This window comes from Adiantum capillus-veneris, chromosome 29 (assembly GCF_014529385.1).
Source record: "Adiantum capillus-veneris isolate H3 chromosome 29, ASM1452938v2, whole genome shotgun sequence".
NCBI classification, from domain to species: Eukaryota; Viridiplantae; Streptophyta; class Polypodiopsida; order Polypodiales; family Pteridaceae; genus Adiantum; species Adiantum capillus-veneris.
The window spans coordinates 24,502,615-24,767,023 of NC_140959.1; the positions used below are offsets into that span (position 1 = coordinate 24,502,615).

Genomic DNA, 264,409 nt, shown 5'->3' on the forward strand with positions numbered 1-264,409 from the left:
TGTAAACCCACTTCGTACCAATGGCTTTTTTGCCAGGAGGCAAATCACATAAAGGCCATGTGTCATTTTCTATAAGTGCATCATATTCTGATTGCATGCCAGCCATCCAATTTTTTCAATTTTGTGCTTCATCAAAAGACAGAGGCTCCTAAACATCATGTAAACTAGACACAGCCAAAGCATAACAATCTGATGCATAAGATGCATGGCGAGAGCCTGAACGAGTACGACTAGACAAAGGTGCATCCAATTTACTGTCACGCAAAGTGTGCACCAGCCATTTTGGCATACCTCTAGCCTGCTCATTTTCAGCCCTTTCCTCATCAAGTACATCATGTACATCTGCATCAGTGATAGGCTAATCTAAAACATTTTCAGAAACCCCCATAGGCTGTACATTGGCCTCACTGGAACTTACATTCATATTTCCACCACTGAAAAGAGGCAACAAAGTGTCATAAATGTCCTGTGAGCTTACATTACTATCTCTAGTACATGACAGCAAGGGCTGAACATAATCTTCCACAAACACTACATCCCGTGAAACCAGAATAAGTTTTGTTTGCGAATGATACAACCTGTAACCTTTGATTTCAGCACTATAACCAACAAAAATACATTTCACAGCCTTATCATCCAATTTTCTGCGCTGCACTTGTGGCACCAAAGCATATGCCAAACAGCCAAAAACACGCATGTGCTCAATAGAAGGCTTTCTATCATGCCATGCTTCATATAGAGTAATAGACTGCAAAGCTTTTGTAGGACACCTGTTAAGTACATAGGTGGCACACATGATGGCCTCAAGCCAAAAAGAATGCGGCAAAGCTTGACTTTTGACCATACATCGTGCCATTTCCGTCAGTGACCTGTTTTTCCTCTCAGCAACACCATTTTGCTGAGGTGTATAAGGCACTGTACATTGGTGTTTTATCCCACGACTAGCCAAAAATGCATTAAATTCATGAGACATATACTCCCCCCCTCGATCGGAACGGAGGGTGCCCATAGTACATTTCGAGCCATTTTCAGCCATAGCCAGAAATTGTTTGAAGCACATAAAAACTTCGGACTTCGCTTTAAGCGGAAATATCCACGCATGCCTGGAGTAATCATCAATGAAAGTCACGAAGTACAGGTAATTGCCCAAGGACGGAGTTTGCATGGGTCCACAAACATCACTATGCACAAGCTGCAACCTGCATGTGGCCCGAACTGAACCATCCTTTGGAAACTTAGAACGCTGCATTTTACCCAGAATACAGCCTTCACAAACATGTTTGACAGGTGCTTCAAGAGGCGACAAAGAAGCAACCATATCAGATTTCTGCAAACGCAGCAAACTGGCAAAATTCAGATGACCAAAACGTGCATGCCAAAGTTTTGCATCTGAAATAGCCCTTGAATCTGCAACAGCATTTGCAAAATTTTGTCCACACTTGTCATACAAAGTGAGCTTATACAGCCCACGACACAAAAGCCCAGATGCAACAATTTCATCACCAAAACTGAGATCATGAACTGTACATCTCTCATCCACAAATTTGACTATAAGTCCAAGTCTAGCAAGTGCGGATACAGACAAGAGATTCTTCTTGATCCCAGGTACATAAAGTGCATCAACAAGTGTGAAAGAACTGCCATTAGCAGCAGTGAGCACAATCTTTCCAACTCCCTGAACTGGATAAGAGGCGTTGTTGGCACAAGTGACTGAATTCCCATGAGGGACAGACTCGAGAGAGGTAAACAATTCAAGATGTGAGGTAATGTGCTTTGTAGCACCACTGTCGAAATACCACACATGTGAATCTGCAGCAACTGACAAGCATGCATCATGGACAGCAGGATTGTAAGTGCACTCTGCGCTAAAATCCCATTCTGCATCAACATCAGCAACACAGTCTCCTTTCACAGAAGACTCAACAATGGCTGCATTTGTAGTGGAACCAGCTTGGCCTATGATCACTTGGCCTTCAACTTAGGACACGACTTGATCAAGTGATCATTGGATTTACAATAATGGCAACGCATCTTCTTTTTGCCATTATCACCAAAATTTCCAGACGAATTGCTGCCAGCAGAAGAATTAGGAACATAATTTTTGCCACTCGCAGCAGAACCATAAGAAGTGGCTGCATTGCTGTTACCACCCTTTCTTTGAGAAGCAATAAAAGCTTGTTCAACTACACGCTGTCTAGTCCTATTTTTTCTGGAAAGTGACTCTTGCAACAGCAATGTGCATAATGCATCAAACTTGACAACTTCTGGATTTCGTTGGGTCATAAGTCTCCAAGTACTAGCAAAAGTCTGGTAAGAATCTAGTAAGGCATCAAGAACAGTCTGCACAAGGAAACTGTCTGAAATAACTTCACCTGCAGAAATAAGTTGCTCATTGATATCCTTGACACTAGCAAGGAAAGTGTCCGTATCATCTTCCTCATGCATAATCTTTGACTCCAGCTCTTTACGCAGCAAAGCAATTTTAGCCTCATTGCGGCTTGCATAAAGACCTGCTAGAATATCCCAAGCCTGTTTTGCAGATTTTGTTGAACGGATGTGAGGAACAATGGTGCGCTTCACAGACAACGCAATCAATGCATGAGCCTGCGCAACCTTAACATCCCAACGAGCTTGTTCTGTCGTAGGCAAAACAACTCTAACAGTTGCAATCCTTGCAGCAAGACCTGCAACATCCTCAACATCGCCTACATCCTCAGAGCCAGGACGTACATCAATGCCCTGCACAATGTTCCAGACACCCTTTGACACAAGAACATGTTGCATCATATAAGCCCACATAGGGTAGTTGTCCCCATCCAACTTGTCCTCAACAGCAAACATCTTGAACACATTTGTGTTGTTGTTGTCAGCCATGGTAAATGCTGCACCTGATGTGAAAACTGCCCGAAAATAGGAGAAACGGAGCGGGAACAACCTGTGCTATATAGCACAAACCATAGAAGACTATAAGGCACCTGCTATGCAGAAAAAGGCACTGACATAAATTTTGCACAAAATGACGAAATAGCCTGTGCAGTACTGCCAATAGTGGAAACGGAGGCCGAAATGAGCCCAAATCAAAATTCTGAGCAGACCAAGCTCTTCGAGCTTGCCCAAAAAATTTATCGACCTGCGAATGCTTGCCAAAGCTCACTGAAATCGGAGAAAGTGAGCAGGCGTGTGCTAGAGCAGCTGGCGACTAAGCCTGGGAGGACGTGACCTGCTCTGATACCAATTGTTGGAATTAGGGTTGCAGAGAAACATACACAGTTTGGAGAAGATGAAGGAAGCTTAAGGTACACAATGGAGAGTGTATTACTTAGTGTGCAATGGAAAGATAGATAGCCCTAGAGTGATGGGCGTATATATAATGCAGGGGGAAAAAACCTCCTAAAGAGGGAAAAAATGCCCCGGCGGTCCTAGTGTGTTCACACACATCACTACCACATGTATATGGTAACAAGGGTGCCACTAAAGGACAACATGATACCCAAGGCTAACAAACAGGAAACTGCCAACCATGCTCACTACATACATACGAAGTCAACAACCGCAGTCAAAAGATCGAGGTTACCAAAACAAGAGAAACAAGTATGGATGCAGAAGGATAGAAATGACATGACCGACAAAAAACAATACAACGAAAGAATTCAACCGAAGCAGATAATTCAACCAAAAACCAAGGGAATAAAAAAGATATGGATCCCAAAGAAAATGCTCAGCAATAACTCAAATGTGACTCGCATTTGGATACCGAAACCGAAGCAAAAGGAACTCCCTTCAGTACAAGCAACATCGGAAAGCAGACAACTGCATAATAAACCAACTCACCGACTTATGTGGATGCCAATAAACAAAACAGTGGCAACCAAGGAAGTAGCAAGAAACCTACAAAAACCGACAAAAACAAGCTACCAATGGAAAGCAAAAGAGATGAGGTCTACGGCCATTCCGGCCAAGCCAATTCTCTCCAAAGAGACAACTATGGCCATAACAACAGTAGCGGCAAAGCAAGTGACTTTTGTAAGAAAGAAAATCAAACAAAGAGCAGTAGAGTTACAGCTGTTACTTGCAAAGAAAACAGGAAACCTCGACGGCAAATGCCAATAAGCATCTTGCTTATACCCTTCTCTTGCACAGCATTAATTTTTCAATGCATTGACCGAGTATGCATAAAATAGGGCCACATTACACGGCCAAGCATTATCACAAATTTTTCAACCTATGGACGGCACATACACCGAGGCGATACCTTGTCATCCGGGAGGACTTCGGCTAGGAGGGGGGGAGGCATTCTCAAATGTGGACCCAATAGCAGAAAGAGCAAAAAAGGGCATGATTTTTGAATATTTTTAAGGGTTGTTGTTTGATTGCGAAATTTTCTGGACTAACCCAAGTACGTATGCCCTTATACAGCATGAATCTACAGGTATATGGGGCCAAATGCCAAATCAAGCCCTTAGGTGTGTGTATATAAGTAGAAATAGCCATTTTTCGGGCAAAATATTAGTAAAACAAAAAAATCCGGCCATAAAAATTGCATGTGAGTGTATATAATGCTTTGTGGTAATGTTTTTGATTTATTATGATTTTTGGGTTTGATTTGCTATTTTCCTTTTAATTTTGCTAATTTTCGGTAGAAAAACTTCAAAAATACAAAAAGCACGTGAAAAACGATCGTAATGAAAAACAAAAAATATGGGGATGATCAGTGACTATAGGACAACCTATGGTACAGTGGGGGTGCAATTATGAGAATGGAGCGGAAAGCGTGTTTTGGCCAGATTTTGATCGAAATGCCAAATCTCTGGTAAACAGGGCAAATGGACTCCAAATCAAGAAATTTTTGAGCCTAAACCGCATCTCGCTAGAAGTTGGGAACACATGTCAAATTTCATGAAAAGTGGTTCGGGGACCTCCATTATACGAATTTTTCACCTCATTTTTAGCTCATTTTCACTATTGACCTTTGAGAAAGAGCTTCTGCCACCTAGAGCGAGCGGAACTTCCAGCAGCTTCTACGACGCGCACGACTACCCGATGGGCTTCAGACATGAGAAAGAGGCTCACCACCTTGAGCTTTTCGCGCATGTTTGTCATTTTGTCGCGAAAGCTAGCGTAGGGTTCACACACAAAGTGGGCAGTAGAGACCTACAACTAGAAGTGGCCACCTAACGACTAACCCAAAAGCAATGAGACTTCATCGGCAACTTACCCTAGCATAGGAGACCAGTCTTGGATGTCCAAAGGCAGTAGAAAACCATCGGGAAAAACCCTAATTCCTAGAATCCCGCAAGAGGCCACCAAATGGAAAATCGGCGGAAAGGCGCCCAAATGCTACCAAAATTCATGGGTAGGAGCATCTCGACATGCTCGACAAGTCTATGTAACCCACATGACCAAAAGGTGACCTGAAGCGGCACTAAACTTCAGAAATGGCATCAGACACACAAAGCGTCAAATAGCTCTCGCGGCCAAACCGCATGTACGTTTGCCACCAAACTTCACGAGCGGCTTTCCTAGACCATCAATAACCAAGTCCTATGGTGGTAGACCACCACAAGTCATCGAAGTCATGTAAACGCAACCACGGGTGCTTCTAGAGCAACAAATTGCCAAATGGAGCTCCGGTGAAGCCAAAGTCAACAAAAACCATACGGCAAGGATCCCCAAGGGATCGGGAAGCTATGGAGACCAACATCAAGAAATTTCATCGCCGGAAAGCACTCCAAAAGTCAAAAAACGGCTCGGAGGCTCTGAAATCCACATAGGGAGTTATTTTCTATCCATTTGACTTTTTTGTTGAAATTAGGCTTAAAAGGGACTCAGGGGGACTAAGGGCAGGCACTAGTGACAGTTTCCATGAAAAAATCATCAGGAGACATCCTACACGTAGGATGTCTCAAGGCCATTTTTGGGCACAGAACCCAACATTTCTCATCACACACATTTTTTGAATAGCCATTACATGCTACCCACCAAGTTTCATCACATTTGGACCAACATTGGCCTCATATGCATTAAAAAACGCAAAGTTAGGACATAGAGGCAATAATGGGCCATAGACCTACCAAATCTTGTTCAAATCACAGGAAACTTGCACAACACATTCATGAGCACATAGCCAACCAACCTGTGTGGTCACCTGCAAGAAATGATGAAGTAGACATCCTACGCGTAGGATGTCTATTTGACATTTTTGGCCTGCAGAGGGTATGTTTGCATTCCAGATCTTTTCTTATCATCTTCAAGAGCTCATATATCAAGTTTGAAGCCATTCTAATCAATTTTGACCCCCAACACCTTCAAGATACACTTTTTTGAGCCCAAAAACACTACACAGGGTCTTACCAGCATCAATTCTTGTCCAAATCAAAATCCAAGAGCATGGCCATGTTCCCCATGCCAAAGACTACCCACATAACAAATCCCAAGCCATCTTGATGAAATAGACATCCTACATGTAGGACGTCTCCAGCATGTTTTTGAACTTCTATGCAAAGAATGACATCATGGAAGCCAATACCATGGTGCAAGGAGCCCATATATCAATTTTCAACCCATTTGGATATCATTTACTACCTGTAGTGGACTTTTATCCAATTTATGAGCCTAAAGCCTGAATCTGCCCACAAATCCACTTTTTGATGCCCAAATCCAAATCCAATCACATAGCCATGTTGTACAGGCCAAGGATCACCAGCATGACAAGTATCACCCAATTCTGATGAAAAAGACATCCTACGCGTAGGATGTCTAGATGATAAATTTTTTCCAGAAATGCACTGTGAGCACATGCACAGTGTCACAAGTGCCTTTTAAGCTTTATTTTCAATTTTCAAGTCATTTGGATAGTTAAAACTCAGTTTCTCAGCTGATATGGAAAAACGCTAGCTTCGGACTACTGAGTGCAACAGGATCTATGGCAGCCCCAAAGTCACCGGCAAAGAAGAAGAGGATGACCATAAAAGATTACCTAGAAGAGGTAGAGCCCTTCGTCATACCAGAAGGAACTCTAAAGCCAACTAGCACATGGATCCAAGAAGATCTACTAGAGTCAAATGATCTAAAGATTTACCAAGGCGTGTTCTAAGACACCAGAGGAAATGTGATAGAGCTACCAATGCTACCGCGGGAACTCAATGAGTTCGACAAAAGAAAGATGGCAGAGTATCTGGAGAAAATAGATCTCCACAATTATTTTGAAGCTGTGTCGGCAGGTATTGACATAAAAAGAGTATGGGAATTTGTGACGACAATCAAGGAAGATGGAGTGGCCAGAGTAATAGATCTGCAGGGCAAGCCAGGCACGGAGATTCTAATCACAGAAAGAGTAGTGGCAGCTGCACTAGACCTCTCCAACAAGGGGGATAGTGTAACCAAAAGAAGAGACGAAGTAAAGGTGTACTCAGAAAAGAAAGCCAACTACACCTTTGAAAACATTGCCAACCCTAAAGTGGCAAACATGAGTCAGCTGTACAATCAATATTTCCATATGTGTACAAAGCGGTCACAAAAGTACAGGATGCCGCCTGCAGCAATTGCCACAACATTCACCTGGGCAATGCAGAAAAGCAAGCCGAAGGTAATCAATATGCAGCTTATGTACATGATAATCTGGTGAAGATGGGCAATAAAAAGTCCACATACATCGTGCCGGGTGAGCTAATCACGAAGATGATTTATGGAGCATTGCACGCCAAGGGAAGATGGCCCGACCCTCCATCATAGAACGACTGGCTGAGGCTCAAGGAAGATAAGGAAGACGAACAGCCAAAAGCACCAAGGGTGGCAACCCGTTTAAAATGCCGGTTAGAAATTGTGCAAGAAGAGCAGCCAGAGCTGAAGAAGGGAAAGAAAGAATATGCCCAAGTGCCAGTAAAAGAGACGAAATCACAGAAAGCGGCATGGCTAGCGCGGCTGATGGAAAGCTTCAGGGCAGAAAGAGCCCTCAAAGGAGATCTAGACGAGCTATGGAAGCCGTCTCTAGAAGCAATGTCGGGATCATCCCAAAGAGTGCACAGAGACAGATTCGACGACTACATTAAGAATTTTGAGATTCTGGATGCCACAGCAGAAAATATCCCACATGTACCATTTACAGAAGAGGAAGTGGATCAAGTCCGACGGAAACTGCTAGAAGAGCAGGAAGGCCAAGAGAGAGAAAGGAAGACAAAGGCGGACACAGATTTCAAGAAAAAGCTGACAACTCCACCGCCCAGCCCTGAGTTCAACCCACCGCCCTCACCACCTCCTCGTAGCCCTCCACAAGAAGAGAAAGAGGAGCAAGACAAACCAGAAGACCAAGAAGAGTCAAAGCAAGAACAAAGCCAAGAGAAAGAACCAAATGAAGAGGCTAAGCCTAAGAGTGAGCAGCCAGAGCTAAATGAAGCAAGGTACAACACATTTCTAGACCTGCTAGCTGTCGGATATACAAAAGAAGAGGCTGCCACAATCGCATTTGACTTGGCAAGCACGGGGCCCAAAGAGCAAATGCAAAGCCTACGGTTAGTGGAGCTAAAGGAGATAGCCACTGATACAGTGGACCTGCAGCCACCCACCAGTGATTGGGATGTGGTGATGACAAAGCTAACCGGGCTAAGAGCACAGTCAATGGCCTCAGAAAGTGAAATGGCAACTCTTAGATCCACTGAAGTGCAGATAAAGCTTGAAGTTGACACTTTACAAAAACAAAGCCAAAGGCAGATAGAGAGAGAAGCAGAGCTGCAAGCCAGTCTGGCAAAGACATTACAAAGATGCCAGGAAATGGAAAGAGAAAATCAGGAAGCAGCTCAAAGACTGCAAGGAGCCAAAGAGGAGTATAGACAACTCAGCAAGTCATTGACAGATGCAGAGAGGGAAAGGGATAACCTAACCCTACAACTTGATGAGGAGTCCAAGGAAGTTGAGGCCATGAAAAATGCCAAAGAGAAGGCAGAAATAGAGCAGGAGGCCAGCCAGGATGAGGTCCTTGAGCTCAAGGACCAGCTTAAAGTTAAAGATCAAACCATCCAGCGGCCACGGGCATCTCCTGCCAGAGTCAGAGCTACTAGCTCGACTCACACCACTACAGAGAGCCAGATCTATGAAGAACAGATGAAAGAGCTCCAGAAAGAGTTGACCTTAGAGAAGAAGCAAAGGTTGATGATGGCAGAAGGGTCGGTGGTTATGCAAACACGCATGGAAGAAGAGCAGAAAGCAATGCAAGATGGTCTAGAAAATATCAAGAGAAAGCTCGAGGAGGCGGAGAAGATAAACGTCGAGTTGAACGACCTCCTTGTAAACATGGGAGAAGAAGCTGAAGCAGAGAAACAGACACTCCAAAAGCAGATAGATGAGCTAAAAGGCCAGCAGGCAGAAGAGCAGGCAGGCACACGGCCAACAGCCATGGAAGGCATAGACCTAGAGAATGTGGAAGATCTTGTGGACACACCCATGCAAGAGGAAATCCTAGTAGGACCCGCTCAAGAGCCACAAGATCTGACACAAGAAGAGGAAGAGAAGCTGCGCAAGGCCATAGAGGCAGAAATCAGAGAAACGGCTAAGGAAGCCTTGGAATGGGAGCAGAGGGTTTTTAAATCCATGATCATTCAGAAGATAGACGCCAGCAAACTCCGGCGTGAATGGCTACAGCCCTCTCTCCCATATCCTTTGCTAAAGTACGAAGCCGAAACCATCAACAAGAGAATCAGAGAAGAGCCAACAGTGCCACTCTACACAACAGATATCTCCCAGCCTGAAGGGGCAAAGTTGATCCCAGCCCAGGTGGAGAAAGGCATGGCTGACAAAATATCCACAGTACCTAATCCATTTGGTAGAGGCACCCAAAATCATCAGAGATAACCTAAGCTTCTGCCCTCTACCAAGGATGCGGACATGGAAGGCCCAGGAGATACTACAAAGAAGCCAACCCACTTGGCTAAACTATCCGAAGCTGCTAGGCTGAAGGCAGGCGAGAGAATAAGTGTTCAATACATGGTGAAAACCCTAACGAACGCCATCAAATTGTTCACTGGCTCGCCTGACCTTTCTTGCATAATGATGAGGAAGATATGCAAAACTCTTTTGGCAGTCTTCGAGACGTTCAAACCGGGCCAGGTGACAGACAGTATCTTCTTCTTTCAAGATACTTACAAATGTGCATATGATCTGTCTGGTCAGCCTTCCAAGGAGGTGATACATGCATTGTATCAAAGGATCATGTTTCTGCCATCCTATCACCTCCAGGCCTTTGAAGAAGCTTTCTACACCGGCTTCTTCACCATCAACACTGATATATTCGGCCCAACACTACTGGATTTACATGCAAGATACGAGTCGCTGCTCAAGATGCGAGAAACAATAGGATGAAGAAGCAGCTCAACAACCATGTCGGGGACAGCATGAGCAAGGAGGGGGGGAGTGTTAGAAGTTGGACACACCCTACGAAAATTGACTGCTCGGCAGATATCATTTTTTGTAATTATTCATTTATTGAGGAAACCCGACATTTCACCTTGTAAATATTGGGGCTTACAGAAGTTTCCAGATTGTATCACAGTTTTGACATTTAGATTGAGTAGATGGTTAATTTGGAACTTTAGGGTTTGAGAATTGTAAGGTATTTATACCACTTTTTGACCTTAATGAAAAAAACCTTTGTCATTTAAAAAAAGTTTTGAAGTCTGTGAGTGAGCGTACTGTGTACGAGAGAGAGTGTGAGCTTCATCTTGACGCAACGTGTGCACCAGTGATCAGAATCAAGTGCAAAGAAGTGCAGTGTGTTGCCCCCGACGAGAGCTACGCGCCGCTACCTACATTACGCACGTATGGTCCGGTTTTGCGAGCTCCATCTACGAGCTTCATCTGGTGATTCGGTGAGCATACATTGTCCGATTTTGCATTGCAGCATATCCACACGTTCACACTGAGTTGAGCTACACATTAGGCACTTTAGATTTTGGAAAAGAAGACATGCAAATTTCGGCTAGACATCCTACGTGATTTTGCACCGGGTGTTTTGAGTTGGGGTTTTGGTTCATAGATCTTAAGGAGAGCAACCTAATGGTGTTAGTAGGGTCCCCTTCAAGTTCTATGGTGTTTTGAGATTGTTTGATGGGTGTTCGGCTCTAGAAAGCGTTGTAGGAAGTTTCCTCTTATACACTCCTGAAGGCTGTGACTTAGACATTGGGCAGAGACCTTTGTAGGAATTAGTTAGGAGTCGGTCGAGTGTAGGTTGACACCTTATGCTTGCTTCCACGCGCCTGCGGGTCGAGCTTCGTCCTTAGCTGACAAATCTTGTTAGGCGAGTTCTCGCTGTGCTGACGTCCGTCGCGGCGTATCCGTCCAACAATAGTGTGCATAGAAAACATACCCAACTCTTGGAACTTTTTTCATAGGCCCCTTCAATGAGACGCCGCATAATAAACCATAGCATAGAAGCCACAATGGACCGGATTCGGTTGAAGTGGTACCTATCAACAAATTATAACATTTTAAACATAGCACATGCGTGCGATATTTTGCAAGCGACAATGTGGGGAATTCACCTCTGGGGTCTCTAGTGCATCCAAGATCCTTCTAGGGCTCTCCATGAATGCTCTCAAAGAGGCATTGGAGCAATGTGGTGCCAAAATTTCCAAAGCTCTATAATATAAAGTATTGCAATGAGAGTTTATATACACTGAAAAGCAAAAAAATATGATCAAAATCCACTTACCTGTACACTTTGGAAAGATATTGCTTAGGCATGGTTGTCCCCATTGAATTGAGGTAGATGATGCCATGATTCTCCCATGGTAGTTGTACCAATTGTTTGAGAGATTCATTGAATAGGGAAAATAATGCCCAATGATCCCTAGTGAAAGCAAAAGGATACAAGAAAGACATGCTAATGAGAATATATAGTCTTTTACTCATGCCCACTAGAAATTCCACCTATGTACCTGTCAACAATGGGCATGAACACAAATAAACAATTCGCAACATCCACTTCTCCAAAAAAGTTTTGAATCTTTGTAGGGTCCTTGTCATGCTCGGCCTTGAGAAAGTTAAACCATAAGCTCTCCAGGAACCACAACCTGCTAAGACATGTTTGTGACAAAGTATCCTCCATCCACTTGCTTGGAAGCCAAGGCGTGAAATTAGCCCATGCATTTCTAATGAAAACATGAATATGGAGATAACAAGATGCACACTCACAGGAAAAAAAGGGTCGTAGTGTTTGTGGTGGCTTTCTCGGATGTTATTGCATCAAGGAGATTAATTTCCACCTATCGTGCAGAAAAGAATTGTATGCCCAATCCTTTCTCAAGCCTTTTTTGTTTTTGAAGATTTTGAGATGAAAAATAGTGTAATGAAGGCTAAAACCATAAAGTGCAATGAAAGCATATACCATTAGACTCACCTGTCACTTGAAATCTTTGGGTCTTTACTTAGGCCCAAACCATCCTCCATGGCAATGTATACATTGGAGACGATCAAGCTTAGTGGCACACTCGAGGTGGTAAGTGGAGAGTCTCCAACAATGTGTTGGGAGGACCCCCCAACACTCCAACGCCACATCTAAAATTTACACATTGAGCAAACAAGGGGATATAAGAGACAATGTTTGATTACAACAAACAAGGAAAATTATACCTTGGTCGTATTTGACTTGGACGACGAAAAATTCAAAGCCACCCTACGCAAATCCATTGTGCACACCAAAGGAGTGCCATCTAAGAACCTCTTTGGGATTATTTCCTTTACAGTAGCTAATAATGGGCCATGCTCATCCGACATAGTACGAGTTTTCTTCCATTGAAACAAGATTATACTTCAACTATGAATCCTTAACAAATATTAACATTCTTGGAAGAAAGAGTAGAGATACCAATAAGACTCAATGGTGTGCCAGCAATGCATCTTCTTGAGACGTGTCATTTGGCGTCTTACCAATGCCCATTGGTGGACGTTTCTATAAAAATACAGAATGTACATTTCAATGGAGGTTAACAGTTGTAGTGCAAACTTACATGCAAGTCGTACCCCTCTGCAGTCCTTTTATGAATGCGGGTCATCCATGACTCTTTATCTTCTAAATTGTCCTTCATAGCAGCTACCACATTTTCTTTGATATAGCTATCTCTTGAGGGCACAAGAAGATTTTCTTCTTCACTTAAATCTTCCAATCTATTTCAGCCCTCCTCTTTTCTCTAGCTTTTTGAGCCTTAAACTTCTTAACAAATTTGTGCTCTGCATTTGAGAATCTCGTAAGACATTATTTTTCATATGATCTCGATGCCACTCCAATATTGGGAGCTCCAAGGCGGCGGCCTGTTGGCTTTCGCTTGGGAATGGCCACCCTAAGGCGATGCACATCCCACATATGGTTGATAAGATCCACCCGATTGATGTAACGAACATTGCGCTCGTCGCACTCGGTGCTTGCAAGACATCTTCTAGCTATCCTACCATCCTCAAGGAAAACATCTTCAGAGTATGTGTTGTTTTTGTTGGGCAAGGTGTTGTTTTCAGCGGCCATTGAGCCATTATATGGTGAGTGTTCTATATTGCAATCTACAAGCGGTGTAAGTTTCAATGTGATACCTGCTACTTTTGCACGTGCTTACACACACACACACATTCCTTTTTATCAAGGTCATCTATATCCCCTTGAAAACCCAACAATGTCTCTCTCCCTCTCTCTCTCTCTCTCTCTCTCTCACACACACACACACTCACACACACACACACAAGCATGATAGCAATGCCCATTTCAGCAATGCAAGTATGCACAAAAATCACGGCATACCTTGGGGATCCCTTGGATATAAAGTCAAATGCACTTCTCTTTCAATCTCGCTTGGCTATCCACTCAACGTGAAACCCCCAAAGCATGTGCAGTGGGTACACTCTCAAAAGGAAGATGGACTCATTTTCTGAGAAAATGAAAGCAAAGCATGTAAACTCAAAATGCAAAGTAAACTCAAAAGTGCACCAAGTACATGATGTGACATTGTTAAGATGAAAGCTTCTGTGAACTCATTAGTTTTCTTCACCTCTTGCAAGCATTACCTTTCTTCACTTCTTGCAAGAGAGAAATTGCAATTCTTCAAGTATGCGACATGGCAGAGAGAGAGAGAGAGAGAGAGATTACATTGAATTTGAGTTCCAAGATCCCCTGCTCTCATCGCCATCATCCCCACACCCTTGAAAAGTGTTGTGATCCCCAAGTGATACCCAGTTCGCATCCACCTGTGAGTGAGTGAGTGTGTGTGTGTGTGTGTGTGTGTGTGTGTGTGTGTGTGTGTGTGTGTGTGTGTGAGAGAGAGAGAGAGAGAGAGAGAGAGAGAGAGAGAGAGAAGCAAAAGGTGGTCCCCACAACATTCATTCACTGAGCACCATCACAATCCAGAACCAGGAAAAAAATAAACTCTTGCAAGAGGCCCGACCCTCAACCGACTCCCTCCGATTCCCTCTAGATTCCCCTCTTCATTCCCAAACTCCATCGACGGTCTTCAATCGCTTTGAAAGGATGGCTGTAGATCCCACCTCCAAAAGGGGGTGTCAAATAATCACGAGGGTGGGCCGTGCTATACAATGATTTTGAGAAATTGCATCTCTAATTAATATGTACAGATGTTGATCAACATCAAGTGTATACTATTCAAAATAATGTGTAAGTGAAGAAAACTAAAGGAAGCATTGTGAAATTCTAAAACAAGCAAATACATAAAGCATCGGTGGACTCGACTAAGAAATGAAGCGCTTTATTGACATGGAAATCTTGTATAGGTATTTTTTTATTGTCCAAGCTACATGTCGATGTTTGAGTCAAGTTAAAACATTTTGTCTTGCAGTTATGCACAAAGTGGAAATGCTAAATATACAGTACATGTCATGCAAAAGTTGGAACTATGGTCTCTCCAAAAATTATAAGAAACGAAAGATGTGTCTTGCCCTATAGGATTTATGTGTTGGACCAAGAAAACACATAAGCATGGGGAATTGGATGCAGATAACAGACTTTGCAGTGTTGTCGAGTGGGAGTCATGGTTGTGCAGTCGAAATGTTCGTCGTTGTGAATATATGCTCTTTCTGTGAAACAAAATAAGAGTTAATGCAAAGAAAAAGATACAAGAGTTAGATTAAACTTGAAGAAAAGTAGAGATAGCTTTATGTTATACGTCATAAACACACAAAATAGGAGTTAAAACAAAAAGATACAGGAGACAGATTAAACTTAAAGAGAAGCAAAGATAAATTATGCTCTACGGCATAGACAATGTGGGGTTTATTGTAGTGATGAATTGTTAGTTCATAAGTTGCAATGCAATCATTATAATAGAATGGCTCAATTAGTAGGTTGCCAATATTGAGCTGGGGTCACCGTATTTTGTTGTTTCAATACTACAAACCGCTAAAACCCATTAAACTAAGATGGATATGATAGCGTTTCATACATGACATGGTCTGTAGATGACACTCAATTTCTAGGTCTGTTTTTATTGCATTGGCTCTAGCTTTGTTATTATCGTGCCAGTTTGGTCACAAATATATATTGGCAGGTTTCACTTTTACTTGGCACGATAGCTAGCTCGCCTCTTTTTTCAACGTTGAAATCAAAGCCGCATGCAATATTATTGCCATATGGCATAGCTAGAATTGGGGGCCACCATTCTACTAGGCCCCTTACCTTAGTCTGGAGGTTGTTGGGGTATAGGCGTCTGTGCCTTGCCCGGCCGCCCAGAGTCTGGGCGCCCACTGACTTGTATACCTTATACATAGCATAAGTGTATAGGGGGCTGCTCACTCTTTGGAGTCTCCCCACCCATATCTCTGCATCGTGTGTCTCCTTCTCTCTCTCACTCTCTGCCTGTGGTGCTCCCCGATCCCCTTCAATTGGTATCAGAGCTATGGTGACCGCGGAGAGCACGACGGCTTTGAGAGCTTCGAGGCGATAGCTCGCTCGCTCTCGACGGTGGAGTTCGATCGTGGAGTTTCACGGAGAGAGATTTTAGCTTGAGGAGCATTGTCTTTGGAGCTTAGGAGCTTGGTGTGGTCAAGCTTGGTCGAGGAGGCGGTTGCGGCTTCCTTGGTGAGAGGAGCTTTTGAGCTCAGTGGAGCTCGTTAGAGAAGTGCTCGGCGGAGGAGAGCTTGACATTCGCGTGCTTGGATGCTGTTGTGGCAGAGCTCTTGTGTTGGAGCTTGCATTGAGAGGACATTGCATCACGCAGAGTGGAGCAGGAGTAGGTTCAAAACTGTGTGCAGCTCGTTTTTGCCATTTTCGGGCTCTAAAACGCAGTTTTTTGCGTAGCTCCGTCATACAGAGTCAGATCTACATGATCCAGGAGTCTAGGTCAGGGTTTTGGCACGCTCTGGACGCGATGGTGATGTCTATTTTCTGAAATTATGCTTGGAATTACAGCAGGTACAGCAGCAAGTTTATTTGTGCACTTTCGGGTCCCAAAAACACTGTTTTTGGCATAGCTTTCACACCCGGACTCGGATACATGTGATCCAGGAGTCTACCTTGGGGTTTTGGCATGCTCCGGATGCGCTCGTCATATCAGAATTTTAAAATTCTGAACGCTGAATTTTCTGCAGCAGCAGTTGTTTATTGTGTGTCGAGGATTCCACACATGGTTTGCTCTCAGATGTGAGAGTGATATTTGCTGCAAGTTTCCTCACAGGTGGGAGGATACGATGTATGCCTTATGTGGTTTGATGCTCAGGGAGACTAATGTGATTGCATTTTGAGCTCGGCAATGTATGCCTCGAGCATGTTTTTTGGCAGTCACAGGTAGAGCAGATATTTGTGTACTAGATTTGCAGGTGCTTGCAATGATGTATGCAAAGTGTGGAGATTGGTGCATGCATTTGGAGTGCGGTTTGATGCGCTTTGGTTGCTCATGGTTTTGAGCATGCAGTCAGTTTGGTTACTGGTTTTGTGGCCGTTTTACTGACGAAACTCTGGCGAAATTTTCCCAGGAGTTTTATGCGCATCATTTATGCGATCTAGGTAGAGATTGCGGGTTGCACTCAACATTTGCGTGCGGTGTTCTCTGCAGGTGGGAGATTTGTGCGTGTGTATGCATCGATACCACACACTGTGGGCTTGGTGATTAGCTCACAGATTGCAGTGTGATACTAGAGCAGGCGAGGCTTGTATTGACATTGCGGGAGCTCTATTTTGGAGTGTGTCTCACAGGTTTTACATTGTGTTTCTGGCCATATTGGTAGACAGTTTCCAGGTGTTGTTGGTGAGGTGGTTTTGCTTTCTAGTTTGCTACATTATGCTCATGACAGAGACAGGTGATCGATCAGATTGTGACCTCTCACAGATGCGCATGTTTGATGGGTCAGACTTTGCGGCATGGAGAGAGTGTATGCTTGATGCATTGACACAGCGAGGGTTGCATCGACCATTGAGTGGTGATGCAGGTAGACCTTCAAACATGTCTGACGATCAGTGGCAGGAGCTAGAGGAGATGGCACTATCTACACTCTCTTTGCACCTTGCGGAATCTGTATATGCTCTTGTTATGTATGAGACTACTTCGAGAGCACTTTGGCGCAGATTACATGATATGTATGATAGATCTGAGTCATCACGGACTCGTGTGAGACATGTACATTCACGAGCACGCCGACAGGTGACATGTTGGTATTGTGGTCATTCTGGACACGTTAGACGGCGTTGTTTTCGTCGTATGCGACATCGTAGGAGACATGGCAGTCTCAGAGATGTATGTAGTGATGCCATGGACTCAGTTGCTTTGACAGTTGAGGCACATGTAGTGTCGGAGTATACTAGTGACGGGGATGTCACTTTTACCTCGAGCTATGCACGAGATGCTATACATGTGGATAGTGCACTCCCTTCGCAGTGGTTGCTAGATGCAGATGCTATGTTTCATGTCACGCCGCATCGTGCATGGTTTTGTAGCTATTCTAGCGGGATGCTTGGCAGTGTACATTTGACCGATGGATCGGTGCATGCGATAGCAGGTGCAGGAGATGTGAGACTGTCATTACCGAGTGGTGCATCTTACTTGTTACGACATGTGCGCTATGTACCAGATTTGACAATGAGTTTGATCTCGATTGGTCAGCTAAGAGATTGTGGACATAGAGGGCACATTAGGCGTCGATGTTTCAGGCGTTTGAGACAACGGAGGCGACAGATGCGTGATGCAGATTTGGGCATGACAGATGCTAGTGAGATCAGTACGGTGGTTACTGAGTATGCTTGTGATGGCGATGTCACATTTACATCTAGCTTGTCTTCAGACGATCTTATGTCTACGGATTGCATATCGGATTGCACATTGTCTTCACATTGGTTACTAGATTCAGATGCTACTTTCCATGTCACGTCGCATCGTGAGTGGTTTAGCACGTTTTCTAGTGGGAGACTTGGTTGTGTGCACATGGCTGATGGTGCTATGTATGACATTGAGGGTACAGGAGACGTATGTTTGTCCTTGCCCAGTGGTATGAGATTTACCCTGCGTCATGTGCGTTATGTGCCAGATCTGAGGCGGGATTTGATCTCACTCAGACAGTTACGGGATAGTGGATGTCAGATTTCGCTACGAGAGCGAGATTTTGTGATGCATTTGGGTTTGCTAGTGATTGCGAGAGGTGCCAGGAGTGGTACAGGTTACCCATTGCATGTGGATCACGCGAGAGACGGTGTTGTCTCTGTGATCATGCAGCCAGGTAGACAGCGAGAGAGCAGGCGAGTCTCTTTTGCTTGTGGGTTGCAGGATGCTTTGCATGGAGTGCAGAGTAGTGAGATCGTTGTGCACACGGTTGGGGCACGACTTGAGCAGTCACATAGAGAGGTGACAGATTCAGACATGCATGCTTTGCTAGTGATTGAGCAAAGCAGAGAGTCAGTTGTGCGAGATACTTCTATGCAGGATAGACAGGTAGAGCGGTCTTGCTCTAGTGAGTCACAACAGGAGGACGTTGTGCAAGAGTCTATGCATACGGAGTTAGAGCATGAGAGCTCTAGTGAGTCACAGCAGATTGAGTGGTCATGTTTGCAGTGGATGATTGCAGAGGAGGCTGAGACATCAGCGATTATGCAATCATTCCTTTCTATGCTCGACAGTGAGCATGGGGATATAGTTGTGCAGGATATGTCTTCCAACAGACACCTAGAGCAGCTAGTTTGCTCTGAGGTTGCACGACAGGTTGATGCGTCTTTTGCGGACAGTCAGGAGATGCATGTGGCTGACACGCCTTGTCAGTCAGAGATGCATATTGCCAGGGATATATATGTTGATGCATGCTCCGTAGAGCTAGCAGGGCCCGCTAGCATTGCATCGGCATTCGGTGGTCTCATGTATGAGATGCTGATCTTGAGACCGGATATCGCAGCTACAGTGGGAGCATATGTAGTTGGGGTTGTCAGTCGTTTGTTGACTGATGATGGCATAGTGCACGAGGGAGATATGCAGGTATTGCGTACATACTTGCAGTACGTGTGCGGTACGTCTCGTGGTGTATGGACTTACACGGGAGCAGGACAGCCGGATGCACACGATCACAGCCAGCCATTGGGCATCGGTTGAGAGCGGTTTTCTCTCACCTTTTGTAGTCTTTAGACTAGGTTCCCTTGCTTAAAGGCACAGTCGCCTTTAAGTGGGAGGTTGTTGGGGTATAGGCGTCTGTGCCTTGCCCGGCCGCCCAGAGTCTGGGCGCCCACTGACTTGTATACCTTATACATAGCATAAGTGTATAGGGGGCTGCTCACTCTTTGGAGTCTCCCCACCCATATCTCTGCATCGTGTGTCTCCTTCTCTCTCTCACTCTCTGCCTGTGGTGCTCCCCGATCCCCTTCAGAGGTGTCTCTTCTAAGTTCTCTCTCTCCCCTTTCATCTATAGTATAGATAGTATATTTACACCGGTATTACAAAGAAAAAGCAAGCATGATGGAATAGGCGTTGCTTTATGGCTTAGGTTGGTTACACATTTAGTAGCACCCTCTACTCATCCCTTTCAGCAACAACTAATGAAAAGCTTACACAGAGGAAATGGCAAGCGGTTGTATTACACATTGCCATATCTGTGACCTCGCCATTTCCTTGCCAACATTCCAATTCAGCACCATTTCTTGAAAGTTTTGGACAGGGGAGTTGAGGCTCCCCAAGTATGGTGCTACCTCCGCCATTCTATAATGATCAATCAGCATTAATTTTGTGGATACTTTTAGGCTTGGGAGTGTGTACTAATACCCTAGATCATCCCTCCCGCTATGTAGAAATGGGCCACCATTATTTGGGCAGGCACCCAAATACATATGGCAATGTGTAAGCTCCCTTAAAATACAAAGGCTCACTTTTTCTTGAAAGTTTTGGACGGGGGGTTGAGGCTCCCCAAGTATGGTGCTACCTCTGCCATTCTATAACAACCAATTAGCATTAATTTTGTGGATAATTTTAGGCTTGGTAGTGTATACTAATACCCTGGAGTAGCCCTCCCGCTATGTGGAAATGGGCCACCATTATTTGGGCAGGCACCCAAATACATTTGGTGATGTGTAAGCTCCCTTAAAATACAAAGGCTCACTTTTTCATGGGGTTTTGTCCCACACTAAACATGTACCATGCATAGATTAAAACCAGGAAAATGTACCTTAACAAGACAACAATCAACCCAGGTTGAGATTACAACAGTCATTGATGAGGTTGCTCGACGGGGGCTGCTGAAGAAAGATGTTTGTGCTTGGGGATGCTTTAGTCGGTATGTATTCCAAATGGGGGGTACCAAGGTTGCCGAGTGCTTGGTATTGCTTGGGCAGCATGTATGCCGAAGGTGGTGCCCTTACATAAGTTATGGCCGACCTCAAAGGGGCATGGCCGCTCGCTCAAGTTCAAATTAATGGCCGCCCAAATTGATTGGCCGATGTGCTTGCCAGTGATTTGCTAGATTAAGCATGTCAAATGTGTGCCCTTACAAGCTTGAATGCCCGCCCATGCCAAATAATGAAGGCCGCCCAAAGCCAAAGAATAAGGCTGCCCACCCAATGGGGTAAATTAAGGGTTTTTAGTGTAAAAGCAAAGGAGGAAAAAGAAGTTGATGGCGGACAGAGCAGCGCAGGCAGCGAGGGGGGGCAAAGCAAGCTGGCGCTCGCCAGAACGGGGCTTGGATGAGCTCGACGAAGAGACGACTTTTTCTCAGCAGGCCTAGGCACCCTCGTTCAAGCCAAAAACTACAGGATTTGGTGCAGTCGAAAACCCGCCACTACCACATCATAGGGTGGCTACCCATTAGCGACATCGCTAATGGGTAGGCCAAATTTAGAAAAGAGGCATGCAACCTATATAAAAAGAGGACGACTCCCTCTTAAGCTCTCTCCTCTTTTCATTAAACTCTCTCTCTCTTTTTTTTTTTGGAAAGCTCTCTTCTTTGGGGGAACGGATTCTCTTCTCTCCCGAGGAGGAATAGCAAGCGGGATCTCATTTTTCATCTTAAGCCGAAGCCTAATCTCTTGAACCGAGAAAGCCTAAGCGAAGGTAATCCTAATCTCTTTGAGCTTAGCCTAATCTCTTAAGCCGAGACTAAGCATTCATTGACCAAGCATGAGCTCGACCTCTGAATCCCACAAGCAATAATCCTTGACTCTCATTTGCCAAGCTAATCTCGCCCTTAGTTAAGCTAAGCCTAATCTCTAATCTCGCACGAGCTAGGCCAAGTTTTCCCCAATCCTAATCTCTCATAAGCCAAGCTTTGAATCCTATCTCAAGCTCTCTAATCTCGTAAGATTTAAGCCTAATCTCTAAACCCTTAAGCCAAAGCCTAAGCTCGAGTCATTAAGCTCCCATAGCCAAAGCGGAGGAAATCAATTCTCTTTCAATCTTGAAGCAGCAGGAGGGAACGAATCAAATCAGTAACTTGATTAGCACCTCGATTAAGACAGGTTCCACCTTGTAAGGAGCATAAAAGCCTCCATTAAGAATTGATTAGTCATGGATACTCTTGTTCAAATGGTATGAAGCGAACTGTTTGTTTTGAGCTCTATTTTCGTTAATTGCATCTGCTGCACCTTTTTTCCCCGTACCTCTCATAGCCAGGGGCCCGGTGCCTTCCCAACTCACCTTTCGCATACTTATCCCCCGACAACGGTCTCAGACCCAAGACCTCACACACCTTGGAAGATGGTGAGAGCTAGCAGGGTATGAGAGTAGATTGAGAGGAAGGAGTAGTCTTACGAGAAAGATGTACATCTCCTCACATAATCACTCATATTAGCATAGCATAGCTTAGTAATTAGCATGGTAGAGGAGATGAACGTGCATTGAAGTTTGGCTCTTGGTTGATTTGCATCACAAAGCCAAGAGTTGTTGGTGTATTCCTCCATTTTCACAATCTTGGAGTAGGTGATAAGCTCTCCATTAAAGCTTGAGAAGGAGAGAGAGGGTCTTCTTGCTTCACACATGAGCTAGTGTGAGTGTGTGTGGAATAATTCCTTGAGAAATTCAGCCCCCTCTCTCTCTTGGTCGATCCCTCTTGCTAAATGCTCTTGTTGGCACCTCATTGGACCTCTCCAGGCTTAGCCAATAGGATTTAAGAAGCATAAGTGATAGCCTTCTGACATGTGTCCCCCTTTCCCCTTTTGTGAGAGCTTTAGGTATTTAATTAATGCAACTAAACTCTCATTGGACCCCTTTGTCTCCTGCCCAATAGGAATCAGGCAAGCCATTGGGCTATTGCATGCTCATTGGACCCCTTGGGAGACTGTCCAATAGTCTTCTACAGAGATTGAGTCTTATTGGTTCTTTTATTAAGTGTTTTTAAATAAATTAATCTAGATTTACTCTAGCCTAACTCTCATTGGTCCGCTTCCATGGCCATCCAATAGGATTTGAGTGCACCTTGTGGGCATCTGGGCTAGGGAGCTGACATGTGTCCATCATTCCCTTTGTGTAAAGGAGGCTTGTGTGTGTGTGTGTGTGTGTGTGTGTGTGTGTGTGTGTGTGTGTGTGTGTGTGTGTGTGTGTGTGTGTGTTTCTCTGTCATCCCCTACTTGCAAGGCTCGCCCCCTCCTTTGTAAGACTCATGAAGACTTTTTGTATACACACAAAGCATCCAATTTTCCTAAGCTTTGACCATTGGACACAACCTTTGATTTTTGGAACCTTAGCATTTTGGAAGTCTTAATGGGCTGAACCTTAGGGTCTTTAAAGCCCATTGTTGCACATTGCTCTTTTGCAGATGCCCCCCCCTTTGAATCCCTATTTTCCCTCCTTTAGATCCCTATTGTGGCCGGTCTGCCAGCTTAACCAAATATTCTGCCTTTTTCTCCCCTGGTACTTCCCCATACTAAATGATTTGTTTAACATGAGAAAATAATTTAGGAGAATTAGATATTAGTTATTATGAAATTACCTCTCTCTTGAAATCATAGTCGTCCTCGACTATGAGGTAGAGAAGATAAAGCCTATTCATTAGTCCTTTTTCTAGCGGGTAGAGGATCCCTATCTTACCCTACGACATCGTTCCAGAATGGATGACTAGTCCATTTGGTGCTTGAGAGCCTAAGCTGCCGAAAGCATGTATGCTCATTAGTCCTATCAATCTTCCATAGTAGAATGACAAGCTCTACTTGGTGTTTGGGAGACGTCGTCTCCGCAAACTTTATCTAAGCATGCATACTACTTCACATTTGTGCACAATAAAGAAAAAGAGAGTCTTGTAAGACAAAAACTTTGTTCATTTTAAACATTTGTACATTTGCTTACTCTAGGGAAGCATTGACAAGGTTTATGTTATCCTTTAATTGTATGCCTTCCATCCATCTAGAGTCTTCAAAAGGATAATTCTTAAACTTAATAAGATATCGTTGGACAGTCTTACCACCTCTTAATACCTTGTCTTCATGTCCGAGAATGGACTCGGGTTGCAGCACCTCTTCTTGGTCCTCGATCTTTGGTGGGTCAAAGAGCTTGGTCTGCGTCATGAAGTACTTAAGGCTTTGGTGATCCGTCCGCAGAATGAAAAGAGTCCCCAGTAAATAGTGCTTCCATGAGTCTAAGTCATGTAGAACTGGGTTCCTTTTCATATATGCGTAGAGCTTGCTCAACAGGGTCAAGCCTTGGACTTTCATAGGCTATGGCGTGCCCTTCTTGGAGCAAAACAGCTCCAAGGCAATCACCACAAGCGTCACATTGGACCTCAAATGGCTTTGAGAGATCCGGCAGTGTAAGCATTGGTTGAGAGATAAGCTTTTCAAAAGCATTGTTCTCCTTGGCAGACCATGTATACCTGACATTTTTCTTTGTTAGGTCATGTAATGGTCCTGCTATTAGTGAGAACTTTTCTATGAAGCGTCAATAGTATGCACACATACCTATAAGGCTTCTTAGTTCATGAAGATTCCTTGGTTTAGGCCATCCTTTTATTACCTCTAACTTTGATGGATCCATGTGGATACCGTCTTGAGAGATAATGTGACCTAAATATTGAATCTCTTGTAAGAAAAAAAATTCACTTTTCTTTTGATTAATATAAATTTTATTCTCTCTTAAGACTTGAAATATTACCTGGAGGTGTTGCTTGTGTTCATCTAATGAATTGAGTAGATGATGATATCATCAAAGAACACTCCAATAAAGGTTCAGTGAGGCCTGAATAGCTTCTCCATTAAGCAGTTGAATGTGGATGGTGCATTGGTCAATCCAAAAGGCATGACTATATATTTGTAAAGACCAAACATAGTGCGCAATACGGTCTTTACAATGTCTTGATCAACTATCCTTATTTGATGGTAGCCACTTTTTAGGTCAATTCTACTGAAGTAGGTCGACCCTTGTAGCTTATCAAATAGGTTTTCTACCCCTGGAATGGGAAACCTATTTTTCATAGTGATCCTATTTAGTGCTTTATAGTCGACACACATGCGATAAGTGCCGTCTTTCTTTTGCACTAATAACCCACGGGTGAGCAAAATGAAAATGAGCTAGGCCTAACCATTCCCTTCTCAACTAACTCATGCACTTGCCCCATAATCTCTTCTTGCTGAGCTGGAGAAACTCTATAAGGAGGTTTACTAGGCGGTGAACTTCCTAGAAGAAGTTCAATTGCATGGTCATCATTGCCTTGTTTTGGAGGTAACTCACAAGGGATGTCGTCAATAAAAACCTCTTGAAACCCCTTGAGAAAATTGGATAGTCTAATTCCTTGTGATTGTTTATATTTTCTTTTGATAAAGCATTAGGTTCATTTTGAGAATCTTTAACAAAAATCATGTACACAAAAATAGAGCTCTTTATTGACTTGTTGAAAGCTTACATATGTACAATGGGTATGGTGTTACCCAAATCCTTAGCATCTATGTACGTATCTTTTTTTCTGAACCTAAAGTAGATTTTCCTTTCAGGGAATTTAACATTAGCAGCCATGCGAGCAAACCATGGTGTCCCTAGGATTACATCCTCATGCTTGAGAGGAGAGATAAAGAAGTCCTCTTTGTCCACATAGCTTTTGACATGGAGACTCAATTTCCCAATTAAGGGAGTGAATGAAGCTTCTTGCCCCTTGAAAGCATGAGGACATCTCCTATCTCATAGGCTTGGATGCCTAGCTTGGTAGCCAACTCCGTGGATATGAAATTGTGAGTGGAACCATGGTCAATGGTCAAACAGAATAAAAGCATCATGTTCTCTTACCTTTCCCCAAGCATGGCATAGAGGAGATCCTTTGTGGTGAGCTTCCTCTTCTTGGATTTCGGCCAAGGTAGCTCTAGGAGGCTCATGGCAGGTGTTCTTTTGGGGAAAAGAGTGGTACGCATGCCCTTGCTCCCCGCACTTGAAACAATGGTTATCCTTGCGATAACACTCAAACTCTTCAGGAGAGAGTTTGTTTTTGCCTTTGTAAACTCCCTTCTCCTTAGCTTTGTTGTTATTGGAATTGCCCTTAGGAGACTTTTGGACATTGTCCTTCCCCTTAGGCTCATTGGAACCCTTGTTTTCCGTGGGCTTAAGATTTCTCTTAGCCCTTGCTTGGAAATTGATTCGAGAAGCCACCATAGTATGGTGTATAACGGCAGATATGGTGTGTGGCCTTTGGGAGTTGACATACTTTGCCATTTCTTCAGTTAAGCCCACACATAATTGTTGTTTTTGCTCTCCAAAATCCATCTTCTTGAAGACAATGGCTTTGAGATGTAAGTCCCAAAACTTGTCTACATATTTGTGAATGGATTCGTAGGGAGAGAGCTTCAAGCTTCACCATTCGGTGAGTACTTTGTCTTTGGCATCGGTGGCCAAAAACTGCTTCATAATGGAAGCTCTTAAAGATTTCCATGTTTGTGGAGCTTCACCGTTGGCCGTTAGGCTAGACCACCATTTCCTGGAGGACTTTTGAAAGTGCATAGCTACATGGTGTAGCTTAGAGGACTCCATGAATCCCTCATCTACAAACACTGCATCGAATTGTTGGATGAAAGCCAAGACTTTGTCTGTAGCACCATAGGTGCCATCTTAGGTAAGGAAAGAGATGCTCTTTCCACCCTCTTTGAACTTCTTGAGCTTGGACGATCTCTTCCACGTGGCATAGGATTTCCTATGGCCTCTTCTTTTTGATGGTTCAAACGTTGCACCATCACTTTCTTCAGAAGATGAAGAATTTGAGGAAGATGGAGAAGAGGGTGACCTCTTTCTTGCCTTTTCTTGCCTTAGTTCTCTTTATCCGCACCATCACTTTCTTCATAAGAGGAAGAGGATGAAGAAGATGGAGAAGAGGGTGACCTCTTTCTCACCTTTTTCTTCTCTTGCTTTTTGTCATCCCTCTTTGAATTATGGTGTGGAGAAGTGTGCAATGGTCTTCTTCGTTTAGGAGGTGATGGAGAGAATTTTGCCCGCCGTCTTTGTGGAGCCATCTCCACCAAGGTGGCAGGAGACTCACTTCTTTCTCGTTCCTTCGGTGGGGGCTCTTGAGTTCTCCTTTGAGAAGGAGATGCGTCATCAAGAAGAAAATTTTTGAGCCCTTTGTATGGATCCTCTTCTTCTTCCCGAATTGGAGAGAGGCCTCTTTTGGAAGTCTCACAAGGAGGCTTCCTAGGTACTCTCTCTTCATGGTGGCGAGTTTGGAGAATCCCATGAGCATGAAGCTGCCATTGCACTTCACTTTGGAGGGATGGATTGCCCATGGCTTGTTGAAGCCTAGAAACAAGGTAGTTAGCAAGCATAGGGGCATCATTAGTAGCCTGCTCATTAGCAAAATCAAAGCTATCTACATTAATTTCATTCTCTTTACTATTGTTAGACATTATAACAACTTTTAGGTGTAAACCTTTTTAGGTGTACTTTGGCACTTCAAGCCCTAGTTGCTACTTCTCTTTACCCCTTTAGAAAAAGCACTCAAGCTACTATAATCGTGGCTCAAATACCATTAACTTCAAGGAATAGAAGAGAGGGTTGTTCAACATCAAAATAGTACCGGCTCCTGTCAAGCTTCTAATAGCTCAATAGTGGTTAAGCCATAGGCAAGCCCCGTAGGACTCCACTATTAAGACCATAGCTCTCGACGGTGTTGCCTCGTTATCTGCACAAAGGTAGGTGCACTACAAGGCTGAAAAATCCCTATTCTACTTACTCAATTGCAATTAATAATAACAACCATTTATAGCTAGCTTGAGGACCTCCCTTCTTGAGCAAGAAGAGAGAAACCTTGTGCTCTAATACCAATGTAACATTTAATGGCCTAGTAACTTGTGTGTAGCGGAAAATAGCATGAACATAGTGAGCATTTCATTAGAATAGATTCTTAATGATCATAACAAGAGTGCTTGGGTAGAGAGAGCAACAAAAAGCATAACACCTAGCTAGATAGGCATGAACAATACTTCAAAAGAGAGATAAATTAAGCTATTGACAACAATTGAGGACCGGATTATATGGAGCCGGTCCCCCCTCCAAAAGGCTTTGTATTATAGGTTTCCCCCCATCAAGGGAGACATTTTACAATACAATTCTTTGTGTTCCTTCAATAACTAGCTAGTGCAAAGAAGATGGAAGCTTCAAGCACTAGCAAACACTTCAAAACACAACATCGATTCCCTCATGGTCTCAAACCCAAGACCTCACACACCTTGGAAGATGGTGAGAGCTAGCGGGGTATGAGAGTAGATTGAGAGGAAGAAGGAGTAGTCTTACGAGCAATATATTAGCATAGCATAGCTTAGTAATTAGCATGGTAGAGGAGATGAGCATGCATTGAAGCTTGGCTCTTGGTTGGATTTGCATCACAAAGCCAAGAGTTGTTGGTGTAGGACTCCCTTTTCACAAGCTTGGAGTAGGTGATAAGCTTTCCATTAAATCTTGAGAAGGAGAGGGAGAGTCTTCTTGCTTGACACGTGAGCTAGTGTGAGTGTGTGTGGAATAATGCCTTGAGAAATTCAGCCCCCTCTCTCTCTCTCTTGGTCGACCCCTCTTGCTAAGTGCTCTTGTTGGCACCTCATTAGACCTCTCCAGGCTTAGCCAATAGGATTTAAGAAGCATAAGTGATAGCCTTCTGACATGTGTTCCCTTTCCCCTTTTGTGAAAGATCTAGGTTAATAATTAATGCAACTAAACCCTCATTGGACCCCTTTGTCTCCTAGCCAATAGGAATCAGGCAAGCCATTGGGCTGTTGAATGCTCATTGGACCCCTTGGGAGACTATCCAATAGTCTTCTAGAGAGATTAATTCTTATTGGTTCTTTTATTAAGTGTTTTTAAATGATTTAATCTAGATTTACTCTAGCCTAATTCTCATTGGTCCACCTCCATGGCCATCCAATAGGATTTGAGTGCACCTTGTGGGCATCTGGGCTAGGGAGCTAACATGTGTCCCTCATTCCCTTTGTGTAAAGGAGACTTGTGAGCGTGTGCGTGTGTGTGTTTCTCTCTCATCCCCTACCTGCAAGCTTGCTCCCTCCTTTGTAGGACTCATGAAGAATTTTTGTACACACACAAAGCATTGAATTTTCCAAAGCTTTGACCATTGGACACAACCTTTGATTTTTGGAACCTTAGCATTTTGAATGTCTTAATGGGCTGAACCTTAGGGTCTTTAAAGCCCATTGTTGCACATTGCTCTTTTGCAAATTGCCCCCTTTGGATATCTATTTTCCCTCTTGTGGATCCCTACTGTGGCCGGTCTGCTAGCTTAACCAATATTCTAGCTTTTTCTCCCCTGGTACTTCCCCATCTTAAATGATTGGTTTAACATGAGAAAATCATTTAGAAGAATTAGATATTAGTTATATGACAAGCCAAATAGCGAAAAATGCACGTTTGATCAATAGATGGATTTTTATCATGCCATGCTTCATAAAGATTCATAGACTACAAATCTTTCATAGGACACCTATTAAGTACATACGTAGCACACATGATAGGTGATAGTGAAATGTTTTCTTTGATGTGGTTTCATAGGCCAAAAGGGCTCTAGAATGGGTTAGATGAGATGACATGTAATCAAAATTCTAAAATGAGCTCAAAGAGAAGTTGTACAAGCAAGACACAATTTTTTTTCTTTTTTGGAACTGTCATGTCCTATAAGAGGGGTTTTTTCTCATTGTAAGGGCCTTTTTGCCATTTTGATTTTGGCCATTTAAGATTTTTTGGAAAGGGCTTGGGCCATTGGAGGATTTTGAGCCATGGAATCTAGACGTAGCCAGGGAGGGCTGTCAAGATGTTGATTGTGTGCTGGTCAATGTGTGTGCCGACGAAGCTAGTTGCAGCAGATTTGTATATGGTTGTTTGGATGAAAGTGGAGCCATCATTGCCATTTTTTGTGCCGATTCCCCCTTTCCCCTCTCTTTTCTGGTCTTGTGCATGTTGGCAGGTGTGCCCTCCTGAGGGTGTGTTTTGCAAAGAGAGATAGAGAGAGGTGTTGTCTGTGGAAGATTGTGAATTGAGAAGTGCGTAGTGAGTGGGTTTGTTTGTGGTGTTGCAGCAAGTGTGTGAGTTGGGTTGTGTGCAAAAGGTGGTTTGCATGTAGAGTTGTGGTGTTTTGATAGTGTTTTCTAGTGGATAGGGATGTTGTAGAAACCCTGGGCTATAAAGAGCCATCTATATTGTGCTACCCTTTCCCCCTTTTCAATGCCTAGATGAGGGCTCTTCTTGAGATCCTCATGCAAGACAAACACACATATTGAATCTCTTTTTACGTAAAGTCTTTTATATATGTATATAAATTGTGCATATAAGTATACCATTTTGTCACCAAAACATGATAAACGTGTGATAATAGCTTCCAAACTAGCTAGTGCTACTCAACTGCCAACACAAACTACTCAACTGCCACCAAATGGAAAGCTCATACAGCACGACCAGGCTACACAATATTATTTCAATCTCTAAGCATAAAATTATAATTATCCCACAAATGTTCATCTAATTACCTTTTTATTACTTCATGCATGTAGTGTCTCTTCTCGACAGTATACCTCTATGGCCTTGGGAACTTCTCTGACCCCGACATCCTCTCTCTTGGGGTCCCATGTGTCCACCATGTCCTCACCAGGGCTCAATGTTGAGCACCAGGGAACGTTTTAGATGTGTATCGGCTCCTCTATTGTCACCTACAACATCAACACAGAAGAGCGGGTTGTGTCCATCGAAGGTGGATGCCTGTTTTGCCAGTGCTTGAGACAGCTATTAGAGCTTTACATGCCTAAACCACACACACTTTGGGTTGTACATATTGATGTGTTGTTTTAAATTTTTCATAACTATTGACTTGTTCTAATCTATCTTCTTGTAATGCAAAGCTAATCTATACCTAAACAAAAAGTTTGTGATTGCCCAACTACAGAGAGAGTTTGGACCGGGATGGAATGAGAGAGTAGTGCTACAAGAAATGGCCAAGATTACATGACATAGTGTGACAATGCACACTTATAATTACTGAGAGAGAGAGAGAGAGATAGAGAGAGAGAGAGAGAGAGAGAGAGAGAGAGAGAGAGAAATGAAATGAAACAAATGTATAGGTTGTGTCTACAAAAGACTAAAATGGACTATGAAATGCCAAAATTATAGCCATTATGAGAGTGATGCATTTGTCAGTGATAAAATAGAAAATAGAACCATATGACACTCAGAATTATAAAATCTTTAAAAACATCATAGAAACTGTATAGTCTTAGCATTTGAAGAGCTTGAAACATCATAGCAGCATAATTCTAATCAGCTGCTTGATACTTGATGAAGAGGTTGAGAAGATATGTTCTAAAAAATAAAATCGAGTCTATGAAGTGTCAAACCCCAAGTAGCCATACAAGGTTATCACCACAAGACTCTCCACGGGCCAATATTAGTAATGTTTAAATAGATCAATGGAAAAATTTAGATTAGGGGAGTTTGTCCTTATTGATGGATTCAAGTGCTCGTTCTTTTAAATGGATCAGGGTGCTCATTCTCTTATGCGGTACTCTATTCTTAAGGGTTCAATTAAACTTGGAAGAGATCAATGATCATTTTGATATCTTCTTGAAGCTCTTCAGTTATCAAGACTGTAGAGAGAGAGAGAGAGATTCTAGAAAACCAATTGTTTGAGGCTCTCACAAAGGCTCAATGTCCAAATCCAAGGCAAGATCTTCCATTTCATCATCATCCATTGCATCAATGTCACTCTCTTTTTGTTAGAGTAGTCGTCATGTGCTAATGCTATAAGGGAATGGGAATGCATGGAAGTCATGTTTTCCTTGATAAGATTATCATGGCTTACCTCTTCTGAGATTCAATTTGAGCTGGTGGTATCAAATATTTGACATCCTTGAGGATTGACAGGCACAACTTGCCTCCATGGACTGAGAGAATTTGGGAAAGTGTAGAAGAAAGCTTGCTAACAATGTGTTGTCAAAATATACGAGTCTTGTGTCGAGTTTGTAATGGTTTTGAAGGGTTGATTGATTCCCTTTATAGTCTACATGGAACCAATCAGTCTCCAATACAATTTATTTTAACATAAGATATAAAAGATGTCTTGGAAGAAACTTCAAAGTCAACAATGTCAAACATTTTTGTATATCTATAAAAGATGCCTTAGAAGAAACTTCAAAGTCAACCATGTCAAACATTTTTGTGTATCTATAAATTCTTATTACCTGCTTGCAAACACGAAAGTTTTCATAAATACAAAATACAATCTCCACATAACCAAGCTCATCATTGGGAGGGTTTATACATTTTGTACTTGCATATGATTGCTACCTAAAAAATGAAACAATGCAAGAATCTTGAGTAATGCATTGTTGACTCAAAGATGTTGTCCATCGGTCCATGTGTTGATGTATGTGGATACCTAAAATTAAAAGGCTAAGTAAATAAACTTTAAGAAATAGTATAAGACATTCAAACACCTTGGTAATATACATTCACAAAGAAATTCAAACAACTTTGTAAATATACATTCATAGAAGAGTTATAACTTCTCTATTACATTCAAATCCAATCTCTCTGTACTCATTAGTGATGTCTTCCCCTTCCAAAATTTCATTTTTGATACATTTAGATAACCGTGAAAGAATGGATGGAGGCTTAGTCTTGGTAGATTTTCCACCTCTTCCTATTCTTTGTGGGTTGTAAACTTCTTGGTACTCTTTGAAAAACCTTTCCATACAATGAGAGTTGTAAATAACAAACATAGATTTTTTCAAGCATTCTACATGTATGAGCTTGTGCAGAATGTCCTTGCCACATAACACCTCATTTAATAGTGTAAGAGACTCTTCTATTGTCCATCTATAAGGAGAATCTTTGACATTCAAAGAACCCATGAGACTCTCAATACAAAACATCCAATGAGTGCTAAGTAGTAAGAACACTTGCAATCTCTATCTGAGTACATGAACTTGACTATCAAAAAAGGAAGTTGGTAGCTCTTTCTCTACAAAGCAAAGGATCTCATTGCATTCCCTTTCCTTTTGCGGTATTGACCTTGTATCAATCTCCTTAGACGTGACCTATCTGTAAGAAAATACAAGAACAATGTGTCAAATGCTTAATAAAAGAATGTATATAAATATCCGGGAGCTTTAGACATACCTTGCTAGCTTCCATAAATGATAGATAGCATCTCAGACACCACTTGTTAATCAACCATCAATAACAAGAGGAAGAACATGCTACATATATCAATTTACAGTCAAATTAGTATTGTTTGGTTGGAATATATAACTTGTTACAATAAAAAAAGATTTGGTTACCTTGATCGAATTGGGAATTTTATATTTGCGAGCTTCCATTTTCAAGCTTTTGCAATTGAAACTTTATTTTCGAGCTTTTTAACACTCTCATTACACCAAGGATATCTTAAAATATAATTGTGGCATGAGAAAAGTCTACACAAGATTGTGCATTCCTTCCATTACCAGGCAATTAAATGTGACATGCATGCATGTTGATGTTTGAGGGAATGTAAGCTTTACCATTCCCTTATTATATTGAAATGTAACTTTAAGAAAAGAACTATTTGTAATTAGTTTTGAGTGAATATCTAACTATGAAGAATACCAAACAACACATGTAGTGTCAAAGTAACCTACCAAGTCAACTCCAGTAGCCCCAAGACCAAACTAGATTCCAAGTGGTAGTGTGACATGCATATCATACTACATAGTAAACCTCCAATTACATAATTTAGTCACACGATTACCAAAATGCCATGTCCACATCATGTGGCCACCATTTACACAAAACACACAAATCAAAACATCAAAATGCAATGTCTAGAGAGTATCAGTTCAAGAGGCCTCAAAAACAAACTACATTTCAAGTGGTAGTGTGACATGCATCTCACACTATCATAATAAACCTCCAATCACATTACCTTGTCACATGATTACCAAAATTCCATGTTCACATCATTGGATCACCATGTATATAAAACACATAAATCAAAACATCAAAATGCAATCCCTAGAGAGAGTCTCCTAAAGCAAGTTGCCCCCCTGCATCAAGACATCATTGGTCCACATGCCATGTTGGACAAACATCTTTCATAGAGTAGATCATCTAGCTCTAAACACATGCAATGCCTCATAGCTTGACCCATCTAGATGGGGATTTAATGTTTGCAAGCTTTTCTTTTTGTGCTTTTGTAATCATAGCAATGCTTTTTGAGATTTTTGCCTCTAGCTCAATGCAATTTTCACACTAACATCAACTTTGATTTGAACTTGTCCAATGGAATGGCAACATACTAGCAAATGATTGCTTTAAGCTTCCCATCTCTGTCAAGCATTCCCTAAAATTTGAGCATGATAACATCTATTGTTCATTGTAATGGAATTAGCCTTTTAACTTGAGTTGAAGCGGAAAGTAAATAACATATTGAGCATTTCCTTGGGTATTCTTTAGTGTGTAGATGTATAGTGAGAAAGAAAGTGCTTGGATAGAGAGAGCAACACTTAACACATTACTTCATTAACATGGCATGATCAATACTTGTAAAAGAGAGTGAGAGTTTAGAGAAATTGACACCAATAGAGGACCGGATTAGTTGGAGCCGGTCCCCCCTCCAATAGGCATTTGTATTATAGATTCTTCCATGATGGAAGACTTGTTTACAATACAACGGTTTGTGTTCCTTGAAACCTTCTTGATGAGATGAAGATGGTAAGCTTCACTCACCAAGCATTAACATAACTACAACAATAAACATGATTAGCATGAGCTTGAAAAATGCCCAGCCTCAATCCCAAGACCTCAATCCCAAGACCTCAAACACCATGAAAGGTGAGGAGAGCTAGCAGGGAGTGAGGAAGAAGAGAGAAGTAGAAGTAGCTCTACTAGAAAGAAATAACCCCTTGCACATAGTCACTCATAGCTCTTGTAGCATAGCTTAGCATAGAGTTAATGGAGATTAGAGAGATTGGTAAGCAAGCATAAGCATTCTCTTGTGTGGATTTGCATCCATAGCCAAGAGCTTGTGGTAGTAGGCACTCAACTTCTCAAGCTTGGAGAAGGAGATGGAATCCTTGCTTCACAAGAGTGTGTGAAGGGAAGAATGAAGGAGAGAGAGCTTGTGGTAGACTCAAATGAGAGAGAGAGAGAGAGAGAGCTAGCTAGGTCGACCCCCTTTCCTAGGGCTCCTTTGAAGCTGATTGGACCATGTAGCCCTCTAGCCAATGAGAGCTGGGCTCTCATTGGGGCAAGGTGTGTAGCCTCTTGACAAGTGTCCTTGTTTATCTTTGTGAGGCTAAGCTAGCACCCCCCTTTCTTAAGCACAGCCCCTGCTTAAGCACACCCCCTACCTGCTTGAGTAGTGTGTCTCTACACTTGACAAGTGGCCCCTTTCCTTTCATAAGGGTATGGGTCCTTGGTGAGGTGCTCACTTACTATCTACCCCCCCCCCCCCCCCCCCCTTTGTAGGGCTCACCCCCTCTTGAATAGCAAGTATTTTGAACTTGGTAAGCAGGCAGCCCCCCTGCTTAAGCACAGCCCTAGCTTAAGCAAGCTACCCCCTTGCCTGCTTGGACTTTAGTGACTAAAGAGTAAAATTTTAAAGACTATGTGCTAAAGCTTTTAACACTTACCTTTGGAGGCTTTACTGAAGACAACCCTAAGGTCTTTTGCTCCATTAGTTAACCTTTCTCTTTGATAGACCTTTTCTCATATGGGCCCCTTTACCATTGGCCCCATGCTTAAATAGATCTATAAGATCATCTATATCTTAACCCTTGTTCCCGTTTATTCTCCCACATTAAATGACCAGTTTAATATGAGAAAATCATTTGGGTTGGTCAGATATTAGATTTTATGACATTACCTCTCTCTTGAAATCATAGTCGTCCTCGACTATGAGGTAGAAGAGATAAAGCCTTAGTCATTAGTCAATTTTACTTAGCGGGTAGAGGATCCCTTTTTACCCTACGACATCTTTTCAAGATGGATGACTAATCCATTTGGTGCTTGGAAGACGTAGCTGCCGCAAGCATGTCTGCTCTTTAGTCCATTTCATTCTCCCAGAGTAGAGTGACAAATTCTACTTGGTGTTTGAGAGACGTCGTCATCACAAACATGATTGTAAGCATGCATACTAGTTAATTTTGTGCACAATTAAAAAGAGGACTAGTCTTATAAGACAAAAAAACATTAGTCATTTAAAAGAAATTTGTACATTTGCTTACTCTAATGTAGCATTGTAAGCATTGACAAGGTTCATACTATCCTTAAGCTGTACTGCTTGCATCCATCTAGCATCTTCAAAAGGATAATTTTTGAACTTAATAAGATACCGACGGATAATCTTACCATGTCGTTGTACTTTGTCTTCATGCCGAAGGACAGCTTTGGGTTGTAGCACCTCTTCTTGGTCTTCAACTTCGGGAGGGTCTTCAATAATTGGTTCAGTTGGTGGCTCTCCTTTGTAGGGCTTAAGTAGGCTTACATGAAAGGCATTGTGTATAAGCCAATGTTTGGGCAACTTGAGTTGATAAGCCGTCTCATTGATGGGCTTCAAGATTTGGAAAGGACCATAGTATCTTTTTGCTAGTTTAGCATAATACTTTTGATGGCCCGTAGGATTTTTGCCCGTCGTTTGCCTTAGTCGAGCCTTAGGAAACTTGAGTAAGACCCAATAATTTTCTTTGAACATTAAGGCTCTTCTGTGCTTATCAGCAGCAGCTTTTTGCCTTTGTTGAGAGATGGATATAGCCTCCCTAATCTTTTGAAAAGATTCTTGTAGGTCACGGCTATACTCATCGGCGGCGAAGATCTTCCCATGTACTTTGAGTAGCAAGGGACTTTTAGGTCTTCCCTCAATGATCTCGAAAGGTGCTTTTCCCGTAGAAGTATGTACAGTATTATTGTAGGCATACTCTACAAGAGGTAAGTACTTTTACCACTGTGAGCGTTGATCTACTTCGGTAACATAAGTCTTGAGTAGATCGAGTATTGTAAGATTGGCTATTTCACTTTGGCCATCCGTTTGTGGGTGATAGGCCGAAGAGAAATTCAATCTTGTTCCTAGATTTTCAAAGAGACCTTTCGAGAAATTACTGGTCATTCTAGGATCTCTATCTGACACGATGGATGTGGGTAATCCATGGTGCTTGAAAATCTGAGATATGAAGAGAGTTGCCATTTGATGTGCCTTAATAGTCTTTTTGACAGGAATAAAATGCGCTTGCTTGCTAAACCTGTCGACTATTGTCCATATTCCTGTATTCCCATGGATAGACTTGATGTGCCTTAATAGTCTTTTTGACAAGAATAAAATGCGCTTGCTTGCTAAACCTGTCGACTATTGTCCATATTCCTGTATTCCCATGGATAGACTTGGGTAATCCAAAGATGAAATCCATGGATATACTCTCCCATGGTGAATTTGGAATAGGCAATGGCTGGAGTAATCCAGGTTGCTTTCCTCTATCATACTTGGTTTTTTGGCATACTACACATTTTGAAACATACTCTTGTATGTCCACTTTCATGGTAGGCCAATAGAAGTACGTCTCCACTCCTCGGAGAGTAGGTTGAATACCTCTATGCCCCGCATATGGAGGAGCATGGGATTCATACATAACTTTCTCACGAAGGGAATGGGTAACACATAGCCTATTGCCATGGAGAAGATAACCATCCTGCAAGGTGAATGGTTCCTCTTTCTTCCCCAAAGCAAGGGCTGACATTATGTCTCTAAAGTCAGGGTCAGTAGCATACTCATCTATCATAGAGGATAGATCATTGTGAGTAGCTATAGACACCGCATTAACTTTTGGTCGTCGTGAAAGTGCATCGGCAACTTGATTGTGCTTACCAGCTATGTGAGCAATATGAAAATTAAATTGCGAAAAGAAAATTTTCCCACCTCATTTGTTTGTCGGAAAGCTTGGTTTGCGTCATGAAATACTTGAGACTTTGGTGGTCGGTTCGTAGGATAAATGGAGTCCCCAATAGGTAGTGCTTCCATGTGTCTAGGGCATGTAGAACAGCTAAAAGCTCTTTCTCATAAATACCCAAGACTCGTTCATCAGTATTGAGCCTTCGGCTCTCATATGCTATGGCATGCCCTTCTTGAAGCAAAACTGCTCCAAGGCAATCTCCACAAGCATCACATTGGACCTCAAATGGCTTTGAGAGATCCGGAAGCACGAGGACTAGTTGGGAAGTAAGCTTCTCTTTGAGCTATTCAAAAGCATTTTGCTCCTTAGCAGTCCATACAAACTTAACGTTCTTCTTAGTTAAGTCGTGTAGTGGTCCTACTACTTGAGAGAATTTTGCTATGAAGCATCTATAGTATGCGCACATACCAATAAAGCTTCTTAGCTCATGTAGATTTCTTGGGTTAGGCCATGATTTTATTACCTCTAACTTTGATGGATCCATACGGATACCATCGTGAGAGATAATATGACCTAGGTATTGAATCTCTTGAAGGAAGAATTCGCTTTTCTTTTGGTTGAGATAAAGCTTGTTCTCTCTCAATGCTTGAAAAATCACTTGGAGATGTTGTTTATGTTCCTCCAAAGACTTGGAGTAGATGATGATATCATCAAAGAACACTCCAGTGAATTTGCGATATGGTCTAAAAATTTTCTCCATTAAACGATTGAACGTAGCTGGTGCATTAGTCAAGCCAAAAGGCATGACTAGATATTCATAAAGACCAAACGTTGTGCAAAACGCGGTCTTTAAGATATCTTCATCCACTATCCTTATTTGATGATAGCCACTCTTAAGGTCAATCCTACTAAAGTAGGTAGAGCCTTGTAGCTTATCAAACAGATCTTCTACCCGAGGTACGGGAAATCTGTTTTTGATAGTAATATGGTTTAGTGCTCGATAGTCCACACACATACGGTATGTACCATCTTTCTTTTGCACTAAAAGGACTGGAGAACAAAAGGGAGAGGAACTAGGCCTCACCATCCCTTTGTCTACCAGCTCTTGTACTTGCCTCATGATCTCCTCTTGTTGAGCTTGTGAGACTCGATAAGGAGGCTTCTTAGATGGCGAGCTTCCAGGAAGGAGCTCAATGCGATGGTCATCATCCCCTCGTTTTGGAGGTAAATCCATAGGGATATCATCGATGAACACATCTTGGAATCCTTTTAGAAAATTAGACAAGTCTAACTCTTCTTGATTCCTATCATTTGCATTTGATGAAACATTAGTATCTTTTAGAGACTCTTTGACAAAAATCATGTACGCAAAAACTGAGCTCTTCATTGACTTATCAAAAGCAAGAGGATTTACAAGTGGAATAGTGCGACCACGCTCACTAGCATCTATATACATGTTCTTTCCCCTGTAGGTGAAGTAAATTCTCCTTTCAGGGAACTTCATGTTGGCAGCCATGTGATCAAACCATGGTGCCCCTAGGATAACATCCTGATGTTGGAGAGGAGAGATGAAGAAGTCTTCTTTGTCGACATAGCTTTGGACATGAAGCCTCAACTTCCCAATCAAGGGAGTAACGGAGGCTTGTTGTCCCTTGAAAGCTGCATCAGCCACTACTATATCTCCTATCTCAAAAGCTTGAATGCCCAACTTGGTGGCCAACTCTATTGATATGAAGTTGAGAGTAGAGCCAGGGTCAAACAAGATGAAGGCATCATGCTCTCTTACTTTTCCCCAAGCATAGGAGAGTGATGATCCTTTGCAATGAGCATCCTCTTTTGGAGCTTCGATGGTGGAAGCCCTAGGAGTCTCATTGCGAGTATTCTTCTTGGGGCAAGAACGATAGCCATGTCCTTGCTCCCCACATTTGTAACACTTATGGTCCTTGCAAAAAGCTTCAAGCTCTTCAGAAGAGAGTTTGTTTTTACCTTTGTAAACTCCCTTCTCCTTGGACCGATTGTTGTTGTTGTTGTTGTTGGAAGTGACTTGGGAATTGTTTTGAGCATTGGTTTTCCCCTTTGCATCATTTTTATTTTTGTTTTCCATGGTTTTGACATTACGTCTAGCCCCTTGATGGAAATTGATGCGTGAAGCAACCATGGTGTGGTGGATTACTTCGGTAATAGTACCGGGCCGTTGAGAGTTGATGTATTCGGCCATCTCTTCACGTAATCCCGCACAGAATTGTTGTCTTTGCTCGGCAAAGTCTATCTTTTGAAAGACAGTAGCTTTGAGATGTAAATCCCAAAACTTGTCTACATACTTGTTGATAGACTCATGAGAGAGAAGCTTCAAGCTGCGCCATTCGGTAAGAACTTTATCTTTAGTATCGCTTGGAAGAAATTGCTTCATGATGGAAACTCGTAGAGTTTTCCATGTCTTTGGGGCTTCTCCATTGCCACGAAGGCTAGCCCACCATTGACGAGCTGATTTTTGGAAGTGCATAGCTACATGGCGTAGCTTGGAGGACTCTGTGAAGCCCTCGTCCCCAAAGGCCGCATCAAATTGCTGGATGAAGGCCAACACTTTGTCGGTAGCACCAAAGGTGCCATCGTAGGTGAGAAAAGAGATACTCTTTCCTCCCTCCTTGAACTTCTTTAGCTTTTGTGACCTTCGCCATGCAGGAAATGATTTGCGATGTCCTCCCCTCTTGTATTCTCTAGGAGAATAGCCATAACTTTCATCGGAAGAGGAGGAAAGTGAAGAAGAAGGAGAAGAGGGTGACCTCTTCCTAGCCCTTTTCTTCCTTTGTTTCCTCTCTTGCCTTTCAGAGTGATGAGGAGAAGGACTATGGGTTTCTCTTTTCCTCTTGGGAGGAGTAGACGATCATCTAGAACGCCGTCTTCGTGGAGCCACATCTTCAGGGGAACTTAAACTTTCATTGCTTTCTTGCTCCTTGGGTTCCTCCTCTCTAATGGGAGAGAGTCTTCTTTTGGGGGTCTCTTCAAGAGGCCTCCTAAGCTCTCTCTCCTCTTGGAGAGGAAGGGAAATTCCATAAGCACGAAGTTGTTGAGTAACTTCGGCTTGCAAAACAGGGTTGCCCATAGCTTGCTGTAACCTAGTGACGAGATAATTCACAAACATGGGAGCATCATCATTAGCACCTTCATGTGCAAAATCAAAATTATCTATGTTCATTCTACTCTCTTGATTATTGCCAGCCATGTTAACAAAATTTATGTATGTACTTAGTGTATGCTTTGGCGATTCAAAACCTTAGTTGCCACTCCTCTTAGCCTTTGAAAATCGGCTCTTAAGTATCTACACCCACGGCTCAAGGTGGTTAATTATAGAGAGTAGAGGAGTAGGTCTAACATAGCAGAATTGCCAAGGGCTAGCTCCTTTCGGACTTCTTATGGCTCAATAATGGTAAAGCCGTAGGCAAGTCTAAAAAGACTCCATTATTAAGTCCAAAGCTCCCGAGGTGTGCACCATCTCCCACATAGTGGGATTAACAAAACCGATATTAGATCCCAGTTCCACTTACCCTATTATAATTAACAACATCAACCATTTATAGGCTACTTAAGGACCTCTCTTCTTAAGCAAGAAAAGAGAAACCAAATGCTCTGATACCAATGTAATGGAATTAGCCTTTTAACTTGAGTTGAAGCGGAAAGTAAATAACATATTGAGCATTTCCTTGGGTATTCTTTAGTGTGTAGATGTATAGTGAGAAAGAAAGTGCTTGGATAGAGAAAGCAACACTTAACACATTACTTCATTAACATGGCATGATCAATACTTGTAAAAGAGAGTGAGAGTTTAGAGAAATTGACACCAATAGAGGACCGGATTAGTTGGAGCCGGTCCCCCCTCCAATAGGCATTTGTATTACAGATTCTTCCATGACGGAAGACTTGTTTACAATACAACTGTTTGTGTTCCTTGAAACCTTCTTGATGAGATGAAGATGGTAAGCTTCACTCACCAAGCATTAACATAACTACAACAATAAACATGATTAGCATGAGCTTGAAAAATGCCCAGCCTCAATCCCAAGACCTCAAACACCATGAAAGGTGAGGAGAGCTAGCAGGGAGTGAGGAAGAAGAGAGAAGTAGAAGTAGCTCTACTAGAAAGAAATAACCCCTTGCACATAATCACTCATAGCTCTTGTAGCATAGCTTAGCATAGAGTTAATGGAGATTAGAGAGATTGGTAAGCAAGCATAAGCATTCTCTTGTGTGGATTTGCATCCATAGCCAAGAGCTTGTGGTAGTAGGCACTCAACTTCTCAAGCTTGGAGAAGGAGATGGAATCCTTGCTTCACAAGAGTGTGTGAAGGGAAGAATGAAGGAGAGAGAGCTTGTGGTAGACTCAAATGAGAGAGAGAGAGAGAGAGCTAGCTAGGTCGACCCCCTTTCCTAGGGCTCCTTTGAAGCTGATTGGACCATGTAGCCCTCTAGCCAATGAGAGCTGGGCTCCCATTGGGGCAAGGTGTGTAGCCTCTTGACAAGTGTCCTTCTTTATCTTTGTGAGGCTAAGCTAGCACCCCCCTTTCTTAAGCACAGCCCCTGCTTAAGCACACCCCCTACCTGCTTGAGTAGTGTGTCTCTACACTTGACAAGTGGCCCCTTTCCTTTCATAAGGGTATGGGTCCTTGGTGAGGTGCTCACTTACTATCTACCCCCCCCCCCTTTGTAGGGCTCACCCCCTCTTGAATAGCAAGTATTTTGAACTTGGTAAGCAGGCAGCCCCCCTGCTTAAGCACAGCCCTAGCTTAAGCAAGCTACCCCCTTGCCTGCTTGGACTTTAGTGACTAAAGAGTAAAATTTTAAAGACTATGTGCTAAAGCTTTTAACACTTACCTTTGGAGGCTTTAATGAAGACAACCCTAAGGTCTTTTGCTCCATTAGTTAACCTTTCTCTTTGATAGACCTTTTCTCATATGGGCCCCTTTACCATTGGCCCCGTGCTTAAATAGATCTATAAGATCATCTATATCTTAACCCTTGTTCCCGTTTATTCTCCCACATTAAATGATCAGTTTAATATGAGAAAATCATTTGGGTTGGTCAGATATTAGATTTTATGACATTCATCTCCCATTAGCATGGATTCAACTTAGCATGAAATTCATGAACTTCCTTTATATGCTAATAATATCCAAGCGCCCTCGGCTAAACTTATGCTCCGACTCCCTTGTATATTGTCACAAATTATTCATACGTCACAGACTATTTGTATGCTCTCAAGGAAGTGGTGGTCATGTAGCGATCCGATTATGGGATGTTGGACTCACATCTCCGATTGCAAGGACATTTTTGTACCACTGTGATCCCCCGAGTGGTCCAATTTTGACTCTTCTCACATGCCACCTTTGTCAACTACACCCACGCTAGTTCACCGCAAGCAATGCCTAGATCAGGGATCTTCCCTTTGCAGGGAACTTAAGCAAGTGTGTTGAGGTAAGTTTAGGAACCCTTTTGCAAGTAACTCCCAGTCGGCCAGACTTTCTATATTGGGTTCCAGATGAAGCAAGGACAACACACATAGGCATGAAGTAATTGTAGCCTCTAGCTCCAGCTTTTCACAGGGATGCCAATAGGCAACTTCCATAGTAGCAAATGTCAATGATAGCGTTCGTAGGTTGAGGGCTCCTCTATCCAGGTGTCGAGAAGACAACCCGCCAAACCATCAACATGGAAGAGAGAGAGAGAGAGAGAGAGCTTCATCAATGGTTTGCATATGCAATCAGATGGTGTTATGTAGAGTCATTGTGGACAATATACTTTACAAAAATAATAAATACAGAAACAAGCAATGATTTGGTAATACAGACAAAAATTTCCTTGATGTAGCAAAAACATCAGATAAAATCCCATGGGTTCTCATAATCCTTTTGATTACAAACACCATATTGGTGAATTTGGGAATCTCTCAATTCCCACTTCAAAACAAGCTTGAAATTTGACCACGTGGCCAAATCTTAGCCAAAATTTTGAGAGCATGGCGCAGAAGAGCCTTTTAAGTACTACCTTGTGGAAGGATTTGGCCTTAAACAATAGTTTGAGATTTTTCCATATGGCCAAATCTTCAAGACATTGGTGATCCCAAACTCTCTAAAGTCTCAAACTCTCTAATATGGTGTTTACATCTTAAGAGATAAAAAAAGAAACATAATACCATTAGAAAGAGTATCATTAGAAAGCAATGAGATGACCTCAAAAACTTATAGAAACTAGCATTGAAATCAGGTAACAAAAAATGCAAGGACAATAATCAGACATCGCCAGGATCATATATTAAAGCCTGCATGTAGATTTAATGCAAATCGATTAGAAAACAAACGATACAAACATGCCACAAAGAGACCCATCAAAAGAGCCCTTAAGTACCTTAGCACGAGAACATCAACGTCAGGAGCTTGGCTACGGTAGCTAGCGGCGGACATCCCATGACTAATGGTGAAGCAATGGTGCAACTATATGAAGCTCCACTAATTATATTGGGATTATGTTTGCGGCAACAAGTTTAAAGTGTTGATATCGTGGTATTAGCTAGAGAGGGCTTTTATATATACGTACAGTACCTATGGTTGCTCCAATCATCTCTGTAGACTCCACCGCCTAAACGCACATCAATAATCTTTTGATGCACACGCTTGCATGGCTATTTCCCAAAACATTGATCCGGAATGCCCAAGCACTTGTAAGGAAATCTATAATATTTACTTGGGTACACATATATAAAAGAATGCACATACCAAATGAGGGTGCATCATGACATATATATGCACATATGATTTTACTGTAGAAAGGACATTAGACATTTAGAGAACAGGATATTGAGAGAATCAAAACTTTTGATTAAGTATTTATGTGTGACTTGGAACAAATGTGAGATGAAAGTCTGTTGGGCATCAACAACACTGCATTTAAGGCCTCCCCTCGTCCCTCTCTCTCTATCTCTCTCTCTTAGCATGTAGTACTCTCTCTGCAGAGTCAGCACCTCCAAGTTCTGCAACATAGTGGGTACAAAACCCTCATAGGGAAATCTCTCTCTCTCTCTCTCTCTCTCTCTCTCTCTCTCTCTCTCTCTCTCTGGGATAGTTTCCTGCAATGGTAAAATTCTCTTCTTCTTCTATGTGTGTGTGTGTGCGCGCGCGCGCAGGTGACCGTGTCCCTAGTGTAGGCTGGTGATGATATCTCTCTCTCTCTCTCTCTCTCTCTCTCTCTCTCTCTCTCTCTCTCTCTCTCTCTCTCTCTCTCTCTCTCTCTCTCTCTCTCTCTCTCTCTCTCTCTCTCTCTCTCTCGTGGCCCCTGACTCAGAATCCTCCAAGGAAGGTAATCTTTGAGGGCTCTCTTGCATGGGCTCTAAATTAGTTTGGTGCCTGCAAAATAAGGTCCTACGCATCCTCATCATGCCTATCTGCTCCTGTGACCGAATTCGGCTAATCTAGTGGCTGCAATTCATTGTCCTTTTGCCAGCAGCAGAAAGGGCTCCATCCACCAATTGCTCAATGTGCGTCTCGGAGACCCTCGTGTTTTGTAACAAGCCCCTCTGAGCCAATTGTTGTGCCCAAGTATTGCACGATCTATTCCTCAAAGTGATTATAGCTTGCAAATCCTGGCACCTTGCACACCACAGGCCAAGGACAATAATCATTGAGGCAAAACATTCAAAACTGATCACTTGAGAGGATTGAAATAAACCTAGAGCACACACCTGCTGAAGCTGAGTATCATCCTCAAAATGTCTCCACGCCTGCTCTTGCTCTAATACATTGAGAAGCTCTTGGCTGCAAAGTGGGATGCAACAAGCTGAGAAAAGGCACTTTACTGACCAAGCCGTTTGATCATGGAGGAGTGATTACCTTAGAGGATCCTTGAGGCTGAGAGGTTGCCAGCACATATTGGGCATTCTTTGCTCCTCTCTGCCCTGCAATCAACGAGGATATAAAGAGGTGAGAAAACCATTGCAGCAGACAGACATCGTAGTAGCAAGAAGAGGACGCGGATGGATTGCATATCTAAAGAGTAACGAGCCCTGATCAACATCCCCATCTCTCTCTCTCTCTCTCTCTCTCTCTCTCTCTCTCTCTCTCTCTCTCTCTCTCTCTCTCTCTCTCTCTCTCTCTCTCTCTCTCTCTCTCTCTCTCTCTCTCTCTCTCTCTCTCTCTCTCTCTCTCTCTCTCTCTCTCTCTCTCTCTCTCTCTCTCTCTCTCTCTCTCTCTCTCTCTCTCTCTCTCTCTCTCATGCGTGCGCATTCTTGCTTGCTACTGCAGGTGTGCTGTCGGCAAGGAGGTGCGCCCAGTTAAGCCTTAATAAAATTGTGAAAAACGGGGGGGGGGGGCTCAGGACTAAGTGGCAGGGGCATGGGAGGGTGGGATCTACGGCGGGAGCATTGTGGGCCGTAGATCCTAGTGGCGGCGCCAAAAGTAATCTAAGGTACCCTAGTTTACTTTTTATAATTAAAAAGTAAACTAGGGTACCCTAGATTACTTTCGGCTGCCGCCCTTGTGCATACATGTTATAAGTAAATTAGGGTCCCCACGTTTCACAACGCGCGCATAGCGTAGTGGTTAGGGTGTGCACCTCTCATGGGTGAGGTCACGGGTTCAAAACCCACGTGGGTACCCTAGTTTACTTTCAAAACTCGGGTACCCTAGTTTACTTTCAAAACTCATGTACCCTAGTTTACTTTTTACAAAAATAATTTAGGGTACCCGCATTCCAGATCTACGGCCCACAATCCCCCGGCCATAGATCCCACCCTCCCATGCCCGTGCCACTTAGTCCTGGGGGGGGGGGGGGGGCGCTGGAGCCCCCTCATCATCCACACGCATGTGGACGATGAGGGAGCTCCTTTTTTTCACAATTTTATTGTAGGATTCAGCTTTACTCTCCATTGTCCCGCCCCCGATCGTGCACATGAATTACGATGCCGTCTCTCCAAATAGAAAAGAACACAGTCATCATGACATCGTCAAGAACATGATTACTGGCGTTCGCTTACAAGTTTCCTTCTTCATTCACATACATCAATTAGGTCCGATAGGGAGTGCCTCTTGCCCGATGGTATGTGGCCCTTGCTCGAACGTGTTTCATCGCTAAGATTTGAAAGGGATAAGCACCTCCGCTTACGATGCAACACAAGACAAGGTTTAGGTTTGCGGTTGAAGAAAATTTGTTCCATTTCCCCTCCATTTTTTGAAAATTTCCCAAAAAAAAAAAAAGGGGGGAGGCGGAGCTCCCCCATCATCCGTGCGCGCGCGGATGATGGGGGAGCTCTGCCTCCCCCTTTTTCTTGTAAAAATTTCCAAAAGAACACAAGTTTCTCATTCAAGCTTTAATTACTTGCGTTCAAGATTTAATGATATACATAAAAAAAAGAGGGGGAGGCAGAGCTCCCCCATCATCCGCGTGCGTGCGAATGATGGGGGAGCTCTACCTCCCCCTTTTTTCTGGCAAATCCGTCAAACTCTGCCCAACTCCGCCATTTTTTTGCATGTCCCTTGAATTTTGGCGAGCTTTTTTTTTTTGCATATCCCTTGAACCTATCAAGAGGATGGAAAGTTGTTGTCGATGGCTGGAGGTCAGGAAGAGGAGATTGGTGCCTTGGTTTCTTATTATGCCCACCATTGGTCCACTACCTCCGGATGTGTTAGTTGAGCACGTATTCTCACGGGTATGTGTATGTGAGCTTTGCCAGCTCCATCGTGTTTACAAGGCCTAGAGTTTGGCGTTGGGGGTCGGAGAGTCCTTGCCAAACAAGGCAAAGGAGTCATGGTTCTTGATACTCTCTATGATGCTCAATCCCTAGATAGGTGAGCGATCCATGGGTCAACATGTATGCCAAATGTGGTGTATTTTAGAAAGCACAAAAAGAACTTGAGTAGGTTCCTCTTAAGGATTCCATCTCTTGGCACACACCAATTGTAGGATGTGCCCAACAAGGGCATGGCTCCTTTCAATGGATGCAGAGGAAGGGCCTCTCTCCAGCTCCAATAAACTATTATTGCATCTTGAAGGTATATGGCAGTACATAAGATGCTAACTTTGGCAATAGAGTTGAGGATGATATTGTTAGGTAGTTGTTGTCGACAAAGTATGTCGTGCTTGGCAATGCCTTGATTGACATGTATGTTTTAAGTTTGTACTCAAGAAAGCACAATGTGCTTGAGGAGCTTCTTATCTGGAATGTTGCCTCTTGGACTGCATTGATTGTGGTGTATACCCTAAAGGAGCATGGCCAAGAAGATGTAGGTTGTTTTGAGGGGATGACAAGCGAGGGCGTCTCTCCAAATGCAATCACCTATGCTGGCATCTTGACAAATTGTGGCATTAGGCAAGATGCTGATATAGGCATAAGAACCCAGGATGATATTTTTTGTTAGGGGTTGTTATAAAGAAACAAAATGCTCGAAAACGCCTTTGTCAACTTGTATTCCAAATGTACTTCAAGTTTATGTGAAGATACAAGTGATCTTTCTCGAGACTCTGTTTCTTTGAATGTCATGCCTCCAAAAATTGTACAGGTATTATAACTCCCCCCACCCCCAAAAAAAAAAACCCTCTCAAAAGACCAGCACATATGTATGCTTGCTGGAATCATTTGGATCACGTTTAATAGATTTATTTTTCCTTTTCAAACAATAGAATCTTGGCAAAAATCTTTCTGGAATATCTTCATTCAAAGGGGAAGCTTCAAGTTTTACAAGTTCAACAACTGTTAAGGTGGCTATCAAGCCACCACCTTCTTGAACTACACACCTCTAGGAATGACTCAAAGGTGGTGTACCGGCGATCGTGGCTAGTGCCACCTTTGATACATTGGCACATTGTCCGCCTTCAACAAATCAAGTTGCAAGTGTTGGGGATGAAATTTTGGGGCTTGATGATTTCAACATTTCTAGCTCTCTTTCTAGCTATGCATTGCAACTTGATTTCTCAGTAAATGCATCAGCACCTTCTCAACCTGCTTTATCAAGGGCTTTTCATATGGGCTAGTCCTTGTACATATCTTCTTCTAACCCTTCACTGCCAATTGATGAGATAGCTAGCCAAGGCAAATTTGGGAGCATAAGTTCGCAACAAGAAAAATGTTTGAAACAAAATAGGCTATTTGGGATGATACTCTTAGCAAGGACTTGATTGATTTGACCATAACAAGCCGTAAGATTTTTGATACTTTCAAGTTTTATTGGTGTAATTTTCTAGTTTGAACTTGGTTACTCACATTCTCCTCTATTTTTTGGCAGCTAAAAGCAATCTTTGAGCAGAAATAGGTATCAATTTTAATCAGCTACAAACTAAAAGAAGAAAGGATTACACTTTGTGGACAGGCAAGAATACAACAAGCATGGGGAAAGCAATGGATTCTGGTTCGAGACTTGGGGTGATGGGTGCAAGTGTAATAGTTTCTCTTGTTATGCTAATGGGGATGAGTAATAGGGGGATGGCTCCCAACATGGGCATGGGTATGAGCATGGGAGTAGGCGCAAGCAAGGGACCAAAGATGCAGATTGGTTTGAATTCAAGGAGACCTAGTGTGGTGTAACATTTAATGCACTAGTAGCTTGTGTATAGCGGAAATTGATAACATAGTGAGCATTCTATTAAGTAATGAGCATAGAGAGAGTACTTTCTTAGCAATTTACACCTAGCTAATTTGACATTGACAATACTTGAAAAGAGAGAGAAATAGAACAATTAACAATAGTTGAGGACCGGATTTACTTGGAGCTAGTTCCCCCTCCATAAAGGCTTTGTATTATAGCTTCTCCCATCAAAGGAGACTTTTTTACAATACAATCTTTGTGTTCCTTGATAAAACTAGTTGGTGTAATGAATATGGAAGCTTCATACACCAAATTATGCTTGAAGAACACACCGAGTGTCCCTAGCCTCAGTCCAAAGACCTCACACACCTTCAAAAATGGTGAGAGCTAGCAGGGAATGAGGATAGATTGAGAGGAAGAAGAGGTATCTTAGGAGAAAGAAGTATTCTCCTCACATAATCACTCTAATAGCATAGCTTAGCTTAGTAATTAGCATGGTAGAGGAGATGAGCATGCCATTGAAGCTTGCATCTTGGTTGGATTTGCATTCCATAGCCAAGAGTTGTTGGTGTAGGCCTCTACTTCTCAATGCTTGGAGAAGGAGATGGAGTTCTTCTTGCACACATGAGTTGTGTGTGTGTGTGTGTGTGTGTGTGTGTGTGTGTGTGTGTGTGTGTGTGTAGCTGTTTAATCTTAGATAATAAGACATAATTGAACTTTTACATTCAAAAGACACCTGGCAATGGAACAAAGAACAGATAAGTACAGAAATAACTTAGTATTAGAATCATTTAAGTACAATGTTTGTAGGAATAAGGTCCCATTCTAGTATACAGATAGTAGAAAAACTTCCCAAATCATAAGTGAGTGTGCAATCCAGTGTAGGTCAGCTTGCCAAAATTAAAAAAAACCTCCAAGATAAGATAGAGTTCTTACCTGCATCCATCCAAACAAGACAACAATTCAGTTAGCCTTGGATGTGTTTTACAGGTATCAATGGACTATACCAGTTGTTATCCATGTCCACCTTACAAACTTTTTTTAAACTTTACAAGCTTACTATAAAAATTGTGATAAAAGCGCTGAAAATGAGCAGGCTAGAGGTATGCCAAAATGGCTGGTGCACACTTTGCGTGACAATAAATTGGATGCACCTTTGTCTAGTCATACTCGTTCAGGCTCTCGCCATGCATCTTATGCATCAGATTGTTATGCCTTGGCTGTGTCTAGCTTACATGATGTTGACGAGCCGCTGTCTTTTGATGAAGCACAGAATTCAAAAAATTGGATGGCTGCCATGCAATCACAATATGATGCACTCATAGAAAATGACACATGGACTTTATGTGATTTGCCTCCTGGCAAAATGGCCATTGGTACGAAGTGGGTTTACAAGTTGAAACGCAAGCCGGATGGTGAGATTGATCGCCATAAGGCTCGACTTGTTGCAAAGGGTTATGCACAGAAAAAAGGCATAGATTATGAAGAGACTTTTGCTCCCACTTGTCGTATGACTACTTTGCGTTTTCTATGTGCATTGGCAGCTCATTTTGGTTGGGATGTACATCAATCAGACAATGTTACTGCTTTCTTGAATGGTGACATATTTGAGGAAGTTTATGTAACGCAGCCTCACGGTTTTGTCATAAAAGGACAAGAGGACAAAGTGTGCAAATGTAACAAGGCTTTGTATGGGTTGAAGCAATCTCCTCGTGCTTGGTATGAGAAAGCTGACACTCATTTGGTCAAACAAGGCTTTCATAACAGTCCAACAGAAAGCACATTGTATGTAAAGTATGCGGGTGATGTACTTCTCATTGTGGTTCTTTATGTTGATGATTTGCTGATCACTGGACCAAATGAGAGACATATTTCTGAATTTAAGGCTGATTTGAATGCTACTTTCAAGATGAAAGATTTAGGGATGTTGCATCATTACTTGGGTATACAATTTAAGCAGTGTAATGGTGGTATTGCCTTGTGTTAGAAAAGTTACATAGAGACATTGCTATGTAAGTTTGGACTGGAGGATTGCAAACCTATTTCCACTCCCATGGAAACACGTTTGAAGTTGAGTCTACATGATGCTGGCGATCCTGCTGATGTCACTCTTTACCAAACTGCTGTTGGTTGCCTCATTTATGTATGCAACACGAGGCCAGATATTCAGTTTGCAGTCTTACAGGTCAGCAGATTTATGCATAGCCCAGGGTCTAAGCATTGGCACGCTGTCAAGAGGATTTTCCGCTACCTTAGTGGCACTTTACATCTTGGCTTGTTTTATCCCAAGGGGGGATCATTGCCACCAGATTTACATGCTTTTTCGGACTCAGATTGGGTTGGTTGTTTTGACACGCGAGTGTCCACAAGTGGTTTTTGTTTCATGCTTGGTAGTTCATGTATCTCATGGTTGAGCAAGAAGCAACCTACTGTGGCCACTTCGAGTTGTGAGGCTGAGTACAGGCCAGTCTTCACAGCTACGGTTGAGTGTGTATGACTCAGATGCCTTATGGCGGATTTGGGTGTTGGACAGGACACTGCCAAGACTATCTACACTAACAGTCAAAGCGCATTGGCAGTTGCGAGGAACCCAGTTTTTCATACTCGCACAAAGCACATTGAGGTGCATTGAGGCTCTCAACAGGAGAGATCAGCTTGGCTTATGTGCCAACACAGGACAACCTTGCAGACCTTTTCACAAAGGCATTGTCTCGTGAGAAGCTTGAAGCTTTCCACAAAGCTTTGGGCTTACTCCCCTTTGTGGACTGATCATGTCCTTAGGGCATGGCACTTCCCTTTACTCATGTGCCAGCTCTCGTTCAGCGCATCACTCCAAGGGGGATTTTTTACCATATACATGTGGTAGTGATGTGTGTTGATGCACGGTTTTTAGGACCCCTTCTGAAGATGCAATAAAGGCACAGTCAGTTGTTGGGGAGATGAGGATACTCTAGTCCAAGGGATCTCGAAAGAGAAGAAAAATCTACTTCACAAGCACCAAAGAGTAAAAAGTGCCATGGACAGAAGATACGTGGGAACGAGCTCTTATGCATGCCTACAACCTATATCTTACAGAATAGCCCATTCTAGGTGTGAATTTCTAGTGAAATTTACACGAGGATGTTCGTGTGGACTCACAGCACAGCATACTCCGTTTTCACTTTTTTACCGATAGTAAATATTTTTTACCACATTAAATATTTTTTACCTACAGTAAATATTTTTCACCTACATGGTAAATACAAATCACTTTTTACCTACAGTAACTTTTTTTACCCATGGTAAATATTTTTTACTGCACCATAAGTATTTGGTAGGCAACAGTTCACTGTTACTAGAAGCAATGATTGGGCATCAACAATGCAGTTACAGGAGGAGAAAAAGGGAAAATCTTATGGTAAAGGTGAGTCAACAGGGATAAAGACTTTTGAGTTGAAAAGAGACATGCTGATTTTTTCAAAGAACACATGTCAAAAGAAGCCATGGTCGAGGATTTTTTGAGAATTTGATATTCAGGAGGACCCAGCTGCCACCTCCCCCCCGCAGGTCCCCCCCTGACATGTGCAGAACCTCCAGTTTCAACAGCCACCTCACCTGCTCTTAAATGCTGGTCAAGGCCTTATCCCCATGTGTCACAATCAGAAAAATCAGCATTTACCCTCCCCTCTCACATCACTCTAGAGAATATCTTGATGGTGACATATCAGGTGACCTCAATCTGTTGACCACCCTAAGCAAAAAGTAACCCCAATCAACAGATTTAAGCATATTTATCCCTAATCCTAAACCCTCTCAGAAACCTATATAAGGAGGCCTTCTCTCACTCAAAACCAACACTTCACCCACTTCACCAAGCAACGAAGCTATGACGACATTGCTCACAACGAGGAGCTATGGATGGAGCTCTACTCTCTCTCCCTCTCTCTCTCTCCCTCTCTCTCTCTCCCTCTAGTATGCTACATTACTAGCCCTAAAACCTAAATAAGGAGTCTTCTCTCATGCTCCATGGCCACCATCCTCGCCATCATTCTCTAAGGTATTGATGTGTTGCTAGTAGGATCATACCTACTTGTTGGGTTGATTGTTTTTGACAAGAGATTATGCCATCCTTGGCTTGCTTCTCTATATCCTTGTTATGTATGATCAGATGCCGTTGTATTGTTAAGCTGATGTCTTGTGTATATATATGCTACATAAGGTCCCTAAGCTTCGTTTCTATGTGTTTTGCCATATGTTTTGATGCCATCATAATGCCAGAAGTCTCACTTGCCTATGTGCACTATGTGTGAGGTCCCTAAACCTCTTAATTTAGGGTGGTGCCCCCTTTGTTTTGTTCTTTGCTTGTTTGCATGAGGCGTGGTTTGTGGAGTGTGCACGAGTACAGAGGCCACCCGATTGCACTGCTCTTTTTCCCGCTATCATGTGTGAACACACTAGGATCGCCGGGGCATTTTTTCCCTCTTTAGTAGGTTTTTTCCCCCGTGCATTGTATATATGCCCATCACTCTAGGGCTATCTATCTTTCCATTGCACACTAAGTAACACACTCTCTATTGTGTGCCTTGAGCTTCCTTCGTCTTCTCCAAGCTGTGTGTGTCTCTCTGCAACCCTAATTCCAACATGTATTTACAAAACAAGGTGCTAGTGCAAATAGAAAAAGCAGTATAACGGCCCGAGTTTAGGGAACAGTCACAAAAGTTGTAATTGAATGCATCTTACCTTACCAAAGTGAAGCCAAAGTAGTATATCCCCTTTCCTTTTCAAAAAATCAGTAAAAAAAACGCAGACAACAGTAGCCCATAGCATCAAGTCCTTTAAAGGGAATATCAATTATCAATGAGGCAGATTAAAATGTAGAGTACATCATTTTTCCATAATGAAGGTTTGTTCAGAAGGTGCCATAACGTACAGCCTGGCACAACGCAAAACACACAATCGGTGTGCAGAGGGTGGGATACCATACCCCCTTCATTTCCTAATTCACCATCCAAGCTCAGTTAAAAGGCAACAACCCATGTAATCAAGGTGCGTATTAGCCGGCCAGTCAGTTACCAAGGTACAAGGCCATAGCCAAACGAGTGGTCCAACCACCCATATGCAAAAGAAAACCCTTTTAATATGTTATCATTAACAGAAAATGTAGCACACAAAAAAACCTCATGTAATAGGCGACCAGAAATCATTTTAAACATTAACAGTGTCCGCGACATTACCATAGTCACTATGCCATGTTATGATAAGCCATGTGTGCTTCTCATATAAGGGTATCATAACCCTATAATAGAGCAAGAGCAACATAAAAAACCGTCCTCAACATTAGTTCTTTCAAAAAAACTTGCAATCATAAAACATAAGGCCAAGGAAGCGGACCTGTGTGCTAGATGAAGTGAGCTCCATGCTTCAGTACCACGCAGAATTTTCAAGGCAAGGCAGCAACAAAACAAAGCTAAGTGAGGGCCAGAGAGGTGCCCTCACCTCATTATATAGAGGAAGGAGGGAGAGAGGCGGTCCTCTTAGATCGAAGCCAAATAGTAACATCGCCATGAGTACACCGACTATATTACATGTTAGTGAGGCCGCCTCTAGTTGCAGAGAGAGCCCTTGCGCCTTCACGACAAAGAATGGTAGTAGGGTAGTAAACCATAAAGCAAAACCTACTTGTAGGTAATATATACAGGCCTAGTCCCATGGTGTGGGGTTAGAAAAAAAAAACCAAAAACTATAGCTAAGTACTACAGTGTGTGTGGCATTGTGTTAGAGTAAAATGCAGCCCTCTCTCTCATCTTGGTCGACCCCTCTTGCTAATTGCTCATGCTGGCCTCCCATTGGCTCCTGTAAAGCTTAGCCAACCACAAATTAGAAGCATGGTTGATAGCCTTTTGACAAGTGTCCCCCTTTCCCCTTTTGTGAGAGCTTTAGGTAATTAAATAATCAACTAAACTCTCATTGGACCTCTTAGTCTTTTGGCCATTAGGAATCAAGCAAGCCATCGGTTGCTAAATGCTCATTAGACCCCTTGGTAGACTATCCAATAGTCTTCTAGGGAGCTTAAATTCTATTGGTTCTTTTATCCAACTTTTTTAAACTGATTAGACTAAATTTACTCTAGCCTAATTCTCATTGGTCCACCTCTATGGCCATCCAATAGGATTTAAGGGGAGATTGGGGGCAACTGGCCTAGGAGCTTGACATGTGTTCAGTATTCCCTTTGTGTAAAGGGGGAGCCTTGGAGTGTGTGTGTGTGTGTGTGTGTGTGTGTGTGTGTGTGTGTGTGTGTGTGTGTGTGTGTGTGTGTGTGTGTGTGTTTCTCTCTTATCCCCTACAATAAGGGCTCGCCCCCTCCTTCCTAGGGATGTGGGAAGACTTTTTAGACTTCCCATGACCATACAATTTTCTCCTTGCTTTGGCCATTAGATAAATGAGTTAATTTTTGGAACCTTAGCCTATGCAAGTCTTAATGGAGCTGAACCTTAGGTCTTTTAAGCCCCATTGAAGCACATTGACCTTTTGTAGACTGTCCCCCTTTGGATCCCTATTTTCCCTCCTTTGGATCCCTGACAGAGACCGGTTTGGCAGCCTTACCAATATTCTAGCTTTTACTCCCCTGGTACTTCCGCATATTAAATGTTGAGTTTAACATGAGAAAATCATTTGGGAGCATTAGATATATTAGTTTTTGTGACATGTGGGGTTGGGACTAGTAGTAGGTATTGGTAGGAACTCCAACCTAGGAGGTTTTTCAAATCGGCAACAATAGTATGGTGGATCCAAATGAATTAGATCTAGTAACATGCTCGTAATGTCAGCCATACTCATGTGTGTTCTTCCTTTGGCAGATTTATTGAAGGTACGACATGAATTATGGCATGATATTAGCAATCTAAACATAGCCATTGATATCTATACTGAACATGGGCTTGGCCAAGATCTCTTAAAACTGGAATAAATATATGTGAGATTGATTTCAATCACGCTCTTCTTTAAACCTCTCTATATGTAGCATGATTGGCTTTGTAAGATGAGAAACTGAAAGGGAGAATTGTAGCATACCTTATGCATTCTTTTTTAAAAGAAATATTTTTATTGTTTTTGAAATGTTGCCAAGGATTAATTAGAATCAAAAGATCTAACAAGTTGAGTAGTAAAGAATATACATTTTTTTATTTTTTATTATAGATATAAGCTAAAAACAAGGAATAGTGTCTAAGCATGGATTGTTAGCAGATGGAGCTACTGCAAGATGTGTAAACTTACGAATGATAATTTTGAGATGTACGGGCTCCATTAGCATGATTTACACACCTTGTCAAGAACCGTAAGCTAGCCTTCTCATAAACATTTTCTTGTATTTTTTGCAATCAACATCATAATTTGGGATGTTTTTAGCATAGCTTGCAATCTTCTCCCCACACCTTCCTTCTTGAAGGCAACATAGTTTTAAATGGTGGCCAAAACATAATTTCTTTTGCGAACATGGCTCTCCATCCACTATGTGTTCTCATCTTCCCCTGACTGCCATAAACATTATGGACAATCATAGTCTTCTCAAAGATAGAGCAAGAATAGGTACGTATGCAAGGTTTTCATGAATATATAGTTATACGATATCATTATATAAACTTTTACATGTTTTTTGGTGTGAATCGTATGAGTAATGTCTGTTTCTTTAGTTAATGTTTTTGTGTCGTTAGAAAAGGCTTCAAATTAAATCTCAAAAAGCTCACAAAAATGGTTTTCATTGTAAAAGCTCGAAATCAGAAGCTCGCTAAAAAAACGCACTCGATTGAATTGTGTTAATCATGTGTCTTTAAGTTTCAAGGACTCGTGTTGTCTCAGTGAATACGTTCTTCAATGAGGTACCATATCTCGTGGTTATGTGGTAGATTATATTTTATGATTTATCATGTTAATTTCTTCAAAGGTAAGCACTCATGATGCATATGCATATATTTTTCGATCCGTCCCTTCATCAACATGGGGCCTCAAGTTTCATTTGTAGTTTTTCTCTTTTAAGTTGTTTTGAGCTGCTTTCGTGTCCTTCAAACCAATAAGATGTGTCCACAAGGTCTGAACTACTTTTTTGAATGCATGCATAGGATCAAGAAGGTGAGCAATCTTCAAATCCTTCCAATATTCCAAAACAAAACATACAGAGATAGAGGGACTTGCATCAGGTTGTCCTCAATATTGCTCATCATCTTTTTTGTTTGCACTTTAGGTACATATATATAGGTATAATCCATTTTGATATCATTCATTCTTGACCTTTTCATTAAAATGTCTAGTGTGTGTGCTTTGGCACACTCAATAATATTGGGGTAAGAATTGTCTATGTCAGGTATATATATTTTTTGAGATGTTTATTATATGTAGATTTCAATTATTCACCACAAAAGGGACAAGCTTTATAACCTTTGCTTGGGCACCCTGCATCCATAGTAAATTATTTAGCATGATGATAAAAAAATAGAATAAAATGAAAAATACTTATATGTATTACTTAAAAATAAATTAATAATGGCATAAAATCCATAGCCTCAAAAGTCGTGTATAGTCCATACTAAAATTTCTTGAACTTTAGATCTTCTATCACTTTTCGGTTTTGACATATCAAGCACGTCTATGCCTCTCCACAACTCTTGGATGTCATCAATTAGAAGCTCCAAATATACATTGATGTTTAAAACTTGATGTTTTTGTGAAATTATGAGTGACAAAAGTAAATGCTCTTTTCAAAGCAGATAAAAATAGCAGATTATAGTTAGCAAGAACTTCTGGCCAAGTAGACCATTTACTTGAGTGCATGGAGAATAGATTCACACCATCTAAGCCAGTATCCATCTTAATGTGTCGTGGTTCTTCTTCAAAATATGGCCATTTTGTATTGATATGTTTTAAAAACATGACAATCCAAGGGAGTTCTCATAATCCCATATGTGGTTGCATTCTTTACTCCCCAATCCATAAGTCTTACTAAATTTGGAGTTCAAAATATGTGTTGTATATGGGGTGCAAATGAAAAATATCAAAGCACATTACGAGGGATATTTTTTCTCGTATCTTTATAACAAGATGTTTTATATATTGGGTACTAAGTTGCATTGTACATTAAACATTAAACATATTATATGTGTTTAATGTGTGTATAATACATTTGGCAAAATAAAACAACCATATTATATGGGGACACATCATTGAAATTGGTCCATGAAATTATTTCTCTACACTTCGATCAAAGTTTTCTTCAGTCGAAGAAAACTTTGATCTAATGATTGTTAGTATAAAATATGCATCCATTGCTCTCCCAACACCATTTGACACAAACAAATATCATTTTTTAAAGGGAATAATATCCTATATCTTTCAATTAGAAATTTGAAAAAATAAAAGAATAAAAAAATAAAGATATAGGTTGACTATAAAAATTAGTTGTTAATTGTATATTAAATTTTGCTTATTATAATTTGTAATAGAATTTGTCTTTTGCCTTTTATTTTTACATTGAATTATTTTGAAGAATTCTAAAAATCAAAACTTTGCTCTTTTTGTGTTCGAGTTTTGTCACACTTAAAGAGGAGAAGATTAGGATTTTAAGTCATCTATCACTATGGTAGAGTATATACTCACACTTGAAGATGGATACGTATCATAAATAAGGTATTTGCCTTTGTGCTAGAGTAATTGTGTACTCAAGTATGCACCTGCATGTGATATAAATTAATGTTTATGATTTTTATTTACTCAAATTTAGACTATAGGATTATACGGCTGATTATACGTCTTATTTGGTATTATTCAAGAATACAATGTATAATATCGTATAAAATACATATAATACGGTCATATAAATGCAACAGTGTTTCTCTTCATTTTTGTATTCACCTCTATATAAAATACAATAATTGGGACATGCATGTATGGTGTTGTCTTTTTTCACCTGATCTCTTGATGTAGGAAGGATGTTGTTTGATGGTAAAAACTTTTAAGATAGTAGCCTGCAATATTTTGGGCAATCACCACATACAAATTAGGTATTAAAACATTCAAAACTAACACAATTAACATTGACAAATTGAGAAGGAATTTACTCTAATAAGGCCAAAACGAACGCATTACTCCCAGCATAACAATTTTGGAGGTTCGTAATGAGCAAACTCATGCTTAGCCATGACAAATTTGAGCCTTCATAGGTTTGATCAAGCACTTTTGCTCTAAGAAAACTTTCTTTTTTGCTTGCTTCACTTTCTTCAAACCAATCATGAATAAAGTCTTCCCAAGTAATTTGGAACCTTGTGTTGGAGTTCAAACTATCGGTGTTTGAACCCATGTGTTAGAGTTCAAGGCACATGTATCTGGTAAGGAACCAATTAAATGTATCTGGATGTGATGTGTTCACAGTTCACAAATGGGGATTCTTGAATGTAGTGTGGTGTACAATTAAATTTTCTAAAAGGTAATTGATGCTCAAGATGGCATTCTTCTAAGGTAAAATGTTGAAGGTAGCAAATCCGAGGTGTATCTAGTATTTTGCAGATGCTACGGTGTCCATGGTAGCTTCTTTATTGACTTGGTCTCATTGTTTATGTCCACTATGATTTACAAAGAGGGTTTTAAAATTATGGCATCTCAAGTGAACTACCCAATGTGATCCCAATATTTATTTTTTCTTTTAGGTGTTTATTTCACTTATTTGTCAAAGTTTGGGTAGGACAATTTACCAAGGTGGCTATATAAGCACACCTAGCATTGTATTATCATCAATTCATTGCCATAATTGATTGGTTTAGTACTCTCTCTCTCTCTCTCATGTATTCTTCTCATTGCTCTATGTTTCCCTATCATTGACTTTGACATAACCCTCATTTCCAAGCCCTAAACACCCCATTGGGGAGAAACAACTATAGGGTAAGAGGTAGATGAGGGTGAAAGAAGTATTTTTCAAGTAAGAGAATTTGTACTCCATAAACGCTTACTCAAGGGAAAGCTCTTAGCATAGTTCAGCATAATAGAATAGTGGAGATGGAGAAGATAAGCTTTCACTTGCTTGGATTTGCATCCATAGCCAAGTGCTTGAGCACGATGGTCTCTTCTTGCGCTCCCATGAGAGAGAGAGAGAGAGAGAGAGAGAGAGAGATTTATTTGCCAACTTGGGCACTTGAGAGTGTGTGTATGAGGAGAAAGAGAGAAAAAATTCCAAGGAGCCCTTGCAATATGCTCATGCAAATTTGCAACGTCTTCAAATGGAATGCATACAACTTGACCAATGAGAAGTGAACGCTCAATGTGCAATTAATGCATCCTCATACACTTGTCCACTCTTGCTATGCATGAAAAAATATCCCCCCTTCTCTATGACTTCTATTGGCAAGTGTACACACCACACACACTTTTTAACTTCACAAAAATCAAATTAGTGCTACTTTGGACGGGTGGTGTAGCCAAGCTTAGTAAAGAAGGACTAAAATCAGCTTTCCAAATGAGGAAGGGCTGATCTAGCCTTAGATTTTATTTCTTCCCTTTCATTTAAAAACCATGAACTTATCCTTTAATTTCATTATCTTAAGTGCAAGACCTTTGCACAAACCTTGGAGGTTTTATGAAGTGGGCCCGGGCTATAGCCTACCTACTAATAAATTAGGACCTGCTAAATTAGGATGGACTTTGGTAAAAAATAAAACTCACCCTTGGACTTTAAAACTTCACCTCTTGTGAAAAACTTTAGCATAGTTCTTTGGAGGTGCCATCAAGCTATAGCAGCTCCAAAACCTACTAAATTTAGACAATTTGTGGCAAGTTAGAAATTTATCCTATAGCTTCCCAAACTTCATATTTTGATTCTAAAGAGTTATTATAATGACTTGAAATTAGCACAAGTACTTTCTATTTTCAAACTCCTATAATGCTCTAAGTCATCTCCTATGACATGTACCTTTGACCAAGGCTTCTCAAGATATGTTCATCCTTCCTTGACCTGTACCTAACTACGATTGAGTAACTAAATAGCAATTACCCTTGCTTTTATATGGACTTCTCCCCTTTTGGCCCCAAGCCTTTGATCGGGTTGGCTCATAAGAACTTGTTCTCTTTTATATTTCCTAGACTTAAGTGGCCAAATTAAGATGGAATGCTTTTAGAAGGTTATAAATTAAGTTTCATGACATTACCTCCACCTTGAATCTTCAAAAGATAATTCTTAGATTTGACAAGATGTCATTGGATAGTCTTAGCACTTATTAAAACCTTTTCCTTATGCCGTAAAATTCTCTCTGGCTGCAAGATCTCTTCTTGACTCTCAAAATTGGTAGGTTAATCAATTACTGGTTCTTTGGGTGGATTGCCCTTATAAGGTTTCAAGAGGCTCACATTAATGGCATTATGAATGAGCTAGATAGTTGGTAGACTTAACTTGTAAGTTGTTTCATTAATAGGCCTAAGAATTTGAAATGGGCCATATTATATTCTTGCTAACTTAGCATAATATTTTTGGTGACCCGTGTTGGAATTAGGTTTGCAAAGAAACGCACACAGCTTGGAGAAGACGAAGGAAGCTCAAGGCACACAATAGAGAGTGTGTTACTTAGTGTGCAATGGAAAGATAGACAGCCCTAGAGTGATGGGCGTATATACAATGCACGGGGGAAAAAACCTCCTAAAGAGGGAAAAAATGCCCCGGTAGTCCTAGTGTGTTCACACACATCACTACCACATGTATATGGTAACAAATCCCCTCTAGAGTGATGCGGTGAACGAGAGCTGGCACATGAGTAAGGGGAAGTGCCATGCCCTGAGGACATGATCAGTCCACAAAGGGGAGTAAGCCCAAAGCTTTGCAGAAAGCTTCGAGCTTCTCACGAGACAATGCCTTTGTGAAAAGATCTGCAAGGTTGTCTTGTGTTGGCACATAAGCCAAGCTGATCTCTCCTGTTGAGAGCCTCTCCCTAACATAGTGGTAATGCACCTCAATGTGCTTTGTGCAAGCATGAAAAATTGGGTTCCTCACAACTGCCAATGCGCTCTGACTGTGAGTGTAGATAGTGTTGGCAGTGTCATGTCCAACACCCACATCAGCCATAAGGCGTCTGAGTCATACACACCCAACCGTAGCTGTGAAGATTGCCCTGTACTCAGCCTCACAACTTGAAGTGGCCACAGTAGGTTGCTTCTTGCTCAACCATGATATACATGAACTGCCAAGCATGAAACAAAAATCACTTGTGGACACTCACGTGTCAAAACAACCAGCCCAATCTGAGTTCAAAAAAGCATGTAAGTTTGGTGGAAATGATCCCCCCTTGGGATAAAACAAGCCAAGATGTAAAGTGCCACTAAGGTAGCAAAAAATATTGTTGACAGCCTGCCAATGCTTAGACCGTGGGCTATGCATAAATCTGCTAACCTGTGAGACTGTAAACTGAATATTTGGCCTCGTGTTGCATACATAAATGAGGCATCCAACAACAGTTTGGTAAAGAGTGACATCAGCAGGATCACCAGCGTCATGAAGACTCAATTTCAAACATGTTTCCATGGGAGTGGCAATAGGTTTGCAATCCTCAAGTCCAAACTTACATAGCAATGTCTCTATGTAATTTTTCTGACACAAGGCAATACCACCATCATACTGCTTAAACTGTATACTCAAGTCATGATGCAACAGCCCCAAATCTTTCATCTTGAATGTAGCATTCAATATGTCTCTCATTTTGTCCAATGATCAACAAATCATCTACATAAAGAACCACAATGAGAAGTACATCACCCTCACGCTTTACATACAATGTGCTTTCTGTAGGACTGTTATGAAAGCCTTGTTTGACCAAATGAGTGTCAACTTTCTCATACCAAGCACGAGGAGATTGCTTCAACCCATACAAAGCCTTGTTACATTTGCACACTTTGTCCTCTTATCCTTTCTTGACAAAATCGGGAGGCTGCGTTACGTAAACTTCCTCAAATATGTCACCATTCAAGAAAGCATTAACAATATCTTCTTGATGTACATCCCAACCAAAATGAGCTGCCAATGAACATAGAAAACGCACAATAGTCGTACAACAAGTGGAAGCAAAATTCTCTTCATAATCTATGCCTTTTTGCTATGCATAATCCTTTGCAACAAGTCGAGCCTTATGGCAATCGATCTCACCATCCGGCTTGCATTTCAACTTGTAAACCCACTTCATACCAATGGCCTTTTTGCTATGCATAATCCTTTGCAAGTTGAGCCTTATGGCGACCGATCTCACCATCCGGCTTGCGTTTCAACTTGTAAACCCACTTCATACCAATGGCCTTTTGCCCAGGAGGCAAATCACATAAACTCCATGTGTCATTTTCTATAAGTGCATCATATTCTGATTGCATGACAGCCATCCAATTTTTTGAATTTTGTGCTTCATCAAAAGATAGAGGCTCCTCAACATCATGTAAGCTAGACACAGCCAAAGCATAACAATTTGATGCATAGGATGCATGGCGAGAGCCTGAACAAGTACGACTAGACAGAGGTGCATCCAATTTATTGTCATGCAATGTATGCACCAGCCATTTTGCCATACCTCTAGCCTGCTCATTTTCAGCAAGTACATCATGTACATCTGTATCAGTAATAGGCTGATCTGTAACATTTTTGAAAACCCCCATAGGCTATACATTTGCCTCATTGGAATTTACATTTGAACTTCCACCACTAAAAAGAGGCAATAAAGTATCATAAATGTCTTGTGAGCCTACATTACCGGAAAGATAGATAGCCCTAGAATGATGGGCGTATATACAATACACGGGGGGAAAAACCTCATAGAGAGGGAAAAAATGCCCCGGCGGTCCTAAGTGTGTTCACACACATCACTACCACATGTATACGGTAACGAATCCCCCCTAGAGTGATGCAGTGAATGAGAGTTGGCACATGAGTAAAGGGAAGTGCCATGCCCTGAGGACATGATCACTCCACAAAGGGGAGTAAGCCCAAAGCTTTGCGGAAACCTTTGAACTTCTCACGAGACAATGCCTTTGTGAAAAGATCTGCAAGGTTGTCCTGTGTTGACACATAAGCCAAGCTGATCTCTCCTGCTGAGAGCCTCTCCCTGACATAGTGGTAATGCACCTTAATGTGCTTTGTGCGAGCATGAAAAACTAGGTTCCTCGCAACTACCAATGCGCTCTAACTATTAGTGTAGATAGTGTTGGCAATGTCATATCCAACACCCAAATCAGCCATAAGGCATCTGAGCAGTACACACTCAGCCGTAGCTGTGAAGATTGCCCTAGACTCAGCCTCACAACTAGAAGCGGCCACAGTAGATTGCTTCTTGCTCAACCATGATATACATAAACTGCCAAGCATGAAACAAAAACCACTTGTGGACACTTGCGTGTCAAAAATAACCAGCCCAATTTGAGTCCGAAAAAGCATGTAAGTCTGGCGACAATGTTCCCCTCTTGGGGTAAGACAAGCCAAGATGTAAAGCGCCACTCAAGTAGTGGAAAATCCTCTTGACATCCTGCCAATGCTTAGACCCTGGGCTATGCATAAATCTGCTGACTTGTGAGACTACAAACTGAATATCCGACCTCATGTCGCATACATAAATAAGGCATCCAACAGCAGTTTGGTAAAGAATGACATCTGTAGGATCACCAATATCATGAAGACTAAATTTCAGATATGTTTCTATGGGAGTGACAATAGGTTTGCAACCCTCAAGTCCAAACTTACATGCCAATGTTTCTATGTAACTTTTTTGACACAAGGCAATACCACCATCACACCGCTTAAATTGTATACCCAAGTAATGATGCAACAACCCCAAATCTTTTATCTTTGAAGTCTCTCATTTGGTCCAGTGATCAGAAAATCATCTACATATGAGAAGTACATCACCCTCACGCTTTACATACAATGTGCTTTCTGTTGGACTGTTACAAAAGCCTCGTTTGACCAAATGAATGTCAGCCTTCTCATACCAGCACGTGGAGATTGCTTCAACCCATACAAAACTTTGTTACATTGCACACCTTATCCTCTTGTCCTTTCTTGACAAAACCGCGAGGATGTGTTACATAAACTTCCTCAAATATCATAATATGTCACCATTCAAGAAAGCAGTAACAATGTCTAATTGATGTACATCCCAACCAAAATGAGCTGCCAAATGTCTAATTGATGTACATCCCGACGGTCTAATTGATGTACATCCCGACGGTCTTGAGTGTGTTCACACACATCACTAACTCATGTATATGGTAACACTATATGTAGCAGGTAATCCCTCAAATATTCTAGAAGGACATATGTGGTCAAAAGGGGTTGGCTATTATTAGTACAATCTCTCTTATTTATCTTTTCAACATTGATATGCCCGCGCCCCCCCCCCCCCCCCCCCCCCCCCCCCCCCCCCCCCCCCCTTCTTATTTTCCATTCCCTCTTACCACCTTGGAAAGTTTTGCACGCTTGATAAGTATATTTTTTAATGCATGTTAATGTTTTAAAAAAAAGGCTTTATTAATATAAGATCAAGGGTAACAATTCTTTCTTTGACTAAAGAGTACATGTTGGATTATAGAAAGATGCATATCAATTCCAGATGGATTCCTATTCCAAACAAGTTCGCTTGTCCAAAATAAGGTTTGAGAAAAACATTTAAATTTTGATTCTCACTCTGTCCCAAGAAGAATAGCTTACGAGAATCAATTTACAATAGCAAAATGTGGTCTCTTTCACCTACTATACCTATGGCTATGGATTACAAAAGATAAATACTTCTTTAAAAAATTCATCCTATTAAAATTGTTGTTAATTTTGCAATTGAGTCAAATGAGTAACATTGATTGAAAGATTAGCGAAAATCAAGTAGTATTGCACTGGTAACCGTGGGTGTTGCCCTTGCAATCCAAACCCCTTGGTTAGACTCTGCATGAACAGTGCAAACTAGCAATCAACGGTGACCAACACAGTCTGTCATGTCTAATAGTTATTGGAATCAACTTGAAAAGCTGAACTTGTCCATTATCCCTTGGCAGATTGCGAGATTCTTTCCTTAAAAGTACAGTTGTGATGAGATCCAAGCGTGATCCTCAACACCTATGGAGTGATTGTGTATTAGCTGGGTCATACCCTTGAAAATACCAATCCTAGAGACAATCAATGCTGCAACAAAGCAACAGATCATCTCATGTTGGAATCTTATTCACAATTGGATCTTGAAATAATATTCTCTCTCTATGAACAGAAGAGAAAGATATTTGAATCTCAAACAAGGTAGTCATACTAAATTTTTCTGGGTGTTCAAACAAGAGATCCCCTATCTTGAGGCTCTCTTAATCTATTCATGTTGTTCCATGAATTAGGTACGTGATAGCCAGGTCATGCCTACTTGCTACCTACACAAAGCGTCATCTTTATTGGCTTCACCTTGTGCATAGAGCCAATGATGTAAAATGCCCACCGTTGTAGACACATACATCGATCACAAGCCAATGCACCAGCCCCAAGTCTTCTTAAACAGAGTATTTGATGTTATAGCGAAAGCTTAAACGGGGATTCAATGGAATGAATCTCTCTATAGTGGCATGCCATTCTTGAATATAAAGTAATGTGTTAAACTCGTGGTTGTGATAAGCCCTTGGCTCCAATGATGGTCTCCACACTTTGAGCCAATGCCATACGTGCCTTGTACGATGTCAACTAACATGGATACATCACAATTTGCCATTGCCAAATGTAACTGTGAGTTTATATCCCGTTATTGCCATTTTGCCAAATGTGTATGCCATTATCCTTGATCCTAAGTCAATGGATAGTACTTTGGCACCAAATGGAAGCCTTGATTCAACAAAAAAACTTGAAATTGTCTAACCATGTCGCCCCTCTAAGACGAGTTGCCTTTGCTTGAATATGGTTTATAGCCATATATGTTGAGAAATTTAGAGCTGTCTGCGGATGTACATTGCATGCCCTCATGGCTTGGTTCGTACTGACCTCCAAAAGAAACAGGTAAACATGTTGCCAAGTTTCCCTAGGTTCGTATGCCAATAGCGTAGCCCAAACTTTGGAAACTTAAAATGCCCAAAAGTGAAGTTTATAGCTTCCCAGAGTGCAAGCAAAATAAGTACACTAAGTACATTGGAATCACATTGACATCCACAACTATGAGTTGATTCCAATGTTGACAATCATGCCACAGGATGCTACGACTTTCGATGCCAAGGGTGGTGGTTACAAAAATCGGCAAGTACCTTAAATTTAAGTTTCAATTTTGACCTTATTCCATCTTGCAAAATTTTATACAATGCCAAATTGACAATCAAATGTTGCTTTGGTCAAACAGAGTTTGGCAGTTAGGTGACATTTGATAGTGAATCTTCAAGAGCTACCTCTTTTAATATTGGGCAATCTCATGATTCTCAATAAATTGCATGATATGGCAAGGCCAATGCTCTATAAAATCTTGACACGGTTGATTTTTTGTTAGTTTGACATATGTGTGTCAACAGGAACCCATGTTAGCCAAGAGCACTCATGCTCCGTTCTCTCTCATCTTTCCAATGGACTTATGCAAAGACCATGCACCCAATGCATTTACATAGATATGGAGTCTTGATCTTGGAATTTTGTAGCTCAATGCAAACCAGGCTTGCCTTAGATGTTTTGCAAATTGGAAAATAACATTGCATCATGGCATGTAAAAAACCAATTTTGCAAACTTCGAGCATTCATGTGCAATTATAAAAGCAACGATCATTCCTACTCTCGTAGATCCATACAGATGAATGGAAATTGCTTAATCTAGTCAGAACCTTGCTATAAAAGAAGCAAACCAAGCTTTAAAAGCTTATGTATACCCCTTGGATGGTAATCATTGCAGAACCGATTCGAAATTGAAATTGAAACTAGAAAATGAGTACCTAGAATCTTGTCAAATGCACCAATACCTTGTATGCAGGGGAAAATAACTTTGAGGGCCTTCGAGGAAAAATAACTTTGAGGGACTTCACCCTCCTTAAGAGTTGCACCTGTCAAATTTGAGCTCAATGGTCCCTTGTCTTGGTGTGTAGTGTTCCCCAAATTATGCCGGAACAGAGTACCCATTGCAACTCTTGTTGGGAGCACTTGCTCACATTAAATGACCTTGTTTGTCTAAGTGGCGCATGCATAAGATCTCAAACAATTACCTGTATAGGCCACTAGAAGCACGAAGCAAACAAAATTTATAACCCCCAAAAAAATCTCATGATAGTTGGGCCGTGTTGGACGTAAGCACTTGTGTCTTGCTTGAATGACAGAGAACTCTCACAGCGCATAGCCATACTTGCTGTATTTTTGAATCCATAAATTGGGTGAGCCGCATTTGAAGAGCCTCAAATCTTGTAAGATAGATTGATGGCCTTGCCGAAAACCATGGTTGTGCTTTGCCGAAGTTGTAAAACTTGTTGCATTGCCCAATCTGCCAACTGTTGCATTTTTTTTGGGAGCCGACGCCATATGTGCATTTTATCCGCAAGTGTATTGCATCTTCACCATGCTGCACTCATCTACACTCACTTAATCACCATGCACGCTATTATCACATTATTGATGCTCTCGATCTTGTTCGAGGAAGATTTGGCCGTTTTGGAGTGCTCGAAGACCAAAGAATTTTAAAGATGATGATGATGTCAAAAGAGAAAGCCGAGCAAAAAGAATTTTGGACAGCTCCCACCAAAAAGGACCCTCGCTAACATTCATTGATAGTGTTAATTTTTGTATACTAATGTTGTATTTTAAAGATGACTTAAATAAAAATAAACCAATAGGTGCCTTTTGTTGGTGACTGCTCGTGGAAGAGAAGAAGGGGAGAGCGGCTGCTAGGGAAGCATGCTGTGAGCATTTGTGAGAGTTTCTTGAGTGCATGCATTGTTTACTGTGTGTGTGTGTGTGTACTTTCCTATTCCAAACCAAGCCAAAGGGGGAGTCCAGGGCTCGGCCCTGTTGAAATCGAAGAAAGAGAAAGAGAGAGAACCTCTCTGAGTGAAATCGAAGAAAGAGAGAGAGAGAGAGAGAGAGGGTTTTCGACCCTGCTGTATGTTGCCTTGAGTCGGAAAGAGAAAAAAGGGGCTCAGCCCTATTGTATGAGAGAATTCGAAGAGAGAGAGAGAGAGAGAGAGAGAGATTGCCTCTCTGCGTGAAATCGAGGGGAGAAACCTTGGGTTGCACCCAAGCGCTCATCTGTGGGCTGCCGTGAGCAAGAGAGAGAGAGAGAGAGTGTTGGAGAGGGCTACCCAGCTGTTGACGAAGAGAACCAGAGAGGGAGGGCGTTCGGCCCTGCTGTAAACGAGAAAGTCGCTCATCTGTGGGCTGCCGAGTGAAGCGACAGAGGGAGAGAACTGCGCTGCAGGACCAAATCGAGAGAGTGAAAGAAGAGGGAGAAAGGCTCTGTCTGCAGATCGAAAGGGGTTTTTTTTAAACCTTGTAATTAAACTATGCATTTTACTTTCTAAACTAACCAAGGGGGGAAGGGCTTCCCATAGGCTAAAGAGAGTGAGAATTTGTCTGAGCGAGTGAGAGAGAGAGAGAGAGAGAGGGAGAGAGAGAACGAGGGAGAGTCAGAGAGAGAATCTTTCTCGCTCTCCGTGCGGGCTAGAAAGAAGAAAAAAAGTGTTATTGGGAGAGAGAGAGAGAGAGAGAGGGCTTTGCATTGAGTACAAACAGGCTTGGGTCCGAGAGGGAGAAAGAGAAGTTGAGAGAGAACGTTAAAATGTCAAAAGCGTGAGTGAGAGAGAGCAAAGTTACATTCAAGCTAAAGGGGAGAGAGTGGCTCACTTTCAAGCGGTGAGAGGTGCTCTCCCACATTTTTTATTTCACTCGCAGATTTCGAGCATTATCACAAAGACGGCCATTGAAGCTTCGACTGTCGTCAAACTGCACAAGCAACGGCGCAACGATCGCCATTAAAGAGAAGATTTCTTGCTTAGCTATTTGCGCACTTCACGCACTGTCATTTTCATATAGCCACTCGTAGCAAACCTCCGTGAAAAGTTGTAATTTAACAAAAATAGTGAATCTTTGTAAAATTTAATCCTCGAGGGTCGTGAGAATCACTCTGAACCTCGGCATCGAGTTTCGACTTTCGACGTAGCGATTTCAAAGATAAGTTTTCTCTCCTTCATTCCATTTTTGGTATAAAAACAAAGCACATATTTGTAAAAACGATTTACGTTCAGACATCATAATATAGACACAATTTGTGTATATTCCTATCGTGTCAGTTCGCAAGCATTCGCTATAACATTTTGTTACAAATCTTCACCATCTTTGTACCTGTGTCGTGTTTGTTATTTGCAAGTGTTTCTATATTCCAACCACTCCAGCGCTCCTTGGCAGTGGACATTTAGCACAATATTTTATCTTGAAGTTCCCTCCATCTTTCTCATTGGGTTTTGGAAGGGGCCCATATTGCACATATCATATATCTTTGTTGGGTATCGGGGGGGGGGGGGGGGTTTCTTGGGTCTTTGTCCTCTTCGCCTTGTCCATCCAGATATTTACCAGACAATGGCACGCCCGGTGGGACCTTGACTTAGTCGAGGTTCCGCGACACGAACCTACTTGGAAGGGGACGTATGCGCAGTGATAAAGAGTGGCGAGAACATCTTAGGGAGAGTGAGCGAGCTAAGAGATATCATAGGAGGGAAAAGGAAAAAGCATTACAAGGGCATTCTAGCCCCGCAACTCCTTCACAACAACAGATTCCAAAAGTATCAACTCCAGTAAGGAAAGGTCCGTCGGGTACGTCATTTTCTGTCCATATTCCCATCATGGCCCAACCCTTTGCAATCCAGTCACCTCTAGTGTTACCAGCTAATCTCGCTCGCCCTGATGCACCGCTCATTCCACTCCCGACATTTCATGGGTCGCCCTTGGAAGATCCTACTGCCCATGTAAACAATTTTAAAATTGCTTGTTTGACATCACATATTGTCGAGGAGGGACATGTAATGACTTATTTTAGCACCACACTAAAAGGAGAAGCTTCGAATTGGTTTTCCAAGCAGCAAGCAAATTCTATTCCTAGTTTTGCCGATTTTGAGCAAAAATTCGTAGCCGCTTTTCGCAAACCTCCAAATTTTTTTTCATTTTTTGAGCAGTTACGCTCCTTTAAGCAAAATTATCCGCATGAAAGCATTGAGCAAGCCGCCACCAGGTTCAAGAATTTTCTTGACCATTATACTCCCACTTTTAACATTGATCCGCTTACGATCATGGAATCATTTCTTAGAGGATTGCATCCTAGTATTCAAATTTTAGTGAGAGCTCAGGCTCCACAAGATTTAAATACTGCTATTACGTCTGCTGTTAATGTGGAGAGTTCCTACAAGTGCGCTTATGAACCGCAACTAGTTGCGACACCATCTCCATCGTATTACCCATGGCTAACACCACACTCTCTACCCATGTCCACTCCGGGTTTATCCTTACCAGCCCCATCTTATATACCCCAATTACAATCGACACCACCTCTACAATTACCACCTCTTACCCCACTCCAACTTCAAGCTACACCATCGCCTCTTTCACTCCTAGCACCCACACTTGTTATAGACACTTCCTCTTCATCCACCTCTCCACATCTCCCAGCACTAGTTTCTCACGCTCCCCAACCTTTTGTGACTTATCCTCAATCTAATTCGACCACTGCACCTTCCATGCATCACAAGGGTGGGGATGGTTATGAGAGCACTGCATCTAGTATTGGGGACTTGAAAGACATGATGACTAATTACATGAACCAGCTAAATGAAAACATGAAATCTGTGACTCTAGATGTGAACTTTTTGAAGCGCCAACAAAATTTGTTGTCCGCTCACCGCCCTGAGCCTAATCCCACTAAGATTGTGTGTCGTGCTTGTGGCGTACCCGGCCATCTCTCCAAAGATTGTCCCACAGTCATCTGCACTTATGAGCGATGTTTGGGAAAGGGACATACTGAAGAAAATTGCTATACCAAGATGCGCCACATGATGAATAACAATTCTACAATACCACTGCCAGGCCCCATGAACCATCGTAGCGGGAATGAGAGGCCCCTAGGCCCTAGTTGGACACTTTTACAAAGAGGGTCTCCTAGTTCTCCAACCATGGCTTCTTCTAGTTTGGCACCCACAACAACCAATAATCCATCAGTTAATATGATTGAATTTGTTGCATTGCATGTGCATGCCATTACACGAAAGGGAAAAGAGAAAATTGTAGAGGAGGAGAGAGACCCTACACCCGATGTTGCTACCCTCCCACCCACCCGTGTAGCTGTTGATCATGTTCCCAACCCTTTGCCCCAACCTCATCATGTTCGTATTCACCCTACTCCAAGTAAGTTATTCCCTCCTATACCTTCTTTCGACCTTGTTGCTGCTCTTAATCGAGTGGAGTTTACCATGTCCCTACCACAATACCTTCTCACTTCTCCTTCTAGCCATGCCCTTTTGAGAAGGTACTGCAGAGATTTGGGTTCTTCAAAGAGGGTGAGTCCTATTCTTCCTGCTGTTCAGAAGGTGGATTCCCTTCTAGTTGAGCGAGAGTGTCCCCGAGTGGAGTGCATGATCCACCAACTTGTGATCCCACATACTATAGTTGATGGCGGGTCGGGCGTCAATGTGTTGAGTTACACAACCTTTTCCAAGCTTGGGTTATCTTTTAATGGGGCATGTTACTGGGTTATGCATGGGCGATCACCGTTCTGTGAGTGCTGAGGGTTTCATCCAGGGTTTGCCCATTACTGTGGCAGGCCAAACTGTGGAGATTGATTGTTATGTTTTGCGGCTTAGTCCGGGACCTGGGCAGTACCAACTTCTTTTGGGGAGACCTTGGATATGGCAGACCGATTACGTCATTGATATCCCTAGAGGACAGTTGTTGTTGGGTTGGGGATCTTCACGGATAGTTCTGCCAGCTTACCCTTCTTTATTACGAGTCCTCGATTTCCTTCAGAAATTGAGAGTGATGCTGATGATGACCGCAGTTCTACTTCTTCTTGTACACCTAGTTCTTATTTTATTTACCCTGATGCTATTGAGATTACCCTGGATGAAAATGTGGAGACTCCACCTCTGGCTAGAGAGGAAGACACTATGAGGGTTCCTATAAAAGGGGAGGACAAAGTGGTGCTTTTGGGCGCTTCTTTAGAGTCACCATTAAGAGAGGAGGTTATTTGTTTATTCCAAGAGTACCATGACATTTTTGCATGGGATTACACGGAGTTGAAAGGTTTCCCACCCGAGTTAGTTGTGCATCGCATCCCACTTAAGCCTGGTGTTGTCCCTATACGTCAACGTCAATGTCGGTTACCGGAGCATTATAGAGAAGGGGTTTACATGGAGATAAAAAAACTTTTAGAGGCTGGGTTAATCTTTCCCGTGGATAACACTGAGTGGTTTTCCCCTATTGTTGTTGTACCCAAGAAAAAACTTTTAGAGGCTGGGTTAATCTTTCCCGTGGATAACACTGAGTGGGTTTCCCCTATTGTTGTTGTACCCAAGAAAAACAAACAGCTTCGTATATGTGTTGATTATAAACAACTTAATAAGGCTACTATCAAAGACTACTACCCTTTGCCTTTTATTGATCAGATTTTAGATGCTTTAGCTGGAAGGGAGATTTATGGATTTATGGATGGGTTCTCAGGATACAACCAGATGGCTGTAGCTGATGAAGATAAGCTTAAAACCACTTTTACCACCATCTTTGGGACATTTGCATATCATGTCATGCCATTTGGGTTATGCAATGTTGGGGCATCTTATCAAAAGTATAAGCATGAGAGTAATCTTGATGACCTTATAGACTTTCTCAAAATATTTATGGATGACATAGGCGTGGGGACCACTCGAGCGAACTTTCTTAAAGCCCTCCACTATGTGTTTCAAAAGTGTCGAGAGAAGTCCATTGCATTGAATGCTCGCAAGTGTGTGTTTGGAGTTTCATATGGCATTTTATTGGGACACCTTATTAGTGCACATGGGATAGCTATGGACCCTACAAAGGTTGACGCCCTCCTTGCATTTCCTGCACCTACCACTGTTCGTCAGGTTAGGGGTTTTCTTGGGGCTGCTAAGCATTATAGCCGCTTTATTAAAGATATGGCTCATCTTATTTTACCACTCAATACCCTTTGAGGTTTGAGCAAAAGTTTATTTGGGGGACACCTCAAGAGACCTCTTTTTCTTCCCTTAAAAGTGCATTTACTAAGGCCCTATTCTTAAGCCACCAGATGCTTCCAAACCTTTTCATTTATTTTCCGCTTGCTCACATTCAGTTTTATCTAGTTGCATTGCTCAACTTTATGATAAAAAAATGCATCCCGTTGCATATTATAGTCGCAAACTTAAAGACGCAGAGACACGCTACACTTGGGTAGAACAAGCTTGTTTAGCTATTGCTGAGAGTGCTATGAAGTTTCGCACATATTTATCCATGCAGCACTCCATTATATATGTGACAAAGGACTCATTACGACTTATGATGAATAAGTTGGAGCCCCCTGAACGTATCATGCGATGGCTTGTTGAGTTGCAAACCTTTGATTATGTACTTAAATCCAAACCTCCCGCATTGCAAAAGCTTGAGGATTGCTTGGCTGATGTGTCGCTGTGTGCTGATGAACCTCTCGTGCCTGAACCTAATTTGTTTCGCATTGAGCCTTCTCGGGAGTGGTATGACCAAATTGCTCATTATTTGTCTACCCTAGAATTTCCCCCAGACATGAGTAAGGCTGCTAAGAAAAGATTAGTTACCCATGCACAAAAATTTTCCATTATTGATGAGTCTTTATATCAAAAGGGGTTTGAGGGCATTTATCGCCGTTGTGTTGCACAGGAAGAGATCCCTCATATTCTAAAAGAATGTCATGATAGTGCATGTGGGGGACATTTTGCAGGGAAGTTGACTGCATTGAAGATTTTGAGAGCTGGGTACTGGTGGCCTAGTGTGTTTAAGGACTCCTTTGAGTGGTGTAAGAGGTGCGATGTTTGCCAGAGAGCCACCCGCCTTGAGAATCGTTTGCGCCCTAACAATCCTATTATGGCCACATTACCATTTGAGAAGTGGGGCATTGACTATGTTAGGCCTATCACTCCTACATCTAAGCATGGGAAATCCTTCATCATTGTTGCAACTGATTACTTGACAAAGTGGTCTGAGGCTAGAGCGGTGAGGAATGATGACGCACGCACTACTGCTTCATTCTTGATTGAGCATGTTATTTGCCGTTTTGGGGCACCAGCAGAACTTGTATCCGATAGGGGGACACATTTTTTAAATGATGTTCTCGAAGATCTCACTTCTTATTTTAACATTAGAAATGATAAAACCACCCCGTACAAGCCTTCTACCAATGGGCAAGTTGAGAGCACTAATAAGACCCTAGTCACTATTTTGAGGAAAACAGTGGATATGAACAAGCGGGATTGGGATGAGATACTACCAGCGGCTGTGTGGGCATATAACACTACTTTTAAGGAGGCCACATGTTTCACTCCTTTCTCTGTAGTCTATGGTCAAGAGTGTGTGCTACCAATTGAGCACGAACTTGCCACTTTGCGGTTTATGCATGCACATTCCTTGCCTTTAGAAGAGAGTTTGAAAGAGAGGTTGGGGACATTAGAGCACCTAGATGAGTGGAGAGGTTGAGGGCCTATTTACACCAAGAGGTAGCAAAGAAGCGTCAAACAAAACAAAGAGCAAAGAAGGCTAAAACCTACAACTTTGAGGATGGGCAATTAGTTCTCTTATATGATGCACGCCATGAGTTATTCCCCGGGAAGTTGAGCCATGTGTGGTCCGGTCCTTATCGTATTGTGAAGGTCTTTCCTAGGAACAAAGCCCAACTTGCAGAAATGGATGGGACATGGTTTTCCACCAAAACCAATTTTGATAAAATTAAACCTTATTGGATGTGATCTTGTTCCTTGTTGCAGATGATGGTGATGAGTCTTCTCTTTGGTCTCTCTACTTTGATGGAGCTTTCCGCGGTGAAGAGAAGGTTGGAAGTTGTGGTATCGTCATATACCCACCCGAGGGGGATGCTATTTGCTTGGGGGTGCTTTTGGGCAATCATTTGAGTAATAATATTGCAGAGTATCAAGCACTTTTAATTGGATTGAGAGCACTACTTCTTTTGGGAGCAGCTGATGTTCATATTTATGGAGATTCACAACTAGTGGTACACCAATTTCATGGCCATGCCCGCACCCTTCACCCTTTGATGCACTACTATAGCCTTATAGCCCGTGACCTTTTCACCCATTTTACCTCTCCCACCCTTACCTTTTTGCCTCGTCAAGAGAATCGTGTTGCTGATTCCCTCGCGCTGATGGCCCTATCTGGATCTTTAACCCAAAATTTTGACACTTCCTTGGTGACAGCCTCGTCCATCCATGATGACCCTTGGGATATGTTTCAAAATTTTAAATGCTTGGGATTAGAGGGTTTAACTAGTCATCTTAGGAGTTTGCAAACCACCCACCCTACCACATTTGATTCCCTCATCTTATCCATGACTCGTAGACTTATACACCTTTCTGATACCACTTTTCTCACTATTGACCCGTGCCATTTGATTATGATTCTGTAGCCCAATGGATAAAGCACTGGTCTTCACCGGAATTCTGGGTTCGACACTAGCAGGCTAGTTTTCCCCGCAGGATGCCACTGTTGCATTTCTTTTGGGAGCCGACGCCATATGTGCATTTTATCCGCAAGTGTATTGCATCTTCACCATGCTGCACTCATCTACACTCACTTAATCACCATGCACGCTATTATCGCATTATTGATGCTCTCGATCTTGTTCGAGGAAGATTTGGCCGTTTTGCAGTGCTCGAAGACCAAAGAATTTTAAATATGATGATGATGTCAAAAGAGAAAGCCGAGCAAAAAGAATTTTGGACAGCTCCCACCAAAAAGGACCCTCGCTAACATTCATTGATAGTGTTAATTTTTGTATGCTAAGGTTGTATTTTAAAGATGACTTAAATAAAAATAAACCAATAGGTGCCTTTTGCTGGTGACTGCGAGAAGAAGGGGAGAGCGGCTGCTAGGGAAGCATGCTGTGAGCATTTGTGAGAGTTTCTTGAGTGCATGCATTGTTTACTGTGTGTGTGTGTGTACTTTCCTATTCCAAACCAAGACAAAGGGGGAGTCGAGGGCTCGGCCCTGTTGAAATCGAAGAAAGAGAGAGAGAGAACCTCTCTGAGTGAAATCGAAGAAAGAGAGAGAGAGAGAGAGAGAGAGAGGGTTTTCGACCCTGCTGTATGTTGCCTTGAGTTGGAAAGAGAAAAAAGGGGCTCAGGCCTGTTGTATGAGAGAATTCGAAGAGAGAGAGAGAGAGAGAGAGAGAGAGAGAGAGAGAGAGATTGCCTCTGCGTGAAATCGAGGGGAGAAACTTGGGGTTGCACCCGAGCGCTCATCTGTGGGCTGCCGTGAGCAAGAGAGAGAGAGAGAGAGAGAGAGAGAGAGAGAGAGAGAGTGTTGGAGAGGGCTACCCAGCTGTTGACGAAGAGAACCAGAGAGGGAGGGCGTTCGGCCCTGCTGTAAACAAGAAAGTCGCTCATCTGTGGGCTGCCGAGTGAAGCGACAGAGGGAGAGAACTGCGCTGCAGGACCAAATCGAGAGAGTGAAAGAAGAGGGAGAAAGGCTCAATCTGCAGATCGAAAGGGGTTTTTTTTAACCTTGTAATTAAACTATGCATTTTACTTTCTAAACTAACCAAGGGGGGAAGGGCTTCCCATAGGCTAAAGACAGTGAGAATCTGTTTGAGCGAGTGAGAGAGAGAGAGAGAGAGAGGGAGAGAGAGAACGAGGGAGAGTCAGAGAGAGAATCTTTCTCGCTCTCCGTGCGGGCTAGAAAGAAGAAAAAAAGTGTTATTGGGAGAGAGAGAGAGAGAGAGAGAGGGCTTTGCACTGAGTACAAACAGGCTTGGGTCCGAGAGGGAGAAAGAGAAGTTGAGAGAGAACGTTAAAATGTCAAAAGCTTGAGTGAGAGAGAGCGAAGTTACATTCAAGCTAAAGGGGAGAGAGTGGCTCACTTTCAAGCGGTGAGAGGTGCTCTCCCACATTTTTTATTTCACTCGCAGATTTCGAGCATTATCACAAAGACGACCATTGAAGCTTCGACTGTCGTCAAACTGCACAAGCGACGGCGCAACGATCGCCATTAAAGAGAAGATTTCTTGCTTAGCTATTTGCACACTTCACGCACTGTCATTTTCATATAGCCACTCGTAGCAAACCTCCGTGAAAAGTTGTAATTTAACAGAAATAGTGAATCTTTGTAAAATTTAATCCTCGAGGGTCGTGAGAATCACTTTGAACCTCGGCATCGAGTTTCGACTTTCGACGTAGCGATTTCAAAGATAAGTTTTCTCTCCTTCATTCCATTTTTGGTATAAAAACAAAGGACATATTTTTAAAAACGATTTACGTTCAGACATCATAATATAGACACAATTTGTGTATATTCCTATCGTGTCAGTTCGCAAGCATTCGCTATAACATTTTGTTACAAATCTTCACCATCTTTGTACCTGTGTCGTGTTTGTTATTTGCAAGTGTTTCTATATTCCTACCACTCCAGCGCTCCTTGGCAGCGGACATTTAGCACAATATTTTATCTTGAAGTTCCCTCCATCTTTCTCATTGGGTTTTGGAAGGGGCTCATATTGCACATATCATATATCTTTGTTGGGTATCTGGGGGGGGGGGGGGGGGGGGGAGGGGGGGGTTTTCTTGGGTCTTTGTCCTCTTCGCCTTGTCCATCCAGATATTTACCAGACACCAACCTCCGGATTGCTATTGTGGGTACAACCCTTATGTGGGTAGGATGTATATCATGCTGCTCTCATGCCTTGCATGACTAGTGCATAGAACTTTGCTTCACTTTTTGAGATTCCAATTTCCAAATGACGCAAGACTGGTTCAAGGCAAAAACTGTCGTGCATCTCCACGGGATTGACCTTGTCACCCTCCACTTCTGTCACTTTTTCTTGCAGTGTTTAGCCATGCCAAAGTTCTACAATTTCAAAAATTGCAAATATTTTGCAGCAAAATGTTGATGTGGAGCGTTGTCTTAGTGGCGAATCATTTGCTCTCCTTTGTATCCATTAGGAGAGAGGGTGTGAAGGGGGTATGCCCCTTTGGGCATCCTCCCTTAAATGGGTTCAACACCAAAAAGCCCTGCCTTGTGCGGCCGCATTTGAAAGGGAGAAAACAAGGCCATGGAGGCAACGATGCACAAATGAAGAGGAAAGCAACTCACATCGGCCGCTATGATCTATTTCGGCCATACCTGTTGAAGTAAAGATTTGTGCTCATGTCAGGGCGACCTCATTCGGTACCATCTCCACCTCAAACTGAGCAGGCCTCTGCTCTATCCTCCTTGTGTGCAGGCGGTCACACCCACGGCTAACAACTGCCAAATCTTCTTCCTCGACTCATGAGGCCATGCTCACACTACGGCATCGGGAGAAGGATCTCCTCCTTATGGAGCTTGCCCACTCCCCCCCGAGAGAGAGAGAGAGAGAGAGAGAGAGAGAGAGAGAGAGAGAGAGAGAGATCATGCAGCCATTCTTCTCCTCCTTTGGTTATCCTCCTCCTCCATGGCTTCCTGCTCCCCTGAGCTCTGATACCAATATGAGGAGATGAGGAACTGACACATGCAACTCTCCACCCAACCATGCTATATATAGCCCCCTAGGGTGCTAAATATAGCCCCTTGAATTGCATTAGCTTTCCAGCGAGAAGCCTACCCAAACCTACCTTAGGCCTGACAATATCCTCAAGAAAGATAAGAAAAATATCGGTGATTAATGAAATTGTTGTCTATCATACATGTGAAAGCGGCAGATGCATTAGTAAAACAAAACGGCACAACAAGAAATCGATAGTGCCTTGTTTGTGTCCTAAACGCAACCTTGTAGACACTTTTGTATATCATTTTGATAAGATGATATCCCCATTTAAGGTCAATTTAAAAAAAAATTGGAGCCCCTTTTGATCTATCAAGTAGGTCATCAACTTTAGAAAAGTGAATCTATTCCACATATTGATCTTATTCAAAGCGCGATCGTCATTACTTTTATAGAAAGTTTCCTTTTTCTTCTCGACAATAAGTACTGAGACCCATATGTCAAGCTATTGGGTGTTATGAGTCTCCTATCCAACAAACCTTGAACTTTGGTCTATATTTTCTTTTGTGCAAAATGTAAGGCAATCTACTAGAAAAGATATCTATCCTATGGTCTTCAAGTTACAAAGGTGGATTTCTGGGAGGCAGATTATGCATAAACAATCCTTGAATGGAGAAAGAAATGCTTTGTGTGAATCATCATGTGGTACTCGTGGTTTAATAGACACTTCATTAACAAGTACAATATATGTTCTATTTTTCTTTCTAAAATTTTTCTTAGCTTGTGTGGGCTTGAATGCTTGTTAATGAGTGCACAATCTATTATTTTTATGCATGAGAGTGAGCGAACATGGTTTATAATTAATTGGTGGATTGAATGCACAATGAAATGAATTACCCAAAATCACATCATTTTCTGCAAAAATGAAGCAAAAAACGTGTGTGTGTTTGTGCAAAACCAACATTAGAAATTTCAACTTCTATAGGGTTCTTACAATTATACCGCTACTTATTAAAAGTGATGTTAATCTTATAATGTGATGAGACATGATGTAAAGTGAGTTTTGATGTGTAATATGCATAGAAATGAAATCATGACTACCATCATTTCAAGAAAAATTATGTTGTTCTTGCCTTCCACTATGTCCTACACTTTAATAAGCAAAGTGTGAGCAGAGATAGAGGTACCTAGAGAATTGTTTTTTCTACCATCATAGTCACAATTGTATCCCTCACGATAGTCAAATTCAGCTTCATTGTTGGTGGAAGATCATCTTCAATAAAGTTAAGCGTTGCACGATTGGTATGGTTGTTTTTGTAGCCTTGCTCATTGTTGTAGCAATGACCACCATTTCTTTACCATTACCTTTACCTTTGTTGGTTGGTTAAACTTTTAGCATATCACAATGACCAAATTGTAAACACTTATAATATTTCATGTTCTTGGAGCCATTGGAAACTCTATTTGAATGTTGCACTTATTGAGGGTTGTTGTGGCTATTGTTTCCTTGAAGAGATGGAGAAAAATTATCAAATCTACATCTCTTGAAACTTGTATAACACAGGTCTTTGTTCTTGTCAAAGTTAGACGAAAAAGTAGACCCATTGTTCTAGTTAGTTTGCCTACATATATTTCTTAATTTCCACACTTATGGTGTACTTGCTACAAGCACCCATAATCACTGAACAATGAGTAAATCTGGCACAAAGTTGTGCATACCAACATATGAGAAACATTGAAGTGGAAGATAAATAATTGCATATTGTACGCATTGAAACTACACCAACACTCAAAAATAGTAAAATCAATTCCAAGCATTTTGATTGTACCAAATATGCAAGTGTATCATTGACATAGGTCTATCAATTAGATGATTATTTTCATAACAAATATATTTTTGAAATTGATAATAGGCATCCAATCATCTCACTATTGGTGATGCATTATGGTGGAATGCTATGAAACAAGACAACAAGCATCCACGCACATTGTCTGCATTTCAAAAGTTATTTCTATCACAATGTTTACTTGCATAGTATAAATAAATGGCATACTAACAACGGGATTTAGTGTGACATGGTAAATATGAAGCTATATAGACCAATGTTGATAGATTTTGGAATTATCTAATTTGGTACTGGTCATTGAGCATGTCAATAGAAGAAAATTAAAGTGTAAATTCATCTAAAGTTTAACATTCCACCTTGCTATTGAAGTTGACATGTTTGAGCTTGCACATTTGTCCGAAGCTATTAACTTAACATTGAATGCTAAGAAGAAGATCAAAGATAATACGAAACAACAAAATTAGTTAGCAGTGTAACAGTCCGATGTTGAAACTCTTGAGTAGTAAGAAAGTGGTAATTGATAGATTCAAAATTTGATGTGTGAGAGCCCCCGAAAAAATACTTGCTTTCCCACCTTTGGTTGGTCTCACATTTGCAACTTTATAATCAGCAATGGGAATGGTTGTGAAATCAGCGATGAAGAAACTCGGTGCGATGTCAATTATGTTCACAATAGTTGGATTTATGTGGATGAATTATGAACTATTACATTCCATGTGTCCACCATATCATCAATTCGTCATCTTGTATGAAAGGAGCACCAATTCCTTCGTTTCATCTGCAAAAAATAGTCTTTGAGAGACCTCTGCCCGACGATGATATTGATAAATATTTTGAACTCTGTAGTTCTCTCTCAAAACAAAGAGTTGGCGTAGTACCTTAATTGAAAGCTAGCACAGCCTTGACGAATTCACTGTGCATTCTTGCATGGAAAGCTTCCAAGAGCATTTTTAAAAAATGATCGATACTAGTATTGATGATGGTGTGTGTGTGTGTGTGTGTGTGAGAGAGAGAGAGAGAGAGAGAGAGAGAGAGAGAGAGAGAGAGAGGTCTCTTTGAGCGTCAAGTTTTTTTTGCACTGCACAAGTACGTGGATTGTATACATCATCATCATCATTAGATTTTGATTGGGTGGATGACTCTAGGTTTGAGCTGAGAGTCATGATTAAAGTACATATCAAATTCCATCTTGGCCTTCTGGGTGCTATCAACCCTCGGAAGGTGGCACAGTGCACATGGGTCACGCATGATGAGGCCGCTTTGATAATCCAACAAGGGATCACTTGGTTGTAAATGGATTTAAGTACTTCATTGTCGGTGCAGAATATAAAATTGTGGACTGAGAGATAGGCAATGTTGTGTATGCCTAATCTTGTTTGTATGCTCTTGAGTGCTCATTCAAGGGTGTAATCTTTTATTTTGTGATGGACAAATGATGTATGCATACCTTCTTCTTTTGATAATACAACTCTATGTGCAAAGGTCAAGAACTTTATTTTGCATATAAGACAAGAGACATGCAAAAGTTCCTATAATAAGAACATAGATCAAAGATGTTGCTCAAAGGTTATGGATATTTAATAGTGTGTAGGTATTCGTGTTTGGTACCAGGAAGGCAATGTTATAGGAGGAAAAGAGCTAGATGGCCATGTCCTCTGAATTGATAAGCTTTCTCATATGAAGCATCTCCTATTGGAGTTCTTGCATCTTGTCGATGTGATCCCTCATCACGGATGATTGGTTAGCATATGAGGTCCTCAAATGCACGAACAAAGCAATCGCTTCATTGGAGAAACTCGATCATATAAAGATGAAAACCGATTCCAAATCTTCTTTATGTGCTTGATCAATCGGATGTGACAGATGGCCGATGGTGTACCGTTGAGGATGATAAAGGATCATATTTGAGCATTGAAACGCTCCCATAGCTTTTCTCCCATTGGATCCTCTACCTTTGAAAGTTATTGTTGACAAAACCTCTAAGCTCGTAAGAGTCAAAGATCGCTATCATAGTCGCTTTCCAAATGGCATAACTCTAGCCATTCAATTGCGGATCTGAGGGAAAACTAGGAAGGGTAGATATCTTGAATGGTTGCTCACTTATGCCGGAGGAGAATTGGGACCAATCTCCCACTCCTCATGGACATGTGCTTCATCATGACCTCTTGATGTTCTTCTTCACCATGGATCGAGTCAAAATTAGGATCATCACCTTTCTCCATTGAAACAAAGAACTTGAGCATGTGACAAGAAGGACACGATGGATAAAAGAAATCCTTCAAATCAACCCACTATAGCCAAAATCAGCCTCAAATTGGTGCAAACGTGTAGAAAAACAGCAAACGGTCTCTTTTTGTCGCAAAATGTCAGCACCTAATACACGCACAAATCACCTATCCGACTCAAGAACTTGTTGTGGCTTTGATACCATGTCAAGGGTGCAACGAAAAACACACAAACAAAAAGTGCAAAAGCATTGAACTTGACGAGAAAGAGAGAGAGAGAGAGAAAAGGAGAGTAAACACGGCATGGCGAAGTTTCGAGCCAAGGCTTGCTATCCACAAAGACTAGCGCCCCTTCCGATGTTTCTTTATTATTATGTTCGCAAAGTACAACTCCCCGAGGGTCCAACTCTCTATAAGACTTTGCATCCAAATGCTCTCCAGAGAAGTGACCCTCTAGTCACTTATAAACTTTCATTGGAGTGCCCAAAAGCAGAGCCCAAAAGTATCAGGCTCAAAAGCACTTGAGCCAAAAGCTCATGCTCTCAAAAGCTATTGCAAAAATTGCCACATTAGCCGCCAACACAAAACGCAAAAATTCGTATAGCCTGCCACGTGGCACAACCAACGCAAAACACGAAACTTTAATTGTTTGAATTCTTTGAGGAACCATCAATTGATTTCCCAATTTTGTCGGAACCCTCCAATGCACTATCATCTGATTCCTTTTATTATTCAAAATCTTCTAATGAGCTTGTATTTGGTTTCATTGGTTCATTGGAACCCTCAGATGCAGTATCATCTATTTGCCTTACTTCCCTGGAATTCTTTGATGAACTTTCATTTGGTTCCCCTGATTCATTCTCTTGAGTGGAAGACTCTTGGCCCTATAAAGATGGACACTACCCTCTCTGTAGGATAAGTCAATGAGCCGGCATGCATTTCAAAACCTTGTTTGGCATGTCCCATAAGTCTTTAAATAGAGTTAGACTTCTATCGCAGACAATACTATTGGATCTCTTTTGGCAAACCACAACAAACCACTCAATTTGGTCTCTCAAAGTGATCCTCCAAAACGAGAACACTGGCAAAAACCTTTGGAAGGTATCCCAAAACCTTGGGCAATAGTCATCCAATGTGTCTTTGTTAGTCATTCTTAGATGATGCCAAGCGGCGATGATAACTTCTTCATATTCTTCTGATATCCAAGTTGACGCGAAACTTTACCCATGTCGTAGGTGCTTCTCTCCGTGACAATAGAGTAGACCAACATGTTTGTGCATTTCCTTTCAAGTAAGATGCTGCCCTTTGCACCTTAGAGCGTTCTGAGAACTGGCCTCCTAAGAAGGCGACGTTAAAGTATTGTATAAGCTCAAGGGCTTGATCGGTCTCTTGATAGCCTGAAAACGTGTCAAACCTGACGAAATGAAGCTACATGACATCTTCCTTCGAGTGTAGCTTCTAGGGTATCTTGAAAATGCTTGCCATGGAGACCCTTACATATTACAACTTGAAATTCCTAGACATCTATCTTCAAGTGTTTTGCTTCAAAGTGATAATCTTGGAGCCCCAGTGTGATCATTATATCGTTGGACTGACATCACCGCTACGTGAATACCATCTTTCCAAGCCCGTTTCGACTATTCAAGAGCTTATGGACCATGCTGCGATGGGCTACAATCTTATGGAAGGAACCTAACCCCAACTTTGGGGCAGGTCACAATATGGAAATCCATTCATATTTTTGAGCTCGAATGAATGAGATACACCAAGAATTCTTTTTGGCTTGCTAAAGGCCTTAATATCCATGTGGGTGAAGGTCGTTCAATTTTAAGTGTTTGACATGTATCCCTTAAAAGAGACTCAAAAGACTTGAACAGAAAGATGTCGTGTCCTTTCAAATGCTATTTCCAAAGGTACATTCATTTTTTAGCATGCTGAAAAAGATTTTAGAGAACAAAGGAGTAAAGATTGTATTCATAGAAGTTTGATCCATGATGTAAAGTATTGATTCAATAATGTTCTTTTAATATTTAAGGACTTCACAAAAGATTCGTTTTAAATTGTTTTATTATTCTCTTATTAAATGTATCTTTGTTTACGAGGATACTAAAATATTCTTTTGTTTTAGTTTTTCAATATGTTTTCTTATTTTATTGTTTTTTCTTTTCATTTTATTTTATTCCAAATTATAACGTGTCATGTGCACCTTTCACCTTGTTATTTAAGTGAAGCCATTTCTAATATATAAACGGTTTATGATTAATGGATATATAATGAATAATATAATGTAAATCTTTATTCTATTTTTTATTTTTTTCAAACAATAACGTGCAATGTGCACGTTTCACCTTATTATGAATTGAGTGAGTCATTGCTCGTCTTTTGCTTCTTGGCGGCACTATCATGGTCTTCTTTAATCAAGCTTGCTCGCTCTTCGGCTGAGACCTTGCAACACACTTTGATGCCTTGGTTCGTGATGCCAAGTAAATGAGCCCGTACACGTGGATCGTGGATAAGAGCCAGCAAAATGTAACTTGCAAAAGGAGCACGACCATTTCTTGCTACCTCCCTTCGCAAATGATGCATTCTCAGCCACATACTTCCATAACTGTTGAGGAGATTGGGACAACTTAGGCTTGAATGGTGTGAAGAGGGGGGACTGTTGATGATGAAGGTGAGGAAAACATGGTTGCACTTGTGCAATCAAGAAGGGAGAGGATGTCTATAAAAAAAGGTGGTTTGTAGGCTCTCTCCAATGCGACTTTCTTGGTACAAAGCCAAGTGAGGTCTTTTTAAATATATAAACAATTTGTGATTATATATGTATAATGAAAAATATAATTTTATATTAAAACACAACAAAAATTCCATGTGATTGTAAGCACTCAATTAAACTTACTCTCTATAAATCTCATCCCCCCTTAACTTAGCCGGCCTTCATGCCTCCTCACCTTTTTAAGTTTGAATTGTATTTAGACACTTTTTGAACTTTGGTTGAGAATTTGCTCAAAAATACTGTTTAGAATTTGTTTAAGACGGATTTTATCTGTTTTGAACTTATTTTGGTGCCGATTTAAAAATGCTTGGTTTTTTATGCTGTTTTCTTAATATCTTTGGCTCAGATTGTCCCGAGAGGAGTGTTAAACCTTTGAACTATGCAGGTCGGTGGTTTGGGGAGAGTTTACTTGTATGATGGAAAACCTCAGAACGACGCATACCGGTGGTCTGGAGAGCGTTTCATTGTTGTATTTGGAGCCTCAAGTGATGGAGACTGCGGTGGGGGGGGAGCGCTTGATTGTCTAAGCTCATGGCCCAACCCTTTTTAGATTATTTGCGGGGAAGTGAGGAGGTAGTCACTGAGTACCTTCATGCCTAAGATAGTCTCTCTGGGAGAAGTGCTCAATGACGTTGTTTGTCGTGTCTCGTAACATGCATATGTAAGCATCTGTATTGCATTGTGATGTGTCAAGCACTGAATATTGATAATTGGGTAAGATTGCATGGATATGGAATTTATCAAGATACCCTTCTAAAGATCAATGCGGTCTGAGTGATGGCTAATTTTACTATGCCAGAATATCAGGAGCTCCGATATGGAATGAGAAAACTCAATGACCTTCGGGATTGAACCTTGGAATGACCCTCCGATATTCTTATCTAACTTGAGTTGTTTTGTAGATTTAATCACGGACGATTACTCTTCTTTCAAAAAGTGGGGATGTCACAAACTGCTAACGTGTCAAGCCACTGAAGACCCTAGCCAACTTGCAGATCCTAGCCGAGAGGCGTAAACCCTAGCAAAAGCAAAAGCAGAAGAAGAAGAGGGATGTACAAACTTACAGCTTCTAGCCAAGTGGCCCATTATTAAAATGGGTTAGGATTAAAAAGTCTAACCCCCAACGACTCATGGAACTGGCCAAGGGGCCTAAATCCTTAAAAATAAAGCAGACACACACATACTCAAGAGTTTGTGTACAAATTGATGATGTGGCAGGCTGTATGGACACCCCCGTGTTTTGTGTTGACAATTGATGACGTGGAAGCATTGTACGGACAGCCCCCAAGGTGACCAAGTGCTTTTAGACTTCATGCTTTTCATGGAAATTTCTTTTGGATGGCCAAGGGGCTTCAAATACGTGCTATGGGCTTTCTCTGATGCATTTTACCGCATACAGAATCAGAGCAAAGCCACAAAGTTGTACCCTGTTGAAGAAATATAAAGAAATGCCGAAAGGGGTGCCACTGTTTGGGGCCATTGTAGTTTGGGAGTGGAACTCAGTCACTCCGTGTATCGTGTGGATTCTCTCAGTCTGTGGATGTTTTCATGACAAGACTATTCGGGTGGTAGTACTTACTTGCAAGGTAGAGTCAGGATCAAGGCTGGTATTTTGCGACAACTAGCTAGTAACTCGTATAGTTGTGGCTACATCGCAGTAGTATCTACATCCATAGTACCCACCAGTTTGGAGGAGTTTTCATTGGTTATGCGTCCACAAGCATAAGAAGCATTTTACATCAGAAGTACACAAGAAGTTGTTCGGTAATTGTGTCTCACCTTTAACAGTGGGGGATGTCACGTGTAGATTACACTTGAGCATGTGGACAAGCTGCTGCTGTAGGCCAACATCAATCTTAGTTAGTATAACTTAGGACTAACCTGGCACTTTGTGAGACTCTAGAAGGACGTGCATGATTAGGCAGATCATAGTTGCATACCCTCACTTGTGTTGTCATCTCTCTCTCTCTCTCTCTCTTTGATTGTGATGAGTTCTCTCAATTGAAGTAACATAACCTTTTGTTTGTGTGAAGTACTAGATTTGAGAAAAATTCTTAAACCCTTCTTCTGCACCCGACACCCGAGAATTTGAATGTTGTAGTGAGGATTCTTTATAGGTGCTAGAGGGTCTTTAGTTGTAATTCAAGTGTTCCCATCATAAATTTGAATTCTGTAGTGAGGATTCTTTGTAGGTGCTAGAGGGTCTTTAGTTGTAAATTCAAGTGTTCCCATCATAAATTTATAACCAAACACAGTATGCTCTATAAGCTCTTGTATGGTAGAGACTTGTTTGGAGAGAGAGTATTCTTGAAGTGGTGATGGTAGTCCGATAGGGTATGCTCACATTGGTCCTCTAAGGTTAACATTGTGAGAAAGAAATAGGGAGATAGATGGTATTCATTGGGGAGGAACTGCAAGTACTGGTTGGAATCAAGAAACGCCATATGTGTTTGTTTTGGTAGGATTGGTTTGCTTGTCAACACAACAAAATGATTGAAGCTTTGATACCACTATAATCATAGAGGCACTACATGCCAACATAAAAGTACAGAACTGGAACAAACTTTAGCACTTCAATATAATTGAGAGAGAGAGAGAGAGAGGGAGGGATGAGAGAGATGAAATGAAATGTTATATTAAACGTCTTCAAAAGGCCAAAATGACCTATGAGACCAAATTGATACAATCTTGGTGGATCTAATCCAATTTTTTGATACAAAAATAAAAATGAAGTAAAGTGAAAGACTAAAATCGTCGTCATCATCAATGCGTGAGGATGCCTGGATCGGGCGTTGTCCGAGAAAGTATTGCATCGATCGTTGAAGAGCTTTGTCAATGTCTGCCTTTGTAAATAGTCGTACTGGGCGTCTCCCATGTCGTGCTAGAATAGTCCCGATCCTCTGATGGAGCCTCTGTAGACATTGTGGTTGCCCTTGTAGACGTGGGTGTTTAGCTCTCTCGAGCTCAATGGCTCTATTGACTAATATACCTATGGTATAAGTGGGCTTTGAAGTCTGCTGTTAAGCATGCTCATTTGGCTACCGAGTCCATGCTCTAAAGAAGTCAGTGATCTCCCTAGATGAATGTCTCCCACTGCCTGATCTCCTCAAGCGACTCTCCCTGTGTCTGTGCAAGTCTAGCAAAAACAACCCGAGGCATCTCTGATCTTGATATTTCATGACTGTAGCCAATAGTCCAAAGCCCTCTATGAATAGACAATGAAAGTGGCCTCGTATCTCATAGGATACCGGACAATGACAAATGTGGTGTAACTTTGTCTTTGGCTCTATATGACACAACTGGCATATCTTGGCCTCTGTTGGTACTCTCCTAAATCTGCGAGTCTCAATCTCTAGCTGATGCGATGATGTGCGCATCTGACCAATAGCACATTGTATCCCATAGGATAAATGAGTGTCCATATAGGCAGGCCTAATCACATATCCATCCTCTGTTAGTTTGAAAAGATGCTCTCTATAGAAAGCCATCTACGTGCCCAACTCTCGTATCGGCTGTATCCATGTGCTCCTCGTATCTAGCTGAATCAGATTCTGACGTACGAGTCTAGTGGTCTCTGTCCGTCTGTGAGAAAGGGAGGGTGCATCTAAGGAAATACTGGAATGGGGGCAATCTATCCATGCTAAATCCATGTGATTGAAACCATGATGTCATCTGCCCATACCAATATGTTGTGTCCCCCTATAGTGCTAGCTGTTAGGATGAAGAGAGAGAGAGAGAGAGAGAGAGAGAGAGAGAGAGAGAGAGAGAGAGAGAGAGAGAGAGAGAGAGAGAGAGAGAGAGAAGAAGAAGAAGAAGAGATTTTTAACGTCGTAGGAAACTATCCCAAGAGATCTTAAAGATGTAGCCCACGCTCCCATGTTCCTTGATCCTTCATAGCTAGTGCTTTTCTAGCTTGTAGTTCTCTTCAGCTTAGTACAATGGTGATAGCATTGGTCCAATTATTAGTCCAGTTGTTCATTTTGCGACATGTGCACTAGGAGTGCTCTCTTCTAGGTAAGAGACAGAGTCCCATGCTCTCCTTGTATCTATCCTTTGCTAGATTGGAGACATGGACTAAGGTTTTAGTAATGGATTTTGTTCTATGCCACACTTTGGAGGCTACTCAGACTTGGGCACACTACATTCCATCGTGCATTGCTATAGACGGAATTGTACAAATAGGAGCCATACATTGCTACATACAGAGGACTTTAGTCGTTTACCATTGGTTTTGTCTGTGGACCACACTACCCCGATCCCTCACACCTCATGCAAATATGGTCGGAGTCGGTAGTAGTTTCCACACTACAATGCTCTTCAAATTACTTTGTTTGTTGGTTTACAATTGCTCGATCGTTTGATCCATGATAGCTCTGTGCCCCCTACCACATGATGAGGATGCGCTTCCATTAGCTCTTGTTCCACGGCCTCGGCCAGGGATCAAGAAGGCTTGGCATTGATCTTCAATCTTGTAGTAGTTAACACGACGAACTCATGACGTGACTACTGGCTTGTAAAAGGCAACTCAAATCGCGAATGCTGATGTGGCATCTGGCAAGGAATCAGTGAGATGTATCTAAAAGAACGTCTGCGATTTGATCCTTTTAGGTTTGGGGCTTTTAGATACGGGCCTTGGGGGAGGGCTCTGACAGTCTAGTAGTTGCAGATTGCAAAGAGGAATTCCCTCCAACATTTGTACCATCTCAAGAGCAATAAAAAAGAAAGACCTAAAGGGGCGCTGGGGTTTTGGGGCCACGACATCTTGGGGTGGAACTCTGTCACTCCTGGTATATTGTGTGGAATCTCTCTTTCTCTCTCTCTCTCTCTCTCTCTCTTTCTAAATCTCTCTCTCTCTCTCTCTCCCCCCTCCAACACCCATTAGAAGCTATGGAAAGTGGATCGACCAGTACCCAATTAGTGGCCTATACATGGACGAAGTCCTCAAGGAAGCTATCAATTTGTTTGGCTTGGGATTGTTAAGCCGAAAGCAAATGTGCGAGTTTGTTAGAGGACAAAGGCAAAGGCAAGCTTGCACAAGGATGGCAATACCAGTGCTCACTTAGCTTCCTCGGTACCCTTGAGGTTTAAGAGCCATTTTTATAAATGTGAGAAGACGCTTTGTTTGGCTCCCGAATGCAAAGCCAAAGGCAAAAGCAGGAAGTCACAAGAGGATAAAGGCATAAGCAAGCTTGATAGAGATAACGATGATAAATATTCGACAGAGGAGATCGGCATGGCAAATGTGGTGGCGGCCATGACGCCATATCTCTAGTCAATTGGCGGTTGCCGTAACTAGCTTCAACCAGGGAGATGCTTGTGAGCGGCACATATTGACAAACAATTGGAGTTCAAGTTATTGGCATTTGAACTTGTGGGTCGGAGTTCAATGCACATGCATCTCGCAAGGAACCAATGCGACATATTTGAACCCGTATGTTGGAGTTCAAGTTATTGGTGTTTGAGCCCGCAGGTCGAAGTTCAAAGCACATGCAAGGAACAATGCGATGTATCTAAAACATTATGGATGAGTGCACCAATCCATTGTTGTTGGCTGGAGGTGTGTTTCAAAGTTTATTATTTAAGAAAGTTTGGACGTGATGTGTTCACAGTTCACAAATGGGGTTCTTGGAGGTAGTGTGGTCTATAGTTCAATTTTCAATGAGGCAACTGGTACTCAGCATGGCATTCTTCTCAGGTGATACGTTGATAATAGCAAAATCATTTGAGGTGTATCCACAACATGACAAGTGTTGCTGGAGTGTCCACGGTAGCTTCTTCATCAACTTAGTCTCACTATTTGTGTCCATTATGAGCTGCAAAGAAGGTGTTAAAGTTATAACGTCTCAAGTGAATAGTCCAATGTGATCCCAATTTTCTTTTTGGCTTTAGGTATTTATTTTAATGATTTGTCAAATCTTGGGTAAGGCAATTTGCTTAGGGGGGTACTTATGACCCCAAGGCTACTAGTATATAGGCACCCCAAGCCCCATTGTATTATATCAATTCATTGCTGGTTCATAAGTCTCTCTCTCTCTCTCTCTCCCCCTTGGTCCATCGCTTCCGCATCGTCAACTTTGATAGAGTCTTTTTGGTGCTCCAGGGCACGGCTCGTCTAGGCGGCTCTCTCTCTGCTCTACTTCTTCCAGTCAAGCATGAGCAGCGGCGGGGCACTGAGAAAGCAGGCATGAATTGGGAGAGGGCAAGCTGCAGGGAGCTTTGTAGCATGCAGAGCAGGGACTAAGGCGGTAATTCCTTATCCGTCAATTTCTGGGATTTTAGCCTTTAAAGGATTCACATTGTACTGGGTTTGTTTAATAGGAAATCTGTCAAAAGTCTTAATTACCGTTTTTAATTAGATTTCTTTATATGGCCTCTTTCTATTAGAATTGCTTTCTTGCATTGCCTGGCATGCTCATTAATGTGTTGCGTATTGTTTTGGCATAGGTCTAATGAAGAGAATTGTGTACATAAATGACCGCGCCCTATGCCTAGATTCATTTTGTGACAATAAAATCTCAAATACAAAATACACAATCTTTACCTTTATTCCCAAAAACTTATGGGAACAGTTCGGGTAAGCAATTTATTTATCCAGTTTTTCTTGAATACGATGTAATTATTGCTTTCTTGAATTATCTTAATAAAAATTGTTCTAACCAATCATAATGGTTTGGTGTACTGATCTTCTCCTGGTTAATCATAGTGAAATTCCCTGTGCTCCATGTGAAGTAGTTGATACTAGTTTGCACCTACTCTAGAGAACCGATGACATGAACCGGTTTCTGGGCAGCTTTTTGATCAGGTTTATGCTCCGATGTTGAAGCCGTAATGCACTGCTTTAGCTTAGGCACTTGGTATTTGGCACTTGGTTTGAACTTTGGCTATAGGCTAATTTTCTCTTGTGATGAGTAGTGCAGGAGTGTGCAGCTTATGGTTAAAAGAGTCTTAACAATCTCTTTGTGCATGCTCCTTTGCTTGTATAAATCGAAGTAGTTAAGAATCATGGGCTCACTTTAAGTGAGGGGCTTATTGCTGATGTTTTCACAAGGACAAGAATTATTAGTTTGTCTGATCAATTCCTGTGGTTAGAAGTTTAGTGTGCTTAGCTTTTTGTGTAGTACGTTTATGCTGGCCTCCATAGGCATTTGAGGTGACCACTATAACTATTTTAGGTGAGAACTGTGTTGTATGTTTGTATCAAGACTTTGTAAGCATCATAGGTAAGTCATTCCATTTACAGTGCTTGCAATGATTTAGATTTTTGGTGGTGCTGCACACTTTTCAGTAGGTGCTTCTTTGTTTATTCTGACTGAGACCTGAGGCGTTGGCAATTTGTAAGATTCTTATAGCAGACAGATTAAACTTATCCAAAATGGGCTTGTTGTGGTAAGGGGAAACGGGCTTGTGTGGTGAGGGGAATGATATTGGGTAGAAGCCACCATGGTTCCCATCAAAATTGGCATACTCTCATCTATTCTCTGGCAGAAGTTTGGATGCACTGTTGAAGGTTATGCTTTGATTTGTTTTCCTTTTTTGCACAATGTTAAGGCAGGGTGCAAATAAGCAAATGCCCTGTTTCCCCAACTTTGTGTTCATAAATCAATACTTCTGTCAGAAAAACTAATTGGATCTGGCTCTTCAAATGCACTGTTATGTGAAACTAGCTAAAACATATTGTTTATCGCTTACGTTCGGTGTGCCAACAAGGCCACCAGAGGTATACTTTCTACATCTGATTATGGCTCATAAATAATTCAGCATAAACATGATACGCCAGCTCTAGGCAAGAGCTAGTCAAAGGCTCTGTAAGTTGATGCAGCCAGTGTGTGGAGTAAAACTCTCCTAGAGATCCTGCTGATGCCTCCTCAAACCAATTTAGGTTTAGGTGCATGTTGTCAAGGTAGTGCCCTTTGCCCAATTGATTGGACTTTGACACTTGCAAGGGATTTCACTAGAGACACACACACAGGCTTTTCCCTGTTACTTCAAATGCCTTCTCTCACTTTCTTTAGGAAGTGCCAATGTGTAACAAACTTGGACACCCCAAGTCAAGATTCTACTGCGACACAACAGAGATTCACTTCAAAACAGTTCACAAAGATGACATGGCCCGGCGTAGTTCCTTGCCCAGAGTTATTGGCCCCAAAGACTGGCGCCCCTTTCGGTATTTCTTTTTATATATATCTATCTTCAAAGTATAAGAGAGTAGGCAGGCGCTCACTCTCAGACTCTGCGTCCAGATGCTCTGAGAAGTGAAGCCTAGCCCACTTATATATAAGTACAAGGGATGCCCAAAAGCAGAGTCCCAAAAATCTTTAAACTCAAAAGCTTTTAACTCAAAAGCAATTGTCCCAAAAGCTGCCAGCAAAATCAGCCAGTGCAATTTACGCTGATTCGTACGCAATGCCACATCAGCCATGTCAGCGCAATTTGCAAAAAATTGCCACCTCAGCAATCAACACAATTTGCGGTGTATCTACAACTGCCACGTGGACTGTCCGTACAGTCAGTCTGTCGGCGCAATTCAAGGGTTCCTGCAGGCTGCCACGTCATCAGTTTGTGACATACCCCTCTCTTGAAAGAATTGTAATTGTCGTCGATTATGCCTGCAAAAATAGACAGAGGCCATAAACTGTCTTAGTAGACACTGATTGTTAGTACCGACGCACTAGGCACGACACATCTAGCACATGTACCGATCCGACTGTCACATCACTTGACATCACAGGACATCACTTGACATCACATGACAAATCACATTCAAATTCATTCCAAATCTTAGACCATGATTAATCGGCAATGTATTTAGTAATCGCATCTAGATCCAGTCAGGACCTCACAGATGCTTGATTAACTAATCCATATTGCAATCAAATCTATAGAGATTTATGAGACCGAAATGCTGCAGTCATTTCGTCTTTCAGTTCCAGCACTCAAACAAGTCAAGTACAACTAATCAATATCATTTTCATTTTCAGGAATTCCAGTTCATAAATAAAGTCATACAACATAATACTGTCAGCCAAGCAGTATGCCTGAAACTCAAAGGGACATGGGTGATTCTATATCAAAAATCGGGATAATCTGTCAACAAAGGAGCGGAGTGACTCCCCTCTTGTGCAAGCCCGCTGCACTAGATTCACCCATGCTGAAATCGGGGTTGTATCGGAGTAGACTATGCTAAACCGAATGCTTCAAGGTAAAGTTCCAAAATTTGAGGAGTATCTGCTAGGTTCTTCTCCTCCATCCACTTCGCATCCAATGCAGGATAGTTCTTGAATTTAACCAAGAACAGTCTGATCACTTTACCTTTAATCTTTCTATCTTTATGTGCCAATATCTGTTCTGGAACAAGTATCTCCTTGCTTTCCTCCAGTTTGGGTTGCTCATCTCGCTCCCCATCATCGGGCACATCGCCTTTAAAAGGCTTCAAGAGACTCATATCAAAAGCATTGTGAATTCTCCAAGTATCAGGCAACTTCAGTCTAAAGGAGACATCATTTATCTTTTCCTTTATCTGGAAAGGTCCATAGTACCTCATGCTAAGCTTTGGAAAAAGCCGCTCCTTTCTTTTTTACTTTCTTAGGCGTGTATACTCGAAACGTAAGAGCACCCAATTGTCTTCCTTTAATTTCAAATCGCGACGGTGTCGATCTGCCGCGGTGACCTGTAAACGGTGGACAATGGCATTTAGCAAGAATCTTTTCCCTCAACGGCTGTGTAATGCACAAGATCGTTTTCTTCATCAAGTAGCCATTCCGTAAGGAATATCCCGCTACTACCTCCCCATTCTGTATTGAGTGAATATATCCGAAAAAGCTGGATCTGTGGCGTACTGATCGACCGTGTCCTCGAAGCTTCTATGATGAATCGCGGAAATAGCCAAGACTAACTGCTTCCGGGACAAAGCATCCGCCACCAAATTCTTCTGTCCCTGTACATGGACAATCTGGAAGTGAAACTGTGACAAGATGTTAGCCCACCGCATCTGCTGCTCTGTAAAAACGCTTCTTCTTTGCATAAAACATGTGATCGTCGGAGTCCGAACTGTTTGAGGATGACTCCTCTGTAGAACTGTTAGAAACTGGGCGAAATCTAGGCTTCTTTGCCTTTTTCTTGCCCTTTCCAAAGCTTTGCTTTTTGCTTCGCTTTTTGCTTCGCTTTTCTGTCTTCTTTGCTCGAGTCAGAAGAGCTAGAAGAACTAGAAGAAGAAGAAGAAGAAGAAGAAGAAGAAGAACTGGGTAGTCCTTCAAATTGTACACGCTTCTTCTGCTTTCTTACCGATGCATAAGAAGATTGACGACTCAAATAACCAGAGAGGTTCTTTTTTGTGCTTTTCTCGTGCTTTTTGGATTTGTTGTTTGCGTCCAAAAGCCGGCTGATCTGTGTCTGAACCACCTCTTGTAATTCTTGCTCTGTAAACATCCTCGGAGGAGGAGGTTTCTTGATTGCCGGTTTGATGGGTGGTTCTGTGGCTTTCTGCTACTGGGTGTGTACTTCTGCGATGGATTGCTGAGACAAAATTTTACAAATTTTGGATTCTTCGCAATTTTAATCATCTGCTTTGTTGCCTCGTCAACCAGTTGTCGATGTTCCATCTCTTCAATCTCAAATTGAGTAGGCCAATGTGGGCCGTACTCTTCCTCTCTTTGCTCATGAGAATCTTCTTCGTAATCTCCTCTCGCATTCGCAGATGCAGAAGAAGTCGACTAATTCTTGTTGGAATTCAAAGTGCCGAGGGAAAGGGATCGGATTTCCGGGTAGAAGAGAAATTGGCTGCACTCTGATACCACTATAACAAACTTGGACACCCCAAGTCAAGATTCTACCTCGACACAACAAAGATTCACTTCAAAACAGTTCACAAATACGAGACGGCTCAACGTAGTTCCGTGCCTAGAGGTATCGGTCCCATAGACTGGCGCCCCTTTCGGTATTTCTTTTTATATTAGTCTGTGTTCAAAGTACAAGAGAGTAGGCAGGCGCTGTCACGTGACACATCCAACCCTATGTGTCCGTGGACAAGCTACATCATAACAAGGGTTCCGTCAGTCCGGTTAGTCTAGATTAGAAGTGATCTGGCACTTTTGTTAGTCTGCTTGCAAACCGTGCATGCCCAAGCACTTAGTGTAGATGCATATCCTCTGGTTGCACACAGCATGATCATAAGCATTCCCATCAGAATCCATCAGAATCCTTCAGGGGAATTTTCCAGTGCATTTAGCCTATTTACCTATTTTTGCATTTCACTTATTATTTTTAAGTGACTTTTGTTGGAAAGTAGGTAGGGCAAATTGAGTAAGTTTGTATATAAGCAAACCTAGACTAGCACTAATTGGCAGAAGAGGTAGCAGGAGCTCCATCGCTCAACAGACAACTTCTCAGCAAGAACCTCCATTGGTGGCGTTTTACCTCCAAGCAAGGACTCATATCCCCTAGCGTTTTCATCAAGCATCCTCGCTAGGCATCCTCAGCCCCTAGCGTTTTTCATCCTAGCTTCATCGCCAGATAGTCCCAACCCTAGCGTTTTTCCTCCAAGGAACTATCACCATAGACGAGCCCCCTTGCCGGCGTTTTCAGCATATCAGAATTACCCACAACTCTTGCATTTTCAGCAGAACATAACAACAGATTTTCAGCCATAAAGACGAGCAAAGGCAGGGTTTTCTCTTGCGTTTTCAACCGCAGTAGAATTCAGCCTATCAGCGTTTTTGGACAGTAGATAGGAAGCGTCAGATTTCAGCCATTTGCGTCTTTGGACAGCAGTACAAAGGCGTCAGTATTCAGCCCTTAGATCGGTCTCGCCATCCCCGTCGTCGTCATCGACCTAGCCTAGACTTGCATCAGTTACATGCATCCACTTTGTACCAGTTTGTGCAATCAATCGTAGACCACTCTCGCCAACGAGAGTGGGGCCTTCGGAGGAGGGTTTTACAACGTCTTGGTGTCGTATATCTCTTCTCTCTCTATCTCTCAATCTCATACACTTGCATGCACAGTGTCCGTTCGCTTTGTTTATGATCATTGTACTCTCTCATTAAGAACGGAAGGCTCTTCCTTCCATAAGAACAAAAAGGAACCTTGAGCACATTATGGAGCACTCGTCTTGAGAAAGAACAGCATTCATTCCGCTGCACCTTACATTGGTATCAAAGCTTTGGCAGTGTTCTGTATCACTCAAGGAAAGAACCACAAGAATCACAAGATTTTTTTTTGCTTGTTGGGGTCACACGAACCCAAGTTCGCTTGGGCGTGTCGATTCCTAATCGTGTTTTTGAAGAGTGACAGGAATCCAAAGATAGAAGGGCTTCTCCAGCCTCCCGTTGTGCCTCTTTTCACTCATTGAGAGCGGACCGTGCACTTAGCGGCCGGCCAATTGACGTGAGGTGGGAAAAAGAAACCTTGGTGTGAGCGTAAGGCCGCTAAGGGGTGCGCCCGAGGAAAAGAGCAGAACTCGGGTGAAGAGAAGATCTTTCTCAAACACAGATTGCAAGCGAAAGAAAACCTCAAGAACCTCAAGACCCTCAAGAACCCAAGGACCCAAGACCCTCAAGAACCCAAGTTCCTCGTGAACTTAAGAACCAAAGATCATAGTGCATGATCATCACCCGAAGCGGAATGGATACTTCGCATACAGGTGATGAGCATGAGAGAGGCGACGAAGAGTTTTCCCCACCAAGAGATTTTTCCGACCCTCCCCCTTCTCCATCTACGCCACGAGTTGTACCAACTTCCATGGAGGCAATGGTCAAGTCGATGCTGGACATGATGGCCCAACAACGAGAAGCGAATCGCGGAAGCGACTCGCATTGCCTTGGAACGCGAGCGCGATGAACGAGAAGAAAGAAAAGCACAAAGACAAGAGGAAGCTGAAGCAAAACGAGCGGCCTTGGAGGCCGATCGAGAGGCTCAAAGAGACCTCATCACTCAAGAATTGGTTCGACAAGTTCTTGCCTCGAAATCTGAACCAGCCAAAGATGTTGGTAGTTCCTCAAGTGACGCAAGCCGGGATGCGGACTCCAACAACCCAGTCACAGAGAAGTTGACTTTCAGTAAGTATGATGGTAAGATGGATGCTACGGTTATTCATTCTTGGTTGCATCAATTTAATGCTTATTTTGCGACAACTAAGAAGACAGGAAATAGCAAAGTTTTGACGGCAGCTAGGTACCTTGCCGGTGATGCCATCAATTGGTACCACGCATGGCAAGAGGCACAGTTAGCCGTGCACCTAGAGGAAGCCGGCGAATTCACGCCCCTTTCCTTCAATTGGGTTGATTTCCAAGACAAAGTCAAGGCGCGGTTTATGCAACCTCAGTACCTCGCACGATTGAACGACGATTGGCGCGCTCTCAAGCAAAATGGTATGCCGGTTATGTCTTTTTCTAATCGTGTTTTTCAGCTAGGTACTCAATTACGCAAGTCGGATGATGAGCGCAAAGAGGCATTCCTTTTTGGGTTAGACGACTACATTAAGTTTGATGTAGAAGTCTTTGATCCAATCGATCTCAACAAGGCGGTAGCGATTGCTCTCGCACAGGAGATGAAGCACAACAAGGGAAAGCATAAGGAGAACAAGGCTTCCACAAGTACCTCACAGACTTCTTAGAACCCTCAAGAATGGTAAGAACGGTAACTCTTCTAACCAGTCTTCCAATAGTTTCGCAGAAAAGAACTCTTCCAATGAACCTAAGGGTAAGGCTAATACATTTGCTAAACCTAAGCTCACTCCAGATGAAAAGGTAGCACAAGGAATTTTAGGAGGATGCATCACGTTGGAAGAGCAAAGCACTTATTCTAAGGAAAGTTGTTGTTTTCATTGTCACATTAAGGGTCAGGGTCACATAAAAAGAACATGTCCTAAGCTTGACTCTAATGAATCTAAAGAATCCACAGAACCCACTTCCTCTGTCAATGCAATCACTGACAACACGAGTGTGTCCCAAGTTTCTCTTGACCCTTCCATTGATGAGTCTCTCATTAAATGTTATGGTCATATGACAGGGCAGCGTTTTGTCATATTGTTTGACCCAGGCAGTATGCTCGATGTGATCAGTTCCTCTCTTTTTAAGAGAGCCCGCCTAGAGGTAGTCAGAAATCTCCTCTCGAGGTCTCTGGCTTTGCTCCTGGTATGGACTCTCTCATCACGAAAGAGTGCCTTGATGTGTTGTTTACAGTTCAACAAGCTGCTTTCTGTAGAATTTTTTTTGTCTCTCCTCTCTCAGGATGTGATATGATTGGGCATTCGATGGTTTCATAAGCATAACCCTCTCATTGATTGGGCGACTCTCCCATTGTCATTCGTGGACAGCAAGTTGTTCATTCTCCCTCTCTCATTCCAAATGTGCAGGCGAAGATTGAACGAATTCAGGAAAAGGAGACTCTCTCAGTCTCTTCTTCTCCAAAGCAGGACACACATGATTTGCATGATGATACACATGATGATTTGAATTATAATGATGAGCATGATGATTTGGATGACAATGACAAGCATGATGATTTACATGATCACGATGTGATTTCTCACAAGCATGATGATTTGCATGAAGATGATGTGATTGTTCACAAAGATGATGTGTTAGTTGATACTTTTTCTAGCGAAGCTAACCTCGTTGCAGATTCGATCAATTACGAAGAACCAATCTTGGCTCTCAAGCCTAGGTCCAAAGAACCCTCACAGGAAGTATTATGTGTTCGCATGATTAGTACGCACGCATTGTTGGAGTGTTTCATTCGTGATCGTTTCCTTTATTTTAGTCAGCGTCTTTATGTGATCCCTTTTCCTAGGCATGACATATTGTACGTTGAGCACGTTTCGCTCATGAATGAGCACGAATGTATGCGGATTGTTCATGAAAAGCTGAAAAGTATGCATTCAAGGAAGTCACAATCCATGTTTCTCCCTTGGCATGACACAGTGGTAGAAAGAGCACATGAAAGTATGAGCACCAAGCATGGGCATTTCCGTTGTGAATTGCCACAGTTGATTGCTTTAGATCCAAAGAGAAAGATTCGATCTCATGGTTTGCGTGTATGTGGTGAACGGTTTGGCACTCCGTCTATTTGTTCATTTACATTGCATGCACAGTCTTTGAGGAAGACGAGATTTTTTCCACTCACTTTACCTGGAATAGGTATGTTCATGGTTTTGTGTTGGAAACGGTTTCAGGAATTTTCAGCCATGGAGATTCTTGAAGAAGAAAGAAGCATGACTCTCGACGAAGTTGAAGCATTGAAGGAGCCAGTGAAGACTTTGTGTCGCTTTCGGCGCGGCCCAAAGAAGCAAGCATTCCAGACCTTTAATAAGTTCAAGTACCGCACGACCCACACATCAAAGTGGGCCAGCGAAGAGTCCCTTCCTGGATTCCGGATGCTACTCGCGATCTCCCTCGACGCCATACAATTCGGTAGCAGTACCTCACTGTGAAAAGGAGAGGATGTCACGTGACACATCCAACCCTATGTGTCCGTGGACAAGCTACAACATAACAAGGGTTCCGTCAATCCAGTCAGTCTAGATTAGAAGTGATCTGGCACTTTTGTTAGTCTGTTCGTAGACCGTGCATGCCCAGGCACTTAGTGTAGATGCATATCTTGTGGTTGCACACAACATGATCATAAGCATTCCAATCAGAATCCATAAGAATCCTTCAAGGGAATTTTCTAGTGCATTTAGCCTATTTTACCTATTTTTGACATTTTTCACTTATTATTTTTAAGTGACTTTTGTTGGAAAGTAAGTAGGGCAAATTGAGTAAGTTTGTATATAAGCAAACCTAAACTAGCACTAATTGGCAGAAGAGGCAGCAGGACCTCCATCGCTCAACAGACAACTTCTCAGCAAGAACCTCCATTGGTAGCGTTTTACCTCCAAGCAAGGACTCAGATCCCTAGCGTTTTCATCAAGCATCCTCGCCAGGCATCCTCAGCCCCTAGCATTTTTCATCCTAGCTTCATCGCTAGATAGTCGCAGCCCTAGCGTTTTTCCTCCAAGGAACTATCACCATAGACGACCCCCCTTGATGGCGTTTTCAACATATCAGAATTACCCACAACCTTTGCGTTTTCAGCAGAACAGAACAACAGATTTTCAGCCATAAAGACCAGCAAAGGCAGCGTTTTCTCTTGCGTTTTCAGCTGTAGCAAAATTCAGCCTATCAACGTTTTTGGACAGCAGATAGGAAGCGTCAGATTTCAGCCATTTGCGTCTTTGGACAGCAGTACAAAGGCGTCAGTATTCAGCCCTTAGATCGGTCTCGCCATCCCTGTCGTTGTCATCGATCTAGCCTAGACTTGCATCAGTCACATGCATCCACTTTGTACCAGTTTGTGCAATCAATCGTAGACCACTCTCGCCAACGAGAGTGGGGCCTTCGGAGGAGGGTTTTACAACGTCTTGGTGTCGTATTTCTCTTCGCTCTCTATCTCTCAGTTTCATACACTTACACGCACAGTGTCCATTCACTTTGTTTATGATCATTGCACTCTCTCATTAAGAACGGAAGGCTCTCCCTTCCATAAGAACAACATTATGGAGCACTCATCTTGAGAAAGAACAACATTCATTCCGCTGCACCTTACAGGCGCTCACTCTCAGACTCTGCGTCCAGATGCTCTAAGAAGTGAAGCCTAGCCCACTTATTTATAAGTACAAGGGATGCCCAGAAGCAGAGCCCGAAAAATCTTTAAACTAAAAAGCTATTGTCCCAAAGCTGATCCGTGGGGAATGCCACGTCAGCCATGTCAGTGCAATTTGCGGAAAACAGCCACGTCAGCAATCAACGCAATTTGCGGCGTCGGTACAACTGCCACGTGGACTGTCCGTACAGTCAGCTTGCCGGCGCAATTCTGGGGTTGGTGCAGGCTGCCACGTCATCAGTTTGTGACACAGTGAACATTCAACTTGTTGATTGAGATATGGTGCACACTAACACCTCAGAGAACTGAGATTAATTAATACTATAAATCTGATTAGTAGCATCTCATCGCGGCAGCAGTTGCACATGCATGAAATGAAATGATATATTAACGTCTGCAAAAGGCCAAAATGACCTATGAGACCAATCCGTTACAAACTGGTGAATCTGATACCATGCCTGGGTACAAAATGAGATGCTAAAATGAACCTAGAAGTGCTACTAGCTTGAACTGTGTGGGGTATGTGTGATCTCTGATACAATGGGTGCCCAATACAAGAGGGTGATATAATGGGTCATGAATCTATCCTCATGTATACTTTGGATGTCGAGGTGGTATGGCTTGAATCCTTTGCTGCAGTCTACGTCGATGCTGTGAAGCTCCTGTAACAAACTGCTGACGTGTTAAAGCCCTTAAGAATGGAGTCAACTTGCAGATGCCGGCCGAGTGGCCTAAACCCTAAGAGAACAAGTAACAGAAGAAGAAGTCCTACCAACTTATGGGGGCCCAATCCGATGGGGCCCCAGTGACATAAAAGGATTAAAATAAAGCAGGACCCACACACACACTAAAGGAAATTGAGTGGAACTGATGATGTGGCAGGTTTTTCCAAAAATAACACTGATTGATGACGTGGAAGGCTGTATGGATTTCCGTGTTTTGTGCTGGTTGATGACGTGGCAGGCTGTACGGATTTCCGTGATTTACGTTGGCAGCTTTTTGGCTTTGCTTTTGGACCAGATGATTTTGAGTTTGAAGGCTTTTTACTGTAAACTGCTTTTGGGGCCTAGGGCCTTTAAATATGAGGTTTGGGTTCATTCTCTGGCATGCTTCCTGGAGAAGGTGCAGAGTCTGGAGTACTGGCTTGTACTGTGTTGATGCAATATAAAGAAATACCGAAAGGGGCGCCAAGATTTGGGACCAATACTCTCTGGGGTGGAATTTCGCCACTCTGTGTCGCATGTCGTCTCTCTCTCTCTCTCTCTCTCTCTCTCAGTTCAATTTGTTATTGAAGTGCTAAAAGTCTGTTCAGTCTGTTCTTTTCTATTGGCACCTGGTGTGCGTCTTGTGACAGTGGTATTAGAGCATCAGGCGTGTGCTTTTCTGAAAGCATACCGGTCCCACAAAAGAGCAGACAGAGCAATCCAGAGACTTCTGGAATTTATTCGAGGTATCTTCGCCCTCCAACCCGGACTTATTAGCCACTCTCACCCTTACTTCATCGCGCATCGGGTGCGCTCCCGTCTTCATCGCTCATGTCTTACAGGGCGTAAGCCATTAAGATCACTTGCAAGAGAGGGATCCAAGATTTGTTTCGAGCTGCTGTTTTTCTTAGAGACAGTACCATGCAGATGTCTATAGCTACCAAGCCGCACACTTGCAAGGACTTGGCAAGCTTTCAAGAAAATTTTGCCCGAAGCTATATGGTTTCTTACATCTTCCTTCAGAGTGCAACTTCTGGCAGAGTGGGGTATTCTGAAATGCTTGCCATGGAAACCTTAGCAGATTATAACTTGAAATTTCTCGACATCTCTCAGTAGATGTCTCTTCATGAGCAGATGACTTTGGAGATCCAGTGCGATTACTATCTTGGGACTACCATCGCCGCCAACGAAAACACTCTTTGTCCAAGAGCTGATGGACCATGCTGTGCTCGGCTACGACCCTGTGGAATGAACCTAACCCTAATTTTTGGTGCAGGTTTTAGGATGGAAAGTCAGTGGACTTTTCGAGCTTGATCGATGTCAAGATTGCTTTTTAAGTTTGAGTTTTGTTTGAACTTGTTTGGTGATCCTGTTTGGAATGTGTTTGAAATGGACGGTATCTGTTTTGAACCTGTCTTGGTGCCGATTTGAAATGTTTGACTCTGGTTTTAATACTAGTTTCATTGTTTGGTGATTTGACATCCGGGTGGAGAAGTGAGAATTACTATTTTGGTATTGTTTGAACCTTGGAACGACGCAGGCCGATGCCTGGGGAGCATTTCGTTGTATGCTAGAAAACCTACGAACGAGGCAAACCAATGCCTGGGGAGCGTTTGGATGTATGCTTGTAAAATAATGGTTGTTGTGACTCTCGGCCCGCCGGACCTGGATGGTTATGCGGGAGGAGTATTAAGAAGTCTGAGCAGTGGTTACTCTCAGCACCTCCAAACCACGCAAGCTGCGGTCTGGGGGTTGTTTGGTTGTAAAAGGCCTCTATATCTCCCGGTTCGGACCTTTTTAGGTTATGCGGGAGGAGTGATGAGGGAGTCGTTGAGTATCTCTCGGCCCGGACCTTGTTAGGTTATGCGGGAGGAGTGTTCATCGGCGGCTTTATGTTTCTATGTCTTGTAACATGCATATGTGAGCATTTGTGTTGCATTGTGATGTGCCAACTAGTGAATATTCCTAATTGGATGAGATTGCCTGGATATGTAATTTTAGTGCATCAAGACACCTGTGGCAGATTGATACGGTCTGGGTGTGATGGCTAATTTTACTATGCCGGAATATCAAGAATTTCGATTTGGACGAAAGGAGAAGCTAACTCCTTGATCAAAAGAGCCGAAAGGAGAAGCTAACTCCTTAACAAAAAGAGCAAACTGATTGTCCCTAGGAATGACCCTCGGAAATTTTTGAGCTAACTTGAGTTGTTTTGCAGATATGCTGTAATCGCGGCTCGATTACTCTCTTTCAAGAAGGGGAGATGTAACAAACTACTGACGTGTCAAAGCCCTGAAGAATGGAGTCCACTTGCAGATGCCGGCCGAAGGGCCTAAACCCTAAGAGAACAAGTAATAGAAGAAGAAGTCCTACCAACTTATGGGGACCCAGTCCAATGGTGCCCCAGTGACATAAAGGATTAAAATAAAGCAGGACACACACACACACACTAAAGGAAATTGCGTGGAACTGATGACGTGGCAGGTTTTTCCGAAAATTACGTTGATTGATGATGTGGCAAGCTGTACGGATTTTCGCGTTTTGCGTTGGCTGCTGACTTTTAACTTTTCAATAACAACTGAACACAGAGAGAGAGAGAGAGAGAGAGAGAGAGAGAGAGAGAGAGAGAGAGAGAGAGAGAGAGAGAGAGAGAGAGAGAGAGAGAGAGAGAGAGAGAGAGAGAGAGAGAGAGAGAGAGAGAGACAACACGCGACACGGAATTCCACCTCAGAGAGTATTGGCCCCAAACCTGCAGTTACAATAAAAAGCCTTTAAAACTCAAAAGCTTTTGGTCCAAAACCAAAGCCAAAAAGTTGCCAACGCAATTTACGAAAATCCGTACAGCCTGCCACGTCATCAGCCAGCGCAAAACGCGAAAATCCGTACAGCTTGCCACGGCATCATGTCAGTGCAATTTTTGGAAATCTGCCACGTCATCATTTTTTGCGTGTGTGCGGATCCTGCTTTATTTGAATCCTTTATGTCACTTGGGGCCCCATCAGACGGGGTCCCCAAAAGTTGGTAGGATTTCTTTTGTTACTTGTTCTTCTTAGGGTTTAGGCCCCTTGGCTGGCATATGTAAGTTGGCCCCATTCTTTAGGCTTTGACACGGAGCAGTTTGTGACACCTGCTACGTCAGCAACGATCGTGAAATGCAAAAATGCGTACAATCTGCCACGTCAGCCTGTGAGATTCCATATGTTGCTAGCCAGCGTGTCCGTACAGCTCTTTCCCATGTCATCAAGTCTACACGAGTGGTCATGCCACGTCATCACTTTGTGACATACCCCCCTCTTGAAAGAATTGGAATCGCCCTCGATTACGCCTGCAAAATCAGACATAGCCATAAATCTATTTAATAGACACTGACTCTAACTACCGACGCACTAGACGACACAAATCCAACACTTGTACAAAGAAGACAGTCACGTCATATCACATTCAGATCTCATTCAAATCACATCACAAGACATCTCATGCTAGATCAAATCAATCATAGAAAAATTCACAAATCTCAGACCATGACTGCTAGCAACGTATTTAGTAATTGCATCTAGATGCCTCCCGGACCTCAGTGATGTTGAATTAACTAATCCTTATTGCGATCATGTCTATAGAGATTTTCCACTCAAGCATTGTCGTTTGTGTTAGTGCATGATCTGTCAAGGCACTTACTTTTTGAGTGTAACTAAGGTCTTAGCTTTAAGCCTTAGGGGTTTGTTTACACAAGGACTTTATGCTTAGTTAGTTTTAAAGTCTTGAAGGGTCATATGGCGTGTAGCAGTTTTCGGATGTAACCGACATGCAGTTTTGGCAGTTCCCTGTTGTTTTACTGCTGTTTTTGCTTTGTAGTTAGATTGTGATAATGAATATAAAGTGAATGCAGCACTTTCTTATCTTCATGATGGTGTTTCTCGTTCATCTATTATGCAATTCTGTGTTTTAATATGCAGTCTCCTGCCTCGTTTATCTATACAATGCATGATTCTTGTATTAATTACCTGTTAGGGCTGTGAGCCCCTCTGTGTTTTAATATGCAGTCTCCTGCCTCGTTTATCTATACAATGCATGATTCTTGTATTAATTACCTGTTAGGGCTATGAGCCCCTAAGACTTTGGCGATCCTGCAATCGGTTCGAATTCAGCCTGAACCATATGGCAATGAGGAATACAATAGGGAACTGATATACAAGTGGACATAGACAACCTGAGGGAATTCTCCAATTGGGTAACCCCCGAGGAAGAGTCTGTTACCCCGAGGAAGAGTCTGAGGAATATGTAACCAAGTTCTTGAAGGGGTTCTTCTCGAATTTGCCAGGGAAAATCAAAATTGCAGTTGCTGACAGGGTAGTTACTTCATTTTTACCTTTTGGGGCATGCATATACCTTCATGTTACAGTCTGTATGAAAGGAAAGTGTTGGTACAGTATTTAAGAAGAAAAGAAGAAATTATGTATGAGTGGGTCAGGACAAGGGTCCAATTTACCACAACACTCATATGGAATAAGGTTTCGACTGAGGAGAGAGTTTGCTGCAAGGGGAAGATAGGAAGAAAAGTCTAGTAGTGATGACCAAGAAGAACCTGTAAGGAGGCTTGCTGTAGGAGAGGAAGCTGTTTGGGGGGGGGGGGACTGAACTGCATGAACTTGAACACAGACTGCAGGAGACCCAACCTGCAAACCAAAAAGGCAAACAGACAACAACTCCCACAATAGACCCACTTTTGGGACAGTTGGTTAATGTACTATTGACTCAGTCAATCTTTAGGGCAAGAAGACAATTGCAGTTTGTACCATCAGGAACAAATACTTTACCTTTTAATCCACTCCGGGTAAGAGTACTCAAAACACTTCGGACACCTCCAATGGTTGCACCAAATTCCAAAGTGGGGGCGGCAAAGTTCAGCGGGAAAATTTCTCAAGATGCTGATAGCCATACTGGTCAGTTGCAAACAAGGTGGTCTGGAAGTGGTTATGAGGTGTTACATCCGGATGCAATGAAGAAAGAGCATTTTGCAGCAACGCTGTAGGATAAGGTCATGGATTGGTTCTTGCAGTATGGCATGGCGGCTTTTGCTGATTATAATGATTGAGGCAGAGATTTTTATTAAGGTTCAGGGAAGATAAAACACCTGAAGACATTTTGAAGAAGTTGAGGAAATTGAAGCAGAAAGATTTGTTGGTTGAAAATTGTGCACAGAAGTTCAGAAACTTGAATAATAGGTTGGAAACAACACAACAACCTTCTATGGAGCAATTGGGAGACTATTTTTGTAAGGGGCTCAAAAAGAAGTTCAGAAGTGCAGTAGCAGGGAGACCCCCTTAGCAAATGCACAGGATTTTATTGATTTGGTGGAAGCAGCTGCAAGAGATGAAAGAAGATATGGAGGTAAGGCAGAACTAAAGGAGAAGAAAAAGAAGAAGATTGAGGGTTCAGACTCAGAGTCAGAAACTGATGATTCAGATTAGGATACTGAAGTTGTCACTGATAGTGATGAGGAGGAAGATTGGTCAGAAAAGAAGAAGAAAAAGAAGAAGAAGCAAGAAAAGAAGAAGCAGAAGAAAGATAAGGGTAAGCACAAGAATGAAAAGAAGCATGGAAAGGAAGGAGTAATTGCAGATGCAATCAACAAATTCATTCAAGAGAAATTGCAGACAATTGGAATGAATCAGTTTGGAATGTCAGGAAAACCATATTGTCAGGTTTGTCAAAGATTTGGTCATGAATATGAAAACTATTACTATAATTCAGATTTCAGGGGAAGAAGACCCGAGTATATTACTCAGAAAATGAGGGAGGCAGCTGCAAATGTGGTAGCTCCTCAAGGTGCTAACAAGAGATATCAGGGACCTGCACCTCAAAGAAGGTTTCAAAATCAAAATTGGGGATACTAGAACAGAGGTCAAAATAATATGCAGAGGTCAAAATAATATGCAACAGTTGCAATGTGGAGCAGTAGGACATAGACAAGGTCCTGATTGTGAATTGTGGTGTAGACACAGAAATGATGGAGGCATTCTTATCATCATGTACAACAATAACAATAATAACAATATTAACAGGCCTCGGGAACAAAATCAACAACCTCCACCTCAGCAGCAACAGAGATCTCCAGGTGAGGCTAATATGGTAGTGTTGGAGGAATGGATTGAGAAACAAGAAGAGTTTCCTAAAGAGAAATCAAAACTGATCAGCAGGTACAGGAGAGCAACCTTGCTCAAGAAACACTTAAGCATCATAATTGTGACTGTACAGCTTCCTAATTGAGGATATTACAGAATCCAGTGGATGTACTGATGCCATGGTTGTCACTAGGGCAAAGGCTAAGGTTGGAAAATCCACCTTGGAAGAAGTTGACAACCCGGACAATTTAAACTGGAAAGATTAAAAAGCAGTAAGGACAGGGCCACTCAAGGAAGTGCAAGACTCTCAAAGAGGGGGTGTACCACCTGAGGATTGGAATTTTGTTATAAGATCATTGGATGATCAGGGAAGAAGAACTTTAGAACACAGTCCAAATGTACTGCAAGATTAGGTTGGTGGTAATGAATTTTATGATGCTTCGTTGACAGCTCCGATAAACATCACAGTAAAGCAAATGTTGAGGTTGGTACCTGCATTTTCACAACAACTATTAAAAAGACTTACTAAGGAGTAGGAGGAAAGAATCAGGAAACAAGAATGTATGCTGAGGATTCAGGAAACTATTTGTGGAGAAGCTTGTGAAGTTAAACCTTTGGATGTTGATTACAAGGTACTGGTAGTTGGGGCTTCTATTGGGAAGATACTTTTCTCCGTGTACTCTTGGATGGGGGGTCAAGAGTTAATATCCTCCCGGAGCCGGCATGTAAACGTTTGAATCTCCTGAAGTGGGATCCAGCTCCTTTTTAGGTGAAAATGGCAGACCAGAGGCGAGTTCAACCTTTAGGAATTTTGAGGAATTTGTAGATCTCTGTTAGGGGATTGCACATTGTAGCCAACTTTGTAGTACTCAGGTTGGAAGACTCTGTTCATTCTTATCCAATAATGTTGGGAAGACTATGGTTAAGAGCAACAAGAGTAAAGCAGTTATGTGGAGCAGACTCTATTGTGATCAAAAGGGGAAAGAAGAAAGTCATAATGCAAATGGATGCCAGAAAGGTAATACCATCAGGTTTCAGGGCACTACATGTAGAGGGACTGAACATGGTAGAAGAAATTGGAGAGGATGTAGAAGAAGAATTTCTGAGAACCAATTCATCAGTGGTACCTATTTTTGAAGTGGATGTGCAAAAGATAATGGGAAGATACTTTTCTCCGTGTACTCTTGGATGGGGGGTCAAGCAACTAAGTATGTTTTGCAGCATCAGGATAATGGGTTGAAGTCTTTGATTCAGGAAGCACTGATTGCTCAGGGTAAGCAGTCAACGACCAAATTGGGTAATGAGTTGTTGAAAAATTTACAGATTGGAAACTATTGAAGCAGTAAAGCAGGCAGAAAGAGCTTTTGAACATCAGATGGAAAGAACTGCTAGGGTCACTCAGGATGAACTGCAGGAACTGAACCTGAACACTTAGGAGGAACCACAAACAGTGAGGGTGTCAGCAGAACTGGATGAGGAGTTTAGGGAGAAACTGAAGGAGTTGTTACTAGAATTCAAAGATATTTTTACATGGAAATATACAAATATGAAGGAAGTAGATGCTAGCTTTTGTCAACACAAAATTAACTTGAAAGCAGATGCAGCTCCAGTTGTACAACAAAAATACAGGATGAATCTTAACTATGCCAAACAGGGTAAAGAGGAGATTAATAAACTGTTGGCTGTAGGTTTCATTCACCCATTGGATGAGGTTACTTGGTTGTCACCAATTGTTGTAGTTCCCAAGAAGAATGGAAAGATCAGGGTGTGTGTAGATTACAGGAAACTGAATGCTGCAAGAGTGACTGATCCATTTCCATTACCTTTTTGTGATACACTATTGGATGCAGTAGCTGGACATGAGCTTTATAGTTTTTTGGATGGTTATAGTGGATACAATCAGATCTTAATGGCACTTGAAGACAGGGAGAAAACAACTTTTTTCAATGAGTGGGGAGTTTATGCTAGCAATGTGATGACATTTGGCTTAAAGAATGCTCCACCAACATTTCAAAAGGTGGTATAGCGTGTGCTTGCTGAATTCCTTACAACATTTATGAGGTTTTTTTTTGGATGATTTTAGTGTTTTTGGATGATTTTAGTGTTTTTGGAAAGAAGCATGAGCATCTTGAGCACTTGAGGTTGTGTTTTCAGAAATGCAGTGAATTTCGATTGTCACTAATCCCAGCCAAGTGTGCATTTGCAGTTAAGAGAGGAGTTCTCTTGGGACATGTAATTTTTGAAGGAGTATATAGATCCAAGGAAGGTGGAAGCAATCGGTACAGCATCAGAACCAAGGACAATTAAGCAATGAGTAGATTTTTGGGTCAGGTGAAGTGGCATAACCGATTTTTGAGATATTTAGTACATGTCTGTACACCACTAACAAAGCTTACAAAGAAGGATACAATATTTGAATAAGGCAAAGAGCAAGGAAGAACATTCAGGATTTTAAAGAAGATGTTAATTGTAGCACCAATTTTAATTGATCTTGATTGGAATTTACCATTCCATATTTTTGTGGATGCATCTCATGTGGCAGTTAGGTGTAGCATTGATGCAAGAAACTAGACGAGGTTGGTTTAGGCCAATTTACTATGCAAGCAGGGTACTGACACTTGCAAAAAAGAATTACATAGTTACAGAGAGAGAATGCTTGGGAATGATATATGCATTGCAGAAATTTAGACATTACCTCTTAGCCAATAGGGTAATCTTTTATGTAGACCATCAGGCTCTTATCTATTTGGTGAACAAACCATATCTGTCAGGAAGGTTTGCCAGATGGATACTACTTATGCAGGAATTTGAATATGTGGTAATACATACTCTTGGAAGACTTCATGTCTTGACTGACTATCTCAGTAGATTGGAAGCAGGTGAGATTAATTCTTCATGAGTACCTGATCAATTACCTGACGCAGGATTGTTTTTAGTTCAGGTGACAGAGCAGTCAGGGGATTGGTATGAAGACATGCTTCGGTTTTTGATTGAAGAGGTGTTACTTGAAGTAATGACTAAGGATCAAAGAAAAAGATTAGCATTAAGAAGCAAACCTTACATAGTAATTGCAGGGGTATTGTACAAGAGAGGAATTGATTAAGTGATCAAGAGATGTGTCCCTGAATTTGAGCAAAGAGCAGTACTGACAGAAGCTCATGCAGGTAATTCAGGAGGACATTTTCAGGAGATGTCACTGCAAGGAAAATATTTCAAGCAGGACTTTGGTGGCCAACTATTATAAAAGATGCTCAGGAATTTTGTAAGAACTGTTTGTTGTGTCAGAGAGAGTGCAGGCCATTGAATGTAGATAGGATGCCCTTGCAACCTATATTACCTTTGGAACGATTTCAAAAGTGGGGATTAGGTTTTGTTGGTCCAATCAAGCCACCTGCAAGGTTTATACAGAACAAGTATATCTTGGTTGCAACTGATTATTGCACAAAATGGATAGAAGCTGTGGCTTTGAGAGATAACACAGCAAGGAGTAAGAAATTTTTTGTATGAAAATATTATGTCCAGGTTTGGATGCCCTATTGAGTTAGTTTCTGATCAGGGAGGACATTTCATTAACAAAGTGATCAGTAAACTGGTTGAACTGCATATGATATTGCATAAGAAATCAACTGTGTATTATCCTTAGGCAAATGGACAAGCAGAGTATACAAATAAGATTTTGATCAGAATAATCAAAAAATCGGTCAATCAGAACAGAACAAGTTGGGATAAAAAGTTAGATTCGGTACTTTGGGCTTTTAGAACTGCATTTAAAGTGACAACAGGCATGACACCATTCAAGTTGGTGTATTGGCTGGAAGCAGTAGTTCCTATGGAATTTTTAGTACAAAGTTTAAAGGTTGCAGTTCAGCAAAAACTGTAACCTGAAGAGTCAGCAAACTGCAGAAAGGAAGCATTACTGAAGCTGGAGGAAGATAGAGTGCAAAGCATGTATATTGCAGAGGTTATCCAACAAAGAAGGCAAGCATGGATCAACAGGAACATAAAGTTTAAAATTTTCTTTGCATGAGATTGGGTGATGGTTTACAATAGCAAGCTAGAACACAACCTGGCAAATTGAAACTGAGGTATGTGGGTCCATTTCAGATAGCTAAAATTGTGGGGCCTAATACTTTTGTTTTAGCTGATGAGTTAGGGCAGGTAATCGCCAAACCTGTTAATGGTTTTCGATTAAAGCTATTTTTTGGAGAAATAATCGGGACTTGAGTGGAACATATGTTTAATGATGATGCTTGGATAGTGACAACTTATTCATGTGGTATGGCTAATAAGGTGACCATTAGCAAGTGCGCTACGAGTTTCAATCCTCTTGTGTTTGCACCTTCTCCAGGAAGCATGCGAGAGAATGAGCCCTAACCTCATATTTAAAGGCCCTTGGCTTGAAAAGCAGTTATAGTGAAAAGCCTTGAAAATTCAAAAGCTTCTGGTCCCAAAAGCAATGCCAAAAGCTGCCAGAGTAATTTACGAAAATCTGTACAACCTGCCACGTCATCAGCCAGCGCAAAATGCGGAAATCAGTACAGTGTGCCACGTCATCAGCCATCGTAATTTTCGGAACTTCCATACAGTTGCCACGTCATCAGCTTTGCGTGAGTGTGTGTGAGTCCTGCTTTATTTTAATCCCTTTATGTCACTGGGTCCCCATCGGACGGGGTCCTCATAAGTTGGTAGGACTTCTTCTTCTTCTGCTACTTGTTCTTCTTAGGGTTTAGGCCCCTCGGCTGACATCTGTAAGTTGGCTTCATTCTTTAGGCTTTGACATGTTTAGCAGTTTGTGACAGCTGCGCTGAGTTCTTCTCCTTGCTACAATATGTCAAGCCATCTCAATACTTCTGGGGGAGCAGGGTGTGTCTCACGCTTGGAGGAGGAAGAACCTCTTGCCATGCTAAGTCCTCTGCATAAAGCCAAAAATCAACGGGCCATCGTCCGTGACTCCAGTTCTGAAGATGAACCCGAGATGCTATCACCTCTCAGAGCTATGCCAACGTCTGTGACTCCATTTCTGAAGATGAATCCGAGATGCTATCACCTCTCAGAGCTATGCCAATAGCTAAGGAGGAACGAACACAGGAGTATACTTTTTTGGATTTCAAATATGATTTGGTAGCCAATGATGATAATGTACCATGGTTAACTGCCATTGGTGAGTTGGAGGCAGAATCAGATGCCCATGGTTTACTTGAAGTATTTACAGTCAAATGATGGCCATATTTTTGCTCATGATTACCTAACTGAAGAACCGGATTGCCCAAGTGTTTGATGTGCCTACTGTTGAGGATACTGAAGTCAGGAAAGCCACAGAGAAGGATATGTCAAAAGCCTTTGGGCCATCTCAGGGTGATAGGCACTACTACCAACTGTCAGGCATAAAAAATCAGGTCAGGGCAGCTGCAAGTTAGGTGGTTGATTGAAAGAGTGTTTTTATTGGTCAAATTAGAATATATAAGCAGGAAAAACTATGGAATACTGCTAGCAATTGAAGGCGGCAGACAAATTGGATGGGCCAATATTCACTTTGATAGGATTAAATTTGAGATTTATATCAAACAGAGAAGAAATGACAAAACAACCAAGGTGGGTCCATACTTGGCAACAATTTTTCAATATGTCAATAACAAAAGTATCTTGCAGGGGAAGAGCTTTCTATCACCAACAAAAATGATTGAAGACTTAGGGTCTGCTCAAAGAAAGGAGAAAAGGCAAAAACTGCAACATGACAGGAAGCCCCTCCAGATGACAAAGGATATGGACACACTAAAGTCTGCAGGTTATTCAAAGAAAGAATCTTTGGATACAATAAAAGTCAAGTTAGATCATGAATTTGGGGATTTATTTCCTGAGTGTATGGTTCAAAAGCCGTGTGAAAGAAATGCAATCCCTGTGACAGTAAAAACAGGTATCAAACTCAGAAAACTGAAGGGGAAACTTACAGGAGAGAATTGTGTATTTGCAGTTGTGGATTCTACAGTTCAAAAGACGGGCATTTCTAAAGCAAGTTTTCCAAATGTATCTTAAATGAGGTACAAACTGCATTGGGTGTAGTAAAGGAGTATGTTGAACAACAAGCCATGGATTTTACCTTGTTGAGCAGGGAAAGTGAGGGATTGCACAATGAGTTGAAGCAAATCAGAGAGGGTGCACAAAAGGAAAAGAAGACTCGGTCTGAAATGGAGATTTTACAGAAGCAGGTCAAGGAGTTGACTGACAGCCAACAACGCATGAAGCAAGAGTTGGCATCTTCTAAGCAATTAGCAGTATACAGAGAAAAGACTTCAGGAAGAATTGCACAGTGGAAAGATGAGTGGCTAGGTGTGCTACAGGGGCAGTTAATTGAAATGACAACTTTGAATGCAACACTTGAAAGCAGTAACAGAGTTCTATTGAACAGAGTTATAGAATACAGAAGAGTGGAAGGAAAGATTAGGGAGATGGCAGAAGAAGAGCTAGATGTAGAAGGTTGGTATTTAGCTTCAGCTGATGTGGACAAAATGAAAACTGAGATAATGGAATACAGTGGGAGTCGATCAAACTCAGAATGTATGATGTGGTTAGCAAACCATATCAGATTTTTGCAGAGAAAGAAGCCAAGGAGGAAAATTTGTTTGTGCAGAGACAATTTGATGAAATGAAGAAAAAGTATGAAGAATTGCAGTTGTAGTTGGATTAACAGAGAAGTCATCAACCTGAACAAGTGATTACTAAGAATGATATTGTAATGCTGGAGCAAAGTGAAACTGAAGTTCAGAAACAGTTAACTGAAGGTGCAGTTACAGTCACAGTTGCAGTTGCAGACGAAGCAGCAGGTGTTGCAGATGAGCAACAACAGCTTAAAGATCCAGTATTGTCTATTGTGGATGACACACTCACTGGAGAACATGCTGAGATTGCAATGAAGGCACCTAAAGATGAAGTGGATGCAGGATTTGGTAAAGATGGTAAGGAAATTGCAACTGAAGGGGAAAGTTCAAAGCAGCCTGAAGTTAAAGATCAAATTGATGTTGAAGTTTCTGATCAAGGGATGGGTTCTCACAATGTCTGAGAAACATTGCCCACCGGGTGTGCCAGGTGTTAGTGCCTGATTTGTCACGGCACTTACTTTTTGAGTGTAACTATGGTCTTACCTTTAAGCCTTAGGGGTTTGTTTACACAAGGACTTTATGCATAGTTAGTTTTAAAGCCTTGAAGGGTCATATGGTGTGTAGCAATTTTCAATGTAATTGACATGCAGTTTTGGCAGTTCCCTGTTGTCGTACTGCTGTTTTTGCTTTGTAGTTCGATTGTGATGATGAATTTATAGTGAATGCAGCACTTTCTCATTCATCTATTATACAGTTCTGTGTTTTAATATGCAGTCACTTGCCTCGTTTATCTATACACTGCATGATTCTTGTATTAATTACCTGTTAGGGCTGTAAGTCCCTAACAGTTTGCGAGTAATCATTCGCCTCAAGCACTGTCGTGCGTGAGTAATCATTTTCGAGGATCCCAATCCATCACTAAGTTCATACTGAACAGAGTGGTCCAATCATTCAGTTCTAGTTGTGTGGCCATCTCATCCCGTAGGAACTCTTGATGTGCTCACGACAGTTCCATTGAATCAGTCGTGATTCAATATTCCGGATTCATTATCAGGTTCATTCGAGAGTTGTCACTGCTCCAAAATCATAATCATCTCATTCCTAATCCTGTTATCTGCTCACAAATAGAAGGTTCTTTCATAAAACATTACTTTCATCCATTATCTTCCAAATTGTCTTATTTCATAAATTCGTAAAGCAAAATAATGCTAATTCATCCATAATTTTCTATCTAAAATCTGTTCTAGAATGAGTATCGTCTTGTCTTGCTGTCCTTTCAATTTGTCAGTCGTCCTGATTCTTGCACCTTTTTGGGGCATTGTGGAGCGATATGTCCTTGTTCTCCACATTCAAAACACTTTCCTGCCTTGAAATATTTATCTCTCTGGTCTTCTATCAGTGGAGGTTGTCTATCTGTCTGTCGTCTGTTTCTGTTCTGACTTGTCGAAGGTTCATCTGGTGGGTAAATGTATAGCAAATCCCTGCTTCGCATGCCTCATCTACACAACAAGGTTTATCTGGTGGGTAAATGTATAGCAAATTCTTGCTTCGCATGTCCCATTAATAGTTGTGTAGACTCAGACTTCTTTTCAAGACAGTAGTCTCGCGTCTCTTTAGGAAGTCCATAGCAGAACCGTTCAATCTATTTCTTAAAACTGATCTTCTTAAAGGATGAAGTAGGTAGAAAGACATCCCAAAACCTCTCACAGTAGGAATCCAAAGACTCTATCTTGACCATTCGAATATGGTTCCAGTTAGTAATCACATCTCGCTCGTATTCTTGTGTGAGCCATGAAGAAATAAAGAGTTTATTGAATTTCAACCACTCTGGTGTGCTTGTTTCCTTAACAAAAGAGTAGACCACCATGTCCGTGCATTGCCTTTGAGAAAGGATGCCGTCCGTCTGATCTTGGAGGGCTCTGTATAGTGGCCTTCAAAAAACGTTATATCAAAATGTTGGATAAAGGCTAAAGCCTTGGGAGCATCTCGAAACCGTGAAAAGTACTCAAACTTTACTGCCTGTCCTCCCTCTTTGAATTCTTTGGCCTTTTTGCCCTTGTCGTTGAGGAAATCATACTGATTGGCTCTGTAAAAGTGCTTGCTCTTTGCATGAAACATATGATCTTTTCGTCGTTCTTGCCCTTTCTGTCCTCATACTCAAGTCAGAAGAAGATGAACTGTCCGAGCTGTCAGAAGAAGATGAGGACGAACTGGGCAATTGTCACGAGGACGTGGCGACTGCTAACCTTAGTTGTTGGTTTCTTTCCAATGATTTTTGTTTTATTTTTGAGACCCTCTTTTTGAAGTTGCAAATGGTCGGACATTGTATGGCCAATGTGAACGGTAGTTTCACCCGCAGACGGGAAGTTGGTCGGCACTGGAACTCGTAAAGTAAAAGGATGTCTAAGCTCATAGCAAGATCATGTAGGTCCCCCCGTTGCACTTACCAAGTTGGTGGATACTAGGAAGTGAACTCAATAAAGGCATAAAGTCAAGGTGGGATCACCAACAGAAAGTATCCGACAGTTGGGCCACATTGCTCTTTTGGATGCAGTCCCAATGAGGATAGATGGTCAGATGACCACAAAGAGCCCAATGAATCATTCCTAAAATTTAGGGAACTGCTATTTTGGGTGTGAAATGTGTTCGCGTCACTACCTTCGGTATGACCAAGGGAACATTTTATTACTCTGCTGCAAAGTCAATTGATGCACCAGTTGAGAGATTTTTAACCAGGAAACCCAATGCGGGGAAATTGCATGCATGAGTGCCAAGTGGCACTTTTTGGTCAATCTACCAAGTCTGGGAGAAGAGAATTCGTAACTGACTTTTTGGAGCAGTTTTGGAGGCTGATAATTGTGATTTTCAGCCATTTCTCTCCATTTTTGAGCTTCCCATGACTCTATCTAGGACCAAGGAGCTCATTTTCAGCATTGGAAGGCATCAGATGCGTGTTTACAGGGCTGTTTTGGTACGTTTTTAGCGATACGCAGGTTTTGGCAGCCATGGAAATCTTCTCCTTTTTGCGTCTATTTGTTCACAGATGCATTACAGGTCAAGCTTTATCTAGGACCAAGGAGCTCATTTTCAGCATTGGAAGGCATCAGATGCGTGTTTACAGGGCTATTTTGCTACGTTTTCAGCGATACGCAGGTTTTGGCAGCCATGGAAATCTTCTCCTTTTTGCGTCTATTTGTTCACAGATGCATTACAGGTCAAGCGCAGAAGAGGGGGCGCTCGATTTATGCTGGGGGGATGCTTCATTGAGAACCTGTCACAGGTTAAGAGCTATGGAGTGCTTGCTTTCCCCTCTATGTACAGTGTGGTGCTAGGAGTGATGACCTGCACACTACACACTGCTCTCTCTCTCCCCTACGTCAGTTATGTGATGCCCCACAAGAGGGCTCTTCATTTGACTGATGTACAGCTGTGTGGGTTCATGCTTTTGTGTTGAGGCAAGAGCCTCCTTGAGCAGGAACAGGGGTAGCTAGTTGCTACTCCAAAGCAGGCACCGGTGAGGGTCATAACCTCACCGTACAGGTGCGTTTTCAGTGCTGTGTATGCGCTGTAAATTGACTGTTTTTCAGCCATACGGACGCTAGAATCATTGGGAATGGTGCCCCACTGGTAGAGGACAGTTAGGGGACTGTTCGGGGCTGAAAACAGGGCAAAAACAAGATAAATACAGCATGCTGAATTTACTGTTTTTGGGCAGGAATCAGAGGGTTTATGCCAGTGGAAGTGAGTTCCAGTAGGGGAATTGGTTTCGCGCAAGTTTTGGGGCTGTTATGTTACCGAAAATTGGCCAAATCAAGTGGTATCTAGTTGGATATAGATAAAGGATTCCCAGGACTCTACTTTGTAATTTACCATCCTAAAGAATAAAGAAATACCGAAAGGGGTGCCAATTTTGGGGCCTACAGGTTGTCGACGTCTGCTCGGAGGATTCTAGCCTCCGAGCCGTGTGTGTGTTCAAGTGTTAATTCTTGTCGCAGGTTTCCTTTGCAAAGTGCTCTGAGTGTGTGTCTAAAGTAAAGAATTTCGGGTGAAAGCCAACGCCTATCGCCCCACCACGGGCCGGTTTCAGCAATCCTTCGAAGCGTACACGCTTCTTCTGTTTTCTGGCGTTTTCAAAGGATTTTTGGCCCAAGTAACCCGGGAAGTCAATTCTTGTTACGAATGAACCTGCGAACACATTCTTCCAATCCTCCGAAAGCTGCATACGCTCTGGCCTGTCTAGTCTCTACTGCTCTCTTTAAAGAAAACATTGGCCCAGTGCGTCACTACCCCAAGCTAAGTGTATGCATCTATGTACTCCACTGTCTCCTGACCATAAGCGAATGTTGGTGATGATCTCGTGATCCATTGCTGTGTGGTGTTAAACACCGTAATCTTGGTTTTACCAAGGTTTACAGACAATCTACTATCCTCCACAAAGCTATGTAATGCATTCGGATGTCATTGCATACCCTTTGGTGAGTCCGAGATCACCACAAATATCATCAGCATATAACAACAATGGATCCATGTCCCTACCAGTTGGGCACCTCTGTCACCCTCTCTGTCAATGTAATCAGAAACCTCATCTATATACATACCAAATAGAGTGGGGGACAATGGACAACCTACAGTGGAGTGCACTAAATCAGATACCGCTCTGGAGTTCGTACATGTCCCACCATTGATCTGTATAGAGCCATGATCCCCCAAATCAACTCGTTGGGCACTCCCATTTCCTGTAGTCTGCGCATCAATTTGGTTGTGGGCACCATGTCAAATGCCTTGCGGAAATCCACAAAGCTATAATAAATCTGTCTCCCATGTGCCCTTGAAACCGGCCCGTAGGGCGGTAGGCGTTGGCTTTCACCCGAAATTCTTTACTTTAAACACACACACAGAGCACTTTGCAAAGAGAACCTGCGACGGGAGTTAACACTTGAATACACACACGGCTCGGAAGCTAGAATGCTCCGAGCAGACGCCGACAACCTGTAGGCCCCAAAATTGGCGCCCCTTTCGGTATTTCTTTATTCTTTAGGAGGGTAAATTACAAGGTAAGGTCCTGGGAATCCTTCACGTGTATCCACCTAGATACCATTTGATTTGGCCAAATTTCGGCAGCATAACAGCCCCAAAACTTGCGCGAAACCAATTCCCCTGCTGGAACTCGCTTGCACTGTCGTATACCCTCTGATTCCTGTCCAAAAACAGTAAATTCAGCACGTTGTATTTACTGGTTTTTGCCCTGTTTTCAGCCCCAAACAGTCCCCTAACTGTCCTTTGCCAGTGGGGCACGATTCCCAATGATCCTGGCGTCCGTATGGCTGAAAAACAGTGAATTTACAGCGCATACACAGCGCTGATTTTGCACCTGTACGGTGAGGTTATGACCCTCACCAGTGCCTGCTTTGGAGTAGCAGTTAGCTACCCCTGTTCCTGCTCAAGGAGGCTCTTGCCTCAGCACAAAAGCATGAACCCACACAACTGTACATCAGTCAAATGAGTAGCCCTCTTATGGGGCATCACATAACTGCACGTAGGGGAGAAAGAGAGCAGTATGTAGCGTGCGGGGCATCACTCCCGTCACCATACTGTGCATAGAGGGCAAGGTAAGCATTCCATAGCTTCTGTACCTGTTACAATCCGCCTGTGGCTGAAAATGGCGCCCCCTTTGATGATATGCAGCTCGTTTTTGCCTCCCAGAGTGGTAGAATCGCTCACAAGCTGACACGTCGCCCAGTTTCCGAGTTTGGGCTTTCCCTGCTAAAAATATCTCAACTGGTGCGTCAGTTGACTTCGCGGCAGAGTTGTAAAGTGTTCCCCTAGTCATACCGAAGGTAATGACGCGAACACATTTCGTGGCCCAAAATAGCAGTTCCCTAAATTTTAGGAGATGCTTCCGTTGGGCTCCCACTGGTCTTCTGACCATCTATCCTCATTGGGACCGCATCCAAAAATGCAATGTGGCCCAACTGTCGGATACTTTTTGTTGGAAGTCCCACCTTGACTTTACGCCTTAATTGAGTTCACTTCCTAGTATCCACCAACTTGCTAAGTGCGACGGGGGGACCTATATGATCTTGCTCTGAGCCTAGACATCCTCTTACCATACGAATTCCAGTGCCGACCACTTCCCGTCTGCGGGTGAATCTACCGTTCACATTGGCCATACAATGTCCGACCGTTTGCTACTTCAAGAAGAGGGTCTTAAACAAATAAAATAAACCCCATTGGAAAGAAACCAACAACCAAGGTTAGCAGTTGCCACATCTCTGTGACATGGTTAATAACTGCCACGTCCTCGTGACAGCCCTAGTGTCAGAATATGGTCGAGTGGAGAAGCCTCTCATGAAACCGGCCTGTTATGTTGCCCGTACGCCCTCACTCTCTGTCCACCTGCTCAATTGCGGCTTAAGGATAGATGCATACAACCGTGCCAATGTGTGTCCAATCATGATAGTACGGCAGTTTCGAGCCACCTACCTTGAAGATAGACACAATAGTAGACAGTCTCCAAAATCTCAGGTAGACCCTCAGACATGACATGATTAGATATAATTGTAAGAACCTGTGTCTGCATCTTTATATTACTTGAACTTGGTACAATGCCGGTACTCCAGACTCTGCACGTCTATGCGGGAGCGTGCTAGAGAATGAGTCCTTGGCTCTTATTTAAAGGCTCTTGGCCATGAAAAGAATTTAGATGAAAAGATTTCAAATTCAAAAGCATCCGATCCCAAAAACATGCGTAAAAAGCTGCCAGCGCATTTCACGGAAATTTGTACAACTGCCATGTCATCATCTTTTGTGCAAGAGATTGAGTGTGCGTGCGCGTGTGGTCCTGCTTTATTTTAATGCCTTTAGGTCACTTAGGCCCCATCGAACGAGGTCCCTTAAGTCTCTTCTTTAGAAAAAGGCCACTCAGCAAGACTTTGCAAGTTGGTAAAACTTCTTCTGTTGCTTCTGCTTCTTCACTTAGGATTTAGGCCCCTGTCAAAAGACGGGCACCACATGCCGATAGAAAAGAATAGACCGAACAGACTTTTAGCACTTCAATAACAACTGAACTGAGAGAGAGAGAGAGAAATGAAATGAAATGAAATGTTATATTAACGTCTTCAAAAGGCCAAAGTGACCTATGAGACCAGAAAGTTACAATGCGGTGTATCTGATACAAAGTCGCATTAAGAAAATAAATTAAACTAGGATAACAAATTATAAATATTGCGGGATCCTAAACTAAGCAATACAATGTGAAGACAATATGGGAGGGGAGTAGAGATCCATCTTCATCTGCACTCTGGACGATGAAAGAGTATGGCTTGAATCCTTTGTTGTAGCCTCCTTCGAAACTGTGTAGCTCCTCTTCTCCATCGGGGTCGTCTAGATCTCTCTAGCTCCAATGCTCGGTCTATGAGAATGCGAGTAGTGCGGGTAGACCTCTCCACCGTTGGCTGCTCCTCTGTCTGTTCTTCTGGGTGTACAATATCTAGTGTAAAGAAATCTGTGATCTGTCTTTGGGGATGTCTCTCTTCAGCTCTCCTCATTAAAGTTTCTCTATGCCTGTGTAACTCAAGTAGATATAGCCCAAGACATCTTTGATCCTCATAACTCATGACCCTAGATAGAGGCCCAAAACCTTTTCTGAATAGACAATGAAAACGGCCTTGTATCTCATAGTACACTGTGCAATAACATATGTAATGTACTTCTGTCTCTGGCTCTAGATGGCATAAGCGGCATATCCTGCTATCTGCTGGTGTCCCTCTGAATCTGCCAGTCTCAATCTCGAGCTGATGTGAGGACGTGCATATCTGGCCAATGGCACAACGCAAACCATGCGAAAGATGCGTGTCCATATAGCTGGGTCGAATCACAAACCCATTCCCCGTGAGGTGGAGAAGATGCTCTCTATAGACAACCATCTTCGTGCCCAACTCCTGTAATGGCTCTATCCATGTCCTCCTCGTGTCCAGCTGGATCAGATCCTGACGAATGAGTCTATTAATCTCTACCCGTGTCAGAGACCTCAAGGGTGCCTGTAGAGAGTATTGAAAAGGAGGCAACCTGGCCATGGTGAAACCATGTGTCTGAAACCATGATGCCATCTGTGCATACGAGCATGATGTATCCCCATTAAGAGCTAATTGTTTGGAGGACTCTAGAGCCACCTGGGCATATCTGTCTCTGGTAGTATCCCACACACACACACACACACACACACACACACACACACAGAGAGAGAGAGAGAGAGAGAGAGAGAGAGAGAGAGAGAGAGAGAGAGAGAGAGAGAGAGACGACACGCGAGGAGTGGTGGAATTAGAGTATTGGCCCCAAACCTTGGCGCCCCTTTCTATATTTCTTTATATTACATCAACATAGTACAAGCCGGCACTCCAGACTCTGCACCTTCTCCAGAAAGCATGCCAGAGAATGAGCCCTAACTTCATATTTAAAGGCCCTAGGCTCCAAAAGCAGTTTACAGTGAAAAGCCTTCAAACTCAAAAGCATCTGGTCCAAAAGCAAAGCCAAAAAGCTGCCAGCGTAAATCACGGAAATCCGTACAGCTGCCACGTCATCAGCCAAGGCAAAACGCGGAAATCCGTACAGCCTGCCACATCATCATGCCAGCGCATTTTTCAGAAATTTTCCACGTCATCAGTTTTTGCGTGTGTGTGGGTCTTGCTTTATTTTAATCCTTTGTCACTTGGGGCCCCATCGAACGGGTGCCCATAAGTTGGGAGGACTTCTTCTGTTACTTGTTCTTCTTAGGGTTTAGGCCCCTCGGCCGGCATCTGTAAGTTGGCTCCATTCTTTATGCTTTGACACGTCAGCAGTTGTTACAGCCCTTGAGCTGGGATCTGAAGGTTGGCTCCGTTCTTCAGTGACTTGACACGTTAGCAGTTTGTGACAACACATCAGGGGAAGTAATCACTAGGGGAGGGGAATGCTCATGAAAGAGGTGCCATGCCTCTCCCAAGTCTCTACTCAGGAACAACTGGTATAAGTTGCGCTCCATTTGAGCTAGGAAAGCTCACTTCTTCCGTCGCACAAGGCGCTGGAAGGCTATCCGAGACTGTTTGTGATTGATGACCTCTAGGAGAAGATCCCTTTGAACTTGTGCTCTCGTCTCTCTGAAGTCTACACTCCTCGTCATAGCAATTGTTATGAGGCATGCTCCGAGGACGGTATGCCCCCTTTTTTTTTTTTAGACATTCAATGTCTCAGTCAATAAAGTGGTGATCTCCTTCACTGAGAGTCCTGGACTGGCTGCTATACGTAGACGATCATAGATCTCCAATATATAAACAAAGTCAATCTCTGGTGTAAATGTATAGCTGGTATGTGTCCTCCTTCCTGACACCTTAGCTGTACTGTACTGAAAGGAGACTGAAAGTGTCAAAAGAGCATGATCTACGCTACACCCACTGGTCTGGATGCTATTGTGAAATCCCAAATGCAGGGGATGAAGCTGGGCTATGCCATGACATAGTGTTGCCCCATGCCTATGTGGGAAGCAAGTAAACCCACTTGCTGCGGGAAATTTTTGTAGGCCACATGGCATAGCCCATTGTGTTGCCCCACGCCTATGTGGGAAGGAAGTAAACCCACTTGCTGCAGGAATTGCTGTAGGCCATTAAGTATGGACAATCCATGTGAGGCTCCCATTTCTATAGATATCTCCCGCACTCATTGTGTGAGCGTCTGTCAAGCTCCATATCATTGGTATCTAGCTCTCTCAGTATATCATAAAAAGTTGTCCGATGATTTCTCATGTGGGCATTAAAGTTCCCCAAGAGAATGATGTCAATCTCTTTGGAAAACTCCCATATGTCCTTGTCTAATGCAGAGAAAGGAGATTGTCCTTTAGGTGCGGCATACATTGATGTGCTCGGGGCAAAGTAACATATAGCAATGTACAAGAATCTGCCTGTCTCAACCCTCGATCTCACCCACATATATCCGGCGTGATCATCTCTCAGAACAATGTGCACAAGCGGTTGTAACTCCTCTTTTAATAGGACTCCTACTCTTGCTGACCCTCTGCCCTGCGCTCTGATCTCGTCTTTGCTCAACTAGCTGCCTCCCACCTATATCCACTCACACGTGGCATACGTTGTCCCGATGCCTCGTGTGTCTCTGAGTAAAAGACGATGTCTCCCCATAAAGCTGTCCTCAAATGCTCCTACATCAAGACGAAGGGATCCATGACAATTTCATGTTGCCATCTTTGGTGTGGTCCCATAGGTCTCACACCGTCATGGGGAGCGTCGCTCCAATATCATCAACCTTCCATCTCGGTAAAAAGAAATCTTACCTTTTACCCTTGCCGCTCTAATATGCGGCATTACCTCTTGCATATGAGCAATCTGCGAGAGCGTGAGGTCATCTCCAAGAAAGATGCCCATCTTCTTAAGAGTTAGTTTGAAACCGACCTGTAGGGCGGTAGACGTAGGCTTTCACCCAAAACTTTACTTTAGATTTTAGGACACAGAGAAACTTTGCAAAAGAAAACCTGTAACGGGAATTAACACTTCAAAGCACACACAGCTCGGAAGCTAGAATGCTTCGAGCAGACGTCGACAACCTGTAAGGCTGTAGGCCCCAAAGACTGGCGCCTCTTTCGGTATTTCTTTATTCTTATCATACTTGAGAAAAACCTGTAAACTTCTACAAGCTGTCCCACTTTTATCGGGCTGAAATTCCTCTATTCTAACCCAATTTCGGAAGCATAACCACAGTAGAAGTCTCCACGGACAAAATCCCAAGTAAACATTGACTTTCCACACACTTTAGAGCACTTTGCAAACCCTGGCGAGAAATGACAGCACGCTGAAATCTTTGTTTTTGGCTTCCAATTTTTCGCCAATACACCTATTTGATGATTCCCTAACTTCTCCAAGCTCCTGGGACCTGTATGTATCAAAACTGGCCAAAACCAAAAACCTGCAAAAAATTACAACAAGTTGTAATTCTCTATTTTGTGCTCTGATTCGTCTGCCGATCACTTTTCTGGGTAGCCCTCGAGCTCTCGCACTTGTAGGGTCACTTGCCCCTTGAATTAGACGAGATTCCTCAAGGGAAATCTCACTAGACTGTCGTGTACCTTCCCGAGGCTCCCCTGGTGATATCTTGCCGTTTAGGTGCAAAACCCTAAACCTGCAGGAAAACACAGCATGCTGTAATTTTCTGTTTCGCATCATTTCAGGCGGAGTGAACACGTCTACGCGTGTCTCAGAGGCTCCCGCACGCAATGGGACAGTTCTTTATCAAATCGGACGAGTTTTCACGTGAGAAAACTCTTCGTTTTCGCATTCCTTCGCGATAGAACTGTGCGTACGTGAAGGGGATTAGCAATTAGCTAATCCGGGTCCTGTACAGAAGGCTCTTGCCTTGGCAAACGTGCATAAAACCCCAAGAACTGTACATGGTCATCTGAGAAGCCCAACTAGAGGGGCATTACCATATGTGCAAAAGGGGAGAGAGAGATGCGTAAGAGCAAATCGTCGCGCTACATAGAGCAAGGGAGAGGGCAAGCTTTCCATTAAAGCTGTGAGCACCTGCACCCACTACTCACACACACTGTAGCACACACTTATGAGCTGAAATCAGCCCCCTCTCTTGAAATGGGCGCCCCCTCTTGCTGATGCTTCTGGCAAATGCATCTGGAGCCGCCATGTGTCGAGTTTGCCTCTTTTGAGTTAATTCCCTAGTACCCACTGACTTTTAAGTGTAGTGAGGGGTCTAAATGACTTTGAACTGAGCCTAGACATCCTTTAACTGCTCGGATTCCAGTGCTGATTGGCCCAACCAACTCGTGAAGACTTGCCCTTCCCGACCGTGGGTGAAACTCTCGGTCGTCGGCCGTTTTACACTGGCCATACAATGTCCGACCATTTGCAACTGCAAAAAGAGGGTCCCAAAAATTAAACAAAAATCATCGGAAAGAAACCAACAACTCAAGTTAGCAATTGCCATGTCCTCGTGACTTAGTCTCTTCTTCAAAAAGTTCTTCGCTTCCATGGTGGGGAAACAAAGGATAAGAGCCCTTTCCTTTGAGGTTTCCCCACTGCTTCCACTTTTCTTATTGCCCACTCTCCAAGCCCTTGTATACGTTGGCTCATTAACCCCCATCATAGTCATTAGTTCTTTTACCTCTTTATCAAGATCTTTGAGGCCACAAATCCTCATGTGTGCCGCACATGCCTTCTTTGCTCCTCTTCTATTGTCAAGTTAATGATGGTGGGTGTGGGGGTTGTTTCCTTGCCTTTTCCTTTCTTGGCGATCTCAATCCATTTCTTAGCCTCGTCCGCTTTCTGTTGGGGCCCCTGGTGTTCTGGTTAAATTTTCTAAATTTCTAGGCGGAAGCTTTAAGAACTAGGAAAAGCTCATTATAGAATCTAGATGGTTTAATGCACATGCTTGTTTGGCTCAATAGATATATTTTTTTATTAAACTTTTTGCTGTCAAAATGACAAGGACTGGGGTGCTTTCTAAACTAAAGCTCTATTTTCTAGTGCATGGTACAGTTGATTTGTGAACAACTATTTCTTGAACTTTTTTCTGCCAAAAATAGGGTGCTTTCAAAACTGAACCCCTATTTTCTGCTGCATGGAACAGTCGATTTATGAACAAGTATTTCTTACTTATTGCCTGTCTACAACTCTGGCCACTCATCACACCTGTCAACCCAGCAAGCACATGGGGTCCACTGCTTTTTATCTTCGCAGTCTCAGCTTCAAAAGAGGCATGGGATGATTATAATAGATATTTACTAGATAAGCAGGCTAATGAGAAGAAAGTGTGGATTGTGCAAAATGGGCTAAAAATACAGGTACTTCTATGATTTTTTTTGCTGCTACTGGTATTTTTTTCAACAATGTTAAAGCTTGTGAAGATCATCTACAGATAAGAGCAAAGATTTTAAAGTTTAAACATGATTTACAGATACATGCAGAAGACATCAATGTTGGGGATATAGTATGGCTTCGTGAGAATGAAGAAGTACCTTGTGATCTGGTTCTTCTTGGCACCTCAGAGCCTCAAGGCATCTGTTACGTTGAAGTATGTTGCAAGACTGCATTCCAATGTTTGTTATTCAAGTGTGACATAAATAAACTGTAGGAGATTGGTTCTCAAGTATTTTTAAGTATATTAGTGGGAGGAAAAACTTTCTGTTGGGTTTTATAATCAAGTATGACAAACTTGCCTGTTTTTCTTCTCTGAATCATTGAACTTGTGGATCAAACTCCGGAGAGCAATCATTTTTTCCTAAAATTCTTGTGTTATTGCAACCACTGAAATGAGCTTGAGGATTGATTCTTTCTGAGGTTTATCTAGTCGGTTAAATTTTTTTGTCAACGTTGATTATTTAGCTTACATCGCTAAAGACCGTCTCCTATGAAGGCTTCCATGATTCTACACTTTAGCGTAAAGACATGAAAATTGTTACCAGTGTCTTTAGAGTCTTTGCATGTTTACCACCTTTATTACTGCTTTAAGATTTAAAAATAAACCATGGGAGGAGGTCCCATTAATGAACATCTTAGAAAAAGGCAGAGTGGGGCAAAATCTTGCATTCTAGATCCATGGATAAACATTTGTTTACATGATTATAGCTATGCCATTGATCAGGTAAGTAGCTATGCCATTGGCATGGGATCTCAACACATATGCATCATAGTTTGGATCTGGAGTTTGGGGCTTTCATCTGTTTTGTTGAGCTAGAGAATAAGGAGCACTAAATCAAGATAGGAAGACGATTGCATTTTGGCCTAAAGGAGATTTCAGAACCCTCTGGGGATGATTACCTAAATGGTTCAACTCTTTCTCAAACACTTTGGTCATGCTGAGAGACTTTATGAGAGGGAGATTACAAAGCAGAGAAGCACAACGATTGTTTACAAAGTTATTTAGCCCCTAGGAGATACTTGGCGTGCACCATTGGATGCATAGCCGAGCGAGGATCGTATCTCATTTTCACAAAGAGCATGATAGGGATCTCCATCGCATTGGAGGATGGCCATTATCTCTCACTACCAGTAGTTTCATCTTCTTGGACCATCAAAGATGTGCAATAACATAAAGCTCTCAAATCTTTGACACTAGATGAAGCCATAGAACTAAGCTTCTACTCTGAAGAGCTTATCAGCCTACAAACCACAGTCACAAGGGACGCATCAGGGATGGGGCTCCAATGTATTTTTAGTGTAAAAATGAGGGCGGGACGGCAATTGGGGACGGAAAAGCGGGGACGGGAAGCCCAAAAATGGGCGTCCCTTGTGGCTATGCCACAACCATGGTCGAAGCTCTCTGATGATCTCTAAAGGGATGTCTTGATGCACTAAGATATCACATACCCTGGCAATCGCACTCGACTTGAAAGTATATGGTTCACAATGCAACATTGATGATTATAGATGCAATCACAAGACATAAAGACATAACCCCCCCCCCCCCCCCCCCCCCCCCCCCCCCCTTCCCCCCCCCCCCCCCCCCCATGAATACTCCCCCAAGAACCGAAGTCCGGGCCATGAGAAATACGAAGGCCATGTACAACCAAACGTTCCCAAGATTGCAGCTTGTGTCGTTCAGAGGTTTCCATTTACAACTAAATGCTCCCAAGACTACATTCGGTGTCGTGTAGAGGTTTTTAACTCCCCCCCATGACGGAAGTCTAGGCAATGAGTTATTTACAATGCTAATACAATCGAATGATCCCCCTGATAGCAGACTGCATCAGCCAGAGGTTTTCCAAAATAGCATTGAAACCAGCATCTCAAAACCAGAATCCAGCAATCTCGACCGGCACCAAGACAAGTTCAAAACATATTAATTTTATTTCAAACAAATAACAAACAATATTCTTAAACATAGTTCAAAAAGTGTCTAAATACAAATCAAATAAAAAATCAATCTGGGTTGGTCTTGGTTAGTTGAACTCGAAGGACGATTGGTTTGTCATTTTGCACCAAAGTGATGATTCGATTCCTGATGTGATGAATGGTAGCATTGTTCTTGTCGTGCCATGGTAGGCCCAAAAGAATCTTGCAATGCTCTAACTCCATGATATGAGAATCTGCCTTGCCATAGTATTCTTAGATGGTGACCGAAAGAGCACCAATGAGTGTTACAACTCTATGAGTTTGCCCTGTGGCTAGCTTGGCCTTAAGTTCTTTAACAAACTGATCATATTCAAGTCCATCTTCTTAAGGAACTCTGGATGGATAAAATTATCGATGGCTCATGGATTGAAGATGATAAGTGCCTTGAAGCCATTGATCTTTCCATATGCTCTGCACAATTGTTTGGAACCTTCGACAAAGATGCCATAAATGTCAGGAACAAGTCCTACTGTTGTTTTGGCTTTCTTAGCAGGAGGTTGCTCTGGAGTCTTATCCCCTTTATCAGGACATACGTAGGAGGTATGTCCCATTTAGAAACATTCAAAGCATCGGACTTCTTGTTGGAGAGTTTCTGGTTGTGGCTATTGGCCATAGGGATGCACACAAGCTCCTATAGCTGTCCTTCAACTTTGCCGTGCGCTTCTTATTAGCCTCTGCATGGCTTCCATAAAAGCATGAAATTGTTGAGGAGAGAGAGAGAGGGATGAGCTGAGTGCTGAGAGAAGACTTGTCTCCAGGAGGTGTATTTTTCTTGTTGCCTTCTCTAAATATGTACTACATATTTTAATTTATTTTATTGTACTTGTTTTCCTCGGAACTTTCTCACACAAACGAGGTTGCGATGTGCAATCTTGTCAATGTTTCATTTTCAGATTGTGCATGTGCAAGGTAAAAAGAATGTGCTGGTTGATGTTTCACGAAAGCCCCCAATTTTAGCAGTGTCAATTCTGTACCATTGTGAACTAGACGAAATGAAGACACAATATGCTGAAGATTCAGATTTTTCAAGTATCTATAATCAGCTTGTTGATGGGCAATATCATGAGCACTATATGCTTATGAATGACTTTCTCAAGATGCATGGAAAATTATGCGTTACTAAACAGTTAAGGCCAAAGGTTTTGATGGAAATTCATGCTCCACTATATACTGGGCATCGTGGAATTGATGCCACAATGAAAGGGGTGGAGGCATTTTTCTATTGGTGCTAGCTTTACGTCAAGATGTTGACACATTTGTAAGATCATGCCTATTTTGTCAAAAAGTCAAATTTGACTGGCAAAAGCAACTAGGATTATTGCAGCCATGTCCGATCCCTGATAGGCCATGGGAAAGCATAGCTATGGACTTTATCTTTGATCTTCCAAGAACGCAAACATGCAATGATGGGATTTGGACTACCATTTGTTGGTTCAGTAAGCAGGCCCATTTCATTCTTGTTAGGAAGAAGATAAAGCCAGAACACATGGTCAAGATATTCATGAGGAATATCTTTAAGTATCACGGGATGCCTTGGTCAATTGTCAGTGGTAGGGATCCACGTATGACGAGTCTTTTCTGGAAGGCATTGTTTGAGAATATGGGCACTACGCTAAAATTCTCATCTTTGTTTTATCCACAAACTGATGGACAATTAGAAGAGGCAAATTCTACTGTCGTGGATCTACTCAAATGTTATGTGTCAGAGCACAAGAACACCATCTCCCATTGCTTCGATATGCTTACAATAATATTGTGCATACGTCAACATGCAAGACACCATTTGAGATAGTGGAAGGAGGGATTAAAGTTTCATGTATTTTGCAAACCAAGGACAATATATTTGAGGCAGACAAGTAGCAAGATATGGATGAAACATACAAGAAGATAAAGATTGCTCTCAAGAAGACTCAGGCTAAGCAAAAGAAAGCTACTGATCGTCACCGTCGTGAACTTGTATTTTCACTTGGTGATTGGGTACTTTTGCGCTTTGAAAAGGCCAGGTTAAGGGCAAGGAACGTTTGTTTTTTAAGCTCAGTATGCGATATTATGGTCCTTTTCAGATTTTCAAAAAAGATCAGCGATGTGCTCTAGAGGTTGAAGTTACCAGAAGGCTAGAAAATACATAGTGCTTTTCATGTCAGTCTTCTAAGGCCCTATGTGCCGGAGAATATGCTTGATGAGGAACAGCCAAAAGTGGAAGAATTGGATGAGAGTTTTGTTCCTGAACAAATATTGGTAGATAAACAAAGGAAGGTTAGAGGAAAGGTTGCCAGACGCTACTTGGTGAAGTTCAAGAACTATCCATTGTTGGATGCCAAATGGATGGAGGAGTCTGAATGGTTGATTCACCTTGGCTATTGCAACTGTATCTGGAAGCCTTTCATATGGAACCCACAGTGACTTGATCTAGCCCTTTGGAGCAAGGTAAGAGCATGGGTCATGATGCTCAAAGGAGTAGTTAAGCGATTGTATCCACTCTTTCCATACAGAATTTGGCTAGAGAAGTTTGTGCTTGAGAGTACAGAAAGAGACGTCTATGCTTGTTATATATGTGGTAGCCAGGTTGATGGGATTGTTTAATCGTCCAACGCTACATTTCGGAAGCATGTATATCTTGGATTCCCATCATAGAATATATGTGATATAAGGAGACATCTGCATGTATTATTGGCATGCAAGCGAGGTCGCTTGGAGTATTTCAAGGGTGGGGTGTGTCATCAAGAGGTGTATTTTTCCTGTTGCCTTCTCTAAATATGTACTACATAGTTTATTTATTTTGTTTTAACTTCTTTTCCCCGGAACCCTTGAAAAGGTGCGAGTGGACATTGCATGGCCAATGTGAAACGGCTGTGGCCAAACAAGTTCCTCACATCGGGAGTCTAGGTCGATCAGTTTGGGAGTGGTCAGGCTAGCTAGCACTGAATTGTGATGAGTGTGAGCTTAAGCCTATGTTCGCCAAATGAAATTTGGGCCACTTGGAAAGTCACTTACAACTTGGTAAGTTGGTGCGAACTAGGGAATTAACTCAAAGGGGCAAACTAGACACTTGGCAGAAGGAGAGCCACCTGCAGGACACCTCAGCAAGAGGGGGCGCCCATTTTGAACGGGGGGACTGATTTTTGCTCCATAAGTGACCTACAGTGTGTGTGTGAGTAGTGGGTGTAGGTTCACAGCTTTAATGGAAAGCTTGCCTTCTCCTTTGTCTCATGTAGCGTGATGATTTGCTCTTGTGCATCTCTCTCTCCCCTTTGCACATATGGTAATGCCCCTCTAGTTGGGCTACTCAGATGAATATGTATAGTTCTGAGGGTTTTATGTGTGTTTGCAAAGGCAAGAGCCTTCTGAACAGGAACCGGATTAGCTAATTGCTAATCCCCCCCCCCGGTACGCACAATTCCATCGTGAAAGATCGCAAATTTGGAGAGTTTTCTTGTGTGAAAACTCGTCCAATTTGTCGGGGAACTGTCCGATTGCGTGCGGGAGCCCTTGGGACACACATGGACGTGTTCACTCCTGCTAAAAACGATCCAAAACAGAGAATTACAGCCTGCTGTGTTTTTCTGCAGGTTTAGGGTTTCCCACCTAAATTGCAAGAGAACGCGAGGGGAGCCACAGGAAAGCCTAGGGATGGGTGTGCAGGGTTTTCGGCACCCGACAATGGCAAAACAGGAAATTACAGCACACTGAAATTCTGTTATAGCTCACAGAAAGCTCCTAAATTGCGAGGGAATCTGTCCTAGACAGGTACTTTGATTTACATGGGTTATGGTGCCGAAATTATAGCACACTGAAATTCTGTTATAGCTCACAGAAAGCTCCTAAATTGCGAGGGAATCTGTCCTAGACAGGTACTTTGATCTACAGGGGTTATGGTGCCGAAATCAGGTCGGAAACCTGGGTTTTCAGCTCTCGACAGGTTTGGACAGCTATGTGAGAGTTTGATCTAAGTGTTCGGATCGTCTACTTTCAATTGAATAAAGAAATACCGAAAGGGGCGCTAGTCTTGGGGGCCTACAAGGTGTCCGTCTCGTGTGCGCAATGACATACTAGTCGCTGGACGCATTTGTGTTCTCTTTTTTCCACAGTGCTCTGTGTATTATTAACAGGTAATTGAAATAGTACTGCCCTCTACTGTGTACATGCCGGTTATAGAACTCGCTGTGTGTGGTTGTGTGCTATGCTGAGCCAACCTCTCCAAATGGTAGTGCTACTTTCTCAAATACATAGCGCGTGAGTTTCCTATGCCAAATGGCACGCATGAGGGAGGAAGAAGGCTCGTAAGAAGGCCAGTGCTGATGTTTTTATAATCTCACGCTACAAGATGAGATTTTTTTTAAAATGTTAAAAGATGTGACCTTGTTCATACTGATTTGGCCACTCCTTTAAAAGATTTTTAAAATCTAGGCTTAAAAATAAGTGCCGAGACGGGGTTTTTTGGCCTATCTGTAGCAGATTCATCTCTAGTGTTCCATGCCCCTCTTGATTTGGTATGCCTACTCTCGGCGGGACGTATTTATATTATGTCTGGCCGGCCACTTTCTTGGGCGGTCACAATAAAAATGTTAAATCGTGACTTTTTCTGAGCGAAGTAGGAACACCATCTTATTCATGTGCTTGTTTAGATGTGTTTAGCACTGTGTCCGGCTACTGTTCTACTTATCATACTATTCGAACGCCAATAAATTTCCAGATGGCACATTGCACCGGAAAATTTACCGGTCTATTTAAATTATTAATCGGTACCAATAAATTCCTAAATCAGGTTTGTGTGCACAAAAATTATTTTCATTCATATGTAGCCTTAGCTAAAAAATATTTCATCCCTTTGGCTTCTAAACAATTGTCCTCAACAGTAGGGCTTCATGATACTTGTCACAAACTGCTGACGTGTCAAGCCATTGAAGAACGAAGCCAACATGCAGATCCCGGCCGAGGGGCCTAAACCTTAAGAAGAAGCAACAAAAGAAGTTTTACCCCTTTATAAAGACTTGCCGTGTGGCCTATTTCTAAAGAGGAGTGTAGCAAGGCTACATTGTCATGGGCATAGGACGGGCAGTAGTGTCACGGGCGTAGGATTGGCAGCTAGTTACAATTGGTCAGGAGTTTACACTGGACGGACTCTCGCCTGGGCAGTGACTTGTGGCAAGTGATACGGATGGTGGTCTAGTGGACACAGTGGCCAGATTACCACCACCTCAGTGTGGAGATAGGCTTAGCAAAATTGGGATACCTGCCAGCCGTTGGTGGCTCTTTAGTAGATACATATGTGTGGTTGGTGGCAGTCGGATCACACTCTTATATCATTATTATCTTGATCATCATCTACTTTGTATGGTCAGAGTCTTGCGTCTTGAGTCTGGAGTTCATGCACAACACGTCTGCACCACCCTTGCACATTTGATGAGCCTCGACACCCCCATTGTACCCGTGAGTTCTGGGCATGGAGCTGAGTGTGCTACCACGCCAGAGTCTGTTTTGGTTCATTTGAGTTAGTCGAGTGTTTTGGTTCATTTGAGTTAGTCGAGTCTCATGCTGTTCAGGTTAAAAAATAAGAGCACCTATTGAGTCGTTGTTTGCTCTGTTATTCATTGTTTCAATGCCCTCATTCTGTTGGAGTGAGATTTCACGCACATTGCACTGAGGAGCACCCATTGTAGAGAGCACGACACATTATCTCCACTACAGGTGCTCTTATTTTTGGCACACCCGGTGAGCCTACAACTCGAGGAGCTAGCTGGGTTAAGCTTTCGCATGTGTTGGTCTGCTAGTCTCGACTGCTCTGGTCCAGCTTCCCCTCGACCATCTTGGCCTAGTCCAGCTTAGTGCTCGAGCAGCTGGTCTAATCTCTCGTCCTGGTCCAATCACTCGTCTTGGTCTAGTCCCTCGTTCTAGTCTGTGGTCTAGTCGCTCGCGTTGGCCTAGGGGAGTCTGGACAAGTGTTCAGTAAGTTAAAAGTCTTCGTGCCCAAAGCTTGGGTGGGCTTTTGATTACTGCATGACACATACGAGGTAGTCCAAAGATCGACAAAGTCCACTACTGAGTCCTTTGAAGTACTACCATTGGAATCGCCAACCCTTTGTGCGGAGTAGTAGAAGTCCACCAACCCCGTTACCTCTACCTTCCTACGCGGCTACCTCCACTCCCTCAAACAACTCTTCACCTCCTAGGTCACCTATGGAGCTGAGTGTGTTGCCATGCCAGAGTCAGTACTAGTTTGTTTGAGTTAGTCGAGTCCCATGCTGTTTAGGTTCTACTGTTGAGTCGTTGTGTTGCTCTGTTATTCATTGTTTTCAGTGTTTTCATTCTGTTGGAGTGAGATTTCATGCACATGGCATTGAAGACCACCCACTGTCGAGAGCACAACACATTATCTCCGCTACAAGGAGTTTTTGCCAACTTATGGGACCCCGTTCGATGGGGCTTAAATGATCTAAAGACATTAAAATCAAGCGGGACCAACGCACACACACACAGAGGATTTGCGTAAAATGCTGATGACGTGGTAGTTGTATGGACGCCTGCAAAACGCGTTGACATGCTGACGTGGCACCTGTACGGATTTCCATAATTTGTGCTGGCATCTTTTCACACCATCTTTTGGGACCAGATGCTTTTGAGTTTGAAGCTTTTCATGTAACTGGTTTTCATAGGCCAAGGGCCTTCAAATTTGTGCATGGGCTCATTTTCTGGTATGCTTCTTGGAGAAGGTGCAGTGTCTGGAGTATCGGCGTTTTACTGAGTTGAAGCAATATAAAGAAATACCGGAAGGGGCATCAACGTTTGGGGCCAGTGCTTTCTTGGGGTGAATTCTGCCACTCCTTGTCTCGGGTGTTGTGCATCTCTTTTAGTTCAATTGTTATTTGAAGTGCTTAAAGTTGTTCAATCTATTCTTTTTTGTTGTCCCTGTGACAATACTTATGCAAGATGCGCGGAAAATCTTTCAATTGTGATTTTGTAATTTGCTAAGCATCCAGTGGGGAGTAATTTTTGAACTTGAAGTACTTACGATGAGTTCTTCCAGACTTTAGTTAGCGCTCTTGATGGTGTGTAATCTGTTATAGAAGAAGTATCTCTTTAGTTTCATCTACCTCAGGGGGATCTTCTGGGATTGGTTCTGCTAGAGGTTCGCCAAGGAAACGTCGTAGAAGACTCATGTGAAAATATTATGGATTTTCCAAGTTTGTAGAAGATCCAGTCTAAATGTGACCTCATTTATGTGTTCTGTAATCTTAAACATTCTCTCTAGAAAAAAGGATTTGTTTCTCTTGGTTTCTCCTTTTTGGGATGCTTTGCTGACCCAAGAAGCTGTTTTCTTTTGAAGGAATTACCCTGAATTTGAAGTCCTTCAGGAGAGAAAGCAATTTAACATTTCTCTTTCAAGGCCTGTTTTTCTACTTTTGTTTTCAAAGAGTAATTTTTTTTAGCAACACTTCCTTCAATGGGAGATTTCACTTAGCAATATTTAATTGGGACTGAAGAGAGTATGCCTAACTGTTCGTTGTGTTGTTTTGTAGACAGCAGCCTTGGATGGAGAGACTGACCTCAAAACAAGGGTTGTGCCTTTTCCATGTTTGGGTTTGACTAGTGAACTTCTTCACAAAGTAAAGGTAACCTGTCTATTGCAAAGTAGAGCGACAATTGAGTTTTCAGATAGCGAAAAGGATGCTGACTGGCTTATTGGGCATCCCAGTAGGGCTTGGTGGAATGTCCTGGCCCAGATAATGATATAAGAAGATTTGATGGTAATATACGCTTGTTCCCTCCTTTTATTGAGAATGATGTCTTCCCTCTTACCATAGAGAACACACTGCTGCAATGCTGCTACCTTAGAAATACAGAGTGGGCGTGCGGTGTTGCAATTTACACAGGTAACTTCTCACTTTTAACCCTGTAATTGGTAACTGTGAACGTGCCAATTTTTATTTCTAGAAGATTGTAAGGTAAGAAATAGTTGATAATGAAAAGTCTTACTTGGTGAGACTTTTTCTCTCAGGGTGAAAGTGAAGAACAAAAAGAAACACTGTTTTTGTTTTTAAACCCCCACGTGTCTTAAACTTAGAAAAAAAATGTGTTTCTTCTATGCTCTCTAATAACAGAACGTTTCAATACTTCCCATGGTGACAGCCTCATTGATTCACAGTACATAGTTTTACAGCTATTTTCTCTTGCAAAAAAAGGAATGGGACAGTTTAAGCAGCTTTTAGAGAGTGGTAGTACATTATAGGTTCCAATGCAGTGTTAAAGATTTGTTGTCATTTAGAGGCAAGTGGCACATCTTGATTGAAACAATCTACTGGCTAGAGGGCCCCCTTCCCTATTTACCCACCACTTCAGCTGCTGGGATTGTGTACTGGTATTAGATATGCTAGATATAGGAGGCTTTGCTGGAGGGTAAACTTTAAGACTAGGCTTTCGTGGGAAGCGGATTGCTCCAATATCCTTTCCTACAGAGACATAGGCATGGGATGCAGGCCAGGAGATGCTTCGCATTGGAATGGATTTTAGAGAGGGATGCCCTCTTACACCTTATAATTTCTGGCTAAGTCGATGCCATTTTGTTGTTATAGCAGACCAAGAGCTCGGAGGCATCATAAGAATGAGAGTGCCTTTGGGACTCTATGCTGCTGTTGTTTTGTCACAACCCAGTGACGTGGCAGCCCTTGTACTGCTTTGGCATGGACAGTCCGAAATGATGACGTGGCACTGCCGTACGGACTGGGCCAGAATTTACGGCGGAAAACATGGTGCGTTTTGCGGACAGCCAGCAATGTGGCAGCACGTATGGACGGCAGCTTTTGGGCCAGTTTTTGGCTACGCAATTGCTACGCAAGGAGAAAGAGAGAGCACTTTTATTTAATTGCTTTATTTTTACTAAGCCTTGTGAGAGGAATTGCTTGCTTTTAATGGGCAGCTTTTAATTTTCAGCCTTTGGGGCTCTGCTTTTGGCATCCCTTGTAACTCTTTATAAGTGAAGTTGGTCTCTCACTTCTCAAAGCATCTGGACGCAGAGTCTGAGAGTGAGACCCAACCACTCTATTGTACTTTGGCAACGGATTAATACAAAAAAGAAATATCGAAAGGGGCACCGTCTTTGGGGCCAATATCTCTAGGCATGGAACTCCGCCGGGCCCTGTCGAATCAATTGTTAACTGTGAACTGTTTCGAAGTGAATTCTTGTCGTGTCGCGGTAGAATCTTGACTTAGAGTGTCCAAGTTTGTTATAGTGGTATCAGAGCACGGCCAATTTCTCTTTTACCGGGAAATCCGATCCTTTACGTGGCACTTATGGATTCAAGCGGAGATCAGTAGACTTCCTCTGCATCCGGAGATGCGGGAAGAAATCACGAAGAAGATTCACGCAAGGAGTACGATCCGCCTCGGCCTACTCAAGCAGAGCTTGAAGAGATCGAACGTCGACGATTGATCGACGATGCAACAAAGATGACTAAATTTTGCGAAGGACCCCAAAATTTGCAAAATTTATGAGCCAGACCTCCTTCGACAAGGTGCACTCACAGTGGCGGCAAACCACAAAACCACCCCTCAAACCGGAACTCAAGAAACCTCCTACTCCAAGGATGTATATAGGGCAAGAATTAGAAGAGGTGGTTGATGCACGAATTTCTCAGCTTCTTGACGTGCAGAACAAAGGAGAAAAGCACGACAAAAAGCAGAAGAAAGGAACTGGCTTCCCGGGTTATTTGGGTCGTCAGTCTACATTTGCATCGGCAAAAAAGCAAAAGAAGAGTGTGCGATTTGACAGAGTACCCAGTTCTTCTTCTTCTTCGAGTTCTTCTAGCTCCTTTGACTCGAGCGAAGAATACAGAAAAGGCAAAAAGGGAAGCAAAAAGCAAAGCTTTGGAAAGGGCGCAACGAAGCCTAAATCTCGCCCAGTACTTGACAGTTCTACAGAGGACTCGTCTGTAGATAGTTCGGACTCTGACGACAACAACTTTTATGCAAAGAAGAAGAATTTTTATAATGCTAGCTAGTATGACTTTCTGGAAGATAAAAGCAAGAAAGTCCGAGAGTTTTAGGAACGTGGACAGTTAATTAAATTTGACACGTTTTCTGGTTATAGAGATGCTTCGAAGGCTTTGGCTTTATACAACAATTTGACATAGCTTTCTCTGGAGGGCGTTACTCAGGGCACTCCAAGATTCGGAGGGCTACCTTTTACTTCAATGGAAATGCTTGAACTTGGTGGTCCACGCTTCTATTGAACAAGACAACGCAAGTTAAATGGCTGAAATTTAAAAGGCTTTTTATTTCTTCTTGGCTGACTCGAGAGTACAAACGCGACATACGAACTGCTTGGAATCATCTTCGGATGACCAAGAAGGATACAGTAGACGCATATTGCGAGAGATTCTGGAGCTCTTTTCTACCAGCCTCTTCATTTAAGAATATCTCGTTCAAAGAACAGATTGAGCGGTTTACTTTGGGACTTCCTACAGAGATCCGAGATCACTGCTTAGAACAAAAGTTAGATTCCATTCAGGAACTGATGAGTCATGCGAACGGGGTTTTGCCATTCATTCAGGCAGTTTGACCTACCTCACAAATGAAATCATGACGCAAAGGACCGAACAGACTTCGAACAATGAAAGTAGAAAGAGGAAGAGCAATCCAGAAAAGAAAGAAAAGGATGCACGACCCAAACTCACTCCTCAAGAGAGAGCTCTTTACATCAAAGAGGGAAAGTGCTTTGGCGAGAGCCGATTGTTCTCAAGGCCAGAATTGACAGCACAGATTTATGAGAGAGAGCTTTTGGCGGTTATCTATGCTCTTACTCAGTGGTGACTTACCTACTCAAAGTGGATTTTAATGTCTTCATAGACCATTAGAGTTTATGCTACTTCTTGTCATAGAAGTAGCTATTGGAAAAGCAGATGCGGTGGGCGAACATCTTGTCACAGTTTCACTTCCAGGTTGTCCATGTGTAGGGACATAGGAATTTGGTGGCAGATGCTTTGTCTCGAAAGCTGTTGGTTCTGGCTATTTCCGCGATACATCATAGGAGCTTCGATGATATGGTCGATCAATATGCCACAGATACTGATTTTGCAGATATTTTCACTCGGATACGGAATGGGGAGATAGTAGCGGGATATTCCATTCGGGATGGCTACTTGATGAGGAAAACCATGTTGTGTGTTACACAGCCGTTGAGGGAAAAGGTTATGACCGAATGCCAATGTCCATTGTCCACCTTTTACCGGTCACCGCGGCATTGCTACCACCTTGAAAGGGTTAGAGAGATACTTCTCTTGGCCGAGACTGAAGAAGGATGTGGACGAGTTTGTGCGCAGTTGCTTGGTATGCCAGAAGGTCAAGTTTGGCAGGCATAAAGCACAGGGATTGTTACAGCCTTTGCCCATACGCATCTGTCCCTGGGAAAGTATTTCAAAGGATTTCATTTTTGATCTCCCGAGAACACAGAGTGGTGACGATGGTATCTGCATTGTTATTGACAGATTCAGCAAACAAGCTCATTTCATTCCAATGAAGAAAACAGTCAAGCCGGATCACTTAGCGAGACTGTTTGTGGCCCAGATCTTCAGATTACATGGCATGACCAAGACGATTGTCTCCGATAGGGACCCCAGATTTACGAGTTTGTTTTGGAAGGCTATTTGGGAGAACATTGGCACGTGGTTGCAGTTCTCGTCATCTTTCCACCCGCAGATTAATAAGCAATCTGAGATTGCCAATTCAGTGGTACTAGATTTATTGAAGTCTTACATCTCGGATCAGAAGACTCAATGGGAAAAGTATTTACCTTTGGTGGAATTTGCCTACAACAATACGATCCACTCTTGGATGGGGAAGGTGCCATTTGAGATTATTGAAGGTGCTACGAAGGTTCCACCCTTCCTAAGCACGAAAGATAAGATTTTTGAAGTCGATGAGTACACGCGTGACTGGGACACGGCTTCTGCCAAGATCCGCGAGGCTTTGCAGAAATCTCAAGAAAGACAGAAAAAGGCAGCAAATCGCTATCGTCGCGATTTGAAATTGAAGGAGAACCATTGAGTGCTCTTACGTTTTGAGAAGGCACGCCTGAGAAAGAAAAAGGGAAAGGAGAGGCTTTTTCCAAAGCTTAGTATGCGATACTATGGACCTTTCCAGATCTCCGAAAAGATAAATGACGTCTCCTTCTGATTGAAGCTGCCCGAAACTTAGAGGATTCACAATGCTTTTCATGTGAGTCTCTTGAAGCCTTTTACACGCGATGTGCCCGAAGATGGGGAGCCTGATGAACAACCGAAGTGGAAGAAAACGAGGAGATCCTTGTTCCCGAACAAATATTGGCACATAAAGTCAAAAAGATTAAGGGTAAAGTGATAAGGCGGTTCTTGGTTAAATTCAAGAACTGTCCTGCATTGGATGCGAAGTGGATGGAGGAGGAGGACCTCAGATACTCCTCAGATTGTGAATCTTTACCTTGAAGCTTTTGGTTTAGCATAGTCTATTCCAATTGGAACCCTAAACTTAGCTTGGCCAGAAATGTGGTGCAGCGGGTATGCACAAGAGGGGAGTTACTCCGCTCCTTTGTCAACAGATGCCTTGATTTTTGATACTAGTCACTGATGTCTCTTTGAGCTTCAGGGATACTGAGAGCTGACAGTATTCTGCTGTTATGACTTTATGAACTGGAATTCCCGATAATATGATACTGATTTTTTCTTGACTTGTTTAAGTGCAAGAACTGATAGAGGAAATGACTGCAGCATTTTGTTCTGAATGATCTTGATAGACATGGTTGCAATAGGGATTAGTCAATCGGGCATCTATGAGGTCCTGAGTAGATCTAGATGTGATTGCTAATTGCATTGCTGATAAATCGTGCTGTGAGATCCAAATGAATGTGGAATGTGATTTGTCCTGTGATGTCAAGTGATGTCTTGTGATGTCGTGTGATGTGACTGTCGATTGGTACATGTGCTAGATGTGTGTTCCTAGTGCGTCGGTACTAACAGTCAGTGTTTGCTAAGACAGTTTATGGCCTCTGTCTGTTTTGCAATCGTAATCGAGGGCGATTACAATGCTTTCAAGAGGGGGGTATGTCACAACCTGGTGACGTGGCAGTCCTTGTACTGCTTTGGCATGGATAGTCTTGCGGAGAACCTGGCCGAAATGATGACGTGGCATTGCCGTACGGATTGACCCGGAATTCACGGCGGAAAACACGACGCGTTTTGTGGACAGCCAGCAACGTGGCAACACGTATGGACGATAGCTTTTGGGTCAATTTTTGGCTACGCAAGGAGAAAGAGAGAGCTTTTATTTAACTGCTTTATTTTTACTAAGCCTTGTGAAAGGAATTGCTTGCTTTTAATGGGCAGCTTTTAATTTTCAGCTTTTGGGGCTCTGCTTTTGGCATCCCTTGTAACTCTTTATAAGTAAAGTTGGTTTCTCACTTCTCAGAGCATCTGGATGCAGAGTCTGAGAGTGAGACCCAACCACTCTATTGGACTTTGGCAACAGATTACTACAAGAAGAAATACCGCATGGAACTCCGCCGGGGGCCGTGGCGAATCAATTGTGAACTGTGAACTGTTTTGAAGTGAATTCTTGTCGTGTCGCCGTACAATCTTGACTTGGAGTGTCCAAGTTTGTTATATGTTTCCTCTCATTTAGCAAACAGGGAAATGGAGCAGATTTTGTTTCTGACTTTCCGAGTATCGATTATCCCACAACACAGGGAAACAGGATTTTCATTTCAGGGTCAGAAGATATATGAGGCTCAAAGTATGTGGATGTCAGTGGTACGATATAGAGGATTTTCAAGAATAGATTTGGGGCTTTACCTTGAAAACTTGCTGCATAGCTGAATGTGAAAAAATCAACTTGGATGTCGGTAGATTTTCTAGATGGGTTTGTATATCGCAGCACAGTGGTTGCAAATGCTGTATTTCCTTCATTAGGTGGAATATAGCTTTCATAAAGCATTGCATTGCTATTTTACTAATTCTGGACGATCAAATGCTATTGGAATTGTTGCCTCTTGCGGGTGTTTTGCAATGATTCCACCCCAGAGAGTATTGGCCCCAAACCTTGGCGCCCCTTTCGGTATTTCTTCATATTGCTACAACACAGTACAAGCCGGAACTCCACGCTTTCGCTCTGTAGAGGTAGTGGTCTCAACCGAGAAGATCCCTACTTAGTACTCTTTCCATCCTCCTTGGATGACTTAGCCGACAAATGGTACAATAAGTTAACCACTTTACAACTTGGGCCACGTTACGACAACAGTTTTGTGAAGCTTTCAGGCCGGGGGACTTCCAAGAGAAGGTTCTGGATGAATTAGCCAATCTGATGCTCTAGCCAAATGAGACTTTTGCAGAACTCATGACCAAAACCAAGTCTTTGGTTGCTAAGCTTCCTCAGCAACCAAGTGAATTTATGGTTAAGAAATGGGTGGAGAAGGCTCTTCCCAAAACCTCTCAGCAAAAACTTCGAGAGAGTCTCTGACTTGACGCCACTCTGGAGGATTTTATCGCAGCGGCTACTTGGATAGAAGGATTAGGAAGATGTTCACTGACTCTCCTCAGGTAGAGACCACCTCAGTCTTTTTAGAAAGTCCCTCTGATCCTTTAACCTCTTTACGCAGGGAACTGGAAGCCCTAAAGCTACAGCGAGCTTGTCACAAGCCGCTGACGTGTCAAAGCCCTGAAGAAGGGAGCCAACTTGCAGATGTCGGCCGAGAGGCCTAAACCCTAAGAAGAACAAGTAACAAAAGAAGTCCTACCAACTTATGGGGACCCCGTCCGATGGGGCCCCTAGTGACATAAAGGATTAAAATAAAGCAGGACCCACACACACACACACAGAGAAAGAATTACGCAGCAGCTAATGACGTGGCAGTTGTACGGAAATTCCTGAAATTGCACTGACATGATGACGCGGCAGGCTGTTCGGATTTCCGCGTTTTGCGTTGATTGCTCTATGGAATTTCGTGATTTACGTTGGCAGCTTTTTGGCATTGCTTTTGGACCAGAACCTTTGGAGTTTTGAAGGCTTTTTACTGTAACTGCTTTTCAGGCCAAGGGCCTTTAAATGTGTGCTAAGGGCTCATTCTCTGGCATGCTTCTTGGAGAAGGTGCCTCCGGGCATGGTCGTTAGCATCCTCTGTGGAGAGACCCTTGCAAGTAGGAAACTTAATATTCACCTTAGCTAGAACGCTTGTGTGCTCCTCCGTGGCTGTATGTGCAGGAGCTGTTTGCAATGGAGCTTGTTGTAACACAAGGGATGAGAAGTTTATTGAGGGGGGTGATTGTGGAGGTGTAGAACTGGTTCAGGGTGAAGGTAGGGGTAATGGGGTTGGTGGACTTCTGCTTGGCACGAAGGGTTGAGGCTTTTTGTGGTAATACTTTAGAGGACTTAATAGTGGGCTTTGTCGCTCTATTGATTGCCTTGTATGTGTCATGTAGTAACCAAAAGCCCACCCAAGCTTTGGGCACGAAGACCTTTAACTTGCTGAAAACTGGTCCAATCGCCACTAGAGCAAGGCGAGAAATGAACTGAAATGTTATATTAACGTCTTCAAAAGGCCAAAATGACCTATGAGACCAATTTGTTACAAAATAGTGAATCTAATACCATGTCTAAGTACAAAAGGAACTAGATACTACTACTAGAATCCATCCTTATCTGCACTCTGGATATCGAGAGAGAGACTGGACCACTTGGCTGGACCTGGACGAGAGACCAAGGCGAGTGACGGGACCACTTGGGTGTACCTGGACCAGAGAGACTAGACCCAGCCTACTCCTAGCTAGACCTAGACGAGAGAGGACTAGACCCAGCCTAGAGATTGCTAGGCCTGGTTGAGAGAGGACTAGACCCAGCCTAGAGACTGCTAGACCAGGACGAGAGACTAGACAAGTAGGTCTAGACGAGCAGGTTGAAAACTAAGCAGGTTGAGGGAAAACCAGACGGGACCAAGCTGAGGCAGGCTCAGACTTGTGCAAACAAACCGAGTGATACAGAGAGTTGAAACCAGGTAGCTCCTTGATTCGACTTTCGACGGAGTGAGACTTCTGTTGAAGTCCCACCGGGCGTGCAAAAAATGAGAGCACCTGTAGCGAAGATAATGTGTCGTGCCCTCTATAGTGGGTGCTCCTCAGTGCAGTGTGCGTGAGATCTCACTCCACAGAATGCAAACAAAGAAGACAATGAACAACGGAGCAACAACAGTACGACTCAGTAGTGAACATGAACAGCAGGAACATCGACTAGCTCAAAGAAACCAATACAGACTCTGGCATGGCAGCACACTTAGCTCCAGCCCAGATTTCATAGGTACAGTGGGGGTGTCGAGGCTCAACTGTGCAGGGATGGTGCAGACGTGCTGTGCACAACTCAAGATGATAGACTCTAGACAACTGACCACACAAAAGTAGATGATCTCGATCGGGTATCCGACCTGGACCCAACCACTCGTATGTAAGGAGCGACCAACGGCTAGCAGATATCCCAACCAGCTAAGCCTATCTCCAAACTGAGGTGGTGGTGATCTGGCCTCGTGTCCACTAGACCACCATTCGTATCACGTGCCACGTGTCACTGCCTAGGCGAGAGTCCGTCCAGTGTGAACTCCTGACCAACTGTGACCAACTGAACTGTCCGTCTGTCTGCACCAGTGACACTGTGGCCCTCCTACACACTTGCTGCGAGAAAAAAAGTTTGCTTCAACCGCACTTTTTTCTCTTTTACGTAGAACTTGAGTGTAGACTCACGACAGGCTTTTCACACATTCAATTACAAAAGAAAAATGAATTGAAATCAATGAGTGAGTGTCAGCATGTTCACAGGAAAAAAGCAAAAAAACTATGGCATGGTTTGGATTCTTGCTACTTGTAGAAAAAAGCAGTCTGTACAAAAAAACATTCAAATTTACCCATAGATATTCGTTTTGAATACTAATTTGTGTTACCAGTTACGTAGATAGAAGTGTCATGTGCACATTATGTCCGATTAAAGAAACTTAACAGGCCCGATGAGATAAGGATTGGATACTATATTATATATATGTATATCCTTTAAAGGACCAGCTACGTAGACATAAGTGCCATGCACATTATGTCCGATTGAAGAAACTTGAAAGGCTCGATACTATATTATAATTATCTATATCCTTTAAAGGAAAGTGCAAGAGTATAGGCTCCTCATAGTCATCCAGAAGACGCTAGAACCATTGGCTCCATCATAAAATAATATCGCCTAAATACTACAATATCCTCACTAGTGTTGTCATGGCCAAGAGTGGGATGTAGAACTAGGTACCAATATATCCTTGGGCGCATGCACGCACACACACTCACACACACATGAATGATGAGCATACATCAATACAAAGACCTGTGTAGTGATTGTCTATCATAACTCTAGAGATGCAGGGCCAATTCAGCAACAATGAAGCCTAGCAGTTAAAGAAGCCTAGTGCTTGATGGTGTATAATCTCGTCTAGAATGAACATTTCTCACCTTGCAAAGCACAACAACTGTTATCAGATCTCTGTGAGCTGCTCTCCTCGAGTCTCTCACTCTCAAAAGTGCTACAAGGTAGGCACACTGTCCTGTGAGTGTGTCGACAGGAACTACTCACCAAATATTTTCCCAAGTGTGCTAGTAGTCTACAAGCTATCTACCTGTGGCACACCAAATGCACAATACCTTACAAATAGACAAACTTACTCTCGTACATGTTCTAATACTCTACGTGTAATAAATGTTTCACAAATGTACAGCTGCCACCAATCATGTCTTGAGTACTCGGTTCCTCTCGCTGTGGAGAGGTACATAGAGGGGAGATGCTCTATGTCCAAACCATGGGCACTAATCTACTCTGCCATTTGTACGTGTATAGGCTGATCAATGACATGCACTCTTCACTAAGATAACCAATCTTGGCATCTCCTAATTTTTCTATTGGCATGTGGTGCTCGTCTTGTGACAATGGTACCAGAGCATCAGGCATGTGCTTTTCTGAAAGCATACCGGTCCCACCAAAGAGCAGACAGAGCAAAATCGCACTTTCAAAGTTCATTGGAAATTCTAGCTTCGTGCTCTGACCCTGGACTTACTAGCCACTCTCACCCTTACTTCATCGAGCATCGGGCGCGCTCCCATCTTCACCGATCATGTCTTACAGGGCATAAGCCAAAAAGATCACTTGCAAGAGAAGGACCCAAGATTTCTTTCGGGTCACTGTTTTTCTCAAAAGCAGTGCCATGCAGATGTTGATGTCTATAGCTGCCAAGCCGCGTACTTCCAAGGACTTGACAAGCTTTCAAGACGTTTTGCCCGAAGTTATATGGTTTCTGACATCTCCCTTCGAAGTGCAACTTCTGGCAGAGTGGGGTATCCTGAAATGCTTGCCATGGAAACCCTAGCAGATTATAACTTGAACTTTCTCGACATCTCTCAGTCGATGTCTCTTCACGAGCAGATGACCTTGGAGGTCAGTGTGATTGCTATCTTGGGACTACCATCGCTGCCAAAGAAAACATTGTTTGTCCAAGAGTTGATGGACCATGTTGTGTTCGGCTACGACCTTATGGATTGAACCTAACCCTAATTTTTGGTGCAGGTTTCAGGATGGAAAGTCCGTCGACTTTCCGAGCTCGACTGATGTCGAGATTGCTCTTTAAGTTTGAAATCTGTTTGAGAACTTGTTTGGTGAGCTTGTTGGAATTTGTTTGGAATGGTTGGTATCTATTTTGAACCTGTTTTGGTACCGATTTGAAATGTTTGACTCTGGTTTTAATACTGGTTTCATTGATTCGTGATTTTACTTCCGGGTGGAGAAGCAAGAAATACTGTTTTGGTGTTGTTTGAAACTTGGAACAACGCAGTCCGATGCTTGGGGAACGTTCCGTTGTATGCTCCGAACGGCGCAAGCCGATGGTTGGGGAGCGTTTGGTTGTATTCTTGAACCTCCAAGCGAGGCAGACTGCGGTCTGGGGAGCCTTTGGTTGTACAATCCTCTAAGCTCATGGCCTGGACCTTTTTAGGCTATTTGCGGGGCGAGTGACGAGGTAGTCGTTGAGTAGCTTCCCGTTTGTCTCGGGGAAGTGCTGAGCGGCGCTGTTTGTTGTGTCTTGTAACATGCATATGTAAGCATTTGTGTTGCATTGTGATGTGCCAACTATTGAATATTCCTAACTGGATGAGATTGCCTGGGTATGTAATTTTAGTGCATCAAGACACCCGTGGAAGATCAATGCGGTCTGGGTGTGATGGCTAATTTTACTATGCCAGCATATCAACAGTTCCTATCTGGACGAAAGAAGAAGCCAGCTCCTTGATCAAAAGAGCCGAAAGGAGAAGCTAACTCCTTAACAAAAAGAGCAAACTGATTGTCCCTGGGAATGTCTCTCGGAACGACCCTCGGAAAATTTTGAGCTAACTTGAGTTGTTTTGCAAATATGTTGTAATCGCTCCGCGATTACTCTCTATCAAGAAGGGGAGATGTCACAAACTGTTGACGTGTCAAAGCCCTGAAGAAGGGAGCCAACTTGCAGATGTCGGCCGAGGGGCCTAAACCCTAAGAAGAACAATTAACAGAAGAAGAAGTCTCACCAACTTATGGGGACCCCGTCCGACGGGGCCCCAAGTGACATAAAGGATTAAATTAATGCAGGATCCAATACACACACACAGAGAAAGAATTACGTAGCAGCTGTACGAAAATTCCGGAAATTGCGCTGACATGATGACGTGGCAGGCTGTACAGTTTTCGCGTTTTGTGTTGACTGCTCTACGGAATTCCGTGATCTATGCGAGCAGCTTTTTGGCATTGCTTTTGGACTAGAAGCTTTTGAGTTTTGAAGGCTTTTCACTGTAATTGCTTTTCAGGCCAAGGGCCTTTAAATATGTGCCAAGGGCTCATTCTCTGGCATGCTTCCTGGAGAAGGTGCGGAGCGTGAAGTTCTGGCTTGTACTGTGTTGATGCAATATAAAGAAATATCGAAAGAGGCACCAAGGTTTGGGGCCAATACTCTCTGGGGTGGAATTCCGCCACTCCGTGTCGTGCTCTCTTTTTTAGTTCAGTTGTTATTGAAGTGCTCAAAGTCTGTTTTGTCTGTTCTTTTCTATTGGCACGTGGTGCTCGTCTTGTGACAGAGCTCTTCAAGAGGAGAAGTCCTTCTGTCTTCGACAGGTCTTCGACAGGTCTTCGACAGGAGAAGCCTTCACATCATGAGGCTTTGGACCAGATCAAGCGTGAGCTAGAGGAGCTCAGGTCTCAGTAGGAGACTAAGGCTATGGTTTGGTGTAGCTCATGCCGCTCTCCAGGGCACCCTCCACAAGAATGCCCCCTTCGGGGTCATTGCCACTTCTGTGAAAAGTCTAGACATGAGGACAAGGATTGCTACTACCTCAAGGGATTGCGACAAATACAACAAAGTTTTGGTCCTTCTCTTCAACAAGGGCTACCACCTGCATCCCACATGGTTTCCCCCAATGGCCATCCAAACCACATGCCACCTTTGCTGACAGTCCCTCCTATGCAAGGTATGCTGAGCACTAGAGCACTTTTCCCTCTCAGAGTTTTTATAACACCATGCTCCCTCATCTCCTCAAAGCTTCTACGCCTCCCCCTCTAACTCCATGCACCAAGAGCAAGGAACACCTCGCCCTTCGACTCGCCCATTGAATCGGCCTATATTATGCTACAGATGCGGAGACTATGGACACTATCAAAGCAAATGCCCTCTGCCAGAAGGGTCCCCTCCCTGCTGTCATTGCCCTGAAGCGAAGGATCACTACAGTAAGGATTGTCCCAAACTTCGTGCATCTACGTCTTCGAACCCAAGTCAAAGCCAAAACGAGTTTACCTTTCCCAAGCTCAATCTGATAGCAGTTAGCACCATTCCTCAGCCGCCCCCTTCTGCCCATGTGGTTACCCCTCAAGATAAGCTGTAGTTGGTAGATGAGCCAGCGGGCGTCCTCACCCTGGCCCCGAGAGCCGCTCTCGGTCTTAACATTCAAGCAAGTTCAACTCCCCCGCACATTCTCACACCAATGGTTACCCGCTTTCAACTGTTGACAAGCCATCCCCCAGTGCCAAGCAAGAATCCAAATTTTTGCTCTCCGATATTGATGAAGCTTTCTTGGAAGCAGTTGCTGATCTACAACAGATCAAGTTACCAGAGAAACCACTAATAGAAAAAGAAAAGCTTACAGCAGAGACAATCTTGAAGAACACCTTCCAACAAGTGTCCCTCTATGACATGTTGCGGCTAGATGCGAGTTTTAGAAGTGACACCCTTGCTGTTATTCAGTCACTTTACCCTAGAGCAAGTCCTAGTGGCGGGCACCTCCGAGTGCGACCATCAGAGTCCTATATGATATCCCATCCGGCTGCTCTCTTCACGGATTATAGAAGCCCTCGTCTCACCGTGTACGTCTTGGGGCGACAATTCTCAAGAGTGATAGTGGATGGTGGATCTGGCATCAACCTAATGCCTAGTTCACTATGTTGGCTTTAGGGCTGCAGCCTACACGACCTGCTCCCTTCACAGTTACGTCAACGGACCAGAGGACAGTCTACCCAGTGGGTATAGTGGACAATGTGCCTCTGCAGGTACAAGACTTCTCCTATAACTTGGATTTTGGTGTGGTTCGGCTTCCCCAGGTTGAGGGAGGATTTCCCTTGCTCATCGAAAGACCATGGCTGCGACACACTAAAACGCTTCATGAACAGCCTCCTACTCCACCTGACGGGTTAGACGAAGATCTACTGGAGTGGTTAAACTCTACCAAGTCTATGCCTTGTTACGGGGTCTCTATGCAATCTCTGCCTAAAGGGACATTCTCCTTCAACGTCTCTACGGTCATTGAACCCAGTAATCCACTTGAGCCAACAGCAAGTGTCGAGGGTCTACAAGAGTTCACATACACCTCAACCTTAGCACCATTTGTGTCGGACTGCTCGAACCAACTTAAGTTCTCTGTGTCTGGTGAACTACCCTTCATCAAGTCTCTTCAAGGCAGCTTACAACGATATCAAGTCAATTTCAAAGGGGATGACACTGATGTCTCTCTACTCCTTGGCGCGGCAACTTCTTCACCTACAGTGCAATCTTTAGCAATGCCCTTTCCATACCCCATAAAGGGAGCAAACTTCGGCATTTCTGATAAACACCCGGCTCTACTAGGCCATGTGCAGTGCAAACGAGTATCTTTGCTCGGGTCTAGGTCACAGAACAAGATCCATGTAGCCCCTTCTGCAAGAACGCAGGAGGATTTTGCAACAGATTGGTTTGTACAAACTCTGTTTTTGCGCCTCCTCTTTCTTGGCTTCACTACCCCTACTTGTCCTCTCTTGCCTCCTACCTCCCTTCCCTCTCTCTTTGTTCCTCAACCCTTATTTTCCACCCCTCCGCACCCCCCCACATCCTCACTCGCTCCTACCCACCCTCCACCCTCGTCCCTACCCAGGCCCCGTCGCCCCTACCCACCCCTCACACCCTCACTCGCCCCTACCCACCCCCTACCCTCGCCCCTACCCAACCCCTCCCTCCAAGACCTCGCCCCTACCCACCCCCTCTCTACCCTCGCCCCTACCCACCCCCTGCGTCCCTCTTCGCCCCTACCCTCACCCTTGCCCCTCTCCACCCCTAGTGGCGAGAGGGAGTAGTTATGGACGAGGGGAGGAGAGGGGGTGGGTAGTGGCGAGTGGGTAAGGGGGTTTAGGTGAGGGCACTAGGTCTTACCCTTCCCCTACCACCCCTTCTCTCTCTCCCCTCGCCCTATTCACTCCTTAGACCACTATCCACCCCCTCAACCCTTCCCTCAACCCTCCAGTGTTAGAAGCAGCTGCTACAGACGCATTCACATCGGACTTTGAGCATTGCCTTTAAGAAAACCGAAATTTTTTCAGAGTTTCATTGCCGCCAAGGCTCCACGTGCCAATCTAAAACCGGGCATTGCTTCATTGATACCTTCCTCCTAGGAACTCCAAATCTTCTCCAAATATTACCTTCTTTAGTTAGAGTGTTCTGCGTGTTTCCTGCTTGTTTCATTGTTCTCTCTCACCGGGACGGTGAGTGGTCTTGTGGCGGGCAACCTGTAGCAGGGCTATAGTGTCACTGGTGCAGACAGACAGTTAGTTCAGTTGGTCACAGTTGGTCAGAAGTCCACACTGACGGATTCTCGCCTAGGCAGTGACGCGTGATAAGTGATATGGATGGTGGTCTAGTGGACACGAGGCCATATCACCACCACCTCAGTTTGGAGATAGGCTTAGCTGGATTGGCATTTCTGCTAGCCGTTGATGGCTCCTTACATATGAGTGGTTGGGTCCAGGTCGGATACCCGATCGATATCATCTACTTTTGTGTGGTCAGTCGTCTAGAGTCTATCATCTTGAGTTGTACACAGCACGTCTGAACCATCCCTGCATAGTTGAGCCTCTACACCCGCACTGTACCTATGAGATCTGGGCTGGAGCTGAGTGTGCTGCCATGCCAGAGTCTGTATTGGTTTCTTTGAGTTAGTCGATGTTCCTGCTGTTCATGTTCACTGCTGAGTCGTACTGTTGTTCATTGTCTTTTTTGTTTGCATTATGTGGAGTGAGATCTCACGCACACTGCACTGAGGAGCACCCGCTATACCGGGCACGACACATTATCTTCGCTATAAAGTGTTGTCTTTTTGGGAGGAGAAAGCACTGCAGATCTCCTTTCTTTAGGGGACAGTAATCGTGCTGTTTGTTAAAGAAAAATGGCGACAGGCTCCCATAAGATGCTCCAAAAAGCATGACCTGGGAAACACACACCATACTATAGGCAAACAAAAGGGTGGTTTGCACAATGTACTACGGGGATAACGCCACCATGCTCAATCAAAACTGACAACTTCCCATGTCTGAATGAAGGCCTTGTGTGCGCTGCATCATGGCGGTTGTACTGCCTTTGAAGCTTAGTCAAAATGTTGACTGGACTGTGTCGCCTGGAGTTGTCTTCCAGTGTGCATTGATGTGGCTAAGTCAACCAAACAAGAAATGTTAAAACTCCTGATCAGTTCCCAATGTGTACAACTGTCTGGTGGGCTAGGTGATCTCACATATACTGCAGTAGTCTCTCTCGCCACAGACCTGGGTCAAAGTCCATGTTTAGGCAGAATATCATGCATCAAACACCAAGCCACCACATCCCAGGTATAGAGCCTGCCATCACGTACATTTCACGCAAATCAGACTTCTTGCAGTTAGAAGCTGCACTAATGCCTGAAATATCTACAGTCACCTTTTACAAAATTTAATGCGACTGATTTGTTATTTTCAACTTGAAAAGAGGTTGATATTCTACATATTCTTTGTCTCAAAGCAGGTGTCAAGAGTACTTATAGTTCTTTTCGCTTTGTTCAGGAAATGAGACAAAGTTGGGAATGAGCAAGGGTTTGGCGGAACCCAAACTTACAGCTGTTGATGGGATGATTGACAAGTTAACAACTGCAATATTTCTGTTTCAGCTGGTGGTGGTTTTGATACTTGGTGTATCAGGAAACATGTGGAAAAAGTTTGAAGCCCATAATAAAGTAATTGAAGCCTTCATAATGAATTTAGTTGCAACATGGAGATGCAGAAACTCTGAGCAATTTTTTTTTCTTACTGTGGTTCACGTTGACCTTTTTTACTCTGTGGGTCAGAAATGGTATGTAAGCTATCCTGAGAAGGCACCCTGGTTTGAAGACTTGGTTATTCCGCTGCGCTTTGAGCTTCTTTGCTCTATCATGATACCTATCTCTATTAAGGTGATGCTGAAAATTATGAATGTTTCTTTTAATGGTGATGTTTCTATTTGAAAATCATTAATTTTATATCAAATGCAGGTATCCCTTGATCTTGTGAAGGGCTTATATGCAAAATTCATTGATTGGGATCTTCAAATGTATGACGAGGAAACAGATACACCTGCAGTTGCAACTAAGTGAGAACCAGCTATTTCGAAACCATGTGTGGAATCCCTTGAGCATTAGTTTGTATGGGTGCCACTTAGAAAACATCAGACATAGATTATAGTCTGATGTTTGTGATGCATGGATATAACAAAGGCTCTATTAACTTTCATGTTCTGTTGTCCATTGTAGTCATGTATAATTGTGCTTTTAAATATGGACAGGAATAAAAGTAGGAACGAATCTTTTTGTTGTTAGCTTTATATTTTCTTCTCAAACCATTATGTTTGGACGAGCTGTACTGCATTTCAAGTGTTAGAAGTAGGCTGTTCTGGTGAAAGAGGGAAAACTCTAGGATATGCCATATTTGCCAAATTTCCTTTATAATGTTGGGCCATGTAATAACATGTTTTTGAAGTTGGCACTCGTGCAGTACAGCCATAAGTGAAGATCTGGGTCAGATCGAGTTTATACTGACCGACAAGACTGGAACATTAACTGAAAATGTCATGGCGTTTAAGGCATGTTGCATTAAAGGTGTGACATACGAGCATGTCAAAGGCAAGCTGTCCCATTCTAATCATTCTGTTTATTGCTTTTACATCTATTTGACTTGTTCCTTTTATCAGCAACTTTGTTTGTTTTTTTTGGAGCCTTTATGTCCTGCTCATAAATAATGGCAAGCCTTTTTTCTGTGCTGACCTAAATGATCCTTTATTGTCCATTAGATCCGTCTGTTCTAGTAGCTTAAGCTATTTGTTCACGCAAGCCCTTTGAGGGGCTTTGCTATTTGTATTTGATTGTCATCATCTATATGTTGAGGTTGAGTTATACTGGTGTGGTTTGAGCACAGAGCATGGGGGTTTAGCAATTTTTATTTTGCACCTTCTCACTAAATGAGCTCTGAGCTGAAATAGGATTATCCTTTAATATTAATTTATATATCGCTTTTTCTACGGCTGATTGTTTCTAAACTGAGGTATGCTTTTGCATCATAGATCCAGAACTGTTACGCTCTGTGGCAGAAATGAATCCAGAGGTTATCAAGTTTTTACTTGTCATGGGACTCTGCAATACTGTTGTACCTCTAAAAAGGTTTGACTTTTGTGTATTCTTGAAGGACCTTTATCTGAAACTGTTCTATAAAACTTAAATGTAAATTTTTTGTTGTGCTGCTATGACCATATGAATCGCTTTCAGTAATACTGGCATTATCCTGTACAAAGCTCAATCTCAAGATGAAGAGGCTTTGGTATCCGCAGCAGCCCAGCTACAGGCAGTTCTACTCAGCAGAACATCTCGATCTCTTTGTACGTTCCAATCTTTGAAAGTAAATGTTATTGTGTTTGTTGGTATGGGCTAATATCTGGCTGTTTCCTCTCATTCATGATCAGGTTTCAGTCTGCTAGGCAGATTGATGGAGTATGAAATTTTGGATACTTTGGAGTTTACCTCTGACAGAAAGCGAATGTCAGTGGTTCTAAAAGATGTCAATTCTGGCAAGTTGATGCTGTTGACGAAAGGAGCCGATGAAGTGGTCTTGTCATTGTTGCGCAATGGTATGTTTTTTGCCCTACTAAGGCACCCACTGGTTTTGTCTGATGTGTGTTAACTCTTGCCGGATCCTTCAGATTTTATTTTTTGTTATCTTGTACAGCTGATGAGAACATAAAGATCACATTGCTTTAAAATGTGCTTCACATAGCTTGCTACACCCTTACCTTGCAAGGTCCATCAGGCTAAGAATTCTGAGCCAATTCGTTGCAGATGTGGGTTGTTTCATAGCCAAAACCTTGGACAAGCCTGTGAGGGCCATTATGAGCAAGGACCATTGTTCCCCTATGAGTAACCAGCCAATGGTAAGTAGTAACCCTGTGAGGATGATAACTGGCTCCGAGCCGTGTGCAAAGATTTCAAAGGAAGCCTGTTGAGATGCCTTGTTACCCCCAATGCTTTGCCACAAGTGGATAGGCCTTTGGTCTAGCCATCACGATGTGATGGCAAAGGTGTGCAGTGTACTGGAAACAAAGTACCCCAGGTTGATCAAGGGAGGTCCCTCCCAAAGCCAGTCCCTAGGGTCCCAATGTAGTAGTGCTAGAGCTGTGCCCCATAGGTCCATACCCTCCAACCTTTTCTGACCCCCCCATTAGCACAGGATGGAGCTAGCTAGATTGATGCATTTGCATGGTTGTACTACCCTCAGGATATAGACATGCACCTATCCCTAGCACTAGTGCCCCACCCATCCCCATAGATTTCATCACCCACCATACGTCCTTCTCTCTTTTATTTTGTAGCAGTCTGAACCATTTTGTCTTTTCCTATAGACAAAAGACATATACACATGTATACTTGATTTGTCTCATAGGCCGACTTCGGCCTCACACAGATGTTAAAAAGCTCTCTCTCTCTCTCTCTCAGGTGAGATCTGCGAGGTTTGGGACTTGATCTGTGGTGTCTAAGGGCTGAAAACTGAAAACGCTGATGGTTCTTGATGATCCGTCGCGGTAAATCCGCAAAACGCTGGGGCTGATCTGCAAATCAAAAACGCTAGGGCTGAAAATGGCTCTGCTTTCGCCGGATGGCCTGCAACTGCAAAATGCTAGGTCTCTTGTTGAGTCTTCTGTCGCAAGGTCTCTGCAAAAGCAAAAGCGCTGGCTGATCTGGTCCAAAAACGCTAGGTGGTTGGTGTGCAGCTTGTTGGTAACATTTCATTTCTCTCTCTCTCTCTCTCTCTCTCTCTCTCTCTCTCTCTCTCTCTCTCTCTCTCTTAGTCGTTGAGCATTTCATGCATGCCAAAGACCTACTAGCAGAGCTTCTAGCAGTTATTTTTAACCGTGCCATGTATGAGGGCCTACCGGACACTTGGAGCCTATCTACGATCGTACCTATCTTCAAGTCAGGAGACCCCATGGAGCCTGGGAATTATCGCACTATTATGATTGGGCACACACTGGCACGGTTGTATGCATCCATTCTTGAGCAACAGCTGAGTAGATGGGCAGAGAGGGAAGGAATGCGTGCAACTGGGCAGGCAGGGTTCAGGAGAGGCTTCTCTACTCTTGACCATATCTTGACACTCAGGGCCATCATCGAGGAAGGCAGATCTCATGGGAGACGGATCTATTGTAGCTTTGTGGACTTCCGCAAAGCTTTTGACACAGTACCCAGAGCTAGATTGATGCGTAGATTACAGGAAATGGGAGTACCCACAGAGCTCATTTGGGGGATCATGGCATTGTACAGATCAGTAGTAGGGCATGTACGCACCCCGGAGGGACTTTCTACACGGGTTCACTCCACTATTGGGGTGAAGCAGGGCTGCCCGCTCTCTCCTACTCTTTTCGGTATGTATGTGGATGAGGTTTCTGACTACATTGACAACGATGGGGATAAAGGTGCACAACTGGCAGGGACATGGATTCCACTTTTGTTATATGCTGATGATATAGTGTTGATCTCCGAATCCCCAGAGGGAATGCAATGTCAATTGGATGCCTTGCATACGTTTGCCCACGAAAGTGGTCTGTCTGTCAACCTTGGTAAAACCAAGGTTATGGTGTTTAATACCACCCCACAGTGGATTAGGAGGTCAGCACCTACATTCACATACGGCCAGCAGACTGTGGAGTACACAGACGCTTACACTTACCTTGGAGTGGTTTTTTAGCGGACCTACATTCTCACTCAGTAGAGCAGCAGAGACCAGATTGACTAGAGCCCACGCAGCATTGGGTAGATTGGAGAGGATGTGTTCGCAGGATCAGTTTCAGGAGCCCCGGACGAAGCTTTGGCTCTTTGACACCTTGGTGGCTTCAGCATTGCTCTATGGGGCTGAGATATGGGGACCTTCATTGGATCACCATGGGAGGCCGGGTCGCACAGACGGATGGGGGAACATGGAGAAACCTCTTGTCTCTATGATCTCGCGGCTCATTAGAGCCAAGGCATCAGTACCACGGGCCATTATCCGAGCAGAGCTAGTGGCCCCCCCACTAGTGGTGGAGGCGTTCACTAGATCAGTCTCCTTCATAAACCGCACATGGGAACTTCCCAGAGACAGATATGCCCGCATTGCACTTGAGTCCTCCCGACAGTTAGCCATACAAGGAGATACAACATGCTGGTATGGGGAGATGACATCATGGTTTCAGGCGCATGGGTTCAGCATAGACAGGCTGCCACCATTCTAGTACTCATTGGATGCACCATCTCTCATTCTTACACAGTCGGAGATCACCAAGCTCATCCGCCAAGACCTGACCCAGCTAGACACTAGGAGGACATGGATACAACCAGCACAAGAATTGGGCACGAAGATGGCTTTCAATAGAGACCACCTTCTCCAGCTCACGGAAGATGGTTTTGTGACGAGACCAAGATACATGGATACCCACTTGTCTCATGGGATATGATGTGCTATTGGCCAGTTACGCACATCGTCTCACCAGCTGCGGATTGAAACTGGGAGATACAGCGGAGTACCAGCAGAGGCCAGGACATGCCCCTTGTGTGACATGGAACCTGAGACAGAGCTGCATTATACATGCCGCTGCCCCGTCTACTACGAGATACGAGGCCGCTTCCATTGCTTGTTCAAAGAGGGTTTTGGACCACTCTCAAGAGTAAAGGGATACGAAGATCAGAGATGCCTGGGTTTGTTCTTGCTCGAGCTGCGCAGACATAGAGAGAGCCTGATGAATGGCGAGGTTAGCCAGTCTCAAAGACGGATCACAGACTTCTTCAGAGCAGACACGGGACAGCCGCAAGAGCCACCCCCACAACAGAGCTCCCCCTCGTCTCACACTAGAGGCACACTGATCGACTGAGCGATTGAACTGGGGAAATCCAGGTGCCCACGACTGCGAAGGACTACACAGCATCGACGGAGGCTACGTCAAAAGATTAGGAGCACGCTGGCCAGGGATGCACGACGCCCGGTCAGACTACTAACCATGGAGGAAATTGATGAGATTCGCCAACGACCGATGCTAGATCGTTTGTGATTCAGCTATCCCAACAAGCCGCCCATTTTTGCTTAGCTCACATCGACCAATCTAGGATCCCATAGTATATATCTTTGTTTTGTACCGTTGTTAGGTTATTTTGTTACTCTGACTTTGTATCAGATCCACCACCTTGTAACTTTCTGGTCTCATAGGTCACTATGGCCTTTTGAAGACGTTAATATAACATTTCATTTCATTTCATTTCTCTCTCTCTCTCTCTCTCTCTCTCTCTCTCTCTCTCTCTCTCTCTCTCTCTCTTTAAGATACGCGTCGCAAGGAGGAAGGGTGCACGTGAGGGGTAAGTACCCTTGCGTGCGTTTTCCAGCAGCCCAGGAGATTGCGAGCCATCTTCCACAGCCATCACCTACTTGTTGCTGCCTGAGTTTTCACAGGGTATCAGCAGCAGCACCATCAGTACCAGCAAGGCTCAATATTCAGCCTTCAAGCACTCAGATTTCAGCCATACAGTACATCAGATTTCAGCCATACAGCACGTCAGTTTTCAGTTTTCAGTTTTCACCTTACAGTACCTCAGCCTTCAGCCCTCAGTACCATCGGTTTTCAGCAGCCCAGTACCTTCTTCTTCATTGCAGTACCCCAGCACCACAACATCCACCACCCAGTTCCCCATGTCAGCATCTGTTTTCAGCCTAGTGCTGCACCTACATTCAGCCACAGCACTCTTGTATCAAGATACATGCAAACTATAAGCAAATACCATTCCAGCAACGGAGTGGGGGGCCCTTGGAGGGGGGTTTGGGACCCCATCTGGTAGTCAATGTCGGGGATGATAGCATTTATCAAACCCCGCCAAATCGAAAGCGACATTTAGGCGGAGGTTTCGAGAGAGCATACTATCGCCAATATCTGTGAGAGCAGAGAAGCTGTCTACAATCAAAGATGACTTAATGTATGAGAAGGTATAGTTGATGATTAAGGCGGAGCTGAGCCTCTTGAGGGGTGACATTGAAAAAGAGATGTATGCAAATGCGGAAACTTACAAAAAAGCTATGTATGCAGGTATGAGGAAAGAACTGGACAAAGAGATGCTTAGTAAGCGTGACGAGATGTACACATCATTGAAGGCCGAAATGCAGACGATTGTGAGGGTAGAAGTGAATGTAATGGAATGTATGATGCAGAAAAGACTAAAGGATGCACTTGCTATGTTTGAATCTTGGAAATAAAAAAAATGGAAGAATGCATGAATGAAAAGGATGTAGTGATTGAAGCACTTAAGGGAGTCCTTGAAGCTTGCAAAAATACCCCCGCAAAGGAGGCAAAAAACAAACCTTCAATGATCAAGGAGCTCAAAAGCATTGAGGAGGAGGTGAAAACTCTACGAGAGGAGGAAGAACAAAAGGCACGAACAACCTCTTCACGGGCAGAGCACCTATTCAAAACACAAGAGAAGGTTGATAAAGGTGAAAAGTGGATCGGGGACGCAAAGAAAGGAAAAGGTAAGATGCCTAAAGCCACACCGAGATTGACTATCATCAATATGACAATTATGGAGGAGCAAAAGAGAGAGACTAGATCCCTCCATGTGCGTGTTACATGTCTCAAAGACACTGGAAAAGTAGAAGAAGAAGTGTAAGAGCTCTTGAAGCGCATGAGTATTTCTCAACCCACACACACAGGTGCTTGGAGAGTTGGCAAGAAGGGAAGTGATGAGAAAGGAAGGCCCAAGGAAAGAGCACTCATTATACGTTTCCCTACATTGGAAGCTAGGAAGGAATCCTTGAAGAAGAGACCAACACTCACGCAAACTGGGATATTTTTGGGTGATGACCTCACTCTTAACACAGGTAGCACACATGCAAGAGCTGATGCGAGAGATCAAGGCGGCGAGGGAGAAATGGAAAATTGCTTTCTACAAGGGAGGGAGAGTAGTGGTGTTGGAAAAACACACCGCATGACAATGCAAGACTTAGGGAACCAACCTTAAAATGGCAGCATGGAATTGTAACTGATCAATGATGCTAGAATTAGGCGCATTTGAGGATAGATGTAAGGGAAGAGACATTATTCTTTACTCGGAAATGCATCAGACTCCTGGCGGCACATTACCTAGAGTGACGGATACCATTGGGAGACTACTTGTAGGCAAGAAGTGAGATCAACACATAGAGGACGAGGGTCAAGAGGTGTGGCGGTCCTATTGAGGGAGGAGCTGCAACTCCTCATTGTATTGTTTGGAGGGATGAGTAGGCCATATATATGTGGGTCAGAGTGAGAGCGGAGACAGGGAGGCCACTCTACATTGCAATATGCTATTTTTCCCCCAACACATCTCATTATGGATGGCCCAAGGGAGAGTCACCCTACATGATATTGGATGAGGACATATGGGAGTTCTCTAGGGATGGAGATGTCATTCTTTTGGGAGACTTCAATGCCATGACGGGTCAGTCTCAGACAACTTTCTACGATACATCAGAGGAAATGTTGAGAGAATTGGATGTTAGTGATATGAGATTGGCCAGGTGTTCGCAGGATGAAGAGCACACTGGATATGGGGGATATCCGATAGATTTGGGGACTGCATATGGACTGGCTATCTTGAATGACCTCCAGAGATTTCCAACGTTAAGTGGGTTCACTTGTTTTCCTCACAGACATGGGGCCAGCACAGTGGATTATGTTTTGGCTTAGCCCAGTTTCATACCCTCGACAAGCCATCTTGAATGACCTCCAGAGATTTCCAACGTTAAGTGGGTTCACTTGTTTTCCTCACAGACATGGGGCCAGCACAGTGGATTATGTTTTGGCTTAGCCTAGTTTCATACCCTCTATTCAGGACTTTACAATCGGGCCTATTCCGAGCAGTAATAGGCTTAGTTCAAAGTCATTTAGGCCCCTCGCGACACTTATAAGTTGGTGGGTACTAGGGAATTAACTCAAAAGAGGCAAACTGGACACTTGGCGGCTCCTGATGCAATTGCCAGAAGCATCAGCAAGAGGGGGCGCCCAAGAGAGAGAGGGGGACTGATTTTTGTACATACAGTGTGTGCTACTGTGTGTGTGAGTAGTGGGAGAGGTGATCACAGCTTTAATGGAAAGCTTGCCTTCTCCCTTGCTCTATGTAGCGCGAATATTTGCTATCACACATCTCTCTCCCCTTTGCACATATGGTAATGCCCCACTAGTTGGGCTTCTCAGATGACAATGTACAATTCTGGGGGTTTTATGCGCGTTTGCCAAGGCAAGAGCCTTATGTACAGGAACCGGATTAAGTAATTGCTAATCCCTTTCAGGTACGCACAGTTCCATCGCGAAGGATTGCGAAAATGGAGAGTTTTCTCGCGTGAAAACTCGTCGATTTACATGAGAACTCTCCCATTGCATGCAGGAGCACCTGAGACACGCGTAGGCGTGCTCTCTCCGCTCGAAATGGTCCAAAACAGAGAATTACAGCCTGTTGTGTTTTTCTGTAGGTTTAGGGTTTCGCTCCTAAACTGCAACTAATCGCCAAGGGAGCCTCGGAAAGGCCTTGGGATGCATGTACAAAGCAATTGGCACCTAACGCTGGCAAAACAGAAAATTACAGCATGTTGAAATTGACCTGCAGCTCACTGAAAAGCTTCCATACCGCAAGGTAAAGTGTCCTTGACGTGTACTTTTGACCTACAAGGATTTTTGTGCCCATTTATTTGTCAAGGGAGCCTTGGGAAAGCATTGGGTGCTTGTACATGACAATTTAGAGAGATTTCCTGCGAGGAATCTCGTCTAATTCAAGGGGCAAGTGACCCTACAGGGACGAGAGCTCGAAGGCTACCCTGAAAAGTGATCGGCACGCGGAACGGAGCGCAAAACAGAGTAATTAGCAAGCTGCAATTTCTCGCCAGGTTTTGCAAAGTGCTCTAAAAGTGTGTGGAAAGTCAATGTTTACTTGGGCTTTTGTCCGTGGAGACTTCTACTGTGGTTATGTTGCCGAAATCGGGTTAGAGTAGAGGAATTTCAGCCTGATAAAAGTCGGACAGCTTGTAGAAGTTTACAGTTTTTTTTCAAGTTTAATAAGAATAAAGAAGTACCGAAAGGGGCGCCAGTCTTTGGGGCCAACAGGGTGTTGTTGTTTGCTTGGTAGCGCTCTAACTGCCAGGCCGTGGTTTGTCTTGTGGTGTTGAATTCTAGTCACAGGCTTATTTGTGAAGTTCCTCTGTATCGTAAAGTAAAGAATTCCGGGCGAAAGCCAAAGTCTACCACCCTACGGGCCGGTTTCAAAAACTTGAGCGTGGTGCCCATGTTTTCAAACAAGCCTCTCCAAAATGGTTGGTCATATGAGGATCACGATCATTGACAATAGACTGTGGCATACCATGGTACTTGAACACATTGTACATGAACAACCGTGCCATCTGATTATATTTTATCTTCTCTTGACAGGAATAATATGGGCCTGCTTGCTTAAACCATATACCATCATTCCCTGTCGACGTTCTTGGAAGAAAATCCATAGCAGTACTTTCCCATGGCTTATCTAGAATAGGTAGTGGTTGTAACAATCCTGGTGCCTTTTGCTTGTCAAACTTGACCTTTTGGCAAACCACGCATGCTCGCACAAAGTAGGCCAAGAAAAGAATGTCTCGATTGCTTTCGCTGTTGTATCTATACCACGATGCCCTGCATACGGTGGAACATGGCTTTTTACCGAAACCTTATGTCGCAATGGCCTAGTGACACATAGTCTGCCATGCATCATCATAAAACAGTCCCTAATGAGATAGTGCTCATGGTGTTGTCCATCTTGCAATTGCTCAAAGATCCTTGCAAAATCTTCATGAATCGCATACTGTTCCTTTATATCATCAAGCTCATGATGATAAGGAATTGACACAGCTGAAATTTGTGGTTTCTTGATAACGCATCAGCCACAACGTTCTTCTTGCCTTCCACATGCAGAATTTGAAAGTGGAACATAGAGAGAATGTTTGCCCATCGCATATGCTTTTCGGATAACTTTGATTGTGTCAAGAAGTATCGCAAGGATGCTTCATTATGCGTACAACAATACGGTGCATTCGTCAATAGGCAAGGCACCTATTGAGATTGTTGAGGGTGGCAAAAAGGTACCTCTTATTTTGCACACAAGGACAAAATTTTCAAAGCAGATCGATATGCTGAGAATATGGATGAAATGTACAAGAAAATCAAGCTTGCCTTGGAGAAGACTCGGGGAAAGCAGAAAAGGGTTGTTGATCATCACCGACGTGAACTGTTGTTTTCACTTGGTGATTGGGTACTCTTACGGTTTCAAAAGGCAAGGTTAAAGAAAATGAAGGGCAAGGAAAGATTGTTTCTGAAGCTCAGTATGCGTTACTATGGGCCTTTTCAAGTACTTGAGAAGATCAACGATGTTGCGTACAAGCTGAAATGGCTTGACACTTGGAAGATTCATAATGCATTTCACGTGAGTCTGCTAAGACCCTTTGTGGAAGTTGTGCCGGAAGATACGCCAGATGAGGATCAATCAGAAGTTGAGAAACCTTATGAGATCTTGGTACAAAGAGCAAGTTTTGGCACATAAGGAAAGAAAAGTTAAGGGAAAAGTTGCATGACGGTATTTGGTGAAGTTGAGGAACTATCCACCTATGGATGCAAAGTGGATGGAAGAGAGTGAACTGCTAGAGTCATTGAATGTATTGCAACTTTACCTTTGGGTTACAACCTACGATTGCCCCAACCCAACGTGTTCGAAAGAGGGGTGATGATGGAGCTAGCACATCAAATGTACATACGGATTCAGTGCAATAGAAGTGCACATTGCTCTATAAATGCTAAAGGTATTATGCTCACTTCTATCGTAGATGAACTGACAAAAGCATGAAGGTTTCATTAAGTCATTCTCTATGTTTCATGACCTTTCCTATGGATACATGCGATGATAAAAGGGTGCTAATCACACTAAATCGTCTATGGCATGTATATTTGGCATGCAATTGAGGACGTTTGCGATTTCAAGAGGAGGTATGTCACGAGGCTGTGGCAACCACTAACCTTAGTTGTTGGTTTCTTTCCCTTGATTTTTATTTAATTTTTGGGACCCTCTTTTTGAAGTCACAAATGGCCGGACATTGTGTTAGTAGTGTGAAACGGCCGATGGCCGAGAGTTTCACCTGCAGTTGGGAAGGGCAGGTCGTCACGAGATTGTTGGGCTAGTGGGCACTAAAATCCGAGCAGTAAAAGGGTGTCTAGGCTCAGTTCAAATTCATTTAGGCTCCTCGCTACACTTTATAAAGCTGTGGGTACTGGGAATTTAACTCAAGAGGCAAAGTGGACACATGGCGTCTCCAGTTCGATTTTCCAGGTTTGCATGAAGAGGGGGCGCCCAATTTGGAAGTGGAGGTTGATTTTTGCTTCACAAGTAAACTCAAGTGTGTGTGAGTAGTGGGTGCATGTGATCACAGCTTTATGGAAAGCTTGCCTTCTCCCTTGTCCTATGTAGTAGGATGATTCCGCTCTCGTGCATCTCTCTTCCCTTGGAATACAAAATCATGATGCCCCGCTTGAGGGCTTTTCATCTGTATGTACGGTTGTGTGGGTTCATTTGTGATTGCTGAGGCAAGAGCCTCTTGCATGGGTATTGGATTAGCTAATTGCTAATCCCCCGCAGGTACATGTGAATCGGAGAGATTTTACGCGAGAAATCTTGTCCGATTCAAACGGCAAATGGCCCTGTTGGTGCGGGAGCTCTAGGGCTTGCTACGGATGTGACTAGCACGCGAAACGGAGCCCGAAACAGTAAATTACAGCCTGCTGTGTATTTTTGCAGGTTAAGGGTTTTGACTCTAATTGATCCCTAATACCCCCAAGACCTTCGGGGAAGTGAGGGGATCATTGTACAAGTGATGTGGTGCATTTTTGGGGCAGAAAACAGAGAATTCAGTGTGCTGTAAATTCTCGCCAGGTTTGGGGAAGTGCTTGTACGCTCCGAGAGAGTCACCTTTGCATGGGGATTTTATCTGTGTAGCCTCCTACTGCGGTTATGTTGCCGAAATCGGGCTAGAGTAGGCCATTTTCAGCGCGGTAAAAGCGGGACAGTTCGTAGGAACTTGTAGGTTTGATCTCAAGTTTAATCAGAATAAAGAAATACCGAAAGGGGCGCCAATCTTTGGGGCCTATAGAGTGTCACTGTCTGCTTGGTAGCACTCTAGCTGCCAAGCCGTGGTTCGCTTGAAGTGTTAATTCTAGTCACAGTTTTTGTGTGAAGTTTCTCTGTGTCGTAAAGTTCAAGTAAAGATTTCGGTGAAAGCTAAAGTCTACTGCCCTATGTGTTGGTTACAAGCTCTCTCTGAAGAGAATTTGAGAGGTTCTCCTCCTCCATCCACTTTGCATGGAGGGCCAAAAAATACCCTTGACCAAATTATCCGGTTGACCTAGCTTACCTTTCAGTTCCTTTCTTGTGCCCTGGGACTTGTTGGTAGCCCTGTTGGCCTCCCTGTCCTTGGCACCTCAATCTGGATCTGTTGAATTCTCTGATCTACCAGCTGATTCCGTTTCCTTTCTTCCCTTGTGCCCTCGGACCTGTGGGTAGCCTCGCTAGCCTCCCCTGTCCATTGGCACGTCAGTCTCAATAATCGGAACCTTGAGACGCACTATCATCTGATCCCCTTTCTTCTCTATCCTCTTATGAACTTGCATGTGGTTTGTTTAGTTCGTTGGATCCCTCGGATGCACTACCATCTGATTTCCTTACTGCACCGGAATCCTGTGATGAGTTGTCATCCGGTTCCCCTGATTCATTCTCTTCATTGAAAGACTCCTGGCCTAGTGAGGCGGATACTATCCTGTCCGTAGGATAAGTCAATGAGCCGGCATACATTCCAAATTCTTGCTTAGCGTGTCCCATAAGTCTTTGAATAGAAGCAAACTTCTATTCCAAACAATACTCTCGAATCTCTTTTGGCAAACCACAACAAAACCACTCAATCGAGTCCCTCAAAGTAATCTTTCAAAATGAAGACACTGGCAAATAAATATCCCAAAAACTTTGGCAGTAGTCATCCAATGTATCTTTCTTAGTCATTCTCAAATGATGCCAAGCCGTAATGACATCTCTTTCATATTCGTCTAATATCGAAGTTGACGTGAAAATTTTCTTGAATTTTACCCACGTCGCAGGTGCTTCTCTGCGTAACAACAGAGTAGACCTCCATGTCTGTGTAGTTCCTTTCAAGTAGGATGCCGTCCTTCGCACCTTGGAGTGTTCCGTGAACCAACCTTTAACGACGTCAAAGTGTTGTATAAGAAGGGCTCGATGGGTGTCCTTGTAGCTTGAAAACGTCTCAAACGTGACGGCTTGACCCCCTTCTTTGAACTCCTTGGTCTTCTTACTCATCTGCTCACTATTAGAAGAGGACGAGCTCTCCTCCTTTGAATTGCTAGATGGCCTCCTTTAGAATGAGACTTCTTATTGGATGAAATTCTTGTGGGAAGCCAACAACCCAAGAAATCAAGAGCTACGATTTGGAACAAGAAAGCTGATTGTCCGCCAGATTGTCCCTTGGAATGTCCCTCAGAAATTTTGAGCTAACTTTAGTTGTTTTGTAGATATGATGTAATCGCGGACGATTACTTTCTTTCAAGAAGGGGGGATGTCACAAATTGCTGATGTGTCAAAGTCATTGAAGAACGGAGCCAACCTTCAGATCCTACAGTTGAGGGGCCTCAACTCTAAGTAAAGAAGCAAAAGCAGCATAAGAACTTTTATCAACTTGCAAAGTCTTGCCGAGAGGCCTATTTTTAAAGAGAAGTTCCCGCCAACTTATGGGACCCTGTCCAATGTGGCCCAAGTGAACTAAAGATATATTACGATAAAGCAGGACCAACGCACACACACATGCTAATTTGCGAGTAGCTTGTTGACGTGGCAGCTGCTGTACTGATTCCCAAATTTTGTGATGATTGTTGACGTAGTAGTCTGTACGGATTTTTGGATTTTACGTTGACTGTTGACGTGGCAGATTGTACGGGTATCCGCGTTTTACGCTAGCTGCTGAGGTGATAGAGCTGTATGGATTGTTGCTTTTGCGCTGACAGCTTTTGGGCATTTGCTTTTGGACTAGATGCTTTTGAATTTATAGCTTTTCATGTAAACTGCTTTTCATAGGCCAAGGGCCTTTAAATATAAGCCAAGGGCTCATTCTTTGGCATGCTCTGCGTGAGGTACAGAGGATGGAGTACCGACGATGTAGTGAGTTCAAGCAATTTAAAGAAATACTAAAAGGGGCGCCAAGGTTTGGGACCAGTGCTCTCTGGGGTGGAACTCTGCCACTCCCCGTCTCTTGTGTCCTGCATCTCTTTCAATTCAGTTGTTATTTGAAGTGCTTAAAGTTGTTCAGTCTGTTCTTTTCCGTTGGCACGTGGTGCCTGTCTCATGACATCCCATGCCTTCTAGAAATTTGCTTTCCTTGCTTTTTTCGCCTTTTCTCATTCTCACTAGACCTAGAGGAGGACGAATTGGCGGAACTCTCTGAAAACGAAGGAAAATTATAGTCATCCTAGAAAGGATCACGCTTCTTGGATCTGCGTGCCACCGTGAAAGTCGACTTCCGGCCCACATAACCAGGGAATTCCACCGATTTCCTCTTCTTCGGAGAGTGCTTAAAGCCTTTCATTATCTGGTTCATCTTCTTTTCAAGAGCTTTGTCCAGCTCTTTCTTTGTCGGTTCAATTTCTCTTGTCCACTTGGCCATTTCTCTTCCAGTTGGTCATGCCATGTCATCACTTTGTGACACACCTCCTCTCCGGTGCTTGCACCTTTGTTGTGGTGCTGTGCATCTAGGTGATCCCATCGTCTTTGTGTAGATGCTCTTAGCAGAAAGATGATGTCACAAACTGCTTACCTGTCAAAGCCTAAAGAATGGAGCCAACTTACCGATGCCGGCCGAGGTGCCTAAACCCTAAGAAGAACAAGTAGCAAAAGAAGAAGAAGTCCTACCAACTTATGGGGACCCCGTCTGTTGGGGCCCCAGTGACATAAAGGGATTAAAATAAAGCAGGACTCACACACACACTCACGCAAAGTTGATGACGTGCCACCCTGAAAGTCGACTTCCGGCCCAAATAACCAGGGAATTCCACCGATTTCCTCTTCTTCGGAGAGTGCTTGAAGCCTTTCATTATCTGGTTCATCTTCTTTTCAAGAGCTTTGTCGAGCTCTTTCTTTGTCGGTTCAATTTCTCTTGTCCACTTGGCCATTTCTCTTCCAGTTGGTCATGCCATGTCATCACTTTGTGACACACCTCCTCTCCGGTGCTCGCACCTCTGTTGTGGTGCTCTGCATCTAGGTGATCGCATCGTCTTTGTGTAGATGCTCTTAGAAGAAAGATGATGTCACAAATTGCTTACCTGTCAAAGCCTGAAGAATGGAGCCAACTTACAGATGTCGGACGAGGGGCCTAAACCCTAAGAAGAACAAGTAGCAAAAGAAGAAGAAGTCCTACCAACTTATGGGGACCCCGTCTGATGGGGCCCCAGTGACATAAAGGGATTAAAATAAAGCAGGACTCACACACTCACGCACGCAAAGCTGATGACATGGCAGTTGTACGGCAGATTTCCGAAAATTACGCTGGCATGAGGACGTGGCAGGCTGTATAGATTTTCGTAAATTACGATGGCAGCTTTTGGCATTGCTTTTTGGACCAGAAGCTTTTGGGTTTTGAAGGCTTTTCACTGTAACTGCTTTTTAGGCCAAGGGCCTTTATGTATGAGGTTAGGGCTCATTCTTTGGCATGCTTCCTGGAGAAGGTGCAGAGTCTCGAGTACCGGCTTGTATTGTGTTGATGCAATATAAAGAAATACCAAAAGGGGCGCCAAGGTTTGGGGCTAATACTCTCTGGGGTGGAATTCCGCCACTCTGTGTCGCGTGTCGTCTCTCTCTCTCTCTCTCTCTCTCTCTCTCTCTCTCTCTCTCTCTCTCTCTCTCTCTCTCTCAGTTCTGATTTTATTGAAGTGCTAAAAGTCTTTTCAGTTTGTTCTTTTCTATTGGCACGTGGTGCCCGTCTTGTGACAATGGTATCAGAGCATCAGGCGTGTGCTTTTCTGAAAGCATACCGGTCCTACAAAAGAGCAGACAGAGCTATTGGAATTTTATTTGAGGTATCTTCGCCCTCCGACCCTGGACTTAGTAGCCACTCCCACCCTTACTTCATCGCGCATCGGGCGCGCTCCCGTCTTCATCGCTGTGTCTGACAGGGCATAAGCCATAAAGAACCCAAGACTTGGAATTCATGGATTTAGCAGAATATTTGCAGTTTTTGCTCAATGAGCTTCACGACATTCTTTCGCGGCATCCTCAGCAGAATCTTCCGATGCTGCAAAGTTTCCAACAATTTTTGAACTACATGTTACTCCCTCTAATGCCCCAGGTGGTGGCATTAGAAAGTACCAAAGCTTGCAATCGGCAACCTTTTCAGCTGTCTGTTCCGATCGGGGGAGTTTTCAGGAATATGGTGCAGCCATCTGACCCTGATCCAGTGCAACCGCCTTTGCCACCGCCATTGCCCCCACCTCCACCACCACCGCCACCAGGCTACAATGGTTGGAGCCCATATGGATACCCTTATTATCCATACCCGGGATCTGCGCCTAACCAACCCAAAGATTTTAAAGATGGCGGCACGACAATCAAAATTTTCACTTTTTTTGGGGTGAAAGATCGCAAGAAAGCGTTGCAGTTCCTACAGCAATTCGACAATATCTATGCTTTGGGGAATTATACAAAAGAATCCAAGATTTCTCGAGCAGCAGGATTTCTTAAAGATAATGCTATGCAATGGTGGAGTTCAATAGCGACACAACCGCATGCTCCAAGGACCTGGCAAGCTTTCAAGATAGTTTTTGCACGCAGTTACAACTTACACGATTTCTATGTTTGAATTCCGGATTTTGGCAGAGTGGGGCAACTTGAAAATGCTTGCCATTGAAACCATGGATGAATATAACCAAAGGTTTCTCGATGTGTACCTTCTGGTGTCCTTAAGATCTGTTCCCTTGGAGGCCCAATGCGAGCGATACACCATTGGACTACCATCACCGTTGAAGGAATATTTTCTATCCAAGCAAGTCTCTACCATGCGTGTAAGGTGCAACAGAATGAATGTTTGAACTTTGCTCAAGATGAGTGCTCCCAACTTTGCTCAAGGTTCCTTTTGTTCTTATGGAAGGGAGAGCCTTCCGTTCTTAATGAGAGAGTGCAATGATCATAAACAAAGTGAATGGACACTGTGCGTGCAAGTGGATGAGACTGAGAGATAGAGAGAAGAGAAATACGACACCAAGACGTTGTAAAACCCTCCTCCGAAGGCCCCACTCTCGTCGACGAGAGTGGTCTACTATTGATTGCACAAACCGGTACAAATTGGATGCATGTGACTGATGCAATGTCTAGGCTAGATCGACGACGACGATGGGGATGGCGAGATCGATCTAAGGGCTGAAATCTGCTACTCTTTATCTGCTGTCCAAAAACGCTGACAGGCTGAATTCTGCTGTGGCTGAAAACGCAAGAGAAAACACTGCCTTTGTTGGTCTTTATGGCTGAATTCCTGATGGTTCTTATCTGCTGAAATGGCTATGTAAAAACGCTGATTTGCCGACAGAAAACGCTAGGTACTGCAGTCTTTTGGCGATGGAATCCTGCTGATGGAAAACGCTAGCCAAAAAGGGGGGGATTGTGGCGATTGGTCCCTGCTGAAAACGCTATGCTGAGGTTGATGATGGCGATGAGCATCTGATGCAAAACGCCAGCAAGGAAAGGTCTTACTTGAGAGGGAGTCTTTGCTTGGAGGGAAACCGCCACCAAGGGAGGTCTTGTTGAGAAGTTGCCTGTTGAGCACTGGTGCTCCTGGTGCCTCTTCTGCCAATTAATGCTAGCCTAGGTTTGCTTATATACAAACTTACTCAATTTGCCCTACCTACTTTCCAATAAAAGTCACTTAAAAATAATAAGTAAAAAATGTCAAAAATAGGAAAAATAGGCTAAATGCACTTGAAAATTCCCCTGGAGGATTCTGATGGATTCTGATGGGAATGCTTATGATCATGCTGTGTGCAACCAGAGGATATGCATCTACACTAAGTGTCTGGACATACACGGTCTGCGAACAGACTCACAAAAGTACCAGATCACTTCTAATCTAGATTGACTGGACTGACTGAACCCTTGGATGTGTCACGTGACAATGCGAGAACTTAGAGACCATGCTGTGGTCGGCTACAAACTGATGAAGGGAAAGCTAGAGTTTACCACAGAAGAATCTCTGGCCACTAACCACAACTCTCAGCAATAACGAACAAATTCTGGAGAGTCTCGTGAAAATCAATTGCAAAGGCCTCGTTTGACGCCTCAACAACGAGACACCCTACTACAAGAAGGCCGATGCTTTGGATGCTTTCAAACAGGGCATAATCATTCTAATTGTCCCAAACGCATGAATAGACCAAAGGAGCCGATGCCGGCACCAACGATCGACAAAACCCCAGCGCCACCTCCTGCTAAGAGAGCTAGACCCGCTATTGGACTAGTTCCTGATATTTATGGCATACGCCTTGAGAGTACAAATGAATTGTGTCGAGCATATGGCAAAGTCAATGGCTTCAAGCCCTTATTTTCTTTGACCCCGGAGCTCCAGAGAACTTCATCCAACCAGAATTTTAAAAGCAGATGCACTTTGATTATGATGCAGAGGGTGGGGAAATTGAAGCTGAGCTAGCCACAGGGCAAACTCAGAAAGTGGTACCGCTCATTGGTGCTCTTCTAGTGACTATTCAAGATTATCATGGAAAAGCTGATTTCCACATCATGAAGTAGGGCAATTGCGACGTTCTCTTGGGCTTGCCTTGGCACGACAAGAATGATGCGACTTTCCAGGTTCGGAACCGAACCATCACCGTGATGCAGAAGGACAAGCTAGTCGTCCTCAAAGTTCGGTTGTCCGAACAAAACCTCGAATGAACTCTCTCTACTTGTTTTTTCTTTATAGCTAGACAATATTGTTTGAAAATTTGTTTGAAATGGATGATATCTGTTTTGAACTTGTTTTGGTGCTGATTTGAAATGTTTGACTCTGGTTTTAATACTGGTTTCAATGATTGGTGATTTTACTCCCGGGTGGAGGAGTGAGAAATGATGATTGGAAAGTGTTGTTGTGACTCCTGGCCCGGACCTGGATGGTTATGCGGGAGGAGTATTAAGAAGTCTGAGCAGTGGTTACTCTCAGCACCTCCAAACGACGCAGGCTGCGGTCTGGGGGGCGTTTGGTTGTAAAAGGCCTCTATATCTCCCGGCCCGGACCTCGATGGTTATGCTGGAGGAGTATGAAGAAGTTTGAGCAGTGGTTACTCTCATCACCTCCAAATGACGCAGGTTGCGGTCTGGGGGGCGTTTGGTTGTAAAAGGCCTCTATATCTCCCGGCCCGGACCTTTTTAGGTTATGCAGGAGGAGTGATGAGGGAGTCGTTGAATATCTCCAGGCCCGGACCTTGTCAGATTATGCGGGAGGAGTGTTCATCGGCGGCTTTATGTTTCTATGTCTTGTAACATGCATATGTGAGCATTTGTGTTGCGTTGATGCTGTGCCAATTACTGAATATTCCTAATTGGATGAGATTGCCTGGGTATGTAATTTTAGTGCATCAAGACACCTGTGGAAGATCAATACGGTTTGGGTGTGATGGCTACGCCGGAATATCAAGACTTCCGATCTAGACAAAAGGAGAAGCTAACTCCTTGATAAAAAGAGCCGAAAGGAGACGCTAACTCCTTAACAAAAAAACTGTTGTCCCTCGGAACGACCCTTGGAATTTTTTATTTTTTATTTTGAGCTAACTTGAGTTGTTTTGCAGATATGCTGTAATCGCGGACGATTACTCTCTTTCAAGAAGGGGAGATGTCACAAACTGCTGACATGTCAAAGCCTAAACAATGGAGCCAACTTACAGATGTCGGCCAAGGCGCCTAAACCCTAAGAAGAACAAGTAGCAAAAGAAGAAGAAGTCCTACCAACTTATGGGGACCCATCTGATGGGGCCCAGTGACATAAAGAGGTTAAAATAAAGCAAGACTCACACACAGACTCACGCAAAGCTGATGACGTGGCAGTTGTACGGCAGATTTTCAAAAATTGCACTGGCATGATGACGTGGCAGGTTGTACGGATTTCCCCGTTTTGCGCTGGTTGATGATGTGGCAGGTTGTACGTTTCGTAAATTATGATGGCAGCTTTTGGCATTGCTTTTGGGACCAAAAGCTTTTGAGTTTTGAAGGCTTTTCACTGTAATTGCTTTTTAGGCCAAGGGCCTTTAAATATGAGGTTAGGGCTCATTCTTTGGCATGCTTCCTGAAGAAGGTGCAGAGTCTCGAGTACCGGCTTGTACTGTGTTGATGCAATATAAAGAAATACCGAAAGGGGCGCCAAGGTTTGGGGCTAATACTCTCTGGGGTGGAATTCCGCCACTCTGTGTCGCGTGTCGTCTCTCTCTCTCTCTCTCTCTCTCTCTCTCTCTCTCTCTCTCTCTCTCTCTCTCTCTCTCTCTCTCTCTCTCTCAGTTCTGTTTTTATTGAAGTGCTAAAAGTCTTTTCAGTCTGTTCTTTTCTATTGGCACGTGGTGCCCGTCTTGTGACAGATGCAAGGGGGATGTCCCTGTTGCCCATCAACTGCCTATGTGCTGCCCTATTGCTTGGAGGCAGAAAAGCTGGGGCTGATTTGTAGCAAAAACGCTACTTGGTTTCCCACCAGCTATGACTGGAAAAAAATAGGGAATAGGCAGGAAAAATGCACCAGTGCCCAAGTAGGGCCATGGGAAAAATATGGCAAGGAGCCTAATTGCCACGGAACGAAGCCAAAACCCTGAGCTAAACATGGTTAAACATATTCCGACATGTGAAAACAACTTCGCACTCGCCGGGCACAACCACAAAACAGCCCTCACTCCCTAATACCTGTTTTTGGGAGAAACTCGGACCGATTGGACGAATCTAGAGAGGTAGGTGAACTCTTAACTCATTGTAAGAGGGATTAGTAATGGTAGGCCCAAAGTCCCTTTTTTATCATATAACCTTTGAGTTCGTTTGCAGGTGTGAAAGCCATCACCATTGAACTCTACTCAAATCCCTTTTTGCTCCTTTCCAGGTGTTATGTGAAATCCCTGCCTTAATACTTGGCATTCTGCTATGGGAAAGGATCCTTGGCTGGAGAGTAGCAGCGAGCTTAGAGTGGGAAGCTCCCCTTGGCAAAAATAGCACTGAATGCTCCTTGTTGAACATATTCTTGCTCGTGGAAATGGGGGCTTCGGACCTGACTGCTTAGATAAAAGGAGTGAGGAACTCAGTGTTGTCTTGTTACGACAGCCCGACACGTCGCCACTCGAGTGAGAAATCACTTGGATCCGAACCGGACAGCTTTAGAAAGCTTAATGCGAGCGCCTCACACAAGTCCACCCGCCTTGCCCAATGGACCAAGGTCAAGCTCTCTACACTAAAATAGGGTGACAAAATATTGATCCCAAGCCCTCACGCCCAAGGTAGAATCCTCCCTCTCTCCAAGTGGCCCCATGCCCATCTGGTGATGAGATGTTTTATTTCTTGTTAACAAAGGCTCACACACACCTAAAAATAGCAAAGGATTAGGAGGCTAATTAGGGGTACTAACAATGTCCAAATAGCATGCTTAGGGGCTCTATTAGAAGGTGAAATCAATAATTTGAGTCTTATGCAAGGAGTCTCATACAGTAATTAAAGATCAACTCAACTGCACCGATCTATACTGGTCAGAAGTGATTAGTATAGGTTTTATTCAAATGGAAAAAAATGATGCTTAAATGCTCTAGCACACCCTTAATACTCCTCTAATCAACCCTAATTATCCAATGAAGGGTAATTACCATTGTTGGGAAAGTTTTAGGCAAGACCTATGAGCCACTGGTGATTGATTAACCTAGAAGCCTGATAACCACGAGTCCATAACCTTTTCAAGCTCTAATACCACTTGATGGTTATGGTGGGTATAGCAAAGAGGCATTCGTTACTTAAGCATAATAGAGATTAGCAACTAATATCACACTTAATCAAAGCTTGCACCAAGAGAGAATAAACACAAAGTAAACTTGATTATGCAACTACCAATGTGAGTACATGATTGTGCCTTTAAATAGGGTCAAAGTAGGTAGTACAAAGATGTCGTACAAGTGCATCTGACATCAAGCTCACCTCCAAATCAAGCTCTAAGAATCTGGGGTCATCCCTCTATGTAGGACTCCATACATGGGCCAATTTGTCTCCTAGTACACATCACGTGTCCTCTATCAGATTTAGGACTAGGCACATGAAAATCACATGACTCTTTGCCAACAGGGCTCCATTTAGGTAAGTATTGGTACACACATCAAGAAGCATATACCATAGGCCAAAGCTCGCATACCTAACAAAAGCTTCTTGCTTTTAAATGCGACAGGACATCTGTCTTGATAAAGCGTTGTGCTAACCACATAATCACTAGTATCTGTTTCACTAATCGCTAGGATCCACATGGTTGCAGTGTTAAGTGCTTAAAGCTCTCATCATCATCCCTCCTTTCAGAAGTTACGTAAGTGGAGAGCAACTTTGGAATAGTCCTTAATAAACTTGTTAAAAAAACAAGTAAAGCCTCTTCACTTGGCGAGCATTCTTCATAATGGGCTAGTTTTGCTGTGTTATTGTATGTCCTGCCTATATGTACATTATCAACAAAAACTGGGTTATTTGAAATGCACTTAACTAGCATCAGCTTTTTTGCATATACTCAGATTTTACTCTTTGTTACCTGATGTAGGATTTTTAAACATAAAGAGAAAGTATTGTTTAAAAGCTGCTTTTATGCTCCAGGTCAGCAGGTGAAACGAATTGCTGAAGCTGTAGATCATTTCTCTCAGGCAGGGCTCAGGACTATGTTCCTTGCTTGGCGTGACCTTGAGGAGTTTGATTATCACAACTGGTCCAAGAAGTTCAGAGATGCTAGCTCTAGTGTCAAAGATAGAGAGGTTTGCAAGCACTTCCTTTGTAATGCTTCATTTTGACCCTTAATCCTGTATTAGCTCTTGGGATGAGACGTAGTGCAATTTGCTACATGAACCTAGGACTCAGGAGTATGTCAAAACCTTGTGCCTGGCTAAGTGGGTGCCCTTGATTGGCCACTTTTTCTTGCGAATTTCACCCTTTGGTAGTGACGACGGAAAATCCTCGTAGTACATAGTTATGCGCATCTTCTGCATAAAGTATGGCGTCCAGGAATTACAAGACTTGTAGTATAAAACATATGATAGAGCTCATTGAATTTTGACACTTCCTTCATTGCATTGTGTATCAAAATAAGATCAACAAGACAACAGTAACATCTTTATTAGTGCACTTTTTGTTCAACGAGTTTTGTGCTTCTGACTAGCAAGTTTATTTTGCCATAGCCACTGTTTGCTCGATCTTTGTGTTTTGCCACAACAATGCCATCTTTTATTGTTTTCAAACGAAGCCGTATCTGATTATTAAGCTTTATGCAATGTGTGAATGAGGGAGTATAAGAACCACTATGGATGTGTATATTTACAGCTTCTCATAGATTATATATAGTCCACAGTCTAGTCTTTATCGAATGATCTCTCTTCTTGAACGAATCTTACAAAGTGGGAGTTCACTTTCTTACGTAAGTTCTTCAAAGGTTTGTAAAACATGATATGCCAACGAGGGTGTCATGTGCTGGACTATAACGTTTTACAGCATCTAGCGCTTTTTAATATACTCTCACGCCCTCCTTGATAAATTGTGATTCTTATCAGTATCTGATTGAACATCTGAAATCTCCTGCAGTGGAAAATGGCGGAGGTGTGTGAGCAGCTTGAAAGAAATCTTGAGTTGCTTGGAGCAACTGCCATTGAGGACAAGCTTCAGGTGAACACTTTAAAGTGATGAATGGCTGATAATCTCCTAACTTACAAGGGCATCACAAGTTATCCTTTGCTTTGCAGGATGGTGTTCCAGAGGCAATTGCAACCCTCAGAAAAGCAGGAATAAACTTTTGGATGCTCACAGGTGACAAGCTGAGCACTGCCGTGCAGATTGGGTTGTCATGCAATCTCGTATTACCAGGTATAGAATGCTGAAAAGCTGCAATTACTGTCATGTTTTCATGCAAGAACATGCAGTTTAGATTGAGTGAAACAGAGTGCAACTCATGTCATTCAAGTGTTGTCTGATAGACCAAGATGGATACAAACTGTATTGCATTTTCCAGTCTCTCATTTATATTTTAACCATGTTGATGGTTGATTATTAAGTGAATCAAGGTGTGCTTGTGGTATGATGGGTTTGTGCTTGAATTATTGGTGCACTGTAAACCCTAAGTTAGCTTCTTTTAGTAGTATGTCACTGCGATGTATGTTTTAGCAGTGTAACTGTTTCAAGATCTTTGAACAGAGCTTTACTGTAATTTCATAGATTTGTTACTGTTGCACTTACTTATATAGCAAACATCTTAAATGTTTTCTTACTCATTGTACACCCAGATTCAGGGCTAGTATCAGTTCATTACTTAGCTATAAGTTTTCAGTTCAGTTTTTTTCATTTTGTTGAGATGGCAGAGGATACCCCACTCATAGGCCAAGTTCGGTCTTTTGGGAGAGGATTATAAAAAATTGCTCTTTCTTTCTATGAATGTCTTACAGGCATGAGACAGATGCCAAAGGTTAATCTTCTTGACCCTGCATAGTACCATGAGATTACCAGTCTTTTGGTTCTTTTCATTCTAATTATTGTAGTACAGAAGTGTTTTGTCGTGAAGGAGTGGAATCAAGGATTTACAAAGAAGATACGGTATAGTGTACCAGAGGCTGATGACATTGCTCTTGTGGTGGCATGTCTGGACATGGGTCATATTACTCCCATGGGCATGGCATATGCATTGTATCACTGATAGGTGTCTCGACACACCATGCACTAGCATGGAACTCTCTCATCCTAGTAAGCCTATCTGACATCAGTATGACTGGCACAGATTTAGAGGACGTCATGGAAGATGAGGACTCACATTGGAACCTCCTTTTTCTTATATTCCATCAATACAGGCCTTTGCTCATAGGATTAACATTTGACCATTGGTGTGGTGGATTAAGGAGGCTATTTTGTCATGGGCAAAGCAAGAATAACGATATATTCAATTCTTTACAAGCAGTCTTAATTTTTGGTCATTCCTAGTATAAAAAGAAATCATTTGCATTGGTTTTTTTTCATGCTTGCAAAAACAGTACTTTTTCATTTTCTATTTCCTGTTGAAAATGTTTTTTTCTACATACAACTGCTATGGGTGGAAGTAAAAGGTCTATTATTGTTTTACGGCAGAACCAGAAGGGCAAGTGTTGTATGTACAAGGAAGAACTGAGGAGGATGTTGCAAGTAGCCTTGAGCGTGTTCTTCGAACCATGAGAATTACAAACACAGAGATAAAGGTAACAGGCTTTCTATCTTCAAGTTGAAGCTTCAAGGATCTCATATATTTGCTTTTATTGCACCAGTGTGCTTACGAGTGCCATTTTTTATAATGCAGGATGTTGCTTTTGTAATTGATGGATGGGCCTTGGAATTTGCTTTAAGTTATCATTATGAGTCATTTCTAGAGCTAGCTATGCTTGCTAAGACTGCCATATGCTGTCGTCTAACTCCTGCACAAAAAGCTCAAGTACGTTTTCTGCCCAGTGCTAACATTGATTCTAAAGAAGACAACTCTCACTTTATCTTTTGGTTGCATTGCAGCTTGTAGCTCTGCTCAAAAACTGCGATTACAGGACACTTGCAATAGGAGATGGAGGAAACGATGTGAAAATGATCCAAGCGGCTCATGTGGGTGTGGGCATTAGTGGTCGTGAGGGACTTCAAGCTGTCAGGGCCGCAGATTTCAGCTTTGGAAGTATGTTTCCGATGAATACATAAATGTGTTGTATTTTTTGCATGTAACCTACTAGGAATATACTCACACAAATAAATGCAGTATGTGTGGTGTGTCTCTGTTTAAATCATTGTGTGCAGGAAGAATGCATGGGAGGAAGAATATAAGCAAGAAAAGGAGGATTGGACACGAGAAAAGGAGGAGATGAGAGAGGAGATTGACCTCCTCAAAGGGGAGGCAGTGACTCAATGAGATTGGCCCTCAAGAGAAGGAGACATCCCCATCATGGACACATGCACCATCAAGCAAGAACTCGCCATGGTCATCATGGCAAGCATGGAGGAGAAGATTGAAGGCAAGAAAGATAGATGGGTGGAGGTGGCAAAGAGGTATGGGAAGAATCACAAAGAGAGTATTTGCAAATTGTGCACAATACTTTGGAGGAAGAGAAGATGAGGGAAACCCCTACGTCAACATCTGCATTATTTGCATCGCTGATAGGACCAAGTCCACTCCCAAAGTTGATGGAAAGACCCTATGCAAGAAGCTAGTCTATAACGAAGGGTAGCCCCTTGCCGTTAGCAAAGCTTGGAGAGCTGGCAACGACACAAGCAAGGAGAGGGTTCTGATTCTACAATTTTGGAATGAGATAGAGAGGACAGCCTTGAAGCCTTCATGCGAAGAGGGTGATATTACGCATTTTAGCCAGTGATTCTGAAACCGGCCCATGGGGCTGTAGGCTTTGGCTTTCACCCGAAATCCTTTACTTTACTTTACACACACACACAGAGAAAGAGTACTTTGCAAAAGGGACCTGCGACGGGAATTAACACTTAAGCACACACACGGCTCAAGAGCTAGAATGCTCCGAACAGACGCCGACAACCTGCAGGCTCCAAAATTGGCGCCCCTTACGGTATTTCTTTATACTTTGAGAGGGTAAATTACAAAGTAGAGTCCTGGGAATTCTTTACCTCTATCCAGCTAGATACCACATGCTTTGGCCAAATTTCGGCAGCATAACAGCCCCAAAACCTGAGCGAAACCAATTCCCCTATTGGAACTCACTTCCACTGGCATAAACCCTCTGATTCCTGCTCAAAAACAGTAAATTCAGCATGTTGTATTTACTGGTTTTTGCCCTGTTTTCAGCCCTAAACAGTCCCCGAATTGTCTTCTGTCAGTGGAGCATTGTTCCCAATGGTTCTGGCATCCGTATGGCTGGAAAACAGTCAAATTACAGCGCATAACCAACACTGAATCCGCACCTGTACGGTGAGGTTATGACCCTCACCGGTGCCTGCTTTGGAGTAGCAATTAGCTACCCCTATTCCTGCTCAAGGAGGCTCTTGCCTCAGCACAAAAGCATGAAACCACATAGTTGTACATCAGTCAAATGAAGAGCCCTCTTGTGGGGCATCACATAACTGCACGTAGGAGAGAGAGAGAGCAGTGTGTAGTGTGCAGGTCATCACTCCTAGCACCACACTGTACATAGAATGGAACGAAAGCACTCCATAGCTCTTAACCTGTGACAAAAGCTGAAAAAATGAGCCCTCCGAGCTACAAATTCAGCGCCAGTTCTTGATGCAAGAGAAAGTGCACAGAAATGTGCCACTTGGCACGAATTACAAGCATTTTCCCGTTTTGGGGTTGCCGCCTAAAAATCTCCCGATTGGTTGCCCAGTTGACTTCGCGGCAGAGTTATAAAATGTTCCCCTTGTCATTCCGAAGGTAATGAAGCCAACACATTTCACGGCCCAAAATAGCCCTCCTAATTTTTAGGAGATGCTTCGGTTGGGCTCCCACTGGTCATCTGACCATCTGTTCTCATTGGGACCGCATCCAAAAGTGCAATGTGGCCCAACTGCCAGATACTTTCTGTTGGTGATCCCACCTTGACTTTATACCTTTATTGAGTTCACTTCCTAGTATCCACCAACTTGCTAAGTGCGACAGGGGGACCTACATTACCTCGTACTCAGCCTAGACATCCTCTTACTATACGAATTCCAGTGCCGACCCACTTCCCGTCTGCGGGTGAAACTACCGTTCACATTGGCCATACAATGTCCAACCTATTTGCAACTTCAAAAAGAGGGTCTCAAAAATAAGACAAAAATCATTGGAAAGAAACCAACACTAAGGTTAGCAATTGCCACGTCCTCGATTGCATACCATAAATACATGCCACTGATGATCTTGTGTTGTTAGCACTCTTTTATCACCGCATGTATCCGCAAGAAAGGTCGTAACACATAGATACAAATGACTTAATGAGACCTTCATACTTTTGTCATTTCCATCTATTACATTGAATTCATATGTACATTTGATGTGCTAGCTCTATCATTACCCCTCCTTTGCACACGTTGGGTTGGGGCATAAGTAGGTTGTAACCCAAAGGCTTCAAGGTAAAGTTGCAGTACCTTTGGTGACTCTGACAGTTCATACTCTTCCATTCACTTTGCATCCATAGGCAGATAGTTCTTGAACTTCACCAAATAGCGTCTTGCAACCCGTCCTTTAACTTTTTTGTCCGTATGTGCCAAAACTTGCTCAGGTACCAGGATCTCATCAAGTTCCTCAACTTCTGGCTGATCCTCATCTGGCATATCTTCTGGCACATCACCCACGAAGGGTCTTAAAAGACTCACATGGAATGCATTATGAATGTTCCACGCATCAGGCAATTTCAGCCTGTAAGCCACATCGTTGATCTTGTCAAGCACTTAAAAAGGCCCATAGTAACGCATACTGAGCTTAGGAAACAGTCGTTCCTTGCCCTTCATCTTCTTTAACCTTGCCTTTTCAAACCTTAACAGTACCCAATCACCAGATGATAACAGCAATTCACGATGGTGACGATTAACAACCTTTTTCTGCTTTGCCTGAGTCTTCTCCGAGGCAACTTTAATTTTCTTATACATTTCATCCGTGTTCTCAACATATTGATCTGCCTCAAAGATCTTGTCCTTTGTATGCAAAATGGGAGGAACCTTTTTGCCCCCTTCAACAATCTCAAAAGGTGCCTTGCCAGTCGACGAATGCACCGTATTATTTACGCATATTCAAGCATAGGCAAATATTGTTCCCACTTGCCCTTATCATCCAACACATAGCGTTTCAACAAATCTAAGACAGTAGAATTAGCCTCTTCTGACTGTCCATCCGTTTGTGGATGAAACGAAGATGAGAACTTGAGCGTAGTACCCATGTTCTCAAACAATCCTCTCCAGAACAAATTGGTCATGCGAGGATTACGATCACTGATAATCGATTGTGGCATACCATGGTACTTAAACACATTGTACATAAACAAGCGTGCCATCTGATCAGGTTTTATCTTCTCTTAACCAAGGATAAAATGGGCCTGCTTGTTGAACCTGCAGATAATGGTCCGTATACCATCTTTCCCTGTTGGCGTTCTTGAAAGATCAATGATAAAGTCCATAGCAATGCTTTCCCATGGCTTATCCGGAATCGGCAGTGGTTGTAATAGCCTTGGTGCCTTTTGCCTGTCAAACTTGACCTTTTGGCAAATCAGGCATGCTCGCACAAAGGCATCCACATCTCTCCTCAAGGTAGGCTAAGAGAAGAATGTCTCTACCGCTTTAACTATCGCATCAATACCACGATGCCCTGCATACGGTGGGACATGATTCTCGTCTATGACCTTATGTCGCAATGGCTTAGTGACACAAAGTCGGCCATGCATCATCATAAAATCATCTCTGAGGAGGTAGTGCTCTTGATGTTGCCCCTCTTGTAACTGTTCAAAGATCCTTGCAAAATCTTCATCAATAGCATATTGTTCCTTCATAGTCATCTAGCTCATCATGATAAGGAATTGACACAGTTGAAATCTGTGGCTTTCTTGATAACGCATCAGCCACAACATTCTTCTTGCCTTCCACATGCATAATCTGGAAGTGGAACATAGAAAGAATGTTTGCTGATCGCATATGCTTTTCGGATAGCGTTGACTGTGTCAAGAAGTATCGCAAGGTCTGATGGTCCGTTTGGACAACAAAATCAGCACCTAAGAGATAGTGCTTCAACTAAAAAGCGCATGAATCACGGCCAACAGCTCTTTCTCATAGACTTGCATAGTCTTCTCTTGCCCTTGCAAAATTCGGCTTTCATAAGCTACTACCCATCCATCTTGCATTAGCATTGCTTCGATGCTATTGCCACACGCATCACATTGGACCACAAATGACTTCCTAAGATCTAGCAAAACAATTACTGGATCTGAAGTCAACTTTTCCTTCAAGAGACTAAAAGTTGAAATCTCTTTTTGGGTCCATCTGTAAGTGGCCTCTTTCTTTTGCAAGGCGTGAAGAGGTGATGCCATCTCTGCAAAATTCCTGATAAACCTTCTATAGTAGGAACACAATCCCAAGAAGCTTCTGACATCGTGCACAGTCTTCAAGTCTGACCATGTCTTAATAGCTTTGACCTTTGCGGGATCCATTCTGATACCATCTTTTGAGACTATGTGGCCAAGAAAGTGCATCTCTTCCAAGAAGAATTCACTTTTCTTAGGATTGACAAGTAGCCTGTGACTGTGCAGCTCTTTGAACACAATGGTCAAGTGACGCCTATGCTCCTCTTCATTCTTCGAATAGACTATCATGTCATCAAAGAATGTTCCAACAAACTGTTGATGCAAGCGGAAAATCCGGTCCATCATTCTGTTGAACGTGGCAGGAGTATTTGTTAGCCCAAACGGCATCACTAAAAACTCATAAAGACCAAATGTCGTTCTAAACGCAGTCTTGTGCACATCCTTTGGCCTTATACGAATCTGATGGTACCCACTCTTAAGGTCTATCCTGCTGAAAATTGCAGCACCCTCTAAACGATCGAGATTATCATCAATTCTAGGAATAGGAAACCTATTCTTGATGGTATTCTTGTTCAACGCACGGTAATCAATACACATGCGCCATGAGCCATCCTTTTTCTGCACTAGGAGCAGTGAGGAGCAAAAGGGTCAAGAACTAGGTTGAATCAGCCCCTTCTCTAATAACTTCTCAACCTGGCCCATAATCCCTTTCTGTTGCGCCGCGCTAACCTTGTAGGGAGGTCTATTTGGTGGGCTACACCTTGGCACCAAATCTATCCGATGGTCCTTAGGTCTTTCTGGCGGCAATTGCGACGGTAATGAATCAGAAAAACAGTCACTAAACTCATGTAAAAATGTTGACCTTTCTTTATCTAACATAGATAAATTTGACTGACCATTATCTGAGACATCACGTGCAAAAATCAAGTACACAGAAAGATGATTCTTTTTTACAAAAGTGATAGCGGAAGCAGATACAATAGGGACAGACTCCCCTTTGAGCTTTGCATCCAAAACATGAGTTTTGTCCCTATGTTGAAGGGTGATAGTCTTGCCGAAGGCATCCAGCACGCCATGCACTCTGAAAATCCATGGCATTCCAAGTTGCGCATTGCACCCTTCCAATGGCATGATATAGAACTCTTCGGTGTCCACATACGATTGAATATGCAGACACAGCTTTCCAATAATGGGAGTAACACACTTTAAGTGGCTAGGACATGCCAACCCTGCCTCTGCTGTGTACCTCATCTCTTCAGCTCTGATGGCCAGCTTCATAATTATCTCTCGTGAGATAAAGTATGCTTTGGCACCTGGATCAAAGAAGATGAGTGCCGTCTGATCCCTAACTTTACCCCATGCCCTGCAGAACTCACTGGCATCTGTACTGGGTCTATCACCCACCATATCTGGCACCAAACCTGCCGTGGGTTTAGGCTTCTTGCCTTTCTGGTCTTCTTTATCGTATGAGTCAGCTGGTCTTTTGCTTTGTGGACAATTGGTAGCAAAGTGACCAAGACCTTCTTTTCCTCGAGCGACTTGTGCACAAAAGGCTTCCTTTTATGTTTCTTTGCCTGCGCTCCAAAAGTCCCTGCTGAATCCTTGTCTTTGGTGGCCTTTGCTGACTCCTGTGACGCTTCAGGAGCCGTTTTCACAAAGGGCTTCTTCGCTGAATTTTTCTTTTGCTGCCCTCCTTTCTCGTTGCTCGGAAACCCACTATCCTCTCCTCTCAACAAGGCAAGACCAGTATTAGCAACTTCCATGAGCTGACTGAGGGTAGCCACTCTGTTCTTGGTACAGTAGTTCCGGAGCCCTTTAGGCAGCCCACAACAATACTTCTCTATTTGCTCTGTCAATGGCACAAATCTGTAGGAGGTCATTGAGAGTAACGCTTTACAACACCTCCGATTGTACTCCAGCAAGCTCTTGCATGTAGCCGAAGTAAGTTGGTGCCAATCTGTCATGACGTCGGCTTCAAATTCATTTGACAACCAAGGAGATGCAAACATTTGCTTGAAGCATAGTTACCAGGAACGGGAAATTCGGAACGGGAACGCGGAACGGCAACATGCATGAAATGCCATTCCCTGTTTCGGATACTCACGTTTGAAACACGGAACGGGAAATTGGGATGGGAACGGGGACCTGAAAATGGCCATTCCCTGTTACTATGGCTTGAAGTAGACCCAAGTTGCAGGTGCCTGTCCTTGCATTAACAATGTCGTCCACCATGTAAGCGCATTGTCCTTTAAGAAAGTGGCAACTTTCTTGACCTTAGAGACCTCTGTAAAATTCCGTCATGCATAGGCTATATCAAACTGCTGGAGAAAAGTGAGAGCCTTTGCTTTATCCTCAAAGCCGCTGAAAGTGCTAACCTTTACAGCTGCATCACCTTCTTTGTAAGCTTTCGGCTTTTCCAGTGCCCCCAAGTTGTCATAAGGAATGGTCTGCAACATGGGCACTATAGTAGGCATCATCGGCACATCTTGGCCATTAACATTTTGCATCAAAGGTGTGATATCTGGCTGCTACCAGAAAAACCAGCCATGCCAAAATGACCTTGTGGCACCCCAAATTGGCCCTGGTTGCACTGAAAACCTTGTTGCATGCCAATGCTACAATACATGGTTTTTGGCATCATGCCTTGCATACCCCCAAACACTGTTCCTTGCATATACGGCTGACTTCCAGGCGCATAACCAGCCATACTCTAGAACACAGATCCACCTCCGAAATACCCAGGATGTATCGTGGGTGGTGGAAAAACTTGATGCATTGCCTGGTAACCAGTTCCTTGTCCATTCAAGACAGCATGCGGGCTCTGAAAGTTGGCAGGCTCAACTGGCATAACCTGTGGAATAGGTGTCCTAACCGCCTGTTCAAGGACGGGAGGAACTTGTTTGGGAGCTCTTGACTCCGCAACATGCGAGTGTTCCCTATCCTGCTGAGTTGCATGAAGTACTTGGGCTTGAGCCTCAACAAGCTCCGTTCGCGGTGTAGGTTGCCTATTTTGTTGTTGCACTGGTGGTGCTTGCAAGAACTCCATAAACCTTGGGTTCTGCACCAGTTGCGAAAAGACATTCACCGCGGCAACTAACTGAGTCCTGAACGCATCATCCTCAAGTTGCCCAGTCATAAAGCCCTGTACTACTGGAGGGACATTCACATCAACAGGAGGTACGATCTGACGTGGCCGTGAGCTCTCGCCAATCTCGAAGACCATAGGAGTTTCCTGCCTGTCCTTCGAAGAGAAACCCTCTTCCATAATGCCCTTCCCTTTGTCAGCCATACTGTAATCCCGTGTTCCTATACTCTGTGTCTTTACCCAAAACAACCGAGGCTTACTCTTTGAGGAAAAAGTGATTGATGTCCCGGCAACAGAACCTTGAAACCGGCCCGTGGGGCGGTAGACTTTGGCTTTCACGCGAAATCCTTTACTTTACTTTACACAGACACAGAGACAGAGTACTTTGCAAAAGGAACGTGCGACGGGAATTAACACTTAAGCACACACACGGCTCGGAAGCTAGAATGCTCCGAGCAGACGCCGACAACCTGTAGGCCCCAAAATTGGCGCCCCTTTCGGTATTTCTTTATACTTTGAGAGGGTAAATTACAAAGTAGAGTCCTGGGAATTCTTTACCTGTATCCAGCTAGATACCACCTATTTTGGCCAAATTTCGGCAGCATAACAGCCCCAAAACTTGCGCGAAACCAATTCCCCTGCTAGAACTCACTTCCATTGGCATAAACCCTCTGATTCCTGCCCAAAAACAGTAAATTCAGCACGCTGTATTTACTGGTTTTTGCCCTGTTTTCAGCCCTAAACAGTCCCTGAACTATCCTCTGTCAGTAAGGCAATGTTCCTAATGTAACTAGCGTCCGTATGTCTGAAAAATAGTCAAATTACAGCGCATAACGAGCGCTGAATTCGCACCTGTACGGTGAGGTTATGACCCTCACCTGTGCCTGCTTTGGAGTAGCAATTAGCTACCCCTGTTCCTGCTCAAGGAGGCTCTTGCCTCAGCACAAAAGCATGAAACCACACAGCTGTACATCAGTCAAATGAAGAGCGCTCTTGTGGGGCATCACATAACTGCACGTAGGGGAGAGACAGAGCAGTGTGTAGTGTGCAGGTCATCACTCCTAGCACCACACTGTACATAGAATGGAAAGAAAGCACTCCATAGCTCTTAACCTGTGACAAAAGCTAAAAAAATGAGCCCTCCGAGCTACAAATTCAGCGATAGTTCTTGATGCAAGAGGAAAGTGCACAGAAATGTGCCACTTGGCGCGATTACAAGCATTTTCCCGTTTCGGGGTTGCCACCTAAAAATCTCCCGATTGGTTGCCCAGTTGACTTCGCCGCAGAGTTGTAAAATGTTCCCCTTGTCATTCCGAAGGTAATGACGAGAACACATTTCACGGCCCAAAATAGCAGTTCCCTAATTTTTAGGAGATGCTTCGGTTGGGCTCCCACTCATCATCTTACCATCTATCCTCATTGGGACCGCATCCAGAAGAGCAACGTGGCCCAACTGTTGTATACTTTCTGTTGGTGGCCCACCTTGACTTTATGCCTTTATTGAGTTCACTTCCTAGTATTTACCAACTTGCTAAGTGCGACGGGGGGGGACTACATGACCTTGTACTGAGCCTAGACATCCTCTTACTATACGAATTCCAGTGCCGACCCACTTCCCGTCTGTGGGTGAAACTACCGTTCACATTGGCCATACAATGTCCGACCATTTGCAACTTAAATAAGAAGGTCTCAAAAATAAAACAAAAATCATTGGAAAGAAACCAACAACTAAGGTTAGCAATTGCCACGTCCTCGTGACAGATTCCATCTTAACAACTTATACATGTTGCTCAATGGTACTTCGCCCCCTTAGGTTTGAAGTTTGCGACAGTGGGAGGAGCAGCTGAGGAGAGGAGCCTAGGAGAGGAGGAGGAGGAGGAGAGACGGGGAGACCCTCTCACCATACACATGCTCCAGGTCTTTCAAGGGAGACTTCAACGGGCGTGAGACATGACTTTGAGGAATCTGAGATGCTACCCCTCCTCGACAAGACAGGGGTAGAGAGGACCTCATCTGATACAACTACGCCCACAGCTTACAGACGACACCCGCTCAGGTTGGGATCTCAGTATTGTCTCGTTAATTTTAACGGGATGGCCGTGTGGCCAGATTCGGGAGGTCTCACATGTAGTTTGGCATAAGTCTAAGAGGGACATAGGACAGTGGACAACATTCTTGGATCTAGGGAGGCAACACATCATATTCCCCCCAGCCCATCGGTGTTGATCCCACTTACCTTTAAACTTTTATCTAACAACACACCCCCACCATGCATATCATCCACATGCACCTGACATACCATCGTATTCTTCTCACATGATCTGTCTGATATCCAGGCTCAACACGTTAAGGCATCTCCTAGCTAAACCCTTCAACACCACTTGGGGCGCTCTGCCCACAAGTCTCTTGTTTTGCACAGAGTGGGTCTTAGTAGTTTCCCCCACACCACTTGTCACAAGAGGCTGTGACAACCACTAACTTTTGTTGTTGATTTCTTTCCCTTGATTTTTATCTATGTTTTGGGACCCTCTTTTGGAAGTCACAAATAGCGGGACATTGTATGGCCAATTTGAAATGGCCGATGGCCGAGAGTTTCACGCCAAGAGATGGTTGGGCCGATTGGCACTAAAATCCGAGTAGTAAAGGGTGGCTAGGCTCAGTTCAAAGTCATTTAGGCCCCACATGACACTTTATAAGGTGGTGGGTACTAGGAAATCAACTCGAAAGGGCATAAGGGACACATGGCGGCTAGAGAGCAATTCGCCAGACACCTCAGCAAGGAGGGGCGCCCAAAATCAATCAAGAGAGAGAGGGGGCTGATTTGACTTCATTGTGAGCCTACGGTGCGTGTGCGTGTGCGTGTGTGTGTGTGTGTGTGAGAGAGAGAGAGAGAGAGAGAGAGTAGTGGGTGCTGGTTTACAGCTTTAAAGGAAAGTTTGTCTTCTCCTCTGTCCTATGTAGCACGATGATTTGGCTCTCGTGTGTTAGGTTTGATGACGGCTATGGAGGGTGGCGTCTGAGGAGAAGCGCCATGGCGGGCAAAAGTGCAAAGAACGAGTCGACGAGAGAGTAGTGGGTGCTGGTTTACAGCTTTAAAGGAAAGCTTGTCTTCTCCTTTGTTCTATGTAGCACAATGATTTGGCTCTCGTGTGTTAGGTTTGATGACGGCTATGGAGGGTGGCGTCTGAGGAGAAGCGCCATGGCAGGCAGAAGTGCAAAGAACGAGTCGATGAGAGAGAGAGAGAGAGAGAGAGAGAGAAATGAAATGAAATGAAATGTTATATTAACGTCTTCAAAAGGCCAAAGTGACCTACGAGACCAGAAAGTTACAATGTGGTGGATCTGATACAAAGTCAGAGTAACAAGATGACAAAATGACAAAATAAAATACTAGGGAATCCTAAACTGCTAGGTCTGAACTAAGCAGCTAGCTGGGATGGCTAGATCACGAGAGAGAGAGAGAGAGAGAGAGAGAGAGAGAGAGAGAGAGAGAGATGAAATGAAATGAAATGTTATATTAACGTCTTCAAAAGGCCAAAGTGACCTATGAGACCAGAAAGTTACAATGCGGTGTATCTGATACAAAGTCAGATTAACAAAATAAATTAAACTAGGATAACAAAATATAAATACCGCGGGATCCTAAACTAAGCATTACAATGTGAAGACAATATGGGAGGGGAGTAGAGATCCATTCCTCCCAGAGAGAGAGAACAGAGAGATTTGACACAATAATAAAAAACACGCTATGCTTGATTATTTTTCCTTTGTAAAAACTTACAATATATATATATATATATATATATATATATATATATATATATATATATATATATATATATATTGTAAGTATATATATAGCAAAAGTTGCCATGCAAACTGGTAAAAGTAAATGAAGCTTCATCTGCCTGCTCCAAGGGGGTTTCCTACAGGCTGACACCAAAAAACTAAACGAGGGCTTGAACCCAACAATCCCCCCCTCAAGCCCGAACTAGATAGACCACTCTCATGATACCTCGAGTTTGTGGTGTACTCGTCAACCGTGAATTTTAGGTTCTCTCACAACCAAGGATTTTGGTGTATCCATAACCTGGTGCTTTGATAGCAAAACCCCCCCTTGAACAGATAGGGTGCAGGTCAAAAAATTAGCTACCAATAAATGGAGTTTTTGGTTCACTGCCAAACCTTGGGTTTAAGGTGTACCCAATAACCTCATGAGTAGCAAAACAAATTAGGACTGAGAATTGGGAGGTCTTACCACTTGTGACAGTGTCTATAGCCCGTACAATGTATGTCATGGCATGAATGACAACAGATACAATAAAAGAGGCTTTGACTTTAAAAGTGTATGATCGTTTTGACAATAAACAAAAAGAGGACAAATCTATGACATTGAACAAAGAAAAGTAGTTTTCTATACTCTGCATGTGTAGCTTGTTGCTGCAAACCTTCGATTTGGGTGCTTTTCATTCATCAAATCACCTTTTGTGAGGACAACTTGTCTCATCGGATCAGTCTCTACTGTTATCTCCTCTTGGCGAACCCATTTGAATCCATAAAGCATAAGAAAAACCGCCATGAGATGGCTTTTGAAAAACTTGGAGTCCATTGGGGATGCTCACTTTGTGATTAATGAAGTTCAAGTTTGCAAAAGTAGCCACAAAGAGAAAGGACTCCTTTCTTCTGAGTTTCCATATTTCTGTCACAACGATATATTTCCCTTGCACTTTCTTGTTGGGTGCTTGATAATATGAATTGGATACAAGGCAACGTACATGGCAACAACAGCAACAAACAAAGTGGGAGTCGAGAAGCCAGAGAGGTTAACAGCATTTATTCCATCGGTACGAGCAGAGATGGACTGAAACAAGGCCACCACCAGCTTGTAGCCTGCCCCAAGCCCCTTCAATGCCTCACTTCTCCAATTTATACCCAGCATGCACATCATTTGACATCCATTCCAGAATGCCGCACTCCCCACTAATTAAAATGTTCCATCACTTGGAAATATGTGCGAAAAGCGTCTCTCTTTGGCTGCAAGTATATATGCATACACTTCTTTTCTCTTTCCATTTGCACATCTGTACAAGACCCACATGCAAAAGCGTAGTATAAATGCATATAGAGTGTTACCCATCAACATAAGTGTACTAAGGCAGAGAAGCATCACCCACGATCGTTGCAATGGCACCATATTCTCATCCAGAAGTACGTACTCACAATTACCGAAGGCTGATACTGTCGCAAAAAATGGAGAAAAGACCCACATGCAAAAGCGTAGTATAGGTGCATATAGAGTGTTACCCATCAACATAAGTGTACCAAGGCAGAGAAGCATCACGCACGATCGTTGCAATGGCACCATATTCTCATCCAGAAGTACGTACTCACAATTACCGAAGGCTGACACTGTCACAAAAATGGAGAAAAGGCCAGGATGAACATGGTTTTGCATCAGCACAGGGAGGCGGGAACGCTTCATGATAGGTCTTTGTAGCATGTGGGTGTGTGGGGATTCCGTAATCTGAGGGTTTCTGAGGGATGGGTTTGTTGAAGAAGAAGAGCTAGAGGGGGATGGCCAGTGTGGCTCTAATACCCGGTGTTAGGTTTGAGGACGGCTATGGAGGGTGGCGTCTAAGGAGAAGCGCCATGGCGGGTAGAAGTGCAGAGAGAGAGAGAGAGAGAGAGAGAGAGAGAGAGAATCGACACAATAATAAAAAACACGCTATGCTTGATTATTTTTCCTTTGTAAAAACTTACAATATATATAGCAAAAGTTGCCATGCAAACTGGTAAAAGTAACTGAAGCTTCATCTGCATGCTCCAAGGGGGTTTTTCACGAGCTGACACCAAAAAACTAAACGAGGGCTTGAACCCAACATCATGCACCTCTCTCCCCTTTTGAATACAGAATCATGATGCTTGTCTCAAGGGCTATTCATTTGTATGTATAGTTGTGTGGGTTTATGCACGATTGCTGATGCAAGAGCCTCTTGCACAAGTACCGGTTTAGCTAATTGCTAATCCACAAGTTGATTCGGAGAGATTTCTAGCGAGAAATCTCATCTAAATCAAAGGGCAAGTAGCCCTACAGGTGTGGGAACTCGAGGGCTTACTACAGATGCGACCGGCACGCAAAACGGAGCCCAAAACAAAGAATTACAGCTTGCTGTAATTTTATGCAGGTTTAGGGTTTCGACCCTTTTTTATGCCATAAAGTCCCAGGAGCTTCGGGGAAGCTAGTGAATTGTGAAAGAGGTGGAGGCGGAAAACAGAGATTTCAGCATGCTGTATTTTCTTGCCAGGTTTGTCAAAGTGCTCTAATGTGCACGGGATGTCACCTAGTGCATGGGGATTTGGTCTATGAAGCCTTCTACTGCAGTTATGCAATTTGGGGTGCCACATACCGCTTTTGGTATGTCTGGTTTTTCGAATCAGCAGGCAAATATGGCACCAAGAAATCAAGATCCTGATGGCCAAGGGGCACAAATGATCCCTGCCACTATAGCCATGTTGCAAACACTTCCCTATGAGAATTTGGGAGTGCTAGAAAAGCCAAAACCATACCAAGAAGGTGGTGCAGCTGTTAAGTTTGATACTTCCAACGGATTTGAGGACAAGACAAAGGCTCTTACTTTCCTCCAATAGTTTGATAGTGCGTATGCAAGGGGGAATTTTACAAACGCCTCCAAGGTCAAGAAAGTTGTCACTTTCTTGAAAGGAAATGCGTGTTGATGGTGGACGACAAGCACCCGCCACATGGGTTTACTTCAAGCAATTGTTTGCATTTGGATGGTTGTCAAATGAATTTGAACCTAATGTCATGACAAATTGGCACCAACCCAATGCAACTACTTGCAAAAGCTTAGAGTATTGTCACGAGACTGTGGCAACCACTTACCTTAGTTGTTGGTTTCTTTTGCTTGATTTTTGGGACCCTCTTTTTGAAGTCACAAATGCTCGGACATTGTATGGCCATTGTGAAACAGACGACAACTGAGAGTTTCACCTGCAGCAATGAAGGGCAGGTCGCTACAAGATGGTCGGGCCAGTCGGCATTCAATTCCAAGCAGTAAAAGGGTGGCTAGGCTCAGTTCAAAGTCATTTAGGCCCCACGCGACACTTATAAGTTGGTGGGTACTAGGAAATTATGGAAAGCTTGTCTTCTCCCTTGTCTCATCATGTAGCACGATGATTTGCTCTCGCGCATACATATAGTAATGCCCCACTAGTTGGGCTTCTCGAATTGACCATGTACAGTTCCGAGGGTTTTATGCACGTTTGCCAAGGCAAGAGCCTTCTGTACAAGATCCGGATTAGCTAATTGTAAATCCCCCAAAGGTACGCACAGTTCCATTGCGAAGGATTGCAAAAACAGAGAGTTTTCTCGCGTGAAAACTCGTTTGATTCAAAGGGGAACTATCCCATTGCATGCGGGAGCATTTGAGACACGCGTAGACGTGTTCACTCCGCTCCGACTTAAAATAGAAAATTATAGCATGTGTTTTTCTGCAATTTTAGGGTTTCACCCCTAAACTGTAGGAGATTACCAGGGGAGCCTCGGGAAGGTCTTGGGATGCTTACTTGACAATGGAAAGCTTCTAGAGTGCTAAGTGTGTGACATGTACTTTTGACCTACAAGGTTTTTGCACCGTTATGTTGGCGAAATTGGGTCAAAAACCTGCAATTACAGCCATGGACAGGTTTGGACAGCTTGGTGAGAGTTAGGTGAAAGCGTTCCGATCGTTTATTCGCAATAAGAATAAAGAAATATCAAAAGGGGTGCCGGTCTACAAGGTGTCGCTGTTTGCTTGGAAGCACTCTAGCTCCCAGGCCGTGTTTTGTTTGAAGTGTAATTTCAAGTCACAGGCTTATTCGTGAAGTTCCTCTGTGTCATAAAGTATAACAGTGTAAAGATCGGGTGAAAGCTAAAGACTACTGCCCTCTAGCGAGTCTACGGGCTGGTTCCAAGGTTCCGTCGCCGGATTAGAATCACTCTCTTAGCCTTTGTTGGTTTTCGGCGAGGACACAGAGCACAGGAACTTGGAATTACACTATGGCTAACAAAGTGAATGGCACCAGGGAAGAGGGTTCCACTAGACAAACAGGTTGTTGTTCCTCCAGTGTTCGAGGTTGGCGAGAGTTCATGGTCACCCTTGTCGATGCCTTTTGTTGATGTGAATGCTCCACAAGCGCAAGGGTTTATGACTGGGCAACTAGACGACAATGCATTTAGGACAGAGCCAATTGCCGCTATGAATGTGTTTTCTCGGTTGGTGCAAAATCCTTGGTTTATGGAATTTCTGCAAGCGCCACAAATGCCACAGCAGACAAGGCAACTTTCTCATACAGGAGAGCCCGTTGAGGCTCAAGCCCAGGTCCCTTGTGCGTCTTCGTAGGGCAGGGACCAATCACATGTTGCGGAGCCAATTGGAGCTCCAATACAAATTTCTTCTGTCCACGAACAGGTGGTTAGGACGCCTATTCCATAGGCTTTACCAGTTCTGCCAACCATCTTTTAGAGTCCAAATGTTGCATAAAATGGACAGGGAACCAGTTTCCAAGCTATGCAACATGTTCTTTCACCACCCATGGTACATCTTGGGTCTTGGGTATTTCTGGGGTGGATTTGGGTTTCAAAGCATGGCTAGTTATGTGCTTGGAAACCAACAACATATGCTAGGAACAGTCTTTGGGGGTATGCAAGGCAAAACCCCATGTATGGTAATATTGGCATGCAGCAAGGGCAGGGGGGGAATTTTATAGAAGCCTCCAAGGTCAGGAAAGCTGCCACTTTCTTGAAAGGTAATGCGCATGGTGGATGACACTGTTGATGCAAGGACAGGCACCCGCCACATGGGTTTACTGCAAGCAAATGTTTGCATCTGCGAGATGTCAAACGAATTTGAAGCCGATGTCATGTCAGATGGGCACCAACTCATTGCGTCTACTTACAAGAGTCTAAGGAGTACAATCGGAGGTTCTGTAAAGCGTTGCTCTTAGCAACCTCCTACATGTTTGTGCCATTAACAAAGCAGATTGAGAAATATTGTTGTGGGTTGCCTAAAGGGCTTAGAAATTGCTATACAAAGAACAAAGTGGCCGCCCTTACTCAACTTATGGAAGTTGCAAACACTGGTCATGCCTTGTTGAAGGGAGAGGACAGTGGGTTTCAGGGCAACGTGAAAGGGGGTCAGCTCAAGAAAATTTCAGCAACGAAGCTCGTTGCCAAAGCAGCTCGTGAAGCGTCACAAGGGTCAAAAAAGGCAAATAAAGGCAAGGACTCAGTCGAGACATTTGAAGGACATGCCAAGGAAAAGAAAAGGAAGCCTTTTGTGCACAAGTCGTTCGAGGAAAAGAATGCTTTAATGGCTCAGAACAAATGCTTTATTTGCAAGCAGCCTGGTCATTTTGTTGCAGATTGTCCACAGAGAGAGAGACCAGCTGAATCAGAGGATAAAGAGGACAAGAAAGGGAAGAAGCCCAAACCCACGGCCGGGTTAGTGCCAGATATGGCCAAAGTCAGATGGCAGTGAGTTATGCAAAGCGTGGGGTAAAGTCAGAGACCAGACAACACTCATCTTCTTTGATCCAAGTGCAAAAGCAAACTTTATCTCACTAGAGTTGGCCATCAAGTTGGGCATCAAGGCCGAAGAGATGGGGTACACAATAGAGGCAGGGTTCGCATGTCCTAGCGACTCAGAGTGTGTTATTCCTATCATTGGAAAGCTGCGTCTACATAGTCAGTCATATGTGGACACACATGAATATCATGCCACTAGTAGGGTGCGATGCGCTGTTGGGAATCCCGTGGATGTTCCGTTTACATGGAGTGTTGGATGTCTTCAACAAAAAGCTCACCCTTCAGCATAGGGGCAAAACTCACATCCTTGATTTAAAGCTTAAAGGGGAGTCTGTCCCTATTATATCTGCTTCGGCTATTACTTTTGTAATTAAGAATCATGTGTCTACGTACTTGATTTTTGCAAGTGACGTTTCAGATAATTGTCAATCAAATTTATCTGTGTTAGATAAAGAAAGGTCAACATTTTTGCGAGAGTTTAGTGACTCTTTTTGTGATTCATTTAAATCTTGGTTGCCGCCGGAGAGGCCTGAGGATCATGCAATGGATTTGGTGCCAGGTTGTAGCCCACCAAATAGGCCTCCCTACAGGGTTAGTGCGGCTCAACATATAGAGATTATAAGCCAAGCTGTTAGAAAAAGGGCCAATTCAACGCAGTTCTTCACCCTTTTGCTCCCTAGTGCTTCTAGTATAGAAGAGGGATGGCTCTTGGCGCATGTGTGTTAACTACCTTGTGTTGAATAAGAATACCATCAAGAATAGGTTTCTTATTCCAAGGATTAATGATATTCTTGACCGTTTAGAGGGTGCTGCAATGTTTAACAGGATAGACCTTAAGAGTGGGTACCATGAGATTTGTATCAGGCCAGAGGATGTGCTTAAGACTGCGTTTAGAATGATATTTGGTCTTTACGAGTTTCTAGTGATGCCTTTTGGTCTTACAAATGCTCCTGCTACGTTCAATAGGATGATGGATTGGATTTTTCGCCCACATCAAAAGTTTGTTGGCACATTCTTTGATGACCTGATAGTCTATTCAAAGAATGAAGAGGAGCATAGGCATCACTTGACCATCTTGTTCGAAGAGGTATGTAGTCACAATTTACTTGTCAATCCTAAGAAAAGTGAATTCTCCTTGGAAGAGATCCACTTTCTTGGCCATATAGTGTCAAAGGATGGTGTCCGAATGGATCCTGCCAAGGTTGAAGCAAGTAAGGCATGGCCAGACTTGAAGACTGTGTACGATGTTTGTAGCTTCTTGGGCTTATGTTCTTACTACAGAAGGTTTATCAAGAACTTTACCGAGATTGCTTCACCCCTACATGCTTTGCAAAAGAAAGAGGTCACTTTCAAGTGGACACAAAAAGAGATTTCAGCTTTTAATCTCTTAAAGTAAAAGAGGTGACTTCAAATCCAGTAATTGTCTTACCAGATCTCAGGAGGTCATTTGTGGTCTGGTGTGATGCATGTGGCAATAGTATCGGGCAGTGTTAATGCAAGATGGTCGGGTAGTAGTTTATGAAAGTCGAATCTTGCGTCGAGAAAAGACTATGCAAATCTATGAGAAAGAGCTATTGGCTGTGATTCATGCGCTTCCAAGTTGGAAACACTACCTGCTAGGTGTTGATTTTGTTGTCCAAACAGATCATCAGACCTTGCAATACTTTTTGACACATTCAAAGTTATCTGAAAAGCTTATGCGATGCGCAAACATTCTCTCTATGTTCGACTTTCGGATTGTGCATGTGGAAGGCAAGAAGAATGTTGTGGCTAATGCCTTATCAAGAAAGCCACAAATTTCAGTTGTGTCAATTCCTTATCATCATGAGCTTGATGACATGAAGGAACAATATGCTGTTGGTGAAGACTTTGCAAGTATCTTTGAACAATTGCAAGATGGACAACGCCATAAGCACTATCTCCTTGGGGATGGTTTTATGATGATGCATGGCAGACGATGTGTCACTAGGCCATTGCTACATAAGGCTATGGTAGAAAGTCATGCTCCACAGTATGCAAGGCATCGTGATATAGATGCGACAATGAAAGTGGTCGAGACATTCTTTTATTACTTTGAGGAGAGATGTAGATGCCTTTGTGTGAGCATGTGTGAATTGCCAAAAGGTCAAGTTTGACAGGCAAAAGGCACCAGAGTTGTTACAACCACTGCCTATTTCAGTTAAGCCATAGGAACTTGGGAATGATGGTATATGGACCATTATTTGCAGGTTCAGCAAACAGGCCCATTTTATCCATGTCAAGAAGAAGATAAAATGTGATTAGATGACATGGTTGTTCATGTACAATGTGTTTTAGTACCATGGTATGTCACGGTCTATTGTTAGCGATCGTGATTCTCGCATGACAGGTTTATCTTGGAGAGGATTATTTGAAAACACGGGCACTACGCTTAAGTTTTCATTTTTGTTTCATCCACAAATTGATGGACAATCAGTCTTCAGAAGAGGCTAATTCTACTATCTTAGGTTTGCTTAAATGCTATATGCCAACAGTCAGACAATAAGGCAAGTGGGAACGGTATTAAATATTTATCTATTCTTGGGTATGCATACAACAATACGGTGCTTTCGTCAACAGACAAGGCACCTTTTGAAATTGTTGAAGGTGAAAAAAAGTTTCCTCCCATTTTGCAGACAAAAGATAAGATTGTTGAAGCAGATCGATATGTAGAGAACATGGATGAAATGTATAAGAAAATCAAGCTTGCCTTGGAGAAGACTGAGACAAAGCAAAAAAAGATTGTTGATCGTTATCATCGTGAACTCTTGTTTTCACCTAGTGATTGGGTTCTTTTGCGGTTTGAAAAGGCAAGGTTAAAGAAGATGAAGGACAAGGAAAGGTGGTTTCCGAAGCTGAGCATGCGTTACTGTGGATCTTACAAGTACTTGACAAGATCATCGATGTTGTTATAGGCTGAAATTGCCTGACACTTGGAACATTCGTAATGCGTTTCACGTGAATCTTCTAAGACCCTTTGTGGGTGATGTACCAGAAGATAGGCCAAATGAAGATCAACCAGAAGTTGAGGAACTTGATGAGATCTTGATACTTGAGAAGATTTTCGTACATAAAGAGAGAAAGGTCAAGGGAAAAGCTGCATGGCGTCATCTAGTGAAGCTCAAGAACTATTCACCTATGGATGCAAAGTGGATGGAAGAGAATGAACTGTTAGAGTCACCAAATGTGTTGCAGCTTTACCTTGAAGCCTTCGGTTTACCACCTGCATATGCCCCAACTCAACGTGCTCAAAAGGGGGGTGATGATGGAGCTAGCACATCATATGCACATACAGATTTAGTGCAATAGAAGTGTACAATGCTCAACAAATGTTAAAGATATAATGCTCACTTCTATCATAGACAGAGATGACCAAAGTATGAGGTTTCATTAAGTCATTTGTATCTATGTTTCATGACCTTCCTTGCGAATACATGTGATGATAAAATGGTGCTAATCACACTAAATCATCTATGCGTGTATATTAGGCATGCAATCGAGGACGTTTGCGATTTTAAGAGGGAGGTAGGTCACGAGGCTGTGACAACCACTAACTTTAATTGTTGCTTTTTTTCCGTTGATTTTTGTTTAATTTTTAGGACCCTCTTTTTGAAATCACAAATGGCCAGACATTGTATGGCCAGTGTGAAATAGCCGATGGCCGAGAGTTTCACCGATAGCAATGAAGGCTAAGTTGCCACGAGATGTTGGGCCAATCGGCACAAAAATCCGAGTAGTGAAAGGGTGGCTAGGCTCAGTTCAAAGTCATTTAGGCCCCACACAACACTTTATAAAGTGGTGGGTACTAAGAAATTAACTCAAAAGGGTATAAGGGACACATGGCGGCTTGAGAGCACACCTCAGCAAGGAGGGGGCGCCCAAAATCGATCGAGAGAGAGAGGGGGGCTGATTTGACTTCATTGTGAGCCTACAGCGCGCGCACGTGTGTGTGTGTCTGTGTGAGTAGTGGGTGCTGGTTTACAGCTTTAATGGAAAGCTTGTCTTCTCCTTTGTTCTATGTAGCACGATGATTTAGCTCTCATGCACCTCTCTCCCCTTTTGAATACAGAATCTTGATGCCTGGCTCAAGGGCTATTCATTTGTATGTAAAGTTGTGTCGGTTTAAGCGTGATTGCCGAGGCAAGAGACTCTTGCACAGGTACCGGATTAGCTAATTGCTAATCCCCCGCATGTAAGGTTGATTCTGAGAGATTTCTGGATTTCTAGCGAGAAATCTCGCCCAAATCAAAGGGCAAATAGCCCTATAGGTGTGGGAACTCGAGGGCTTGCTACATATGCGAGCGGCACGCGAAACGGAGCCCAAAACTGGAAATTACAGCTTGCTGTAATTTTTGGCAGTTATAGGGTTTCGATCCTTTTTGTTGCCAAAAAGTCCCAAGACCTTCGGGGAAGCTAGGCAATTGTGAAAGAGGTGTTCCGGTGCATTTTAGAGGCGAAAAATAGAGATTTCAGCATGCTGTATTTTCTCGCCAAGTTTGTCAAAGTGCTCTAATGTGCATGGGAAGTTACCTAGTGCATGCAAATTTTGTCCGTGAAGCCTTCTACTACTGATATGTTACCGAAATTGGGCTAGAGTAGGCCATTTTCAGCTCAATATAAGTGGGACAGCACGTAGGCATTTACTGGTTTTCTCCAAAGTTTATTTGCAATAAAGAAATACGGAAAGGGGCGCCAACCTTTGGGGCCAACGTGGTGTCGCCGTCTACTTGGGAGCACTCTAGCTGCAAAGTCATGATTTGTTTTGAGGTGTTGAATGCCAGTCACACGTTTGTTCGTGAAACTCCTCTATCGTAAAGTTAATCAGTGTAAAGATCGGGTGAAAGCCAAAGTCTACCGCCCTTTAGTGAGTCTAGAGGCCAGTTTCATCACTCACGTAGAGAGTACTCCAAGCCTCTGCAATTATGCCCTAGAATAGATTGTACGAGCGAGTGCAGAGAACTATATAGATGTCTATGTGCACAACTTGCGCTAGATGAATCATGAAAGAGGCTTGCAATCTAATTAGGACCCTCACCCATTGTGAAAAGTGAGAGTCGAGGGGGGCCTAGGAGCTAGAGCCGTTGCACCTACTCATGAATTGAGGTTTGCTTGTGGCATGGCGTCGACCATGGGAACCCCATCCACCCACCCCCATTCTGGACCCATAGAGATAGCATGAGTACACACAAAGACACTATCAAGTACCTTGATAGCCACCGATTCTAGAGATGCATGCCTGACCACATCCAATTTTTTTACAATTGCAATGATGGAGAGGGCTATCTGCTGCATGCAACATGGTCATTCCACAAATCACACAGGTATGCAGAGTGAGCACCGCATACATGCCGAAGGCATCCTCGCCCCTTCGTTGCCTTGTTCCTTAATAGAGCACTGGGAGAGGGATTACTAGCAGGGTTGTCACAAGTCATGACGTAGCAACTGAGCCGTCCGTTGGAATTACTGCAGAGAGAAAGAAATAGATCGCAAAGTGATGACATCACAGTGGTGCTACGGAGCTGACGTGGCAACACGTAAATTACGACGGAAATTGTTGAAGTGTCACATGGCAGCGAAGGAGGTCTTGGGCGCCAATTTTAGCCTTGGTTGCTTTGGATGTAGCGTAACTCTTTGTATGCAATGCTTTTCGGTAAGGGGCCTGTAAAGCTTATAAGGAGCCTTGGGGGTTGTCTACTACAAATGAGTGCATAGTTGCATAGTTGCACGAGGACTCCCCAACAATTGCACTCTGTGATTGCTAATTTAAAAGGTACGGAAAGGCGCTCTAGACTTTGAGGCTGGTGCATGCGGAAGTGGAACTCCGCCGCTTCGTCGTGTCTAAAGCTTTGCTACCACTATAACCGGCTTAGAACTAACAAGATACTAATCTCAAAGCAATACTCAAATAGAACTGGAAAACTTTAACACTTAACTTCAAAATTGAAAGTAGTCGTGACACGACGAAGCGGCGGAGTTACGCTTCCGCATGCACCAACCTCAAAGTCTAGGGCGCCTTTCAATACCTTTTAAATTAGCAATCACAGAGTGCAATTGTTGAGGAGTCGCCGTCGCACGTGCAACTATGCACTCATTTGTAGCAGACAACCCCCAAGGCTCCTTATAAGCTTTACAGGGCACTTGCCGAAAGCATTGCATACAAAGAGTTGCGCTACATCCAAAAGCAACCAAGGCTAAAATTGGCGCCCAAGAGCTCCTTCGTTGCCATGAGACACTTCAACAATCTGCGTCGTAATTTGCGACTACTTTGAGTTTTGAAGTTCAAGTGTTAAAGTTTTCCAGCTCTATTCGAGTATTGCTGTGAGATTAGTGTCTTGTTAGCGCTAAGCCGGTTATGGTGGTAGCAAAGCTTTAGGTGATTCTTCTACTATGGAGGATCCGGTCTGAGTTTTTGCGGCATAGGTCATGGTTTTGATAGAGAATTCAATCAAGAACGAGAACATGCTTGCCTACAGTTTTGCTTGACAATGACTAATGGCAACGGAGATTCAAACAACAACAAATCAAGAGATGTGGAGTTTGATGGCCCACTCGAGGAACCTCATACCGAGGATGCACAATTTGCAAATCTTTGCCGACAATTGTAGGTTGGCACTTGGCAAGCGGATGATGAAGTATAGAAGGATTCAAATTATGCAAAGTTTTTGAAAACCAACCGATTTTAGAGTTTTGTGAGAGGTGGCAGAAGGTCGCCAATCTGCCCCTCAAGTTGGCAATTAAGTTAAGCCAAAATTTGACAAAAAATCCTCTCTTTTGACAAAAGACTTTTGATAGAAGAGGACATTGAACAAGCTATGGAGCAGAAAATCAAGGAACTACTAAAGCATCAGAAATATTTATGCAAGGGACGAAAGTCCGAGTTTTTCCCAAGCTATCTAGGCCAGCAATCTACTTTTGAAGAACTCACAGAGAAGGGATCTAGAAAGAAACACCGCCGCCGCATTCACTCTGAAGACGACACCAGACCTTCTTCTTCTCCTTTTCTTCAAGTCAGGATGTCACAAGACGGGCACCACATGCCAATAGAAAAGAACAGACTGAATAGACTTTTAGCACTTCAATAAAAATAGAACTGAGAGAGAGAGAGAGACGACGGAGTGGCGGAATTCCACCCTATAGAGTATTGGCCCCAATCCTTGGCGTCCCTTTCGGTATTTCTTTATATTGCATCAACACAATACAAGCCGGTACTCCAGACTTTGCACCTTCTCCAAGAAGCATGCCAGAGAATGAGCCCTAACCTCATATTTAAAGGCCCTAGGCCCCAAAAGAGTGAAAAGCCTTCAAACTCAAAATCATATGGTCCAAAAGCAAAGCCAAAAAGCTGCCAGCGTAAATCATGAAATCCGTACAGCTGCCACGTCATCAGCCAGCACAAAACGCAGAAATCCGTACAGCTTGCCACGTCATCAACAACTACGCAATTTTTGGAAATCTATTGCTGCTTCTTTTATTGCTTCTACTTCTTCTAGGGTTTTGGCCCCTCGGCCGGTAGCTCCGTTCTTCAGTAGGTCGACACATGAGCAGTTTGTTACAGAGGAAGACAGATGGGAGTTGAGGAGAAGGAAACATCATAAGAGTAGATTCCAAAAGAGGTGGAAGAACTCGTCGTTCAAACATCAACATTACTTCTGACGACAACAACTGATTTCTACACCCTTGGGACCATCTTTAGCAAAAAGAGGAATCATTTGATTCGAAGTAAGACAATATTGAGCAGAGAAAGGTCTAGAAGGAATTCAAGGATGGGGGCCAAAGCGTAAAGTTCAACACTTTCTCCAACCACAAGGATACCGATTGCCTTGTCTTTTATTGGATAGTTTAATGCCGCTTTCTCCGGAGGGAAGTCCAGGAAAGCATGTGCAAATTGGGTGAAGTCCAAGAAATTGTTTTCATGTAGACTCCCAAGTTTTTTGAAGCCGATGTTTTGAAGGCTTGGAATCATCTATGGGTGAAAGAGGAAGACACTATTTCTACTTACAATCAAAGGTATTGGGATACATTCCTACTAGTGGCTTGTCCCAAAACTCTTCTTGAAAAAGGAAATAGAATGGTATTGTTGTGGTCTACCAAAAGAAATACAAAGATACTGTTTGAATCAGAGGTCTTCAAGTATACAACGACTTGTGAAGCATTCTATGGACAGTTTTTTGTTGAGAATAGGTCATTGACTTATGCTATAGATGAGAAGTGACTAAAGCCGCACGGAAAGAAGCATCAAAGGACGAGGAAATCCAAGCAAGCAGAGCAAAGTTTCAATTTTTATGCCCATCATTGTATTTGTGGAGTTCTTTGCAAAGGTTGATGTAAAAGTGTCTAGAAGAATGATGTCGGTCAAGTGCGTAGACAATGAAGATGTATTAGAATTTGTGGATGAAGGTTGGAGTCAAAAAACAATGAATGGATCCTTTGCAAAGTGCAATTTGGCTCCATTACCTGTAAATACATGATCAATACCCAAAACTTCATTATTATTTTTTTTTATAGTCGATAGCATCATGTGGTGGGGGACTTGGTCCCGTTAGATTAAAACAAGGATGATTTTAATAAGAACCCCATTGAGGAAATTGATGTATGGATGAACAATGAACACTTGGCAACATTGAAGATAAGAACCAAGTGCATATTGTACCAAGTGAGGCAGGACTCACACAATGAGGAGATGTGGAATAATATAAGAAGGAAAGTACTTTAGGTGTGGAGGAACAGGAAATATTCTAGCCAAGTGTCCTAAGAAAGAGGGGAAGACCGAAGACAAACACCAAAAATGTCACAAACTGATGATGTGTCAAAGCCCTGAAGAAGGGGGCCAACTTGCAGATGTCGGCCGAGGGGCCTAAACCCTAAGAAGAACAAGTAACAGAAGAAGAACTCCTACCAACTTATGGGGACTCCGTTTGATAGGGCCCCAAGTGACAAAGGATTAAAATAAAGTAGGACCCACACACACATTGAACATTGCGTAGCTGCTGATGACGTGGTAGGTTGTACGGATTTCCGCGTTTTGCGCTGGCTGATGACGTGACAGTTGTACGGAGTTTCGTGATTTATGCTGGCAGCTTTTTGGGCATTGCTTTTTGGACTCATTGCTTTTTGGACTCATTGCTTTTTGAGTCCTTTAAATATGAGGTTAGGAGTCATTCTCTGGCATGCTTCCTTAAGAAGGTGCAGAGTCTAGATTACCGGCTTGTACTGTGTTGATGCAATATAAAGAAATACCGAAAGGGGCGCCAAGGTTTGGAGCCAATACTCTCTGGGGTGGAATTCCGCCACTCCGTGTCACGTGTCGTCTCTCTCTTTCAGTTCAGTTGTTATTGAATTGTTAAAAGTCTGTTCAGTCTGCTCTTTTCTATTGGCTCGTGGTGTCCATCTTGTGATAGTGGTATCAGAGCATCAGGCGTGTGCTTTTCTGAAAGCATACCGGTCCTTCCAAAGAGCAGACAGAGCAAGATCGCACTTCCAAAGTTCATTGGAAATGTTAGCCACGTGCTCCGACCCCAGACTTATTAGCCACTCCCACCCTTACTTCATTGCACATCGGGCGCGCTCCTGTCTTCATCGCTATGTCTTACAGGGCATAAGCCATTAAGATCACTTGCAAGAGAAGGATCTAAGATTTGTTTCGAGCTGCTGTTTTTCTCAAAGACGGTACCATGCAGGTCTGTCTATAGCTACCAAGCCGCACACTTCCAAGGACTTGGCAAGCTTTCAAGGAAAAAAAATTTGCCCGAAGTTATATGGTTTTTGACATCTTCCTTCGGATTGCAACTTCTGGCAGAGTGGGGTATCTTGAAATGCTTGCCATGGAAACCCTAGCAGATTATAACTCAACATCTCCCAGTAGATGTCTCTTCACGATCAGATGACCAGTGGGATTGTTATCTTGGCACTACCATCGCCGCAAAAGAAACACTGTTTGTCCAAGAGCTCATGGACCATTCTGTGCTCGGCTACGACCCTATGGAATGAACCTAATCCTAATTTTTTTGATGCAGGTTTCAGAATGGAAAGTCGGTCGACTTTTCGAGCTCGACTGATGTCGAGATTGCTTTTTAAGTTTGAGTTTTGTTTGAACTTGTTTGGTGATCCTGTTTGGAATGTGTTTGAAATGGATGGTATCTGTTTTGAACCTGTCTTGGTGCCGATTTGAAATGTTTGACTCTGGTTTTAATACTGGTTTCATTGATTGGTGATTTTACTCCCGGGTGGAGAAGTGAAAATTAATGTTTTGGTATTGTTTGAACCTCGGAACAACGCAGACGGATGCCTAGGGAGCGTTTCATTGTATGTTTGAAAACCTCCGAACGACGCAGGCCGATGTCTGGGGAGCGTTTGGTTGCATGCATGTAAAATAATTGTTGTTGTGACTCCCGGCCCGGATCTGGATGGTTATGCGGGAGGAGTATTAAGAGGTCTGAGTAGTGGTTACTCTCAGCACCTCCAAAGGACGTTGACTACGATCTGGGGGGCGTTTGGTTGTAAAAGGCCTCTATCTCCTGGCCCGGACCTTTTTAGGTTATGCGGGAAGAGTGATGAGGGAGTCATTGAATATCTCCCGACCTGGACCTTGTTAGGTTATGCGGGAGGAGTGTTCATCGGTGACTTTATGTTTCTATGTCTTTAACATGCATATGTGAGCATTTGTGTTGCATTGTGATGTGCCAATTACTGAATATTCCTAATTGGATGAGATTGCTTGGGTATGTAATTTTAGTGCATCAAGACACACGTGGAAGATCAGTACGGTCTGGGTGTGTGGCTAATTTTACTACACCGGAATATCAAGAGTTATGATCTGGACGAAAGGAGAAGCTAACTCCTTGATCAAAAGAGCAGAAAGGAGAAGATAACTCCTTGATCAAAACAGCCGAAAGACCGAAGCTAACTCCTTGATCAAAAGAGCAGAAAGGAGAAGCTAACTCCTTAATAAAAAGAGCAAATTGATTGTCCCTCAGAATGTCCCTCGGAAATTTTTGAGCTAACTTGAGTTGTTTTGCAGATATGCTGTAATCGCAGACGATTGCTCTCTTTCAAGAAGGGGAGATGTCACGAACTGATGACGTGTCAAAGCCCTGAAGAAGGGGGCCAACTTGCAGATGTCGGCCAAGGGGCCTAAACCCTAAGAAGAACAAGTAACAGAAGAAGAAGTCCTATCAACTTATGGGGATCCCGTTCGATGGGGCCCCAAGTGACAAAGGATTAAAATAAAGCAGGACCTACACACACACTGAAAATTGCGTAGCTGCTGATGACGTGGCAGGCTATACGGATTTCCGTGATTTATGCTGGAAGCTTTTTGGGCATTGCTTTTTGGACCAAAAGCTTTTGAGTTTTGAAGGTATTTCACTATAACTGCTTTTTAGGCCAAGGGCCTTTAAATTGGAGGTTAGGGCTCATTCTTTGGCATGCTTCCTGAAGAAGGTGCAGAGTCTTGAGTACCGGCTTGTACTATGTTGATGCAATATAAAGAAATACCGAAAGGGGCGCCAAGGTTTTGGGCCAATACTCTCTGGGGTGGAATTCCGCCACTTCGTGTCGCGTGTCGTCTCTCTTTCAGTTCAGTTGTTATTGAAGTGTTAAAAGTCTGTTCAATCTGCTCTTTTCTATTGGCACGTGGTGCCTGTTTTGTGACAAAAAAAATATCGAAAGTGGTAGAGGAACCAACTAAGAAAGGGAAAACTAATTCTGGGCTTATACCATATCTCATGAGGACGCTCAAGGATCACAAAGATCCTAATCCAAAGCTCTCCAGGACATGCGGCAAATTGCAGGATTAGGAAGCCCTAATTTTCTTTGTGACAGTAGGGCCAAGGCCAACTTTATCTCGACAGAGATGGTTGCTTGTTTGGAAATCAAGCCTGAAGACACGGGGCCACAGACGTATGGAGTGTTAGCAGCACCAAGACATGAAGTCGTCGTAAGTCCTGTCATAGGCAAGGTGTGGTTGCATTACTAGGGTCGCATATGGCATGAGGACTTCAACATTATGCCTTTGGAAGGGTGTGTCACAGAGTGATAAGGTCGCGTGCCCAACTAGAAGAGAAATGGCCGAGTGGACAAGTGGAATTGAACCCAGAAGATGGGCCGAGGGGCCCAAGGGGGGGTTAGGGATTAAAAATCATAATCCCTACTTACTTAAAGAACTGAGCACCGGCCTAGGGGCATAACCCAAAAATATTAAAAGCTGGGGCCCCATCGAACAGGACTTTCCAACTTATAAGTTGGAACAACTTAGAACTATAAATTGGTCAGGATTCATTGGAGTTCATTTGTGTGGATATGCCACGTTATCACTTTGTGACATACCCCCCTCTTGAAAGGATTGTAATCACCCTCGATTATGCCTGCAAAATCCAACATAAGCCAGAAACTAGTTCAATAGACATTGACTCTAAGCACTGACACACTAGACAACATCTATTCAACACTTGCACAAAGACGAGAGTTACTGAACATTCAATTCACATTCACACCACTACGTCACATCGAGATATTGGATTATGATCAATCTGCAACATATTTAGCAATCACATCTAGATCTATCCCAGGTCTCCACAGATGTCTCAATTGACTAACTAATTCTTATTGCTATCATGTCCATCTCGATTCACTAATTCTTATTGCTATCATGTCCATCTCATCCCTCTAGAATCACGAGACCGAAATGGTGCAGTCATTTTGTCTTTCAAACATGCACTCAAACACTACTCACAGGAGAGAGTACACATATATCAAATTCATTTCAGAAATTCCCAGTTCAAAGTACTTCTTTCATAAAGTCATCCAGTAGAATACTGTCAGCCCCATCAATATCCTGTTGCAGTCATTTTGTCTTTCAAACATGCACTCAAACACTACTCACAGGAGAGAGTACACATATATCAAATTCATTTCAGAAATTCCCAGTTCAAAGTACTTCTTTCATAAAGTCATCCAGTAGAATACTGTCAGCCCCATCAATATCCCTAAAATCCAAAGGAATGACTTTGATCCATCTAGGTAATCTGTGGCAAAGGAGCGGAGTAACTCCCCTCTTGTGCAATCCCGCCTGCACCAGACTCAAACCGCTGATCCCCGGGAACTCTTGGAATAGTCGAAGCTAGACCAAAAGCGTCAAGGTAAAGATTCAAATCTGAGGAGTAGTGCTAGGTCCTCCTCCATCCACTTCGCATCCAGTGCCGGATAGTTTTTAAACTAAGAATCACCGTATTGATTTACCTTTAACTTTTCTTCCATGTGAGCCAGTATCCGTTCTGGAACAAGAATCTCCTCGGTCTCTTGCACTTTAGGTTGCTCCTCAGGCTCCTTGTCCACTGCCACCTCACCTAGATCTGTGGAATTCTTTGATCTACCAGTTGATTCCCTTTTCCTTTCTTTCCTTGTGCTGTGGGACTTGTGGGTAGCTAGCCTCTCCTGTCCATAGGCACGTCAGTCTCAATGATCGGTCCGTGAGACGCACTATCATCTGTTCTCCTTTCTTCTCCGGAATCCTCTGATAAACTTGCATTTGGTTCCCTTAATTCGTCAGAACCCTCAGATGTGCTACCATCTGATTCTTCAGAATCTTGTGATGAGTTATCATCCAGTTCCCTGATTCATTCTCTTCACTGGCAGACTCTTGCCCTGTTGAGGTGGATACTATCCTGTCCGTAGGATAAGTCAATGAGCTGGCATGCATTCTAAATCATTGCTTAGCATGTCCCATAAGTCTCTAAATACAGTCAGACTTCTGGTTTAGACAATAATCTCGTACTCTTTTGGTAATCCACAGCAAATTTCTTGATCTGGTTTCTCAAATTAATCTTTCAAAACGAAGACACTAGCAAATAAGTATCCCAAAACCTCTGGTAGTATTTATCCAATGTATCTTTCTTAGTCATTCTCAAGTGATGCCAAGCCGTGATGACATCTCTTTCATATTCACCTGATATCCAAGTTGACGTTAAAATTTTCTTGAATTTTAACCACGTTGGAGGTGCTTCTCTGTGTAACAACAAAGTAGACCACCATGTCTGTGCAGTTCTTTCAAGTAAGATGCCGCCCTTCATACCTTGGAGTTGTTCTATGGATCGACCTCTAGAGAAGGTGACATCAAACTATTGTACAAACTCAAGGACCCGATGGGCGTCGTGGTAGTCTAAAAACGTCTCAAACCTAACGGCCTTAGCCCCTTCCTTGAACTCCTTGGCCTTCTTGCTCATCTGCTCACTGTCAAAAGAGGACGAGCTCTCTTCCTCCGAACTGGTAGATGGCCTTCCATGCCTTCTAGACTTTTTCAAATATCTGCTTTTCTTACTTTTTCTCCGCTTCTTTTGCCTTTTTTCGTCTCTCTAGAACTAGAGGACGACGAACTGTCGAAATGCTCTGACGACGAAGAAAAATCTAAGTCATTTTCGAAACGAGCACGCTTCTTAGATCTACTTGCCACCTCGAAACTCGACTTCCGGCCCAAATAATCGAGAAAATCCACCGATTTCCTCTTCTTTCGAGAGTGCTTCAAGCCTTTCATTATCCGGTTCATCTTTTGGTCAACAGCTCTGTCTAGCTCTTTCTCCGAGCACACCTTCTGCTTTTCTGCCCTCGTCTGTCCTTTTAGCATTCTTCCCGACTTAGAATCAATGGCCTCATGCCATCTCGAGTGAATCTTGTCAATTGGGTAATCCTTCAGGTGCTTTCCAAATCTCGGGTCTCTGAAGTACTTGATCAGTTTTTTCACACATGTGTCAACGTGCAGTTGATGCTTGTACTCTGCTTTGGCAAACTTCTCTGTCGAAAATTTACCCAAATCTTCAATCTTTTCTTCAGTTCCCACGTCTGGTTTCAACTTTTCTTTGCCTTCCTGCTGAGAGGAGTTATCTCTGTCAGATTCTTCGCAAGAACCCATGTGGAATCTAGGGTTCTTTATGGCTTATGCCCTTCAAGACAGAGCGATGAAGATGTTGCTAAATTGGCTTTATCTGACAGAAAAATAATTATAAATGAATTATCGGATTTTTAAGTGAGAGGGTTTTCTCACTTTGAACACTAGGAAAAATAATTCTAAGTGAATCATTGGAAATATAAGTGAAGGGTTTTCTCACTAGAGATATCCGTGTACAGATATTTCTAGTACGTCATTCAGAGTAATGACGGGAGCATTGTGAAAGGGAATATCTGTAAGGTCACAAGGAACGGGTACTTCTGATGCGTCACATTGGATAGGTGATAGGGAGCATCCGGAAGAAGTATTCGACCATTGAGAAATGAACATTTGTGATGCATCATAGGATGGGTGACAGAGAGCATCGCGAAGGAGATCGTACTGTAAGCTCGGTGGGAAAGGACTAGTTCAGGGTATTCGTGATGCGTCACAAGATGCATGACGGGGGCATCAAAAAGGGACTATTCCATGGTCGGGAGGATATTCCGAACTGTGTTAGTTGCATAAGGATGAACAAGCACGTGAATGAAGACGGGTTCAGAGGAAACTTTGAAGAAAAACAGATGCTTTTTGAGAAAGCGGGGGTTTGCATTGCATCTGTACATGTGGTTGCACAGGGCCTGGGAAGTGTTGTGCAAGCTTTGTTTTCAACTCATAAGGTTTATTGAGTTTTTGGGCAGGTTCATACCATTTTTTTACGATTGGCCGGTGGCCTACTTAATAAGTGGGCGGCCATCTGCGAAAAGAGCCCCCTCTCACACATATAGACCAGCCAGCGTTAGCAAGAACACTTTGCCGCCTTGGAGGGGCAAGAAAAAGGCCAGCACTAGGAACAAAGGAAGGCTGCTGCAGATTTCCATCGCGAAGATGATACCTCCGGTGATGCCCATGGCTGTCCCGAGTGTACCGGTTGTCACTGGGATCGAGCAGGCCAATTCCATCGCGAAGAAGTTCCTATGGAAAGAGTTTCCATCGTGACAAGCTGCAGCCCATAAATGTAGTAGATGAGGCTGATTTACGAGAAGGAACCGTGTAAGATTGGAAGAGAGGTTTCTTTGTGTAGAGATCTCTTCTAGGAAGTAGTTTTTTGGAGAACCGAGTTGCGTGTTCGAGCGTCGAGACTTCAAAGGTAACGTTTTCATGATTTGATCTCTGGCTATTTGTTTGTAGGAGTACTTCCTCTGTGCGAGCCACAAGGGAGTAGTAGCAGCCTTTGCAGGAGAAAAGCACTCTGAGGAACTAGAGCCAAAAAAATTAAGGGTTTCGCACACTGAGCTTGGGGGTAGATCCACGGATCGGAGAGAGGTAGACTCTCGAGTTGGGATCCGGAAGTTGAGATTCCCAAGGAAGGACTTAGCGTCCAAGAAAGCAGAGTTATTCTATAGGAAGAGGATTTTGGGAACAGTCGGAAAAGAGTTGAAGGAGCCCGCACAAAGGGGTGGCTTGTTGACACCTTAGTTATGCCTGTCCTGATGTAAGCAGCAATTTGTGCACCTGGACTTGCAGCTTCATGATGCACACACATTGAGAGACCACAGGTTATAATGATCTCCTGCATCATCTGCAGCGAAACCTCCGTCCTACATGACTTTATCAGAGGGGAGCTGGCTATACTGCAGATGAATTTATGTAGGAATAAATTGAGGGGTACTCTTGTCCTCCTTTCAAGGATGAAAAAGGGACAAGGCCAATAGAGGTGGTGAAGAGACAGAGGGGAGGTGCGGGGATAAGGTCCAACTGTTCGAAATGGTGTAGTAATTTATCTCTGTGTTTCTGTATGCAGGATTTCGCTATCTAAAAAGATTGATTCTGGTACATGGAAGATATTCATACAATCGAACAGCCTTCCTCGCTCAATATTCAATCTATAAATCATTGCTTTTGTGCTTCATACAAATACTGTAAGTCATGATTATGTTATCCTTTATTTAACATCTGGTTGTACATTGAAGGCAAGGATAGTGGGGTTCGTAGTTTCAACTTGGTTAAATGTATGGATCAAGTTCAAGTTTGGTTCCAATCTAGCTGACTTGTGGTATCGGATTGGAAGATTTTCTTTTATCTCAGGTGTTTCTGGCAGCAGCCTTTTTGACTCTTTGAGTCTTATGGCCTATAATGTTGTTTATACGAGCATTCCTGTTATGGTTAATGCTCTTGACAAGGACGTTAGTGAGAAGACAGTGTTGCAGCATCCAGAGATCCTTTATTATTGTCAAGCTGGAAGGTATGCTGCACAGTGTGTGATTCTAAGAAGGATTCATCCAAGTCTTTTTTAACTGTCTTATTCATGCACGGGATTGTGAAAATGCAGATTGATCAATCCTAGTACTTTTGCAGGGTGGTTTGGAAGATCTCTCTTTCATGTGAGTTTTCTATTTTCTTGTGGAGCTAGTTGCCTTTTGTTCTGAAGTTTGAAAATTTTCATCTTGTGAGTTCGATGTGCAGGCAGCCGTCGTCTTTGTCATAACAATCCACGTCTATAATAATGAGCAAAGTGGGCAAGTAGTAGTATCTATGGTAGCATTTTCTGGATGCATTTGCTTACAAGCATTTGTGGTGGCTCTAGAGACGAAGTAAGTTGATGCTTCTAGTGCTTGGACTTACGTGGTTTGAACCATGTCGATGTAGGAAGGATTTATAGGCCTTTTTATTTTGTGGCGCAGCTCTTTCACAGTTTTTCAACATATTGCCATTTGGGGAAATCTTTTGGCGTTTTTTATCTTAAATGTAGCTATCAGCTTCTCTCCAAAGAGTGGGAGGCACATGATAATGCTCCAACTATGCACAGAGAGAAAATTTTGGATCACAATGCTGGTAGGCCTTTTTCTTTGCTGTCTTTGCATGCACATGTGCTTCTAATATGGGCAATTTTTATGCTAGAGATTATTATTGTGCGATCGTTAGGCCTCTCTTTTTGCCATCATGCTGTTTCTCCACCACACATGCTTTCATATGCAGGCAGTTTGGATGCATACGGTTTCCTTATGATTTGCATAGAGTGTTCAGAAGACACGGTGCACACTCACAAGTAGAGATTATCAATGAATGGTTTCTTGCTTCTTTCTGTCTTGAGCTGCAGCTTATTGTCCTTGTGGGCATGGGACCAGTATTGGCACTCAAATACTTCCGGTTCACATACCGACCAAGTGCCATAAATATACTGCAGAAGTTGGAACGCACGCAGCTGGCTGCATGTGCAGCTTACCCCTCCAACGATGAATGCGCATTGAGCAATGGAAAGGAAGGCATTCCCCTCAGTGTCACCAAGTTGGAGGAGAACCCAATACATGAGCCTCTCCTGAGTAACCCAAGAGAAGCTTCTCTCAAAGACACAATTAAGGGTTCATACTGGACTGGGCAATCAGCCAATCATTACCGAACAAAACACATGTAAACTGTTCAATTTTCAGATTTGTATCATAGGGTCTACACCTTGTGTATCAGCTTTTAGAGGTGCATTGTGGAGTAAAGCCTCCATGCAATGTCAAGATAGAAAGAAAAGAGTGTATAAATGACACATGAGCAAGCACCAGAAATTCATTCATTTATTATTGTTAACCCATCCCTTTTTTGGTTCAAAAGGTCATTTGACTGTGATTACCTTACCCTTCATGAAGTTCATAGTTTTCCTTTTGTGGCACATTAATTCCACTAAGGTAGCCAATCAAAGAACGATTTGTTGTTATGATAGCAGTATATTCATTTGTTGCATCAGATCATGGGCAAAAGGCACATGGCTAGTATTTGCCACTCTCTTTGCTAATGTTATTGCCATTATTTAACATGTTAGTAAAATTTGATTGATATTAGATTTTCCTTGAGCTAAGGGCATAAAGAAAAGGTAGTAAGAATAATCACAAGAGACCAAATCCTTGCTAGCTATGCAACCAAATGGGAAAACATAGTCCGTTTATTGCAACTTGAAGGTGCAAGACCCAATTTCATTGTGAAAGGGATTAAAAGATATTAGAGTGTAGTGTTGAAAGACTGTGGTTTCGGGGTCTTTTCATCTATCCTAGAGTTTCCAAAGGTGAAAATTTGTTGCGGCAACCTTAGTGGTGTGAGATCCAGTTTTGGCCCAAAGAGATTTGGCACTTCCAACAAGCAATAGCGGTGTAGGAGGCATTCATGAATGGCATGAGCTATGTGCTACCAAATGGAAAAGTATAGCCCATTTATGGTAACTGAGAATACAAAGTTCAATTCGATTAAATTGTTTAAGAGGTTATTTCAGTGCACTAGTAAAAGATTATGCTCATTTAGCCTTTACAAAGGGTTCCACGGTCAAGTATTCCTTCAAGTCGTTTGCAATGGACGCAAACACGCCCACAAGGCAAATGAATGCAAACACGCCCACAAGGCAAACAAATGCAAACACGCCCACAAACAAGTCCATGTAGTAATATATGTTTAATAAACTACAAAAATTCCAAGTGAGGTCATGTATTTGAACTTTTACTTCGTAAGCTGAATGTCCTTCTGTGTTTCCTTAGCCCAATTTGGATGTAGTAACAAGCTACCAGTCGTAGAATAGTCTTTCCATGGAAAGCATTCAATATATTCCAAGATTTCCAAGTAATGATATTGCATATGTAAATGCCTACGCCTGACCCAATCTCGAGGAGTTTCATGTTGTATTCCCACAGCTCAAGTATTATACTTCTGTCAGCTAGACAAGCGATAGTAGAAAGTGTGGGCATATATTTCAGTAAATGAGATATGAAAAAACTTTTAGCCACATCTCAAGCTTTCCATAGTTTCGTGTGCTTGGGGAACTCGTGTTGGATGATGGTCGTGTGTCTCAAAAAGATGAAGCATACAAACACTGCTTTTATCCCTCCTCCTCTAAGACATATTCTAGCATGCCAAAAAGACCAAAGTACAAATTTGAACTAATATACTTGAGCGTATGAATAAATGAATCTCTCTCTCTATAAACCAGACAGGTTATGAGGCACTCATGTTTCAAGTCTATACACATGCCAAGCAATTTTGAAATTATGTTGTGACCTTGCCTATCGGTGAGGAAGTGGTAGCAGTATTTCTCAAAGAGCTAGTGTAGTTGAGTGCTTTTATCTCTTGAGGTGTATACACAAGTTTCATCTCAAGATTGATATCAAGTATCTTAATGAGCAGTCATTAGGTTGTGTGGCTGGGGTGAGATGTGATTTAACCCATAACCCAATGTTTTATGTAGGTATATAAGGGTAGATTTAAGATTGTGTGCCTACTACAGGTGCTTTGCCACTTCTTGAAGGTTCTATCTATGCAATGGATGTGTGAGGAGAGCTTTGATAGCCTCTTAAGCCTCCATCACAATCCATTTAAGAATAGTCAAGACGACAGTCACGACTCACGAGCGGAGCTGAAGCACCAAATGCTGCACATAGCTGGTATATAAATAGAGAGCACAACAGCACACTGACACTTCTAGAATCATGGCACACGTTAGATTCTAGAAGTGTCAGTGTGTTGTTGTGCTCTCTATTTATATACCAGCTATGCGTTAGATTCTAGAAGTGTCAGTGTGCTGTTGTGCTCTCTATTTATATACCAGCTATGCTCAGCATTTGGTGCTTCAGCTCCACTCGTGAGTCGTGACTGTCGTCTTCAACCCTCGCAGGCTCGAAATGGCCGTCTCAAACATTTTCTCAAACTCAACATCCGAGATGTCTTCTTATTCGACTCACTCAGATACCAGAACGATAGTGTGCTATAAGCAATAATATGTTATTATCTTTGCAATAATCTCCTTCTAAATGTGGTCACAACCACATTTTATAAAAGGTTTGTGTATATTCCAAAGTTGGGTAATGTAGTTGGAATCCCTCCCTAGGGTGCATATTGCACCTTTAACACCTAGTGGGAAACCCACGACAACATTGCACCATTGTGTGTGAAACGAATTCATGATAAAGGGAGAGGCAATGATGCATGATTGTATTATAGTGGAGCTATTTGTATCCAAAAACTACCGTGGACAAATTTCGGCCGCCTCCTTATCCCCATGATTGAGCAAGGTGAGAAGTCCTTCAATAAGTGGGATGAATTAAACAAAGCTACCCATTGTCCAAGCTATAATATGTTATTATCTTTGCAGTAGTCTCCTAAATGTAGTTGCAACCACATTCTATGAAGGGCATGTTTATATTCCAAAGCTGGGTAGTGTAGTTGGAATCCCTACCTATGGTGCATATTGCACCTTTAACACCTAGTCGAAAACCGACAACAGCATTGCACTTTTGTCTCTCAAATAATTCATGCTAAAGGGAGAAACAATGATGTGTGATTGCATTATATTGGAGCTATTTATATCCAAAACCTACCGTAGACAAATTTTGGCTGCCTCCTTGTCCTCATCATTGGCTGCCTCCTTTAACACCTAGTCAAAAACCGACAACAGTAGTGCACTTTTGTGTCTCAAATAATTCATGCTAAAGGGAGAAACAATTATGTGTCATTGCATTATATTGGAGCTATTTGTATCGAAAACCTACCGTAGACAAATTTTGGCTGCCTCGTTGTCCCCATCATTGAGCAAGGTGAGGAGTAGTTCTTCGATAAGTGGGATGAAGGAAACAAAGTTACCCATTCTCCAAGCCTTATGGTTAGTCCTTGATGCGAGAAGAACTTCCAACATTCGATGACGGATGTAGGGGACCATATACAGCTCAAAGGGTTTCTTTGGCATGCTTATGGAAGGACATACGGCTAGAAGGCTTCCTTCTTTGGTAGATAAGATGCCCGTTAGGAAGTTTTTTGCCATGAGCCACCATAAACCGACACATGACATGGGGGGAGCTTTCAAGTAAATCCTTTTGCTCCTTTGCTCCCTAGCAACATCATCAAAGATGGATTTCATTTGTGGGGAGATCTCCATTAGGTTGTTGGTGGCCAAATGATACTCTCTAACAGAAAGTATATCCCAAACCAAGATGGTATGTCGTGTATAGTTTAGGATAAGCACTTCAGAATGCTAATCTTCTTCAAGGTTTAAGTATCTAGATCAATGATTGTGGCATGGAAGACAAGGTCCTTTACACAAAGGAGCAAGCAATCAACAATTGAGATGGAAAGGGAAGCATCCCATTGCATCCAAGCTAGATGAGGACACGGTTTCAACCTTCCCTCTGTTTACATATGACATCAGAGCAACTAAGTGTTAACACTAGACTTGTAATGAGCCACAAAACTGGCTGAAGCCACTAAAATGGCTCAGATCAAGATTCTAGTAAATGAGACATTACTTTTGTACATGATATCTAAACCTCATGAAACTTCTTATGTATGTATTTAAGATATGAAACAAGTTTTCAAATACCCATTGTAAATGAAAGTAATAAAAATAAGAAATTCACTTTTCTAATATTAGCAAATTGTACATAAAGCTGCACTTCACTACTAAATGGAGGTGTAAAAAATGACGATGGTCTTTGAATATAGGTCAAAAAATCTTGGTACATTTGTCACATACATATTGAGGATTTCCAAAGAATTTTTAGCCTGCGTAAAGTTGTCCATGCTGAAGCCATGTATCTAGAACCATGAGGACAATTAGAGCATACCAGCTAGAACCATGTGTCCCTCCATAAAGCTCACTATCTGGAGGACTCGAAGAGAGAAAAAGAAAGAAGGAAATATTTTTTAACATCTATGTAAGGCCAAAGGGCCTATGAGACAAATCAAGTATGCGAGACCTTAAAGATCTAGCCGACGAGAACAGTTGAACTCAAGACCTGTTTTTCAAGAGGGAAATGGCATAACCAATCTACCACACTTGGGTGTGTGTGTGTGTGTTTGTGTGTGTGTGTGTGTGTGAGAGAGAGAGAGAGAGAGAGAGAGACGGCTGGTTAAATTTATGAAAATATTCGTTTCACATGGCACCCAAAAATCCATCAACGAAACGCGGCCTATGTACCTACCTTAGCAAAATTACGCATGCAAAGAAGAAAATGCACGTGCCGTGTGCTCATGAGAAGAGACATCTAATGGATGCACTCGGTGAATAAAACATGCTCTAGCCAATGAACCTTCTCATCAAATTTAGAAACGAAGACCTGAGCTCAACCATCTTAAAGACGACTCCACTGGAATAGCTTCAAACATGTTCACAGTTCCTGACTCAAGGAAGTGAAAGCGTAGGATGTAACACCTATAATCATAAGAGAGCAGTTGGCTACATGCTTGGTCATTTTGCAGCACCCACCACATACCACGTACAAGCAAGAAAGGGGTCATTCACAGAGTTGCAAGGGCAGTAATCGAGTATTCAGTAACTCCAGAACTCCTCAAGTTTGTTCCAACTTGGAAAATTGTTCCGCCTGGCGATGGCCCCATGGTTTACTCCACGAAAAGGTGCTGCTGTGGCAGAAGTTCAAAAGACTAAGCCTCCACCATAGGCTCTGGTCCAAGTCCATCAAGCATAGTTAATGTGGAAGCTGTCGAAGGAAAAACTGAATTGAACAGGGTGTCTTTGATAACCTGGAATGGTAGCGCACACAAGTTTTAGAAGGGTGACAAAACTTTGACAGAAAAATTCTTGATTATCACACAAAATACCTGGGACATAAGCCCATGAACTTGCTCTACTGTGATTTTGCTACTGTCCTTGGTAATCTTAGATAGCTGGGACTCCTCCTGCAAACCAGAAAAGGAATAAATCCGATAAAAGGGATGTAGTCAGTGGAGCATTTAGCTATTCGCATACCTAACCAAACAAAGTGACATACTTCTTAAGTCTTTTACCTCTTTCTTCTTGTGCGGAGGAACAAAAAATGTTCCAACACGGCCCGAATGTGCCAACTGATTTTCAACTTGCTCCAGCTTCTCCGCTACAAAATAGCACAAATAATTAGCTCATGAGCTGCAATTTCCAGCGCTTGCAGATGGAATAAACCTAAATCTTAACAGATAGATGTGTGCTATTCCTTTGATATGGAAAAATTATGCTGACCTAAATCTGCAACTTGGCCAGCAACATAATCCCGATTCCCCAAAAGAGGAGAGGATGAAAGTGTGTTCACCCAGTATTTATTCCAAAGAAGATCCAGAAGATGTGAATCTAAGGATGACTTGAAGTACGTAATGTCTAGCGGATAATACTGCAATATAAAAGAATAAAGTCAAATTTGGCAATTCAAAAGAAGTAACCCACCACCATCAACTAAAACAAATTAGGAGCTTAGTGACCTGCTTGCAATGGACACCAAAATCTTCAATCTTGTTGAGAGGGATGGTCTGATACTCAGAGGGTTGTTCATCTGGAGGTTTATAACCCTCTGGATAAGTGCGAAATGCTCCGATTTCAACTTTCCCAGCAGACACTGTTCGTGTAGGATCAATCACAACTGCCAAGAAAGGTTCCTGGTATTTCTGATTTTGCAGTTGTGTATTTACATCAATGCCAGAAAGCCAGCAGCCATAACCAGGGTGAGAATGGTACCAACCCACTACGTTCTCAAGCCGCCCTACCTGACAAAATGGAACCAAATAATCATATAGCAATACGATAGTAAGCACTTCCCATTATTAAAATTGCTCTTCAACAGCCTCAAAATGCTAATTACACAGCTGTTCACAGCTGAAAAACACAGCCAAAGAAGTCTCCCCTAAATAGAGTTGTTACCGCCTCTCCTAATCCAGAAAATCCAGATGCAAGGGGGCCCTAGCTGGGGTTGAAAAACGAACCCCAACACCCGCTCTGTGCACGAAAAACGCAGCACACACTTCTTTCCAAGCCTGATAAATGCGAGTGCAAGGCCTCCATGTCATTTTGGAAATGCAGATCTAGGACCTCCTGCCGTACTTTCAACCCACAGCTCCTATAGATAAAAAACGCAAGAGGGAAGCTCCTCCATGATGAAAAAACAGTGAACGATCTACTGCTGGCTGAACACCAGCCCTTGAATCAGTCCCTCCTCACATTGACAAGCCCTTTACTCTGCAGCCAGCTTCGCCCTTTATTCTGAGGCTGCTTCCCAACTGCAGCATCACCTTTATCCATGGTCTGCATAGCCTTATCCTTTGACCCATAGTCTGTATCACCTTAGTTCTACCCAAATCCTTAGCCTGCATAGCTTTACACCTCAGACGTCATTACCCCCTTAGCAGCCCAGCCATCTTTTGCATTAGGCGCTCAGCCCATTGTTTCCTGGTTGCTTTAATGCGCTCACTTACAACCACACACACAGAGCCAATCACTTTCAGGGATAACAGGGTCAGTAGGAGCGAAGTGTGCTCATGCTTTCAATTTGAGCGCACACACCAGTGGTGGACTCTATGAACTGCGTCAAAAGATTGGTGTGAGCCATATAGGCTCCAAACTCTGGTAAGCCATAATTTTTGTAGAAATTCCTCGGGGTCACGTGCACCAATTTTTGAGGTTTGTTACCACCAGGATTTGTTACCGCGAGCTTGGAGGCTAGAACATCAAAACTCGGGGGCTCATTTCCTCACACAAAGTGCACCCTCTGACCTACCAAATTCATCAAGTGCGGTGGAAGGGTTTAAGCTCGGATCTAGTACTTCACATAAACACAAAGTTGCTTTACTAAATTGAGAGAGCTGAACACAGTGAAAGAGACAGGCAGAGAGAGAGAGAGAGAGAGAGAGAGAGAGAGAGAGAGAGAGAAGAGAGACAACACGGCATGTAGGGTCCTAACCACCCTCAAGGGCCTCCTTGCTAACTTCAGCCTTGCTTTAAATTACGTGCACAATGCTAATACAATGGCTAAATGTTGAATACTATATGCTAATGCTGATGCAAAAACGCTAAGGCTTATCTGGTGCACAAACACTGGGCTAAAAGCGTTCGGCTGAACTGATGCAAAAACGCAAAGGTGGAATCTGATGCTGAGGATGTAGGTGTCAAAGGTGCAGCGGAAAAGGGTGAATCGGGTGATGAACTTGTTTGCAAACGCGAGCAAACCTCCTCTAGGGACCGGGCAAAAATGGATCACGAATCTATTGCGATAGATCTCCTCCTACTCAAGCTCCTAGGGTGAACCGCCCACCATACAGGCACAGGAACAACCTATAGACAATGTCACAACGAAGAGGGTGTGTATACGCCCAAGAAAGAGAGCCCTAACAAAAGGGAGAGGGATCGCAAGGCAAAAACGTTGCACAAAGAGAGATTGATGGTGAGAGAAAACTCTAGAGAGAGGGTGTAGCCGCACACAGCAAAAACGCTAGCAAGAGGAAATGCTAGAGAGAGAGTGTGAGGGTGGTTCTTAAGAAAGATGGATCTTGGAGAATGTGCATTGACTATCGAGCTCTCGACAAAATCACCGTCAAGAACAAATTCCCTACTCCGAGGATCGATGATATACTAGACAGACTTTGAAGCTTTCATGTATTGCTTTTCCATGGCCAAGGGCCTTTAAATAAGTCCCCTAGGCCTCTCTATGGCTCACGTGTACTGACGAGCCGGTGAGTAGAGAGGACCTGCCGGCAATTGTACTTTGCTCAAGCATTAATACAAAAAGAAATATTGAAAGGGGCGCCAGTCTTTGGGGCCAATCTCTCTGGGCACGGAACCATGCTGGGCCGTGTCGACTCAATTGAATTGTGAATTAAGTGTGAAGTATTTTAAAGTGATTCTCTCTCGTGTGTCGTGCCAGATTCTCGACTTGGGGTGCCCAAGTCTGTTACAATTGAGACCATTCGTGACTGGCCAGATTTGAAAAATGTACATGAGGTTCAAAGCTTTTTGAGTTTGTGCTCTTATTACAAGCGGTTCATTCAAAAGTTTGTGGAGATGTCTTCTCCATTGCATGGGTTGACTCAGAAAGGGGTTCCCTTTACTTTGGGACCATCGCAAATCGCAGCCTTTCAGGCTCTAAAAGGAAAAGTTGACAACGGGTCCAATGTTGGCTTTGTCAAACTTGCAAAAGCCCTTTAAGGTCTGATGCTTGTAATCGTAGTTTGGGAGCAGTCTTATGCAAGAGGGCCATGTTATAGCTTACAAGAGCAAGATGTTCTCACGTCCTAAACGGGTTGCACAGATTTATGAGAAAGAGCTTTTGGCATTTATTCATGCTCTTACACAGTGGCGACATTTTCTACTCGGAGCCGATTTTACTGTGTTCACTTATCATCAAAGTTTACGCTACTTCCTATCTCAAAAGCAGCTTTCGGAAAAGCAGATGCGGTGGGCTAATATTCTGTACGATTTCACTTCCAGATTGTCCATCTTCAAGGACAGAAAAAATTTAGTGGCAGACACGTTGTCTCGCAAGCCATTGGTTTTGGCTATTTCGCTGGTTCATCAAAGTAGCTTCGAGGATATGGTAGATGCAGTACGCCACCGATCCTGATTTTGCAGACATCTAACCGGTTACAGAGTGGGGAGACAGTTGCAGGCTATTCTACACGGGGATATTTGATGCGGAAAACGATGTTGTGTGTTACACAGCCATTGAGGAAAAAGGTTATGACAGAGTGCCATTGTCCACCTTTTTCGGGCCACCGCGGCATTGATACCACCTTGAAAGGTGTCGCGCGTTACTTCTATTGGCTGAGGCTCCAAAAGGATGTGGACGAGTTTGTTAGCAGTAGTTTAGTATGCCAAAAGGTCAAGTTTGACAGGCATAAGGCACCAGGTCTTCTACAACCTCTACCCATGCCTTCTCGACCATGGGAAAGCATAGCAATGGACTTAATTTTTATCTACCCAAGACTCACAATGGGCATGATGGCATTTGAACAGTCATCGACAGATTCAGGAAGCAGGCTCACTTCATTCCGGTAAAGAAGACAGTTAAGGCCGATCAGTTGGCAAAACTATTTGTCTCACAAAATTTCCGATTACATGGTATGCCCGAGTCTATTGTTTTTGACAAAGATCCCCGATTCACGAGTTTGTTTCGGAGGGAAATCTGGGAGAACATTGGCACGCAGTTGCAGTTCTTGTCCTCGTTCCACCCACACACTAGCCAATTCAGTGGTCTTGGACTTGTTGAAGTCATATATTTCGGATTAAAAGGCTCAGTGGTAAAAGTATTTGCCCTTGGTGGAATTTGCCTACAACAACACAGTTCATACATCCACAAACGTCCACGGGGAAGGCACCATTTGAGGTAATCGAAAGAAGGTTCCACCTTTCTAAGCACCAAAGATAAATTTTTGACGCAGATCAGTACACTCCGGATCTAGACACTGCTTTTGCTAAGGTGAGCAAGGCTCTTGAGAAGTCTCAAGCACGGCATAAGAAGGCAGTAGACGAGCATCACGTGACTTGCAGCTGAAGGAGAATGATTGGGTGCTTTTACGGTTTGAGAAGACACACCTACAAAAACGAAAGGGTAAGGAGCGGCTTTTTCCAAAGCTAAGTATGCGATACTATGGCCCTTTCCAGATTCAAGAGAAAACCAATAACGTATCCTTCAGATTGAAGTTACCCTGAGCGGTGATGTGAATAGGACAGTAACAAGATTTAGTTAATCAAGACATCCATGAGAGATCGGTGAGATCTAGATATGATTGCTAAATATGTTACTGTAGATCATGATTCTCATCCAAGATCTCGAAGAAAGTGATGTGAATGTGCTTTAAATGTTCAGTGATTGTCATCTTTGTGCAATTGCTGGATATGTGTTGTCTAGTGCATCAATACTTAGAGTTAGTGTCTACTGAACTAGCTTCTGGCTTATATTGGTTTTGTAGGCGTAATCGAGGGCGATTACAATTCTTTCAAGAGGGGGTTATGTCACAAAGTGATGACATGGCATGGCCAACTGGACGCACTCCAAACAAAGGGAGGTCTAAACCCTAGTGAAAGATACAAATAAAGTTATAACAACTTGCAAAACCGATCCAGAAAGGTCAAAAGAAAAGATTCAACTTTATAAGTTGTTTTCCAACTTATAGGGTCCTCTCCGATGGGGCTCAAGGGACACTAGAACCCTAAAATAAAGCAGGACCCAAAATCACGTTGAGAATGCTGACATGGCAGCGCTGTACGGAACCCCCGCGATTCATGTTGATTGCTAACGTGGCACTGTACGGATTTCTGTGATTTGTGTTGGTTGCCGCTAGCGCCAGCTTTTGGGCCCAGGATGCTTTTGGACTTGCAACTTTTCAGGTAATTGTTTTTAGAAGGCCATGGGCCTATAAATTAATTGCTAGGGCCTCACTTTGGCGATGTGAAGCTGTGAGAGCTTGGCAGAGTTGAGAACCCTCGAACATTGTACTTTGTGAAGCATCAATAATATAGAAATAGTGAAAGGGACGCCAGTCTTTGGGGCCGATCTCTTTGGGCGCGGAACTTCGTCGTGCCGTGTTGTCTCTCTCTCCTTGTCTTGTTCAATTTATTAAGTTGTTTTCAGTTTCTGTTACGTGTGTTGCATCAGATTCTCGGCTTGGGGAGCCCAAGTCTATTACACATAAGTTTGAGCAAAATTTCGTTTACTATTATATTTCGCTAACAAGGCCCACCAAGGCGCTACAAATAGGATAAGACTCAACAAAAGGGCATACTAAAGTCTAATGTATTGCAATATAAAAACGCCATAGGTGACATATACCATGAAGAGGCTAGGCTATAAAAGGGGCAATACAAAAAATTATGAAAATCCTCAAGGCTCATTCTTGGCTAGTAGCACAAGATTTTGAGAGCCACTAGCCTCCCAATCAGTAGTAGTCGATTGCATGTCCCTTTTCGACCATTCCACAATGGGACGGTTGTCACAAGACGGGCACCACGTGCCAATAGAAAAGAACAGACTGAGCAGACTTTTAGCACTTCAATAACAACTGAACTGAAAGAGAGAGACGACACGTGACACGGAGTGGGGGAATTCCACCCCAGAAAGTATTGGCCCCAAACCTTGGCCCCTTTCGGTATTTTATGACAAGCAGACAGTCACCCACCGTTCCACCCACCTGTGTGTGCCTGGAACATCGAAATAGTTTTTGCCAATTCCCATTGGTTCATGTTCAAGTGAATGTATCTGTGATTTGTGCATTTATAAATTGTATTGCATTTGTAAAGCATTAACTCTGGAAATGTCAAACTGAAAATTCTAGTGCATCATAAGTTTCGGATTCGATGAGATAACTAGATGGATTGTGAACCTTGTGCATCAAGAGCTTTAATAAGGATGAGATGACTTAGGCAATTCATCATTCTCGTTTATCAAGAGTTCTAATAAGGATGAGATGATTAGGATCTAATATTCTCTATGACATATGTGGAACTTGATTTTGTGTGGATGCATACTTAAAGCATGTACATTTGTCACAAGACGGTGCCAATAGAAAAGAACAGATTGAATAGACTTTTAGCACTTCAATAACAATTGAACTGAAAGAGACAGCACACGCGACACGAAGTGGCGGAATTCCACCCCAGAGAGTATTGGCACCAAACCTTTGCGCCCCTTTCGGTATTTCTTTATATTGCTTCAACTGAGAACAATGTCGGTACTCCAATTCCATGCACCTTCACACTAAAGCATGTTAGAGAATGAGCCCTCTACACATATTTAAAGGCCCTTGGTCTCAAAAGCAGTTACATGAAAAGCGATAAACTCAAAAGCATATGGTCCAAAAGCAAGTGATCAAAAGCTGTCAGCGTAAATCACGGAAATCCGTAGAAGCTACCATGTCAGCAAGCCAACACAAAAAGCGAAAATCCGTACAAGTTGCCACGTCATCAATCAGTGCGAAATCTGAAAATCTGTAATGGCTACCACGTCATCAATTTTTATGCTATTCTTTTTGTGTGTGTCCTCCCGCATAACCATCCAGGTCAAGGCCGAGAGTCACAACAACAATTATTTTACAAGCATACAACCAAACGCTCCCCAAGCATCGGCCTGCGTCGTTCGGAGGTTTTCTAGCATATAACGGAACGCTCCCCAGACATACTCCTGCGTCGTTCCGAGGTTTTCAAACATACAACGAAACGCTCCCCAGGCATCGGCTTGCGTCGTTCCGAGGTTCAAACAATACCAAAACAATATTTCTCACTTCTCCACCCGGGAGTAAAATCACCAATCCCAGAGTCAAATAGTTCAAATCGGCACTAAGACAGGTTGAAAACATACCATCCATTTCAAACAAATTTCAAACAACATCACCAAACAAGTTCTCAAACAGAAGTCAAACTTAAAAAGCAATATCAACATCAGCCGAGCTCGAAAAGTCAATTGACTTACCATCATGAAGCCTGCACTAAGAATTAGGGTTAGGTTCCTTTCATAAGGTCGTAGCCGACCACAACATGGTCCATCAGCTCTTGGACAGGTAGTGTTCCTCTGGCGGCGATGATAGACCCAAGCGATAGCAATCACAACGGACCTCCAAGGTCATCTGCTCGTGAAGAGACATCTACTAAGAAATGTTAGGTGCAGCGGAATGAATGTTGTATTTTCTCAAGATTAGGGATCTTTACTGCGCAAGGTTCCTTTTAGTTCTTAGGGAAAGAGAGAGCTTTCCGTCTTGTAGAGTGTTGTGGTCACGAACAAAGTGAGTGGATAATGTGCGTGCAAGTGAATGAGACTGAGAGAAGGAGAGAGAAGAGATACGACACCCGAGAGGTTGTAAAACCCTCCTCCGAAGGCCCCACTCTCGTCGGCAAGAGTGGCCTATTCTTTGATTGCACAGGTGTACAATGCGTATGCAATGGACTATGCAACTTGGTCTATGCCGATGACGACGACGGTGACGACGACGACGATGACGACGACGACGACGACGATGGCTGAAATCTGAGATCTTCTAATCGCTGAATTTCGGGACTGTTTCGGTGGCTGAAAATGACTATTTTGGCTGCGTTTTCTTGGCTGAAAAATGAGGTTTCTTAGGGCTGAAAACTGATGGTCTTTACGGGTTGAATCTGCTACACTTTAGGTGAATGATGCCGGTCTTAATTTGCTGCTGAAATCCAAAAACGCCAGGGCTGAAATTGGTCCTTCTGTCGCCGGGGTTCTGCAAATGCAAAAAAGCTAGGCTGATCTGCTGTGTCGTTATGACGCCGGGGCTGATCTGCTGTGCACAAATCGCCAAGGCTGATCTGATGCAAAAACGCTAGGTCTTCTGTGGAGAAAACGCCAGAGTAGTCGCGGGGGTTGGTCTTGCTGAGAAGTTGCATGTTGAGCAAGGTGCTCCTGCTGCCTCTTCTGCCATTTAGTGCTAACTTGGGTTTGCTTATATATTAACTAAGCAAAATTGCCCTATCTACTTTTGTAGGAAAGTCACTTAAAAATAATAAGTGAAAATACCAATAAATAGGAAAATAGGCTAAATGCACTGGAAAATTCCCCTAATTGATGCTAATGGATTCTGATGGGAATTCCGATGATCATGATGTGTGCAACGAGAGGATATGCATCTATGCTAAGTGACTTGGCATGCACGGTCTACGAATAGACTCACAAAAGTGCCAGATCACTGCTAATCTAACTTGATTGGACTGACTGAACCCTGCTGTGGTGTAGCTTGTCCACGGACACATAGGGTTGGGATGTGTCACGTGACAAGAGATGTCAAGAAATTTCAAGTTATAATCTGCTAGGGTTTCCATGGCAAGCATTTCAGGATACCCCACTCTGCCAGAAGTTGCACTCCGAAAAAAGATATCAGAAACCATATGACTTTGGGCAAAAATTTTCTTGAAAGCTTACCAAGTCCTTGGGAGTGTGCGGCTTGGTAGCTATAGACATCAACATCTGCATGGCACTGCTTTTGAGAAAAACAGTGACTCGAAAAACATCTTGGATCCTTCTCTTGCAAATGATCTTTTTGGCTTATTCCCTGTAAGACATGAGCGGTGAAGACGGGAGCGCGCCCGATGCGTGATGTATGAAGGGTGGGAGTGGCTAATAAGTCCGAGGTCGAGGGATCGAAGATACTTCCGAGGTCGGGGCCCAAAGATACCTCAAGTAAAATTCCAATAGCTTTGTCCGCTCTTTTGTAGGACCAGTATGCTTTCAGAAAAGCACACGCCTGATGCTCTAATACCACTGTCACAAGACGGGCACCACGTGCCTATAGAGAAAAACAGACTGAACGTACTTTTAGCACTTCAATAACAACTGAACTGAGAGAGAGAGAGAGAGAGACGACAAACGACACGGAGTGGCGGAATTCCATCCCAGAGAGTATTGGCCCCAAACCTTGGCGTCCCTTTCGGTATTTCTTTGTATTGCATCAACACAGTACAAGCCGGTTCTCCAGACTCTGCACCTTCTCCAGGAAGCATGCCAGAGAATGAGCCCTTAGCACATATTTAAAGGCCCTTGGCCTATGAAAAGCAGGTTCCATGAAAAGCCTTCAAACTCAAAAGCTTTTGGTCCAAAAGCAATGCCAAAAAGCTGCCAGCGTAAATCACGGGATTCCGTACAACCGCCACGTCAGCACTACCATCGCGTTTTGCGAAAATCTGCCACATCATCACTGTCATCGAAAAATCCAAAAATTGCCCGTACAACTGCCACGTCAACAGTTTTTGGCGCCAGTCTTTCTTTGTGTGTGTGTGTGTGGGTCCTATTATTTTAATCCTTTATGTCACTTGGGGCCCCATCGGACGGGGTCCCCATAAGTTGGTAGGACTTCTTCTTCTGTTACTTGTTCTTCTTAGGGTTTAGGCCTCTCAACCGGCATCTGCAAGTTGGCTCCATTCTTCAAGGCTTTGATATGTAAGCAGTTTGTGACACCACACATTCTTAGACCCACCACTCGAGTTGCTACTCCGCACTTTGCCATGGAGACAAAATTTCCACCTTTACCATCCTCACCGGTATCTCTTTCTCTTCCACCTTCTCACATCGACATTTCAACACCACCACCATCTAACACCCATCCCCACTCACACCCCCCCCCCCACCATACATATCTTCGCCTCCTCTTTTGTGCGTCATGCCACCTCCCCATCTCCCTATTGGATGCTTGAAGGATGCAAGATTTGTGTATCTCATCATGATGTAAGCAACTTTGTGCGAAACTTCATGATGTTTTCCTTGAGCACATATATTTAAAGTGCATTGAAGTGTGGCTCCATCCCAAGCAAGCCGAGCTTATTAACAACTTCTTGACAATTTTCTTGAGCATACAATTGGCATCACCTGAAGCATGGCTCACGAAAATTTGGTTAAGCTCAAGCATTTTTCTTCAACTTAAAACACATGATATGGATTGACAATTGCAATATCTAGCAAGTAAAATCAAATGGAACTTCTCTCATGGTTGAGTCAAGAATGGGATCTTCAAAAGCACCTCAAGGAACTAAATCGGGCAAAACATTGTCTAACTTTTTGCGGAATGTAGAAAACACTTCCTTCAAATGCTCACCAATACACACTAACTTTTACTTTAAAGCCATGACACGGTAAGGCGAACTCTAATATTTAAATGGACAAAAAGGGTCTCAATGGGGGAAAAAGGATGTTCACCTTCAACCCATGTAAAAGCAAGCAAATCACATGCAGTCTTTGCTTTGCAACATCATGTCACAAACCACGATAAAAAGTGCGCTAATTTTTTAGTGTCAATAAACATCAGCAACGCTCAAACCAAACCAAGCTTATCATAGCACTCATAAGTAAAAACATTGAAGAACTAAGATTAGAAAAATGGCATGAATGAATAGCAAAACCATGAGCCTACCTTCTTGTTAGTCTGAGCATATTCCACCATATATTCGTAAGCATCAGCCTGAGCATTAACACGAGTTTCGGTACCTTCAACAGGAAGAACAAAGGCATCCATGACAATGATAGTGTCACCTTCAGTCTTGCCTTGCATGATACCCATCACCTCGATCGTACCACCTGACCGTGCATGCACGACCATCTTGAGGAGGGCAAGGGCGGAAATTCTCACATTCTTGAAGAAGTGGGGCTCTCGCAACCATGGCTTCTGCTGTTGAATCAGCGCTTGCCCTGCCTCATCATAAATAAACACGGAGTCTGACTCTGCACCTCCTTCCAGAGACACTATGTTGTTCTCGATCTCCCAAGTCTGGCGCGCTACTGCCGCAGATGTGGAAGCGGCAGCCATCTCGACTCGAGCTTCTCTTTCGCACAAACGCGAGCTGCGTTCCTCGTATTATATACGTAGTACATATACACTACCTGCAGACATAACATAGCTACATAACATCTAATAGAACGTAAGACGACATACACAAATTAAGCACTAAAGTAAACAAGATTGTCACTAACTTGCACCATACGTTGGATCCACACACACAGAGAGAGAGAGAGAGAGAGAGAGAGTGTGTTGTAGCAACATACCTTGCAATCCTTGCTCTCGTTTATCCTCGAGTCTATTTATGCTAGTACTATCGCTCAAGCGCTATTTTTGTTACGAGCGTGGCTCCAAAGAAACAAGAAATGGTTAAAGCAATAATGAACATCAACAAAAAAATGAAGTGCTTTACTGACTTGCAATGTTGTATTGGTGCTTTTCCATTGTCCAATCTACATGCCAATATTTGATTCAAGCTTCAAAAAAGCAATGTGAATAGTAAAACATATCGTCTTGCAATGAAACGTAACAAACTGAAAGTGCAAAGTATATAGTGCACGTCATGTAGAAGTGCCATACAACAGTATGGTGGAGAGTTGGCACTATGGTCTCTCCAAAAATTATAAGAAACGAAAGTCGTGCCTTGCCCCGTAGCGTTTATGTGTTGCACCAAGCAAACACATAGACATGGGGAATTGGATGTAGATAATGGACCTTGCAGTGTTGTCAAGCTGAAGTCGTGCTTGTGCAATCAAAATGTCCAATGTTATGAGTATATGTCCTCTTTGCCAGACACAAAACACGTATTAAGACAAATACAAAAGATGTAGGATATTGATAAAGCTTAACAAGTAAAGAGAAGTAGATATCACTTTATTGTTGAGATGTCGAGCTCTACACCTTGAGCTGGCATCCACTACGGGTCTTGGCCGCTTACGGCATTTACTCACTGGCGCGTTAGGTGACCGACACGGAGGATCTCTGCCAGTGATTCTACAGCTGGACTACACTTATAGTGCCAGCCTAGTATGCTTCTAGTGAGTTCACACTTAGTGACCGCATGTACATACGTGCTACTTTTCAACTTTAGCACTTAGTCATTTTGTACTCTCTTTTCTGTGAAGAAGAAGAAGAAGCTTTCCATCTTTGTGTGCTTTGTGCTTGTCTTGTGTAGCTCTCTTGCATCCTCATTCTTTACATGGTATCAAAGCCTGGTGCAGGCAAGAGAGGCTAAGAGAGCAAGAGCATCACGATCCCTTCGTTCGCAATCCACGACCAGATGCCCAAAGTTTCTGAACAGGTCTCCAAAGTGCAGTATACAGAGATTTACTGTACAAGTACAGTGGTTGTGAAACGCTTGATTGTGGACACTCGTTGAGTGTAGAAAGCGTTACAGGAACCACGATAGCAGGTTCAGCAGATTTGCAGGTTTTTGCAGATTGCAGCTATTTTGTCTTAGTGCTTCAAGATGTCTGACGGTTTCAGTCAGATTGTTACTGAGAAGCTTGAGAAAAATAACTACCCTTCATGGAAGTTCAGAATAACAAATTTCCTAAAAGGAAAAGGTTATTGGGACTATGTAGAAGGAGACAATGAAAAGGAACCAGAGATTCCCGAGGCAAATGCTACAGCAGAACAAAGGAAAGCTTTGAGGGACTGGCAACAAGGCCAGAGCAAAGTGATGTATTGGCTGTCTATGAGCATCACAGATGGCATGATGGGCTATCTACAGGATGCTGAAACCCCCGCCATTGCATGGAGAAACTTAGGCAGAGTGTTCGAGGTGAACACCAAGGCCAGGAAGCTTCAACTAAAGTCGGAGCTAAATCAGGTTAAGAGGAACAACCTCTCAATCAATGATTAAGCCTTGAAGATCAAGAGTATCATTGAGGCTCTTGGATCTATTAAAGTGTCAGTGGAAGACGATGACATTGTCCGTGCATGCTTGGATGGTCTAGGAGATGAGTATGTACATTTTAGGTCTTCCATGAATACAAGAGACGACATCCCCGTGTTCCAAGATTTGATTTCTATGCTTATTCTTGAGGAGAAGAACCTTGACACATCTTCTTCTCATGGCAGAAATAATTCTGAACAGGCCTTCTATTCTAACTCCAACAGAGGTAGAGGTAGAGGTCGTGGTCGAGGCCCAAGGGGTTGCAGGGGCCAATTTCTGGAAGGTCAATCAAATCAAAACAATACAGGTGGCAGGGGAAACCAGTCTCAAGGCAGGGGGAGTCAAAGAGGTCGTGGTGCAGGATCAAGCAGGCAGCAACATACTCCAGATAGTAGAGAATGTTGGACTTGTGGTGAAAGAGGTCACATGTCACGTGACTGTCCAAAGGGAAAAGCAAGTAGAAAGAGAGAACAGGGCAACTATGCATCTACTAGCAGAGATGCAGATGACAGCAAAAACGAGCGCATGTTTGTTATGCAGCATGTAATGAATACAATGACTGCAGAGAATTCCACCCAAGATGATGTTTGGTATGTGGATTCAAGTGCCTCTAATCACATGACGTCTCGTGGAGAGTGGTTTAGAGATATGCGCAAACCAGATGTGTCAGGCTATGTGCAGACAGGAGATGACACAGCTCACCCCATTGCTCATGTAGGGGACATACCTCTAAATACGAAGAATGGGAAATCAAAGTACTTAGCAGATGTACTTCATGTCCCAAACATTACAAAGAATCTTGTTTCTGTTGGACAAATGGTTGAGCAGGGTTTGCAGGTTCGCTTCAATCCAAATGGCTGTTATGTAGAAGATTTCCAGAATGGCTGTAAGCTGATCACAGAGGGCAAATGTGTGGGCAGAATGTTTACGCTGAATGTAGACATGCCTGAGGTAAAAGCTGCATTATTTGCACAGGGCACAGGTGTTGTGGCTGATGTTGACATTTGGCACAAACGCATTGGCCATGTCAATGAGCAGAGATTGCGCAGCATGCAATCAAAACAGATTGTAAAAGGTTTGCCCAAATTCAAGGTGGATGGTATGCATAAAGTGTGTGCAGCATGCCAATTTGGAAAACAGTCAAAGGGCTCATTTCCACATGAGCGCAATGTATGTAAAAAGCCACTTGAGGTGGTGCACACAGATGTTTGGGGTCCAACCGATACTGCAAGTATACATGGTTGCAGGTATTATGTCTCTTTCATTGATGACCATACAAGGAAAGTATGGGTCTACTTCATGCGTAACAAAAGTGAAGTGTTTGGTCACTTTCAAGACTTCAAAGTCATGATTGAGAAGGAGAAAGATATGCAAATCAAGACATTGAGGTCAGATGGAGGGGGAGAGTACTTCTCCAATGATTTTTCAGATTTTCTACGAATGCATGGTATACACAGGCAGTTTACATGCAGATATACTCCACAGCAGAATGGGGTCGCAGAAAGGAAAAACAGGCACATTGCAGAGGTTGCACGTGCATTGATGAATGAGAAGAACATGCCTCATCATTTCTGGGCTGAAGCTGTAAATACAGCTGTGTACATTATGAACAGGACACCTACAGTTGCGGTGCATGATGTAACACCTGAGGAAAAGTTTACAGGTACAAAGCCTGATTTGGCACACTTGAAAGTGTTTGGCTGCATAGTTTACGTGCATGTACCAGATGAGTTGCGTAGGAAATTGGATCCTAAAGCAGAGAAATGTATTCTTGTGGGATATTCCCTTGAACAAAAGGGGTACAGGTGCTACAATCCTACTACACGAGAATTACGAGTGAGCAGAGATGTAGTCTTTGATGAGATGAGCAGCTGGTACAGTAATGCACATGGCACTATTGGGGCTCATGTAAAAGATGATGTGGTTGTACAAAATGTGAGGCCACAGTCACAGGTTTTGAGTGGACCACAAGAGTCCTCTTCTCGTGGCTCTGTTGAGAAACCATGGAATGGTAGACTACGTACGCAGGTTACTCCACCAACAGGTACAGGGAATGTATCACGAAAAGGAAAGGAAAAGGTTGATGAACCTCCCTTTATGGCTGATGCATCATCAGGTTTTTCATATGTAGACATGGATTCAGATGGTTCTGAACAAAGTCTTGATGAGGAATTTGGAATTCCGGCTGTCAGGACACCTGGTGTAAGGAAAGTACAAGAAGATGCTAGAGGGCAAAGGAGTGACCAAGGACGCAGATCTAATAGAGTCAGAAATCCAGTTCAAAAATTGACTTATGATGGGTATCTAGCGCATCACCAAGCCTACATGGCTAAGGTGATACAGGATGTGGAGCCCACATGTTTTGAGGATGCAGTTGGAAATGTGCATTGGGATGATGCAATGAATGAAGAGATGGCTGCATTGGAAGCAAATGACACATGGGAGTTGGTGCCATTGCCAAGTGGCAAGAAAGCTATTGGCTGTAAATGGGTGTATAAAACCAAGCATAAGGCTGATGGTAACATTGAGCGTCACAAGGCAAGGCTAGTCGCAAAGGGTTATGCACAGACATATGGCATAGACTATGAGGAGACCTTTGCTCCAGTGGCAAAGATGACGACTGTGAGAGCTGTCATAGCAGTGGCTGCATCTAGAGGATGGATTATGCATCAAATGGATGTAAAGAATGCCTTCTTGAATGGTGAGTTGCAAGAGGAAGTGTATATGGATCAGCCACCTGGTTATGTCGATCCAGGTTACCCAGATTATGTATGCAGACTTCTCAAAGCTTTGTATGGTTTGAAGCAGGGCTCTAGAGCATGGTATGACAGGATTGCCAAGTATCTTGTCAGTATTGGTTTTAGGAGAGCTCATGCTGATCATTCACTCTATGTACGTGAGAGTGATGTGGGGATTGTGGTCATTACCATATATGTAGATGACCTTATTATTGTTGGTGACAATGCTATGGAGATTGACCATGTGAAGGGTCTTCTCAAACAAGAGTTTGAAATGAAAGATTTGGGCGAGTTGCGCTACTTTCTTGGCATTGAGGTGATCAGGACTCCAGAGGGTGTATGGCTGTCACAGAGACAACATGCTTTGGACATGTTGTCAAAGTATGGTATGGCTGATTGTAAGCCGATTTCCATTCCCTTGGATGTGAATGCAAAGCTGAGTGCAGAGAAGGGTGATGTTGTTGAGGATGTCAATATGTACAGGAAGATGGTGGGTAGTCTAATCTACTTGACTATCACAAGGCCAGACTTGAGCTACACAGTAGGCTTGGAGAGTCAGTTCATGCAGCTTCCGAGGAAGCCACATTTGGATGGAGTACGACGCACACTTAGGTATGTGCAAGGGACTCTTGACTACGCATTGTTCTATGCAGCAGATGCACCATTAGCATTGTATGGGTATACAGATGCAGATTGGGCAGGTAGCATTGTTGATAGGAGATCTACGAGTGGCTTCATGTTCTCTTTTGGGAGTGCTGCTGTTACTTGGAGCAGCAAAAAGCAGCCTACGGTTGCTTTATCGAGCACAGAGGCCGAGTACAGAGGTGCAGCAGTTGCGGCGTGCGAGGTAGCTTGGCTACGCACATTACTTGAGGACTTGGGAGTGCAGGTGGACCAGCAGATTGACATTCATTGTGACAACCTCAGCAGCATGCAGTTGGCTAGGAACCCAGTGTTCCATGCTAGGACCAAACACATAGAGGTCCATTACCACTACGTTCGAGAGCGAGTGTTGGCGGGCGACATCGACTTGGTCTACGTCAGCACAGAGGAGCAGATAGCGGATATCTTTATCAAGGCCCTCGGAGCTGAGAAGCTTCGACGTTTCCGGACTATGCTTGGACTCTGCGACATGCAAAGCTCGAGGGGGAGTGTTGAGATGTTGAGCTCTACACCTTGAGCTGGCATCCACTACGGGTCTTGGCCGCTTACGGCATTTACTCACTGGCGCGTTAGGTGACCGACACGGAGGATCTCTGCCAGTGATTCTACAGCTGGACTACACTTATAGTGCCAGCCTAGTATGCTTCTAGCGAGTTCACACTTAGTGACCACATGTACATATGTGCTACTTTTCAGCTTTAGCACTTAGTCATTTTGTACTCTCTTTTCTGTGAAGAAGAAGAAGAAGCTTTCCATCTCTGTGTGCTTTGTGCTTGTCTTGTGTAGCTCTCTTGCATCCTCATTCTTTACATTTATGTTCTATGTCAAATCCACTACATAAAGCGTTATGGATGCTTGTATTCAGTTTAAATTTGATCAAGGAAAATTGGCTTATTTGGGTGGGCATAGACATAATCACTTACACTCCTTTGAGATGTGTTTTATCCCCTACAATGGGTTGCGGTTCAGATCACGCTATATGCAGCAAGGCTCAATTTTACAAGGTTTTTGGGGGTTGATTTTTGGTATATCTATAGACCCACTGGGCGTCACGCAAGCGCCCTCAATGAGTTTGTGGTTGCTAAGCCGCTTGGTCTTCGTTGAGCTAGAGCATACTGACTCCTTTGTGGTCTTCATACTTGAATTGGTTACTTTGTACAAGGGCCCTAAGTTTTGGTGTCCGAGCCAACTTTTATCTAATGCAATGGTTCTAGGGATACATTTTACGTTCTCGGCAACTCTGCCATGTGGCTCCATGTGAGGTCGTCCAAGAAATCATAATCTCTCAACGGATGATTGTGGCCGTGTACATTCCTTCTTGAATCACACATGTGAACTAGTAGAACAGAGAGGTACCACTTCAAATCGAAGCGATGCATCATTATCATCATCACCGATAAATTGTTAGTATGTCGATGCGGCTTTATCTTCACCATCAGAAACTAATTGTCTTCATGCTTGTGCTCGTTCATAGTTACAAGCCTTGAACTTGAGGCTTCTCTTCTAATCACTATTAGCTTCTCTCTCTCTCTCTCTCTCTCTCTCTCTCTCTCTCTCTCTCTCTGTGTGTGTGTGTGTGTGTGTGTGTGTGTGTGTGTGTGTGTGTGTGTGTGTTTTGTAAGCTGCTTCAATTGGCAATTTTGTCCTTTTGCAGGCTCTATGTATGTCGATGCGGCTTCATCTTTAGCAACAGGAACTTGTCCGATGAATGTTCAAGGTTCAAATCTCAACCAAACATAAAACTTCATATTCCCCACTTATTTAAAGTAATCCAAGTCAAAATGAAAAAATCGGTTTTTTGTTTGTTTGTGGGGTGCGTTGAGCCTTGGGTGACCGAGGTTATCACTTTCCGTTGCTACATATGCCCTCTACTTGAGCATCGTCTTTCCTTTGTGCATTAAGCTTGAGAAAAGTTGTCCCTCCGCCCAGAGTATAGCATGCTCTACCACCTATGGCTCACCCAAAGCACAAAACATATGTAGCATAGGTTGTCAGCTTGGCTCCACATTTTCACTTTGTACTTATCCCATGCCTTGGGAAGCGCACCAAGGCTTGCCACTTTGCATGATGGGCGAAGTCTTGCATGAGGAGGAAGTTTCTGCCCACATACAAAAACACGTCGTCTCGAAGGCCGCACTAAAGTCTTTTGCCATGTTCGACATTGTTGGCATGTAGCCTTCGAAGAAATCCAAGACACAACCAAGGCCATCGACCTGTTGTTGCCCGACGCTGAACTTCTCCACGGGGGTCTCGAACTCCACACAATCCTTGTGAACCGCCAATTTAATCTTCAAGGGCTCAATAACAGCACGGCCTGGGCTTCGTGGCATCAACAAAGCGTTCATCTTGCCAAGCTTTCCACGACGGCTTTTTATATATATATATATATATATATATATATATATATATATATATATATATATATATATATATAAAATTTGAACCACAAGCCACGTGGTGGCTTTTGCTACCAGACAGAGGAAAAAGAGCCTTGGGCTCACCAAGTAAATACGTTCATAAATAATAATATGTACACGTGAAGGTAACCTAACCGCACCTAACGGGGATTTTACTAGTCAATGCAAATCTAACACCTAAAGATTTTTTCTTGCAAGAGGCTTTTACAGGATCGATATCGATATGTTTTTCACAATTTGTGCAAGTTGATATTTCAAAAGTTTGAAAATTGACTCTAAAGAAGCATTTTTGTTCCACGCGAAGATCACAAAAGCTAAATCCCCTTTCAAGATCTAGCACTTTCATTGAAACAAGGCGTGCTAGAAAAAGTCATCCCGAAAAATGGATGGATCATGCAAGTAAAGGTTGAGAGCCTACGGGTTGAAATTCGAAAGTGCCAAGTTTTAGAAATGAAAAAAAATTATCGAAGGTTGATGTAATGAGAATCTACCCGTAACCAGCTTCCTCTCTCTCTCTCTCTCTCTCTCTCTCTCTCTCTCTCTAAACAAACACACATGATAAAATTTTCATGTTTATTTTCTCAAGAGTTATTTATTGGAGCGTAAAAAGCTTGTTCACCAAGAGGGAAAGGGAACCGTCGAGCCTATTTCCACAATACCAACACATGTGTATTGACGTGAAAAGATGCACAGAAGAGGCACTTAGAAAACTTTTGCCTCAATATGACATGTTAGATTGTACCATTTAAGCATTCATAACCTTCACGGCCATAGCTCTAAAGGTCCAGTTTTTGCTAATGGAGGTGGTGTTTATGTGGTCATTGCATTGCTTGAGTCATTGGGGGAAGTCGCCATTAAGACCATTTCTAGAGTGCTTTCAAGGCCCTCTCATTGAACAGCTCAGAGGACCTATAGATGGACATACAATGAGCTATTATTAGCATGCAATGGGAAACTCTCGGCTACCATCTAGAAAGTCTGCATTAAAAGTGCACAAGGATTTTGATGGAATTTGGAAAGCTCAAATGTGGAGATAATTGTGCATCAACTTTTTTTGTTACTTTCTCATGGATGCTCTCAACGAAACGGTGCTTGGGCCAAGCCCATGATTTATGCATCATGTAGGCCATCAATCTACACCTCCAAGAGGGTTCTCATTTTCAAAAGTTGCATTCGGCCTTGCTTGGGTGCCCTATGTGCCAACTACTTTGGCATGTTTCTTTACTCAAATGGAGCCTCTTTCACACATAATGCCTTCACAAGAATTCACATGAATACCAAATTTTGCAAGGCAATATACACCTTGTGATTGTAGTTTAATCAAAGGAGGAATAAATGCACCTTGACATACAATTAAGAGTTTTTGGATGTATTGTCATGGACATTTTCAATACATGAACAAGGTGAGAATTTATAAGCAACTCCAACTGACTTTGCTACAATAGTAGAGCCCCTTGACAACATAGGAGCATCACTCAAAGACATTGTCTTGTCCATCCATAGCCTCTTGATAAAATTACTTGATCATCATAGTGCATTGCGAGTGCATTTTCCCATTCAAGATCCCACAATCCAATCTCCCAAAACACTCGGCTATTATGCTTGTTTGATATTAAAATGATATTTGAATGTTGAGAGGTATGATACCAACATCATACCAACGCGCCAATGCTATCATATTAGTATGATATCAACATCAACCTTGTATTATACTAATATTTTGGCGGCATGATATATCGGTATCCGAAAGGTTTGAGATCGGTATTTAGTATCTCATAATGTTGTATTGATACCATACCAATATCATATTGATGTTATTGTGGTATGGAATTGGTATCATACTAGCATCACATTGGTATTATTTTATTATCATATTTCTAAGAACAGAGGTACTACGACATGCTCATCTCCACCCAACCTTGCCCTAAATAGACCCCTCGTCCCTACTTTAGGAGCCCCTTGACCATGCATGTGTAGATTAGGATCGTGCCCACCTCAATCCTACCTTAGGTCTGACATTACTCCCCCCCTTGGAGAAGCATTTTTTTCTTATAAAAAAAAAAGTGGCGATATCTTCATAAGAACACTAACGTTTTTCACAGTGGCATTCCTTATGGATCCAGTGTCCATTGAACTGATACATAGTTCACTTGGAGGTTCAATGAAATCAAGAAAAACATCTTGATTTTCCACATTGTTGTCTGTTGGGGTGTAGGCCACTGGCCGTGGGAAACCACCCTTACTTACCTTTTTCCCTAATCAATATAGGGAGAGAAAGTGAGAGAGTTGACTCACTCTCTCACTTTCCTCTCCACTAACCCACTCTGTTGTGCAGCTTCTCCTTCTTCCCCAATTCCCCCTTCTCTTGCATGCTTCCCTCTCTTGCACACTCCACCGCAAAACCCATCAACTGGTATTAGAGCTCAAGGCATCTGACCTCGATCCCCAGCTCACCGCACACATAACGACCCCTATCGCGTTTTGGAAAGCTTGGCAAGGTAGAGCTTGAAGCTCTTGCAGGAAACAAAAGTTTGAAGGAAAGCTTGCAATGAGCTTCCAAGTGTAGCCTTGCGGAGTCGTGCAGAGGGAACAACTCTAAATCACACACACACACACACACACACACACACACACACACACCGTGTGCAGGCAGTTAACAACACACACACACACACAATGTGTGCGGGCAGTCGAGGCCGAGCAAGGAGTCCACACACACACACACACACACGCTCCCCCTCCATTCTCGGATCTCAGAGAGTCGCCCGAAAGAGAAATCGACATCTTCGCATAATCGACAGAGAAGCAAAAGAATCCGAAAAAAAATTTGTGACCCTTTTAAAACAAGTTGTGTGTACAAGCCCCCGTTCCCACTGCGGAGCCTCGACCGTTCCACAACTCCTCTTCTCGGACCCCGAGTTGCTACCAAAGTGAGCAGTTGATTGAGAGATAGAACAAAAGATGAGAGAGAGAGAGAGAGAGCACAACATCAATTGCAAAATCCGGCTCTGAAATTGAAATCGACATCCCGTCTCCGCCTCCAGACTCTCCGATATCGAGTCCGATTTCTTTGGCTCCGACTATCATTATCGACCCAGTTTCTCGGCATTGGGCCTACTTACTCTCGGCTTTCTGACATCGAGTCTATTTGCTCTCAGTTTTCGACATCGATACCACTCTCGGGCAAAGAGAGAGAGAGAGAGAGAGAGAGAGAGAGAGAGAGAGAGAGAGAGAGAGAGAGAGAGAGAGAGAGAGAGAGAGAGAAAGAGAGTTGACGGCGGCTTTGAGCATCGTCTACGACTATTCGGCTAGCCACTCCCATCCAGCGGTGGGAGACGACATCGACATCAGCGATTAGAGCCGTTCCGACACCGATTCTCACGTTTCGGCATCGGCTCGCATCACTCCCATTACAGGCGGTTTTTTCGAGATCCGACCCGACACCGGTTTCATGCAAACGACATTTTCTTGCGATCGACAGCTATACTTGCCACACACACAGGTGATGTGCATCTACCATAGAGGAGTGACACCCAGCATAGGCACCGAGCGCACCGATTGCGTTGTACAGCATGGTTTTCGGCTACGACACGTTTGGCGGCTATTTGACTATCATATTTCTGCCCGGCGGTAGAAATCGGCACATATCTACATCGACACATAGGTTACAGGTTACAGGGGGACTTTTTCAGCCTATTCACACACAAATTCTCCAAGTTTCTAGACAAAGCTTTCACAGGTGATTTGGCGGTCATTTCGACAATAGATTCTCTGCGACAAATGCGTTGACAGATGCACTTTTGTGTGAGCACACCTAATGCTACTAAGCTCTTTTAAGAGTAGATATCCCCGTAGAGATCACTTTTACTGCAAGCATCAATTCTTGGTGCATGTTTGAGTGCGGTTTACTCATGTACGTTGAGTTGCGGACACTGCCCAATGTACTATGTGTGGAGCCATTTTTTGTTATTTTGGTAGTTTTTCCTGGCTGTTTTTGAGACTCGGACTCGAAGAGCCCTTTGTGAGAGCGTGGCTAGTCCATTTGTGTCTGTATTAGCCTTTTCGAGGGTCAATAGCGTGAGGTTTTCTTTGAGCTGGGGTGTGCTGAAATGTTGACACCTTACGGTACCCTCACCATAGGATATGTATCTGGACGATTGTTTGTGCTCTTGACATCGAGTTGACTGTCACACAGTAGTGGTTTTGTGCAGTAGATGTCCAGTTAGTGTAGTTGGCAAATTTATGCGTATTTTGAATTGAGTTTTGACTCCTTATACAAAGGAGACTCTACCCAAATTTTTGCAACTTCTCGCCGTAGTTTGACACCTCTCAAATCCTCTTCAATGATGGATTCTTCTTCAGAAAAGGAGGAGTATTTCAGTTGCAATTTCGATGGTAGCAACTTCACCATGTGGAAGGAGCGCATGAAAGATGTTTTGACAAACAAAGGCCTATTAGAACCGTTGAAAGAGCGTGCAGAGGATGATGACTATACGCAAGCTCAGTGGGAGATTTTGGATGCGAGAGCCATGGCTACAATACGTCTACATCAAGCCGAGTCAGTGTTCTTCACTATCATAGGGAAGACAGCAATCAAGGAACTTTGGGATAGCTTATGTTCAGTATGGGAGAGCAAAAGTGCATCCAACAAAGTTTTTCTCATGAAAAAGCTTATGAAGCTCAACATGAAAGAAGGTAGCACAGTTTCTGGTCACTTAAACGAGTTCAACTCCTTATTCAGTCAGTTCACATCTCAGGGATTTAAGGAGTTTGACGAAGACGAACTCAAGTCTATATTCTTGTTATGCTCTCAACCCAGTTCATGGGACATTTTTTGCACAGTCATTAGCAATTCGGCTCCAAATGGCAACTTAGTGTTCAATGCTGTCACAAATGCATTTCTCACTAAAGAAATTTGACGTAAATCTCTCGATGGTGCTAGTCATGGAGATGCATATATGGCTGGCAGTTCAATGGAGGCAAGAGGCCATGACAGGAACAAATACAAAAGCAAAAGTAGAGAGCGAAATCCTCGTAGTCCTAGAAGACACAGGAACTCAAGTAGAGACCACAGTGCCAGAAATGTCGAGTGTTACTATAGCCACAAGAAGGGCCATTACAAAAAAGATTATCACAGTTTCCTAAGAGATCAGAAAAACATGCAAAAATATAATTTTGGCAAAGGCAAAAGTACGATAAAGATTGAGGAGCTCAATGTGGTTGAGTCTCCCATACCTACCACTGCAGTAGAGGATGCTCCTCCTCCAGTGATGCACATTATGCCAACAGAGATTCATGCAGAGGTGACACCAGATCCCTTAGATGTTCTCATTTTCACTTCAAATCTTACTCCAGATGCTTTGGTTGCACAGGATGAAGGTTATGCACAGAATTGGATTCTTGATTCTGGTGCAAGTTTTCATGTCACACCGCATACACATAGAGAGTGGTTTTCCTCTTATGCATCCATGCATGGCATAGTCAAGATTGGTGATTCCTATGAGCTTGACATTATTGGCATTGGTGATGTGAAACTTCATATGCATAATGGTACTACTTTTGTGTTGCAAAATGTTAGACATGTGCCCAAGCTTGTAAAGAGCTTGCTTTCTATAGAGCAATTGGATGATCTTGGCTACACTATAGTTTTGGCTGATCATTCTTGGCTGATCCACAAGAACAACCTTGTGATGATGAAAGGTCGTAAAAATGGATCCCTATACTCTATGTTTGTTTTGAGTGTCGACGAACACTCTATCTATGTTGCGGAGATGTCGTCTACTGAGTTGCCCGTCTAGGGCATATTAGCCAAAAGGGAATGAAAACACTTCAGCGTTTTGGCTACTTACTTGTGTTAGATTATACAAACTTTCCATTGTGTGAGCATTGTCTATACAACAAACAAACTAGGTTGAAATCTTCGCCATTGAACAAGAAACTAGGCGAACCCCTAGACTTAGTGCACAATGATTTGTGTGTTCCAATGCCACATAAAACTCTAGGGGGGCAAACTACTTTCTCACGTTCGTAGATGATTCTATGAGAAAGGTGTGGGTGTATCTCCTTAAGCAAAAGGAAGAGGTCTTTTCTATGTTCCAAAAATTTCTCGCCATGGTTGAGAACCAATAAAAAAAAAAGCTCAAAGCTTTTCGCACGGACAATGGTGGAGAATACGTCTCCACAGAGTTCAAGGATTTTCGCAATCGAAGAGGCATTCGTCGGTATTTTACTGCTCCATACACACCTACACAAAATGGGATAGTTGAAAAAATCAATCGCACGATTCAAGAGCGAGTTATCTCTATGATGTCTATGGTGAAGCTTACTCCAGAGTTTTGGGGGGAAGTTGTTCTGACAGCAGTGCACATCATCAACATGTCACCTAGTTCTCCTTCGAATTTTAAAATTCCTAAGGAATTATGGACTATGGAAACACCAAGCTATGAGCATTTACGTGTATTTGGATGTGAGGCATGTGCACATGTGCCCAAAGAACTTCGTCGCAAGTTAGATCCCAAGTCACACAAATGCATTTTTATCATGTATGGTGCAAATGGAGAGATGGACTATCATCTTTGGCACCTAGAATCCCGCAAAGTCATTCGTCGCTCACACGTGATTTTTAATGAATAAAAAATGCACAAGAAGCCCATTAAAGAAGTTGAGTACAGATGCGTTTGTTTTGAGGATGTAGCCTCCGAACCAACTCAGTTCAGTAGTGTTTCACCTCATGCTTAAATGCAAGATACTACTATTGCTGTGAAGCGAGCAGAGTCCAACAGTCAGGCACTGAGATACTCTATAAGAGTATCACATGCGCCCGAGCGGTTTGAGCCGGGTATACACCACATTTTGGCCACTGACAGTGGAGAGCCAACCTGCTACAAAGAAGCTATACAAATGGATGATAGCGTTAAGTGGGAGCAAGCTATGCAATCAGAATACAAATCAATTGTGGCTAATGAGACACGAGATTTGGTTGAATTATCAAAAGGCAAAAATGCTTTACCTTGCAAATGGGTATACAAGAAGAAGTATACAACGGAAGATCTCGAGCCTAAGTACAAGGCTGGTCTAGCTGCCAAGGGATTCAAGCAGCAAAAAGGTGTGGATTTCGATGAGATTTTCTCTCCAGTAGTCAAGATGACTACACTTCGCACTGTGCTTGGCTTGGTTGCTATCGAAGACATGGAACTTGTCCAAATGGACGTGAACACAACATTTCTTCACGGGGATCTAGATGAAGATGTCTACACGAAATAACCAGAGGGCTTCGTATGTGAAACCCAAAAGCCAATGAGGGCAGAATTGGTTGGTAGACTTAAAAAGGCACTCTATGGCCTCAAGCAAGGTTCAAGGCAGTGGTATCAAAAATTTGACAAATTCATGAAGTTTCAGGGTTACGCAAGAATTCAAGAGGATCACTGCTTATACACAAAGAGGCTGAACGATGGATCTTTAATCATCTTGATCTTGTATGTAGATGATATGCTTATCGCAGGCAAATCAATTGATGAGATCAATTAATTGAAAAGATGCTAAGCACTCAGTTTTCCATGAAAGATTTGGGAAATGCCAATCACTTTCTTGGTATGCAAATCAAGAGAGACAGGCAACATGGAAGTCTTGAATTATCTCAAGAAAGGTACATCCACAAAGTCTTGCAACGTTTTAGTATGCATGGGGGGAAGTCATCAAGTATCCCAATGCAAGCATACTCCAAACTTAGCAAGGAAGATTCTCCCAAGACAGTGGCTGAGAAAGAGAAAATGGTGAAAGTGCCATATTCTTCAGCACTTGGCAGTTTTATGTATGCTATGGTAGCCACAAGACCAAACATTGAACATGCAGTGGGAGTGGTTAGTAGGTACATGGTAAACCTTGGCAAGAAGCATTGGGAAGCAGTGAAGAAAATCCTCAGATATTTGAAGGGTACAGCTAGCAAGTGTTTATGCTTCGAAAACAGTGATGCATCTATTGTAGGTTACACGGATGCGGATTATGCGGATTGTGTGGATCATAGAAGATCCACATCTGGCTATGTCTTTATGTTTGCTGGAGTAGCTATCTCTTGGAGATCGTGTCTCCAAGACTACACGTCTTCATCTACCACTGAGGCACAATATGTTGCTGCATCTGACGTAAGCAAGGAGTTAGATCGTCTACTGGGAGATTTGGGCATTCACGAGGTTCCAATACTGCATTGTGATAGTCAGAGTGCCATTGCGTTGGCAAAGAATCCGGTGTTTCACTCAAAGTCAAAACACATAGAGGTCTGATGCCATGTCATACGAGATGCATTGGTTGGCAAGCGCATCGATCTTGTAAAGGTTCACACTGACGACAACCCTGCATATGCTCTCACAAAGAGCTTAGCCTCAAAGCGATTTACACATTGCATAGAACTTATGGGTGTAGGATGAAGCCTAAGCTATACTTCATCAACTTTGTATAGACTAACTATATTGATGCCACTATTGGCCACCATGACCTTCAAGTGGGAGGTTGTTGGGGTGTAGGCCAGGTGGCCGTGGGAAACCACCCTTACTTACTTTTTTCCCTAATCAATATAGGGAGATAAAGTGAGAGAGTTGACTCACTCTCTCACTTTCCTCTCCACTAACCCATTATGCTGTGCAGCTTCTCCCTCTTCCCCAATTCCCCCTTCTCTTGCATGCTTCCCTCTCTTGTACACTCCACCCCATAACCCATGATTGTCCCTTTACAACCATTTTGTGTAAGTGGCTTATATCCAACATGGTGTGTAGACTCTATTTATAACTCACTTGAATTGCTTATTGCTAACATACTCTTACCATATCCTTTAGCACGAGATTAACATTTGTAAACTGCCTATTATCTACCTTTGGATGACTGGTAGTATTGAATTGTGTTTCCCAACTGTCTATAGATAGTCTCCTAGAAATGATTAGTAAACTTGGGTCATAATTACTCACAACATTTCTAAGTAATCAAAAATGTTAAGGACAACCAACTTGGTTAACTGAGATTAAATAGGGAACTGAAGAAACTTCACACAATTTAATCAAATTATGTACAAGCACCCAAACTGAGCCATGACCTCTTATGGTGATTGGTAGACCCACAATTAATCTTATAGAGATAGTGCACATATAGTACAAAATGCTTCATAATTTATCAATTTTATGAATTTGCATGCCGCTCCAAATCTGCCTTTGTTAATCACTGGGGCCCATAACACCTAATGTGAATGCATTTAGAAAAAACTGATCCAAACCTGCATTTCCATGACTATAAGTGAAATACTCATGGTCGATGTTATGCTCATAGCACACATGGAACATGAGGGTAAATAGCTCTATGAAAGAAACTAAATACTTCCACCCCAATCACTCGAAAGCCTTGCTAACACCTTTGGACCATAATAGAATCTGAAAATTAATCACTTATAGGTAACATGTTCATTAATAATACATGGCCTTGCTATATGCATAATAAAAAACCATCCATTAGCACTTAGGGTCTGTGTCACGATACATAATCAAGTAAACAAGCACCAGTATCGGCCTCAAAGACTCATACTCTTGACATGTGGAATATGTCTCATATAATGATGTCAAACAAATGACATCATTATATGTGATAAGTACGAGATGTACTAGTGTGTGGAGGTAACTGTCAACTCTCAATGACATGAGTGAGAGGGACCCTCATAAACCTTACTCCACACTGGCTAAACAAAACTCCCTAAACTCCTAGACGATGATGCCCACCTTGTGACTAACAACATGTGCCAAACAAAGTCCTACCATGTAGGCCTATAATTGTAGGGTGCAAAATTATATTCGATATACTATTGCGAAAGGGATGAAAGCATTGTAGCATATGTATCCCACTTGAAAAAAATCATAGCATATTCAAATGAAACTAAATCAAATCATATGGATACTAGGATGTCGAAAATAGCTTACACTTACTGGGAGTCAAGTGCACTTTCCAGCTAAGTATTTCTTTGACATGCTAAACAATAAATGAGAGATTAGTGAAAACAAACCAATATCTAACCAATAACCCTGGGTGTTGCCTTGGCAATCCAAACCCCTTCGTTAGATTCTACATGGAAACTGCTTAAACTATCAATTAATTGTGATCAACATAGTCTAGCATGTCACCAATAATGAGTATAAGCAACTTGGTAAGTTGAACATATCTACTACCCCTTGGCAGAGTGAAAACTACTTTCTGTGAAAGTACAAGTGTGAAGAGGTCAAATTGTGACCCAAAACACCTATGGAGTGATTTTTCATCAGCTAAATATCCCTGAAAGTACACACCTATAGACATAATCTGTGTTATAAAGTAAACAACACATCCGTGCAAGTTGAAATTGTATTCACACCTGGATCAAACTAAGCAGCAGATCCTCTCAAGGTGGAAGCTTATTCACAATTGAATCTTAAATCAAATATATGCCCCATAAAAAGAAGAGAAAGATGCCCACCACCAAAAAGGAATTATTCATACTTACCTTTCTTTGGTGTTTTAAACAAGAGATTACCTACCATGAGGCTCCATTAGCAAATTCAAGTCATCCCATGAATTATTTTCTTGATAGTGAGGACATGCCTACGTGCTACCAAAGGGAAGCACCATATGTCGTGCATGCATCTCACCTTGTGTGTATACTCAATGATATAAAGTGCTTGCCGATGCAATCATACACAACGACCATCCACAATTGTTATTGATCAAAAGGTTATAGCTATGGGGTGACCCTTGCAAAAACTTCAATAGGAGAAGCATCAAGAAAAATCATTGGAAACAAATGAGATCTTACCTTGTCCTTAACAAAGTAGCGAGCGTTATAGCGAAAGCATAAACAATGATAGGGTGAAATTTATTCCACATTATTAGCACACCATGCATGCAAATGAGAAAATAAAGGAATAAGCCCTTGGCTACAATGACGGCCTCAATAGTTTGAGCCGATACCATGAGTGCCTCGCACAATTTTTTCAGCCATGGATACATCACAATTCAATGTTGCCATATGTAAAATGTGAGCTCATATTGCTATATTGCCGATTTCCCAAATCTATGTGCCAATACTCTTGACCCAAAGTCAATGGGCAGTACCTTGGCATGGATTAGAAGCCTTGCTTTCTCATTAAGTCTGTCAAAGCAATTTGCTTTTCACAACAAGAAATCTTATCCAAAGTAAATGTTAAAGCACAAAAAAACAAGAAGAACTTAAAATTGTCTAACCTTCTCACCCCTTTGCGGCTAGTTGTCTTGAAACTCAAAAATAAATTCTCGTTCAAGAGTGAATTTCAATTGGCTTTTATTGTCTGTGCTTGAATGAGGCTCATAGCCATGTATGCTAAGAAATTGAGAGTTGTCGTATGTATTGTGCTTGCCTCCTTCTCTTGGTTCATACCGACACCCAGTGGAATATTATGTAGACATGTTGCAAAGTCCCCCCAAGTTCATATGTTGATAACATATTCCAAACTTTGGAAGCTTCTATGTTATACGGTTAAATTTGACGCTTTGCTTCGCATAAGTACATTGAGAAGATAATACAAAATGGAACTCATGCTCATAGTTAACGTATGCTCTTGTTGACAAATAGATGTCGAGGAAAAAGAAAATCGACCTTGTCGAGCTTTCATAGAGAATCAACCTTGTCGAATCGTATGTCTAATTGAGAATCATAAAAGTATCTTAAATTGCCCAATGTTGACAGTAGATAGCACATGAACCTTAGCTATTAAACTTTATATGATTGCAAAACTCCTCTTGATCAAAGCAGCTTGTGCTTGCCAAGCTGGCTTTGGAGAAAATTTTGCAAAATTTAATGAGTTCACAATTGTAAGCTTTAAATTTAACTTACTTACCGACTTGCTTGAATCACCGCCCTTGGCACCAAAACTCATAGCACCCTATGGTATGGTTGTCTGCATTGGGTGAAGCTCATAATCGTGGATGGCCATGTGCTTTCTTTTATTTTTTCTACCATCTTGCAAGTAGTACATGCTTTGGATTGGCCTTGCACCCACCAATGTATAGATATATGGAGTTGTGCTCATGAAAAGCCTTGCTTTACAATGGACTTGCATAGCTTTCCTCGTCCTTATCAAATTCTTGGAGGCACAAACTTCAAAAGTTTGTATGCACAAGCCTTGCTTGTGAGTAGCCTCATACGGAGCCTTGCTCATGAGTAGGCTCATACGGAGTTGTTAGCAAGTCGCTATGAGACGGACGTCTATAGTATAACTATATGACACTAACATACTGTCAATACTCATGGAAGTGACTCAAATGGGGCATGGAGACTCTTTGAGGTTGTCAGTCCTCAATAAGCAAACCTAACAACCAAACGCAACACTCAACAAGCAAACCACCACTCAATGATCGAAAAATCTGCATATGTTCTTTCTCACTGCTCTCGATTGTCACGCCATTTTGGCGGTCGAACAAGTCGAAATGCAACAAAACTTTAGGAGGAGGTCTAAGACACCTAGCGACACTATTCTACCAAGTTTGGTCGCAATCCAATAAGGTACCAAAATCATGATCCATCATGATCAAGGTCATGAAAACTACAAAAGAACTATCCAAAAAGGTCGACCTAGGCCTAGGAACATTCTCCTACGGTCAAAACGTCGAAAACTAGTGATTTAAGCACTCAAATTTGAAGATTATAATTACTAACGCGTAGTCACAAACCTCAACAAAACTGACAACTTACACTTTAATGAATGAGCATGGAAAGAGGAACACAGTGCAAGTTTTGAAATTGAAAACGGATTATCCAATCATTAGGAACTTTGATTACAATTTGGAGCTTCATGGTCGCTAATCATACGTACAATAGAGCTCTTTTCTCCTCCAATAAGACACCAATAAGATAAGACTCTTTTCGCATTAAGGTTATTAACTTTTATACCTAGGGATTTCTAAATGGCAGTGGCCGACTACATGGGCTTTTACACATATCATGAGTGAATTACAACTTAGGGAACTAGCGTGATACTCTGGAATTAGGATTTACACACAGTGTAGCTACACTAGCTCAAAAAATAAATAGAGTACAAATGTGTGTCCAGCTAAGTGCCCGTCCAGGTGGGCGCTCATTCACACAATCGGCCAACATTCCCCCATTCCTAGCTCTTGTCATCCCTTGACACGACCATGTGCAATCTTGTTGTTAGGGCTATCTTCAGCTCTGTCTTTAAGGTTGGTCTTTAGCTTTGTATGCTTTGTCATTGATGACGCTCCCCCCTGCCTTGAGTGATTCATGTCTGGTGTGTTCTGGTTGATGCATGTGTTGGACTCCGATTGTCAAGGCAATTTTGCATTTTATTACACATTCTCCTTTTGGTGGCCACTTTTTGGTTGTGAAGATGCGTTTGGCAAAAAGTGAGTTTCTTTGGTTGTGAACTTCATGATGGACTTTGCCTTTGGTTCCATCATAGTGTGAGTCCTTTGTAAAATTTCACCAATTTTGAAGCACTATGTGAGCTCCTTATGATGGTTGTTGAGGGCTCTCTTGCTGAATTTGTCATTACTTGTATGTATGTCATTCTTCAACTCGCCATTCGTGCCCTTTGTTGCACGTGTCGGAGGTTGAAAACTTGCCAAACACTGTGTGCGAGCCACGAATGGCTGCAAGCACACAACTAAACAACCCTAGCAAGCTCAAAGAGACAATGGTGTGTCACTCACCACTCAATGCTTTCTGTCGTGAAGAATCCTGTGCCACGAAGAAGAAGGAGCCACCACCGCCGCCGCGCTCAACCACCTCACTGTCGTCGCAATGCTCGGTCACTCTCTCTTTCTCTCTCTCTCTCTCTCTCTCTCTCTCTCTCTCTCTCTCTCTCTCTCTCAAGCGTGCGCACACACACACACACACTCGTGAGCACATGAAGGAGAAGGAGATAGAGGTAGAGCAAGAGCACTTCTTAGCATGCACCTCCAAGAATGAGAATTTTAGGTCAAATAGACCTTTTATAAGAATCTGATCCATTCACACATGGGCGCCCACAATGGTCGGCCGTTGCAAAAATACTGTAAAAATAAGATAAGTGGTGCATCTCTCATCGGCGATCACTTACACACCTATAGGACCGACAATCCCGGTCCATGACTCAAATAAATGATAAGGCTTCCGTCAAAGGTGATAGGGTGTCCGTGAGGGTTAACATGCCCCCCTTCTTGATGTAGATTCCGTCCTCGAAAGCTAGTGAAATGAAGCCCGTTCATCAAGGTGGAAGAGCATCTGAGTTTGTAGTCTTGAGCTTTCTTCAAACACTACAAAATCAACCAAAAATGGCACAGTAATTGCATCCCATATATAATTAAAAAGCATATGCAGTGAGTAGACACACAAATTGATTGGTAGCAGAATATTAAACAATTTGCTAGCATCAGTAAACATTAAACTGTAATATAATCAAACGCATAAACACTTGTAAAGGTAAAAAAATAAACAAGTATGGGGTTGCTAATTTAACAATTGAGAGGCACTAGAGGTCAACTATGAATACCATGGGCAAGCTTCTCAATTCTCTATGGTCAATTAAGTTGTTTAATCATGAGAGCAAAGTATTTCATGTTCAAGGGCTGACTAGAGGCTATACCTAGAAGAACTTCTAGTTAAGCTACGATAAAAGGAATTGCTTATGAAATCATCGCCTAAATTATTTTCTTTGTTTGACCCCCCAAAGTTTTTTCACATTGATTCAATTTTTGATGTGTGTGCTTATTTTGTATGCCTTGGGCTTTTTGCTTTTCAAGGAAAAGTGCCCACACTGGGAACCTCTAGGGCTCTAGAACCATAGGTAATACATGTGAGTGAGGTACCAAATCAAGCTGGGATTTCTCTTCCAGCTTAAGATTTCACATTTGTGGCACTTTTGATTTTTTTATTTGTTTGTTTTTTAGCATTTCAATTTTGTAACTTTGGGGGGTCATATTGACATTGTTACCCTCCCTAGGCTCATCACAATAGTAAACTCCCTTTATAATACTTAAGTTAAAGGTCAAGAGTGATTAAGCCCACTACAAAGCACTAGTACATTGCACACAATGCCGCCTAAATCGGATTACGAACCTAAAGTAGCCATTGACAATTAGGAAGGCATTTCCCATGGTATTAAGAGAAGATCTCTAATGTCTATCTGGGTCAAACTAGCTTAGTGAGACTGCTTGATTCTTAAACCTAAACAAGGGACATGACAAAAAATTATATTGAAGCTAATGTTTAATACTAAGAAAATGTGCTGAATATTGTGCTACCAATCACAGTTAAAGCAAACAAACATGGATGCTAAAAAAATACAAGAGGTAATGCTAATGGACTTGTTTGTGTTGATGATCGCGCTCGATTCGAAGAGAGAACGCGACAAAGATTCCATGAAGTTCAAAATCCCAACTACTGCAATGCTTTCATGTACACACTGAAAAACACAAGGAATATCTCTAGGAGGCACATCAGTGGGAAGAGGCACCAACCTTTATTGAACACAATCAAACAACATAAGGAACCCTAACCTAATTGTTTGTACCCGCCTAGAGAGTCAAGGGAACATGATATTGAATAGATGGGCGGGTAGCCCTAGGTCTAAACCCCTATCCTCGTCATCTTGAGAAAAAACAAAGTCATCATCCGTGAGACCATACGTGCCATCCGTGTAATCATGTAAATCCTCCTCATAATTAAAGGCACAAATGTTTACTAAGTCATCTTGGTCAAAAGGGTAAGCCTGTTCAATTGGATAGACATTCTCTACTAAGTAGAGATCAGTCATGGTCAAGAGATGTATTAGCCATTCTAATTCCTCGACATTCTTCTCACACTCTAGCGTATCTACCAAATCCCATTCACAGGCAAGCACCGGGTAGACTATGTGAAACACTTATGAAAAGTAAAGAGGGTACCTCTTCACCCAAGGTAGGAATGGATGACTCTAGCGTACTAGTCATATCTGTACACACAAATAGATTTTGGTTAGTGTGCAAATATTAGAAGGGTTGTGTGAAAAGGTCGTGTCCTTGTGCATAATGTTTTTTTATGATTTTTGAGTTTTGTACTAGAATTTGTACGTTTCCATATTTTTGTTTGGTAGCTCTTTCTCTTTTACTTTTTTATTTTTGTTTTCTCGAGTATAGGGCTTATATACATTCCCTAAGATTGGAAGATTGAGAGGTCAGGGAGAAAGGTCAAGAGGGGAGCAAGTGAATGATGGATGTCAACAAACACTCCCCCCTTCCTTGGGTAGATCATACCTTTTGGAACGATGTCATCACCTTTTGAAACCAATTGTTCCAAGTTGCTATGGGTGAAGACTTTGACCAATAGTTTTCGACCACCCTAGGTGTTTCATCTAGTTGTTGCAAGGGTGGTAAGGTACTCTCCCATTATTTTACTTGCAATGTTGTTGTAGGTGGTGAACTTACAACAGGAGGTGCAAAGTCTTTCTTGTTTGTATGGATATGTATAATGGTAGGTGGAGGTTGTGTCGAAGATTGTATTTCCGTATATGAACTACATGAAGAGCAAGAAGCTTCATTTGTTTTTCCTATGTTTGAGCTGAGTGAAACAAGACTTTCTTGCTTGGGTACCCAAACTAGCTCCGGATCAGGTGTATAGCGTTCTGTGATCTTTCCCTTCCCATGGTCTTCAATCGGCTTTATCATTACAGGATTTGACTCACATGGGTCTATGGGTGATATGTAAGAACACAATCTACGTTTAGGCACCTAGATTTGATCAATCCCTTCATAGTAGCCTTAGGCTTCCAATAGTCGTTTAGGAATCCAACATAATGTTTTCTTACATTTCTTGGAGCGAGTAGGGCGTCTCTTACAAGGCTCTTGTTTTTTAGCATCAAAAATGGTCGCTAAAGAAGCTTTAGGAATCCATTTGTATATTTTCTTTGTTATATTATGATGGGTCTTGTGTGTCTCAAGCTTTGTTTCAGCTACTGAAGTTGAAGCTCTAGAGGGTTGGGCTATAGGTACATATGGCTCAACCTCTTGGACATACAATGTTTTGGGTTGTATCCCCTCGGGAGGTGATATCTTAGGGATTATCACTTGAGTGGCAGGGCTAAGAGTTGGTTTTTGTGTTGTGACACTCCAAGTCCCCCAATCAATAGTGCATTTGGTCGCTATTATCCACGTGCATCCTAGGTTTATATTGCCTTCCATAGTTCTAGCAACAGGCATGACCAAAAAGTCTTGAGGTACAACCCCGTTGTCATAACTGATAGAGGTGTGACAGATTCCAAAATCGCAGTTTTTTTCTTGTTGATACCCTTGACGTGGATGGTACTCTTAGATAGAGATGGATTTCCTAACTGACACCACACTCCATATGATAGCGGATTATATTTAGCACCTGTGTCCAATAAGGCATTATATAGCACCTTTCCATAGGCACTATTTAACTCAATAGGGTATTGTAGAGGTGTGTCAGAGTCCAACCAATCATCCTCTATTTCAACGTGAAATGCATGTGTAACTCCAAGGTTGGCCTCTCGTTGGCGTCTAATACGTTGTTGTCGCTCCTTATCCTCAGCTTGAGCTTGTATCTTTTTCAATTATGCTTGTGCCTTGGATGCCTTTTTGTGATGGATGGCACGTAGCTCCTCTTGGCTTAAAGGATCATAGTATCTTTTAAATTTACTTCCATTGAGGAATCCAAAGGTTTCAACTCCATCAAGAGTTTCCACACGAATGGTACCTTATGGGGTGATTTTGTGTACTCTATATGGTCCTTTTCCCTCATATTTCAACTTTTTCTTTTCGTTACACACTCCATACATAAGAACTTTATCCCCAACCTTGATATCCTTGTTCTTCAAATGACAGCAAAACCCTTTCTTTCTTCTATCTTTCTCCACGAGTGCATTTTGCACAACCAATTGTTTTTCTTCATCTAACCTCTCAAGGATATATAAGCATTCAACTAAAGGGTTACCATCCCAACCTTCTTGTGAAGCTACCCACAGACTAGGAATTACCAACTTCCATGGCATAACTGCTTCTTGGCCATATACCATTTTGAATGGTGTACAATTAATAGCCACTTTGTAAGAAGTACGATAAGCCCATAGAGTTGACGTCAGCTTCAAATGTTGGGAGAAGAGGGGGAGATCGACCACTTAGAATATTCAACATAAGCTTTCAAGCCATCACCATCAAACTGTCCACCTCTTCTTCCAATTTCCAAGCACACACACTCACCTAAACTATGACACACACACACACACACACAGTAAACATAGAATTGACATAGACAAACTTGTAAGAGAGGTGTAAGAGATGGAGACTAGATTAGAGAGTACACAGCAAAATAACCATAGCTTAAGAGAGTAGAGAAGAGAATCTGCAAGAGAAAGGCCTAAATCTAGCCCCAAACTCCACGGCACCTCTCTTGTGGAGTTGGTATTTAATATATTACTTTCAGTTTAAGGTGCCAAAAATTGAGGCCCCTCTTTTACAACCACTTTACTTTTGCAAATGAGTGAAGCTCATTAGTTCTTGCATGACCCATAAGGGGAGTTCCCACTACAACTATTTACAGAGCCATAGTGGCTTATTGAAATGATGTTCTAAGATACTGTGCAAATATAAAAATGGCCAAGAGTAATTGCCGTCGCCTCTTCGTCAACTCCCCGCATTCCACTCTACAAAATCATCATCAACTCAATTAGTAAAATAAATAGACAGCACATAATTAACCATTACGCCCAGCTATCCCAATTGCAGCTAACTACTACAACAGGAGGGTGCCTAGTCTCGTAACATCCCTCCCACCAAGGATAGAAACTGTCCTCAGTTGCTCAATAGAGAAATCAACTGGACCGTGAGTGATGGAAAGTGTCGAGAAGGTCGAGAAAGTTGCGAAAAAACTTTTCAGGCATCCATTTGGCATCCTCTCTAGGGTGGCCCTTGAAAGTCAAAAGGTAACGGTTATAAACCATTCCAGTGCGTGTAGTGGTGGTCTCATGGTCAACTATTTTGTCAGGGATGAGTTGCTCTTCTTGGTCTACAAGTGAAGGTGGGTCTTCATAAATGTGGTGTGTAGGTAGGGGTCCTTGGTATGGGCGTAAAAGACTAATGTGAAAGGCATTGTGAATGTGCCAGTGTGCAGGTAGGTCTAAACAAAAAGAAACATCATTAATGACAACTGAAATTTTGAAAGGTCCATAAAAACGAGGAGCAAGTTTAACAAAGACATTAGTATCAACACTTTTGATCCTTCGTTTTTCTATGCGAAGTAAAACACGATCACCTTCTTTGAATTGGTGTGCCTTGCGGTGCTTGTTAGCATGCTTGGTGTAAAGTTCTTGTGAGTGTTTAATGGCAGAATGCACACTTGCATAAATATCATGAAAGTCAATAGTGAAATTATTAGCGGTAGGCACAACATTAGAAAGACGTGAAGCAGGAGTAGGAAGTGAGTGACCATATACAATTTCAAATGGAGATTTACCCGTGGCACTGTGAGTGGTGTTGTTGTATGCAAATTGCAAAATATGTAGGTAGTCATCCCATTTCTTAGGTTGAGAGGAAACATAAGCCTTCAACAAGTCAATAATAGTGCGGGGTGACTTCGGTTTGACCATTAGATTCAGGATGAAATGCAAAAGTGAAGTCAAGTGTAGTGCCAAGATTTTCAAATACAGTAGTCCAAAAAGCACTACAAAATTTTGAGTCTCAATCAGAAATAATCACTTTAGGCAAACCATGATGTGGAAAAACAGTCTTCAGAAACAAAAGTGCAGCTTGATGTGCGGTGAGTGTTTTCTTACATGGAACAAAGTACGCTTGTTTAGAGAAACCATCAATAATAGTCCATATCATGTCATGTTTGTGTGTTGTAAGTGGGAAACCAGTAACAAACTCCATGGAAATATGTTCCCAAGGTCTTTCAGGAATGGGAAGAGGGTGTAAAAGTCACAATTTCTTACCTGTAGCTGCTTTGATTTTTTGACAAATCAAACAAGTTGACACATACTGTTTAACATCCATTCTCATAGCAGGCCAATAGAAATCACGACATAAATTCTCAAAAGTTGCGGCAAATCCTCTATGTCCAACATAAGGTGGTTTGTGCAATTCTTCAATAATTAATGTGCGAAAAGGTTGAGTCACACACAATTTTTGTTTGAAATAAAGGAAGTTTTCTTGAATAGTGTATTCGAGAAATGTGTGTACAAAATTATCAAGCATGTGCAACCATGTCGTTTCGAAGTCATCATCATGTGCATAAGTGTCAGGCATAGTGTCAAAGGAAGTTCCCGTAATGGTTGATAGATGATTAAGTGAGGGTCTTCTACTCAAAGCATCAGCTACAATGTTTTCTTTACCAGGTTGGTATTGAATGTTGGGCTGGAAACTTTGAATAAAAGCGGCCCACTTAATATGTCTATCATTTATTAAGGGCTGAGAAAGTAAATATTTGATACTTTGTTGATCAGTTTTAATGATCAAGTCAGTACCCACTACGTAGTGTTTCCAGATTTTCAATGCATGTACCACAACAGTCAACTCTTTATCATAAGTATTGAACTTTGTTTCAGATGGTTTGAATTTACGACTTTCGAAAGCAATTGGATGGTTATCTTGCATAAGGACTGCACCGATACCTTTCCCACTAGCATCAGTGACTACCACAAAGAATGGTCTTTCAAAATCAGGCAATTGCAATACAGGTGCATTAGTCAAAGCATGTTTAAGTGCATTAAATGAGCTTTCTTGCAAATCAGTCCATTCATAAGGAGTGTTTTTCTTCAATAAGAGAGTCAAATAATGTGCTTTGTAAGCAAAATTACGAACAAATTTCTTGTAATAGCTACAAAGACCAATAAAAGATCGTAGCTCATGCAAGTTTTTGGGTCTAGGCTAGGATTGAATGGCTTCAATTTTCTTTGGATCGACATGTATTCCCTTACCTGATACAATATGTCCCAAATATTCAATTTCAGATTGGAAAAATGAACTCTTTTCAGGATTCAAAATAATACATTCTTGGTGGATCTAATACAATGTCTGGGTACAAAATAAAATGAGAAAGAAGGGGGGGGGGGGGGGGAGAGAGAGAGAGAGAGAGAGAGAGAGAGAAATGAAATGAAATGAAATGTTGTATTAACGTCTTCAAAAGGCCAGAATGACCTATGAGACCGAATTGATACAAAAGTGGTGAATCTGTTACAATGTCTGGGTACCTTAGTACCAAAGTACTAAGTGTCAAAAGTGTGAAAGTGTGAAAATAAATGTGAAAAACGAAATACAAAGTATTAAATAAACTTCTTAGGAGCATTCTGGGTGTCTGGCTAGAATGCTTCTAATCCTTTGTTGTAGTCTCCTCCGGTGAAGTGTGCTTCTGCATCTCGGTCGTGGTCGTCTTGATTTCCTAAGCTCAATCGCCCTATCAATGAGGGTGTCTTTGGTATGAATGTGGGTACTCCTTTGTGCTGGCTGCTGGCCTCTTGCTTCTCCTTCCATTCCTACTTCTCTCGATCCGAAGAAATCTGTGATCTGCCTCTGAGGCTGTAGTGCTCTTTGTCTTCTCATTAGATTATCCCTGTGCCGATGTAGTTCCAGTAGGTACAAGCCTAAGCATCTTTGATCTTGGTATTGCATGACTCTATCTAGAGGTCCAAAGCCTTCTTTAAATAGGCAATGGAAACGCCTACGTATCTCATAGTATACGGTGCAATGGCATATGTAGTGTAATTCTGTCTCCGGCTCCATTCCGCATAACTTGCAAATTCTGCTCTCAGGTGGGATTCCCCTAAATCTGCCAAATTCAATTTCTAGTTGGTGTGAGGATGTACAAATCTGACCAATAGCACATCTCAAACCATGAGACAGGTGGGTATCCATGTAGCTCGGGCGAATCACAAATCCATCTTCAGATAGCTGTAGGAAGTTTTCTTTGTAGTCGGCCATCTTCGTGCCCAATTCTTGTGTAGGGTCTACCCATGTCCTCTTAGTATCCAACTGTATAAGATCCTGACGGATGATTTTATTAATCTCCGTTCGTGTAATTGCCAGTGATGGAGCCGCAAGAGAGTATTGGAAGAGAGAGAGAGAGAGAGAGAGAGAGAGAGAGAGAGAGAAGGGGGGAGAGGGGTTCGCAAGGGAAGGG

The 264,409-nt window shown here is 42.9% G+C and overlaps 2 protein-coding genes and 1 pseudogene across 4 annotated transcripts; 2 read left to right on the top strand and 1 right to left on the bottom strand.

Moving 5' to 3' along the window:
• The first annotated feature begins 69,162 nt into the window (after positions 1 to 69,162).
• LOC147418914 (uncharacterized) lies at positions 69,163 to 72,410 on the top strand (annotated as a pseudogene).
• Positions 72,411 to 92,826: 20,416 nt separating this feature from the next.
• On the top strand, positions 92,827 to 218,186 carry ALA2 (aminophospholipid ATPase 2). 3 transcript variants are annotated; one of them, XM_086505239.1, is made up of 25 exons: positions 92,827 to 93,066; positions 93,266 to 93,395; positions 129,503 to 129,716; positions 129,830 to 129,946; positions 139,284 to 139,376; positions 139,463 to 139,637; positions 156,151 to 156,320; positions 156,432 to 156,536; positions 156,615 to 156,712; positions 157,114 to 157,241; positions 157,679 to 157,775; positions 157,881 to 157,990; positions 158,075 to 158,239; positions 179,556 to 179,710; positions 180,531 to 180,611; positions 180,689 to 180,809; positions 182,058 to 182,164; positions 182,263 to 182,394; positions 182,469 to 182,622; positions 216,360 to 216,477; positions 216,627 to 216,800; positions 216,888 to 216,939; positions 217,022 to 217,149; positions 217,240 to 217,390; positions 217,656 to 218,186. In XM_086505239.1, the coding sequence occupies exons 2-25, from the start codon at positions 93,271 to 93,273 to the stop codon at positions 217,968 to 217,970; spliced, it is 3,285 nt and encodes a 1,094-aa protein (XP_086361365.1). In that variant the 5' UTR covers positions 92,827 to 93,066; positions 93,266 to 93,270; the 3' UTR covers positions 217,971 to 218,186. The 3 variants fall into 3 exon arrangements, 2 of the variants coding, with proteins under 2 accessions (XP_086361365.1, XP_086361366.1); XM_086505240.1 differs by lacking the exon at positions 92,827 to 93,066 and adding an exon at positions 112,492 to 112,616 and having other exon boundaries at positions 93,265 to 93,395; XR_015187080.1 differs by lacking the exon at positions 217,656 to 218,186 and having other exon boundaries at positions 216,914 to 216,939; positions 217,240 to 217,379.
• Positions 218,187 to 222,594: 4,408 nt separating this feature from the next.
• LOC147418916 (COP9 signalosome complex subunit 5-like) lies at positions 222,595 to 234,676 on the bottom strand. The gene is made up of 6 exons (XM_086505666.1): positions 234,185 to 234,676; positions 223,766 to 224,047; positions 223,530 to 223,677; positions 223,322 to 223,407; positions 223,136 to 223,213; positions 222,595 to 223,057 (listed from the first exon to the last, which is right to left on the bottom strand). The coding sequence occupies exons 1-6, from the start codon at positions 234,575 to 234,577 to the stop codon at positions 222,959 to 222,961; spliced, it is 1,086 nt and encodes a 361-aa protein (XP_086361792.1). The 5' UTR covers positions 234,578 to 234,676; the 3' UTR covers positions 222,595 to 222,958.
• Positions 234,677 to 264,409: the final 29,733 nt, after the last annotated feature.

Bases quoted from the DNA above. Each gene is read 5' to 3' on its own strand.
- ALA2 (XM_086505239.1), top strand. From the start codon at position 93,271: ATGAAGAGAATTGTGTACATAAATGACCGCGCCCTATGCCTAGATTCA. The intron at 129,947-139,283 runs GTATGTTGCAAG...GTTGTTTTGTAG, and splicing joins AAGGCATCTGTTACGTTGAA to ACAGCAGCCTTGGATGGAGA. The intron at 182,395-182,468 runs GTACGTTTTCTG...GTTGCATTGCAG, and splicing joins CTCCTGCACAAAAAGCTCAA to CTTGTAGCTCTGCTCAAAAA.
- LOC147418916 (XM_086505666.1), bottom strand. From the start codon at position 234,577: ATGGCTGCCGCTTCCACATCTGCGGCAGTAGCGCGCCAGACTTGGGAG. The intron at 223,408-223,529 runs GTCAGCATAATT...GCTATTTTGTAG, and splicing joins TGGCCAAGTTGCAGATTTAG to CGGAGAAGCTGGAGCAAGTT. The intron at 223,058-223,135 runs GTATTTTGTGTG...CTACCATTCCAG, and splicing joins TTCATGGGCTTATGTCCCAG to GTTATCAAAGACACCCTGTT.